Source organism: Microplitis demolitor, chromosome 2, assembly GCF_026212275.2.
Source record: "Microplitis demolitor isolate Queensland-Clemson2020A chromosome 2, iyMicDemo2.1a, whole genome shotgun sequence".
NCBI lineage: Eukaryota > Metazoa > Arthropoda > Insecta > Hymenoptera > Braconidae > Microplitis > Microplitis demolitor.
This window is the reverse complement of record NC_068546.1, coordinates 14,608,740-14,885,042: the sequence shown is the minus strand read 5'-3', so window position 1 is coordinate 14,885,042 and position 276,303 is coordinate 14,608,740. Positions and strand designations below refer to the sequence as shown.

Below are 276,303 nucleotides of genomic sequence, written 5' to 3'. Positions count from 1 at the left end.
ATTACCACTGTCTCCAATAATTAGTAGCTTGAACAAATGATCATACTCCCGAGCCATTTTATTAAGAATCTCCTTGTTCTTTGGTCCAGCAAATCTCAGTCTCGAGTATTTAAATATATGTATATATATAACCACAATAAAAAATTTTAAAAAATAAGTTAATGATTAAAGTAACTGACAATCCATTGATAAAAAAAAAAACCAGATAATAATTTAAATAAAATTTGAAAAACTTCAATGATGGTATTTATTTCTTTGTGATTGAAATACCACAAGATTTAAAAAAAATAAGTTTCCTTTTGTTTCTCACAGCTCATAAAAACTCCTCGGAGTTTTTGACACTTGCTACTGATTAAAGTTGTTTTAAAATCACAAGATCGCCATATTTTACTGGATAAGCGATATCGCACTATTCATTTCATTATTATATTATTATCGCTATTGAGAAAATTTATTCGTTATACATAACGCCCACATCGACATACTTGTTTTACTCTTCTTCAACTTCAATCTTTACATATACGTATATATATATATATATATATATATATATATATATATACACATATATTTATATACTCTCATGTATACTCCGTCTTTTTTTGTTCACAATTTAAATCCTCGGCACTAAAACTGCACAAAAAAATTTTATTAACAAAAAAATCTACATATATATAAATACAAATACTTTATATTAATATATACTTTAAATGTGTGCAATTACTTTTTAAATACAACTGACGCGGACTTTTATTTTTTTATTATTCGTTTGAATTAACCAACTACTGGATCTTTTCACGTGTACACTTTTAATTGACAATTAAAATAATTTAAATAACTATAAACTAGATGAGAAAATATTATTTTCATTTTGTAACAGCCAAAATAGTATAGTTTAATAATTAATGCTGTTACAAAGCTCCCTTAAGTTGGCGGGGGGAATTCGATTTTTGGCAAATTTTTTTTAGCAATTCGTTTGTTCGTCGATTGTTCGTCAATGTTCGCTATAAATAATTATTTGTTCGTTCTTTATTTTTTTTTAAATAAATTTTTAAAAATTTATTTGAAGTTAGCGGTGACTATACTCATTTTCTATCTTTTTTAATTTTTTTTCCATTTATCTTGATTTGTTTGTTAATACCCCACCAAAAATAGCGTTTGTTTGTTTGTTTTTATATTTATAATTAATTATTAAAATTTTAATTATGCCCGTTGATCTAATAGTAGTTGTGCGCATGCGCAAGTGTCTGCTCTAGGTTTAAAATTTTTTATTGTTTTCATTATTATTTATGTTTTAATTAAATTAGTAATCTTATCAAGTAATTATCAAATCCTGTTGATCATCTAGCACATCGTAAGAGTATCCAGGTATTTATCGGAGAGAAATGTCAATAAGCCACAATAAAATATGAAACGAAAGAGTCCTCAAAGAATCTTAGAAAACCACTTTTAATATTATTATTATTATCTTTATTTATTTAATATTTAATACACTCGACTAATTATTTTGTTTTATCAATATTAATTATGTATTAAAAATACTGAAAACATTTTAATGTTATTTTCATTTACTCTTTTATAATTTACCGCTCTGTTTTGTAACTTACGTGGTGTGTCACCTATTATCAAGTATTTTAACTTGCCGTTCAACTAGTATTTTTGTGTTACACAGTTGGTCTCATAAATAGTTGGTAAACCAATTACTAAATTACAAGTATCATCGAAGTCAATAATAAATAAATATAATATTGGAGCAGGTTTGTAAAATTAAACTAATAATTAATTATTTATTTAATATTAGAGTAGACTTATACAATTGAAGTTATTAATTATTCATTTGCGCAATTTTTATAAATTTATATTTTGCGTCTACATTGAGACTCAAAATAACTTAGCCTAAGAAATTTGATGAAAATTTTAATTAATATTTATTATTAAACATCATTTTATAATTAAAGATGTTTTTCTAATTTTTTTTTTTTTTTTTTTTTTTTTTTTTTTCCAAATATTAAAATTTTTTTTATTTTTCAGTTTTGAAAACAATATTTTTATACCACTTATCAAAATGGAGCTCAACTCTATAATGTTTCACCAATCGGATGTGATTCTTTCATCTAATCTCCAACATTATTTGTCCTTCATTTATATGTAAGTATATTACCATTAATTATTAGTATTATTATCAATAAGTTTTTGAACTCTGAAAATTTTTTGATCAGTACCCTGATTAAGAAAAATGATTTGCTTGATGTTGAGTGTATATCTATATATTAGTCGATTCAAATTGTTTTGAATCATTCCAAATTATTTTTGTTGATCAGGGTAACAGTTATATTTTATGATTATATTATTATATCGATTATTTTTTCTATACAGAGTTGACTAGAGAGGCTATGCAAACTGGAATCCGGGATGTAGACTCACTGAGTCACTGGTGATAATTGGTACAGTAGATAATATAAGTTGATCGTTGATGATGGACCGATCGGAAAGAGTTTTTTGGCTATTGAGACTATTATTAATTAAGAGCGTTTCGATTATGCTGGTGCGGAGAAGAAAAAGTTCTGTATCTACATTGCTATCGGTCAAATGAGATCTACAGTAACTTGGATCGTGAAAATAGTGACGGCACTGCTATTAACTATTCTATCATCGTATTCGATACCGTGTCTGATGCTGCTCTTTTCTTACACTTTTTTGCCATGTGCCATGGCAGAACTTTTTTTTTGTGACAACGGCAAACATGTCTTCATTATTTATGATGATTTGTCAAAATCGGTAATTGCTTACCATTAAATACTTTTATTTTTGAGACGACCTTTAGGAAATGATGCTTAGCCTCGTCATGTATTCTATATTCATTCTCGTTTTCTTGAAAGAGCAGTAAAATCCATTAAATGTACATAAATAATTGGTGAGTGAAATGAATAATTTATTAAATGAAAAACATGAATAAAATACGTTATTAAATAATCATATGATATTAGAGTTCGGACCGTCAATAATTTCCAGATGTTTCATCAAAAAAATAATAGTTAAAAAAAAATGCCTTTAGTTTTCCAAATTTTCAGTTAAGTATTTATAATTTTTTTCATAAATAATTCGTAAAAACAGATCAAAAATCATTATATAACTGTCAGTTTTTATTACTGAGTAGTATGACATTGAAATTCATAGGCCTCGACCATTTTTGGATATTTTGGAAAATGAATTATTTAAAGAAAAAGTTGTTTTTTGGAATATCTAGATGTATACGTTTTTATTAAAAGTTTTTTATAAATTTTTTCTGAAAAAACAACAAAATTATTATGTTTATTTGTTTCTATTGCTGAGTAGTAAATACGAATCATATTTTTTGTTAATAAAAGAATTTTGTTTTAAGTTTGATTCAGAATTACAATAACCAAGTTAGTTTTTCCATCCATCATGGCAAAATACGAGGACTCGTCAAATTACTTTAATCATCCATGGGATCCAATGACTTTGAGGCATACGTAAACATAGTTGCATTTCAACAAGGTAAATTTTAAATTGTTTATGAACCTGACATTTACAATCTAATGATAATCATATTTGTTTTAGCAAGTAAATTATATCAAGAAAAAATTTATTTTTTAATTCAACTTATAAATATTCAATTTTGACATGTATCCATTTCATAAATTTTTTTCTTTATTATAATTTATTTATTCAAAAAGAAAAAAAATTGTTTATTACATGTCTATACCAGTAAGATAAAAAAAGTCTCAGATCATTGTAATTGTTGGCTGAGGCGAAGCTGAGGCTGACAAACTTGTGATCTGAGACTTTTTGTATTTTACTGGCCTAGGTATGTAATATATATATATATATATATATATATATATATATATGTGTGTGTGTGTATATATATATATATAAGTGCGCGCGCGCGTGTGTGTGTGTGCGTGTGTGTGTGTGTGAAAATTATTAGATATCGGCTATTTTCAGACACAATTTAATTAAATCATTTAAATAGTAGGCTTATGATTTATATTTTACAGGTGCAACGCTTTTACTGGGACTTCCTTGATAGTAAAAACTATTTGACTGTCTCCGAAGCCGATGAGTTACTCCAAGCGAGCAAACTTCGGATTAATATGTAGAATGATGATATCAAAGACAATAGAAATCGTTAGATTTCTATTTAAGAGTGATATGTAGATTTCTATTCATATTTGATAGTCGTCTATTAGTGTACGGTTGACTGAAGTAGTTTCTTAATAAGTTTTTAAATCTTTTAAGTATACATATTGTCATTATAACTTTAATGTCTCATTTATTCCTTTTTTTTTAACTTAATTAGTGTAACTAGAAACCATTAGATGTCTGTCACTTCTAGTTATGTCTTGAGAAAAAAAAAGTAATTATGTAAAATTATTCTAAAAATTTAGGAAAATCTAAAATAAATCTATTAAGTTTATGAAAATTTTTACTCTTAATAAATGCAATATTTCGTTAATTAATTTTATACTGAGAAAAATAGTAATTTTTTCAACAGTTAATGGAAAAAATTTTCTTAAATTTGCTTGTTTTTTAATTACTACCCAATTCATTCATTGTTATGTATCAATTAATATGACAAGAATCACAGCTTTAAATAAAACACAAAAGACACCCAATAACTGGTGCAAACTATTTGACATTTTTTGGACAAGATTAAAACTATATGTTATTGTTTTAGAGTAAATCAGTAAAAAAAATATATGTATATATTCATATAATATGGTTTCTTATAATGGTTTTTTGCAATTTATTATCGATACAAATTTATATCAATTTACATTCTATTGTTATAATAATAATATTTACTTATATTTTAGATGATGAAAATGTCCACATTTTATATTATGCGTGACGTCAAAATTAAATCTATTGGTATAAAAAATGTCATTGATGATCAAATCATATTGTGTTGGTGATAGTTATTAAATTTTAAGACTTTAGTATAATCAATTTTTATAGTTTCTTCGTCATTGATCCTCAGCTATATTACTTGATTATTATCTATTGAAAAATGATAAGCAATATAAATAGTAATTAGTATGCGGCTAACGACAATAATTGATCAAAAAAATTAAGTTTAGTTACTTAAATTCTAACTATCATTGATTATTTTTCTAATTCTCCTTTACGTTACCACCTTAGCCACATCAATTTCAACAAAATTTTATGTTTGACATCTTTTTTTTTTCGTTAAAATTTGAAATAAACAAATGTTTGTACTGATTCTATGCTTTTTTATATTGGTCTATTCACTATGAATTTAATATTTACAATGGCTTACTTTTCAAAAAGACATGATGGTTTCGAAATATCGAGGTGATTCGACTAGTTGTAATTTCTTGAATAACATAGTTTTATAGGTCTAAACATTTATTTATTTTTTTTTTTTTCAATTAAAAATATCTTTTTTACCTTTACTGCATTTATAGAAAGTGGATCAGTTCATTAAAAATGTATTTGAAGTTTTATGAAGTACAAATAACAATGAAAAAACCTAAATTATTTACAAAAGCCCACTCAAAAGACCCCCTATAATATATATTTTACATATACATAGGTGCTCTACATAGTTAAATTTCCAGGTAAGAATAACGAGCGACTCCAAAGAATTAGATTTTTAATTATTAATAAAATTAATTTATCTTTAATAATGTAAGACACTAGATAACAATGGAAACATTAAAATATCAAAGAATGCACAATTCTTTAAAAAAAAATAATTTATGTAAAAATATTTTATTCACAATAGTCTAATTAATTATCAAGTATTTCAATCTGAAATTATTTAATTTTAAATAATTAAATACGAAATCGCATTGGTTATGGTAGCCACGTGGTTTACTTAGTAATAAATGAAATATTTTTCCAATTCAAAATTTAGCTATTTATATAGATATTGTACCTATTGTTATTGAAACTTTTATAAAAAAATTATTTTAATTGAAATTTTCAAATATTGAGTCATGCACTTGTGCAATGAAAATTAATTAATACATTAAATGTTAGACAGGAGTGTAACGACGCCTATAACTTAAACAGTTTATTCATGTAAACTTTAATGCATAATTTTAAACAAGAAGTATTCAAAATTATTAAAAATCAACTTAGTATCAGAAAGGAATGTTAGTAATTAAAAACCCTGAATGAAATTCTTAGTAGTTGATTGACAGCTAGATAATAAATTAAAATATCAATGAAGGTCTTTTTTTCTAACTGACATAATTAATGCAAAAATCTTTTACTTATTATGATCAAAATGATGTGTTTTTTTTTTTTTTTTAATACAAATTATTTTTTTACTTATGATCAAATTATCCGCTGCATAGGTTATGGTTACCACGTGGTCGTTACTTTTATATGATTATTTTCCCAGATTCAAACCAGAATAAAACAGAAATGTATCAGCATAAAAAACGAATAAAAGCAAAAGCTAATACAGTTTAATGTTCTTTATTGATTAGATCGATAAGATTTATATATGCATATAATTTTAAATTAACACTTACTAACATAATTTATAGCAGGTGATATTTATCATTTGATTGTTGTATTAGCAGCTTGTGCATGATAAAATAATCGGGATATATATTTACATCTATGGTTTTTTCATAAATGTTAACACTTAACTAATGCAAGTAAACATTTTTTCAACTATTCATTTTATTGTATTTTTCTTGAGTCTAAAATTTTCATTATACTAATTAATTTTGAGATTTTAATTCTGATCCATAATCTGAATCTAAATTTACGTCAAAATCTAAAAACTCTTGAACTTTTTCCTTATATTATTCTTTGCAGTTCCAACAGTATACCAAATAACGGAGTATAAAATGAAAATATATTAGTTAATAAAAATTTGTAATATTAATTTATATTTAATAATAAATCAATTACCTTGCATAAACGTTAGAAATTAACATTGTATTTTACAGCATTTCCAAATATTATATTCATATCATCAGCTACTTAACTAACCGTAATATACTTTTTTTGTATTATAAATGTAATTTGTAATAAAGTAACATCAGTTTCATAGTTGGCTCTTGTTGTTTTTTACTAATCCGATAAAAGTACCTCATAATTGAGTCTTATCTTACTTTTGATTTCTTCTAACATTACAGAATAGTTGGCACAAATCATTCTGTAAAATATTGAATTATTTTAGTCCTAATAAAAGACAGTTTTTTCTTTCACTTCGAAGGCTCAGATAATACTATCTCCTCTGGATCGTTCTCTATACCTCTATTATCTACAAACGATGTTCGTCGTTTATGCATGACAAATTAACTGTACAACAATTATTATTTAAATTAAAAAACAATCATGATATAGATTATTTAAATAACGACAAAAACAGTAATATTTAACTTAAAAAATAATTTTGATTGTATAAAAAAAATGATTAACAAAGACCTACGGCTTCCTGTAAATATAATAATTTAACGATTTTGTTGATGTCTAAAATGAATCAAATTTATGAATAAAAAAAAAAGAGATTTAGTATTTCTATTTATTAACTGTTTAAAAAACTTACTCATTATTTAAAAAAATGAAATTATTTATTTATTTGTTTAACATTATAAAACATTTATTTTTTCTGTTTAACATATTAATCTTGTAGTATAAAACATTTTAAAATTACGTCATAATATAATAATGATAATAATAATTTTATTTATTTTATAATCGTAAAACTTAAATAGATTTTACACTTAATGACTTTTTATTACTTTTGGCAACAACCTTAACACTAAGTTTTCATAAATGTAATTGAGCAAAAATATTAATAATAATCGAAGTATAGAGATTTCCAATATCACTTGTATCCACTTATTGCATTTTTTTAAATACTTGCTAAAGCTGCAAAAAAAGAGAAAATAAAATCTTTAATAATTCAATTACATGATTGACACTTAAAGATTATGATAATTTAAGACTAATTTTTATCCTAATACTAAGAATAGTCACGTAGTTCTTGGATTAAAACGAATGTAGTAAAAAAAAGAAAAGAAGAAGAAAAAAGTAGCAACCATTAATATAAACGAGTTTAATTCGACTATATGTTTATTAATTGAAATAGAATTTTAAAAGAAAGATTTCATTTAAATGGTAGCGAACAAAGTATGAATCAAATACTTTAATTAATATAAGTTTTTTTTTGGAGTTAGCAGTTATCTAAAAATTGGTAACCTACTTTATGACAAATAAATTATAGAAAAAAAAAACATTGATTTATTTTAAAAAAGGCTTAAACTAAGATAAGAGACCTAATACTCGATCAGGGAACTAGTACCCGATCACTCATGTATTTGTATATCTATATTTAGAACAATTTAGTAAATATAGATATACAAATATATGGAGTGATCGGGTACTAGTTCCCTAATTGAGTATTAGGTCTCTTACCTTATAAACAAAAGTAAAAAATTTATTTTTTTATGGTTTATTTGTGATAAAACAAGTTTCAAAACTTAATTAACCGTATTATTTTAATACCAATATCAAATAGTTTGAACATATCGATTCCGAGGATTTTTAACTTTTGAAATTAAAAAAATGAAATGTTTGAAGCATAAATTTGTTATTAGAAAATTTATATTAGAGTGGTAATTATGATTTAAATGTGTACTATAAAAAAGAGCTGAATTTAATTTGTCGTTATGAAATATTTTTTAGTCATAGAAACTTTAAACAGAAAAAAATAAAATTTAATACACTTATTAGTTTTTATATTGTTTTCAAAATTCAATATGAGCTGACTTTGTTAATAGTTATTTATAATTTTTATTGTGAACCGAAACAAAAAATTATTTTTAGTGTTACAATAAAAATTTCTCTTATAATATAATTGATCGAACAAATAAAAGAAAATTATAGAAATTTGAAGAAATTACCTGAAATATATAAATATATTTTTCTTTTTTACAGTGAGAATAAAGTGTAAAAAATCCCATGAGGTACAATTTTCGTGCGTTCACTAATAAATTTAGACTTTTCTAGTTGGTCATTGTAGAATCGCCAATTTCCTGTCAAGTTTCTACAATATGTGATGTAGTGAAAAGAGTTATAACCAATAACCCCTGTCAAGCTATAATTAAAAAAAAAATCATATAGAAACAAATCATTTGTATTTCAGATGTAATAAAGATGTACCAACCGATAACTAAATTTTTTTGATGAATGTGTTTCATTTAAATCCAAACACTTCGGTAATTCACCAAGTTTACATGAAGTTCCATCTTTTTCATTTACCGATTTTACGTCTAATTCAATGTAAATATATCGATTAAGTGTCGTTTTACAGGTTGTTTGTTTTTTTTGGCAGCTTGTGCAAAATTTATTATAAGCTATGCTTTTAAAATGTAATGCTTCTTGCAAACATTTAAACCCTTTTTCCATGATTAAATTATAATTTGCAGTCAAAACCGGTATATTACGTTGATAATCTTGGCAGCCGAATGATGAACATGAATTATTTTCGAATGCACTTGGTTCACTTGTAAATAATTTAATCCACAAACTATTCACGTTATCTACACAATTAATACAACGATTTACGTTTTTAGTTTTACGATTGGCAATATTCATTTGATTTTGTGTGCATTCAGTGTCTTGATAGATAGGATGTAAAATAGAAAATCGTTTAACATAGATATCTTTTTTTAATCCTGTTGACATAAAATCGGTAACAAAATTAAAAGTGGAATTTGAAGAATTGCTAACAAAATTATTAAATTCTTCATTTTGTAAACATCCATAGAAAATCAACTGAACAATACTGTCGAATGGGCACGTATTGAAAGCAAACCAGGATTCATTTTGAAAAAAGACAGGTCCGCTTTTATTACCATTTTGTAATAAAAATTCTTCTTTTTTGTTTGAAGGCGCCAAATTGTTTATTAAATTGATTTCGGGAAAACTTTTGAAGTATTTACCTTCCTTTTTAATCATTCTTAAATTTTTTTCCACAGCGGCATCGAAACTGTTTTCATTCAATGGTGAATTATTATCGGAACAATAACTGTGATCAAGATTAACTAAATTATTTAAATTCGGCTGATATAAATTTTCGTTATTTTCATTTGCGCTACAATCAATATTATCTAAAACGTTATTATTATCAATTTCAGAAGAATTAAATGACTCAGTATTAAAATTGGTGGGAATATCTTCATTGAATAAATGACAATCTGAATCTAACCAATCACAGTCGTTGTGCTTCATATCATATCCTTGTCCATTCCAATTTTCATTGAGTAAATTATCGTTAGGTTCGCAATCTTCTTTGCATAATTCGTCTTCAGGATTACTATTTATTTTATCATTTTTTTGCTTATTAGCATGGTAATTCTTAACGAATTTTAACAATTCGCGTTCAAAAATTTTGACACCACCATCAATAAGTTTAAGATGAGCTTTAACTAAGTAATCAACACGTGCAGGGAGAGAAATCATTTTACCTAATAACTCTTTCAATTCTTTAAACGCTTGCTCTATGTACGCAGAAGTTGCTCGTAAACTCGTGTAATGAATACAAACTTTCGTCCATAGCGGAAACTCTCTCACTTCTTTAAGTAATGAATCTTTAAATAGAGGTACATAAAAAGTGTTTAAATTATTAATATCATTACTACCATCAGAATGAACATTCAATGAAAAAGCGACAAGATTATTTATCCAACTTGAAATAGTAGTGTCTTTTTCTAATAAATCAGTATTGGTCTCTCGGCGTAAAGTTTCATTTTTTTCTTGATCAAACTCCATAGTTTTAATTTTGTCTTCAATATTATTAATAAAGTCTTGAGATTCATTTTTGGCAATCAATTTTTCCAACTCTGACCTTGCTGCTTTTGTAGTTATCATTTCGCCATCAAAATCAACAATAGAATCATCATATTCGGTGCCACAGACAATCAAAATTAATACAAGGATTCTTTCAAAATCTTTTAAATTATTACAATCCATCAATAATGCAACACTGTATAAGTAAAATGATTTAATTCTTGGATGAATAACCGATTTCCAACATTTCCAGCCACTTATAGCATGAATAAAATGAGCCGTATCCAATCTGATAAAAGTTTTTACAGAGTCAAGTGAAGCACCGTTTTTGACATGTTGAAAACACCTATTAACGTAATCAAATAAAGAAAAATTATTGCAAGCTAAACAGGAGGCATTTAAAAGGACACGAGATCCATCACAGACTACTTCTGTCGGAGGCGAAACTTTACTAAGCCAGTTTTCTAGTCCAAATTTGATGGTCTTAGTGTCATGAATTTCCGATAAAATTTGATAAACAGATTGTGAAGTATTACTAAAATTAATTACGATTTGGTATAAAAAAATACTACTCGTAGTTTTATTTTTGCTGTCTAGAAATTTTTTTGCAAGACCTCCTGTAGCATCAATACAAACAGAAGAATAGTGTCTGTGAAGACGCCTGTATTCGTTATAACAATGGATTTGTTGCGGTGAAACATAAAATACTGAAAAAGGCGTATCAATTACAACTTTTATAAAATTTTGATGAGCAGGATTATCGTCCTCGTTGATACGATAAATAGCTTTAATCAAATCTCTCCGATCTTCTGGCTTGACATTCAACTTTTCTTCCTTAGATTCTTTCTTTACTTGATATAAAACATTAGAATTGAATAGAACAGGACATTGAGTACTACCTGGTTTTAACAGATCTTTAGCTTGCTCCAAAATAGTTCCCTTAACTCCATTTGCATCGATCATAGTTTTAAACATTTTTCTTCGCTCGGCTTGCAGTGGCCTTGTAACTTCATCATGAACTTCAAAACGAGTATCCCGGCATCGAAAATTAATAAAAACAGAACCTTTGTCCCCAGGATTGTTTTCGATGTAACCAAAAATAGGATTATTGCACACTTTACTTTTGCACTTGCCAATAAATGTCGCATAATAATTTCCATTTTCATGAATTGTGCCTTTTTTAAATACAAAGGCACACGGTAGTTCAAACTGATGCCATAATTCAAAGGCAATAGTGTCAGTCCACACTTTCGGCTGTAACCTAGGATTTTTACAACTATTGTCTTTTTTATACATACATTCCCAAACACCTCTAGCAATTTCAACATGAAAACATGGAACATCATCCCGCTCTTTAGCATATAGTTTATTAAAATAATCCTTATCGCTATTATCATCACTGTCATCATTATCATTATTATCATTGCTGTCATTGTCATCATCATCATTATTACTATAAGTGAATTTTTTCTTAATTATTTGGGAAAAATATCCACATTCTTTTCTTGCTCTAGTCAAAATCCCCCTACGATTGTCTTTTATGTTGGTCCTAACTGCTGCAGTATTCCATTTACCCACAAATTCTGGTTCCTTGGACATTTTCGACCATACCTCAGCAGAGTATGCTGGCAAGGTATCTGAACAGAAGTAGCTCATATATCTTTTTATAACAGCTATTGAGTCCTCATCTGATACAAGCAGTGGTCTCGGCATTATTGAGTTAATGATTGATAAAACCTGAAATGAAAAGAAAAAAAAAATTAATTGACGTCCATACAGCATCAATTTATTTTTTACTTAAAATAATAATTTAAGTTAATATATTTAAGCAAATAATCCGTTTACCACAATTTAAGTTAAGTGATCAACGTAGAAAATAATATTTATTTTATTATAAATAATTATTATGTAAAAATAATTGTTATAAATAATTATTATATAATAATTATTTATAAAAGAAAGGAATTAAAATGTTTTCGTCAGCCTGATTACTATGCATCTAATAAATATTTTAATAAATAAATATTTCCTTGGATTAGATTTTAGAAATAATAGGTTGTATCACCTAATTTATCGACTGATAATAACCCAAGTGTCACACTTGCCTTTGTGACATCTATAAGATATCCCTGATAGCCAGGGTGGCGACCTGCCGCCAAGTTGGCCTTTCCATAAATTGATCGCAACTTTCCAAGAGACTTGTCGACAACTTGTAGTCAATACAGTTACAAAAGCTGAAAGTTGTCGACAACTCGTCGTCAAGTTGTTCGCAACTCATTTACACCAACTTTCTCGTCAGTAACTCTGGCTATCAGGAATCAGTTTTTAGGCAATTTTGTGCTACATCGATAAGGCACCAACATGTTGACAAAACGATCAGAAATTTATGTCACCGAAAAAATATCTACTTAAAAGACTTGACACAAATGACGACAAAAAGTGAAAAATTACAAATAGTAGCTAATAAGTCATCTAAACGACTTTTTAATTGACATAAGACAGGAAAAACAACACAAATTTTCGCTCCGGGACTAACATTTGCATGTTGTATTTACACCGAAAAAGGTGACTTTGAGACAAAAGAAAATTTGCTTTATCCTTTTAAAGACATCTTAAAGTTGGGTGTATGTTACTTGGGAATTAATTATTTCTAATAGAATTTGATTTAAATATTTAATTTTACTATGTGCAAAAAAAAAAAAAAAATTATTAATGATAATTTTTTTACTGTTTGCAAAACTAGCTACTTACCAATAAACTCCAATTAATAATTTTGCTGAACTTTTCCTTGTTGTCACTGGGAAAATTCATCTTAAAAAGGTGTTCGAATAAATAAAAAAATCTGAAATTAATAACAATAAAATAATTAATCAGTTCCCACGATGCCTAAAACGGAATTAAAACGTTCCGATCATAAAATTAAAAACGATGTAATTTTAAAGAGAAATTTTTATTTATTACTTAAAATTGGGCGCTTTCCATACATAAAAATCGCAATCAAACAATACGCAAACATAAGTTTGAATATTCTTAATGCATATCTTTATATATGCAAATAAATCCTGATTTCCCTCGTTTACAGCATCGGGCGTAAACGGCTGGGCCGATTTCGCTAATTCTTTTTTTGTTGTATCTGTTATTATCAGGTCGGCTAGTAAAATTATAAATATAAATTTCAGCTTGAAATAATTAACAATTCAATAAACTGTGACTTCTATAATAACATTTGAACTACTCCAAGAATCGCCAAGATCATAAATACTTACACATTTATAATTAAAAAATAAAATGATGTAAAAATTATTAATAGCAGTACTAATAATTAATGGTAATATACTTACATATAAATGAAGGACAAATAATGTTGGAGATTAGATGAAAGAATCACATCCGATTGGTGAAACATTATAGAGTTGAGCTCCATTTTGATAAGTGGTATAAAAATATTGTTTTCAAAACTGAAAAATAAAAAAAATTTTAATATTTGGAAAAAAAAAAAAAAAAAAAAAAAAAAAAAAATTAGAAAAACATCTTTAATTATAAAATGATGTTTAATAATAAATATTAATTAAAATTTTCATCAAATTTCTTAGGCTAAGTTATTTTGAGTCTCAATGTAGACGCAAAATATAAATTTATAAAAATTGCGCAAATGAATAATTAATAACTTCAATTGTATAAGTCTACTCTAATATTAAATAAATAATTAATTATTAGTTTAATTTTACAAACCTGCTCCAATATTATATTTATTTATTATTGACTTCGATGATACTTGTAATTTAGTAATTGGTTTACCAACTATTTATGAGACCAACTGTGTAACACAAAAATACTAGTTGAACGGCAAGTTAAAATACTTGATAATAGGTGACACACCACGTAAGTTACAAAACAGAGCGGTAAATTATAAAAGAGTAAATGAAAATAACATTAAAATGTTTTCAGTATTTTTAATACATAATTAATATTGATAAAACAAAATAATTAGTCGAGTGTATTAAATATTAAATAAATAAAGATAATAATAATAATATTAAAAGTGGTTTTCTAAGATTCTTTGAGGACTCTTTCGTTTCATATTTTATTGTGGCTTATTGACATTTCTCTCCGATAAATACCTGGATACTCTTACGATGTGCTAGATGATCAACAGGATTTGATAATTACTTGATAAGATTACTAATTTAATTAAAACATAAATAATAATGAAAACAATAAAAAATTTTAAACCTAGAGCAGACACTTGCGCATGCGCACAACTACTATTAGATCAACGGGCATAATTAAAATTTTAATAATTAATTATAAATATAAAAACAAACAAACAAACGCTATTTTTGGTGGGGTATTAACAAACAAATCAAGATAAATGGAAAAAAAATTAAAAAAGATAGAAAATGAGTATAGTCACCGCTAACTTCAAATAAATTTTTAAAAATTTATTTAAAAAAAAATAAAGAACGAACAAATAATTATTTATAGCGAACATTGACGAACAATCGACGAACAAACGAATTGCTAAAAAAAATTTGCCAAAAATCGAATTCCCCCCGCCAACTTAAGGGAGCTGTTTGAGACAGATTTGTATTTAGTCAGTTGCATTTAATGTTGTTTCCTTTAAATACAGATGGCTGATAGTAGCAGTACGAGATGGTGACTTAGTAATATAGATGGATGTCAAATTATGAACAGTTGTACATCGAACTGATGTTATGTATTTGCATACAGTGATTAAGTCGGACATAAAATGTTACATGTGTATTTGTTGCTATCATGAAAAATAGTCACTAATCTATTAAAAAAAAGATAATTTAATGTATTAGTATTTTATACTTTTTTTAAAATGAGTCAAATAAATTGAGAGCAGTTTGCTTATAATGCCAGTTGAATTTTTTTCTAGCCTTATTTAAGTTTACAATAATTTCGAGTCAGCGATTGTATGTTGCCAACATACTTGGTAGCATCGAAAGTTAGCTCTTTGAACTTAGCACCTCAAAATTAATTTTTTTTTAATTTTGTTATGAACAAATCAATTGTCCGTCCAATGTCCGACATAATTTTTTATATGTCCGATAATTGTTTATTTTTAAAAAGTTAAACGAAGTTTCGTTCTTAAATTGGCACTCACTCTCGCTAATCGAATGGTTTTTTTTTAATTTGATAGATTAATTTTTTTTTATTGACGGTCCGATTGATAATATTATTTATCCAATTGTTTTTCTATTTTAAATTAATTTTTTAGTGGAATACATTTTTAATTACTAATTATCATTGTGCATGCGCAAAAGTAAAACAGCTTTGAGACAACCGCCATATTTGTTTATACCCATTAATTTAACAGTGTGATTGTACTCCAATATCGGAGTAGTTATACATAGTTAGATAAATATAAATTTGTTATTTGTTTATCAACAAGTAGAAGCAAAAAGTGAGAGTTAAATTGTATTGAATAAAAATACCTTTTTAAGTAAGGTAAAAGCCGTGAAACTACCATGTCTTTGAGACTTTGGAAGGGCTACATAATTCTCTGCAGTATTCGTCTACCTTCCAAATTCTTGGTATTTATTTTAATTTTGGTTTAATTTTTTACAATTCACAATATTGAGTTAGTGCTATAGAAAATTAATTTATTTGGTTTTTTTTCCAGGTTAATTTGGTTGGATTGACGATGATTTTGGATCCATACTCCATCGTCAAGTCTCCATTGAAAAAAAAAAAAAAAAAAAAAAAAAACGCCAGATATATTTTTATTAAATACGAAAATATTCATCGAAATTTTTGAGAAATTATTCAAGGTACCATGCCATCAAGTACGTCATTATAATGTAATTTAATATTATACATTATTGCTTTATGACTATTTTTTTTTCACGTTCAATTATTAATTGTGTACTAATATTTTGAGTGAATTTTTTTTACTTCGATAAAGTAAATGTCCCAATACCGGAACAAGACCCAATATTGGAACGATTTGATAATCATTATATTATATTTCAACTCGTACGCGATGTAACTAAATAAAACTTTCTTTATTTGAAACCTTAATGTATCAGTAAAAAAATAAAATATAAAATAGATTTTAGAAAATATTTAAAATATGAAAAAAAAAAAAAATATTAATTAGAGCAATAGTCTCGGATTCATAACTTTTTTATGTCTCTTAATGGTTTTGCTAAGAAATCAGTCAATGGTCTTAAGCTTATAGAAAATGCATGGAATTACTTTTCAATAACTTTTTTTTGTTGTATATGCATCTTGAATGAGATAAAATTCAAGAAAACATTAAAAATATGAAAAAAATAGTATTATTATATTAATTTTACTGCTCGTCTATTGGTACACAAAAATGGACCCGTGCCCAGTATCGGAACAGCCAATCATATTAATATTATTAATGTTATTGATAGACATTAACGGTGAGTTTTATTGACTGGCTAAATCAAGTACAATATTAATTATTACTGGAGCCCTAATATTTAATGCAGTATGTATGATTGTTATAAAAAATAGATTAAGTATAGATAAACTCTAATTTAAATCATAAAAAATAAATTTCTGTTTTTAGTTTTTTTTTTAATTATTTTTCTAGTATAACCTCAAATAATTTATTTTGTTTCTATTCTTTAGTTCCAAATATTCATTTTCATTGTATATTCAATCATTTTAAAATTTTAAATACATTTTAGATTATGGTTGTGATATAGCAGACATCAGACAAATTTAAAATTATTAATAAATCGAGTAAATAATTAATAATATGAAATTTAAACAAATGAAAATTCAAAAAATTTTGATATTAATAGTGCTTTTTTTGTAAATATTATTTTTTTAATTATTTATCTTATTTATTTATAATTTTAAAGCTCTCTGATGTCTGCTACATTCATACTCGTTTTACATTAATATTATTTAATAATTATTAATATTTTCACCATGAATAAATGCAAAAAATAACTTATTTTATTTACTGTTCCGGTATTAGGACAACCGAATTCCCGTATTGGGATAAGGCTATTTCAGCGTTCCGGTATTGGGTCTTTTGGGTGTCATAGAAAAAAATTTTTTTTTTATATTAAATTTAAAAAAAATGAACTAATTTGATTATTTTTGAATTGGTAAATGTCTATTCTATATGATGTAATAAATTATTTTGGTTTATAATATATTTGAATATTTTTAAAACGATAAAAATCAGTCATATACCCTTCGTCGTTCCGGTATTGGGACATTTATCTTATAAGATTCATTGGTTTCAAAATTTGTATCAATGATATACTTAAGTTTGAATGAAAAAATTTGTTGTTTTCTTAAATCTTAAAAAAGTTTTAAATATTTATTTCTTAAAAAAAACATTTGTATTCTATGTAACTTAAATATTATTAATTGACATTTTAAATTTCAATCTTTGAATTGTCATTAAAATACAACCGCAGAATATATGAAATTGAGTGATTAATAATTCAAGAGTAATAATTATTGGTGTTGATGCAGATACGAACAGCGGCTTGAAGCGTCCAACTCCAATAAAAGCGCCCAGTCCTGTAGCACTAAACGCCATCGCTGACGGGTTCTGGATCTTCTCTACCTGATCTTATGTCCAAACCTATGTTCGGTTACGGAAGGAATGATATCAGCAGCACACCAAGTTCTATGATTAAGTATAACAGGTTAGCCATTTTTTATTATTTTAAATTTATCAGTGATGATTTATATATAATTAATGCAAGTTTTTTAAGCTGCTCGAGTATACAAATAACCAGCGGTTAAATCGAATCGTAGAATGATGCTGAACGCAATTAAATATTATGATTTTTCTGGAATAGTTATTAAGAAGTTGAGAGACGTGTTCTAAAAGAAATCGGACGTTGTGAGAGAAAACATTTTTTAATACTCTTGAGAGATGCTGGGCGTCAGCTTCGCGCACTTTATTCTTTTTTGTTCTGACTAGCAAGAAGTTACTAAACTATATAGTACTGGATCTAAACAAGTTATTGATCATATGTTTGATAAATTTTCATTTTATCTATATAAGTCAACAATCCGGTTTACATTTTGAAGATGAACAGAAAAACAAGAACGTAAACAGAATAAGGACATTTAATTTATAATTTTTTGAAAATAATAATTAAGTATTGTATGAGGCTTGATGCCAATTAAATTAAAAGTGTGGATGAAATAAAAAACAAATAATTGTAATTTAAATTTAATTTAGATTTTTTCGGGATTAATAATTAATTACTGTATGAGGTATGAGGTCAATGAAATTTAAAAAATTAAAAAAAAATAATTGTAATTTAAATATAATTTAAAACTTTTCGAAAATAATAATTAATTATTGTGTGGCTTGAGACCAATTACATTTAAAGTTTGGATGGAATAAAAAAAATTGTGATTTAAATTTAATTTAGAATTTTTCGAAAATAATAATTAATTATTGTATGAGGCCTGAGAGGAAATAAATTTAAAGTGTGGAAAGAATAAAAAAAAATTAGTTGTAATTAAAATTTAATTTCAAAATTGTCGGCATTATTAATAAATTATTGTATCCATACAATAATTAATTATTATTTTCAAAAAATTCTACATTAAATTTAAATTACAATTATTTTTTTTTTAAATCCATCCACACTCTAAATTTAATTGGCCTCAAGCTTCATACAATACTTATATATTATTGTTAAAAAGTTCTAAATTAAATTTCAATTACTACTAATTTTTAGTAGATTTCATAGAAATCTATCTCTTGCATTTGTCCTCATGGTGGAATTTTCAAACAATTTTGCCATAATCTGTCATAATTCATCGAGTAGGTTCCAAAATTTCCTTTGGTTTAAAAGTTTATATATATATATATATATATATATATATATATATATATATATATATATATATATATATATATATATATATATATATATGTGTGTGTGTGTGTGTGTGTAATATAACGCGCCATGTTGCGACGATAGCGGCTACAATTTTTAACGAATCTTAATGAAACTTGGCACACTTATTCTATGAACGAGTATCACGGTTAAGTTCGAAAATGGGCAAAATCGGTCAACTCGTTTAAAAATAGTGGATATTTGAAATTTAAAAAATAATGAAAAATCCTACTTTTTCGGCTTTTTTCGTAAATAACTTTTTAACGGGTATATCTATCCTTATTATATAAAAAGAACATGATAGCCGATAAGAAAAGCTATATTTACCTTTTTTTATTTTTTGTTTTACGATAATTGTTCCACTTTTAATAAGGGTTCCAAGTCACATAATTGACTCATGTGTAATTGTGATAATGCCATTGTTTATATCTTTGAAAATTTTTGATGAATGATTATTAAATTGTATATATATAGAAATCTACTTCCATTTCGGATGCCAAATGACCTTTTTTTACTCTGTCCACACTTTAAATTTAATTGGCCTCAGGCCTTATACAATAACTAATTATTATTTACGAAAAATTCTAAATTTGTTAGATATTTAGAACAGTTTTTTGCACGACTCATGATGCGAAGCATCAGAGAGTGCTTTACGATCGAAAAATTTTTTTCGCCTCATTTTGGCAGCTATTTTATTATTATAGCCTTGTTAGTTCACGGAATCAAGATATTTTGCATACTATTGTCGAGATAATTTAATGGAGATTAATTCCATACTTTTTAAAAATTGATTTACTGCAATAGAATCGGAAAAAAACACCAAAATAGGTCAAAAAATTTTCCTGTTCGTCATGTATGAAACCCTGGAAACACTGTAACTTGTGAAAAAATCCATTATTTGAGTTAAATTTTTTTTTAAAAAATTCTAATCGACGATTGTAGGTCACTGAATGCGAATGATTAATTAATTCAGTGTCGTTTAATTACAATTAATAAAAAACAAAAACTACAAGACTGTATATCTATATATATCCATGTAAAATTAACATGGATGGTGATATACAATACTGGCTAATAATTCTTGAGGGGTAGCATAGAATCGGTAAAAAAAAAATGTCTCAAAATAAAAATGTATATGACTACTTTCATACAAATGTAAAAATATAAAAATAAAAAGTTGTAAAAAAAATTCAATAATTAAAAATATATGTATATTAATAAAATGTAAAATTATAAATATGTATTGTAAAATAAGTGAATAAAAAAAAATCCCTATAAAAAATGGCTCTATATTTGAAAATCACTAATAAAAATATTGTTATGTCCTGGGAGGTTACTAGGATCGGAGCTGACGCCACCTCCTGGACAGTGGGCAGTTCGTTGTCACGCGGGACCAAATTTTGAATTTGAAAACAGTGGATAAATTTATTGTTTACTACGATGATGATGATTATGATTGTTATTTAATGAAATAATTAAACTATGATTAAGGATAGATGTAATTGATAAAATAACATTTATCTGAAGACTGAATTTTATTATAAAGTATGGATAAAACTTGATCAGTAATAACAGTTGTATTCGTAAAGAGTTCTCGGAGAGAAGTGAAGTTACATCAGACGGCAGAGAGATCTCGGACCTTCACTCTCCAACTTCTCCCCACTACTCTCATGTTCACACTCATGCTTATATGTATATATTCTTATATATCTATGTTCTTTACTAAATATTATACTTATACATTTATACTTTCTACTAATTCAAATTTGGGATATAAGCTTACACATATACGTTCTTCACTTTATCCATTCTACAACTTCTTATTACTTATTCTATTTATATGTACTTAGATACAATCTTCCAGTTAAATATTCTAGGCTATCAGAGGTGTATTTCTCCATAATTATTCTATATTTAATTATTTAGTACGATTGACATTACTATTTATTGTGAAACATTATTATAATCAATATAATGCTATATTTCTATATTTTCTTTAATTTATTTATTATACGCGTCACTCTTTATTTAATATTAACAGTAATAGTTAAATTCTGGTGAGACATGGTTTTCATTAGTAAGTAACATTTATTAATTATATATTTTCTTTTCTTACTTGTTGATAGAATATGTATTTGTTTATAACCATATTGACGGTTAACTTTAGAACAAGGACCTATTCATGATTTTTATGCGTATGTTTTGTTTAGGTTTTAAGTATCGGATGACAGGAAACGTTCCAAGACCACTCAACCTGTATTTATATTTCTCTGAATACAAAATAAAGGTTTATCTATCTATTTATTTAAACTTTCTTATAATAAAAATATATAATTTAATGAGTATGTGCCACGACGATTTATCATTTAAATTATTGACTCAATATTGTTAAGACGCAATAAGTGTTTTAAGAAATTAATATATAATTTCAAATGGAATTCAAATGCGCGCTTCTTATATATCTCAAGTTTACTAATTAATTAACAGGTGGAGGCACCTGAGGCTGTTGAGGACATAACACCTCCCCCGTTAATGAAAATTCGACATATCGTTCGTCGAATTTTTCTCTCATATATACACATGTATATAACGATATATAATAATAGCTAAAGCTAATTCTGAATGAAATATAAATTCTGCAAGACAATTACCTATATAAATAATACCATTACTGGTTGTTAAATCGTGGTCGCACATTTACATTACAAGTTACAAAAATAATCATTTTCATGATTTAAAACTAACAGTAAATATTAACTCAGGTTACGCACAATATTTATATTACACAAGAATACATATTTTTTAAGGGTGAGCAGCACTAACCGGATGTTCGAATTTATTTTTCTAATTACGTTTGGAATAATTACGTCACTTAAATGATGAAAACCTTCAAAAAAAAAAGTTTATCTTAAACATTTTTCGGAAGCTATAAAATTTTTGTAATAAGAATTGATCAATAAATTCAAAGAAAAGTAAAATTTAAAAACTCGTTTAGTACGGCCCAGCCTTATCATTGAGGTCACGGTGTTTACATTTTAGCAAGAGTTTAATCCAGACTATGAAGTATTATACGGATCAACAAGGTAATTTAATTTTATAGAGTCTTTTGACGAATTTAAAGAAAATTTGATTAAAGTTATACTCGGAAATTCTTATCACTTATGTTATATTATTCCAGATATATTAATTTCAACTTGTTTGTATGTACGACTTGGTATGTGGTGGGGTGAATTAGGTAGCTACATTTCATTATTCCAGGTTTCAGTAATTTTATAAGGGTCTATATAGTTACGATCAAGTTCGTTGGTTTTCGCGTCATTTGCCAAAAATACCCAATTTCCTTAAGAAAACTTATTAGGGTTTACCCGACAGTCACAATATTCCTTTGATTTGAATGTAGCTCTGTCTGGATTTTCAGCGGCTTTTTAATTGTGTTACTTGACTTATAATCGGCAGACTAGAAATTACACAACAAGTAAGATTGATTTTCTGATTCTTTTTGTCAGCCATTCAGGGTTTTTAGGGTTCTTGTCAGGTTCATCGTCTGAGGAATAAACGTCATTTAATATCGGTTCAGGAAAAGTATCATTATCATTAAAAGAATTGGCAGGGAGGTTGGTTTGAACCGGATATAAGAAAACTAGATATTTATGACTACAAACATTTGTTGCTGATTCCGGAATATTTAAATATAAACTAGTTTCACTTCTTTTAGATAACTTTAATGTTAGTACTTAAGCATGCATTTCTATAATGTCTCTTTCATTTTCACACATTTCAGGCGAGGACGTCCTCTCTGGCATCTCATGCATGGGGGACTCAAACCCCCACACGACATCCGAGCTCGGTACAACAACTGCTGGGTGGTCCAACCACCCAAGGGACAGGGCTAATAAACCCCTCTGAAGAGGGCTGCCACTCATCCAACAACTCGTCTCCCTGGGAAGAGAGTACTGTCCTCGTTCGAGTCTCGCTTTCCGCCTCAACGTCAGGTCGGCGAGTCGTCGGGAAGGCATCTCTATCCTTCAGATATGTGCACAACGTGCCAAGGGTGGCCATAAACTTGCTGTTTACGCCACTATATTTGGAGGGGGTTGTCCAACAACCCCAAGGAGTCGATGCCATAATTTTTTTTTCACACTCTTTTTTTTTATCTTATTCTGTTTTTATCCATGCTAATACTCAACCTACTATTTCCTATGAGTTTATCCTCAAGAAGCGGTTTCCCAAGCTTTGTGTTCTAAATCAATAATATATTAAGTAATTTTATGTCAATGGGGTTTCGAGAGAGCGCATCAACATTAGCGTTCAATCGACCTTCCCTATAATTGACTTCATATTCATATTTCCGTACTTCAGCAACCGATGTAGGAGTTAAGATATAGGAATTTTCATTCTATGAGCTCACACCAATGATTTATGATCTGTGACTTTCAGGAGTTCAGGGGCAGAGTAGTAGGAAGGTATTTTCTAATGTCTTCTGGCTGAGAATTGCACCGAGGCATAAAAAGAAGTGTTTGTTGTCGTGACGGAAAGTTTTGAAAGTGGGGGAACTGGAGAATAAATTAATATCAACTTATAATTAATATCAGAATCTATCGTGAATTAAAATTTCTCCAAATTAAGTAGTTCATCACTATTAATAGTTATACACGGTGAGGTAATATGCTTGTTGTTGTGAGTTTTATGGAAGCGTCATTTTTGAATAAGTTTTTGTTTCATTTGGTCTTCTGTGTGGGCTGTATTGTCAGTTTGTTGGTCGTTGTATGCATTGAAATTTTGGTTTGATGTTGTGTTATTTTCTCTAACCCAAGTTAACCTATTTTTGCAGATTTGTGCGAAATGGCCAGGCTTAGAACATATTGAACAAATTACGTTCATGGAGTTATTTCCATGAATGTCCATAATGATTGTTCGCAAATTTAATATGATTTTGGGAACTACTAATGGAATATTGGCTGGAGTAAGGATTATTACTACAGTGGGAATGTATTTTAAAAAGTGAATTTCTTTGTTTCAATTCTTTTTCTAATTCTACGGCAAGATCTACTGCTCGCGACAGGGTAAGAGGTTTTTGACTAGCAGCCCACAATCCTAACTCTCCCCTAAGACCCCGTACAAAGCTATCTCGAGCTCCTTCTTGGGTACTAGCTAATAACCCGGTTCGTATTTCACCCGAATGCTTATCCATAATTACTTCTGACGTTCCTTGAACGATTTCGTTGATTCTAGTAACGTAATCTACGATGGTTTCACCATCCTTTTAATAAATATTCGAAAGTAACGACTGCCATTGAGATAGAGTTCTACTCGGCACTAAAGCTCTTTTAAGATTTCCCAAAATCCCTTCAAATGCTAATCCCGATTGATTTGAAATATATTTGCTGGCTTTACCCAATATACGAGATTTTATCAACTGAGTTAAATACAATTTACCAGATGGATGTATTAGATTTAAGGTTTGATTACAAAGTTCAATAAAATTATTAACTGGCATATTTTCTCCATTGAATACGGGTATAAGGTTTATAGCGTCTTTGATACTCAAAAATTGGGAATTACTTGTATGAACTAGATTATTGGTAGCATAATTGTGCTCATTATTTCCGTAGCCCGCGAGTACCGGTTCAATTAGTACGCGATTCGAATTATGAACTGGAGTAGCTGGAATGCTAGGGGTTATAGAAGGAGAGATGGTGGAAAAATTGTCATTATTAGTGTTCTGAATGTCAATAGAACTAATCACCACTTCAGTGTTCGCGTCCGAAATGTGTTCGTCTGTAGTCACTAAATTAGACATTTTCGCCTCAAATCATGTTAATGCTTCTATAGTCTTGATTCTATTTGATTACTATATTTAATATATTAAGGAAATACTATATCAAATTACAGTTGAACTTTTAATTATAATTATTAAGATTATGGAATTGTAAATAATACAAAATATTATAATGTGTACTTATTTCGACTGAAACTTATGTCTGATAGCAATTTAAAAGTGTTAAATATCAAATAATCGTCAAATTTCATACATGAATAGTTATAGAATTTCCTTTAAAACAAAATGCCTTTAGTTTTGATATAAAATAATACTTCATAGAATGACTTACAGGTTGCAGAATTAATACAAATAAAATACCTTAAAAAAGAAAATAATCACTTTTCACTTTTCACTCGCGAAATTGCCCTTATTAAAATCGCACTACATAATTTCACTTCACTAATATCTTCTGTCAGCATGAAGTTTCCTCCTAGATGACCCTTCGCAGTTGAATTGACCCTCTGGAATTGGAAGATCGCCGATAAACTTACTGGAACGCCGGAACAGATGCAGAATAATACACTCGATGATGCTTTTGAATTTCAAAACGCTGATGGACCAATCAGGATTTTCCAGAACGCTGTTGAATCTCCAGATTTGCGTTGAACCCAATTGGTGTGACTATCCCACCGCTGTCACCAGTTGTTATGTCCTGGGAGGTTACTAGGATCGGAGCTGACGCCACCTCCTGGACAGTGGGCAGTTCGTTGTCACGCGGGACCAAATTTTGAATTTGAAAACAGTGGATAAATTTATTGTTTACTACGATGATGATGATTATGATTGTTATTTAATGAAATAATTAAACTATGATTAAGGATAGATGTAATTGATAAAATAACATTTATCTGAAGACTGAATTTTATTATAAAGTATGGATAAAACTTGATCAGTAATAACAGTTGTATTCGTAAAGAGTTCTCGGAGAGAAGTGAAGTTACATCAGACGGCAGAGAGATCTCGGACCTTCACTCTCCAACTTCTCCCCACTACTCTCATGTTCACACTCATGCTTATATGTATATATTCTTATATATCTATGTTCTTTACTAAATATTATACTTATACATTTATACTTTCTACTAATTCAAATTTGGGATATAAGCTTACACATATACGTTCTTCACTTTATCCATTCTACAACTTCTTATTACTTATTCTATTTATATGTACTTAGATACAATCTTCCAGTTAAATATTCTAGGCTATCAGAGGTGTATTTCTCCATAATTATTCTATATTTAATTATTTAGTACGATTGACATTACTATTTATTGTGAAACATTATTATAATCAATATAATGCTATATTTCTATATTTTCTTTAATTTATTTATTATACGCGTCACTCTTTATTTAATATTAACAGTAATAGTTAAATTCTGGTGAGACATGGTTTTCATTAGTAAGTAACATTTATTAATTATATATTTTCTTTTCTTACTTGTTGATAGAATATGTATTTGTTTATAACCATATTGACGGTTAACTTTAGAACAAGGACCTATTCATGATTTTTATGCGTATGTTTTGTTTAGGTTTTAAGTATCGGATGACAGGAAACGTTCCAAGACCACTCAACCTGTATTTATATTTCTCTGAATACAAAATAAAGGTTTATCTATCTATTTATTTAAACTTTCTTATAATAAAAATATATAATTTAATGAGTATGTGCCACGACGATTTATCATTTAAATTATTGACTCAATATTGTTAAGACGCAATAAGTGTTTTAAGAAATTAATATATAATTTCAAATGGAATTCAAATGCGCGCTTCTTATATATCTCAAGTTTACTAATTAATTAACAGGTGGAGGCACCTGAGGCTGTTGAGGACATAACAATATGGTCACTATTTAAAAATTAGTAAATAATTTTAGTGTGTATATAAAAATATGAATAATTAAAAAAAACTAAATTAAAAAGTCAATAAAAAATAATTACTATGAAAAAAAATATATCTCGACATAAATTAATTTATAAAATTTAATTTCAACAAATAGAAACATAAATAATTGAAAAAAAATAAAATTAAAAAAGTATAAAATCATTTAAATCTATTTAAAATATACTCTATAATTAAATAAATGAATAAAAAACGGAAGTAATTCTAAATATCACTAAAAAAAAATAACTATATAAAAATAAAAAATCCTACAAACCAACATTTGCATAACCAAACACGTATATAAAAAAATTAGGTAAAAATAAACATCTCTAAAAATAATATGTCTATAAGTAATCGACTGTTTTTGAATATCTCTAAAAAAAATAATATCTATAATAAAATATCTGAATAAAATATAACCTACAAATTGAAGAATTTCACCATGTGCTCATAATAGTGACTAAGTTTATGTTATAAAATATAAGTATTAATAATAATGATAAAACAACAATAATAATTATAAAAATTATAGTTATTATTATGGAAAAATATTAAGGAAAACGATAAATAAATAAATACATAATTGTAAACTTGTAATACGAGACTTGGAGTAAATGTGAAAAATCAAAATCTGATCACTCCAAAGCACTGAGCTTGTAATAATTTACATAATTTTAATTAAATTAATTAATAATTTAATTAAATATTATATTAATTATATAATTATATAAAGAAGTGATTAACTTATAATTATTTAGTCATATTAATTAATTTAAGTATATAGTTGGAGTACAGAGTACTGTTTGATTTATGAAAAAAAAAAAAAAAATAAATAAATAAAACCAATCAGTAATTTCTCATTATCACACTGATGCCGATATAATAATAATAGTAAATTAAAAGTAATAATTATAAAAATTATATTCATTATTATGATGTTGAGTTGAAATAGTAAATAAATTAAAAAATGCAATTTTATAAAAGAACTTTGTTTATTTATACTATTATAGGAAGAGTTCCCATATATATTATGGGAACCATCCCTATAATAGTATGGGTACAATTCCCATACCTTTATGGGAACTATTCCCATTATGGTATGGGAACTATTCCTGTGTATTGTAGAATTTTCGACACTTCTCTTTATAGTATATTTTACACCTAGGGCAGTAAAGTAAGGAATGTCTCAGATCTCATGTAATTGTTGGCCGAGGTGAAGCTGAGGTCAACAAACATGTGATCTGAGGCTTTCTTATTTACTGCCAAAGGTGTCAATACTATTTTTCTCCTCGACAGAGGCGGAAAGTGACAACTTCGTTTCGCATAGCGGGACAAAAGTTGCCACTTTTCGCCCAGAGGGTAATTAAAGAAGTTTTTGATAGTCTGATAATAATAGTTAGACAAAAAAAACCAAAAAAAAAAATATATTTTTTTGTTTTAATATAATAATTAATTTCAATACATAAGAATTGTGTTAAATGTATTTAAGCTGCATTTATTATTATTATTAAATATTTATCCATACAACTTTCAACAATTCAATTTTATAAGTTAGATTTATTATACATTAAATCAATAGTGAGTCTCCTAATGTAATTATTGTTTTTTTTTGTAAATATAGAATACTTTATTATTATTATTTATTTTCCTTAACTGTACAACATTATGTTTTTTACAGATTATATCTTATGTATATATTATATATTTATGATATAGATTACTTTTTTAACATTAATTTTAAACATTTAAAAAAAAAATAAATAAAAACTTGAAAAATAAACAAAGTTCTTTTATAAAATTGCATTTTTTAATTTATTTACTATTTCAACTCAAGATCATAATAATGAATATAATTTTTATAATTATTACTTTTAATTTACTATTATTATTATATCGGCATCAGTGTGATAATGAGAAATTACTGATTGGTTTTATTTATTTATTTATTTTTTTTTTTTTTTCATAAATCAAACAGTACTCTGTACTCCAACTATATACTTAAATTAATTAATATGACTAAATAATTATAAGTTAAACACTTCTTTATATAATTATATAATTAATATAATATTTAATTAAATTATTAATTAATTTAATTAAAATTATGTAAATTATTACAAGCTCAGTGCTTTGGAGTGATCAGATTTTGATTTTTCACATTTACTCCAAGTCTCGTATTATAAGTTTACAATTATGTATTTATTTATTTATTGTTTTCCTTAATATTTTTCCATAATAATAACTATAATTTTTATAATTATTATTGTTGTTTTATTATTATTATTAATACTTATATTTTATAACATAAACTTAGTCACTATTATGAGCATATGGTGAAATTCTTCAATTTGTAGGTTATATTTTATTCAGATATTTTATTATAGATATTATTTTTTTTAGAGATATTCAAAAACAGTCGATTACTTATAGACATATTATTTTTAGAGATGTTTATTTTTACATAATTTTTTTATATACGTGTTTGGTTATGCAAATGTTGGTTTGTAGGATTTTTTATTTTTATATAGTTATTTTTTTTTAGTGATACTTAGAATTACTTCCGTTTTTTATTCATTTATTTAATTATAGAGTATATTTTAAATAGATTTAAATGATTTTATACTTTTTTAATTTTATTTTTTTTTAATTATTTATGTTTCTATTTGTTGAAATTAAATTTTATAAATTAATTTATGTCGAGATATATTTTTTTTCATAGTAATTATTTTTTATTGACTTTTTAATTTAGTTTTTTTTAATTATTCATATTTTCATATACACTAAAATTATTTACTAATTTTTAAATAGTGACCATATTGTTATGTCCTGGGAGGTTACTAGGATCGGAGCTGACGCTACCTCCTGGACAGTGGGCAGTTCGTTGTCACGCGGGACCAATTTTGAATTTGAAAACAGTGGATAAATTTATTGTTTACTACGATGATGATGATCATGATTGTTATTTAATGAAATAATTAAACTATGATTAAGGATAGATGTAATTGATAAAATAACTTTTATCTGAAGACTGAGTTTTATTATAAAATATGGATAAAACTTGATCAGTAATAACAGTTGTATTCGTAAAGAGTTCTCGGAGAGAAGTGAAGTTACATCAGACGGCAGAGAGATCTCGGACTTCCACTCTCCAACTTCTCCCCACTACTCTCATGCTCACACTTATGCTCATACAAAATACATAGATATATATATATATATATATATATATATATATATATATATATATATATATATATATATATATATATATATATATATATATATATATATATATGTATATTAGCTCTTTAGCTAATAGACTTATTCATTTATACTTTCTATTAATACGAATTTAAGATATAAGCTTATACATTTACGTTCTTTACTTTATCTATTCTACGTCTTCTTATTACTTATATTATTTATATTCTATTTTCCCGTACTTGGATACAATCATTCAGTTAAATATTCTAGACTATCAGAGGTGTGTTCTATAATTATTCTATATTTAGTTATTCGTTACAATTGACATTATCATTTATCGTGAAACATCATTATAATTATTCTAATGCTATATTTCAATATTTCTATTAATTCATTTCTTATACGAATCACTCTTTATTTAATATAGAAATATATATGTTAACAATAATAGTTAAGTTCCTGTGATATGGTTTTCATTTATAAATAAGATTTATTTATTATATATTTCCTTTTCTTATTTGCTTATAGAGTATATATTTGTTTATAACCATATTTACTATTAACTATAGAACAAGGGCCTATTCATGATTTTTATGCGTGTGTTTTGTTTAGGTTTTAAGTATCAGGTGACAGGAAACGTTCCAAGACCACTCAAACTGTATTTATGTTTCTCTAAATATAAAATAAAGTTTATCCATCTATTTATTTAACTTTCTTATAATAAAAATATATAATTTAATGAGTATGTGCCACGACGATTTGTAATTTAATTTATTTACTTCATATTGTTAAGACGCAATAAGTGTTGTAGGATATTAATATATTATTTCAAATGGAATTTAAATGCGCGTTTCTTATATATCTTGAGTTTACTAATTAATTAACAGGTGGAGGCACCTGAGGCTGTTGAGGACATAACAACCTTAGCTTGAAATTGATAGTAATTTGATAATTAAAATTATCGAAGTTTGCTGTCCGAATTGGCCGACAATTTAATATCAAAACTTGGAAAAAAAATTAACGGTTGATTTTTCCTTAATTTAGAGGTCACTTTTTGATTACTAGAAAAAAACACTAATAAAAGTTCCCATGAAATTTTCGTCAAATGTCTGATAACTTCGGGCTTTTCCGTTTTTGACGGTATTTTGTATACGACTTTTAAAATAAATTTGGATTCGAATTCGGATAGTAAGTTTACGTCAAATTGTTTCGCAAGTTTTATGCAAATTCTCGTCAAAAACGGAAGAGCCTGAAGTTGACGGACATTTGACGAAAATTTCGAGGAAACTTTCGCAACTTAAATTTTGCTAAGTAAACTGTACGATTAATATTATTGTACGAATAATTATTATTGTACGGCTAAGTAAGTAGAGCTCATTTTGGTACGTCCTAGCGAATATAACTGCAATATCAAGAAGTTTAAATATTTTAAATAGACACCCTAATACCACAGTTTGTTAAGCAAAATTTTCCTGGGAAATTTCATCAAATGTCCGTCAACTTCGGACAATTCTGTTTTCGAGGACAATTTATATACAACTTGCTATACAATTTGACGTAAATTTATGACCCGAACTAAAACGCAAATTCATTTCGAAAGCTTACTAGAAAAATTTTTCGTCAATTTCCAGGTAAATTTTTACTCCAATTTATTGTTAATTTCACTTGAAAAATTGTAAACTATTTTTTTATATTCGAGTTGTAGACATTTTCAAGTATAAATTTGATTACCTTCTTAAATGGTAAGAATGAACATTACCGACTTTTATGTGTAGCAAAAAGTGTTACCTCGAAATTGAGCAAAAATTAACCGTAAATTTTTCTTTTTAACTTTTGCTGTTAAATTGGCGGTAAATTCGTGCAGCAAATTTTCAGTAATTTCAATGTCAAATTACTGTCAATTTCAATCTAAAGTAGCTATTCGGAGTTCTTCAATTTAATTTCATTTAAGCTAATTGGTAAAAAATTGACATTAGTTTGATTGAAATAGTTGTCAAGTTTTTTCTTCTACTTATGACAATTCGCATGCAACTCACAACAATTTCAAGTAAAACTAAAGTAAGATGTATAGTTTTTTCTGTAGTATTTATGCAAAATCGGGGAAAATTGATTGAAATTATAATAATGAACACTGACTTCAAATAAAGAAAATTCATCTTAAATATCAAAACGGATTTATTTATGATTATGAAACGTATTTATTTATGCTCATAAAAAATTTCCGTATGAAACTATAGTAAAAAATACAGACCGAAGCACCGCTGGTGGCGCAATAATGAATCATTGCAAAAAAAAAATTTCAATGTTTTACTGCATCATGGCATTTCTTATGACTTTTTATTCTCTGGCAGTGCCCTTTTTGCATGAAAAAATTTTGAAAACGTCTAAATTGGGGGTGCTATAGTACATGCTGGCCTAATTTCAATATTTAAATTAGTTCTCATAAGTAAAATGAATAAAGTTTCATAATTTTAAGATGAACAATCAATTATCTTTCGAATATAGAAAGAATTTTTTGAAAATTTACTATTTTAAAAAAGTTTATAAAAATGAGTGCTAGAATGAGCCAAAAACCACTCTGTCTACGGTATATAGTAGTACGGTAGCTCGCGCCATGACACTTCACACATATACAACTGTTTAAACGTGTACTTGGCGCGAGACCCTACCGTGTCTCCTGATCTATATTTTTTAGATTTTAATCGTTAAATTAATGATGGGGCGTCAACGATATGTATTTGTTGAGTCTGCAATTCAAGTCTTAAAGAAACATATTAAATATTTTATCCCTGACTTACCACTATGGTCTTCGGAAATTTGGCAAATAATATCCGATGAATTAAAAAACAAATGGTCTAGTAATTGTGTTCGTGTTAATGTTCGTCAAGACAGAAAAAAGATTTCAACTATTGTCCGGCAAGAGTGTGGTTATTTTTCTCAAAATTCAAATATATCTAATATTAATGATGATAATGAATTGGATAATGACAATCTGAATTAAAGTATTGATAGCGGAAGTAGTAATGATGACGATAAAAATGACATAGATTATGTCAACGAAAATTGGTATTTTCATGATTCTAATGAAATTGAAGATTTTGGTGTGGAGATTTTTAGAGAAGTATGGAATAAAATTATAACAAAAAATATTGACAGCAATGGACATCAGTATATTAAACTATGAAAAAATGTTTGGACAGATATTATTGCATTTGCTTTTTGGGAACAGTACCGCTTGAAATGTAGCTTTATGTTCAAAAAAAGTACTATAAATGAAGATGCAGATAATTATCTTTCCTTGTATAGTTACTGTAAAAGTAAAAAAACTATCTAAGAGAACGCCCAATTTATATATTTATATAGAGCTTGATGTAAAAAAACATGGGGAAACAGAAGGTCGAATGTGTAAATTACGTGAGCTGCCAGTATACTTAAATTTAAAAGCCAATGAATGTGGAGATATTCTTCGTTATCGGTTCGTAGAATATTTTGAGCAATAAATATGTTTTGCATTAAAAGCTTTCATTTAACTTGACTTGTACGTTTGTTCTTGAATTGTGCAATCAATATTTCATTGAAGCTATCAGGCTGAAATTTGTTAGACACGTTTGATAAGAATATATTTTATAGTTAAATAAAAGCTTTTTTTAAATAATTATTTTAGTTATCAGTTTTGTTTTAACAATAATCACTTGTTAAATTTTAGATTATCCGGAGTTGCAGGGTATTCTACTTTCCACTAGATAGCCTATTGCAGAAGAGCATCTGGTTCATGGATATCGTATAATGATAATGCCAAGAAACCTGAAACGGTGGCGGATAGTTTATCAATAACACCTCATGGTGTACTTTACATAAGATCCTAAAATTGTATTATATTGTATAAAACAAAGTTGAGAATAATTTTATTTTTATTAATACCTCATTGTTTGTTAATTAACACTGTTCAAATAATGATTAAATTCTTTAATTCTTTGAATATTTAAAGCCTGTTTTGCACCCTATATCTAAATTTTTCTAATGAACGATAAAAAATCTCATTTATTATGTGCAATTTAATATTCATTTAATGAAAATGCTAATCATAGAGATCAGCCACTCTAAAATTAAATATTTAATTGTATCTGTCGTTAAAAAAAAAAAAACAAATAAAAAAAAATGAAAATTAATGAATAAAGTATTTCTTGCACATATGTTTAGTATTTCTTATTTTTAGTATTCAATAATAAGTGCTGTCAAAATCTGTAATAGACAAGAAAAACTGTTCTACATATCTAACAAATTAAGAATTTCTCGAAAATCATAATTAATTATTGTATGCAGCTTGAGGCCAATTAAATTTAGAATGTGGATGAAATGAAAGAAATATTTGTAATTTAAATTTAATTTAGAATTTTTCGGAAATAACAATTAATTATTGTATGCATACAATAATTTCTTAATAATCCCGACAATTTTGAAATTAAATTTTAATTACAACTAATTTTCTTCTATTCTTTCCACACTTTGAATTTAATTGGCCTCGGGCCTCATCCAATAATTAATTATGATTTTCGAAAAATTGTAAATTAAATTTAAATCACAATTTTTTTTATTCCACCCACTTTAAATTTAATTGGTTTCAGGCCACACACAATAATCAATTATTACTTTCGAAAAGTTTTAAATTATATTTAAATTACAATTATTTTTTTTTATTTCATCTACATTTTAAATTTAATTGGCCTCAGGCCTCATACGATAATTAATAATTATTTCCGGAAAATTCTAAGTTAAATTTAAATTGCAATTGTTTGTTTTTTATTCCGTCCACACTTCAAATTTTATTGGCTTCAGACTCCATACAATAATTAATTATTAATTCCTAAAAAATCTAAATTATATTTAAATTATAATTATTTTTTTTATTCTGTCCAAAATTTGAATTTAATTGGCCTCAAGCCTCATACAATAATTAATTATTAATTCCGGAATAATTTTAATTATATTTAAATTACAATTAATTTTTTTCTCTCTCCACACTTTAAATTTAATTCACCTCAAGCCTCATACAATAATTAATTATGATTTTCGAAAAATTGTGAATTAAATTAAAATCTCAATTTTTTTTATTCCACTCACACTTCAAATTTAATTGGCTTCAGGCCACACAATAATTAATTATTACTTTCATAAAGTATTAAATTATATTCAAATTACAATTATTTTTTTTATTCTGCCCACAATTTGAATTTAATTGGCCTCAGTCTTTATACAATAATTAAATATTACTTTCAATAAATTTAAAATTAAATTTTGATTGCTATCATTTTTTTTTATTCTGTTCCGACTTTAATTTTAATTGGCCTCAAGCCTCATTCAAGAATCAATGATTAATTCCGACCCAATCTAAATTATATTTAAATTACAATTCATTTGTTTCTATTCTTTCCCTACTTCACAATTAATTGGCCTCAGGTCCCATACAATAATTAATCATTATTTTCGAAAAATTTTAAATTTAATTTTAATTACAATTAGTTTTTTTTATTCTCTCCACATGTTAAATGTTATTTCCCTCAGAAAATTGCTAATCGTCTGCTAACTTCAGGATCATCGAATCTAATAATTCGATAAAATCGAATCATGGAAAATTTGAATTACCCGTCAATTTTTAACTTTTTGAAAGTTTTCGAATTATTTGTAACTTTTCAAACTACTCGATTCGAATCGTGAAAATTTTCATCAGCTTTCAAGTATTCAATTTTTATTTAATAGAGTTTAGTTTTCTAAAGTAACTAAAAATAATTTTGTCGTCGATTTGTGTCAGTTTACCTCTGATAAAAATTTGATGAGAAAAAATATTTTAATTTCCAGCCATTAATAATAAAATATATAAATTATTTGCAAACTTTTGAATTATTCGTAAGTTTACAAATAATTTGAATTATTCGATTCGGAGTTTAAATCAAATAGTTTGATTCGATACGAATAATTCGTAAGTTCGAACTATTTGTGTACCCCTAATTTTGATATATAAAATAATGATAAATTCACTGGCATCTAGACTTTACGAATTTAATAGGCAGTCCGAGTTCAAACAATTCTTCATCTGTTTTTGTATTTAATTCTCTGTAATAAAAATTAACAGCTTCCCAGCAGATGTCTGTGAGTTTTGGTATCCGTAACCAAGTGGAGTAAAGATTATTTACTTCACTTAGCTAAAAAAAAATACATATATATTTTTTTAATACAACTGATGATAGAATTAGAATAAATGAAGTATCAATTACTTTGTTATTTTTTTTCTTGATCCTTCCACCGACAACGTACATCTTGCCATCAAGGGAAGTGATCGCGTCATACTCGCAAATAGCTTGAGGAAGAATGGACCCAAATTTATTCAAACAAGTCCACTGCAGTGTAAATAAACTCAGTCGCCAAATGCCATCATAAATTCTCTTGTCCATCATTCCTCCAGAAATAACAATATTTGTGCCTTTACTTTCCAGATCCACGATATGAGCGATTCCGAAATTAATCCTGATATCAGGAAACGGTTTCTCATTATCAGGATCTCCGGTAGTATCCAAAATATACCAGCGATTCTGTTCAATGTCATAAGACTGTATTGTCTGTAAGAAAATTTAAATAAGCTAATAGAGGTCTTCTGTAAAATAATTTATTTCAAATTAATTAAGTGAAGATTAAATTTTGATTGATACCTTGAGCTCGCGGATTCTTTCCCCTCGTATTTTTACAAATATCACATACATTTTTTTGCCATCATAAGCCAGCTCGATGTCATCATAGTACCCAGGGAAATCATCACCATTTTCTGGAGACAACTTTTCCGATATCCCAGTCTCTGGGTCTATCCTGAAGACTCCCAACCCACGATCGTTTCCGAAGGTATAAAAATACGACCCGTGGCTTATAAAATTATGGGAGAAGAATCGCTTAGGCAGCGGACCCTTAGTGGTCATTTTCCTACCTCGGGCTCATTTTTTAAATTTTGGGTGTACAGGTAACCTTTTGACTGACACTTATACCACGAAATTACAATAAGTTTGTCCAATTTAAATGTCATGCCAAGAATTATTTCGTTGTTTCTGGGCAAAAACTGCTGCTCTATATCGATTTAAGGTGTAGTTGTATCCGCTGAATGAGTACATATATTTTTCATTGCAAAATATCGTCGGAAATGTTCTGGGTGTCAGCTTAGTTTCACTTGGATTGTCGCATTCCGTTAACACAAACGGTTTGAAGACATACATTTTACAATTTATATTTGTTATTAATATACTTATATATATATATATATATATATATATATATATATATATATATATATATATATATATATACATACATATAAATATATTTATTCTGACACTTTAATCCTGGCCCATATTGATCACAATAAATAAATGTGAGTGACCTGTGTCAGTAAGTGACGATACTACGACAGATAGACCAGAGTTTTGTCCAGAATCTAATTCTTGATCATCACTGCGATTACTAGTCGAGGGTGTGTGGATATAACAGCGATTGCCAAGCTTAGAGGTTCCTCATTTGTAAAAACGACAAGGAACTGATGAGGTTCCCTGTTCGCTGGTATTATTGTCCGAGTCATCTGCATCAGTCATTTCATCCTGCTCAGCTCCAGACTGCTGATTTGAACATCGATACCGATAGTTATCGCCCTCTCGACACAGGCCATTTTTATAATAACTAAAACATGCAGGTTTAGATTTTTTTATATTGTTATTAAATATAAATGTCATATTAATTTGAATATTTATTATGAATTTTTCTCACCGGCAAACAATGCTTCTGGTTCAGTCGTCGGCCATTTGCTGCTAAAAAGTATATAAACAGTAAAGAAGGTAAACGAATACTACAAAGAATTGTGTAGCCCTTCTGAAGGCTCAAAGGCATGGTAGTTTCACAGCTTTTACCTCACTTGAAAAAGGACTTGTGTTCAATCGAATTTTAATTTTTTAACTCTTACCTTTCACTTCTCATTGCTGATAGATAACATTATACTTATGTAAACATGTATAACTACTGTGGAGGGTAGAGGTATCTCCATAATAATTACTCCGATATTGGAGTACAACCACTGATAAGGTATAAACAAATATGGCGGCTGTGTCAAAGCTGTTTTACTTTTGCGCATGCGCATTGGTAATTACTAATTAAAAAATTAATTCGACTAAAAAATTAATTTAAAATAGAAAAACGATCGGACAAATAATATTATCAATCGGACAATCAATAAAAAAAATTAATCTATCAAATTAAAAAAAAACCATTCGATTAGAGAGAGTGAGTGCCAACTTAAGAACAAAAATTTATTTAATTTTTTAAAAATAAACAATTATCGGACAAATAAAAAATTTTACCGGACATTGACGGACATTGGACGGACAATTGATTTGTTTATAACAAAATCTAAAAAATTAATTTTGAGGTGCCAAGTTAAGGGAGCTAAGTCCCAGGACATAACACGATTGGTGCCGTTAACAATTTATAACACCAACTGTGTAACACAAAAATACCAGTAAAACGGCAAGTTAGAATACTTGATAATAGGTGACACAACACGTAAGTTACAAAACGAAGCGGTAAATTATAAAAGAGTATATGAAAATTACATTAAAATAATTTCTGTATTTACGATACCCAATAAATAATGCTAAAACAAATAATTACCCAGATAACCAGAGTTTCAGCGCAATTTTTGAGCTGAAACTTTTGCCGTCTCAGTGACGTACGGTACACATAAAGAATTTCAATGTCGACTTTTGAGCTTTCTTTGACGTCAAATTTCACATAAATTTGATGTAAGTTTAATACTGCTATTTGACGTCTGTGGGACATCAAAATTTGAGACGCAAAAACGACGTCAACAAATGACGTCAACAAGACCTCAACTAGAGAGATATTTTAAACAATTTAGGTCAATTTGACCTACTACTGCAGTCAAATTTCGCTGCTCAATTTTTGATGGCTCGAGTACGTCAAATAGCGGCTTTAATCTGACGTCAAATTTACGCGCAATTTGACTGTTGATTGAGCTCAACTGGCTATCAGGGTAGTTGAGTGTATTAATTATTAAATAAATAATAATAATAATAATAATATTAAAAGTGGTCTTCTGAGATTCTTTGAGAACTCTTTCGTTTCATATTTTATTGCGGCTTATGGACATTCCTCTCCAATAAACACCTGGATACTCTTATGATGTGCTAGATAATTGACAGGATTTTATAATTACTTTATAAGATTATTTATTTAATTAGAACATGAATAATAATGACAACAATAATAAATTTAAAACATAGAGTATGCGTTTGCGCATGCGCACAGCTAGCATGAGAACAATGGGCATAATTAACATTTTAATAATTAATTATAAATATAAAAATAGACGAACAAAAGCTATTTTAGGTAGGATATGAACAAACAAATCAAGATAAATGGAAAAAAGATTAAAAAGTATTGAAAATAAGTATAGTCATCTCTAACTTCAAATAAATTTTTAATAATATAATTTTAAACAAATAGAAAACGAACAAAAACTTGAATTCCTCCCGCCAACTTAAGGGTGCTCCGCCAGAGTTCTACTAAAGCAACGGAGCCTATATGTATCTAGGCTCCGTGACCGAAGCATATATTTTTGTATAGTCAGTGATGTAAAATACGCGTGTGATTGTTTAAAGCGCTATTTTGTCTCAGTGTTTTTAATAGTTTTATGAACATCGCGATTTACTAAATTGTTTTAGACAATTTTTAATTTATCGCTTTAAAATTTTATTATTATCTCAGTGAATAATTAATTTCATAATAAAAATAATACAATGAGGTACGATTATATATATTCAAATCGTCTTTGAGGGTTTTACATTTACTGATTCTATTGTGTGAAAATATTGGATTTTGATCTTCTATTTATTTTTTTGTCTTGTCAGAAATAAATATTTTCTGTCATTTTTACTTATTAAGGGTAATAGTTTGTGAAACACATCCTGGAATCTTCAAAGTGTTCTTTTATTCAGTTTTCATGTTACTATTATATTCAATTTCCTTTCCTGTACACTTATTAATGCCTAACTCCCTATCTGGTTTGGATTTTAGAGTTTTTAGTGTTGACAAGAAGTTCCAATTCATGAGATTTAGATGTCTCCAAAAACTATAACACAGGTGTCGTTCAATTTGTATTGTACGAATTAAAAATGTAGTACAGATTCAAAAATTAGACTTCAAAATTGCAACAGTTATAAACTAACAAAGATGCTAAATAATGGGGTATAAATAATTTGTCGATAGTTTGAAAATTCATAGATAATTCGAATAAAAAAAAAAAATCTTGATTCAAAAAATTTTGTAATTGCAGAATAATATTCTCTCCCGTAATGTGCGGAAAATATTCTTAAATAACATTGAATTCCCTGCAAAAAATTTTTAGCTTTAGGTAATGTAACTACTACTTATGGATTTTTAAAAATTTTTTTATGAATTTTTTTTTTATACCATTAATCATAATTGCGAAAATTTTAAACAATTCAGAGATATTCGATAAGCATTGGGTGGTCCTTATTTTAGACATTTTCGAATTTTTATGCTCTCATAGGCTTAGGTGGTTCGAAACCCTGATTAAACAACTTAATTCAATCGAATTCAAAATTTTAATTCTGTTATATTCTGTCGAATTCTGCAAAACAGAATTCAACTGAATTGAAAATTTGAATTTGAATTAAACAGAATAAAACCGATTTAAGAACGGTTTTCAGATAATTTTGTCCCAGCTTTTCTCTGAAAGAAAAGCTCTAAACGCAAAATAAAGACACAGACCCGATGCTTTACTCTACGAACTAGCGAAGTGCACTTGAATTTTTTGATAACTTCCATTTGTTTACGAGAAAAGCTTGGACAAAGTTCCTATTTAATGTACAAGTGCAACAGAGATAGTACCGTTTATCCAGTTGAGTGCGAATAGAGAAACAAATGAAAACGCGTCTTAAAAATTTCAAATTCGTTTTTATTCAGTTAAATTTGGATTCAGAACCAGAAATCGGAGAATTATTTTCGAACTAATCAGAATTAAATCGAATAGAATTATTTGAATTCGCTTCAATTTTGACAAATTCTGGTTTTCCTGCCGAATTAGACAGAATTCATTTTTAATTTAGGTACCGAATTAACAGAATTTATCTGAATTAAAAATTGAATTCCGTTTAATTCGATCGAATTCAGTTGTTTAATCAGGGAATAAATAAAAAAAAAATGTCCTCTAAGTTTCAGGTCCTTTTCTCAATTTAACCCGTTCTGCACAGTGATGGAAGTTTCCCGTTTCAATAATATGGAGTTTTCGTCATTCAACGATTAATTTTTTATTCCGGCTAAAGTAATTATTTAAAAAATTTGAGACTGTACACAAAAAAAATTAACTTGGTGCAAGTAAATTATTTTCTTCAAAATATTCTTGTTTCTTGTCTCTTGAAAGAAGCATTTTTTGTTTTCAAACAAGATGTATACTTATTTCTGCCAAGAATTTTTTTCTCTTGCTTTGAGGCCGATAATATTGACTCAGGATGGTACCGAGTTCGTTTGAGTACGGCGCATTTTTTTGAATCAGGATGTTATTTTACTTGATTAAAAACTATACATATATATTTTTTAACCCTTGCGGAATTGCTTGTTTTTATGCTGTATTTAAGCGTCGGTTATACTGTATTTATGCGGTTGCTACACCTCATTTACACGGTATTCAGACAATGTTCGCACCATACATGTACGGTGTTTATGCCGTATTTATACAATGATTATGCTGCATTTATATGGTGCTTATATCGTCTCTTTATTTTACAAGCTGAAAAATACTTTTCAAATCTTTCAGTTTTGTTAACAAGCAATCTTCAAATACTATAACAGGTACAATGTGTCTTACTACTACTTGCATTTTTGAATGACTTATCATTTCACTATGTTTTGCTTTCAGTTGTTCAATTAAAAAATACAGTTAGCTTTCACTTTTAGACAAAAACTTTCTTCAAAAAAATACCTCTCTTATTAGAAAATAAAAACTCTTAAAACAAGTTAAAATTTTTCAATTTCAGCATCAAATTATGTTGACTTGAGAAAAATAAGTTTGGATTCAAGATAAAAATTTTAAGATAATTATTTACTAGGTGCAAGAAAATTTTGATTTTTCGAATCGTTAAAACAAAATTTATTGAATCAAGAATTTTTTTTTTATTCGACTTAACTGTTTTTTCTATGTAGTTATAATTCGCAAAAACATCAGGTAATTTTGAAATACGTTTAGGATTAACCCTTAACGACTACATGGGGTAACTAGTCACCCCAGGCTTAAAAAAAAGTGGAATTAGAGGTCTTCTACCTTTCAAATAAATTGGTCAAAAAACTTTCAAAAAAAAAGGAGTTACCCCGTGTGGCCGTTGTGTGGCGTGAGTGAAGTGTGACCGTTAAGGGTTAATATTAATAGCTGGAATTATTTTATGATATAAAAATTATAAAACTGCTCCAATTTAAACATGTTTAAACACTGCAGTGTTCATTAAGTATGAGTATTTTGTCATAAAAGTTTTTTTTTTAGCTCATGAGGTCCTTTATTTGTACGTTATGAAAACCTATATCATATGCGTCTTATAAATTTTAGTTTCTCTATACAAAAAATACAGTTAACTTAAACCAAGATAAATATTCATGATACAGTAAATTTTCTTTTACTACTCGGAAAATCAAAATTTTCTTTCACCCAGTAAATAATTATTTAGAAATTTTTATCTTGAATCAAATTGTTTTTCCTCAAGTCAACATATTTTTATGCTGAAATCGAAAAATTTTTACGTGTTCCAAGAGTTTTTATATTTTTATATAAGAGTTAATAGCGGCTGAGGCAGTCGTTCGGTACGCGCGTGGCTCGGGCGATCACCGAAGTTAAGTAGCTACGAGCAGAATCAGTACTTGGCTGGATGACCGTTTAGTCACGCGTCGGGTTCGAACGACGGTCTCTAATCGTTAGGCGCGGGATGAAGATCCAGTGATCGGTAAAATGGGAATTTTATCGATCACTGGAGTTTCACTCAAACCGAAACTGTACTGGCTAGGTTTCCTCTGTGGCTTTCCTACGCCACTACACCTCCATTGCATAAGGGAGGTAGTAGGGCATCACCGTAATGATGCAGTACAGTATAAGCACAAGGCGGGCCACAGCCGCACAACGGAAGGCAGAGGAGGAGAAGTAAAGCAGTTTGCGATATAAAGGCAAATGTGTAAAAGGCCGTAATTGCGGCTATACACTAGAAAACAATTAAAATTATTATCTAAGAGTTATTTTCTTGAAGAAAGCCGTGTCAGGTTTTTATAGCAATATTGCTTTATTTGATTGAAGAAAATAAAATTTTTTGGAATAATTAGTATTCGTTTAATGCAAGAAGTTTCGTATGCTCCAACCAAGAAAAAAAATTGCTTAAATCAAGAGAAGAATTTTTTGGGAGAAAAGATATATTTGGGGAGGGAAGTCATTGGTGCTGTGCAGCAGCAGAGAGAATAGTTTGGAATAAGAATTGTTAAATTCTAAACTTATGACTATTCTGGCCCGGGTACTCCTCTGTTATATGACAGAGTAATATCCTGATTAGAAAATACGATTTGTGATTATTAAAATCGGTTGAAAATTTAATCGTCTTTAATAGTCGTAATCGTCATGGTTTTTAAACATTTCATGGTCTCTAATCGTCAAAAGACGATTTATTATTTTACGATTAAAAACGATTAATGACGAATAAAATTTCAAATCATCATGAATAGAGATGGGCGATAACAATAAATAAATTTCTCAATAATTTTAACAATTACTTTTTGAAAATAATTTTTAGATTAATAAATTAGTTGAATAAAAAATTTTTAAATATCTAGCCTTTTTCATTTAACGAATTTAAAAATACTAGTTCATTAGGATGTGAACCAGCTAATCTGTTTGTACGTTCCGTGTTTATAACCCCAGCTTTAGAAAATGAACGCTCCGATGAAACAAACGTTGCTATAAGGCATAATAATTTCATGATAAGCTCGAATAATTTTGGAAAATCATTTCTAACCGATTGTTCAATGAAAATAGATTACAAAAAATAAAATCGCAAGTACCTCATAACCATTAATCTTACTTTTCAGAATTATTTGCCAATAAATTTAATTTGAAAGGTTTGTAAGATTGTCATGATAAAAAGATAAATAATTTGTACATAATTCATTAATAAATTTTTTCTCATTTTCAAAATTTTTCGATTATTTTCAAAATCTACAAAGTAATCGATTCATTGAATCACAAAAAGATCAAAGAAAATAATCGATTATGGAATAAAAAACATCGATGTTCGTTTAATTGATTTTTCTTGCCCTTCTCTAGTCATGAATCGTTTTTGATCTTCATGTTCAGAAATTGCAATATTATTTTACGATTATAGACGATTTAAAATTTTTAATCGTCATGAATCGTCTTTAATCACAAAATAATATTGCAATTTCTGGTTCCGAATGAGGATTAAAAACGATCCATGACGATTTGAAATTTTCAATCGTCATGAATCGTTTTTAGTGGGAAAATAATTTATAGAAATAGAAATTTCTATAAATTATAAGTCATCAAATTTCTATGAATTCTAAGTCATCAATTGACGATTCGTGACGATTCAAAACGACTACAACATTTCTAATTATCATTAATCGTATTTTCTAATTAGGGTAAGTACCTTTTTTGTGGTAATGTAGTATATCCTACACAATTACAAAAATATTCATGATCAATGTTTTCATGAATAATTTATTTCTCAAATTCAACTTGAACTTTAAAATAATAAATATTTTAATAGAAAGTCTATAGAGTCTCTACTATCCCGAGTAAAGAAAATTACATATAATTCTATACAATCTGATTATATATAAATTATATATAGAGGTGCTGAACAAAAGTTTTACTCAAATTCATTTTTATTCATTGAACTAAATAGTTAGCTCTATGTGAGCAACGACTTTGAACTGAATTATACTGTAGGCGCCAGAAAACCTATAGTACCGAATTGAGTATAATGAGTAGCTAGAAAACTACCTGGGGTCTGATCTTAAAATCCACCAACTAGTCTTGGGCCTAATCGGTCACCACTGAGAGCACTCAATTTAGTTCATAATCCAATGGCGAACTAGTTCGTTCTTTTAGTTCATTAGTTCTTTTGTTTAAATAATTTAATAAAAACAATAAATAGAAAAAAAAATATATTTATGATTAATGCTGGTTCTGTTTATTTATGGAACATAAAATTTTTTATTTAAATAAGAATGAAAAAATAAAAGAATTTATATTAATAATTAGTCAACAGCTAGTCTCGTTTCTAGTATAATGCGTAATTATATTACAATACTTAAAAAATGCTAATTATTACAATTAAAGTTGACATTTTTTTATAGCACATCAAATCTTTTACTTAAGAAAAAATGAAAAAATTCAATAATTTATATTAATCATTAGTCAACAGCTAGTCTCGTTGAGTAATGATCTAATATATAAAAATAGTCTCTCGCAATATCAAGGCGCGCACAGAAAAAGTAAATAACTCGGTTGGTCACATAGCGCCAGTGTCTAGTAAAACCGACGCTAAAAAAAATATAAAAAGAACTAAGAGCGAGATCATCGACGAACTAGTTCGCATAGTTCACCTAAAGGAGCGCTCTTCCGACCTAGGTCGTTCGCGAACTACCCAAGACTACCACCAACTTGAATACTTAACTATATGAGTGAACTGGCCGAAGCTCCGAAGACGCCTCTCTATTTATGATTACTATACTTTGAATCTGCGCTGTTCACACGATATACAATTCAAACACTCTTGAGGCCTACTCTTAAAGAAAACCTCACTGATTTAAACTCATGGATAAAACTGTCTGAATAATACTGCCACATACCACTGAATCATTCAACTCCATGAAATGTAGTCCCACTAGATGGTGCTATTAGTAATATCATATTTTAATATATGTCAGAAAAATTCATATAACTGTACATGTATCGGTATAATTAATTCTCAATTTCTTAGAACTCTTTGAATTTTATAATATTTGACATTATTGATTTCTTTTTCTAACTATTTTTTCGACTCTCTTTTTTTGGATTTCATAATAACATAAAATATGGTACAGTCAGCTTAAAGGAATGCTGAGGTAGAAAAATTTGGAATGTTTTGAAATTTTGTAGGGTTATTTTAATTAATATTAATAATTATAAAAAATTTATCTACAGAAAACCCTGCAGGACTATTTTTTATAAACAAATAGTGGGTTTCGTAAAGGAATATACATTTTTTTTTGTAAATAATTCATTCTCACGTTCTTCGAAATTGTGCAAAATTGATTCGTTTTTTATTTACATTTGTTTATTGAACAAACAATTTGTTACAAACAAATTATTTTTTATGTAACATTTTTTTTGAAATACTAAAAAAAAGAACTGAAAACAACTATGGGTTTTTTTTTTTATGGGAAATAATTTTTTTCTATTTTTTATATAATTTATAGTGTTATCGTCGTATCTTCAATATTTAATAGGTTAAATTAATAACAATGAAGATAACCAGAACGAATAGAATAAGTTCAAGCACACAATATATTTAAAAATTATGTAAAAACCCGGGAAAAAATCATCAGACCTGATCATGTGTTAATCTCATGCATGAATATTCGCTAGCCATCAGCATGCGTGATCATACTTGGTCAGGCATGATTATAGTTTCTCATGTATGATCACGCATGCTCAAGGCTGGCGAATATATGGATATGATCATGCTTGAGCAAGCATAATCATGTTTGACCAAGTATGATCAAGCCTGCTCAAACACAATCCCTAGCATTATTTAAAAAAAAAAAATAAAAATAAAGATAATTCAACTTAAAATCAACTTATTTTGCTGGTATTGTCATATACTTAATGTTTACTGGTTGAAGAGTACTATTGAAATTTTACCCATGACGGGTCTCGAACCCACGATGTCGTGTTATGAAACACGTCCGCTGCCCACTAGGCTGACCTGTCTCATTCAGTTTACGAAGATTTTTAACACCTTTTAAAAACTCAGGGTTATAAAAAATAAAACATTATTGGAATTCAATTTAGATTTGGTCGTTAGATTTTTTTTTAATAATTCATGAAAAGAATTCTGGTTATAAATTACAAGCAAATTGAACATTTAAATTAATCCTAATCATTAATTGAAAAAAGAAAAAATGAAATTGTATTGATTACTACTATCAATTTAGCAAAAATTTATTGATTTAAGTCTTCAATTAATTTAAAAAAAAAAAAATAATTAAATGTATTTTAATTATTTTTTGGAAAAAAAAAATCGATTTTAATTATTAACTGAATCAATAACTATAAATTGTGTTTCGTTTCACAGAAATTTATTATTAAAAAAAAGGAATTCTTTTGTAATTTAGAACACCAAGTTAAAATAGATCATACAATATCTATAATTGAAAGTAAAAAATTAATTTTTTTTACTATAAATCAAGTGAAGATGATAAGTCACGTATTGCGTATAGGAAACTTTGTATGTGATAATTTGAAATTATTAAAAAATAACTTTTAGGTATTTAATAATTTATTCGTAAAGAAATTTCTTTTTTTTGTAATTAGTAAGTCAATAAATTGGAGATAATTTACGAAATAAAATGATTTTACTGTATTAATAATAAATCTAACGACGTTTTTATCATTAAACTAGCAAATCCGCCCGCTTCGCGGGCAATGAAAATGTATTACTGATATAAATTATCATATGTATTTTTCTGATAATTTTCATTAACTTGTATTCGAAATTCGCTTATATTTACTTTATACTCAATTTTTACTGATAAATTTCATGAACACGTCCTTAAAATTTATCCATACTCGATTCACTACTGACAAAATAATCCGTTCTTAATTTTACTTGACAACAATTTTACCATAAATTTTCTAGCGTCTTTAAAATTCTGATTTTTTGATTTTATAATTTAATAAAATAGCAATTGTCATTTTTTTTTTTTTAATATCAGGAGACACGGTAGTATCTCGCGCCAAGTACACGTTCAATCATATGTATATGTGTGAAGTGTCATGGCACGAGCCTACCGTGTATCTATACCGTAAACATAGTGGTTTTTAGTTCTCATTTTTAAAATCTTTTTTAAAATAATAAATTTTCAGAAAATTCCTTCTCTATTCGAAAGATAATTGATTGTTCGTCTTGAAATTATAAAACTTTATTCATTTTAGTTATGAGAACTAATTTAAATAATGAAATTAGGCCAGCATATACTATAGCACCCCCAATTTAGACACTTTTATATATTTTTTCATGCGTTAGGGGCACTGCCAGAGAATAAAAAGTTATAAGAAAAGCCACGATTGAGTAAAACATTGAAATTTTTTTATAATAATGATTCATTATTGCGCCACCAGCGGTGCTTCGGTCTATATTTTTTACTATAGTTTCATACGGAAATTTTTTATGAGCATAAATAAATACGTTTCATAATCATAAATAAACCCGTTTTGATATTTAAGATGAATTTTCTTTATTTGACGTCAGTGTTCATTATTATAATTTCAATCAATTTTCCCCGATTTTGCATAAATACTACAGAAAAAACTATACATCTTACTTTAGTTTTACTTGAAATTGTTGTGAGTTGCATGCGAATTGTCATAAGTAGAAGAAAAAACTTGACAACTATTTCAATCAAACTAATGTCAATTTTTTACCAATCAGCTTAAATGAAATTAAATTGAAGAACTCCGAATAGCTACTTTAGATTGAAATTGACCGTAATTTGACATTGAAATTACTGAAAATTTGCTGCACGAATTTACCGCCAATTTAACAGCAAAAGTTAAAAAGAAAAATTTACGGTTAATCCCTAATTGTACAGTTTACTTAGCAAAATTTAAGTTGCCAAAGTTTCCTCGATATTTTCGTCAAATGTCCGTCAATTTCGGGCTCTTCCGTTATTGACGAGAATTTGCATAAAACTTGCGATACAATTTGACGTAAACTTACTACCCGAATTCGAATCCAAATTTATTTTAAAAGTCGTATACAAAATACCGTCAAAAACGGAAAAGCCCGAAGTTATCAGACATTTGACGAAAATTTCATGGGAACTTTTATTAGTGTTTTTTTCTAGTAATCAAAAAGTGACCTCTAAATTAAGGAAAACTCAACCGCTAATTTTTTTTCCAAGTTTTGATATCAAATTGTCGGCCAATTCGGACAGCAAACTTCGATAATTTTAATTATCAAATTACTATCAATTTCAAGCGAAGGTTGCTTTTAGGGTTATTTCGTACATCTAACATTGTGGCGCTACCTGTCAATACCTTATTAGAAAAATTTAAAAATCGGGTTTTTAACGAATGGAAACATATAATTATTTTTAATCAGAAGATTTATTATCGTTATACAAAAAAAAATATTATTTTTATTGAAGACTACTAATGGCAAATCTAGTTTCTTAATTACATTTTTATTATAAATAAATTACTGTTTTTTTTGTTTTAACCGGCAATCATCGACAAACGATTTCCTAGTGATTTAAATGGAAAAATTAATAAAATATCGAAGTAGAGGGGTCAAATGGAAAAAATTAAAGGCTAATTTTTATTTACTTTTTCATAATTAAGCAATTAACTCACAAACAACTTTGATAGACCGACATTGATCGACAAACGACCAAAAAACGATTGCAATCAGAATAAATCAGATCGGTTTACATTGAGTTGGTTTATAATGAGGAGTTAAGTAAGTGCAGCTGAGATATACAACTTCAGCCATAAGCGATTTCTGATAATCAAGTTGGAAGCGAGCTAGTGGCAACCAACTGCAGCAACTTGTTATCAAGTTGGCCGCAAAGATTCTTGGCATTTCCATAAGTTGACGGCAATTAGTCGCCTATTTTCTGAGAAAATGTGTGCTAACAGCTGGCATTCCCTTAATTGACAGGGTTGACAGAAAGTTGACTTAAATTTTCTCAGAAAGTTGGTGTCAGGTTGCGGCAGTCGATTATCGTCAACATTCTAGGAATGTTGGCAACAACTTGTAATCAATAATAACGTCGAAATTTCGAATTTCGTTCTGTTGTATATAAAGTTATATCCGCTAAGCAGTACCAAAATCGGGCAACTTAGTGCTATATATATATGTATGTACAGTATAAATGTAGATCAGTTGAAGTATGTTTATGTAGTAATTGCGTCAAAAATACGTATAATTATCTCTAATTAAGTAATTATTATTGACTAACAATTAATGATGCATCAGATAATTTTAAAAATTTTCAAAATATAATCCGTGATTAACTTTCTTATGTTCTGTCTAGCTACCCGCAATGTCCTATATTTAAAAATTACCTCTCTAATAAGGGATCAACAGTGTATATATATCATTTAGTGCTATCTACAGATCAATTAAATTATCATTTTTATTTAGTAATTGCATTGAAAATATGTATAGATCTCTAATTGATACTTTATTTTTGACAAACAATGAATTATGCGTCGAATAATACTAAAAATTGAAAAATATAATAACACTACAAAAAAAAACATAAATCCTACTAAAAACAGATTCTCTGTATAAAGTCGTGCCAAGTACACGTTTAAAATTTTTTAAAAGTAAAAAAAAAATTATTTTTTACAAAAAAAAAAGTCAAATCGAAAAAATACCAAGTACCTAGTATGATGCAAAATCATAACAAACATTTTCATAAAATTAAAAAAAAAAATGGTATAACAAAATTTCAATGTACTTGGTGTGCGTTACTACATGTACTCAAGCAAAATTAATTTCTAATAAAATCAAATATGTTTTTTTTTTTTTTACTCTTTTGTAAGCACACCAAGTACATTGAAATTTTGTTATACAATTTTTTTTTGAAATTTTATGAAAATGTTTGTTATGATTTTGCATCATACTAGGTACTTGGTATTTTTTCGATTTGACTTTTTTTTTTTTGTAAAAAATAATTTTTTTTTTACTTTTAAAAAATTTTAAACGTGTATTTGGCGCGACTTTATACAGAGAATCTGTTTTTGGTAGGATTGTATTTTTCAAATTATTAAAATTCCTATAACTCGGAAACTATGGACTTTAGCGACTTGACTCTTAGGATTTTTTTTTGAAGGGAACAAAATTTCCTATAAAATTCTCATTGAAATTTTTGGTGTGCATTCATTGGTTTACGATCTGCAAGCCAATAAAGGTCAATTTGATACGAAAAATGACTTCCTTAGCGAACATCAGTGAAACAGCTGGAATTACAGCTAAGTTACTCCGGGCACTTTTGAAGAACACCAAATGCCCTACAATTTGCGACTGGAACCGCGTTGGTATCATAAAACGCAGCTGAGTATTAGAAAATTGAAAAAAAAGTAATTTAATTCACGTGTATTTTAAATGGGAAATCTCGGAAATCAAATGGAAAGTACTTAGGATTGGAATTAAGAGCTCAAACTTGGCAGGAATTTTTGTTTTACCATAAAAAGCAATATTTTGCTTGATGAACAACAAAAAAAATACTTTCGTCGGAAACGAAGCACCCTAATATATACATATATATTTTATAAAAGAGGAGGTGTTTGTGCCTATAGTACGATTTGAAGTCGAAACTAACTATCGCGAACGACGAGTGTTTGTATGTAGTAGTAGTCAAGTCTCCCATGGTGCAAGGACGTGGTTATGAGTTAATAACTATGAAGGTGTGAAAGATATGGCGGTTAAAATAAGGTTAACTTTAAAAATGTATCTATGATTGGTTGTGAATGGTCTAGATTGTTCTAGAAATTTCAAGAATAATCTAGAAATTTCGGGAATAATCTTGAAATCTCAGTTCTAACATATAAATTAATTCTCTAAATTGTTCGAAAATTAATTATAATTAATTTGGAATGCTCAAAAATGAATTTTGTTGATTTAAATTAAAGATTACTTCTAATTAATCAAGAATGTTCTAGATTGTTCTATAAATTTCGAGACACATCTAGAATGCTCCAAACTGCACTTAGTTGATTTGAATCACTCAAAATTCATTCTAAATAGTCTAGAATGTTCGAGATTGTTGCGAATATTTGGAGTATCATTCGGAAAGCTCCAAATTATATTTAGTTGATTTGAATCTCATAAAAATGATTCTAATTGGTCTAGAATATTTTGCAAGGTTCTGGAAATAACATTCTAGAAAATTCGAATATCTAGGTATGTATTTACATTAATGTAAATGCAAAAATATTAAATTAAATTACATTAAAATATATTAAATTAAATAACTTAAAAATTATTTCATTAATTTTGGATGCTTTCAATTGTTTTAAAAGTTTGGAAAATGTTATAAAAATTGAAAAATATATTTTAAAGTTGTAAATTACATGAAAATAATCGGAACAACCCGATCGAAAAATAGTTTAGAACGATCGGAATCAATTTGAACGGATGTTCGATCCTAAATATTTTAGAATGTATCAAATCATTTTCGAAATTTCAGAGCAAAAAATTTAACATATAAATAAAAATATCACCACAAAAAAACCCAGCGAAGCGGGCGTTCACAGCTAGTGTATTGTTATGCCTTGGGAGAAAGGTTCAATTTCTTTTTAAAATAACTTGCACAAATTTTAATGTCTAAATTATAGTCACTTTTAATTGTTTATTTTATAACATAAAGTTGCACTTCAACTTGAAAACTTATTAGTATCTGTTAAGTTTTAATTAAATTGATAGTAATTATTTTGGGCTTAATTTTCTAACATAATATTAAAATAAGATCTTTAATTACAATTCTATAATTAATTCTTAGAGGTTTTCTGTAACTAGAAATGCATAACACTTCGTAGTGTATTCTATAAGTTTCATTCAGTAACTGACTAAAAAGGTGTTACAGAAAGTACATTGCAATTTTAAGTATCATTACGCCACGGGAATAAACTGGTAATGTGGTGTGCTCTGCCCAGACGCTGGCGTATGAACATCACCGTCAGCAATTTTGAAAGATAACATTAAAAGAATAATTAAAAATCTACAGAGGCATAACACCCCCAGCCTAAGATTGAAAAATCTCTCTTTACAATATACAATCGGGATTTTTCTTTTGGAATAGTTGAAGTGCATTTTACAAAATTGATCTTAATGCAATAAAAAATTAAATTTAAACATAATAATGAGTGCAAATAAAGTTGAATATAATAAAAATAATAATATATGAATTATGTAGTAAGTTTGTTTAACATATGCTAACATACGATAATATAATATTTTAAGGCAAATCTTCAAATTCTGATATCTGCAATTTAGATTTATGAATTTTATTAACAACTAATTGTTTAATAGACTGTTTTGTTGAAGGATAGTTTAAATTGTCAGATATAGATTTTGAACGAGTCAGATCTCTCAAAACAATCTGATCTCCAGAATAACCGTCGTTAAAATGATGTACTTCTTCAGGCTGTGCGTTTTGATTACTATTATTTTTTGTACAAATATGTGTAATTCCAGTAATCAAACATTTGAAGACTTGATACAATTTAAATTTAATAATTACATATAATAGTACCAGGACAATAATCACATATAAAACATACAAAATCCAACTGATAGTTTGTTTGTAAATAGTTTTTGTTCTTTCATGATTTCCAATTTCAATTGCCTCTATTCTAATCTCAGTTAAACTTTTTCCGTATTTTGTCAAATTACTCAATTTTAAATCCGGTGCTTCTACAGCACGGATTTTTATTAAACTTAAATTTAAAAGTGGATCATTTAATTTCTGGAAATGCTCACTAAAATTATACGTTATTAAAGGAATAAAAGCTTTCTTTTTATTTTAAGGTTTTTTCAATATATGAATTTAAAATTACATCGTTTGTCACAGCACTACCTGGTGCAATACGCAATAATTTAGTACCATTTATTATATTATTTTCAATTGTATCTCCGCAAATAATTCTAATAGTTTCTGGAAAAGGAGCAGAGTTAACCCATTCATGTCCATTTTTCAATTGTATCCAAATTGTATGTTTTACAGTAACAATTTTTAGATCGCAATGATTCTTTTCTAATTTCAAGGGATCATTTACAATTTTACTCAGACAATCATCATGTTTTTGAATATAATATTTAGGATGAATTGTCTTACAGAAATAAACTAGTTTATGAGTTTTACAATGTTCTAAAAAATTTTCTTCACTAGGAGTATACAATAATTTTTCGTTATTAGTTATTATGTATTCGTGTGGATTTGAGATATAAACAGCTAAACTATTATTTATGATTTTTGGTACTGGAATAGCTCTATATGCTTTATAATTGCCGATTTCCAATAAAGGTATTTTAATCAGATAAATAAATCTATATCCTATTACGCTAATAGTTACATCACTTATTTCTAAATATTCAAAATAATTACCATCATGGAGAACAATTGGCATTTCATTTGACCCTCTTTCATCCCGAATTAATTTTATAAAACTCGTAAGTAATTCTGGTGTTAATAATTGGGGATTTATTTTACCCATCTTTGCAAATATTATTGATTGAGTGAACATATTTACATTCTTACCAAATTCTGTCAAAGCTAATTCAATTTCTAAACACATCTCAGTTATCAGAGAATTTCTTTGCAACGAATTTTCTTGTAAAACAATTTTTTTCATGTTATTATCGAAATTTAGAAAATTAGAATTTATTTTATAACGTTCTCCTCTATTTCACGCGTCCCACGGCGGAGTGTGGTTGGCGCTCGATAGCCGTTATGGCTCTCCGTTGGTCGAAAACTGAAAATAAAATAAACCCAGAACCAAATGTCCCACCTGGAGATATCCCGAATCTCCCTGGACTGGCTGCTCTGCTCAGGCTGGGTTAGAAAACCTAGTTGGGCGCCAGTTCGTGTGCCCCACGAACAAAATTAACTCGGAAATAACACAACGGAGAAAATGGAAATGAAAAATAAAATAAATAACAGGATAGCGATTTCAGATTTTAGGAATTAGGATAGCAAGAAAGATAGCAGTAATTAAAACAATAAAATTAAATAAATACCGGGTTGATGACCACTTGCTTTAATTATCCATTAATTAATTAAAATAATCAGTCAATGTATAGCGCATACTCACATAAATAATGTTCAAAAAAAATATTAATAACTCACTTACAAAAGAAAATAATAGAACTAGTATGCGCATATAAATTATACTTAAAATAATAATAATATTGCGGAAGCAATCAATGTGTTGAACAGAAATATATATATCTGTGAATAGTTAATAATTCACTCGCACATGAACATAAACAAAAATAATAAAATAATTATTAACGCAACTAATAAAATAATTATTTGATAACTCAACTCAAAAAAAAATAAATACCATGATGATTCAAATTAACACTAAGTAATACCTCAAATTAATAATAATTAATACGCAAGGTAACAATACTTCTTAACCAGTATTCTAATAAATATTAATTAATAATTCAAATCAAATCAATGATAATTTATAAATAATACTCAGATACTAGTAATTTATACCTCAAACTATTAATAATCGTTACGCAAATTACTAATATTTCTTAACTCAGATTAGTAATATTTTATAAATTTTATCAATAATCATTCATAAATAATAATCCAAAATACTAAAAATTTATAACTCAAAAACATTAATACTCAGCGCTGTGTAACGTATACATATATACATATATCAGACTATCGAGGCCCAGGCGCATATGATGATAATCACGTGGCATAAAATAATAATAATAATAACAAAATTATTTCTTCACAATAAATAGTCGCTATTTAAATAATAATAAATAATTGTGATTAAAAGTTTAATCATCCCCTGGACTCGATTAGTACTAATTTTATTCATATGCTTGTAATCAAAGTCTAATAATACAAACAGTAATACTTCATCAACTACGTGATATTCACACGCTTGCAAATGGCCACCAACGCGGGAATGCAAAGTTGCACGCCAATGAATTTACCAAAGGTACTTACAGTCGTCGTTGTAGTACAAACGGCAAACAGGCTCCATCGTCAGTTCTCCAATATCCAATGGGTTTCAATATTAAAATATCGCTCTTCGATATTAACGTAATTCAAACTCAATTTAATTAACAATGGTTAAATATATCAATGCAAGACCACTTAAGCAAAATTTATAACGCAGCAGCACACCTTGCTCGTACAAAAGATTATCCACGTCTGACCATGGCAGCACGTGAGTTTCATGCCGGCACCTCGGCCGGCCATATTGTATATTTGCATCTCATTTTAACCCACTGGAGAACTATCTCCGTCGCATGTTACTTCCAAATACTACCAACGACAACGTACCCGATGTCAATTGTGTAACATTGCCAATTCCCGACGTCAAATGCCCAATTACTTTGTATCTTACTAGTTGACAGTAATTTAAATTGCCAAACCAATTAATAATGTATGCAAAATAATTATAAATTTCATTTATAATAGAATAAATTTGTTGCTGACAACTGTTGCGTCGCCGCGCATGCGCCGACCAACCACAATAATTACAAGCATATAAATAAATTGAATAATTACCTCCCAGCCTCATAAATTATACTTATAAACTCAACCTAATCAGAAATTTTTGCTGATTTCAGCGCAGTTTTCACCTAAAAATTAATTAAGTACCAGCAATACAATAATAAAAATAAAATGTCAAACATAAACAAAATAATCATAAAATTAATAAGTGTAGAGACGTGTGAGCAGCGTGTGCTGCCATCTGTCGCTCACCGACCTGATGTGAGACTGCCGCGATATTTAAATATCGTGACAATTTCTATCAATTTTTTGTTATATTCTCTAAAAAGACTTTCAGTTTTATGAATAATTAATTGTAATATATATGTTTGATTTTTAAATAGTTCTCCGATTCTTTTATTGTCTTTATGGATTGCATCAATTTCAGAATTATAATAATCTGCATCGTCCTGACTCATAGTCCCGAAAAGTATTTTACTAATTTTACCAACAAAATCAAATATACCCCGTCTATTTCTAATTAACGTAGGGATCCCTATAGCAGAGAATAATTTATACTTATCTTGTCTTAGACTTTCTAATTGATTTCTTAGTCTCAGAATCAAATGTGATTCTGTACAATTATTTCGATACGATGCTTCAACTTGATTAATACTTTTTAAGATTTCTGACTCCTGGAATGTTAATTCGTCCAAATTGAAGTAGGATACAATATTGTACGTTTCATGGAAAAATCTAACGTCTCCTAAATACTCCATGTAAATATTTGGTAACGTCGAAAAATTTAATTCTTCGTTACTTTTGACCTCCATCATAACCCATTGGATTAGAATTCTGAAACAAATTCATATTAGCATATTTTAATTTATTAGCGTGCACGATTATACTTTTATTTCGTTTCTCTATTTTATAATTAACATCTGACAATTTATCTATTATTTTATATGGTCCCTCAAATGGAAAATTCAGAGCGTGTGTTTTATCATTCGCATTACTTTCTTTCTTTAACCAAACCACATCACCTACTTTGAACTCCTTTGGATTCGTCAGTCGATCATAACGTGTTTTTGTCCTTTGCTTACTTTCTGATATTATTCTTTTAGTTTCCTCGATAGTTTAATTGATTTTTGCTTGTAAATCACCTAAATATTCCATGTATGTTAGATTAGTAGTCTTCAATGATGATACATTCCTTGGATTCATTCCGAAAACTAGTTCTGAAGGAGTAAATCCTGTACTTTCATGTTTGGATGTATTGTAATATAATCCAGCTAAATGAATTTTCGTATCCCAGTCATCAGCATTTTCGTTGGAAAAGTGACGTAGATAATCTTATAACACTTGGTGACTTCTTTCCAGACTTCCATTACTTTCTGGATGAAAGCTTGTAGCTGTAATATGTTTAATACCTAACATTTTCTGAAAATTCTTCATTAATTCGCTAGTAAAATTAGTTCCTTTATCTGTCAGAAAATTACTTGGCACTCCAAAGTAACCAACGTAATATTTTAAAAATTCACGTATTACTGTGGGAGCGGTACAATCTGCGATTGGTATTCCCACAAAATATTTGGTTAAACAATCTTGTATTGTTAAAACGTACGTATTACGTCTTTCCGTTAACGGCAATGGTCCACAAATATCCATGGCGATTTTATCGTTGAAATTCCTCGGAGTATCAGTAATAATCATAGGCATTTTAGTTGGATGCCTATTGACTTTGTTTCTTTGACATATTTGACATTTCTTTACATAAGCTTCGACGTCTCTTCTTAAAGTTTTCCAGAAGTAATTCTCACTAATTCTATAATATGTTTTCTTTACTCCACCATGACCTCCAAGGAGACTATCATGATTTTCTTTCAATATTTTCTCGATATCTTCTTTCTTGGGTACTTTTCTTTCTTTATCATGTAGAAAAATTGTAGTATTTCCTCGGCAAAATACTTCTTTCCACATTTTCTCAATTTCTTTCTTGGAAAATCCTGTTAATCGAGCACACCCATTGTGGTCAATGTGAAGTTCCTTGAATTCTTCAGCAACGGCTAAGTACATCAATTCCTTAATTTTTTCTTTCAATTCATCTTTCGATGTATATGAATTCGCTTCGACGATAATATGATATTCCTCATGATCTTCTTCATGATAAACTTCTATTGTTCGTTCTCCATTATCTCGGACAAATGACACATCAACGCTGCCCTCGGGTATCGCTGAATTTGTCAGAAATAACTGTTTTCCTAATTTAATAATTTCTTGTTCTTTTTCATTTTCTTCTTTTTTTTCAACATCTTCCTAATGATGATCTTCTTGGTGATGATCTTCCTGGCGATGATCTTCTTGATGATGATCTTCCGGTTGATTATTCTGTTCACTACCTTTTCTGCATTCTGTTTCTAATGTTCTTTGTTTTTTATTTTTTTCTGAGTCAATTTCTATTGAATTCCGTTTTCGTTTACCGGCTAGGGTCACTGGTTCTTTGTTACTTGTTGTAGGGCCATCCTCTCGAGTACGTACCCTTTTTCTTGAACTTGGATCCAATATATTCTTTCTTCTTTTCTTGTTTGATGAACATTCTTCCGAGTCTTCTTCTTCTTTTGATGCTGAATCCAACAAAATATCAGCGTTCTTTTTTTGAAATACAAAAATAGGGTTTCTCGATAATGCATCAGCATTAGTATTGAGTTTACCCTTTTTGTAAGAAATTTCATAATCATATTCTTCTAAACTTATTCTCCACCTCATTAATCTTGAATGAGGATTCTTATAATTCATTAACCAGACCAAGGATCGATGGTCAAGAACAATTTCAAATTTTCTGCCATATAAATATGGGTGAAAATGTTTTACACACCAAACGATTGCTAGTAATTCTTGTTCAGTCGTTGAATAATTTTTCTCTGCTTTATTTAAAGCACGACTAGTGTATGCAACAGGCTGTTCTTGATTATTTTTAATTTCAGATAATATGCCACCAATGGCAATACCAGATGCATCTGTTGTAAGAATAAATTCCTTAGTAAAATCTGGGTATGCCAGTATTGGTTCTGAACACAATTCTTTCTTCAAAAGATTAAACGATTTTTCTTGATCTTGTCCCCAATAAAATTCTTTATCTTTCCTCAACAGATCAGTTAAGGCTTTCGCTTTCCTGCGATAATCTTTAATAAATTTTCTATAATATCCTGTCATTCCCAAAAATTGTCTTATTTGTTTAATATTTTTCGGAGTTGGAAATTCTGAAACGCTTTTACACTTTTCTGGGTTCGGTTTAACTCCATCTTCAGTAATGATGTGACCTAAATATTGCAATTCGGGTTTCAAGTATTCACACTTATCAGGCTGAAGTTTCAAATTAGTTTCTCTTAATCGCTGGAATATAATTTTTAGATTCTCGTTATGTTCAACCAATGTTCTTCCGTATACGATGATATCGTCGAGGTAAACGAAACATACTTTTCCGATGAGACCCCTCAAAGCGTTATCTATCATTCGCTGGAATGTAGCTGGCGCATTCTTCAAACTGAAAGGCATTTTCAAATATTCAAGAGACCTTGAGGTGTGTTGAATGCTGTTTTCATACGATGTTTTGGATTTACCGCAATTTGGTAAAATCCACTTGCAAGATCAAAAGCAGAAAAGTACCTGGAATTTCCCAGTTGATCGAAAATTTCTTCAATGTTGGGAATCGGGTATGCATCCTGAACTGTTTTGTCATTTAATTTTCTAAAATCCGTTACAACTCTCCATTTTATTTTATTTGATGCATCTCTTTTTTTAGGTACGATCCATAGTGGCGAGTTGTAAGGGGAATTTGAGTTTTGAATCACTCCCTTCTCTTTCATTCCTTCAACTTGCCGGGCAATTTCTTCTTGTTGATTAGGTGGAAACCTATATTGTTTAACATTGATAGGAATCTCATCCGTTGTTTTTATTGTGTGTCCCGCCAAATTTGTAGTAGGTAAAGGGGCACCTGGTAAATAAAAAATATCTTGATATGAATCAATGATTTCCCAAATTTTTTCTTTCTCTTTAACTTTAATAATGTGAGAAAGTCGAGTGTTTTCTTTCAGTACTTGACTACGCTTAGTTGAATATTCGCATCGCAATTTGAGAAGTTGTGGCTGATCCCGATTAAAAATAATTGTTCTTTTCTTCGCAAGTATTATAGCATCTTCTTTTTCTAGAAACGGTCGACCTGCTATTCCATCTTCTTCTAACGGAAAATCATTCGGAACTACTAAGAAAATATGATCTATTTTATCAAATGTAATTTTACACTCTTGATTACAAATAATTGGGATATCATTAATTCCAGTGATTTCTGCGTTAATTTTTCTTACTGGTAACCCTAGTGTACATTTTAATTTAATAATATTTACAGCTGCTCCTGTGTCTGCCAGGAATGAATGACTTCGCTGTCCGACGGTAGTGTCGACTCTGAGCATGAAGCTTGCTCCTGGATTTCTTCTGTTTTTTGACATTGAGTATACTTTATCTGATTTGGTGGAACGTTTGGCACCTGCCGTGATGGAAAATTTTGATATGATACTTGTCGCTTAAGAGGACAATCTTTTATAAAATGTTCAAAACTTCCGCAATTATGACAAGGATATTTGTTTTTCTGCGCTGGTTTCTGTGGAGTTCCTTGACCTTTTGGCTTTACATTTTTGTTTTCCTGAGATTTATTCAAAGTCTTGTAATTGTTGATAGGAGTCTTTTTGTAAATAATTTGTGAAATCAATTCTTCTTTTTCTGTTTCTAATGCTAGATTTTGGGCTTCTCGAATCGTGGTTGGTTTGCCCGATTTTACAAATAATTTAATGCTAGCGCGAAGACCCCGTACGTAGTGAGCGAGACCCTGTCTTTCTTCATTCTTTAAAGTAAACATTCGGTTTTCCGCATCAAATTCTGAATTATTATTTAGCGCACGTTTTACATTTAAATGGCAATCATTAAACTTTTTATTGTAATCGATAACACTTTGGTTATTTTGTTGACATTGACTTCGTTCTAATAAAGCGACATCATATGATTTATTTTCCCCAAAATTAATTCGTAATATTTGAATCAAATCTTCTAGTGATCGAATATCATTACCGTCAATTACTTTTCTAGCGTAACGAACTATTTTCTTTGAAATGATTAATCGAATAAATAACACTCGTGACTCTTCCAGAACTTCAATAAAAATTGATTTAATTTCGAAAATAAAGGTTTCGACTGAAATATTATTACCGTCAAATTCCGTGATTACTTCTAAATGAGATTTCAAATCTTTCATTCTTACAGAGTTTATATTGCCTGATTCACTGGGAACGTGTGTACTCTCAATCTCTGTCTTTTCGTTTTTTTCTTTTATAAAAATTTCTAACTGCAAATTTAAATTAATATTTTGCTCTCGTAATAACTGTACCATCTTTTGTAATTCTACACTTTCCTCTTTTTCTTCCTTGAGAGCTTGAGCTTCCGTATTTAATAGCTTATTTTGTTTCTGTAGTGAATCAATAATAGTTAGTAGTTCTTCTTGTGTTTTTGACATTTTGGAAGACACTTCTGACAAGTTTATCGAATTTTCACTAGACTCTTCGCTTTCGTCAGAATAAATTTTATTCTCGCGATAATTTTCGAAATTGCCGTTCTGCATATGTAAATAATTTAATTTTACTTACATTAAGATGTTTATTCTCATGTTTCCAATTGTTTCTGATGCACTGATTCAAGATATCCTTTTTAGCTGCCACCAATTTTATGTTATGCCTTGGGAGAAAGGTTCAATTTCTTTTTAAAATAACTTGCACAAATTTTAATGTCTAAATTATAGTCACTTTTAATTGTTTATTTTATAACATAAAGTTGCACTTCAACTTGAAAACTTATTAGTATCTGTTAAGTTTTAATTAAATTGATAGTAATTATTCTGGGCTTAATTTTCTAACATAATATTAAAATAAGATCTTTAATTACAATTCTATAATTAATTCTTAGAGGTTTTCTGTAACTAGAAATGCATAACACTTCGTAGTGTATTCTATAAGTTTCATTCAGTAACTGACTAAAAAGGTGTTACAGAAAGTACATTGCAATTTTAAGTATCATTACGCCACGGGAATAAACTGGTAATGTGGTGTGCTCTGCCCAGACGCTGGCGTATGAACATCACCGTCAGCAATTTTGAAAGATAACATTAAAAGAATAATTAAAAATCTACAGAGGCATAACAATATATATAAAAAAAAATTTTCATCAAAACTACTATCTGCATAACAATAAAATTTCTCAACATTAAAATTACTATCAGAGATTTAAAATAAAATTTTTGTATTTGAAAACAAAAATTTAATTTGATAATGATGATTATTATCATCAGTATTTTCAGTACTTTTTAAAATATTAAGGTAAAAGCCTCATCTATATCCGCTCACTTTTCGTTAGTGAGATTAAATCACAGTTTTCATGAGTGAGATTAAATCACTCAATATAAATTGATAAATAAAATGAAAAATCATATTGTTATTTTATAGTTATTGTTTCTAGTTTTAAGTATCAAAATAAAATTTTAGTTTGAAAAATAATGTTGATAATTAATTATTATTAATTCTTCAAATAAGGTCCTTGAATGTATTCGTAGTTGCTCACTAAAAGTTGTCATGTACCATTACTCGATCAACACATGGCTCTATACTCGCTCAAACCCTCATTAAAAATATTCCTTGAAAAGTATTGAAAAAGATAAGAATTGAATCCTTTCGAAGACTTTCTATACCCCAAGATTTTCATCTGGACATAAATTTAATACTTTTCATAATCATATTTAATCCAAAAATAATATAAGAATTTCTAAATTTCCGAGGAATTGAAAAAAATTCAAAAGAATTGATATTTTTAATCTTTCTGAATACCAAAATAGTTCCATATTTCGGGTTAAGACTTGGATTGAAAAAGATTCAAATGAATTGACAGTTTTCAATGTTTCTCAATATCAAAATAGTTCCATATTTCGAGTTGAGAGTGGGATTGAAAGATTCAAATGAATTGAAATTTTCAATCTTTCTGAATACTTTTCAATTACACAATAATTTCACATTTCGGGCCACGTGTGGGATTGAAAAAGATTCAAATGAATTGACATTTTTGAATCTTTTTTAATCCTTCTCAATACCAAAATAGTTCGATATTTCGGATCAAGTGTAGGATTGAAAAGAATCGAAATGAATTGACATTTTTGAATCTTTCTGAATCCTTCTCAATACCAAAATAATTTCATATTGGAGGGTATTGAAATAATGAAAGATTGAATTCCTTTCAATACTTTTGAATTCTATTTTAAGAATTACAAAGCATTCAAATGATCAAAATTTTAATTCCATTCAATACTTTCTAAAACCTCTGTATGGATTGAAAAGAATTGAAATAATTTTCAATCCTTTTCAATGAGTATTTTTAATCAGTGAAGTCAATATCAATTAAACTATAAGTTAATTGATTTGGAAAATGATTTATAAATTATAATACTTTATTTTTCCATAATATAAAATTTCATGAATTTTGAAAATATATATAATAAGATATAGTTATATCAATTCTTAAAAAATTTGACGAACCCTAAATTTAATCTAACGAATGAACGTTAAAGCGAAAAATGCCTGGCAGAGCGCGATTTTGAAAACAGTCACTTAATTTGAATTTATAATCTATTATAAAATAATTTGAAACATGATATTTTAACGTATTTGAATTCACAAATAATTATTCATCAATACTAATTTTTCCAGTTGAAATTTTTTTTTATAAAAATTCTAAAAAGCGCATTAAACAATTAAAGTGAGCGACTAATAGTACTAAGCGTATATAGGGACTTTTACTTTAATTAGAAAATCAAATAAAATTATTTCATGTCAAGAAGAGGACTGATTCATATATATTATGTTCTCTTATTTTATTTGAAAAAAAGAACAATCGATAATCGATAAAGTTTATTAAAACAAAATTTAGAAAAATATAGTTTTTATTATCAAAATCATAATGATATATAGTTAAAAATCTTCTTTAAAACACGCAGATTTTTGTGGTGTAAATTTTATGTCAAAATATTCAGTAGTTTCTACGTGATGCGCGTTCAAAAAAAAGACCTGTAATTTTATCGATATAGATTTATGTTGTTATTCATGCTCTTGCATGATTATAATTGTGTATGAGTATAAATCTGTAAAAATATACCCAACCATACAAACTCACAAGCACTTTTGTAAGTACATATTTATAATTGTGTTTATTAATTTTATAGAAAAGAACGGCTTATTTGCGTTTATTATAGTCTTTTTTATAGTTTTTTTTATTAATTACAAGTTTTGTAATTTAGATTGAAAAATTGTCAGGTTTAAAATTTTTCTTTTTTGAAAAGAAAATTTATCTGTAGAAAGTAAAAAAAATAAAAAATAGCTGAATAAATCTTTGAAAATTAAAAAAATAAATATAATTTGCGTTACAAAAAAAACTGCATTCATTTAGTTAATTTATTATTAATATCGTTTTAAAAAATTGAATGTTAAAAAAAATTTGTTCGACACTATTAGTTTCTTATTGTTTATAGGTTATTATTAGTTATTACGACTTCATTTCTTGAAGTAATGTTAATTGATTTTGATTCGGCTTAATTTGATGAAATAATAAATTCAAAATCGTAATTTACTTTTACTGTCTTGGATATTCCTGAAAACTATTTGAGAAAGTACTGGTTACTATCTCAGAAAGTATACAGTCTTGCCTTGCGCAGTAACCACTCTCATCTACAGATCGACACACGTGCTATCTGCAGATAGTATCTTGTAATATTTTAGAAACATGCCTATACTCTCTGGCAGAGTACTCGTTACTTTACAGATGCCACTGACGACTATCTAAGAGTGTACTATATGAGATATTGGTGGTTGCTGTCTGGGATAGTAACCAGTACTGTCCAAAGAGTAGTGGATACAGTCTAGATAGCATACAGTACTTTCTGAAATTTTTTTTTTTTACAGAAAGTACTCAGTACTATCTCAGAGTGTTGCCACTACTATTTTTATTTTCCGTGTATATTTGAAATATATAAAATATATACGAAAATCGGCTAAAAGTTAGTTATATAAAATATAAACCGTCCTGCATCAATGTCAAAAAGATGAAATAATGTTATCCAAAAAATGTTACCTTTAAAAACTCAGAAAAATGTTATCGTTTTGATAACTTTATGTTGAAGTCATTTAAAAGAAATCTGAAAGTTAGCAAAATGATAACTATTTACGGATGTCTCTAGAACATCAAAAAAATAACTTTTTTATGAGACTATTATAACCTCAACTTTCGTCAGCTAACGTCATTGTAACCTATAACTATCAATGATTATAAACATTATTTATTGATTCTGCTCTAAAGTAATTACATATAATTAGTTATTATAAATACAATAGCGAAATGTCGAAAAGAAAAAATTTGTGTAAAGGTCAAAAAAATAAACCAATACGTTGTTTTTTAAATAAATTACATAATATTTAAAATTTACCTAGTGATGAAAGTGAAACAGTAGAAATTAATTCATGATTTGTGAGTAATAATATATTTTGTGATGAATTGGATCATGTCCCTTGCGGTTTTAGCGCCATGGTGACCTCACAGTAAAAACACCGCTAAAACACCGTGGAACGACTGTAAAAATGTAGTTGTAATGCAGTGGAATCACAGTATTTTTTGTACAGTCACGCCACTGTATTCCGACCGCGTTCCCATTGCATTTAAAGAGTCTTTCTACGGTGTTTCGACCGTGAGGTAGCAGTAATCTCACGGGGGTTTTACGGTGGCTCCACAGTGGTTTTCAGCGATCTCCACGGTGAGTTTACAATGGCTTTCCTATGGCTTGACAGTGTTTTAACCGTGAATTCACCGTATTTCCACGGTGAGTTCATCGTTCCATGGTGTATCCGTAAATTTTATAGCGAGAAAAAAAAAAATTAAAGCCGACTCGGAGGATCGATCCCAGCGCCTTGGAATTTAAAGTCTCATCTGCTATCCACTGTGCCAAATCACAAACTTGAGAGTACGGATTAATTGTATTTATATAAACACAAATGAACTTTAGAAAATTGAAAATATCTAATAAATGATTGATTTTCTGATTTGTATTACATTCAATTATATAATTGTTTATAGTGTAACGAGACCAATAGCGGTATACCCACTAGTAGCGGGCAATAAATACTTTTTTTGGTAAATTATGTAAATGGGAAGTTAAAATTTTTCAAACTTAACCATACAATACTTTTAAATTTAATATCTCAGTTTTTTATATCTAAATTCATTATTGAAACACCAAAGTGTCCTTAACTATCTCACTAATGGTCTTGTTAGCTTATTTTCAAAAATTTTAAAAAAGTTTGTGTACTTTATAACATTTATGAATCCGGTAAATTGAAAAATTTCATAGACTTTATAAGATTTATGAATCATTCTAAAATCATTTTTTTCGGATAATGTTATATTATTTAGTCGTATCTAAAGTATATTACAAAATATAATGATTCACATACCTGCACAGCATATTTACTCAGAAATTACTATTAAATAGAATTTGCTAGAACTCAATTATATAAAATTTTGCATTATAGAATAAAAACAGAATTTACTTTGGGACTGGAAAAATTTTTTGATGTAAAAACATTTTGTTTTCGCCTATAAAAATTTCATCTTGAATTAAGAAAATTCTTTCTCGCCACAAGAAAATTTTTGTTTTCAATTCATTATGCAAAAATTTTTTTAGGGCAAATAAAAATTTTCTTAAGGTGAGTGCAACTTGTTGGTGCCAAGAAATTTCGTTTTTCTGTGTACTTATATTGATAACATAACTTAAAATAATAAGCTTTGCTCATTTTAATAATTTAACAATACACTTTAGAAAAGATAATTATCAAAAATACTGAGTAAATAAGAAAATATGATTGGCAGAGATTTGGAAACTATAAGAAAAAAATATATATGAATGGTGAAGAAACCATGAAATCATCGTGGAAACAACCAGGAAATACCGAACTACCACAGTGAAAACGCTGAAAAACAACGCAAAAATACTGTGAGGCCATCGTGGGCCCACCATGAGCTCACTGTGGAAATTACTGCAAACCACTGTGAAGGCACCATGAGAACACTGGAAATTCACCGTCAGAAAACTGTGAACTCTCTTTCAAAACACCCTTAAACCACTGTAAAAACATAGTGGAGACACGGTCGGAACATAGTAGTGTAACTACACAGAAACCACCGTGGTTTTACCGTAAATTCACCGTCAAATCTTCGTCGGTTCACTGTCAGAACACGGAAGGCGTGTTTTCAAGGTAAAACACCGTGATTCGACCGTGTTGTAGTATTTCAACTTATAATTATTATTACTTATACACTACAATGATAACACATTTATATTAGAAATAATAGCACCACAATTAACAGCAGTAAAAGAAAGGCAAAGAGAGATATAGTTTATTGATATACAGATGTATGCTGTTATGCTATCAATATAAGGCTGACTGACTTAATCGCGCATCTATAAAAACAAGAGAAGAAGGCATTTGTTTTCTAGCTATTTAAATATTTTAAAACATCAGTTTCACATTCGTTACAGTGTTTTCACCGTCGCGGTGAAATCGTTAGGGGTTGATAATGAAAGAAATATTAATACAGACAATAATATTGATGGCGAAAAACTTAATGAAAATGAAATAAGTAATTACAGTTCTGACAGTGAAACTAGTGGTAATTCTGACTCATGTATATTATCGATCTGTAATCAATTAAAAAGAATGCTTTAGTAGCTATCAATAAAACAAATTTTTCTTCGAAACTAGCTCAGTGGGTGACTGATTTTAATATATCACGTGGAGCAGCGAATAAACTCCTAAAAATATTAAAAACATCGAATCAAGAAGAAATCAGTAATCTACTTGTCGATTCTCGGACCTTACTTGGTACACCGGAAACAACGATAGTAACTCTTGAAGTTCCTCCTGGTCAATATTTTCATCACGGGTTAAAAAATGCCTTGACTGATCAATTGAGAATTATTGATTATTATACTCTACCGGACTTGATTGTCATTATTATTAATATAGATGGACTACCGATTGCTAAAAGTTTGACGAGTCAACTTTATCCCATTCTTGCACAAATTCATCCCAAAGTTTGTCAGCCATTTGTAATTGGGATATATCATGGATATGAAAAACCCAAAAGTGTTGACATTATCTCCGTAAACTGATTTCTTTAAGATCTCTAAAAAATGTTATATTTCTGACGTCTAACCGATGAGCTCTTAAAGATATCCTCAGATGGCGCATAAGAGGCTTTTCTGATATCTTTCTGTTATCTTCGGGATAACTATTTTGGATGTCAGATCAGAAAAATGTTATCTTTAAGAGCTCTGTATATCATCTTTCTGCCGGACGGGAAGTGTCTCCTTTAAAACAAATCCGAGGCCATTTCTGTATTTAACATAGTTTTTGAGATATTAAAAAAATAAAGTTGAAAAATTAGAAAACTAGTAAAGTTTTGAATAACTTCTACTAAAGATTTTCCTAATTTTTTTCCTTTGGCAAATCTTTGTTTTATGATAAAATATAAATTTTGACAAAATTTCGTTCAAATTGAAAGGAGTCGATTCCAACTACTAATCTATTTGACATGGAATGACTTATATATAATATAGTTTATAGAAATAAGAAATATATGTTTGTGCTATCCAATTCCTATTTCTAGGCCTGATCTGAAATAAAATAAAATAGTGAAATATTTGGGTTTATTTAATTAGTGACTTGTTTTGTTTCATCGATATTCTAAACCATTTACTTTTTTATATCTAGGAGAATATTTCACTTGAAAGAACTACAAATTCTTTCCAAGGAAGCCACTTAAAAGATGCTAACGACATAATAACACCACTAGAACATAACTTGAAACCATTGAATGATTCAGGAGTACTATAATTATTTAATATTATTAATTATATGGTCTATTTATAAAATTGTTTAATAATGACTCACTGCAGCGTAATTAGATATTGATACGATAAATTAATTTTTTATTATTATTGTTTTGTAATATTAATCAATTTATATTTGCAACAATTATAATTTAAATCGTTTATTGATATATTTAAATATCAATTGATAGAATTTGAGAAATTCATAAATCATGTTTCCAATAAAAAAATAATATTTGTGAATTATACAGATTTTTTTATGATTCATACATAAATAACACTGTTAATGGAAATTTTCAGGATGTGCCAAAAGATAATAAAATTATTGAACATAATAACGTTGACTTCCTATTGGGATTGACATTTGATATTCATGGAAATCTGATTCAAGATTTAAATATAGGACAATTTTGCTGTGAATGTTCCGACGCCTGATTTAGCAGTTACGATTGACTCCAACCAACCTACAGCTACTCTATCCTTATAACCGATCCCGGAAGCCTCTGTCCTCTCTAATCGGGAAACTCCAACCATTTCAGTTCTACCGCTGGAATCAGGACTCTTTGTGATTGAACATACTCCGAATGTTGTTTCTGAAATCATAAAAAGTAAAATACCTGTGATTAAGCAAACTATAAATGTCGTTTCACAAGCTAAAGTGATAGAAGTACCTGAACCAGAAGCTACTATTCCTGAAAAAAAAATCTAGTCATTAAACCGGAAATTCTAGAAATTGAAACTCAGCTTTGAAGTAGTTCCAGCAACTTCTGAACATTTCGACTACGAAAAAATCCTTCCACTTGAAGATATATCTAATAATTGTGACCTAGAAATAGAAAAGCTGCCTGAACCTTTTAAAAAACTTTGACATTGGTTTAGGTGTGATCTCTCAAAAAAAAAAAAAATAATAATAAATAAAAATAAAAAACATGCTAATAATCAGACGAAAATTCCATCTGTACTAACCAGTACTCAATGGCAATCGATTCAGAACGCCAAAGAGAACGGGAAGCAATCAAAGACAGAAGCAGCAATTTAAAAAAAAATTAAAATTGAAAAACAAGAGATTATGAAAGAAGAAAAAGAAAGAGAGCGTGTTCGGAAGGAAGAAGAAAAACTTAGAAAGAAGCAAATAAAGTTTGAGAAAGAGCAACAAAAAATCATTAAACAAGAACAAAAAATTAAAGAAATTGCGATTAAAAATAAAATAAAACAAGAATCATTATTAAACAAAAGGAGCAGCTGAATTGAAAAGAATAATCTTTGAACTCTAAAATAGAGAAGCAGAAATAAACAATGATATTGATTAAATCAAATATTTTTATAATAATAATAATTTTCATTGTAACGATGAAGTAGACCAAAGTTTAAACGTACTGTGCCTTATTAAAGTTACGAGTTTATTTATTATAAAAAAAAACTATTTGTTGTGTTTATTAAACGTTTGCCCTCCTAATTTATTTAATTGATTTTTGTTTCATCGGATTCTGCGGTAATTTTCACACGATAATTGTAACATCGACGGTCATTGTATTGTGGTAATTATCAGAAGTCTCTTTAAGGTCTACGGTAATAGTAGCACTTGGAATTTTTTTTTTGAAATGCTAATTATTTTATGAAATCGACATTATATCATACGCTTACATTTTTTTAAGGTTTAAGATAAGTTAATTATCCATTGAAAAAAAATTTAGTCGATATCTTAAAGTGGATCTACAAACCATGCTGTTAAAGTAGGACGTATACATCAAGCCGCAGTAATGCCCACACTTACGCTATCGAATTTATTTAAACTTTTAGTATCTTAAATAAAATAAGTTTTTTTGCTAGTTTTGGATATGTATAGTACTGAATAGCTTTAACTAAAAGAATAAATTTCTATTTCCAAATAAATGTGGTGACCGAGCGGGCTAAGACACTTGAACTGTTCTCAGAGCTTCAATCGAAGGGTCTGCAGTTCGTCCCATCATACTAGAAGTTAAATAATTTTTTTAAACAAGGAAATATACGATATTATTTTTTTATTAAATTGAATTGAAAATAATTCCAGAATTTAAATTATTTCAAGTAATTTTGAATTATTTAAGCAACCAGAAATATACGATATTATTTTCTTATTCAATGTAATTTAAATGATTCAAATCGTTTCAAATAATTATATAAATCCTTAAATAATATTTTCCTTTTTCATGATTCGATATGATTGAAAATGATTTATTTTGAAATGACGCTTCAAAGCACTATGACTTAACGATTTGGGCAGATTTGAAGTACTTAAGATTTGAATAATTTCAAATTATAATTTTATGATTCAAAATAATATAAAATTGAGAATTTTGAATTCTTTGAATACACTTAAATTCGAATTTTATTTTATTACTATTTTTAAAGAACTTTGAGGAGATTATATTCTCTTTTTCGTTAAACTAAAGACACTATTGCTTATTAATTAACTAATTATACATTGAATTTATATATTATTTTACTTGAAATTTATGTTGATAACTATTTCCCCCAAGGGAGTAAATATTATTATTTTGAATGATTTTATATTTAATATATTTGTAAAAACCAACCGCTATCGGAGAATTTAATATTTATCTGCCTGGACCTTTTCTGCTAGTTTCCTTTCATTTTCATTACACTGAGGAAAAAATTTCTTCTGACAACTAAATTTTAGTTATGACAACAAAATGATTTGATTGCACATTGCTAATCATATATTTGGTTGTTTTAACTAAATATTTTATAATCCACCAACAAAACAAATTATTAAAAACTATGAAATATTTAGTAAAGATAATTACGCTTTAAGAAGCAAGCATAAAATCAAATTGATTACCTGTAGAGCTTATAACGTAGTCATAATGAAATATATATGTGAGCCTTAGAGAATGAGTTAATAATTGAATATTATTTTAAAATAGCAGAATATTTATTTCACAATTAAATAAATGCATATTCAGAAAAATAATTTATTTCCTTGACACGTAATTTTTTTGTGCTATGATAAAAAATTCTTTAAGCTAACATTAATCTTAATTATTAATGTCATAGTATAATACAGAATACCTCTATATTACTATCAAAAAAGGGTTATCGTCACTCTGCTAATTTACAGCGGGTAACCCGTCCCATAAATGCTTCAAGTTGGGAATATAATAATTTTGAAATAAGTTTCTTACCAGGGGCACTACAAGTGGTGGGTGCGATCTAGTAGCGAGCACCAAACTACTCCCGCTACTGCTGCTTGGCACCATAACTTTTTAAATCAATAATTATTAGGTTTAAATATATATTTATTAACGCCGAACAAGTATATATATATATATATATATATATATATATATATATATATATATATATATATATATATATATGGGGCATTCCACGCCAAATCGGAAGGTTTTGAGAATTTTACTTTTTAATTTCCGTGATCTTTTGATATTTTTTATTACTCATCAAAAAACTCATCCTCCTAAATTTTGAGATTTTTTTTATCATTGGTTCAAAAGATATGAAATTTTCAAAAAAACCGCTCTTTTCATGGTTTTTCGCTTATAAATTTTTGAAAAATATTTTAAATAAAAAAACTCGAAGAATAAAAAAGTTTCATTATTCCATGTACTTTTAGAAAAAAAAAAAAAAAACAAATAATTTTTTAAAAAAATTTTTCAGCGTTATTATTGAGTTTTAAAACTTTAAACTCGTTTTCTCAAAATCATGCATATTTTGATTTTCCTAAAAATTTCTGTCAACAAATTACTATCTATTCCATAACTTTTCAGGTGGTTCCGGTCGTGGGACCTCCGCGGTTACTATTTTTTTTCGATTATTGAAAATAAAAAAAATTTTTTTTTGGCTATAAATTATTGTCCGTGCCGATTTTTGACACTGTGCACTTGTTTTTCTTACATATTAAAAATTGATTTCGATATTTGTTTATTCTTAGTAGGGATTTAAAAGCAGTAAGCAAAAGTTAATGCTATTTATGAGCAGTTATAATGAATGTTTTGATTTATTGAGTAGCAACATTTCGAAGCAAAAGGAACATTACTTTTGGTATACAATTCAGCCAAGACCATTACAGGAGCTCTAAGATATCATATAATTATTCGATAAAGCGACAGAGCTATTTTAACTAAGGAGTACACTAGTTCATAAAACAATCATTAATGTAAAATTTTTAAAAGAACACGGACATAATAAAAAACGTTTGTAATACAGTTTCGTCGCTTTTTCACATAATTATATAATATATTTGAGCTCCTGTAATGGTTTTAGCTGAATTACGTAGCAAATTTAATGTTTCTTTTGTTTCGAAATTGTTGCTTCTTAATAAATCAAAACATTTATTATAACTGCTCATAAATAGCATCAACTTTTGCTTACTGCTTTTAAATCCCTAGTAGGAATAAAAAAATATCGTAATCAATTTTTAATATGTAAGAAAAACTATTGCGCAGTGCCAAAAGTCAGCACGGAGAATAATTTATAGCAGAAAAAAATTTTTTTAACTTTTAATAATCCAAAAAAAAAATAGTAGCCGCGGAGGTCCCTCGACCAGAACCATCTGAGAAGTTGTGGAATAGATAGCAATTTGTTGACAGAAATTTTCAGGAAAATTAAAACATGCATGATTTTCAGAAAACGACTTTGAAGTTTTAAAACTAAAAAATAACGCAGAAAAATTTCTTTGAAAAATTATTTGTATTCTTTTTCTAGAAATACATGGATTAACAAAACTTTTTTATTCTTTGAATTTTTTTTATTTAAAATATTTTTTAAAAAATTATAAGCAAAAAACCATGAAAAGAGCGGTTTTTTTTTAATTTCATATCTTTTGAACCAATGATAAAAAAAATCTCAAAATTAAGGAGGATGAGTTTTTTGATGAGTACTAAAAAATATCAAAAAATAACAGAAGATAAAAATTTAAATTCTTAAAACCGTCCAATTCGGCGCGGAATGCCATATATATATATATATATATATATATATATATATATATATATATATATATATATATATATATATATATATATATATATATATATATATATTAAGGTGGTCCTTAGCAGAGATGTTTTCGAATTTCTTTGCTCCCAAGGGCTCGAATGTTTCTAAATGGATAAAAAAAAAATTCCCTCAAAATTTGAGCTCTTAATATTAACTCTAAGATAGTCCGCATTCCAACCCAAAGTTTCTTATGCAAATAACATGGGAAAAAATTCTTTCGTTCTTCAAAATTTTATAACTTGGGGAAAGCTAATTCTAAAATAATGAAACATACCTATTTTTACAGAGAATTCACCGCTCTACAAAAAAGATCTCTAATGATTTCTTGCTAAGTTTATTGGTTCAAAAGTTATTCGAGCTCAAAGTTTAATTTTTATATAATTGTCAATATTATTAAGTATTTTTATGAGATATCTACTTGTGTTATAAAATTTATGACATTTTTTTTTAAGTTATTTTATTCATGATCAATTAATGTCAATATAATTTTTAATTTCCCGTTAAGAAAATTGTGAATTTTCAAAAATTTCAAGAAGTTATTGTTTTCACTCCGATTTTCGAAAATCGAGTTTTCATCAGATGTTGACGTTTTGAGGCTCTAGGAAGCTATTCTGACTACTTTCAGAATGATGTTCGAGTATGTGTGTGTGTGTGGGTGTGTGTGCGTGTGTGCGTATAACTGTGTGTTTGTGAGTGTAAACTCTTAGTAACTTTTTAACTAATGAATCGATATGGATGGTTAAGGCGACAATCGACACATTTTCTCAAATTCTAGAGTTGATTAGACTTTGAAGTCGATCATTCAAGTCGTTTTTGAGAAATCTCTAAGAAACTAAAAAAAAACAATTGTTTTTTTTCGTAATTCGCCAATATTTTCGAGTCTACATGATCAAATGATCTGAAATTCTTAGGAAAGATGATCAACACGTTCTTTCGATTGCCGCCTCAACCATCCTCATTGATTCATTAGTTAAAAAGTTACTAAGAGTTTACAAACACAAACACACGCATACACACAAACACGCACACAAACACATACACCCACACACACTCGGGCATCGTTCTGAAAATAGTCAGAATAGCTTTCTAGGGCCTCATAATGTCAACATCTGATGAAAACACGATTTTCGAAAATCGGGGTAAAAACAATAACTTCCCGAAATTTTTGAAAGTTTAAACTTTTTTTAGCGGGAAGTTGAAACTCATATTAACATACATTAATCATAAATAAAATAACTTAAAAAAAAAGTCATAAATTTTATAGCACACGTAGATATCTCATAAAAATACTTAATAATATTGACAAATATATAAAAATTAAACTTTGAGCTCGAATAACTTTTGAACTAATAAACTTAGCGAGAAATCATTAGAGATCTTTTTTGTAGAGCGGTAAATTCTCTGTAAAACTAGATATATTTCATTATTCTAGAATTAGCTTTCCCCAAGTTATAAAATTTTGAAGGACGAAAGAATTTTTTCCCATGTTATTTGCATAAGAAACTTTGGGTTGGAATGCGGACTATCTTAGAGTTAATATTAAGAGCTCAAATTTTGAGGGAATTTTTTTTTATCCATTTAGAAGCATTCGAGCCCCTGGGAACAAAGAAATTCGAAAACATCCCTGCTAAGGACCACCCTAATATATATATATATATATATATATATATATATATATATATATATATATTAGGGTGGCGCAAAAAAACCGACTATTTTTTTTTTCGAGTCTCTTATGAAAATTTGTTGGTTAATGATGTTTTAAGAAGATACTCCAAAAATCAGCGCGATAAAAAATTTTCAACAGGTCGCGCACGAATTTTGAAAATATCAAAAATGATTGAAATTCGAATTTTTAATTTCTAAATTTTTTCTTTCTCGTGGCAGCAATAGTTTATACTTGTAAATTGATGACTATGCTATAAATTTCAGCCGAAAATTTAAATATTTAAACGGTGCTCAAGAATTTTGGATATTAACTGATAATTCGTAACTAATAGTTTGAATTAGTTGTTGTATTTTTTATGACTCAATTATTGCCATTTCAGTAAAATATAACTTTTTTATAACCAAAAATATACAGTACTGTCTTAAACAATAAGATTTGGTAAGTTTTGAATAAGCGAAAAAACCTTGATGGTGAAAAAATCAAGAAGCTTTATTATTAATATTTAAGGGTCGCTCGAAAATGTTCAAAAGACAGTACTCGGAAACATTCAAAATTCTTGAGCGAGGTTTAGAAATTTCAATTTTGGGCTTAAATTTCCAACGTAGTCATGATTCCTCAAATATAAACTATTGCTGCTATGAGAAAGAAAAAAATTTGAAATAAAAAAGTCGAATTTCGATCATTTTTGATATCTTCAAAATTTGTGAGCGAGCTTTTGAAAGTTTTTTATCGAGCTGATTTTTGGAGAATCTTCTTAAAATATCATAAACCAACAAATTCTCATAAGAGGCTCGTAAAAAAAAAAATAGTCGGTTTTTTTGCGCCACCCTAATATATATATATATATATATATATATATATATATATTCACCGTGGACCTATTGGTGGGCTAAGGTGACCCACACCTTCAAGTCACGATCACAATAGCGACTGGCAAGGATTACATGTTAGGCGCCACCAAGAGAGAGTCGACTGGTTAGGCTAGCTTATGTATATAACGAAACTGTCAGGGTCAGGTATCCACCCGTTTCCTGGTCACTAGGAATAATTAATTGAAGAATAAGAAATTTGATTATCCATACTCAGTGGTTATAATATGAACAATTGATGAACTATTAATTTTCATTTAATTCGAACGTTAAATAGAATCTATGTCACTCTATAGCATTAATATTCAATCCCGACAATATTAAACGGACTCTACTTCACTCAGTGTAACATGTGCCCAAAATGGCGTAATAAAACTTATGTCCACGTGGCTGACTCACTCTCACACATCTCACAATTATAAATTTACCCGAAAAACTAATTACAATGAAAATATTTCAATTAACGGTTTGCCTCGCGTACAATACACTGGAATAATCTTATTGCACACTTGTGATCCCAAATCTAAGGCGAGGTGTCCAGACTTCCATCCTTCCTGCTCGAACTGATCCAATCCTCCATAACGACATGACCTTCCAATGCATTTGATACAATATTTACCATAAGCTAGGTAAATAAGGGCTCTCCCGCCGACCAAGACTCGTCCACCTCAAGTATCGAAGTTGACAATGATACGGCCGATGTTTCCTTGATACTTTGTAAGTTGCACCGCAACCCAAATATGGTGTCTTCAAGTGGTGACAGAGATTGAGGCCTACCAGGCCTGATGGAATAGAAAATCCTTTCAGAATGGTGTCCGGCCAACGAAACAGAAAGAGGCCGAGTGTTCCTGATTTTTATAATCTGGTGAAACGCCCTCTATACTCGAGACTTGCGCTCTTGAAGCCTTCCTCAGGATATTGACTTAAGTCGTCGACAAGAACTGGATATGAACTTTTGTCAATTCTGAAGCCGAGTGCGCAGTCGTACTATGACTAACGAGGCAAATTTAATACTGGCAGTCATATACACAACATCATTAAGCCCTCAAATTTTTTTACAACAAAATATAGAAAATTGCAGTATAATATATTGCATAGAAAATTTCATATATTAAAAATATTGAAAATAACATAAATGAAAGCATCAATTCAGTAACTAAATCATACTGTTAAGTACGTATGTAAAATATTTACTCACCATCTGTGATAATAGTCGATTCCGTGTACGAAGCTGGTTTACATTCTTTAACATTATGATAAATATGGGGAGCATAAAACGTAGGAAACTTTTCTAAGAAGTTGTCTGCTAAGTTAGGATATAGAGAATCAAACTCCCGTTCAAACTGTAATTAAATACAATAATTAAATTTCAATTTCCAATCAGAAATAATAAAATGTAATTGTAAATTAAAATACAAAAGATCTTACCATTTTTCCGTCATAATTCAAGAGACGTGAATAATGAGCGAAAATTTCTGAAATTGTGGGACCCAATTGTTCAATCCACTGCCATCTAAAATTTCTTGTTTTTTCAAGGAGCGTGATAATTTTTCCTTTATTCTGATCGGTTGGATTACAATTGCTCATTACAGAAATCTAAAATAATATTAAAGTAAATGAAAGAATAAAAATATTTTATACATATAGTTGAATTTCTCGTAAATTATATGAATGAAATTAATTAGTTTTAATTGATTTTGATCAATTAAACTTTAATCAATAATCAACAAACATTTTGCTTTATTTCTGCTTTTGTGATTCGGAAACAAATTAAGAAGACAAGGAATGAGTTTTTTTTTGTTTTCGTTTTAAAGCTGCCTTTGAATACACTCTCTTTGATAGGCTTGAACTGCTTCGCATCGTAATCAAGCGATACTCCAAAAATCCAGTTTTTGAGTTTTTGACATAGTAATGTAAAACGATAACTTAAATATAATTCACTTTGATAGTACTTTGTTTATATAATATACGCTATTACAATGTGCTGTGTAAAGTGGTAGTGTAAATATATATATAATAAACTATAATAACAATAAGCTTCAGGGTATGCGTAAGGGTAGTACATGATGGGTCACTACGTGACGAGGGTATCGGGGGTCGCGCTGGAACTTCATCTCTCCTTGCTGTCCTCTAGTCCCACTGTTTGTAGCTGGTGAGGGTAGCCGATCTATGGGGGCGTGATTGACGTTATACTGTCGTCTAAGCCCAAGTCCCAAGTGCCCGCAACCTCGAGCAAGGGCTGTGAGGATTGTCGCTGCTTACAGTCGGCCTTCCTGACATCCGTCACGTCCTCGGGACGTCAGCATCTGGTGGAGAAGACGCGGAGGCCATGCTCCGAGTCACTCGGCGTTTCTCTATAACAGTAGGAATTATTAGTAATTTAGGCTTCTAACAATGCGCAACATGCGAATAGACAGCCGTGTGTACAGTCCAGCTGCCTTAATTTCATGCAACATGCTAAGCCGTGTGAGGCTACTCGACGTTTTCCGAGTAGTACCATGCGTCTGTCTTATTGACCGTGGCAAAGTTATCATGTTGCCAGATCAACAAAACTACAATCACCCGAGCCACCATCAACCGGTGCAGGTCACACAAGTGTGACTTTTCGCAGTTTCTCTGATAGTTCAGCCTCTAGAACCACCATTAACCGGTGTAGGTCATACTCTGTGACTTTTCGTAGTTCTAGAAGCCCCTTTCTGCCTTAATGTAGATATACCCGGCAGCGCAGGTGTTGAATTAGAGTCTGTCCTCAGTACCATACATCTTCAGCTTCTCGCCCGGAAATACCTCAGTATAGGGTTTCTGTGTCCACTCCGCTCCCTTGACGTCCTCAACGACATAACGGTCCTTATCGAGGGCCTTGGTGACCTGATATGGCCCAGTGTACTTCGGCAGTAATTTTTTACTCAGCCCGTCATTTGAGCTTACAACGCGTCTAGCCATTACTATGTCGCCACATCTGAACACTCGAGGTGAAGTTCGTTTCCGATTGTAACGAGCAGCCTGCTGTTGCTGAGTCTGCTCGATAACCCTTTGTGCCTCCTGAACGTCATTCCTACGATCATAAATATAAACACTCTCACCCAACTCATTCAACACACGTGACTCAGTTGAATGTCGTGGTTGAAACCCGAACAACAATTGCGAAGGTAGTTTCCCCGTTGCCTTATTTACGGTGTTATTTGATCCCCAGATTAGCCCGGGTAATTTACAATCCCATTGAGGTTCTTCCTCCACACTCGCAGACAGCATACTTAATATTGTTCAGTTGTACCTTTCTACCTGCCCGTTTGCCCTAGGTGTCTGTACCGCAGTTTTAACGCGTTGTATGTTTTTCTCTTTACAAAAATTTTCAAACGCCCTGCTCGTGAACGCAGTGCCACGGTCGCTAATTATGCGTCGAGGATAACCAACTCCTGTGACCGCGGTGTTGCTTAAAAATTTTATAACCGGTAAAGTCTGTGTGCTCTTCAACGCACGTGCGAATACGTATTTTATAAATAAATCTACCATTGCGAGTATTTGAGTATTTTTACAGGTACTCGGCCCGAAGGGCCCTAAATGGTCAATATGTACGGTATGCATGGCTTCGGCGACCTTTTCTATGGGATGTAAGTGACCTGGCCTTTTTCCAGCCGGTTCTTTATTCTATAAACAATCTAGGCATGAACTGATGTATTGCCTGACATAACGTTTCATTGACGGAAACCAGTAATCACTGCGCAATTTCTCTAACGTTTTGTCAAGCCCCACATGTCCAATATCATCGTGGCATAACTTAACGATCTGTCGCCTCGCCGCCTGCGGTACTACTTATCTTAACCCTTTTTGTCTACCTTCCGAAATACTCGATTGTCTTTAAGTTTAAACTCGCTGTGAACTTGCTTATCCTCGGCGTCTTTAGGTTCAGCATTTAGAACCTCCCTTACGTATTTTAACCGTCGATCCTGTATCTGTGCATACAATCAGCAGCCAATCGCTCGTTTCTATACGCAATAACCCGATATCGTCAATCCTCGCGGCATCCTGCTCCGACGTGACCGGACTCCGGCTCAGCGCGTCAACGTGAGGCATCTTTATACCTGCTCGGTAGTCGATCGCACAATCGTACTCCTGTAATTGAAGCCACCATCTCGCGACGCGAGGGAGAAGATCACGCTTAACAAACGTTGCTCTCAATGTGCTACAATCGCTAATAATTTTAAAACGTATTCCGTATCAATAGACACGATACCATTGTAGGCTATTCACTACCGCCAGTGTTTCGAGCTCGTAAGAATGATACCGCTGTTCTTCTTTTGTTGTTTGTCTTCTATAGTAAGCAACGGGTTTCAACGTTCTATCGTCCTGTTTTTGAAATAATATTCCGCCTACACCGATCTTGCTAGCATCGGTATGTAACTCGGTTTCCGCCCCATGCTTATATAATGCTAACACGGGTCTACTTATAAATTTTTCTTTTAGTGTTTCGAATGCGTCCCTCTGTTCATCGCCCCAACGCCAACTTTCACTTTTCTTTGCAAGCAGAGTTAAGAGTCTGGCAATTACAGTAAAATTCTGTATGAATTTTCTAAAGAAACTAGCTAGACCAATAAATCTTTGAACTCCATGCAAATCTTTGGGTGCTGGCATATGTGCGACCGCTTCGATTTTATGACCACCCGGCCTAATCCCTTCAGCATTTATTTCGTACCCCAGGTAGTCGACCGTTGTTTGCAAGAATGTACATTTACTTTACTTTAAAATTAGTCCAGCATGCCGTATTTGTTCTAACACGCATCTCAATGCTCCAAGACCGGTTTGTACATCTGTTGATGGTATAAAAATGTTATCCATGTATACAAGAACATGAATTTTTCCTCTAAGAGGTGATATTATTTGATTCACGAGTCTTTGAAACACTGAGGGTGCATTTGCCAGTCCAAACGTCATGCGGAGGAACTCATACTGCCCGTCTGGTGTTACGAACGCAGTTTTCTCGATCGATTCTTCTGCTACTCGTACCTGATAGTACCCCGAGAACATATCTAACTTTGTAAACCACGAGCCCCCGTGTAGTTAATTAAGTTGATCTTCTATTAGCGGTAGCGGTTGGTGATTTTTCTTTGTAATTGAATTTAACGCGCGATAATCAACACGCATACGTGCCTCGCCATTCTTTTTACGAACTAGTAGAATAGGACTTGAGAACGGTGAATTGGATTCACGAATAATGCCATTTTCCTTTAACTCATTGACCATCTCTCGTACTTATTCCCGCTCGGCATACGATAATCTATACGGCCTGTAAGTCACGACTTTATCTTCCATCAATTCTATTTTTGTTTCTGTGGCATTTGTGTGCCCTAACTTGCCTATGTTAAACGTAAAGCAATCTCTATATTCGTCTAATAATTGAAACTTTCTTGAACTGATTTCTCGAACTTTACGCTCGTCTATTGCCCCCTCTCGAGCCTGTTCAGCTCTGGCAACAATTTTCTCTTTATTTATAATGAGTGGACTATCAGAAAGATTTATGACCGGCAATATTGACGAATTTATGTTTATCATACACCTAGGAACGCAATGTTCCCGGCATTCCTGCCCACGTACACTAAGCTCTATATACAAATCACCAATATAATTGTCATCAGGAGACACGGTAGTGTCTCGCGCCAAGTACACGTTCAAATCAAACACATGTATATTTGTGAAATGTCATGGCACGAGCCTACCGTGTCTCTATACCGTAGACAGCTCCAATTTTTAAAAACTTAAAAAAAAATGTGTGTGTGTGTGCGATTCACACACGATAGAAGTGAAACTTCAGTAAATCGACAAAAGAATGAGATAAGTATATATAACAAGGGTAGGATAATTAGAAAGTTTAAAATTTGTTTTAAAATGGAAGTATTTTGATTAATTTTAATAGATATTTTATATTTTATTTAACATATGTTACATAGTTTATTGCTTAAGTTCCATATTTTCAGTTTCAACAAATAATACAAGAGGCTTATGATAACTAAAATACGATACAAATGTTATAGTTTCAATTTGGTTGATATATCTTTGGAATACTGCATCTATTACCGTTGTTGATCTCGTAGTTGATTGAGTGCAATTGTTACACATTTTTAAATTAAATGTTGTATCGAGAAACTCAATCAAAGAAAGCGCTGTATCTGATACAAAATTTATGTTAAAATTTCCACTTAAAATCATCGGAATTTTATCATAATTATTTTCGAGAATTCGGGATACCTCTGGGGGTATATTTGATCAAATTTTTATGTATAATTTCCAGTTAATTTTAATTTTTAAAATTTGTTAATTGTTTAAAAACGTGTGGTTAAATTCTTCATGAGCAAACTTATCTTGACGAAACCGTGAGTATGGAATTTCTGGCTGTACATCTACGGGAGGGTTATCTAAAAAAAAACAATTCAAAGTATGTAAAGAGTTATCGATTGTGTATTGAGAATCAATTCCTTAAGTGACAAAAATTTCTTATATTGTAAATTCAAAAAATGAATATAAAATTAATTCTAAAAACTCATTTTAAGATGATGATTATTTTCAAATATCGTTATGAAATTATATGTACAATTTAAAAACTATCCACCCTTTAGTATAAAATGAAATTACTATTTTTTTAAAATATATTTTTAATTTAAAATTTTTTTACAATTACTTTATAATTCAAAAATATTTATCCTTCTTAAAATTGTTTTTTTTTTTTCCTATAAATTTAAATGATAAATCATTTTGTTACTTTAAGAGTTATTAAATATAAGTTTAAATTAAATCAATTTTTTTTTAATATTTTAAATCATGAATTGTAAAATGAGTACATTTTTTAAAATTAAATTATCCAATTTTTAAGTTTTTCCGATTAGATTATTTGAAATTAAATTAATTATTGAGGTTACATATATAATCTATGATCAGTATAAAATAAAAATTAAATTTATTGATTGAAAAACATTGAAATATTAGTTTATACTTAAAAGAGGATTAAAAAATATTTACACTTACCATTTATTACATCAGTCACATTAACACTGATTTTTGAGCATCTATTTTGATTGTTCAATAATCGTTTTTTAAGCGCACGAAACCCGCGACTACGCTCTGTTGAATTTTTTCGGTACATTTCGGCATCTTATAAAATTTATTATTTAGCACAACAAGATATAAAAATACTCATAACACTGTTAAATAATAACACACCACATGGACTTCTTACTAAAAAGCAAGAAATCAAAAAATGTTCAACGAGTAGTCTGCCGGTAGAACTTTACATTGAAGCGAATTCTCAAGTTCAAATTTGGTGGCCTTGAAAAAGGCCGTCGGGGTCTTGAGAAAGACCGTTTGAGAGATGGACGTTGAAGCTGGAGACGACGATGTAAGTTGACTGCTGGTTCTTAGAAGAACCGTTTGGTTTGCTAGAGAAGTCTAGCTGGAGACCCTGAGGTCTAGTGAAGTTAACAAGTTCTAGTGAGACTAGCCCGGAGACGAGCTAGTCAGAACTTGACGAGAAAGTTCTAAAAAGAACTGATGGTGTCGAGATGCAGCTGGAGAAATATTCAAGCCTTGCTCACTTGAATATTTATTCTAAATCGCTGATAGCCTTGCTCGCTATCTGGAGAGTATTCTTCACAGTAGGACTGATTAGAATGGAATAGTTTGCCGCTCTCAGATCACCTTCTTTTATACCCGAGAGTCCGGCTTCTAGAATGTTCTCGACGGAGTGGGAGACATCGGTATCTGCGCTCCAATGAGATGCCTGGCTTTCAAAGAGAAGGGGAAAAGTTAAGCGCTGGCCAATAAGAAGTCTTAGCTGAGTGTGGAGGGGGTCGAGTTAACTCCTATTGGTCGTTCGCGTACTGAGAGCGAGCAGTCTCTCTCATGGTCCGTGCGAAGTTGATGAGCCATGGAATCTCTCCATGGTCCGCGTAACGTCGATGACTTAATTTCGAACATTCTCCCCCCCAATTCCGCAACCTTGTGAGGAATTAGAATCTTCTTCTTGCGAGTCGTCTTGATGAGGTGAGATTAGCAACGGAGCGAGCTTAACTATCGGCCGAGTAAGAGTCGAAGTAGCTGTTTTGACTGTTACGACTCGACACAATCCATCACTATCAGGATGAAGCTGAATGACCCGAGCGAGAGGCCACTTTGATGGTGGAAGTCGCTCATCAGTGAGAAGTACTAATGAGCCAACTTGAATGTTGTCTTGAGTCTTTTGCCATTTGGAGATTGACTGATGAGCTTGAAGGCATTCTGTTGACCACCTGTCCCAAAAAGTCTGGAACCTCTTTTGAATTCGTTAGAAATGAGAAAGTCTTGATTCTGGTACGGAGGATAATGATGGTTCGGGTATTGTAGTCAAAGCTTCTCCGCGAATGAAATGTCCTGGAGTTAATGCTGAGATGTCGTCCGGATCATCTGATAGCGCACTGAGCGGTCGGGAGTTAAGTACAGCTTCTACTTGTGCAAGAAAGGTTGAGAAGTCTTCAAAAGTGAGAAGATTGTCTGAGATGGTTCGTTGAAGATGATGTTTTACAGACTTGACTGCTGCTTCCCACTTTCCACCCATATGAGGCGCACCAGGTGGATTGAAAATCCACTTTGTACCATCGTTTGTGAGAATCCGTTGAAGCTCTTGAGATTCCTTTGTTGCTTGTCGAAATAGGTCTTTAAGCATAGCGTCAGCACCTTTAAAATTTGTACCGCAGTCGCTTCGAAGAGTTTTGCAGATTCCACGACGACTGGTGAAACGTCGAAATGCTTCGAGAAATCCTTCTGCTGAGTAGTCTGAAACCGCTTCTAAATGAATAGCTGACGTTGTGAAACACACGAAGACTGCGATCCAGCCTTTGAAGCTTTTTGCACCTCGACCTTAAAATGTTTTTAATGCGATAGGACCTGCGTAATCGACTCCAGCATGCTCAAAGACTAGAGATGGAGTTACTCGAGAGGTTGGAAGCGGCGCCATGAGTTGTTGAGCTCGAACTCCACGTATTCGAGCACACACGAGGCATCGTTGAATGAATGATTTTATGGGAGCTCGGCCACCGATGATCCAGCAAGTCTTTCTGACGTAAGATAGAGTTAACTGAGTACCACCATGAAGGGTTTTAGAGTGAGCATCTGCGATGACTAGAGCTGAGAGCTTGCTATGCCGGGGCAGTATAGCTGGGTGTTTGCTGTCCGCCGACAGTTGAGAATTCTGGAGACGACCTCCAACTCGCAATATACTAGTGCGGTCAACCATTGCCGTCAGTCGAGAGAGAGCATGATTTTTGTGAAGTCCCTTGCCAGCTTGTATAGTTTTGATGTCAGCAGAGAAGTATGCCCGTTGCGTCTCCCGTATCCAGAACAGCTTTGCAGCTTCTAAGTCAGCTGGATTAATTGGTGAGATGGCTAAACTAGCATTTGGTACCCGTTTAAATCTGGAGATGGCTCGCTGACAAATTGCCGTGATTCGAAGCAACTTGGAAAGGCCTTTATTGAAGGATTTGACTTGAGGTAAGTCAATGAGATCCCATAATACTGGATGAGACGTTACTGTAAGTGAAACGCCTGGTCTTTCTTCCAAATCATGTTCTGGAGACGGTGCAACCGCTGATGGCCAAAATTCTGGAGATTGCGAGAGCCATGGTGGCCCAGTCCACCATAACACGTGCTCAATAAGTTGGGAAGCGCTTAAGCCCCGGGAAGCACAATCTGCTGGGTTGAGTTTTCCTGATGTGAATCTCCAATGAGCATTTGAAGTAGCTTCGTGAATGGCTGATACTCGATTGCCCACAAACTCTTTCCATCTCATTGGATTGTTTTTCACCCATGCAAGGGTAACCGAGGAGTCTGTCCATAAGAATACTGGCACATCATTGAGATTGAGAGTCTTCTGAGTGTGTTTTACGAGGTTTGCAAGTAGAGCAGCCGCTGATAATTCCAGTCTTGGAATAGTGAGACGTTTAAGAGGTGCGACCTTGGTTTTTGAACAAACTAACGTGACGACTGAGGAGTAGTCTGAATCTGTCACTCTGAGGTAGACTGCTGCTGCCATTGCTAACTGAGACGCGTCTGAGAACCCATGAATTTCTATTGAATAGGCTTGAGAGTGCAAGTGTAACCACCGGGGTATCTTGATTGTCGATAGTGTCTTGAGATCGTCTCTGAATTTCTCCCATTGGTGAATTATTTCAGGCGTTAGTGTGTCGTCCCAACCAATCTTTTCCAGCCAAAGTTGTTGCATCAGAATTTTTGCTCGAATAACTACTGGAGATATAAGTCCAAGTGGATCAAAGAGTTGTGCCACCTCGGAGAGAATGGCGCGTTTGGTAATGGCTTGTTTGAATGAGATGTTCCCTTGAAACGAAAAGATGTCTTCATGAGGGTGCCATGTGATACCTAGTATCTTTGAGGTGAGATCTTCGAACGTATGAACAGCAGGAGCTGCTTGAGTTGAGGTACTTGGTGGTGAAAATTGAGGATGATTGCTTTTCCACTTGTCAAGTGGTAAGCAAGCTGAGAGGCACATGTTATTTAATTGCGTAGCAATATTCTTGAGTTGTTCAAGAGTTTCTGAGCCACCTGAGATATCATCGACGTAACTGCCTTTGAGAATTGTGTCGACTGCATGTGGGTAGTTAGGGCCTTCATCAGCTACTAATTGCTTCAGTACTCGACAAGCAAGATATGGAGCTGACCGTGTACCATACGTGACGGTAGTTAGTTGATAGGCTCGAATATTGAAGTCTTGGTCTACCCAGAGAATACGCTGAAGGTCCCAATCATCTTTCTCAACTTTAATTTGACGGAACATCTTGACTATGTCCGTAATGAAAATGTATTTGTGTTGTCTGATGTAGAGCAAGACGTCGAAAATGTCAGATTGAGTTTTGGGACCTGTATGCATAATGTCATTGAGTGAGACTTGAGATGACGTTTTGCTGGATCCATTGAAGACTACTCTGAGCTTTGTCGAGGTGCTCTGCTCACGTAATACTCCATGATGCGGAAGATAATACGTATGAGGAGGCTCTGGAGCGTTCAACGGTACAGCAACCATATGTCCGAGGTCTTCATACTCTTGAAGAAACTTGATGTATCGTTCTTTAAGAGTTGCATCTGAGGAGAGTCGTTTGAGAAGACGTTGAAGGCATCGTTGCGCAGTTAATTTGGAGTCACCCAATCGTGATACGTCTGAATTTAGAGGTAGTCGTACAACGTAGCGACCAGAATTGTCTCGATAATGCGTAGCAGTGAAGTGTTCTTCGCATTCTGACTCTGCTAGATTTAGTTGTGGCTCTGATATAGTTGGGACTTCCTCTTGTACCCAAAATTTGGTGAGTGTATCTTGTAGATCCTCGTTACTCGTCAAATGAAAAGATCGCAAAGGCTTTGTTTTAGACTCAATAGATGTTTGACCCAGAACTGCCCATCCAAAAATAGTATGCATAGCCATGGGTTCCGAGATACCTCTGATGACTAACCGAGATGATCTGAGTATGCTTCTGAGATTGTCTGCACCAATGAGGATGTCAACTGGACCTGGTGTTAGGAAGTCTGGGTCAGCTAGTTCTAATTTGTTGATGTGATACCAGTCTTGGTTAGTAACCACTACTGATGGAATGTGAGTGGTAATTCGAGGTAATATATGAGCGTTCAGTTGTATCTGAGAGTGCGAATGTGTGGACTGTAGATTGAGTATTGTTAGGCCTTGAGTTGTGCCGGGTGAGGTGCTACCAACTCCCAGTACTGAAATTGCTGCTGGCCTTCTGAGAAGTCCAAACTTATTGACTAGCGTTGAAGATACTAGTGTCAGTTCGGAGCCTGGGTGTAGGAGAACACGAGCTTGATGTTGAGTGTTGTCTGGTGATATGACAACTACTTTGCAAGTAGCTAGTAGCACTGCTGTTCGTGATTGAACTGTTGACACTGGATGAGAAGTCCTTTTTCTATTTGTTTGAGAAGTCGGTTGTTGAGTTGTCTGAGATGTCTGTTCCTGATAAATTATTTGAGAAGTCTCACAGACAGTAGATGGAAAGGTGAATTCAGTCTGAGTGGACGCGTTACACTGTCTCTTGAGAGGTCGACGAATGCTCCGAGAAGTCCTACCTAACCTTCATTGTGGTTGAGCTGAGCTGGCAGTAGCTGGAGTAGAATCTTGTGGAGATTCTGATATGACTTTCGTGGCTGGTGCGGGATTTTGATGAAGAAGCGTGTGGTGTCTCTCCTCACAAATCTTACAGCTTTTGGGGATCTCGCATTTGCGCAGATTTTGCCTGCCAAGGCAATTGTAGCACAGTCGCTCTCTGCGGACTATGTCCATCTTGTCATTGTAGCTGAGTTGGCTGAATGCTGGACAGAAGGCTATGTAGTGAGATTTAGAACAAGCACTACAATAATTGTTCAAGTTTGGCTTGAAGGTCTGAGAAGACGTGGATGAGTGAGAAGACTGTTGTGGAGCAGACTGAGCTAGATGAACGCAGGCTGGAGGAGTTCGCTGAGATGCCTGAGAGTAACTTCTTCTGGCTGGCGTTGATGAGGCGGTCTTGACGGGAGGTGTCTTCTTCGGAGATAGCTGACTCTCCATGCTTTCCAGAGCTCTGGCAGAACCAGTCAGAAAGGTTTTGAGTTGATCGTAACTTGGGGATTCAGTGCTGGAGCCCAAATGAATCTCCCAAGCCTCCCGAGTGCGGACATCAAGCAATTGTACGATGTCGTGCACGATGAGATCATCCCAGGTGCTAGTGGGGCAGCCAAGTGCTTTCAGAGCATTTAAACACTCTGAAACTGTGGTTAGGATGTGGTTCAACTCCTTGGCTGATCGCTGTTCCATTTTCTGCAGGACCCGTAATTTGTTGAGATGAGCAGTCTTGAGAAGCCTCTTATTCTCGTACCGTGCGGTGAGCGTGTCCCATGCTGATGCAAACGAGTCTGCTGAGATCTTAAGGTTGGCTATTAAACTAGCCGCGTCTCCTTCCAGACTGGCGCAGAGATAATGCATTTTCTCAACTGCAGAGATGGACAAATTCTCTCCGACAAGTGAGACGAAAAGATCTTGAAAATGCCGCCATTCAGAGAAGCTCCCAGAGAATTTTGGAATGGAGATGCCTGGTAGAGATGGTCGGTGATGAGAAACTCCTTGAATGCTTAGGTCAGCAAGAGAGTTGCCAGCTGGCGGTTCCGTTGCCTCCAATTCAGCAATGCGAGTCGAGAGAGCGGCCTCGGAGAGTACATATGCCTTCATTGCTTTCTCATACCACTTGTTCTTAAAGTAGTCATGATCTGGAGCGACGTCGGACTTTGATGAGACTAGCTTCTCATGGTCTGCTTCGAGTTTCTCCCAGTTAGCCTTGAGCATGTTGAGTTTTGCCCTGGCAGCATGAATGTTAATCGCTGAGATGACGTTGGACTCGACTTCGGTTGCTAGCTCTGTGATGTAGATGAAACGACCCTCCTGGAGCTTCAATCTACCCGATGAGTTGGCCATGATGAGATGACGATGAAGGTTTCAATCAATCTAAACCCCCCGCAGCACTCCGTGCTCCGCAATGCGTTGAGCTTAGACTGATCGATCACTTGTAGATACGTTGGCCTCTTGACGATGTAGTTGAATTCGACTTCAATACAAAGATATCCGGCTCGAAGGATCAAAAAATACTTGAATGAAATAAAATAAAATAAAATAAAATAATATTTTATTTTGTTAACGCGTAATTTCACTATCACATAATCATTGTGCATAATTAATTATTACATTAATTATTATTTACCCAAAACGCGTTTCACTTGTTCAATACACAAATTCAGTCGGAATCGAAATTGTTCTTTTGGTCGAGATAAATTGTTCAAATACCAAAACGTGGCCGTTCAGTACGGCGTCTATCCCGGATCTCTCGTTTCAATCCATGCTGTGGATCGATTGCTTGGTCTAAGTAGAAATTTTTGATTCTAGATGTCACTAGAAATTGCTCATCCGGTAATTATTGATGATTTCAAATAAATTCAAACCACGAGTCGATGTCGAATTTTTCATCATGTTACAACATACACACCGACATTTGCTCTCTCGCTCTGGCTGACTAATTACAGGCGACTATGTTTAGAAAACTGGAGTAAGGATGCTACGAAGCATGGCACAAAGAGGAAAGACCGATAATATAAAACAGTATGTATATTTCTGTCTCATTCTTTGCCGGCTTCATCCTACAAATTTTTGTATTTGTGTCTCTTACCTATCGTTTTTTCCGTTGCATACGGTTCGAAATCATAACGATTCTAAAAATTTTTACTTCAAAAAAAAAAATTTCTAAGAAAATCCCTTTTTCAGTCGAAAGATGATTGATTGTTCGTCATAAAATTATGAAACTTTACCCATTTTTGTTATGAGAACTAATTTAAATAATTAAATTAGGCCAGCATATACTATAGCACCCCCATTTTTAATAATTTTATAAATTTTTTCATGTGTAAAGAGCACTGCCAGAGAATAAAAAGTTGTAAGAAATACCATAATTCAGTAAATAATATAATTTTTCTATAGCAATGATTAATTTTTTCGCCACCAGCGGAGCTTCAGTCTGTATTTTTTACTATAGTTTCATATGAAATTTACCCTGATAGCCACCTTAACCACAAGTTAACTTGAAGCTGCGGCCGTATTCTGAAGCCAACTAAAAGGATGTTGGAGAACAAACCGTCACGGTTAAGTTAACAGTAATTTTTCTGTAACTTGAAAATTCAATTAGACGACAAGTGGCAAGTTTTTCTGTCAAATCCTATTCAGATAACGGTAGTTTACTTTTTTACTGCAGCCATTTGAACCTAATTTTTTTTAAGAATCTACAATTATAATTATTAGAAAATGCTTATAAAACGATGTTACTATGTATGAAACCCATTGAATTAAATTTTTCTAGGAACCTTTATGATCTAAAAAAATAGTTTTTATACTTGAAGTAATAAAACTAACATTAAACTATTGATATTAACGATTTTTCTAACAATACTTTTCTCTCGTTTTGACATATTTCGCATTTAATCTTTCTATTAATTTTTATCTGCATTAGAATATCGTTTATAATTGTGATTTTGAGATTCTCATACCGTTTATCAAAAATTATTACTTTATTGATAAAAATATACATTGTTTATGATAATACAATACCCATAAAAATTCAATTTAGAGGTTGCGCATCGTAAATTTCTATTTCCCATTTAAATAACATAAGAAAAATTATTTTTCAATTTCATAATTTTATATCTTAAGAACTAATAGACAAATTTCATTGACTAAAGCGAATTTTCGTAGGAAATTTAACGCTCTACAAAAAAGGTCCTTACAAAATTTTCGATAATCATACTCCTTTAAAAGTTATTCTAGGTCAAAGTTGAACTTACAAAAAAATTCAATGTTTTTTTTTCTTTTTGATGATACTATTAATCTTTTATTAATATTTTATTAGTGATAATATCTACTGATATATTTTTACTATTTAAAGATTAATTCAACATTTTTTTAGAAAACTTTCCGTAGTTAATGACTCAGCAGAACGTGGTATTGCTCTGATTGAAGATTATAACAACTGTTTAACCAAGAACAAAGAACAATCACAGTATCTATTGCAAGTCGTACAAGAACATCGTTGTAGTTTTTCAGATTGTAATAAAACAACCTTAGAATAGTGTTTATTTAAAAATATTATAAATGAGAAATCTAAATCTAAGAGTTATAACACAAAACAATAATTATATCTTGATCTAATGGGGCTTCTTAGTCATTAATTTTCCCATTGAGTCCAATATAAAGTAACCTTATAATAATGCGATGTTGAAAAATAAATATATTACCATGGAGAACTCATAACTGATACACTTAACTATTTACAAATGTAAATGTTCAGAAATCTGACCTCTTCATAACAAAATATAAGAAAAAAAAACATTGAATTTTTTTGTAAGTTCAACTTTGATTTCAAATAACTTTTAAAGGAGTATGATTATCGAAAATTTTGTAGGACCTTTTTTGTAGAGCATTAAATTTCCTACAAAATTATGTCCAGTCATTAGAATTTGTCCATCAGTTCTTAAGACATAAAATTATGAAATTGAAAACTAATTTTTCCTATGTTATTTAAATGGAAAGTAGAAATTTGCGATGCGCGACCTCTGAATATTAATATTAAGAGCTCTGATTTTTACAGGCGTTTTTTCTTGTCTGTCTGAATATATTTGACAGGGGATATCGTAAAAAAAAAAAGTCCATTTTTTTGAATCGCCTAAATTATATATTATTTTATACACAATCATACATATTCCTACATTCGGTCGAAAAGTTTTTACATAATTTTGTATAATTATATAAAATTTATATTATTGAGTTCCAAGAAATTCTATCTAACGGGAATTCCGAATGAATATTAAGCTGTGCGGGTGGAAATATAACATGTTTTGAAATAATTTAGATATGATCGAATAATGTAAGATTATTCGGAATAACTGATTTGTTGGACTTCTTATATTGTTAATAAAAACACTGCAGACTATGATAAGAATAAGTTTTATTTATAATAAAGAATAAGGTGAGAATATAATAAAAAATCTGGGCGTCGGTTGACCCTGCGGGCCAGCCCCAAAACTTCCCGCTGTTTTCGACCTCAAAGAGCTCGAAAACATTAGTGTAGATATATTTTCGAGCTCTTCGAGCTCGAAAATGCTATCACATGCAATTGTTTTTTTACGATCTTTTCAAGCTCTAACAAGTTACCTGTTTTGCTGAAGTTTGAAAATTTAAGAATCGAAAATCATCAATGAAGCGGTTTTTAAAATTTAGTTCCTGATTATGTTCAGTAAAATAAGTGTATTGTGGCAGAAATCAATGTCAGGGATCAAAATCAAGATTTAATTAAGTTTTGACTCATGTAAGAAACAATAAAATATGAAATATCCGATAAAAATATTAAAAACTTCGTTTTATCGATTTTTTTGTTGATAATATGATTTAAACTAAAAACCAAGTTCGATGACATTATATGATCAAAAGAAACCATAAAAAAGATGAGTTGGTATGATATCAGGCACATTTTAGTACGTTATATTATGATTTATCCGAAAAAAACAACATAAAATGTTATTTATTTAACTTTTCAACGCCGATATCTTTTGAACTATTCAATCGATTTTGATAGTTGACGTGGAAATCGGCGCGTTTTATTGAATTCAAGAGCTGATTAAAATTTGAAATCGATCGCGTCAGTCGTTTCGAAAATATTCAGAAAAAACCGTTTTTCACCATTTCTTTCTCCCGCGATAACTCTCGAACGAATTATCCAATTTTGATGTTTGAGGTGGCAATCGACGCGTTCTATTGAGTACTAGAGCTGATTAGATTTTGAAGTCGATCGTATAAGTCGTTTTTGAGAAATCAATAAAAAACTAAAAAAAAAATATTTTTTTTTTCGTAATTCGCAAATACTTTCGAGTCTATTCGATCAAATAATCTGAAGTTTTTAGAAAAGTTGATAGCCAACAAGCTCTTTTGATTGTGTGTGTATAATAAAGACACACACACACACACACACACACACACACACACTCGGACATCATTCTGAAAATAGTCAGAATAGCTTCCTAGGACCTCAAAACGTCGACATCTGATGAAAACTCGATTTTCGAAAATCGGGGTGAAAACAATAACTTCCCGAAATTTTTGAAAATCGTCGATTTTCTTAGCGGGAAGTTAAAAATAAATGAATAAAGAAATTATGACAGAGAGATTATTCTTGCCAAGTCTGGTCGCACCTAGTATTATAGTCGAATATTAGGGCGCCACTGGAAGATGGACTCGGCCTTCCAGAACCGGATGTTGTAGGATTTTATTTTGATTAAATTAAATTAATTGTTTACTCAGGGTCGTTTGTAATATTTTGTGAGCGAGAAGAGGAATCGTAGAGTAGGCTGAAATAATGTTAATTCAAATTTTGTTATTTTAAGCACCTTGCTTTATTTCATTAACCTTGTGACAATAATTATTTCTTATGGCAAACTAATATACTTATGACAAACTACTGTGCCCCCTGGACATTTCTTATGGCAAACTAATTTTCCTTATGACAAACTAAAATTTCCTTATGACAAACTAATATTTTCTTATGACAAACTAAATTTTATCTCGTCCCCTGGACGGTTTCTTATGACACACTAATAATTTTCTCGTCCCCTGGACGGTTTTCCACACCCACACACCCACTTAAATATACCTCGTCCCCTGGACGGTAAACCTTAATATTAATTTAAAATCATCCCCTTGATGTAAAATTATTTAAAATAAACTTAACATGTCCACCGGACCTAAATCACAGACACAGTTTTTCCTTACTCTAGTTGACTCTACTTTACTTTATTTAATTTTATACTCAATGACATCACTTTCTTTTACTCAATTATTAAACTTGATTTTTCAATATAAAAATTTTACTAATAAAAGTTCCAGTTTACAAATTTTCACAATTATTTAATTAATTTTCACTGATCTATTTCATTCATTTTATATTTATTAATTAATTAATTTTGGTGTTAATTTAATTATTATTTAATTAATTTTTTCACTGATAAATTTCCCTTAACAATTGCTTTCAAAATTTTACATACTTAATTTACTCAAAATTTTCTGACAATATTCTCACTACACATTTCAATATTCAACTCAATTTACTGACAAAATAATCCGTTCTTAAATTTCACTCGACACAATTTTACCGTAAATTTTCTACTGTCTTAAAATTCTGATTTTCGATTTTATTATTTTAATTAGAATTATTTTAACATTAATTTATAAATATTTTATGATTAATTTTGCGACTAGAATTACGTTTAAAGTTGACTAGAACATTCGGCCGGTGAATCGGCGTCGCAAGGCCTTAATTTACGATCTTACACGCGGGCAACTTTTGTCTAGAGCGGCCGACAGGCCTGAATACTTATTATGGAATAATTGACGGAAAAATTTATTTTATTCCAGCCGAGAGGCCTCGAATAGAATAAATTTTGAGTTACGACAGAACGACGAGTACACAGCAAAGATTTTACGGAAAATACGAGAAGCGTGGTTAACTAGCCGACGGGCCTTGAGATACCAATCTAATTTCACGAAACTAGCAGAAAGATGTTAAGTACTTTACTTATAATTAATTCGGCCCTCTAATAATTAAATCAGAGGCCTTAATTAATTATAAAATTTACCTTGAGAAAACTTCGACAACGTCTCTGGTGTCTCGTTCACTCCTCAATTTTCCGCCGGTATGTTTTCCTGGTACTCTCTCTCTTCCTCGTGAGGTTATTTTTATTGAAATCTGGTGATGCTTTTTTCGTCCGGTGTTCTCGCCGTCTGGACAACTCTGACACTTTTTCGTTCCGCAGTCCATTATATCGTTTCACTACTCCGGAAACCTATTCCCACTTTCTTAGACTAAGGAAATGACGAACGGACGGGCCTTAGTGATCCATGCGACACCCGTTGACTAGTCGCATCACTACTCGTAACTTACGAGGTCGTTGGCCGGTTATTGGCGGGAACGAAATTCAAATTAAAATTTATTTAATTAATTATGTTTACTAAAATTTACCCTGTCACAAAATACAGCAGTACACAGACTTTACGATTCATACGAAGCACACACCTCGACACTCTCGCTTCGAGTACCATCTTAACTATAACAATGACATATATCGGGTATAATACAAATTACTGCCACGTGGCAATATCCCTACACCCGAACACACTTCGGCTAACGTTTGGGTTGTCACGCGGACATCAAATAGTCCAAACACGTCCTCTCAAACCAAACGTTTTTTTTTTTTTTTACAATCTATGTTACGAATCAGTACTAAATCCAAAGCCTTTTAAGCATTCCTCGTGATTAACTTTTGTCAACGGTTTTGTCAGCACATCCGCGATCATTTCTTTTGATGACACATGATCCACCGTAAATTTTCCATCGCATATGCACCTACTAATGAAATGATGCATAATGTCACTATGTTTAGTGCGAGCATAAAGCACTGGATCATTAGCTAAATATTGCGCATCACGATTATCAACACATTTTAATATTAGTCCACTCATTTAATTTCAACTCACATAGCAGACCACGTAAGTAAAGGGCCTCTTTGGCAGCCTCCGCAAGACTAGTATATTCGGCCTCAGTAGAGGATAACGCTACAGTTTACTGCTTTTGCGATTTCCATGACACCGCTGCACCACTTAATATAAATACATATCCCGTATACGACCGGCGATCAACTACACAATTTCCCCAATCAGCATCTGAATACCCCAATAATGGCATATCAGTCTTCACGTATGTTAATCTTGCCTGTACCATGCCCGCAAGGTATCTCAATACTCTTTTCGCGGCTAGCCAGTGATACTTTTGCGGATTTTCAATGAACTGTCCCAATCTTGACACGGTATTCGCGATATCCGGACGCGTGGTTACCGATAAGTACATCAATGCACCGATTAATTCCCGATACGGTAATTCTTCCCTCGAGTCATTCGTATTATCACCAACACTTTCGAAATGCGTGTTTACTTCTGACGGAGTTAAAACCGAATTACAATTTTTCATATGATATCGCTTGAGTAGACATTGAACATTACCTAATTGACTAAGCTGGATTTGACTTTCACACTGATTTATTTCAAGACTGAGACAAAATTTTGCGTATCCGAGATCTTCAATTTCAAAGGCATCCATTAGCTTCCGTTTTATATCGCATACATACTCAGCATTCTGTGATGCGACCAGAAGGTCGTTGACATACACTAAATTTGAATAAAAATCAGAATAATTTTGCCAAAAATAAAAAAAAAATTTGAAAACAACAAAAGAAACAGCAGTATAGTTTCAAGACTTCATCGATGGTGTTGCTATTGTTTATACTTGACTAATATGAACATAGTAATAATAATTGAATAAGTGATATTCTCAGTTTCTTGGAATGATAAGAATATTCTTGAGACTTTTTTTTTACCAACTGGTAAAGTAGAATTAAACATTTTTATAAATATTGAGATAGGTTTTAGAAGCATGACTCAACTATCAAGACTAAATTTAATTTTTAATATGATTTAACCTAAAAAAATTATCAAATTGAAATGTACTTACAGGATGTAATACGGATGTCAGAATGAATAATATAATTATTTTTAATTCAAACAACTAACATGACTGATTAAGCTTCTTCATTATTGTATACTGTTAACTAATAATTCTTGTATACTGTTCGAAAATTGTTAATTGTCTGCTAACTTAAAGATTGTGAATGTTATTAAGTATTAAGAACAATTATACGACAATGCTATTACTTATTAACCAGAAAATTGAAACACTACCACAGAATTTCTATATTACGCTGATGAATAGTTAAAAATTTTTATTTCAAAATCTTTACAATTTCGCTTTAGTAAAAACTAGAAATATCACAATGTAATTTGTTAAAACATCTAACTAAATAGTGGATAGCGGAACCACTTAAGTAGTAAGGGAAGTTTGACTAGTGAAATTGTAAAATTCACTGAATACATAGTGCATAAAAGTTTTACTAATTTAAAGTTTGACTATTTCCTTATTTTTTTAGTGAAAATCATTAATTTACTAAAGGAAATTGAAACATCAGTATTAATAGTAGAGTTTGACTAGTGAAATTGTGAAATCCACAAATTAAGAAGTGCATAACAGGGTGTTAACCCAAAATGGGTAGCGAGACTGAAGGTACGCCACGTGAGTTGAAAGCCATAACTGGCAACAATGAATTGGCCGGTGGCGACATCTCTCAAGTAATGGAGCAGGCTATAAACGAAGAGTATGCAGGTAGCGACAATTCTAATACTAGTCAGCTAGCAGAAGAACAAAGAGCACAAATGACAACAGACAAAGAGGAAGAAGATAGTGAGAAAGCCAGCGAGATAGAGGGCAAGCACAAGAAGAAGCGCGGAAGACTGCTGGAAAGCACAAATAAAAGTAAAGGTGAAGTGACTAAAGAAGGAAAAAAAGAGGGGGAGCAGCAGATTTTAAATTTCCTCGTGAACACGGAAATAGAAAAGAAGGAAGATAGGAGTACAGTGGGGGCAGATGGAAATAGACGGATCGCAAGAAGTAACAGTGTTCCAAAATTAAATGTGACGACAAATTACAATGAAGGCAGACAAACAACAATGGAAATGAATGCTTTTTTTTTTTACAAGAAACAGAATGAGTAGGTCACCAATAAAAATTAAAATAAACACTTTCCAAGGAAATGAGAAAGATGCGGAAAAACAACTAAGAGCATAAAAAGTGACAAACGTTGCAGATGGGAAAGAGAACAGGGAGGAAAACTGAGCAGATAGATCAGAGGAAGCAGGCGTCATTCGGAGTAATGTAACAGAGAAGGGTACGCAGACACTGGGTGAGCAGCAGTTCAAGCCCAAAGACGGGTTAACAGAAAGGGAGGCCGAGAGATGTGATTGCAGGTGCTGCAACAAAAAACCAACAAAAAATGGAAAAGATGGAAAAAAGCCTCATATCCTAACTGGAGATTTTGAGGCTCGAATTAGTGAAAACAAAAGTCAAAATTGGAGTAAGTGACTCAGAAAGAAAACCAGATACCGAGAAGATTTTAAGTGATATAAGTGACAATCCGAGTCAATGGAGTGAAGCGGATGTTGAGTCACAAGAAGAGGAGGTGAGGGTAAAAGAAAAGAAAAAATGAAAAAAAAGAGAAGCAAGCAGGGAAGATTAGGTGATCAAGTGAGGTTTAGCCTGAATACGGCTTCAGAAGGAGACACGAGAGCTGAAAAAAATGCAAGTGAAAATGGACTAATAAGTAACGTGGAAAACAGGAAAGAGAAGGGGAAAGAAGTCCAGAAGAGTGGGGAACTGGCAGAACAAACAAATGACTTCACCCGTAAGGATGACAGCAAAAAGAGGGGGGAGGGGGGCATCAAGTAGTGAACGGGTTAACACAAGCTCAGATGGGTCATATAAAAACAAAGGAAGCAGGAAACAGTATGGAACACACTCGGCAAAGGAGACCATCAACAAGCCAGGCCCAATGGCAGCGGAGGAGTGATCTGAGGAATTTAAAGAGAGAAGCAGGAGGAGAAATACGATATTTATGTGGGGAGATACAGGCCTAGGAGATAAAACAAACGCAGAGCTGGAAGGAATAATTAAATTAAGACTTGGAGAGGAGGTGAAAATCAAAAGGAGTATTAAAATGGGAAAGGGGTACGTAATTCACCTGGATTCAATGAAAACAAAGTTGAGGATCATGGCAAAAAAATCCGGGTTGAGAGGAAAGGAACTTTAGGTTGACGATGACCTCACAGAGAGGCAGGCTGATGTGTTACAGTGGCTGGAAGCAGAGGTTATTGGGCTGCGGAGAAACGGACACAATGCCGGAAGGAATTATAGGAAGGTGGAGTTAAACGACGAGTAGTGAGTCTGGGATGAAAGAATGGGGGGCATGAGGAGGATTGAAAGTTATCTTATGGAATATAGCAGGAATAAAAAACGCAGAGGAAGCAAAAGTTTTTTTGGAGCAGGCGGAAGTTATAGTGCTGCAGGAGACATAGGTTGTGGAAGATAGAATAAAGGAGGAAAAAGCAAGGTTAAGCGGAGACCGCCAGTAGTACTTCAAAAGTGCCACGAAAGACAAAATGGTAAAGAAGGAAAGGGCAAGTGGCTGTCAGGCCGTAGGAATTAAAAAACGCATAGCAGGAAAATTTGCAGTTAAAGTATGGGAATTTGGTCTAAAGATAAAAGTGAAGGATAAAATCATTAAATGCACAATCATCACAGTTTATAACAATGTTAGAATCAAATGTATGGAAAAGAGCCTGACAAGAATATTTAAAGAATGCCTATAGAAAGAAAGAAACATATTTATAATTGGAGACTTGAACGCAAGGATGGAATCTGAGTCTGGCAGCAGGGAAAATGATGAGGATAGTGAGATAAAGAAAAGAGAGTCTCAGGATATGGTTATAAATAGTGAAGGCAGAAGACTACTGAAGATATATGAGGAATTTGGCATTGACATTCTAAATGGTAGGGTGAATGGAAACAAAACCGGGGCAATAACGTTCATAGGTGGTGGAGAAGAGGATAGCAGCACGATCTTAGATATAATAATAAGAACTGAAGAAACGGCAGGAGTGGAAGTAAGGGAATTGGAGGTGATATCGAGGACAGAGTCGGACCAGCTACGCAGACAACGTAGCATTGATAGGTGAGAATGAGGAAAGCATAAAGAAAATATTGAAGATCTTAAAGATGTATGCAGATAAAAACGGGCTGAAAGTAAACACTAAAAAGACCAAGGTACTAAAAATTGGCAGACGAGGGAAGTAAGGTACCAGCAGCAAGTGGATGTATGGTGAAGAAGAAATTGAAAAAGTTAAAGAATATAAGTACCTTGGATGCTGGATGACCAGCAATAACAATTGGAAGAAGCATACAAAATATCTGGCCGGTAAAGCGCAGAAAGCACTGAAAGCAACCTGGAGGCTAATCAAGAGGACAGACAGAAGCAGATTAAGGGATAGGATGTATCTATATAACGCCTTAGTTAGGTCAGAGGCACTATACGGAGTGGAAGTTTGGGGCTAGGAAGGAAGCAGAGACATTGAAGCAGCGTACAGCAGGTATTGTAAGGCAGCAATAGGGCTGGCGATAAATATCCCATCGTTCATATGGAGGAATGAGGCAGGAGTAGAGAATATAAAGCTGATTATAAGGAGAAGAGCTTGTAGATACATCAAAGATGTACTACCTAGCGGTGCTGAAGAATGCAGGTGAACAAACATATGTCTCAGAGAAGAATGCAGGAACATCTTGAACAAGAGCCTGTCCAGATAGGGAAAAAGTTTTGAGGAAGCTTTGAAGGAAATAAAGGTTGAATACGGCATCAGAAGACTATGGAGAAATCCCACTTTTTTCTCACTACTCTATTTTGGTCGCTCCTACACAATAAATGAAAATTTTGTCCACGTTATCAAGTTAAGCAGCTGGAAATTAAAAAAAAAATAATTATTATTATTATTATTTCATAAATACTATCATGATTCTTGTGAAGTTTAGCAAATATTTGGACACATATGCATTTTATATATTATAAATTTAGCTATTTTAAAAATATCCGAGTGGAATTTAATCTGTTTTCTTCTTATTTAATTAATTTAATAAAAGTTTAAAACAGTGACATTTTTCAAGATTATGAAAAAAAATTGAACAAATTTTTTTAAAAATCTGCATTAATAGAATTTAAAATTATTACAAAAAACAAAGAGAATATCATTTTAATCGAAATAATAAATGAATGTAATTTTCTATAATTTAAAATAAAGTGTTCTTAAATTAAGAAAATTGTATGGTTTATAATTCTCATTCGATATTTTTGAATTCCATATCAAAATTAAAAAGAATTCAAATGATAAAAAATTTAACCCCATTCAATACTTTCGAATTCCACTTTGGAATCGAAGGGTATTGAAATAATGAAAGATTGAATTCTTTTCAATGCTTTTGAATTTTATATTAAGAATTGCCAATTATTCAAATGATCGAAATTTCAATTCCATTTAATATTTTTCAAAATCTCCGTATGGATTGAAAAGAATTGAAATAATTTTCAATACTTTCCAATGAGTATTTTTTATCAGAGTGACCATCATAGCACCCACGATTCTGAAGGGATTGGAATAAAACTTGACGCACCTAATTTTTGGTTCGATAGCTAAATCAAGTTCAGAAATGAGCCAAATTGATCGATCAGTCTAGAAGTTATAGAAATTTGAAATTTCCCAAGTTATCTACAAATAACTTGAAACTAAAATTTATAGTCCATTACTATCCGAGGTATTTTGAAGCTTTTATCATTAGCTTCCATTTCTGTCACTCAACTTATCATTTAGACAATTTTTTTATATATTTCGATGGCATCCAAATTAACAAAAAAAATTGTATTTTAACTAACTTTTGTCGGAAAACTTGACAGTTAATAAATAAATGATGAGAAATCTACTTCCCTTTCGGTTGCCAAATGGCATTTTTTTAATTGGTATTGTTACACAAGACAATCAAGAACCGGCATTTCAATTCGAGTTTTTTTCAATCCAGGTTTCAATTATTATTCCAAGTGTATTTAAATATTTATCCTTCGTAAGACGTAGACGCAATAATAAATGAATCCCGGTTAAAAAAATGCCAGCTTGAAAAACTGATCTTAAGTATCTGTATAATATTATAATATTTGTGTAAAGACAACTATAAAATCTTATTTTTTCTAGTGGAAAATCACAATCAGCAACAATTACCGCAAAACGTCCTTTAGTGAATTCTATTCAACATCAATGTGAGTCTTCTGCTCAACATTTTGGTCTCATTGAATATATTTATGAATGTAAGTACTGCTTAATAACACATTTATTTAAATGCATAATATTTAGAAGCTATCACTTCGTAGCATGGAGTTCAGTATCTAAAGAATTGGATATGTGTCATAATCAATCACATGGAGATACACAAAATTATCGAAATGGGGCGTCTGTAACATATTATCAAGAACGGGAGCCCAATCCTGAGCTTAAAGGTAGGAAGAATGAATTCATAAACAGAATACTTATTAATTTATCAGCTGATGTTAATTGTTATATTTTAGATTTTCAGCCGTTCAATTTGGAAGCATGGTGGGGTCAAAGAGTAGTTCAGAGTATTACCAGAAATACTAATTCTTAGTGTCAGGTTTCAAATTTCGAGTATAGCCGAATACTTATAAAAAAGTTTAACGAACAAATAAGGAAAGCATTTTTGTATTTAGTGTATTATGTATGTGAGTAACTGAATTATGTTATTGAATCAGTAATAATTTGAAGCCCTAAAGAAGTAAATTGAGTGAGAAAAAAAAGATACTCAAATATATATATGTATGCATATATATAGTAAGGTGTTTCAGAAAAAAATTTTTTTTTTATGGTCTCAAAAGTTGGTCATGCGTGTAAAAAAAAATCCTCCTATGAAGAGCTCAACGAATATTCATTTCCCACTTAAATTGCATACAATTTTTTTTTCTTTTTTATATAACAGAGTTGAAAAATTTTTTTTTCGAAAATCGAAGTACATAATCTTATAGGAAATTCAATTCTCTACAAAAAAGCTTTCGTGTGCTTTCTCCGTATAACTAACAGAAAGAAACTTATGAAGCTTTAAACTATGTTAAATAGTATTATTTCATGTTTTATTATATTAAACAGTTTTTTGATAGAAATTTAGGTTTTTTTAATTGAGCTAATGCCATCTGAATTTTCTTTTGAAAATATAAAAAAAATTTTTTTACTTTCAAAACAGAACTTTTTTTTTTTACTTTAAAAACACAGAACGGAAAAAAATTTTAATTCCTAAAAAAAATATTTTTCTTCGAAATTTATACGAGAAATAAGTTCCCTGATAGCCAGTTGAGCTCAACCAACAGTCAAATTTCGCGTAAATTTGACGTCAGATTAAAGCCGCTATTTGACGTACTCGAGACATCAAAAATTCAGCAGCAAAATTTGACTGCAGTAATAAGTCAAATTGGCCTAAATTGTTTAGATTCGATTTTACCGTTTGATACATATTGAAGAAAAGTCAGCTCGCGACATCTAGCAACTATTCAACAAAGTAAATTCATGAATCAAAAAGTAAAAAATATTTCTCTAGTTGAGATGTTGTTGACGTCATTTGTTGACGTGGTTTTTGCATCTTAAATTTTGATGTCCCACAGACGTCAAATAGCAGTTTTATGTGAAATTTGACGTCAAAGAAAGCTTAAAAGTCGACATTGAAATTTTTTATGTGTACCGTACGTCACTGAGACGGCAAAAGTTTCAGTTCAAAAATTGCGCTGAAACTCTGGTTATCCGGATAAGATCTCAGAAATTTTTTCAAAACATGAACTCATTATACATAATGTATAGATTCATCGTATAAACATATACACGCAATGAAATCTGGAAATTATCTTTAAAACGTGTACGTTAAGTTGTTCAATTAACTTTTGTTTCAAGCTTTATAACTTTTTTACGGTGAGTTTTACGAAAAAAACATTTAGGATCATTCATGTAGAAAATTTAATCTCCTACAAGTCTATGTACTTTGATTTAAAAAAAAAAAATTAACATGCAGTTAGTAGAATTGAGATTTTAAGCTGCTCTTTTGGGAAGATTTTTTTTTTACTTAAGACGAACTTTTAAGATTATAAGACTTGGAAAAAAAAAACATTTATTTTGAAACATCCTAATATATATACATATATATTATAGTGACCCCAAAAAGCCGACTATTTTTTTTTCGAGTCTCTTATGAAAATTTGTTGGCTTTCGATATTTTAGGAAGCCTCTCCAAAAATCAGCACTATAAAAATTTTTCAAGAGGTCGCTCACGAATTTTGAAAATATCAAAAATGATGGAAATCCGGAATTTTTATTTCTAACTTTTTTCTTTCTCGTGGCAGTAACAGTCTATACTTGTGAAATCATAACTATGCTAAAAATTTCAGCCCAAAATTGAAAAATTTGGAAAATCCAAAAGGGCACGACTCATAATGCTCATTTATTATGAAATAATGAAATAACAATAAAAAAATGGCAGGAAGCACGAATAAATTTAAAATATTTAAAATTTGTTGTTTTTTTTTTTTCTAATTATATCAGTAATTTTCTATAATTATAAAAGAATTTTCCCAAAATATTTCGATTACTAACAAAAAAAAAAAAAATGTGTAAAATAAAAACAAAAAAAAAAAAAAGAATTGAATTAAAAACAATTCAGGCTTACTAATTAGCAATAACACAAAAAAAAACAGCTGTACTAGGGCGGTAATGTGCAAGCGCCCCTGGTGGAATAAATGTACGTATAATGTATAGATATATCACCATCCATGTTGATTTTACAAAGATATAAATATGTATACAGCCTTTTTATTCTTTTATTAATTGCAATTGAACGACACTGAGTTACCTAGCCATTTTCAATAGGGGATCTACAAATCTTTCAAAGAATTTTTTTTTTTTAATTTATTTTAATTACTGGATTTTTTCGCAAATTATCGTGTCTACGGGTTTCATACTTCACGGACAAAAATTTTTTTAAACTATTTTGATATTTTTTTGGTTTTTATTGAACTAAATAAATTTTTGAAAAGTATGGAATTAATCTCCATTAAATTATCTTCAAAATGGTGTGTAACATATCTTAATTCCGTGAATCAACAAAGATATAATAATTGAAATAGTTGCCGAAGTAAGGCGAAAAAAATTTTTCGATCCTAGAGCACTTTCTGATGCTTCGCATCATGAGTCGTGCAATATTTGAACGGCACTCCAGAATTTTGAATATTAACTGATAATCTGCATCTAATACTTTGAATTGGTATTTGTATTTTTTCATAACTCAATTATTGTCATTTATAAAAAATCCGAATTTCGATCTTTTTTTATATTTTCAAAATTCGTAAGCGACCTTTTGAAAATTTTTTATTGAGCTGATTTTCGGAGAGGCTTCTTAAAACATCGTTAACCAAGAAATTTTCATAAGAGACTCGAAAAAAAATAGTCGGTTTTTTTGAGTCACCCTAATATATGTATATATAATGTATATATAAATATATATATTAGAGTGATTCAAAAAAACCGACTATTTTTTTCGAGTCTCTTATGTATATATAAACGTTTTTGAACACATCAATAGTAATTACTGGTTGGTAACTTTAAAAATTGTAAGATAATCTTAGCAGCCATGCTCAAAAATAATTTTTCACTGCACAATCGTTGACATTCCTCTTTAACAAATAATTTATCAACAATTAAGTTAAGCATTGTACTCAATTTTTCATTGAAATGAATTTTAACATTTGTGCATTATTCTCAAGATAGAATATTTGTAATTAAATTATATATTATTTAGTTGAGAATTTCAAGACCATTTTCACGGAGATAACAAATTTTCCGTGATCAATTATTCAAAGATAATTAGAATCGAATTTCTTCTTGTGATTACAAAAATTTAAAAACATTCTGACATTTAGTTCTATAATGATTTATTCATGAAGAGAAAAATGAATCATATTTAGCATTCGACAATTAAAGACATTCAATTATTGTTTTTCACCGTGCAATGTGTTGTTTATCGTATGTATACTAGATATCATTGTATATCAGGTATCTGTAATTTGTAGTATATATTTCTTTACGCAGTACATATTGTTGAACTTGATGTCATATCGTTTTATAAATTACTGACAATGATTCTGAATAAGGAATCTGAAGATGACGGAAATTTAAAAATGTGAAAATCCAAATCATAATTTGACAAAGTTGTTTGATTTATAGCACATTTAGTATTTGAAGAATTTTTAAATCACTAATAATAAATCAAAATTTGAATTATAAAAATACTTATAGAAAATTGAAAACTCATCTCTTTATAAAAAAAAAAAAACATAAAAATATGAAAAAGTAATTTAAACAAGTGGGTGCTTGTACACCCGGATAAAAAAGTTCTATATAATTATATATGGTTATATATAATTATATGCAATCCATATCTAATTATATATAACCCATGTATAATTAGATATAATAAAATGTAAAAATATATAATTATATATAGAATGTCCCAATGTAATTATATAATATTATGTATAAAAGTATAAAATGGTTTTTTATGTCACCATGTATGAATTATATATAATTGTCTGTAATTACATATAGTTATCTTGGTGACGTATTTAAAATTACATGCAATAGTATATGATGATGCCATTTTACAGAAACTAATTTCATCGTTATGTAATAGATCAATAAAAGTAATTTTCATTGAATAACTACTTACCTTGATGTTTTTTTATTAAAACTACCCATGCAATTGATGCATTGTTAGCTGATGTAATTATATGTTTAATTACAAGAAATGTGTTAAATTTAAAAATCTGAATTAAAAAATAAGCTATAAAATAGATTCATCCTAAAAGGCAAAAAGTCTCTAACAAATGTAATTATATGTTTACTTTGTTTACCGTACGTAATTTTATTGTTGTCTAGAAAGTTCGTTGGGTATTTTAAGTTGTCTGCAAAAAGGTCTCTGTATGTTTCAGTCTTGGTATTTTTTGGAAAACTTATATTTTGTTTACTTAGTTCACTATTATAAATTAAATCGAAATTAGTTCCATCCTCATCATTTTTCGGTTCAATTGTAAAATTTTTTCTTTCATAATTAGATTTTTTTGTTCATTTTTTATTTTTTTATTTTTATCTTCATTCTTGATCGATAATATTCTAAATTTTTCCTGTGTAAAGTACGTCCCTCCTTTCTTACGATCCCATCCTTCGCTAGCAAATATCCAGTCGTTTTCGTAATCGTCACAATTGTCTTCATTTACGTGTCTGTCTCTATTTTTTTCTTTGTTTTGTCTCTGTCGTTCAGTCTGTAATGTATGTTGTCGTTCTATCAATTTACCTTCAATCACGTCACCTAATTTCTCGATAAACCTGGTCAATAAAATATTTTTTTCTTTATCGAAAATGTTATTTTTAACATCATTGAATCAAGTTTCAGAAGTGGCATTACTGTATCTAATGAAATTTACATCTTTATGCTCTAATAAAATTAAAATTACACCTGACCAAATCGAAAAAAACGATAGTAAATGTTCTATTACATAATCAAATATAAACTTTTTCGAAAAGTGAGGGTTTTTACAGGATTTCTTCGACTCAAAATCATTTTTTTTTTTTTTCAATATAAATGTTATTGAATAAAATATAAAACGGTGATCCGTGTCGTAATTTTGTCTCCGTTGTTTTTGTCATTTCTTCTTCTGGCTTGTCTTCGAATGTGTCTTTGTCTTGTATCGTATTATCGTCTTCGTTTTCGAAAAAATCTTGGAATAAATCAGAATTACTGTTATTGTCATCTTCATGTTCAATTTTTTCATTCCGACTATACTCAGGTAGTATTTTATTTACATATGTTTCTAAGTTTTCATCAGTCCATTCATTGGCAAACACCATCCACCCATTTGTAAAAATATTTTTCGCTTCTCCAATAGATGTACAGTGCACCAGTTGTGAAATCCAATGCAAAGCAATTTTTTTTGTTGTTTTTTCCATTGTAGTGCTTTTGAGCAATCTCAACAGTACCGAGTAAATTACTTGAGCAGATGTGTAGCACTGTTAACGAAATATCAGCTTGTTCTCCTTCTGTTGTGATCTCATACGTAATATCAATATATTTTTTGAGATCGAAATGATTAAATCCCAGAACGATCACTTGCATTGTTGCTAAACTGAAATCAGTTTCAATTTTGTGCACTACTAATCTTTTTTTCGTGAAACGACGTAAAGTGTCATTAAAGCTCAATAAAAAATGGGTTAAGTGAAGAGTATCATGAACTGTAAAAATATATTCTGCGACAGGAAGTGGTCCATATTCTTTAAATTTACCTGGTAAACACAGAGCGTAGTATAAAATACGTTTATTAGTATTTTTAACGGGTGCAATAATGCTACCAGTGGCATCAATAAGTAAAAAAATAGTCCCCTTGATCGACTATAAACATTCAATTTGTTTATCTATATCTATATCTATATCTATACTAATATATAAATCTATAGGCTCTGTCTGTACATGGTGATTTTATTTCGAATTATGCGTCAAATATCATTTTTATGACCTACTCATACTGTATCTACCTTTTTTAGAATTTTCGTCTGTCTGTCTCTCTGTCGGTTTGTACCTTTATAACTAATCAACCACTTATCTGATTGAGATGAAATTTTTTATACATATACAAGATGCTGTCACTTAAAATATAAGCTACTTTTTAAATCAATTATAAATCAGAATTCGGGTATATAAATTATTTTTCTAAAAGTATAAGAAAAAAACAGTTAAATTACAGCCATCAATTGTTTTTATTCCATTAGCGTCAATTGTTTTTATATAACGCGTATCAATTGTTTTTTATATTTTTTTTTTTTAGATTAGATTTTGTTTCATTTATCAATTGTTTCTGTCAATTAAATCGTCTATCACATTTCATTAAGCAGTCAAAATAAGAGTGTCTAATCTGACTTATTTGTAACTAAGTAAGAATGTAAATCTATTTAATTTATTACTTGAATTTTTTTAATTTATTGTATGATATATAGGATTAAAAAGACAAAATTACGTATCTTACGCAATATGTAAAATAAATGAAGATCATAACCTATAAATAATCATTCATATTATTTATAAACAATTTTTGTGCATTAACTTATATAAAAAATTGGATTCAAAAGATAAAGATAAGTACTTGATTTCACTTAGTTATCTATAGTAATTTTTATTTTTGTATGCTAAGGTAACCAAGATTGACCAATTCAATATAACTTATCGTAATTAATAATTTTATATTTTAGATATGTATCGTTATTATTCGTTATATTTTCATTAAAAATGCCTAAAAAACGAAAATCAAACTTGAGTTCATCATCAGCCAAAGCAAGAAGCAACAAACTTCTTCGCCTATCTGAAACTCAATGTGAACGAGAGGAGAGACTGAAAATTCAGAAAGAAAGGAAAAGTAATTTACGAGCTAATGAAACACCAGAACAATCTGAAATTCGCCTTGCTTCTGATAGAATGCAACATGCTAATAAGAGGAAAGTCGAATCAGAGATAGCTTATGAAAGAAGATTGGCGGATGATCGTGCACGCCACCTTATTACATATCATAATGCATCTGATGAACGACGTATCCACCGATTATCACGTGATCGTCAACAGCACACTATTGCACTCAATAACGAATCAGATGAACATCGTAATCAGAGATTGACTCACGATCGTGAACACCATACTTTATCTCGCTCACAGGAATCTATATTTGATCGTGAAACTCGCCTAATGATCGACCGAGAACATCACGCTCTTCAGCGACGATCAGAATCTGCATTCAAACGCGATGAAAGTAGAGCTGCAGCTAGAAATAGATACTACAGGTTAAAGAAGAAAAAAGAAGCAAATTTAATGATGGAAAACGAAAGAATTTCGGCTCTTCGTGAATCAGAGTTTAACGACAGACGAACAGAAAGATTGTCTTTGGATCGCCAATGGCATACCGTCCATAGACAGTTAGAATCTGATTCAGAACATCAGCAACGATTAAATGCTGATAAGAATAGACAAACTCAGAGACGAAATATCCGTTGGCAATCAAAATTGAATAGCGGTTTCTCCTACGATCCGTCTATTAATTACAAACAGGAATCTGATGTTGGTCCAATGACTAAGGTTTGTAATTACTGTAATGCATTAAAGTGGGTCGGTGAATCTGTTGGATTATGCTGTTCATCAGGTAAAATTCGATTAACACCTTTACTTGAACCTCCCGAACCTTTAAAATCTCTGCTGGATGGAAAACACGTTCAATCAAAATCATTTTTGAACGCTGTAAGGTCTTACAACAATGCTTTTCAGATGACTTCATTCGGTGCAAATATTGTATCTGAGGGAAACTTTATGCCGACTTTTAAAATCCAGGGACAAGTATACCATTTAATTGGTTCATTGTTTCCTGAAAGTGATCAACCTTCAAAATTTTTACAGATATATTTTATAGCTGATTATAATGAGCAAATTAATCTTTGAATGTCCTATAATAATAATTTAAATAAAAATCTCATAACAGACCTACAAAATATGCTCCTTCAAGTAAATCCTTATGTGCATGACTTTAAATCGGCTTTAGAATCTATTCCACTCGAAAACAAAGATAATTATCAATTAGTAATCAATGCAGACCGTAAACCAATTTCCGATCATAAAGGCCGGTATAATAAGCCTTCTACAAATGAAGTAGCTGTAGTGTTAGTTGATCAAGAGTGTCAAAAGAGAGATATTGTTCTATTTTTGCGTACAGGAGATCTTCAAAGAATAAGTGAGACTCACCGGTCGTATGATGCCCTTCAATATCCACTTATATTTTGTCGTGGAGAAGACGGCTATAATTTTAATATATTTCATTCTGGACAACAAGCAGAAGACACGAATAAAAAAATTTCAGCTTTACAATTTTACTGCTACAGACTTATGATGAGATCTAATGAGTTTAATAATTTACACCGTTATCGTCAAATTTCAAATCAATTTTGGGTTGATATGTATGCGAAAATTGAAACCGAGCGATTGTCATTTATAAGAAATAGTCAAAAACAACTTAGAGCCGAAAACTATATTCACTTACAAGATGCTTTGCGCGTTGAAAGTAATATTGATCATTTAGGTCGTTTAGTTATTCTCCCATCCAGTTTTACAGGAAGCCCAAGATACATGCATGAGCGAACACAAGATGCATTTAGTTATGTAAAGAAGTATGGTCGTCCTGATCTTTTTATAACTATGACCACTAATCCTAATTGGATAGAAATAACAAGAGAGCTGTACGAAGGGCAATCTGCATCTGACCGGCACGATATTATATCTAGAGTTTTTCACTTGAAGTTGAAAAAATTAATTGATTTATTATTTAAAGGAAAAATTTTTGGATCCGTTAAATGTTATATGTATTCTGTAGAGTGGCAGAAACGAGGTCTTCCTCATGCTCATATTCTCTTATGGCTTGAAGATAAAGTAACACCTAATAGAATAGATAGTATTATAAAAGCAGAATTTCCTAATCCTCAAGAGGATTTAGATTTATATAATATTATTAAAAAACATATGATTCATGGACCATGTGGAATAATTAATTCAAAATCTCCGTGTATGAAAGACAATCGTTGTAGTAAACGATTTCCGAAAGCATTTGTAAATGAAACGATAACTGGAGAGGATGGCTATCCATCTTACCGGCGGAGATCAACGGAAGCGGGAGGATTTGTCGCTCAAGTTAAGGTAAATGGAAATAATATAGAAGTAGATAATCGTTGGATCGTCCCTTATTCACCAGTATTATCCCGAACTTTTGAAACACATTTAAATGTCGAGTATTGTAGCAGTGTGCAATCTATAAAATACATTTGTAAATATGTGAATAAAGGAAGTGATCAAGCAACGTTTGGACTTAAAAATGAAAACGATGAGATAACGAAATACCAATCTGGGAGATACATTAGTACCTCAGAAGCAACTTGGCGTATAATGTCTTTCCCAATACATGAGAGATTTCCTCCCGTGGTTCACTTGGATGTTCATTTAGAAAATGGACAGCGAGTATATTTCAACACAGAAAATGTTATTGATCAAATTACTAATCCCAAAAACACAACATTATTGGCCTATTTTCAATTATGCCGAGAAGAAATTTTCGCAAAGACACTTTTATATGACGAAGTACCTGCATATTATATATTTGATAAACAATCTAAAGTATTCAAGAGGAGGAAAAGAGGAAATCCTGTTGAAGGTTATCCTGGTATTTTTAAAGAACACGTTATTGGAAGAGTATACACAATTCATCCTGGTAATACAGAGTGTTATTTCTTACGTCTATTACTTCACACCGTTAGAGGCCCAACATCTTTTAAAGATATAAGAACAGTTAATGGTGTGGTATATCAATCATATCAAGCAGCTTGCAAAGCTCTTGATCTTATTGAAGATGACTCCCATTGGGATGAAACTTTAAAAGAAGCGTGTGTTACCGATAGTCCATTTAAACTAAGGCAACTTTTTGCAATTATTGTAGTATTTTGTCACCCTTCTGACCCTAAAGAATTATGGACAAAGTATAAAAAATATTTATATGAAGATTATGGAAGAAAATTGATAAGAAGTTTTCCTGATATTGATTTAAATTTACATAAAGAAGAGCTTGAGAATCGTTGTCTTATAGACTTAGAAAATACAATTATTTCTATCGGGGGAAAACCTTTAGATCAATATGGAATGCCGATACCGAATATTAATGATAATTTTCAGATAAACAGAGAATATCTAGCTGAAACAAGTTATGACAAATCGATACTGATGGCTTTTGTAAAAAAAAATGAATTCAAAATTAATGTAGACCAAAAAAAAATTTACGATGAAATTATGAATAGCATAGACACGTTAGAAGGGGGAATGTTTTTTATTGATGCACCTGGGGGCACAGGAAAAACGTTTTTAATAAATTTGATATTATCTAAAGTTAGAGGTAGTGGTAAAATTGCGCTTGCAGTAGCATCTTCAGGTATCTCAGCAACCCTTTTACCTGGTGGTAAAACGGCCCATTCCATGTTCAAAATACCGATAGACATTGACAGATATGAATCACCAGTTTGTAATATCTCTAGGAATAGTGATAAAGCAAAAGTGATGAGAGATGCATGCTTAATAGTCTGGGATGAATGCACGATGGCCAACAAGAAAGCAATAGAAGCTGTTGACAGAACACTACAAGACTTACGAAACAATACAAAAAGAATGGGGGGCATAACTTTTTTATTTTCCGGTGATTTTCGTCAGACTTTACCGGTAATTACTAGAGGTACAAGAGCTGATGAAGTGAATGCATCTCTTAAACGATCTTATCTATGGAATAATATTAAAAAACTATCACTAACTGTAAACATGCGAGTCCATCAAGGAGGTGATCCAATTTCTCAAAAATTTTCTAATTTATTGTTGGATGTAGGGGGTGGAAATATAAACGATGAAAATGGAGAAGTATCTCTGCCTGATGAATTATGTTCAATAGTACCATCTATAGAAGATTTGATAGAAAAAGTATATCCAGGTATAAGAGATATTAAAAATAAAGAGGACTCGTGGTTATCAGAGAGAGCTATTTTATGTCCTAAAAATGAAATGGTAGTCCGTATTAATAATACTATAATAGATAAGTTTGATGCAAATGAGATGGTTTATGCATCAATCAATACCACGATTAATCCAGATGACGCAACAAACTATACTGTTGACTTCTTAAATTCAATAAGTGTACCAGGACTTCCATCGCATACAATTAAATTAAAAATTGGCGCTCCTATAATTTTATTGAGAAATTTAAATCCACCTCAACTTTGTAATGGTACAAGATTACGAGTCACAAAATTACAAAAGAATGTTATAGAAGCTACTATATTAACTGGATCAGGAAAGGGTGAAAGTGTATTCATTCCTCGCATACCTCTTATACCTAATAATTTTCCATTCGAATTCAAACGCATTCAATTTCCTGTCAGTCTTTCTTTTACAATTGTAACGGGGTAAATTCGTACTTACCGCGTTCAAGTCAATTTAAAATAAAATCTATTATGCGCACTGTCGGTCATGTGACATTACCACTTCGGGTATTCCGGGTAGGTAGCGACTAGTCTGAATATAAGATTAAATAATTTTATCTATTAATTTTTTAATATAATCAATTAAATTTTTATCCAGGTCATTATGTGATTTGTTTTCACGCGATATTTTATGCAGGATAGTATTGCTAAAGACATAATTTCTGTTACCTGCTTCAAGACGTTCCTTCTTGGCATTTAGTAACATATTAAATTTTATTACACCTGAATTTTCTTTTTCCAGTTGAGCACTAACTTTCTTACGCTCCTCATTGCTACAGTGACGACGATGGACATCGTGAGGATCGTGTTGAATGGGTCCTTTAGTTTCAACATTGACAGTAATTTCGGTAAAAGGTGCAGCGATCGGGGTATGACTGACGAATCGAAAAGATGTACACAGGCGATTTTTGCAAACGGCTTTCACGATAAAATGTTCATTATTTTTTTTTTTTTTACATAACATTTATTTTCTTGAAAACTCAAAACACAACAATTGAGTTGATTGTGTTTTTCAAGGATTTCATTAAGAGGATTTGTCCAACCCTTTTTCAAACGTATCGTTCCACTCCAATACTTCTCCCAAAATATTGGAGGCACGAAAACTGTACATAATGTACTGGTTTTAGGATGACAATCTTCGAACTTAGGAGTATTGGCATCATCTTCATTCCTGTACTCGACATAGCTGATAATTGTCGAGCCGTGATAAATAGACAAATTACTTCTCGGATCATTTGTACATTGCAAATCATCATATCCCAGTGAACACATGACCTTGTGTTGACGTCATACATAGGTCATAGAAATGTCACGGTATCTTATGTAAATTTGATGTCAATCTGACGTTCTACATGACTTTAATATGATGTAAAAACTTGACACTATATTGGCGTAAGCATGACTCTTGTATGACGTCACAGTTATAACTTATAAATTACGTACGCTTGACATAAAATCTACATCACATTGTTACGTAGTAATAAAGTCATTATTGTATATTATGATGACGTAATTTAAAAATCATACATTTTTGACAATAGCGAAGTCACGGTTATACGTAATATGGATGTTACTCTTAAATCATATCTTTATATCAGTGACAAGTCAGTATTTTACGGAATGCTGATGTAATTTTCGAGTCACAGTTTTTTATCATCTATTTATTAAAATAAAACAATCATAGAATGAATTTTCAAAAATATGTTAATGTGTAAAAATAATAACTAAATGTCGAACATTTTTGGGGCTGAAGTAATCGATAAACTCGAAAATAAATTTCAGACGTTTTAGATTAAAACATTAGCGTGAGCATAAAAAAATTAACTTGATTGTTTTAGATGATATACCGAAAATATCATTGAGGATGATAAAGAAAATGTAACGACAGTTGAACTCTGTTGATATCAAGACTGTAAAGTGTAGCATTGCAATTTTTCAATCGATTGAATTTTATGAAATTATTTAATGCTTCACAAAATTTTATTAAAGATTTTTTAAATTTCTCAGCACAGCAGAAAATTAAAAAATTTGAAGAAACTTTATAAAATTTTATATAATTTTTTATAATTATCATCGAGGCCGACTTATTGTTTTTATAACATTTCATATAAGTTCATGGAGTTTTTTTAAATTTTGTAAAAATCCATCATGAAAACTTATGAACTCTGAATTTACCGGCATTTCACTCTAAACACATCAATTAAGCACAAGATGTGCTCCAGTGATCAACGTTCAGGACTACCCGCCAAGAGGAGCCGTGTTCGAACCCAGCAGACGCCCCGGATTTTTTCATCATTTACTGCTATCACTTCTTGTTTCTGAATTTGTAATGCGTTCGCGCGGTAATAATCAAATCAAAAATTCGGTATTTGATTTTTTTTTTTTTTTCCAAAAATATTTTTTCCGCATTAATGATTTGGACATCACCCATATGTCATACTGACGTCATAGCATGTCCCACAGACAGCACATTTACGTTATGTATACGTTAATAGTTTTACATCATAATCTTATGTAAAAAAGTGTGAAATAATGAGTCACATCTGACTCATTCATGACTTATATCTTACGTAAATGATGACATAGCGTAACGTCACTATGACGTCAAATTTACATCAATGTGTTTACTGGGATGGTACAGTATTATCAATATTCTTATCATGTATTCTCAGAAATATTTCATTAAATTTTTTATTGCACTCCTTAATATTAACTGCAGTCTTGTGATCTTTGGCATCATGATCATAATTTAATAAATAATTATTGCTACAAATAAACCCGTCATCAAATATCATGTATAACTCATCGAGATTAATTGGAATTTTAGAGATGTCTTGATCTTTGACTCTACATTGTTGTCATCATTCGTGTAAAAATCGTTATCAACTACAAATGTTGCTGACTGATTATTTGGGTTGTAACAGGGAATTTTGAATTTTCTGCGCTCAGTTGCCATGATTTTCTATCATGCACACGGTCGATATAATCTATTACTGCCCCAGGGTTATCCGGGGTAGAGTGCGACTGTCGTCCCGAGCGGAAATCGTAGGGGCCTGTCTGTCAGTCCCACTTAGTGATAAGTAGGGGTGTCGAAGTTTCCGGAAGTTGCCAAATTCGGTCGAGTGGGTGTACAATGATAAGTGAAGAGAAAACTGAGGCCGAGACAGACAACCGGACGAGACGCCCGAAGGTTAAGACGCTCAGCCAAGACAGGTAATTAATGAATTATAGACTTGGATTCTTTTGTGGAACCAAGCGATATTTCTATTAACTATTATAGATATCAGGCCATTAGCCGGTACCTTTGATAACATAGTACTAATTATTTGGAAAAGCAGGTGAAGTAGCCAGCAAAGAAATAAAGAAAAATAACAGGAGAATAAGACGAGAGACGAACGGAGGACCTGACGAGAGACGGTGGAAAAACTCAGAGGAGCCGAACCGAGAAAAGAAATCAGGTATTAATTAAATTAATTATTTTAGGCCGAAGCCAGAATATTAATTTAATTTAACAAATACTTAGTCGTTCGTCGGGGCAATCCGCGTCTAGGCCCGAAATAATTAATTAGTCATAAAATTTATTAATAAAAATTAAGCCAGACGGTTGTCTAACCGGGTCCAGGCCCAATTGCCGGGTCCAGGGCGTCGCCTTACAATTCCAGGCCATTGCCGGAATTATATACGTCGTAGAAATTTCTAGGCCGATTGTGAATGACACAAGCCAGAAATTTTCCTGCTCTAGTCCGCGTTGTGATAAATTAAATAAAAAAATTAAATAATTAAATCAACAAAATTAATAATTTATAATTAAAATTAGTTAAAAATTTCAAGAACAAAATAAAAAGATACTCAGAGAAAAATTAAAATTGTAAAATAAGAACTCGAGTGAGGCGAGTGTCGAGTAAAGAAAACGGAGATGATATTTTTCCGACCAAAACTTAAAATATTATGTCTAGTAATTTCGGATTAGTATTATATGGAAGAATTAATGTTTAGTTGTTTTAAAGGAGTTAATTTAAAATTAATCAATTAATAATAATAATTATTCTTCAAAAATTAATTAATTAATTTATTGTGCGTGGCGGGAACGGCCATTTTAATATTAGTGTGTGTGAATAAAAGTCCAGGGGACTCAAGTGCGCGTGTGCGTGTAGAAAATGATTTTAAAATTAATAGTATAATTAATAAATAATTTGGGAGGTAACCAATAATTTTAATTTGTAAGTCCAAAGATAGTTGGCAATGATTTTAATCGAGTGTGTGAGTGTGTGCGATGCCAAGGCAATGGCTAACTAGTTTTAAGTCACCAAAGGTAATTGGTAAATTTTATATGGTCAAAAGTTATAAGGTCTAAGGTTATGAGGTCAAAAGGTATATGAAGTTATAAGGTCTAATAGTTATAAGGTATAAAGTTATAAGGTATAAAGGTCAAAAGTTATAAGGTTTAAAGAAAAAATGATAAGGTTTAATTTACAAGGTTATAAATTGAATAAAAGTGAATATTGTGATAATAAATGAATCTAAGTTATTTATAAAATTATCCTTCCTCTTCCTTCTCTTACAATTAAAATTTACACCGACCCTGAGTATTAAGAACCGTTCTGGGAGACCGTTTAATCCTTCCAGTGGCGCCCTTAAAAAGGTAATTTAAGGACGACCAGAGTAACGGCATAGCCCTGTTATAGGGTCATCGTATAATTCTGGACCTAAAAAAGAAATGTCGCCCTTGTGGAAATTTTATTCTGCAGAAAGTGAAAATAATTCTTACAAATTGAAAATAAAAGTTTTGAAAATCTTATTTTCTCTTAAAAACTCTGAAAAACTCGTAGAAAGTCAAAAAAAATCATATCAAGTCTTGAAAAGTCAAATTTGGCAATTCTGTAAGAAAAATTATTAAGACTTTTTAAGACTTTTTGCAAAAAATTTTTATATCGCAATAAAAAATGTTTTTCAGAGTAATTTAGAGAAATATACTGACAAAGAATATCATTACAATAATGGGAAAAAAAATTTCTGAAAAAGTTTGGAAAAATTTAAAAACAGTAGGTAATTTATTCAAATTTTTTTATATAGCAATCAACACTAAAAAATTTACTCATTTGAATAAACTAAGAAATTGAAAGGATAGGTAGGATATTAAAGAAAAACAGTTTTAATTATCAAAATGATCAATATTTTATTTTGGTGAGCTAATGAATAATTCACACTATTTAATAATTTAAATGACAGAAAAAAATTATAACAACCCGGTAAGTATAACTGATATTATAATTATTTTTAGTTAAAATAAAAATAAAAATAAAAAAATAAAAAGTAAGTAAAACTATACAATAATAACATGAAATATTTAATAATTTATAATTATTATCAATTATGACTAAGTGAAATAATATAATAAATGAACTATAATTATTTGTTTGTTGATAAATATTTCACGTAATAAGTGTCAAAAAAATTTCACATTTATAAATGGAAATATTTATGAGGTAAAAAATTATCACAATAATTTGTTAATGTAAAATAACAGAACCTTATTATTTGCATAAACTGTATTATAAAAGAACATCAAAGTTAAAATCACTACATTATTATTTTACTACTATAATATAAATATTGTACTAACACTTTCGAAATTTATAACTGGCAAGATTTTAAATGATATGTAAGTAAAAAAGGCAAACAACTTAACAATTATCTAAATGTAAATATAATAAGATGTGAAGAAAAATGATGTTTTTCATTGTAAGAAATTTTTAACCGAGCAGTATTCATCAAAATCATTTCTTTTAATTAATTTGAAGAACAATACAATCTTTATCAATCGCCATAACTTCCGGGTGGTATGAAAATAACATAACTTTTTGTTTCAATGGAAGTCAAAATACATGGTTGTAATATCATGCTTGCTTCGCAATATTGCAATTTTTTAGTTATTAAACATTCTTCAACATTGTGAACAGTAACATTCCTGGACGAGAAAAAATATTTCTTCTGTTTCACTACCTCTTCAAAAAAGATTAAAATTTTTTTTCAGTTTTATCAGTACCAAAATACCAAATATTTTTGATTATGCCTATCTTGCCATTTTTAAATAATACTGAAGAGTCATTTATTTTTTCGCAAAAACGATAACTGTCTGATGTATATCGCTTACCGTTTGAAATAAATCTATTAAACGACTTACATTTGACGGATTTATTTAAAAGTTTTTTCTCTTCTGGATTTAGTTCATAATCTTTTCCCTTTCCAATTAATATGCAGCTGTCCACTTTTAAAGTATTCTTTAATCGCCCTGTTAAATGTTTTTCACAAAATTTCAGAAAGTCTTCGCTAACTTCAATTTTTTTTTTAAATAACGGTAATGATTTTTGAAACAAGTATCGTCTTGCGATTTGTACAGCGACATGATTTGGACTTTTTCGCATCTTCAGAACAAAGTGATTTTCATTTTCAAAAATGAACGTATTATGGAACTGCAAAGGACCCAAATTCAATACACATCTTTTCATATGTAGCAATAAATGGACATTATAAGTCATCACTTGTTTTCCGAAGTATTCTTGATATAATGCTACATATCTTACAATCAATGAACCAGCCACTTCAAGATCATCATATTCAATTATTTCTAATAATAGAATACGTACTGCCTCTACTAGCAGAGCTAAATGCTCTAAATATTTTTGAGGGAGGGTCCCTTTGAGGCATATTAAAGAATATAACAGCAGTCATGATCGCCATTCACTGGCCTTCCACATGTCTCTTTCGGTGATAGATCTCGGTGAGCGTGTTATACATGTCGGGTGCTTAAAATCTATAAGTTTAGTATTTATTACTTCGAGCTGATTAGGATTACCAATATAGTAATCTTTACCGAATGATGTCAGTAGTATCTCGGTGTGCTGCTTTATTACTCCTAATAGAATGGCGTGCATATAGTCTGGGGGCATTCCGTCTGCAATGTTGAAATATTTCAAATTCATTAATGGTGATGGCCCCCAAACACCCATCACATCTTGACGATATTCGTTTTGAGCAGCAAGTATCATGCATCTTTTTATTGGCTCATCGGTCCTATCTGGTGGAGCAACTATTGATATAGGATATTTTCGGTTGTTATCAATACGTTCTGTCGGATGTTCGCAGAATGTACATCCGTGGGTACCGTTGTATTGTTTCATGTTCAAAACTTTGCATCTCGTTACTGAGTCAACTACAGCACACAAAGGAATAAATTTACTTGCTGTTAATTGATCTCCTAATTTCCATTGTATACCTTCATCCGAAAGTTTATTAGCTTGGTCAACAAATGGTTTTAGAAAAAGAAGCATATCTGGTTCTTTTTTATGAACCCATAAACCAGTCATAATAATATGCTTAGATTGAAGTTTTGATGATAATTCATTTATTTTAATATATATTGGCCAGATAGAAAGTTTACTAGATTTCGAAGGCTGACAACCATCAGTATTAAATGTGTATGTAAAATTATATTTATCTGCTAAAAGATTATTTGTCGTATATAATTTTTTATATACTTGTCCATCACTCATATTTCGTATGCCATTGTTGTACAAATTTTGTTGAACACCTTGGAATCTTTCAATTAATACTTCTTACACTTCTGGGTTTTCTAATATTTTTTTCAGCTGTTGAGAGACATCAAAACTTAGGAAATATGAAATTCCTGGCGATTCCTCATTATTTCTACAAGTTTCACAAACTAGCTCTTTTTTATTCAACTTTTCTTGAGCACCAAAATAATAAAAACAATCTTCGCAAAATAAATGATATGACAGAATATTTTCATTTAATTCTAATAATTTAAATAATTTATGCTTTGAAGCAGAAACTACTTCATTTCTAAACAGAGTATTTATCATTGAGAGTAATAGTCTTCCAAGTAAGGGATTCCTCAGCTCCTAATAGAAGAGTCATCATCAAGGCTTCTCCCCGCGTAGTTGTTGTACAGTTGCACAGTGGTTGGTAATAATCATGATCACTATTACTTTGTGAACGTTGATGCTGTAAAATAAAAACAATGAAAAACTTATTTTTTCATTTTATAAATGTGAATAAACTAAGAAATCACAATATATAAGCTTGAACTACGAAAAATGATTATTTATCATTATGATTGTTATTAACACTATTTTTAATATAATTATAATTTTATAAGTATACTGATTACCGTATGTTTTTATAATTCAAAGTATTAAGACTTAGTTATATAAGTATGGAAATGAATAGGAGTAATCAATAAAAAATTATAAATTACTCTTCTAATGATATACATGCATATATACTAGGATGCTCCAAAAAATTTTGGTATTTTCTTTTTCTATCGGCTGTTCGGAAAAAATTTTCTATTCATTGAAATAATAATCCTGTCAAAAGGACGATTTTTTATTTTAATTTTAGGAAGCAGTGCTCACTGCTTGAATTTTCCCATGCTAATAGCATATTTCATTTTTTTTATACATAGCCATATAATTCAATTTGACATTGAAGAAAAAATTTGATTCATAAACATTTTTGTTGGAAATTTTATGCTCTGTAAGATTGTTTAGAAGCAAAAATTACAGCGATTTAAAGTTGATAACTTCTTAAAAATCAACATTCAAGCTGTTTTTACACTAAAACTGCAACTCTCACGAAAAATATCAAATAAAGGGTTTTGTAACAAATTTTATTTATTACAAAAAGGTAATCCTTACTTTATGCATAACCATGGTTAATCAATATGTTTAATGAATACTTTTCTATAGAAATTATTTTTTGCTTGTATTAAATTTACAATAATTATTTCTACTAAATTAACTTATAATAAAACTCAGTCCAGATCTAAATTATTATTTTAACAAATTTATTATACTCTTAAAATATTTTTCACTCATTTTCACATCGATTCAAGTAAAAATTATGTTAAAAAATGATCTCAGTCGTACAATTGATTTTTATGAAGAATTTTTTTTTGGTATAATTAACTTATTAAAATAATAGTTTTGATCATACCTGAGTTTTATTCTAAGTAAATATAGTAAAATAATTATTGCGAATGTTAGACAAGTAGAAAATAATAATTTCCATGAAAACGTATTTATTAATCATATTGATTGATCACAAAGTAAGAAATTAATATTCATATTTTTGAAATCTTTTTGTAATAAATGAAATTTGTTTCAAAACCCTTTATTTGATACTTTTCATGAGGGTCGGTTTGGGTGTAAAAATCGTTTGAACGTTGATTTTTAAAAAGTTATCAATTTTAAATCTCTGTAACCTTTGAACCGTACATTTCATAGCTTTTGTTCTTCCAAACAATTTTTCAGAGCATAAAAATTCGAACAAAAATTTTCATATACCTAAATTTTTCTTCAACGTCAAATTGAGTTTTAGGATATTTATAAAAAAAATAAGAAAAATTAAATATGCTACTAGCATGGGAAAATTCAAACAGCGAGCGTTACCTATCAAAATTAAAAAAAAAAAAAAGAAATCGTCCTTTTCACGGGATTTTTTTTTATATGTATAAACTTTTTTACAGCAGCCGAGTTTTACATCAGTCGATTTTTTTGACACACCCAAATATATATATATATATAATTTACTTTGGAATGATGAATGAACATTGCAATTCTCAAGCTACAAAAATTGATTTGATTTATCATGGGATATAGTGCATACTTGATTAATCTCTTCATCGGTATGTCTATCGAAATCTCCCATCTGCGGTGAATCTTCGGCCTACAAACAAAAACTTTTTCTAAAATATATAAAATTAACCTTTTTTTTTTACGTGCTTGGAATTTAAGAATTTTTGAAATGTGTCTTTCACATGGACGTTACTGAAGAATTTATGGGATATCAAAAAATTTATGGTTTTTATTTCATTTTATCCAGTTAATTTTAATTATACTTACATCAAACCAACTTTCTCGATCCCGAGTTTGTTCATCATATTCCTCACGAAGCCATGAACTTTGTTCAATATTCACTATAGGTACAAATCCCTGATCATTAAAAAAAATGACGTCTTCATCAGCTGTTTCATTAATTGACAAATTGCTATCATTCACATTTTCCACATAATGTAACGGATAATTTTATAACAGGGCTATGCTGCTACTCTGGTCGTCCTTAATTTCCTTTTTAAGGGCGCCACTGGAAGGATTAAACGGTCTTCCAGAACCGGTTCTTAATGCTCAGGGTCGATGTAAAATTTAATTGTAAGAGAAAGAAGAGGAAGGATAATTTTATAAATAACTTAGATTTAATTATTACAATAATATTCACTTTTATTTAATTCACAACCTTTCAATTAAAACCTTATAATTTTATAACTTTTGACCTTATACCTTTTAGACCTTATAACTATTAACCTTTTGACCTTATAACTTCTGCCAATTACTTTACTTAACTACATAGCCACTACCTTGGCATCACACACACTCTCACACTCAGTTAAAAAATTGCCAACTACCCTTGGACTTATGATTAAAATCGGTTACCTCCCGAATTATTTATTAACTATTTTACACAATTTAAAATTTATTTCCTACACTCATACTGCACTCGAGTCCCCTGGACTTTTCTTCACGCACACTGAGTTTAAAATGGCTCTTCCCGCCACGCACTTAATAAATTAATTAATTTATGAGAATAATTATGATTATTAATTAATTAATTTCAATTAATTCCTTTCCAATAACTAACATTATTTCTTCAATATAATACTGATTCAATTTCACGAGAATTAACATTTTAAGTTATAGTTAGTAAAGTCTCATTTCTAATCCTGACTCAACACTCAACTTTCCCGACTTTACTTATAGATTTTTCTTTATGCCGAGTATATTTTTTAATAATTTTATTAACTAATTTTATTTATTATTAATTTACTTTAATTATTAATTTGGTCCGAGTAATTATTTTAATTAACATTTTATTTGGTTAATTTGATTATTTTAATTAATAATTTACTTTGTAACAACGCGGACTAAACTATGGAAAAAATTCTGGCTCATCGGCCTAGAATTTTCTACGACGCATATAACCCCGGCGACGGTCTGGAATTTTAAGACAACGCCCTGGACCCGGCAATTGGGCCTGGACCCGGTTAGACAACCGTCTGGCTTGATTTTATTACTAAATTAATTTTACGACTAATTAATTAAATATGGGCCTAGACGCGGATACCTCGACGAACGACTAAGTATTTGTAAATTAAATTAATATTCTGGCTTCGGCCTAAAATAATTAATTTAATTAATACCTGATTATTTTCTGATGCGGTTCTCTTTGTTTCGCCGTCTCTCGTCAGATCCTTTTCCGTCTCGTTCGTCGCGTTCTCCTGCTTTGTCTCGCGTCTTTCCTCCTGTTGTCTCTCGTCTTTCTTTTTATTTGGTGTTTGCTCCTTCACCTGCTTTTCCAAATAATTAATACAGTGATATCAAAGGTACCGGCTAACGGCCTGGTATCAATAATAGTTAATACAATTATCGCTTGGTTCCACAAAAGAATCCAAGTCTAAAATTAATTAATTACCTGACTAATGAAGAGCGTCTTGGTTGTTCGGCGTCTTCCCCGGTTGTGTGTCTCGGCCTGGGTTTTCTCTTCACTTATCATTGTACACCCACTCGACCGAATTCGGCAACTTCCGGAAAATTATCTACCCCTACTTATCACTAAGTGGGACTGACAGACAAGCCCCTACGATTTCCACGCGGGACGACAGTCGCACTCTACCCCGGATAACCCTGGGGCAGTAATAGATTATATCGACCGCGCACATGATAGAAAATCATGGTACTTGAGCGCGGAAAATTCAAAGTTCCCTGTTACAATTTACATTTGAATTTTCATCATCATTTGGATTTGGAACTTGATTAGCTTCGTTTATAATCTATATCTCACACATAAAACAATAAGAGGTGTTAACTCAAAATAAAACATTTAAAAGAGTTAATCACTACCGCAAATGCACGCAGTATAGAGTAGAACTACCATTCGTGGCCACTACACAATTTTTAGACCCTTAATACTTTATGTTACCTGACCTACTATTCTTTTTAAAAACTATCATTTTAATAGTCTAATCAAAAAATCTTTCAATACATTCGAAAAATTAATTATATCATTGCGTATTTTACAAATTTTTTTATTTTAACTTTCCAAGTATCCAAATCTTACCCTCCAATGACCACAAAGGTACCTATACCATGCACATAAAATATTTTTTTATGAAAATTCATATTAATAATTTTATTTCTTAGTAAGATCATAATTAATTGAAAATGATAAAATAATCGTTTACAGTATACAGTAAATTGGAATTATCTTACGGTCTAATGTATATATATATATATATATATATATATATATATATATATATATATATATTAGGATGCTTCAAAAAAAAATTTTTTATTTTTTTTTTATGCGCTTACCCCTTGAAACTTTAGTGATAAGGTTGCTATTTTAATATTAGTTTCTCGTTTGATTAACGTGTAAAAATTTATTTTTTCATTAAAAGTTTAATTACTCGAAAGCCACTGAATGTTATTCAAATTTATGCATAGATCTTTAATGCTGATTCCTCAAGGTTTTCAAAGCTTATGATAAGTCACATTTATCATAATTAAAACGCCAATTGAAGCTATCTGAAAAGTATCGATTTTGTATTTCAAAATGAAATTGACTTCAATCAGCGATAATATTATTTCACCATACGGTTTCGGAAAGCTTAGGGAATCAGCTTTAAAGATTCATGCATCAATTTTAGAAATTTTAAGTAGTATTCGGGTATTTAAACTTTTAATGAGAAACTAAATTTTTACATGTTAATCAGATGGGAAGTCAAAATTAAAATAGCGACCTCTTAGAGTTGAGGTAGAGAGCCCATCTCTTGGGAGGATTTTTTTTTGGGCAACCACTCTAACGTTTTTTTGTGGTAAGAGTAAAAAAAAATTAAAATTTTTTTTGAAGCACCATAATATGTGTGTTTGTGTGTGTGTGTGTGTGTGTGTGTGTGTGTGTGTGTGTGTGTGTGTGTGTGTGTGTGTGTGTGTGTGTGTGTGTGTGTGTGTGTGTGTGTGTGTGTGTGTGTGTGTGTGTGTGTGTGTGTGTGTGTGTGTGTGTGTGTGTGTGTTTCCATATTAAATATTTTAAATAGATTCATACTTACAGCATTATTTTTCCTTAATTTTCGATAAAATGTTGAGTCAGGCATCACACCGTCACCTTCACGATCTAAATATAATTTGTATGGACCTCGCTTCATATTTACATTTAATTGAAATTAAAGTTGAAGTTACTGAACGCAACACGTGTATACGAAAGTAACTGACAAACAACTGCAGACTACTGAAGTCACTAAGAACGTTCCCTTTAGTTACCTCAAGCTTACACACAGTGCCCTTCACCCCTCCATTAAAACTATAACTATATACATTAGCCCTGAACGAAACTGTATCGGTATGGCTTATTCCCATACGCTAGTAAATAAATATCATTTAACTACATTTTAAGTTATTATTACACTATAAACTACCAAATGATATATATATATATATATATATATATATATATATATATATATATATATATATATATATATATATATATATATGCATATTCTTTACAATATACGCGATTTTTTAGATTTTTTTGGAAGAAAAAAAAAATGTGTCATACATTTCAAACATTGCACTTTTATTTTTAAAAATAAAAAAAAAATGGAAACAAAAAATTTATATCATTCGAATTACATTGAAATTACGCGGGATAAAAATATGATCGCATTTATTTTCTATGAATAAATTAATATTTTAATTATTCTGTCACTGAATACGATTGAATATATATATATATATATACATATAATAAAAAGAAAATAAGCCAAAATTTAGTCTATTCTATGTCTTTTATGATAATAAAAAATAAAAAGATTTAATTTGAAATTAGTGAAAAAAAATGTATGAGACGATTAAAAATAAAAAAATTTGACCGTGTGTAGATTTTTTTTCAAGAATTCTATCATAAAGTTAATGATGAAATTCATCTCATTGAATTTCAATGATAATAGAAACAACCAAAAGATTCCAGAGTTAATTTTAGACTAGAGATGTTAATAAACAGTTAAATTCAAATTTTATTTAATAAATTTGGTAGCAATACTCGGACCGTAACGGAGTGACTGTAAGTTGTCCGTTTATAATAAAGTGGGAAGTTATGAAAAAGAGAATTTTAGTCGCCGGAGACAAAGAAACAAACGATAAAGATCATAATCTTCGAAACTTTTTTCCCCTGTTTGTTTACTCTGTCCGTAGAGAGACGGGTAGGCGTACTTATTTTAAAAAATGATACCACGTCTTAGGCCCACTTTCTTTTTCTTACGATATTCGAAGGCCCGCAATTATTTCTAACTTCCGCAACAAGAAATTTTTTCAAGTCCTCAAACTGAAAATTTATAGCGGAAAAATTTCAAGAAATTGTAAAAATTCGTATATACCATTCGATTCAGAATTTTGTGAAATAAATTTCTGTCGTATCCAAAAAAAATATATATACATATTTTTTTCATTGTTTACAACTTTTAAAAATTTAAAAAACGCCCTTTTTTATGAAAAAAAAAAATTTTTTTTAATTGTCATTACCCGTAATTTTTTGGGTAAATGTTCAAATAAAATAATCGATACGGTCGTTTTATTTATTTTTTATTTAACTAAAATTAATTTTTAATTTTTTTCATATTTAAAATTCGGAAAAATTTTTTTGGTAATTACCAATTTTTTTCTGGTGGGTATATGATTTACTTACAAAATTAAAAAAAAATCACAAAAATATCGATTTGCTGCCAAGTTACAGTCTTTTGTTCATCCGCGCGTAAAACTATTCGTCGTAGAGACATCGGTCAAAGTTCTTTTTGTTTGATTTAAATCCCAAACACAATTATACTAATTTGTCTCGATAACTTTTTAATAGTTTCCAAAATATTTAATGTTACTCTTAATTTTTATATAAAAAGAAAATTTAAGTCCACCGACGTTAGGTAAACTTTTTGTTTTAAATTTTTTCGAGCATTTTAAAAAATTGTTTTTGCACGACTCATGATACGAAGCATCAGAGTGTGCTTTACGATCAAAAAATTTTTTTCAAAATCGATTCATACCAACGCAAATTATGCTCTTGCACTGCTTTTTGGGCATTTCGACTGAACTACTAATCCAGTCGGCTAGAAAAAAAATCCGCGGTTTGGTTATAACTTCCTCCTTGAAACAGATCGATTTTCAAATTCTTTTTTTTTAACTTCCTGCCAAGAAAATCGACGATTTTCAAAAATTTCTGGAAGTTATTGTTTTCACCCCGATTTTCGAAAATCGAGTTTTCATCAGATGTCGACGTTTTGAGGTCCTAGGAAGCTATTCTGACAATTTTCAGAATGATGTCCGTGTGTGTGTGTGTGTGTGTGTGTGTGTGTGTGTGTGTGTGTATGTATGTGAACTCTTTGTAACTTTTGAACTAATGAATCGATTTGGATGGTTGAGGTGGCAATCGAAAGAGCTTGTTGGCCATCAACTTTCCTGAAAATTTCAGATTATTTGATCGAATAGACTCGAAATATTTGCGAATTACGAAAAAAAAAAAAAATTTTTTTTTTAGTTTTTTATTGATTTCTCAAAAACGACTTATACGATCGACTTCAAAATCTAATCAGCTCTAGAATTCAATAAAACGCGCCAATTGCCACGTCAACTATCAAAATCGATTGATTAGTTCAAAAGATATCGGCGTTGAAAAGTTAAAGAAATAACATTTTATGTTATTTTTTCCGGATAAATCATAATATAACGTACTAAAATGTGCCTGATATCATACCAACTCATCTTTTTTATGGTTTCTTTTGATCATATAATGTCATCGAACTTGGTTTTTAGTTTAAATCATATTATCAACAAAAAAATCGATAAAACGAAGTTTTTAATATTTTTATCGGATATTTCATATTTTATTGTTTCTTACATGAGTCAAAACTTAATTAAATCTTGATTTTGATCCCTGACATTGATTTCTGCCACAATACACTTATTTTACTGAACATAATCAGGAACTAAATTTTAAAAACCGCTTCATTGATGATTTTCGATTCTTAAATTTTCAAACTTCAGCAAAACAGGTAACTTGTTAGAGCTTGAAAAGATCGTAAAAAAACAATTGCATGTGATAGCATTTTCGAGCTCGAAGAGCTCGAAAATATATCTACACTAATGTTTTCGAGCTCTTTGAGGTCGAAAATAGCGGGAAGTTTTGGGGCTGGCCCCGTAGGGTCAACCGACGCCCAGATTTTTTTTTAATACCCGGAAAAATATATACCCCCTTATATTATCATTATTACTTCATTATTTTCCCTCATTTTTCTGCTATGCTCAGTAACGAAGAAGAATAAAAAAATTTTTTCGAATTGATAATTTAATAAAAGTAAAAATCACTTTTTGTTAAATAAAAAATAGGAAAAATGAATAATAAATAAAATGATCTAATACATAATTTTGTTAGAACAATTTCCCAAACAATTACGGGATATGACATTAAGAAAAAATTTTTTTTTAATAAGAAAATGTGTTCCGAAAATTTTTGCAATTTACCAACAATTAAAAAAAAAAATCTGGGCGTCGGTTGACCCTACGGGGCCAGCCCCAAAATTTCCCGCTGTTTTTGACCTCAAAGAGCTCGAAAACATTAGTGTAGATATATTTTCGAGCTCTTCGAGCTCGCAAATGCTATCACATGCAATTGTTTTTTTACGATCTTTTCAAGCTCTAACAAGTTACCTGTTATGCTGAAGTTTGAAAATTTAAGAATCGAAAATCATCAATGAAGCGGTTTTTCAAATTTAGTTCCTAATTATGTTAAGTAAAATAAGTGTTTTGAGGCAGACATCAATTTCAGGGATCAAAATCAAGATTTTAATAAGTTTTGACTCATGTAAGAAACAATAAAATATGAAATATCCGATAAAAATATTAAAAACTACGTTTTATCGATTTTTTTGTTGATAATATGATTTAAACTAAAAACCAAGTTCGATGACATTACATGATCAAAAGAAACCATAAAAAAGATGAGTTGGTATGATGTCAGGCACATTTTAGTACGTTATATTATGATTTATCCGGAAAAAATAACATAAAATGTTATTTTTTTAACATTTCAACGCCGATATCTTTTGAACTAATCAATCGATTTTGATAGTTGACGTGGCAATCGGCGCGTTTTATTGAATTCTAAAGCTGACTAAAATTTGAAATCGATCGCGTCAGTCGTTTCGAAAATATTTAGAAAAAACCGTTTTTCACCATTTCTTTCTCCCGCGATAACTCTCGAACAAATTATCTGATTTTGATGTTTAGGGTGGCAATCGACGCGTTTTATTGAATACTAGAGTTGATCAGATTTTGAAGTCGATCGTATAAGTCGTTTTTGAGAAATCAATAAAAAACTAAAAAAAATTTTTTTTTTTTTGTCGTAATTCGCAAATATTTTCGAGTCTATTCGATCAAATAATCTGAAATTTTTAGGAAAGTTGATGGCCAACAAGTTCTTTCGATTGCCACCTCAACCGTCCAAATCGATTCATTAATTCAAAAGTTACAAAGAGTTTACATACATACATACACACATACACACACACACACACACACACACACACACACACACACACACACACACACACACACACACACACATACATACACACACTCGGACATCATTCTGAAAATAGTCAGAATAGCTTCCTAGGACCTCAAAACGTCGACATCTGATGAAAACTCGATTTTCGAAAATCGGGGTGAAAACAATAACTTCCCGAAATTTTTGAAAATCGTCGATTTTCTTAGCGGGAAGTTAAAAATTTTTTTTTGATACGACAGAAATTCTGAATCGAATAGTATATACGATTTTGGTTGATTTTTTGAAACTTTTCCTTTATAATTTTCAGTATGAGGTCTAGGAAAAATTTCTTATTGCGTGGCTTAGAACAAATTGGACTTCGGATATCTTCAGGAATTACTAGAAAGAGAAAGTCGGCACAAGACGCAGTGTCTTTCTCTAAAGGATGACGTCTGTGCGTATCTCCACAGACAGATTGTGATTTTTTTTTTCCGTATCAAACGACTGAAATTCTCTTTTTCCTTGATTCTCATTTCTCATTTAGAGTTATAAATAATATCATCAAAACTTTAAAAAAATCGACCCTGCAATATAGGTATCAAAATATTGCAAATTTTCTAAATCGGAAAAATAACTTATCGTGTAAAGGGCTTTTTTTAAAAAAATTTACGTCTTCGTTCAAAAAAAATTTTTGAACAATTGATCGAAAAAATAGTTCTCACGATATAACTAACAACTACAAACTTTATCTATGAATAAGTAACTTATTGTTAAGGAAACATCCTCCAAACAATTTTTTCTTTGTTTATAAAACATTACTGACCAAATGTTTCAATATTATTTTTACGCAATATATATAAATTAAGTCGTTGTGATGCTTAAGATTTGAAGCAACATGTAATTGTAAGAACTTTTTTTTTTTATTAACTTTATATCAACAAATACTCGAAAAAAAATCTTGTGATTAAATTTTTATAAATAATGACATTTTTATAAAAAAAAAGTCAGATTCGGAAAATTTGCAATCTTTTAATATCTATATTGCAGGGACGATTTATTTAAAGTTGCAATGATATTATTTACAAGTAATTGAGAAATGAGAATTAATGAAAATGAGAATTTCAGTCGCTTGATACGGAAAAAAAAAATCACAATCTGTCTGTGGAGATACGCACAGACGTCATCCTTTAGAGAAAGACACTGCGTTTTGTGCCCACTTCCTCTCTCTAGTAATCCCTGAAGATATCCGAAGCCCAATTTGTTCTAAGTCCCGCACCAAGAAATTTTAAATTTGAAAACATTTTTTCGGAAGTTACCAATTTTTTTTATGGATGATATATGATTTAGTAAGAGAATAAAAAAAAAATATTCGTAAAAATATTGATTTTCTGTCAAGTTACAGCCTTTTGTTTATACGCGCGCAGATAAAATGACGCGCTTTTTTGTTTTTCGCGCTTCAATAATTTTTATCTAAGCAACTATTCGTCGTAGAGACTTCGGTCAATATTTATTTTGTCCTTATCGACCATTGTCTATCTTACGCACACGAAGTAAAACGTAATTTTTTTTACTTAATTCTTTAAGTGAAAAAAATTTATTTTTCACTCCCATCGTTAATAATATTGTTAAGAACGGTTTTCAGATAATTTTGTCCCAGCTTTTCTCTGAAATAAAAGCTCTAAACGCAAAATAAAGACACAGACCCGATGCTTTACTCTACGAACTAGCGAAGTGCACTTGAATTTTTTGATAACTTCCATTTGTTTACGAGAAAAGCTTGGACAAAGTTCCTATTTAATGTACAAGTGCAACAGAGATAGTACCGTTTATCCAGTTGAGTGCGAATAGAGAAACAAATGAAAACGCGTCTTAAGAACCAAAATCTTTTAATTGAATTATCTTTTTCAATTCTCACTATTTTTATAATAAAACGATTTTCTTATTTCTTGCGATAACAATACTGAAAAATTTCTTTTTTAGTTTAGATGAAACTTTCTCGTATAATACAAGGTAAAAACCAATTAAAACAAAAAAAAAATTGATTTATTTTTTCCGACTCATGGCTATTTGCTTATGCGATCTCACGCTCTAGTCATAAATTTTAAATAATAATATACTCTCTCGGTAACTATTCATCGTAGATTAATTGATAAGGGCACATTTTATTCATTATTCTTTTCTCTCAAATTTGTTTGCGACATGTTTCGACTCATTCTTATAATAAATTTCGAGATATTTTGATTCCCAGCTCATCGCAAAAAAAAATCATTTTTAAGCCATTGAATTTCTTGACTCAATCATTTTTTTAAAATGTTAAATATATTTTCCCGAGTATTTAAAAAAAAATTTTTGAAAATCGGACCATCTAAAGTGAATGTCGTGAACAAGCCGCTTTTTTTCCAAGGTGACTGGACTAGTTGTTCATGACGAGGTCTGATATGTTCTTGATCGCCTTACGCACTTGCATAGTTTAGTAAACATTTGGAGAAACCTATGTGAGTAAACATTGAAACGAGGAAAGAACAGATGCTCTTTTAATATATTTTAAACATAATTACAAATATATAAAAATATATTTTTTTTTTTTTGTAACAAGCGTTTTTTTTTGTATATTTAATCTTTTTGGGAAACTATTACAATAAAATATTATTTTTGGTCAGATAAAAATTAATTTGTAAATAATAATAATAATAAATAACTTCATAATAATTTACACTGCAAAATTCTATAGAAAAAAAAAATTATCATAATTTCTAAATATTATGATAACCATTACCATAATATTATGGTAACCATTCCCATAATATTATGGTAACCATTTCCATAATATCATGGTAACCATTCCCATAGTATTATGGTAACCATTTCCATAATATTATGGTAACCATTCCCATAATATTATGGTAACGATTACCATAATATTATAGTAACCATTACCATAGGTAAATAGTACCGATTACCATAATTCCATAGGAACTATTCCGATACCGTATGGGAATTATATCCATAATTATAGGAATGGTTACCATAATATATATGGATGCCGTTCCTATAATCAACATTTCAAAAAAACCAGTTACCATGCAGTTAACCATTCCCATAATATATTGTAACTGTTACTATAATTTTCTCTCCGTGTATATGTACAATAAAATTGAATGTACAGGTTTTCACTGAAACATTTGTCATTGAAATATTAAAAAAATTTTTCAATAAATAAAATACAATATAAACTCGAAGTATATAATCAATCAAAAGTTGGTTAGCAGACTTGACATTGAATCCACAAATTGTGTGAGAATGAGTGAAGATTTCAAAATACAAGTGAGCAAGATCATGTCCAATGGACCCCCCATTTTCCACTTGATCATAAAAATTAAGTCTATGTATTTTTTTTTTGAGTAGTCAAAAAGAAAAATGAATCCCCTAAACGATATTTCATAATTTTCATTTTAAAAATGATTTTTTTTACAATGAAAATTTTGAGTACTTTTAATTTAAAATATTGATTTTAAAACGACTGCTGAAGATAAATTCATGAAATTTTCAGGATTTATTGTCAAATATCTATATTTCACAAAAATATTAATAGCTTAAAATTATTTATTTATTATCCTATTAGAAATTAACTTTTAAGTAAACAAATTAAAATTTCATTGACTTCTTGGTAACAAAAATGAAGTTCTGTTTCATCGGTTGCATGCGTTATTTATTAAAGTTTAAGATCCCTAAAGAAAATTCCACTGCTCGCGATTAGTTTAAACAATACACGGAGAAAACGAGTCCCGAAAATATAGTAATAATTACAATATTTTAGTAAAATTTACTAACAGAAATGAATTAATACATTTCATTTTGTAATTATTCCAAAACGTTTAGTAAAATTTACAGTTCAGTAATTATTACAATATGCAGATTTTAAAAATTCCTATACGTAATAGATTTTTTACTATCATGATTGAATTTTTTTTAAACAGAGTTGTAAATTTTATTACATTCATTTTTAATAAATACAATACAACGGAAAGTATATTTTACAAAGCAATATAGTAAATATTACATTGCTGAGATTTGATAAATTATTGAACGGAACATAAATTTTACTATTCATGAAATAAAATTTACTACGTATATTATGAATTTTATTATGCGCATAAGAAATACTACTAGATAGTATACAAAAATTACTAAACGTTTAGTAATTTTGTACTATGTTGAAACCATATCGTTGTAACCCGGCGTGCGCTCCACTCAGTTCTGCCCAAACGGCTTTGGAATAGTGTGTACTGTTAACCTGTCTTCAGGGAGCATAACCTATAAAATTGTATAGTGATTATTTGAGTGAAGGTGAAATATATATGCATGTGCTTGTGATTAAGAAAAGTGAAAATGGAACTGCCGGTTATAGACACTCCTTTGGAATCTAACAGCATGTTGAAATGTAAGTATTGGATTTAATGATTATAAAAAAATTGTCACGATATATTGTCAGGTTTTTTTTTCCTACCTTAGCTTGATTTTTATTTAGATATGTTTTGCTCTTTTTTTTTTTTTAATGATACAAAAGTTAGCCTACATCTAATATTTTTTTAACTTTTTTTTAAATAATAAATCATTAAAGAAAAATTATTTCTAAAAATTATACATGAAGAAAATAAAAAAACTCAACATGCAATTTTTTGAAAAAAATGACCGTTTACCTTGTATGATTTATTTTGACACACAAGTGATTATTTTTTCTTTATTCAGAAAATAATTATAGAAAAAAAGAAATAAGGATGAACTTACCAGTCAGCAAATTTTAAAAATTTTCTGGCTAATTCCAATTTCACTGTACACAAAAACTATCAAATTGTGTAAACAAGTTTTAAAAAATTTTCTAATTAAATTTTTTTTATTGCTTTCTTTTATGATAACGAATTGGTTGAGTTCTTAAAAAAATTAATGCATGTCTGTTAGGATCATCCTCATGCGACAAAATTTTTTTTATTAAACAATTGTTGGATATTATTGTTTTATATTACACGCTACACTACTGTTTCTATTTTATTTAAAAATGTAGCGTATGGAGGTGCATCTTATGACCTATTAACAAACAATTTTGCTGTAACCAATTCATCTTCGTCGTGTGATTTTAATGATCATGAGGTATATTTTCAACCTTTTATTAAAAATATTTTTCATCCGGTCATTATTCGTTCTTAAATGACAAATTTGCAAATAATTAAAGCATTAATTAATTAACAACTATTTTCTTTATTTTACAAATTGATTTTTTTGGTAACTCGAAACTAAGTCAAAGTCAGTGGTGCCTTAAGAATCCTGAGAATCCTGGTCCAAAGTCATAGCAATTGTAAAAAAATTGTCATATTCATATAATCATCACTTTTTAGCATATGAAGTAAAAGGATACTTTGTAAATTATGAGAAACTACCATGGTCGATTCTAAAAAACGGGTTTATATCATTCAAAACGCGGTTAGAAGATGGCAAAATGTATATTTCTAAGAGATGGTCCTAATTATTATGTTATTATTATTTACTTTTTAATATTTATTATATCATTATATATAATCATAATTAATGTCTTTTCCTACAAATACACAACATATTGTACTATGACAATAACTTTTTAAATTAAATGTTTTGTTATAACAATAATAGCAAATTGAATCATTTATTTATCCTTTATAGACTCACTGAATTTTTTATGATGAATAATTTTTAAATTAGATAAATAGTTATAAATCTAGTTAACACTAAATTGTCAACTAGTGTACAGTCAACTATGCTCGAATCAATGATTTCAAATTAATTAATTATACCTTAAAAATGTAATTGTTTATAAATCTTTATAATAGTCACATATATATATATATATATTTGTTTATAAGTATGAAAAGATTCATGTATTAAGATAAAAAAATCCATTATGCATTTATTAATAATTCGTATAAATATATTATTTTTTACAATCAGTTAATTTTAATTCTTACTTTTCAAATTACGGAAGCTTATTGTAATTATTAATTGCAATTATTCCTAAGCAGGTTTTGTACTATTCCATATTTGCGATGTATATTTTACTAAAGAGTATAGTAAATATTCCAATATTCGTACTTTAAAAATTACTAAACGATTTACAATTATTCCTATGCAGGTTTTGTACTATTCCATATTTGGGATGTATATTTTACTAAACAGTATAGTAAATATTCCGATATTCGTACTTTCAAAATAACTAAACGACTTACAATTATTACTAATGAGGTTTTATACTATTTCATATTTGAGATGTATATTTTACTAAGCAGTATAGTAAATATTCCTTTATCCGTATTGTAAAAATTACTAACCACGATAAGTAAAATATACTAATGTGATTAATAATATTTCCTATATTTTCAATAGCGGTTCAACATTACAATCTAAATATAGTAATTTTTACCCATATTTTTTAGTAAAAATTACTATATTTTTTTCTCCGTGTATGCATTTATTTATCACCCCGCACTGGGTGCCGGGCGCTCTCGACACAGTAGTACGCGGCCGAGCGTCTCAGGCTATATTGCAGCTTTAGTCAGTCATAATTAAAATAACAATTAAAAATATTGTTATTAAACAAATTTATTTTTTTAAACAATGTCATGGATAATATGATAAAATAATTTTCTATTATTAAACTAAAACAGATAAAACTAACTAATAATTATTAAAGAAATTATTTATTCATCATGAAAACCTATTTTACCGTATTATTCATGAAATTGTTAAAAAAAAAAAAATTTATTTCATAATAATATTTTTTGGTTTTTTATATTTTCAAGTTTAATTAGTAGTTAATTTTCCCTATTTCAGTTTAATAATAAAAAATTATTTTATCGTATTATCCATGACATTGTTTAAAAAAAAAAAAATAGCTTAAAAACAATATTTTCAATTATATGACTGACTGAAGCTGCAATATAGCTTGAGAAGCTCGGCCGCTCACTGTCTTGAGAGTGCCCGGCACCCAGCGCGCGGTGATAAATAAATTCATATTATTTAAACTAATCATGAGGAGTGAAATTTTCTTTAGGGATTTTAAACTTTAATAAATAAAGCATGCAACTGATGAAAAAGAACTTCATTTTTGTTACCGAGAAGTTAATGAAATTTTAATTTGTTCAGTTAAAAATTAATTTACAATAGGATAATAAATAAATAATTTTAAGCTATTAATATTTTAATGAAATATAGATATTTGACAATAAATCCTGAAAATTTCATGAATTTATCTTCAGCAGTCGTTTTGAAATCAATATTTAATTAAAAGTACTCAAAATTATCATTATAAAAAAAATTATTGTTCAAATGAAAATTTTGAAATATCGTTTGGGGGATTCATATTTCTTGACTACTTAAGAAAAAAATACATAAACTTAACTTTTATGATCAATTGGAAAATGGGGGGTCCACTTGACGTGATCTTATTCAAGTGTAATATTATTAACAGCTTCATTATACCCGCTATTTGCTGGAGTTCTTTCAAAAACCCAATGTGGTTCCACACATACATGCATATACTAGGAATTGATGACAGTATAGTATTTCAACGGCAACTAAGTTAGAATTGGAAGACTATACAGTGCGCGCACACATACACTCTTCTATAGTAATATATGCGTATAGTTGAAGGCGCTACCCCTTGTCATATAGATGGAATAGTGAAACGCGTCACGGGCCACGCGTGTCTTGTGTTTTTTCATTATTACCCGGGTGACACTCACGGTGAGCGGTTCGAGTCAAGCTAGTATACGAACAGTTGAGTTTTTAAATAAAAATGAAAATGGAATATGCACTCGTTGAAATACCAGAAGAATCAAATCGAAGGGAAATTATTAAAATTATTCAGATCTATGATTTTGAAAAATTTAATTCACTAAATAGAAATCAAGTTTATCGTTTTAAGAAAGGCGATAAAAAAATTAAATGTATGATATTACAAGTCGCTGGTTAGTAATTTCGAGAAATTTTTAATTTTTTTTTTTTTTATTAATTTGTTTTTCTATTTAAATATTGTAATTTATAATCATCAGTCAGTTCTTATGTGTTTATTAACAAACAAAATACTACTATTACATACAAAAAATCAAGTATATGCAAATATACAAATAATTTAAATGGTTTTATATACAGGTTTAGAATAACTTTTTGATCACTATCGATTCTTTTTATAAACAATATTAAAAATGTCAGTTACTTGTAATTTTCAATACTATTTATAATTGTTTCATATTTCACGCTTTTTAATGAAACTTTTTTTTTTCCTTAATGGCCATCGTCCCAATTGGGCCACGTGCCAGTTTAATAAAACTTATAAATCATAATAAATTTGTTATTAACAATTTTGGTCTGATAAAGATGACAATTAATAAGCAACTATTTTAATAAATAGTTTTTAAAATTGGCAGCAAACGTACTAATTTTATGAGATACTTGTGAATAGTTAATAGTCGTATATTACACTCTTGTTGATAAACCCATTCTCAGAATCATAGTAAGAATTACATGAAAAAAAAAAAAAAGTTTTTCTTGTGCTTATTAAAAGTAAATAAAGGACTTTACATAATTTTAACGCAAGATTAAAATTTGCTGATGATTTTACTTCTTGTTCATTTATTTTTTTAAACTTAGTTATCAAATGAGTCTCTCAACTCAACATTATAATAAACCCTCTATTCTAATACATTTTGACATCAATTTTACAAACTTTATCCAAACTTTAGGAACTAAGGAAGCATTGGAACATTATAAAGGCCGTATTAGTCGTCCTAAAATTAAGAATCCTTCATCTTTTGAATCTTCTGAAAATGAAGAAGCATCGGTAGCCTCGAAGGCTAAAACTTCTAGAAAAGTAAGCAACATTATTTAAAACATAAACTAAATTTTTCAACAACGAATTGCTAATAGATGCAATTTTTTATTGCATATCTTTTTTTTAGAAAAGGAAATTAAACGAAACTTTAATAAACAGACAACGAACTGAAGAAATAATTAAGGCGTATCAAATGACTCAAGGAACTACTGAAGATGTGGTAAATATTCAAACATAAAAAATAGCAGTAAAATTTCAACAAATTAATTTTTTGTCCATTGCTTATAATTAAATATTTTACTTCATAAAAATTGCAAAAAAATCTGGTGGTGTTAATATTCATTCAAAAGAAAAAAGACAAGAAATTGATGATGTTTCTGTGAGTGATGGTGATAACATAGGAGGAGAGAATTCAAGATCTGAAGTTGAAGATTCAGGTGCTGAGGATGAAAGAGATGAAAATATTCATGAGACCTATGACAGTGAATTTGAGCGACGATCTACTATTATTGATGACTCAGAAAACGATGGAGAAACAGAAGAACAATTAGATGTTCAAGACCCTGTTAACTTGAGACCTTATAATAACCAGGTACAAATTTTAAAAATATATTCCGAAAATGTTTTTTTGTTACGGATTTTCTTATCTTAACTTCAGTACGTCAATATTTGTCTCCAAAGGAGGAGGTTTTCTCACTTTTTATAATAATTTATAAATTAGTGTGCCAGTGAGTTTAGGATAACATAAGATTTACGATATTTTATTTGAAATTTTATAAAATTAAAAAATTGGTATGTGTACCAATCCAAGTTTTTCGGATACGTTGGGAAATTTTTCAAATTATTATTTTTAGATACTTAGACGAGTTATAGAGTTTTGTTTTCTTTTACTACTATAGATGTAATTCACAATTATTATAGAAAAAAATAATGAAATTAATTTATTTAACCACAAGTAATTCAATACTAATCTTTTAAGCTATTGACGTCAATAAGTCAGTCTGATGCATTATAATTTTTTGAAGGCCTGATTAAAAGTTTTTATATTTAGTTTGTGAATCTAAATTTATTGTTTTATAATAGGACACGAGTTTGTAGACTTATGACGTATAAGAGTGTGACTTCTACATGAAAATGTAATAAATAAAATATTTTAATTTCCAAAGCAAAAAAAAAACTAATCTCACATTCAATAAGAAAATCAATTTTTTATCGAAGCATGTAACACTTGCGAAAAGACATTTGAAAAATTGTAAATCGATTTTGAAGTTCACACTGTAAACTAATAAAATTTAAAAGCATTTTAGTATATAGATTTTTTAAAAGTGAAGCAAGAATGTCTATTTTTTAAAAAACTTTTTTATACTAAGAGTACAAAAAAATATGATGATAAAAATTGGAGAAAAATACACATATGTCAGTTGAGTTCTTGCTAACTTATTGCTGTTATCCATCATAATAATTTCAATTTTTTAAACAGCCTGATAAGGAAATTAGGAAAAGAGCTATTTTTATATTATCTACAGACTATTCAAAAATTTCAAAATTCTTGTGAAAAAAGTATATTTAAAAATCTTATGAAATTTCATAAAATTTTATCGGCAGTAATTATTAATAAAATAAAAAAAAAAAAAAAAAAACAAAAAAGAAACTAAAAAATTGTCACGATATTTTTATATCGCGGCAGTCTCGCATAAGGTCGGTGAGCAACAGAGGGCAGCACACGCTGCTCATACATCTCATCCGACATTGTATTATAATTATTGTGTGTTTACATGTAAGATTTTATTTAATTATTGTGTTAATAATACGTTATTGATTTCTTAGGTATAAATTGTATTGGAAGTAGGAGATTTCAATTATAAATTTGTCGCCATTTGGTATTTTGTGTAGATAATATAAACCCATTGGCATTAGTTTAGCATTTTGATAAATCACATAAAGGAAAATACATTTACCGTATTAGCGTGCAACCAAGGGAGTTGAATAATACGTAAACTGTAAGTACTTTTTGGCTAATACATTGGCGTGTAATTTTGGTTCCCGAGTTGGTGATCATTTGTATATAGCCTAAGCGTAAGAGAGATAGTAAATTCTGAGTATTAGTAACTGGTCATAAACATATGATGGAATGCGTGAATGTTATACTCAGTAAATACGAGTACAGTCAGTGAAATTATTCAGTATTATTTTACCAAATGTTGTGTGGTAAATGTCTGGTTATTTTTCATTATGATTTATTAATAATTTGAGTTATAAATTATTATTTATTTGAGTATTATTTATGAATTATTATTGATTTGATTTATGAATTATTATTAAGCTGAGTCATGAACTATTATTTACTTGAATATTGATTATGAATTATTATTAATTTGCGTATTAATATTAATAATTTGAGTTATTACTTATTGTTTAACTGGATAGTGAGTGTAAATTATTATTAATTTGCGTATTGAGTATTATTACTTTGAGTTATTAATTATTGTTACTTTTTATTATTATTATATTAAATTTGAGTTGATTCCTCAAATTATTATTTAATTATCACGTGAGAGTGATCAGGGTATAAAAACCCTTCATAATTATATTAGTCAAGAGGTGATATTTATTTTATTATTTGCGTCCAAAACCAATATTATTTTGAAATACCGTAAATTCACCAGTGGAATTTACGGGGAATTTGTACTGGAGAATAATTTATCTATTTCTTTTGTTTATTTTCATGTGCGAGTGAAATATTAAGTATTACCAGAAATTTTATTATACAATACATTTATTGTTTATGTATTATTATTATTATTTGAATTATAATTATATATGCGCATACTATTAGTATTATTTTCTTTTGTAAGTAATGTACTATTATTTTTGAACATTATTTATGTGAGTATGCGTTATATATTGAACTGATTATTTAGTAATTAATGGATAATTAAAACAAATGGTCATCAACCCGGTATTTATTTAATTTTATTATTTTAATTACTGCTATCTTTCTTGCTATCCTTATTCCTAAATCTGAAATCGCTATCCTGTTATTTATTTTATTTTCATTTTCATTTTTCTCCGTTGTGTTATTTTTGAGTTAATTTTGTTCGTGGGGCACACGAACTGGCGCCCAACTAGGTTTTCTAACCCAGCCTGAGCAGAGCAGCCAGTCCAGGGAGATTCAGGATATCTCCAGGTGGGACATTTGTTTTCTGGGTTTATTTTATTTTTCAGTTTTCGACCAACGGAGAGCCATAACGGCTATTGAGCGCCAACCACACTCCGCCGTGGGACGCGTGAAATAGTAGAGAACGTTATAAAATACAATCAAATTCTACTTTTGATGTAATGATCCATTAAAGAAGTTTGGGAATCTTACTTTTGGGCGGACGAAACAATTATTTCTTTTAGTAGATTTTTTATAGAAATTTGGCTATTGCATTTGTCTTTATGTTGAACTTTCTGAAGAATTTTGCCACAATGTATCATAATTCGTCGCGTAGGTTCCAAAAATACCATTAGTTCAAAAAGTTATGCATGTGTTGGGCTGATTAATAAAAAATTAAAAAATTTTTTTTTCCTCCCTTACCCCTTGAAACGCTAGTGATTGCCGACTAAAAAATTTTTCCAAAAGATGGGTTGTCTATAGGTCAATTCTGAGCAGTCGCTATTTTAATTTTATTTTCTCATCTAATTAACATTAAAAAACTTTTTTTTTTTTTTTCATGAAAAGGTTTTTAATTATTCGTAAGCTACTGAATATTTCAAAAATTTTACATAGCTCTTTAAAGCTGATTTCTCAAGCGTTCCAAAACTATATGATGATTCAGTATTATAAAAAAAAACGCCAATAAAAGCTCTGAAAAGTTCATTTCAAAAAGACATTTTCAATATTTTTTTTTTTTCATCTTAATTAAATTAATTGCATGCAATACTTATTGACACGCATTCGGAAGCATGTAAATTGATGTAACTAAGTTGCAAGAACAAAATTTTATTAACAATGTCTTTTTTAAATAAAAAAATATTTACTTTTCAAAGATATTCAATTGGCGTTTTTTAAAATAATTATTATGACTTATCATAGGGCTTTGGAAAACTTTAGGAATCAGCTTTAAAAACCTATGTAAAATTTTAAAAATATTCAGTAGATTACGAGTAATTAAATTTTTAATGAAAATTAAAATTCTTTAACGTCCATTTGACGAGAAATAAAAATGTAAATCGTGACCCCTCAAAGTTGAGCTAGAGAATTAATTTTTATTGGGACGATTTTTTTTTCGGCAACCACTAATGGTTCAGGGAATAAGAGCAAAAAAAATTAAATTTGAATTTGTTTCGAATCACTCTAATACCCCGTATAAAAAAAAATATTTGAAATAAGGTTGAAAGAGTGTTGACTATTTAAAACTCCAAATTGTGACACAATGACAAATTTTTTCAAACGATTTTTAAACTTCTAAAAATAGAAAAAAAAAATTGACTTAATATTAGAAATAAATATTTTCGACTCATATTTAAGAACTTTTTTGACGCTCCATTAAAATTGTTAGGTTTCACAATCTTTTTCAGTGCGCAATACGTTTAGAAAAAACTGATTTTGAACTATTTCTATTTATTGATTTATCTCTTGAATGTTCGAAAGTTTAATAAACGTTCAAAAAAAGTCAAACATAGTGTTGTGTTTTAAAGTTTAGAATATTTACCACTTTTCAGCCTTTTTTAAGAATTTTTTTTAAACGGGATGTATGAAAATATATTGGATTTCACAACGCGATAATATGGACATAATAGTGTTTACAACCTTAAACGTTAATAAATAAATTTCAACATGTTTTTTTTTGTGTAAAAATCTAAGTCAAGTTCGAAGACAAGCCAAATCAGTCTATTTGTTTAAAAGTTGAGGGTTTTTAATGTCTTTTGGATTAAAATAAAAATCATTTTATGTCAATTTCTTTCTATGTAACTTTTGAATAAAAAACGATAGCTTATTTCTGTTGAATTTATTTGCAAGCTCGTGCAATTAGCTTTAATTTTTGTTATTTAATTTGCCATTTTGACTACTTTTTCACATAAATTAATAGCTGAAAATTTTCGGAAGCATTGAAAAATTTTTTTTTACAGCTTTAGTTCTCAAAATATCTTTTGATGCGTTACTGATAAATTTCGTTCGTTGCATCTTGAAGCTAATGTAATGAGCTTTTAATTACACTGCTATGACTTTATCTAAAACTATATCGTTTATTCATGGTGACATTCATCAGCACCAATATGACTAATTACAAATATTGAGTCTTGTGGTCTAGACAAAGTCAAAAATTCTAATCAAATCTGAATGAAACTTGGCACCAATTTTTTTCTGGTTCATTCGTTTGACGAAATTAAAAAATGAGCTTAATCGGTAGATTAGCTTGAAAGTATTAGGAATTTTTAATTATCTAGATTTGAGAATAAAAATAATTTTTTATTGATTTATCTGTGAATTACACGAGCAGAAAATAATAGTTCTGATTTATATGCTACAATGGTGACCATTACTATATTACATAGTAACAATGATTTTTGAGAAAATCCTGAGTGAATTTGCTGGGAAAACTCTTAGAATTGTGGCAAAAATATGAGTGATAGGGCATTCGACGCAGAATTAAATTTTGAGCAAGATGCATTTTTTTATAATTCATCAAAATTTAAATTTTTTATTAACGAAAGACACAAACAAAATACAAAATCTCAGCTTTTCGTCAATAACTCAATAACTATGAGCGATATCGAAAATTTAAAAAAAGATTCTTAAAGAGGAGGATATTTCTGAAAAGAAGTATCGACTCCCGGAATTCTAGCTCCATAAATAATAATTTTTATTCAATGTTGAAAATGGGATTCCGCGTGACTGCTGTCACATAACACGTCGAAGTAAGAGTAAGACACCAGCCTGAGATTTTTCCCAGCAAATTCACTCAGGATATTCATATAAATCTTCATTATTATATAACATTGTAATGATTACGATTCTAGCATTTGGAATCAGAACTATTGTTTTCTCTTCGTGTACTTTAGAGTAAAAATTTATAGAGAAATATCATTAAAGGTATTTTGAAGCTCATCTAATTAGCTTCAACTTTTTTTCCTTCACTTGCCGTTCTTAAAACTTCTTTACACCGATTTCTGACCTTGAAGTTCATAAAAAATATCGACAAATTTTTTTTACGAATTTTTAGTTGAAAGTTTGAAACTAAATCAGTAAATAATAAGAAATTTACTGATTTCATTTTGGATGCCAAAAAGCCTTTCTATTCATTAATAAAAAATCCTGACGAGCGCTGAGCTTATGAACTTGGATCCATCTTTTAAATTCTTGCTGCCCTCCAATGCACTTACATACGTGATTGTAAAAGAATGGAGAGTATATTTATCAAGATGTTAAAGAATAATTGACAAATAAATTGAAAACCTGTGATCTCACAGTAGATTTTATCATTTTTATTGTTGCTCGAAAAGCTAGAAAATATATTGACACCAATGTTTTCGAGCTTAAGTAGCTCGAAAACAGCGAGAATTTTTGGGGCTGGCCGGCAAGGCTAACCGATAGACAGATTCTTTTTTCACCAATTTCGTGGTATTTTATGAGGCTTTTTTGGTAGCTCATAGTAAGTTCAATGATTTATGGCCTGTGTGCAAAATTTGAATGCAGTAAAATATTATAATATCTATCTAAAGCCTGATAAAATATATAATCCAATGAAATAAGTATTTCTCAAAATTTTATAAAGTTGTATTAAATCATATAAATTTTGTAGTAATGCAGAAAATTCGAATGCCGTAAAAAAAATAATAAATTAAAAAAATTGTAATATATTGTGAAACCCTTAAATACCGTACACTGAGAGAACAATTTATTTGAGCCAAATAAATAGATCTATTTGACTGAACAAATCATTTATTTCATTCAAATATATATTTGTTTGTAGCCAACAAATGGTGTTCCAGTGTTACCATTCAACTACAAATTTATCAACTATAAACAAATCATTATTTCATTCAAATAAACCATATCTTTATCTCAAATAAGTATTGATTGAGTCCATTTAAATATGGGTTTTATTTGCCTGGAATATATCTTATTTGGCTCAAATAAATTGTTCTCTCAGTGTATAAAAATATAAATTTTGAAAAATTTTTGAGGGATTTCATGAAATACTGTAAAGTCGTTATTATTTTTCATACTGCATTTTAGTTTTATAAATTTTTGTAAACTTCTATTGATGTATAAATTTATGAAATTTCATGTGTAACAGGGAACTTTGAATTTTCCGCGCTCCATTGCCGTGATTTTCTATCATGTGCGCGGTCGATATAATCTATTATTACCCCAGGGTTATCCGGGGTAGAGTGTGACTGTCGTCCCGCGCGGAAATCGTAGGGGCTTGTCTGTCAGTCCCACTTAGTGATAAGTAGGGGTAGATAATTTTCCGGAAGTTGCCGAATTCGGTCGAGTGGGTGTACTATGATAAGTGAAGAGAAAACCCAGGCCGAGACACACAACCGGGGAAGACGCCGAACAACCAAGACGCTCTTCATCAGTCATTTAATTAATCAATTTTAGACTTGGATTCTTTTGTGGAACCAAGCGATAATTGTATTAACTATTAGTGATATCAGGCCGTTAGCCGGTACCCTTGATAACAAAATATTAATTATTTGGAAAAGCAGGTGAAGGAGCCAACACCAAATAGAAAGAAAGACGAGAAACAATAGAAGGAAAGACGCGAGACAAAGCAGGAGAACGCGACGAACGAGACGGAAAAGGATCTGACGAGAGACGGTGAAATAAAGAGAACCGCATCAGAAAGTAATCAGGTATTAATTAAATTAATTATTTTAGGCCGAAGCCAGAATATTAATTTAATTTACAAATACTTAGTCGTTCGTCGAGGTATCCGCGTTTAGGCCCATAGTCAATAATTAATTAGTTATAAAAGTAATTTATTAATAAAAATTAAGCCAGACGGTTGTCTAACCGGGTCCAGGCCTATTGCCGGGTCCAGGGCGTTGTCTTAAAATTCCAAGCCATCGCCGGAATTATATGCGTCGTAGAAAATTCTAGGCCGATCGTAAACGAGCCAGAATTTTCCATCATTTAGTCTGCGTTGTTACAATTTAAATATTAATTAAATTAATTAAAATAACCAAATTAAATAGTAATTAAATTAGTTAAATGGACCAAATTAATAATTAAAGTAAATTAATAATGAATGAAATTAGTTAATAAAATTATTATAACCAATACTCGATACAAAGGAAAATCTATAAAGCAAAAAGTCGAGAGAAGTCGAGCGTTGAGTAAAAGAAACTGAGTTGAGATTTTCTAACTAAAAAGACAATATTAATTCTCGTAAAATTTGGATCAGTATTATATTGAAGAAATAATGTTAGTTATTGGAAAGGAGTTAAATTAAAATTAATTAATTAATAATAATTCTTCTTCTAAATTAATTAATTAATTTACTAAGTGCTTGGCGGGAATAACCATTTTTAATTCAGTGTGTGAGTAAGTCCAGAGGACATGAGTGCAGTGTGTATAGGAAATGAATTTTAAAATGTATAGAATAGTAATAATTAATTCGGGAAGTAACCGATTTTAATTATAAGTCCAAAGGTAGTTGGCAATGTTCTAATCGAGTGTGAGAGTGTGTGTGATGCCAAGGTAGTGGCTAATTAGTCTTAAGTCGCCAAAGGTAATTAGTAGGATTTTATTTGGTCAAAGGTATAAGGTCAAAGGTATAAGGTCAATTGGTTAATAGTTCTAAGGTCTAAGGTTATAAGGTATTAGGTCTAATAGTTATAAGGTATAAGGTTTAAGGTCAAAAGTTATAAATTTATAAGGTTTTAATTGAAAGGTTGGTAATTAATAAAGTGAATATTATTGTAATAATTAAATCTAAGTTATTTATAAAATTACCCTTCCTCTTCCTTCTCTTACAATTAAATTTTACACCGACCCTGAGCATTAAGAACCGGTTCTGGAAGACCGTTTAATCCTTCCAGTGGCGCCCTTAAAAAGGAAATTAAGGACGACCAGAGTAACAGCACAGCCCTGTTATACATGACATTTTGTTTTTACGAGTTTCGTAAAGAGCATGAAAGATACTCATTCTGACAGTTGAATTTAGTTATTTCGACAAAGGTATTTAAATAAAAAGAGTTGAATTTGTCAAACTCAATATGCGATTGCTAAGTAGTTGTGTACAAATTAAAGCTGTTCTTATTTTAAAGTGATAAAAAAAATCTACTTTTGCAGGCTGAGCCATCTACGTCCGGTAGAAATTTAATGCCGCAGAAAACTCCATCAGTACCAAATAACGTAGTAAGCTTCATATGAATTTTCTTATTATTCGAAACTTATTATACTATCAACCTTACTAAAACACATTGCTTAAACTTTAAATTAACTTTACTTTTCAGGATTTTATTTTAAACCAAGAAGACCGATTGATATCAGAACTCCGGGAACAATGTCGGCAGCAGGAACTAGAAGCAAAAAAGTGGAAACAGCAGGCTTTATTGGCGCGGACCTCCCTTGAAAAGCATCAACAAATACTAAAACAACCCCCATAACAACAGCCGCAAGAACCCCCACAACAACCCCTACGACAACCTCTACAACGACAGCCGCAAGAACCCCCACGACAACCCCTACAACAACAGCCACGACGACAATGTCAACTTCAGCAACCACCGTTAGGTCAACAACTGCCACAAGAAAATGATTTTCATGATCCGAATAATAATATAGATTTTTACCGAAATTATCAATTTCATATCGGCGACAATTTATATATCTCCAACGCCGCATACCGCGAAACCGATGATGCTGATACACCATCAAAATTTATTACCATCATGGCACATGCAATATGGGGTACGCGAACGTTATCTACGCGAGTGGTTCGTGTTCAGTCCAACACCGGTCAGAGAAATTATTTATCACCACGGAAAAAAGAATTATTGTCATACCACTTTGAAAAATTCTTAAACAACAGAAATTATAGTAATGAGAGAATTAGGGCAGAGAGGAAAAATTTAAATACATATCTGGGAAGAGCGATTACATCTGCTAAAAATAAAGAGTAGATAGGCAAGGGGGTTTCTGTTCCAATTAGCATCAAAATGGGTACGATCTGTTGTATCGACTGAGGGTAAGTTAACGATTGATGATAATGTGTCGGCTGTTGGTGTGCTTATTTGGGGCCTTTTTGACATCATTTTAATGATAATTGGCGTTATTTGGCAGTGTTTTTACCGTCTGAGCTCATTGTGAGCTTATCTAGGACCCTTTTGAGCTCGTGTCCGCCATTTTAAGCTTGTATCAGCCATTTGGAGCTCGTCTTATTATAGATGGCGCCTTGTGGGTATATTTTGAGTGGGAAACTTTGAAAACAAAATGACACCATAATGGCGCTCAAGGCTGATACTTTCTCAGTCTATCAGCCTTGAGCGTCATCACGGGGCCAATTTACTTTCTGACCAATGTTTGATACATTCAAACTCGGTGTAGTACGAGCACTTGCGAGAAGCCATGCCATCTAGTGGTTTAGTTTCTTTTCCCTCTTTTTTGGCTACTGCGTAGTAGATGACGTCATCCAACAAGTCTGAACTGGTTTTTTCCTTTGTTCTATTTCAAACTGCTAGATGATGACGTCATCCGACAAGTCTGAACTTGTTTTCGGCCTAGAGTGGGGATACTGAGCTGAGCGTTGAGCTCACGAGCTCGCAGCAGTCAGTCTATATCGAGGAACGTTCTAGTTAACAGCTTGTGCTAATGGATAAAAAATTCAGTGAAAGTGAAAGAATTTTTCTCTTACATAACCGGCCATACACCGATAACCTCGACGACATTATTGAATCGTTATTTGGTGACGTGCCTCCTGAGGATATTGGAAAATTTATCAATGATGTAATTGGGTTTGCAAAAAATCTTGAAATTATTGAAAGTGCGCGAGAAGTATCGTGTCCAGGCTGTGCTGAAAAAAGAAATTTAGCACAGAATCTATTTGAAATTAGTAAAAAACGGAAAAACTACAATTACGTATACTTAGAAAATCATAAAAATGGGTCCTCAAGGTATTAACTTTTATAGACTTCATGTATGCATTGATGAGTGTAACCACGATGCTCAAATCGAATTCGAGGATATAAGCAGCGAAAGTGATATTTTCGACGACGACGCTTGTATCCCTGATTCCTATTATTTTAGGAAAACGAATGAAGAAAGAAACAAAGAATTAGCAATTCGAACGAAAGAAATCGAATTACAATTGTCTCATTGGAAAGAAATATTATTAAACTTCAAAGATCGCAAAGATTATGAACAAACCTGTCATGAAATCACATTTATATTAACTAAGTTATTGTTTAAAGCTAACAAACCGCAATAATAATGGACTTGATAATTGATTTTGTGGGTTTCGAGATGCCTGATGGCAGATTTGTGATAAAAGAACTTTGTGCTACTGATATTTATGATAAAGTGGGTACATATGGTCTTGCACGATGTGAACATTGGTTGTTTGAACCACATTTGGATCAAGTTGATGTTGCTGTAATGCAGAAAAGTGTTGATCATCATAAGCTTCACCATTCAATATCATGGATAGCCGGATTGCTACCATATGAATTATTGAGAGACATTCTTGAAATTATGGTCAAACATACACGATACTTTTACGTACAAGGTGAACAGAAGAAGAAATGGTTTGAAGATCTCATTGACCCGGCTGTACCAATTATCGATTTAGAAAAACTGAAATTTTTCTCACTCTATCAAAAGAATGATTTCTTGAAATATCAATGTCCATACTATGCATATTACTTGAAGAAATTGGATACTTCATGTGCATTTCAAAATGTCCAAGAGTTCAAGAGATGGTTCTGGCATTTTTATGGAATTCAACCAACATACGAAAAGTCAGTTCAGATCTTCAATCCGTTGGGGAATCTATTTTGTATGGATGATCGAGACATCGTATGCTTTCATGATACATTTATCCTTGAAAATGCAGCCCAGCAAATTGATTTCGTTTGGCACAAACTAACAGAAGAATTAAAAAATAATGAAAAATTGATTGGCTATCAAAGGTGTCGGGATCATTATATATTCCATGATGATATTCCTGATAGCTTTGCATATCCATTCAAAAAAGATCGCTCTAACTGTATATTTTTAGGTTAAGAGAAAAAAAACTATATTTTATGTAAGACTAAATGTATATTTTGATGTTAAGAAAAAAGACTATATTTCATGTAAGACTAAATGTATATTTTGAGGTTATGTAAAACTAAAATGTACATTTTAAGTTAAGAAAAAAATATCTATAGTTTATTATGTATTTGAGGTTATGTGAAATGAAAAAAATATTTCAGGTTATATAAGACTTAAATGTATATTTTAGGTTATAAATAATAAAAAACAATGTATATCAATATAAAATAAGTTTATTCATTTATAAATGTAAGTTTTTTAATTAATACAGGTTCAATAATTATATTTAATTTATTAATTCTTTGTTTAAATCGTTCTCGATCTCTTGCTGCTTGTTCCCATTCGCCTCTTCTTGCTTGCTCGTGTGCAAATCTCCATACATACATGTAATGTATGGTGGGCGTTGGATTAAATTTAACAGTCTTCATATTAGTTTCCGTACGATGCTGCTTATAGGATTATACTCGACTATGCGATCATGTATAATGAGGCAATAAGCTGATCTCTGCGCAGGAAATTGATTTGTAGATTCAAATTCCAGACGAACGTCCACTGGTCCAGATTTTATCGATTCGTTTTGTTTCGAGCAATCGATAACATACAGTGGTGCTTGTTCCAAAAATTTCTTCTTCGTCAACAGTGGCTCAGGTTCTTTGTTGTAGTATGAAATTTGGAAATTTATATATATATCATACAACAGAGCATATTGATTGTTTGCAATGTTGAGGTTTAAATTCCCATAAGGATAACTCTGAGAGTTTAAAAATAATTTTATATCTCTGATGTTGCAGTGATCAAATACGCTGGCGTTTTTTGTTGCATCATTTTTTCTTGCTGTTTGAAATCCAAGTATCACGAAACGTGGTTTCTCGAGCTGCGTAGAAGTTTTGACAGCCCAAATGTGCTTCGAAGTATTAGGTAATAGTGGATACTCGTACAGCTCCCAAGCTCGGAAACTGATTGAGATAGCTGGGTCACTTGTAATATAATTCAAAGCTTCAATTTTTTGTTTATCAGCCATAGTCACATATGGTACAATCCACTCGATTTTTTGCAGCATAATTTTAACAGCTTCAGCATGAGCTCCAGCAGCAGGTGTAGCCACGTAGGCATTTAAATCAGCATTTGATCTTATTAAAATCAATTCATGCTTTGCATTTATGACAACTTTATGGTAATCTTCAGCAAATCCTAGCAAAACACTCAGTGGTATAGATACATTAAAGTAGCTATTGTCATTGTGTAATTTGTTAACAGCTTCATCCATAATCCAGCCTGAGTTCTCGAGTGTATTTTGTTGAGCTGGACTCAGTGACGTGTATCCTTTCATGAGACTTGTGATGCCAACATTTTTGTTACGATCAATCTCAACACCATTGAGCTCGTAGCGTATTTCTTCAAACATATGACATACTGTCATATTTACCATGTGAGTCGTTGCACTTACAGCTGTACCATCAGACTTTGTGAATTTTCCGTACACATGCAGTGTACTTTTACTTGGAAGTAGACATAAATCTTGATGTTGAACAGCAATTCTTATTTCATCGCTGTTGTTGAATGTTGATGAAGCATACGGGAGATGAGCATGTGCTTCATAGTGTGCAATCGACTCATCAAAAATGATTTGTCGTTGAATATTTAAGATTTCTGCCGCCATGGTCGTATACACGTCAAACAACAAAAATAAATTTTTATTTTCTTAATTTTCCACGTAATTTTAGTCCTAGGCTCTGAAGAAACTGAGCGTTCTGATGTGTTAACACCTTGTGAGGTACTCGGTGAATGTTGCTCGACCATGTTGCTGTCGTTTTATACCCAGCACCACTTTTTGTCTCATACACGATACCCATTATTTTATAGACTTTATATGCAGTCTTATGGTTATCGTCTCACCTCTAAAATTAGCCAGTTTTCCGTCTTGATCAACAATTCTCAGTCTGAGATTTTGTATTGCTTGTACGGTGATCGGCAGATAAATGACGTGAGATGGCAATTCAACAATCTTATACCCTGGTGGTACACTTGGAAAAAATTCATGAATAGTGTGAACTTTGTGCTCATTTATATAAGCGCCTGATGTGATGTTGCACTCAACCCTCAGAGCATTGAGTTTTAATATCTTCACTGGTAAATCTGATGAGTGAGTTTTATGTGGTGCTAGCTTTCGATTTGCAAATCCCAGTAGTCCACCAATAGAATCTTGAGGTGTAAAATTCACAAATTGATCACACTTAACTTCACTTCGCAATTCATTATTATTGGCTCTGATGCTGATGCTGAGTCTTTGTAATTTCTTTTGAATGTATTTTTCAATGTCGGTGATTTCGTAACTTCCTGTTGGTATTGTCAATACTCTCTCTTCAACAGTTTCATATTTTCCAGCTTCTGTATTTTCACTCATTGTATTATCTTCAGTTACTGAGACATTGTTATCAAACTTTGTAATTATTGCTACATTTCTTTTAGCTCTTTTTTTCTTGACTATTTTTTTCTCATCAACATTATTTTTATTATTTGTATCAATTTTTTCGATATCAATATTATCCATAGGATAAGAGACATAGAATTTATTAGCACCATTATCAATATTAGGTATTGAATTAAATGTTAATAACTCTACAAGTCCCAGGACATAATTTTTATTTGGTGATAATTCAATTGGTGGGAAGTAGTTGGCCTCCAACACGGATGTAGATCTCGTTAACGTTAATGTGACTCGGCCATGACTGATGTGTTGTACACAGAGTCACATCAATTTATAGTTGTCCAATGAGAAATTTGAGACACAAATGTCCACATATAATTATATCAAAATCCTGATATCTTTTGTGATTATATTTTACGCTACCAACATCGAGATATTCCATAAGATCTTGCGGTGGTTGTTAATTACCAAAACTGTCAAAGTAAACAACTTTATCATTGTTTTTCTTGTAAGCAACCCAATGAGTACCAGGTCCAAGTTTATCATCAAGATTAATAATAGCTGATTCATTTTTTTTTGGTCCAGCTTCAGGTAAATCATTTCTCATAAAAACACCACGAAAGTTTGGAATTTTTAGAGCTTTAGCGTATTTCAGTAAATCGATGTTTGTGAGTGCTCGATGTGGTAGCTCTACTTGTTTTTTGACTTGCATCCTCTGCCTGCTGGATATGGTCTCAAGTATAAGCCCATACCACGTCTGTAAGGTCTCAAGTATAAACCTTTACCCATGGATATTTGTTCCATTTTTAAATTATGTCGTTTGCTCTCCTCCAATCGATTTTTAGCAGCACTTGCATCATTTACAGCTTTCGCTATACCAGCTGCACCTCCAGCCAAAGCTCCTGTTGCACTCAGGCCGGCAAAAAGTGGTATTAAAAATGGTAGTACACCACCAACTTTCGATGGAACTGGTAAAATTCGTGGCAGCCTGATATTTTTCTTCCCACCAGATTTTTCAACGGCCTGACTAGCACCCTTCAACGCTGTTTTAATTGGATCACCTCCAGGAGTCATAGAATTTTTGGCAGCTGTGACAACTTGTCTTAGTGCTACTTGTTTCTTTACACTAGTCTTTCTCTTGCTAGTCTTTCTCTTGCCAGTCTTTCTTTTGCTAGGCTTTCTCTTACCAGCTGCTCTCTTCATCAACCCCATACCGAATCTTTTTTTCATCTTCATGATTTTATTTACACTCCACGCAGCAGCTTTTTCACCAATACCAGCGTCTTTTGCTCGATAACGTTGCCACGCCTTCTCAGCAAGTATTTGATCAGCCTCGTGACGTGCCACCAAATTTTCACGATTATATGACTATGCGATATCGTGTTCTTTACACGCAGCATCCAGAGGATTAATTCCAGGATCTCCACGAGCTAATCTCTTGGCTAGTTTTGTACCTGGTCCACAGTACTGATATCCAGGTATATGTAGTTCAAATGGTAGCTCATTGATTATACTGTTTACGAAACCTCTACCACTGGTCTCTACACGTCTGCTCTCCATAGTAGCAGCATCATGACTAACTTAAAATTATATAAAACCTGGTACTTATAGCTCGCTGAGTGAGTTGTTGTTGTGATCGCAAACTATCAACATGGAGTTTAAAAGTCAACAGGCCAAGTTGCCAGTAATAAATTTTGATCAAATTGTTCAAGGTACAGGAGTGAAAAAAGTCAAGAGACACGGTGCTTTATTGCCAAACAGTGTACGTGCTATATTTTATGGCCCATCAAATTGTGGAAAAACAAATGCTCTGCTCTCACTCATCATACACCCCAACGGCTTGAGATTTGATAATATCTATCTCTACTCAAAATCTCTGAACCAGCCGAAATATAAATTTTTAGAATCACTACTTAAACCAATATGAGATATTGAATTTTTTACATTCAATGAGCATGAAGAAGTACTGAAACCGGAAGATGCAAAACCAAACTCATTGATGATATTCGATGATGTTGCTTGTAAAAAACAAGATCATATCAGAGCATACTTTTGTATGGGTCGACATAAAGATGTTGACAGTTTTTATCTCTGTCAGACTTATACACGTATCCCTAAACATTTGATACGCGACAATGCGAATTTTATAGTTCTCTTTCGTCAAGATGAGATGAACTTAAAACATGTGTATGATGATCATGTAAATACTGACATGTCATACAATTTATTCAAAGACTTGTGTTTAGCATGTTGGAATGGTAAATATGGTTTCGTAGTGATTGACAAAGACAGTGAGCTAAATAGTGGAAGATATAGAAAAGGATTCGACTGCTTTATTAGTATAAATTAACTTGTACTTGAAAAATAGTCATCAAAGATTAAGTGAACTTTAACCCATCAACATGAAGACCGAGGAGCTTTCAAAGCAGAGAGATGTCTTACATCAGATATCCCAGGCTAGTGATGCTATCCGACGAAAGCACAGAATGCTTAAGTTGGGTAAAGACACAGCTGAGAAGGCAATGGGTGAAATGTTCAAGCCTATTGTTACACCTCTGCAGAGTCTAGTCGAGTCGTCTAAGCATAAAATTAAACAAGAAATCAAGCAAGAAATCAAAGAAGAATTTAAAGATGATAATTCAACGGTGAATAATGATACAGAATTTGATGATGCCAGTAATTATGATAGTATTATCTCTGAAGATAGAAGTGGGACTCTGGAAGAAACACAAGTATTTCCTGCTGCATCGAGTACCCCCGCTAAGCCAGTGAGTGGTGAAATAAAATCATATTTAGCTAAAGTGTACAGAAGAAGTAAAGATATTGATATGAGATATGGTATTCGTCGACGTTTTAATGATTTTTATATTGGTGATTCTGAAATAACTTTTGACGATAATGAGATTAGAATAAAAAATAAAAATTACTCTGTTACTCCTGGTTTATTGGAATTATTATTTAAAAAATCGCCGGATGATTCAAAAGTCACGCAGAATGATAAAAATAAATATCTCGAAATTATTAAAATGACAAATACTCATAGAAAAAATTATAAACCAGATGGTAGTTTTTATGAAGACTCGACAATCAAGTATAATAATTATATTGCCGATTTTCTCGATAAAAATGCAAACTTATCAAGAGGTAAAGGATTACCGAATTTTATGATTGCGAAAAAGAAAAAATCACGGATGGATTATGTCTACTGGGATGATCCAAATGAGCTAGTTGACCGTCTGCGTTTACTCATGGCATCTCAAGCAGCTGGAAATCCAAGTCACACCAATGAAATCATATCAATTATCGAAGAGCTACGAGAAGCGGGGATTATTTATTAGCTTCTGCTGTGTCAAATTTATGTCATTTACTCGCGGACTGTTGAAGTGAAAAGAGCAAAAATGAGTATCGATATATTTGGACGTTCATTTCCAACTGGTACTGTAATCAGTGGATCGCCAGGACCACCTGGACGAGGATTTCAAGTAACTGTTGACGGACAGTATGATGTTGAGCGCAAGAGACTGTGTCATGTTGGCAAACCTGCTGAAGATAGCGATGCAGCAACTGTTAAATTTACACGTGATCTTGTATATCTCGAGCTATCTTTAATGTATGATAGTATAAGGAATGATCAGTCTGAGATCATTTCACATTTACACTCTCAAGTGGTAACACTCGACTCTGCTGTAAAGCTATTAAAAAAAGAAAATCAAGAATTAAAAGTTGAAATAAAACGTATAAAGTTACAAAAAGACTTAATCAGTAGAAATACACAGCGAATAAAAGAATTGGAAGCTAAAATTTTTGTTAACAATGGAGGACAAGAAATCAGTAATAGCGTATGAGTTGCACAGACCAGCACGCAGAAATTATCAACGTCGTCATGTTGACATACGAGCACTTGATGAAACTTGGCAAGCTGACTTAGTTGAAATGATTCCTTATGCAACAGTAAACAAAGGAAACAAATATCTGCTAACTGTTATAGATATTTTTTAAAGTATGCTTGGGCTGTACCGATTAAGAGTAAAAGTGGCAGTGATGTCACAAGTGCAATGAAATCTATATTTCAACTAGGTCGTGTTCCAAAAAATCTGCACGTTGACCAAGGCAAAGAATTTTATAATAAAGAATTTCAAGAACTCATGCAACGTAAAAACATCAACATGTACTCGACATTCAGCAACTTGAAGGCGTCCATATGTAAACGATTTAACAGGGCACTTAAAAATAAAATGTGGCGTGAATTCTCTGCACGTGGTGCTTATAAATGGATTGATATACTACAAGACTTATTGGATACTTACAATAATACCAAACATCGGACAATGAAAATGAAACCTGCTGATGTAACTGCTGCTAATGAAAAAGAACTGTTGGAAAGAATCTATAAACCTCTTCAAGCTCAGCAACAAGCACGAAAAAATAAATTCAAAGTCGGAGACAAAGTTCGAATCAGCAAGTACAAACATATGTTTGAGAAAGGTTACACACCCAACTGGACGACGGAAATTTTTACAATTAAGACAGTGCAGAAAACAAATCCAACAACGTATAAGCTCGTAGACTATCAGGATAAGCCAATTAAAGGTGGATTTTATGCAGAAAAACTCAGCAAAGTCAAATATCCAGATGTATATCTAGTGTAGAAAATTATAAAAAAACGCGGAAATAAATTGTACGTAAAGTGGCTCGGCTTCGATAGCTCCCACAACAGCTGGATTAAAAAAATCTGATATGTAAAACTTATATTCTAATAAATAAAAACAAAATTTTTAATTGTATATACATTTTTTTTATTTTCAAACCTTAAAACTAATTTTACAAAAAAAAAAAAAAAAAAAAACTTAACAATAATATTGACATTTTTTATTTAAATAAGTTCTCTTTTATTTTTATACCTTAAAACTAATTTACATAAGTTTTCTTTTTTTAATTATTATCTCATCGTCATCATCATCATCTACAATTATTTTCTTATTTTTATAGCCCCATGGTAGGGTATCGTGGCTGTCATTAATGAGCTGGCGCTTATCATCAGCCCAGCTCAATGCAATTTTATTTTGCGCAATTGTTTTAACATTATGTTTGTTCGATTTTATTAAATATTGCTTTTTAGTTAAAGTCAGATGATTATTTAAACATTGCATGAAATCATCAAACGTGATGGTTCTCAAAGTAGGACCCATGACTCCCTTTGCACGTTTTTTAGCTTTTTTGTTTTTATATGTTTTAAATGCATATAATTTCGCCCTGAGTCCAGTGAATTCAGTCATGATTTCACCATTGTTTTCATCCTTCATTAGACCCAGGACTTTTTTATTAGCTAATGGCATATTATATACATTATCTTTTGGGTACCCGATGAAAAAAGTTTTTGTCTAATCATATATAATTATGCATAATTATCTATATATGATTGGATCCAAAAATTGGCCAGGTCTAATTATATATAATCAGATCTATTTATACATGATCATGCATGAATGAATATAGTCATTTTTAAAATCTCATTTAGAATACCTTTAAATTATTAATTAAGTACCCTGTTTAGAAAATCTCATAGAATCCAATAAATTCTCATCCATTCCTATAGAGATTTTATAAGAATTAATGAGTTCTATGAGAAATACTATAGTTAAGTATAGGGTCTTATACATACAGCTATAAGAATCTATGGGATTTTTTAAGCAGGGTAATTTAATTAGGATTTATTGTTTTCACCAATATAAATATCGATTAAATTTAATTAAAAAAAAAAAAATACTATTCGTTGACCACCACTTTACTACGAAGACACCCATCCAATCAATGACCTACGCCGATGCTGCTTAACCTTAGTGATCGCTGGATTGTACTCTGATCCTCTAGTCTGTTATGAACTTACAATATAGGAAAGTTTATAGCATTACTTAACTCAAATAAACAAGTCGATACATCATACGTTAATAATGCACCTAATAATGAATTTGATTTTGTACATAAATTACAATAGAATTCATTAGATACATATAATCAAATCTATTTATCTATTAACTTATAAATATTCATATATAAATCGATATCGATTAATACTTTTAAATTTCTGCCGAAACCTTTGAACATTTTTTAAGTATTGGGGATTTAAGTTTATTTGATAGTTGACAAAATAAAAATTTAATAACATTTATATTAAAAAATTGTCATATTATGTAATATATATATATATATATATATATATATATATATATATATATATATATAACTACATATAACTTTATATCAGTCATGTCTAATCAGATCCGATCATATATAAACTTATGCACGACCATACATGAATTTATATTAGCCATGTCTGATCAGATCTAATTATATATGGATTTGTATCAGTCATGTCTAATCAGATCTAATTATATATAGACTCATATATAATCAGATCTGATCAGATCTAATCATATATATACTTATATATGGGCTAATAACAGCCAGGTATGATCAGATCTAGATATGTATGGGGTCACATATAATTATATTTGACCCCATATATAATCATGCATGATTATATATAACTTCATATATGATTATATATAATCATATATAATTAGACAAAAACTTTTTTCATCGGGTAGTCAGAGGTGTCGAACTTTGAGATATCACGTTTGATGATTTTATAGACATCTGGTACAGTAAAATGATAGATGAGACTGTCTGTGTCTGTGTACATTAATTTAGACTCATTATTTTTAAAGTTCTTTTTTACATAATTATAATGAAAATCATAAATGAATGTTTTAGATAAATCTAAAATACAAAAGCCGACATAAATAGGTTTATTGAAACAGACTTTTACTTTCTTCATCTCAATAATTACCATATCTTTATCAAACATGGTAAGACTATGGAAATTTGGCTTACATATCAATTCTTTGACGCCAAATCTACCATCCCATTCAGTTTTTAATTGTACATCTTTGTGCTTTCTAACATTTTCCATAGTCATACCAAATACAGCGTTGTTCATGAGTTTATAAAAATTTTTTTCAAACTCATTTTTTGCTAATTTTCTACAGTCAGTGTTTTTATCAATATAACTTTTGAGCCAAGGTGATTGTTTAAACTGTAGTACTCTGTGTATTTTTGTTAATTTTAATCCTAACTCTAGACATTGTTTTAAATTTTTGTAATGTGTCACGATTGGAGATCGTGATGGGCGTAGGTACGATATTCGTATAAAGTATAGTGAATAAAAAGGTACTTACATTGATCAAGGACCGATCCTATGACCTGGGCTCACGTGACCAAATGCTCAGTTTATTCTATTTTATATTTAATTCGCGCCCACACAATATTGTTGAAGACAATATTGATAAAACCCAAAACGATTTCCAATTTATTATGTGACTGATCTAATTTCACAATCAAACGTCGAGCGGTAAACGTAAGATTGTGTACCCCCTACTGGGAACTATCGGTCTGAGCGGCTAGACAGGAAGTAAAATAAGGGATAAAGGAAGGTGGGTTGCCGAAAAGCCTCGTGAAGCTAGTATCTCATTGTTAAAGTAAAATTGTCTGTTAAATAATGTTTTCAAATGTTTTATGTTAACGAGTATTTATTTATTAAATAACTCAATATTCTCAAAATACAAAAGGGTTACAAATGGCAATATTTAGAATAGTAAATATAAAAGCAAATGTTTCATGCATATGGGTTACAATTATTTCAGAGTATATAAAAATAAAAATACCAAACAATGGTTACAATATTTAAAAACTTACCCTAAACAGGTTTTGGTGAGGTGTCAAGACTTTCAGCAGTTACACAGGACACTTATTCGCGACGCGTTCTCGCGGTCAATTAATGTGATTTTAATTTATCGAATTATTTATTTATTTAGTCTACCTGGTTGTATAAGCTTCAATGTTTATGCGTTTTAAATCTCTGTAGGTTAAATTAAAATGAAGGTCTTCGCGCTTTTCGCGGTAAAATAATTTCAATGTATTCAAAGTCTTCGCGTCTTCGCGGTAATATAAAATATAAATGTATAAAATCTTCGCGTATTTTCGCGGTGAAAATATTTCTAAATATTATTCAAATTCTTCGCCTTTTCGCGGCAAAATATTATTCAAAATCTTCGCATTTATCGCGGTAAAATATTCTTTGATTCTTCACGTTTCTCGTGGTATATTTCAATATAAAAATAATAAAATGAATGAAATTAAATGGATTATAATAAGATGAAGATAATCAATGCTGTACCGGTGCTAAACGGTTGATATTAGTTCACGACTTACAACGATCAAGGACCAATCGTACGATCTGGGCTCACGTGATCGGATGCTATACGCTAATATCGCGTTGATTATGCTTCTGAAGCTAGTAGAAAATAATATACCGATTATACGAGTGCTTACGACGATCAAGGACCGATCCAATGATCTGGGCTCACGTGACCGAATGCTCAATCGGGATATCAATCCTCTAGCCACGAACACCGTCAAGTGTCCGGAGTTCGGTAAGGTTCAGAGTTTGATTCCCAAAAGAACTGATGAGCTAAAGTCCATGGTCTTTTTATATGATCCTCGCATATGAAAAGTGGTGGTAACCAGTTTCCCATACGAGAGGACTCGGACTCGCCCGAAAGTTCTAGGCCCATGCACACGTGTGATCCCTGGGAAACAGATTTTGACTATTAAAGTAGGCTGATGACCTGGCGCCACTCTGTCGCTGAGCATGCTCGTGTAGGAAACCATAAATTTGGAGGTTTCCATTAGCTTTCTCTAATTTCCAAGAATCACATGCAGGTGCGCATGAGTTGGGTGGTCTATAGATTTAAGATGAAAAATCAAAGAAGACTACCGCTTCTATGCTTAGATTAGTTAAATGGGAACGGATACATAAATTTTAAAAGTACGTTAAATAAAAATGATGAAATTTCCAGAAAGACAAATATATAATACGCGTGGTCCATTAGTACAATACGACTTAATTGTAAAGCGTTGACAACGCTCAGGTAGGTATATTTGTCCGGTACGACTTCTGGCTTCAGTAAGTTAGTGTTATACACAAAAAGCTTTACGTACAGGAGGTTTTAGTGTGTACTTATTTTGGAAGAGAGAAAAAAAAATCAAAAATTTTTGAATGTAGCAGCCGTGACAAATGTATTATATAATTTTTTTTATCGTATAGAGTAGTTGATAATTTCGAGTGTTTGGATCCTGGCGGTACAAAGTGTTCTGGACACAGCGGTAAATCTTTATGGAGTTCATGTAACTGCTCAGGATACTCTAAGTCTACTATTAATTTATATCCTACACTGTCATTATCATTAAAAAATTTATTTACATCATCATCAACATTTTCCACCCACTCAAATGAACCCGTCAGCGATGACATACTCATTGCTGCACCATACAAGTTTTTTACATCATAGTACATTAAATATGATTCAGCTTTGCTTGGATCAAAGTCTTCACCCATGTACCGATTGTTTGCAGCAGCATATCGGTTTGTACACTGAGATACCCCACCTCTGATACTTTTCTCGATAAAAAGTACCATTTCAGTATCAGTAAGAAGCTGAAGTTCCACACCAGTGTATTTTGACATTGCATCATTAGACAGACCGGGAGCAGTATAGTAGTGTAATGGATCAAGATTATAAGTTTCAAAGCAGCTACGTCTAAAATTTTCAAAGACATCTGCAAGAAGAAGTACATCAGTTTTAAGATATAAATCTGAGTACTCTCCCAGTGTTTTGATGTTAAATTTATTCCAGACTAGCTGAGCAAAAAAATAATCCTCATCAGAGACACTTTCATTTGTTAGCTTTGAGAAGAATGACACTTGATCAGGCAATTGTTTGTCATTAAGTTTGTCAATACTTGAAATATATTCATATGGAAATATGCCTTTGCGCGTAACTAGTTTAAATTGATCGAGATCAGGATAATGAAGTTTCGTTATAAGCTTTTCATCATCACCAAGATATGAAGCTAATTTTTCAAGGCTTGATGCCATAAATCTGAATGAGTCTATGAAGCGTAATGACACTGAAGTATTTTCTATTGATTTCGTGAAAGATATATATTTTTCTTTATTAATTGGTAGTAAAGTAACATCACCTTTAATTAATGTAGCTAGACTTTTAATTAAAATTTGTGAATCATAACCGGATAAATTGTGAAATACTATGGGAATAACATGTGACTTGGGATAATTGACATTACAAGATATATGTGCTGGGCCGCGATAATTACGAGTGAAGTGACAGTGATCATAACACTTATCTGTATTTGTTGTAATTATTTTTTCGCAAATATGACAAACAGTTGCTTGATCATGTGTCTCTTGCTGCTGTTTAGTAAGCGGCTTCATTGGTATGGGATTTTTTAAATATCCTTCATACTCGATAGCTAATTTTTCTAACTTTAAAATAAACCAATCAATACAAAATTTTGAACGATTTAATTCAAATTTAGATAATTTATTGTCATAACTGCAATGTTCATAGAATGCTACACTGTGTGGAACATGCTTCTGAGTTTCATCATCTCCTTGGGTTTTTTCTAGTGTACATTCCAAGTCCGCATACACAACAAAAGGTACAGTGTCTTTGTATCGGTAGCTTTTGAATTTTTAAATTTGATCTTTTTCCTTTGGAAATGTCATATGGACTTTATTCATTTTAAAACAATCAGCTTTGTGATTTTCATATGAATAATCATATTTGAAATGATTCAAACATCGATCACAAAAAAATAATTTGCATTTTGACATTGTAATTTGGGTTTTAACTAATCGTGAAAGATCTTTGATCAAAGCAAAGTGAAATTTCGGTTGAAAATTTTTAATATCAAAATCAGATATATTTTATTTAATATTTTGCTGTACCATTAAGAGATGAATAACTTTTTTATCAGACTTTATGAGTTTACTTAGATACAAAGGAATTATTGTACTTTTATCGGATTTTTTATTACAAAATTCTGACTCGATACCATAGACATTAATTGGTAAATTATTTAATTTTTCAAATTTGGGGATATCATTTAAAGTGATTGGAAATTTTATACCTTCATACTTTAATATAGAGCTGAAGTGAGGATATGATATTTTTCTCTCAGGATGTCCTTCAGTAGCAGGATGTAATGCTGCTACAACGCTCCATAGAAAACAGTGTTCATCAAAATTTTCAATGTTTAAAACTGCTTTTTTTGCTTGAATGTCCTTGGGTAGTTTCACGAACGTTGAATCTCCAGCTTGAAGAGGTGCATATCTCGACATTGTAATTATCTAACTGTGGATTTCAGTTAAACTCCACCCAGAGTCTTTTTAATTGAATTCCTCGACTTTCTTCAATAATTAATCATTGATGTGATCTTTATACCAAGTAGCAAGAGATGTTGCGGGTAAAATGTCTCGGCTCTTTGTGTTGAACGACTTTGTTTCTTTAATCACATTTTCAGCTTTTACATTTCGAAATTTGCAAATCAATTCAACATTTACTTTAAGCCCAGCAACATCTCTGAGCATATTCTCAACTTTTCCAGTTATAAGATCTTGAGCATCATCAAGAAAAGCATGAAGATCAGTATGAGCTTGATTCACCACGCATCCTGATCTAATATTATTAGAAAATGCGTTTTCAAGATCTTGCCACTTGATGAGACGTCGGTTTGCACGCAAGTCACCACCAGTTACATCTCCACTTAATTGTGCAAATTGATCTGCATACCAGTACAAAAGTACAATATTTGCTCGTACACTTCTTCTGACTTGAACATTTATTTGCGGATCTAGCAAGATCTCATTGAAGTAATCAATTGTATCAGCGCAGACTTGATAACACTTTTGAGAATGTTCTTCAGCTAATGGCTGATCATGTAAATCATTAAATGATTTAATTATTGAATCTACTGGACGCTGAAGCGCCGCAATAAAATCGTTTTGTGCCATTTTTTAAAAGTTCATCTCTAAAGTCACTGTTTATATTTACACTTGAAATTGTCTGTCACTAGTATTGTTTATTAAGTAGTTTTTATGTATAAATTAACAAGTTTAGTAAAAAATAAATTTGAAAAAAATCGCTAAGATTTCTCATTTAAAAATTTATCACTAAAACTATTTATATATTGTTCAAATCACTACTTAGAAATTGTTTCTCACTACACTAGGATTATATATAAATTAATAAATTTTTAAAACATCACTACGATTGTTCATTTAAAAATTTGTCACTAAAATTATTTATATATTGTTTAAATAATGATTGAAAAATTGTTTATATATTGTTTAAATATTCACTTAAAAAATTGTTTATTAAAAATTTTTTTTGTTACAAAAAAATTTTTAGAAAAAAAATTTTAAAACGCACACACAAAGAACTTCAAATCGTTGGAGATATTTTGAGCAGAGATTTGTACTTCATTAATTGAACTCGTACTTCTTTTTGTGAAGTATGCTCTCGCGCGGTACTTTTATAGGTAGGGATGACTCATCAATTGCGCAGTAGAAAGTTTCTAGTTCTCAAAAGTACCAACCTTATAAAATGAAATCACCAGAAACTTGAAAAAATTCCCTAGAAAATGACAATAATTCCCTAGAAAAGAATAAAAATTCCCTAGATTGCATCAAAATAACCTAAGATCTAGATGGCGCGACGGAAAGTTTGACGTCATCTATTACGCAGTTAAAAATTTAACTGGATGAGTCATGATCTAAAAATAGAATCGATTGAGTCATCATCTAAATATAAATATTCTACTGCGCAATTAAAATAATAATGGAAAGTTTTTTTCTCGGAACTAGATGAGTCATCATCTAAAAATAAATATTCTAGAACATTCTAACTGCGCAGTTAAAAAATAGAACAAAGGAAAGTTTTTTTCTCGGAACTGGGTGAGTCACCATCTAAAAATAAATATTCTAGAACATTCTAACTACGCAGTTAAAAAATAGAACAAAGGAATTTTTTAAGCCAATCAAATTAATTAAAAAATAGAGTGGTGGGGAAATAATAAAAAAATAGTTGAGCTGAATTTTTAAATACTTCAGTTGTTTGTTGACAGTCATTGTGATACAAGCTATAAAAATGGAAATGATACAATTACAATTCAACATGTAATTGATGATGTTGAAGAGTTATCATGTACATTATTCAAGCCACCTTATCACTGGAAATCATTATCACATCAATATCAACGTCTAAATACTTGGGTAACACATTATTATCATGGAATTAACTGGAATGCTGGAAATTCATCATATTATAATCTGAATGAAGAAATTAATTATGTAACACGTTATTATAAATATATTTACGTGAAGGGTTATGAAAAAAAGTTATGGATAAAAGATTTAATTGAACACGAGAAAATTGTAATTGATTTAGATGATTTTAAATGTCCCGTACTAAAAAATTTAAAATTATTGAACAATGATTTTTGTAAATATCATTGCCAATTTAATAGCAATAATAATAATTATTCATGTGCACTTGAAAATGTAAAAATGTTAAAAAATTGGTTTATAAACACCTAATAAAAACTCTAATTTGATTTAATAATACTTGAATCTTTTATTTTTTAACCTTTAATAAAATTAATAGATTAAGTTAATTATAATTTATAAAAAAATGTGATAAATAAAAAATAATTAGTTTCATTTTCAATATATTTTGCCAGGTATGTATAATTTTTTAATTTAAAATTTTTACCGTCAAGAGTAACAATATTTTTTAAATATGATGCTTAATTTTTAATACATTCTAAATTTTTAAACAAATTGCTTAATTGACTTGAAGAAAAAATATTGGTCTGGTATGTATAATTATTAAATTTAAAATTTTTATTCTCATAAGTTTACTCAAAGTTACTCATACTTTATTTAAATTTTTACCACCAAGAGTATAATTCTTTATTAATATTTTTTAAATATGATGCTTAATTTTCAATATATTTTTAAGTTTAAAAACAAATTGTTTAATTGACTTGAATAAAAAAATATTTGTCAGGTATGTATAATTATTAGATTTGCAATTTTTACTATTATAAGTTTAATTTATTCAAATTTAAAAATTTGACTGCCATTATCACAATCAATTTTCATTCGATATATATGATTAATTGATTCTTAAAAATAATGCTCAATATCGCAACAGGATATGTATTCGATTGTATGTTTGATATAAAGTTCATCAAAAAATATTTACTAACTTTTTTTACTAACGTTATAACTTGCTGGTAACAACAACAACTACGTCATAGTGGAATAGGCCAATCAGATTTTGAATTTTCAGTCATATATACTGTTATTGGCTGCTTAGTTCTAGAAAAAAAATGTTTACTTATGACAATGAGATCTCTTAACTTAAATCCAAAAGCGTCTAAGCTCGTTCAGTGCTGGTCGCTGATTTTCTACATTTTGTAAGTATCATTGTAATTAATTAGACTTTGATTCATTATTAATTAATTAGACTTTATTCATTATTAATTAATTAGACTTTGATTTATTATTAATTGATTAGACTTTGATTTATTATTAATCGACTTAAAAATCTATCAATGCATAATCGAATGTAAAAGTTAATAATCAAATTGTTTAGCAAAGTAATATAAAAACATATTAAGGTGGAACATGACATCAGTTGAGTGTATATTGTGTTACTAGTTAGATGATGTTTTTTATATTTCATCGGATAGTCATAATTATCATAGAAAGTTTTTTAGAATATATATTTATATATAAATATATATGTATATAATTTTGAATTATAGATAAAGTACATCAACATCAACAAATGGGTAATACATTGGGATATGAAATCATCATTCCTAATCAATGGGTGAATGAAGATTTCCATTCATTACTAAGATTAATAACCAACCAGTTGGGATTGGTAGTACGTGGTGGGGAATCTTTTCATGAGTCATTAATTTCAATAAATAACATAACCACAGTACTTACAATTGTGCAGAATAATTTTTCTTGGTGGTTTAAGATCCCAGGAGATCAAATTCCTTCACCTGCACATTATCGATTCTCAGGAAATCTCCTTGTCACCATGTACCCAGAACTTTATGATTCATACCATCAAAATTTAATACAAGCTGGACTGGCAATGCCTGGTAATATTTTATTTGTTAATAAATTTTACTTTTTGATATAGTGTTGAATTTATATATTTAATTATAAAAATCTTTATTTTAGTTTATCCATCCATGGGATCTATTCTTCGGTATGGGGCAATTGTACCAAAACCATGGCTGATGAACCGTTCAATATCAAATCTGACGAGATTAATAACCGCTCAATTGCAACCACTATTAGCTCAAGATGTAGATTTCGAAAATGCTGTGGTAGTGGTGGATGGTATAATCACAAGATTATGGATATCAAACCAATGTTTGATATGAACATTTTTAAAATTGACTGATGATTCACCAAATCCTGTGACTTACCAAATTGTTGATAATTGGAATGCTGGTTTATTTAGAAACATTGTGCATTATCATCAACAACGAGCAAATGATCTTGATGTAATTGCGGATGCTTAAACTTCAGATCTTATTGATGAAGGGTTCAATGAAATCTTTGATGATTAAAAAAGCTTGATTAAAAATTAGTAATTGAATACAACTATAATGAAAGTGATATTTAAGAATCAAAAATATTTAGTTTTTCATTATTGTTTTTAAGAAAGTGATATTTAAGTTTAAAAAATATTTCTCAGTGGTTAAAGTCTATTATTTAAAAATTGTTTTAATCGTTGATTTCAATAAGCTGACTGCTTAAATGAATGCAAATACTTATTTATTAAGTTTTTGATGTAAATAATTACACATCACCATTATTATATCAATTCGGAAAAAATATTTCCTAATAATTAAAATTTTATTTAAAAACGATTTTTGATCGTTAATTTAAATAGTCTGACTGCTTCATTGAATACACTTAAGATATAATAAGTTTCTAACTGGAATAATCAGACATTATAATATTGAACTAATGCTAAGTTTTAAGAAAAATACAAATATTTTTTATAAATTAAGCTACTTTTATTTTATTTTCTTTTTTATTGTAAAAGCTTATATTTATTCAAACTAAGAAAAAAGTATAAATAAATTGAAATATGATTATATTGATTTATGAAACTAATATTTATGTTTAAAAATATAAAAATTTATTCAAATAAAATATGTATTAAGTATATTTGATTAGTTTTTTCAATTTGTACCTGTTTATGCCATTTTAATAGTAGAAATATGCAACTTAAAAATTTTTTGTTGATTTTAGTCTCTTGACAGTTAACAATTTTTTTTATTAAGCACAAAAACTTTATCTTAGCATACATTGATATTTTTATTATTATTAATTCAACACATAGTAATGAAGTTTTATACACAAACTTACACATATACATAAAATGTCTAGGTTCATAAAGAAGAAATGGAAAGAAAATGGAGTTATATATTTTTTTTATTAAAAAATGAGTATTCTGAAAAAAAGTTCATTTATAATTATCGCGTGACAAATTCAAATCTATTGTATTTAGATCCATGAAATAAAAGATCAAGATTTTCTTGAGACACCATGTCGATAAGAGTTTTTAATTTATCTTCATTAACTATCAATTCGTTGTTTGTTCTTGCAGGAAAGTAAATTGTGAATTCATCATCCAGGTTGGCAATTACTTTAGGTCCATATTGCGTTAATATTTTTTTGACTTCAGTTATTTTATATGTCTCGTCGGCTTCCAGTTCCTGAAGTTTTTTAACAGGCAAGATGTATGCCAAGGTGTTGATTTCATTCAGTTTTGATAGATCCATCTTGAAAACTAGTAATTCAATTAATTAATTTTTCAGTCAATAACACATAATTTGAATGTTATTATAATTTAATACTTACTTGGTATTAAAACACACAATAAACAATAATTAAGAAATAAATCGAATGATCACTGTAATGAAATAATTCAGTAATAAATCACAAGCTATTTATTTTTTTTACAAACTTAACTAGAAACTTTCTCGATGTAGACTGACTGCTGCGAGCTCGTGAGCTCAACGCTCGGCTCAGTATCCCCACACTAGGCCGAAAACAAGTTCAGACTTGTCGGATGACGTCATCATCTACGCAGTTTGAAATAGAACAAAGGAAAAAAACCAGTTCAGACTTGTTGGATGACGTCATCTACTACGCAGTAGCCAAAAAAGAGGGAAAAGAAACTAAACCACTAGATGGCATGGCTTCTCGCAAGTGCTCGTACTACACCGAGTTTGAATATATCAAACATTGGTCAGAAAGTAAATTGGCCCCGTGATGACACTCAAGGCTGATAGACTGAGAAAGTATCAGCCTTGAGCGCCATCACGGGGCCAATTTGTTTTCAAATTTTCCTACTCAAAATATACACACAAGGCGCCATCTATAATAAGACGAGCTCAAAATGGCTGATACGAGCTCAAAATGGCGGACACGAGCTCAAAATGGCGGACACGAGCTCAAAAGGGTCCTAGATAAGCTCACAATGAGCTCAGACGGTAAAAACACTGCCAAATAACGCCAATTATCATCAAAATGATGTCAAAAAGGCCCCAAATAACGTCAATTAGCATCAAAAAGGCCCCAAATAAGCTCAAAATGATGTCAAAAAGGCCCCAGATAAGCATACCAACAGCCGACACATTATCATCAATCGTTAACTTACCCTCAGTCGATACAACAGATTGTACCCATTTTTAAGCTAATTGGGACAGAAACCCCCTTGCCTATCTACTATAAAGAAAAAAAAATTAGTGGGCCAAAAAAATAATAGTTGCTGGGGTAATTTGTTTTTTATGAAATGAGAGAAAAATTTGGAAAGCTATCAAATTCATATGCATCATGTATATATATTATATCATATACATATTAAAGTGTTCGTTATAAATTATCTCAGACGCCCCATAAAAAGCTTCTTTTTATTTAAAAAAATGCGTAGGGAATTTGGTTTTTTCATTTTAAGTAAAAAGAACCTGTCTCAGGACATCAAATTTCATTTTTCAATACAATCGTGGTTTTTTTAAAAATATCATGAAATATGCAGATTAAAAGAAAAAACCATGAGATCAAATTTGTAGGAAATTAAAATTTTGACAAAAAAGGTCATAAGCGTTTTAAAAATGACGAATGTTGAAAGAAACTTTTACCTAAATATTTAGAAACTATAACAAGCTTTAATGTTATGTTACGAGTTACAAAGTTGTCTCTATTTAAAAAAAACGTTATTTTTAACATTCGTAATTCTTAAAAAGCTCAATTCATCAGATCTAAAAAAGTTTTTTTTAGAATATCTTCTTAAATACACATTTTATAGAAAAAATGAATATGGCATTTTTTGTCAAAAATTTAATTTCCCATAAAATTGTTCTCATGGTTTCTTTCTTTTATCTGAATATTTCATGAGATATTTGAAAAAAACCGTGATTGTCTCAAAAAATCAAGTTTGATCGTCCTAAGGCATATGTTCTTTTTATTTATAATGAAATAAACCAAATTTCCCTCGTATTTTTTCACTAAAAAATAGCTTTTTATAGGATGCCAGAGAAAATTCAAATTTTAACAACCACCCTCAACTATATATATTTATATATATATAGATGAATTTTTTAATTAGAGTAAAATATTCCAACTTAATTGACTACAAATAAAGAAAATGATTAAATACTTAGAATTATTCATTAGCAATAAAATATTTACCATTTTGATAATTAAAACAGTTTTTCATTAATACCCTACCTATCCTTTCAATTTCTTGATTGATTCAAATGAGTAAATTATTTAGTGTTAATTGCAAAATAAAAAATTTTGCATAAATTATCTACTATTTTCTAATGTTTCTGAATTATTTGAGTAATTTTTAACTTTCCGCTAAAAAAATTGATGGTTTTCAAAAATTTTGGGAAGTTATTGTTTTCACCCCGATTTGTGAAAATCGAAATTGCAACGGATGTCGACGTTTTGAGGTCCTAGGAAGCTATCCTGGCTCAATTCACGATGATGTCCGAGTGTCCGAGGAACCGATTTCGATCGTCGAGGTGTTATTCGGCGCGGCTTCTTATTTACTATAAGCACTGAAAATTTGAGCTTAATCGGTCGAGTACGTTGAGAGATATTTTAGAAATAAAATTTTTCTAAAATGTTTTTTTTGGAATAACTTTCAATTCGCTCGATGGATTGATTCCAAGCTCTAATCAGTTCTAAAACTTTGTAAGTCGAATGCCACCTCAACCATCAGAATCGCTCCATTCGTTCACTAGAAACCGTTAACGAAAGAATTAAAAAAAAAAAAATTTTAGTTTTTTTTTTTTTTTAATTTCTCAAAAACGTCTTGATAAATCAAGTTTTAAATTCGATTAACTTTAGAACTCAATAAAACGCGTCGATTGCCACCTTAACCTCCTCAATCGGTGAATTCGTTCGAGAGATATCGTTGTAGAAAAAATGGTAAAAAATGTTATATTTCGAAAACTAAGGTATACAAAAGTATTTTCGAGCTCGAAGAGCTCGAAAATGTATTCTCAACAATGATTTCGAGCTCAAGGAGCTGAAAAGCAGCGGCAAGTTTTGGGGCCGGTCAATTGACAGACAGATTTTTTTTCAAATTATTGTAATGATATTCTTTATGTCAGTATATTTCTCTAAATTACTCTGAAAAATATTTTTTATTGCCATATAAATATTTTTTGCTAAAAGTTTTAAAAAGTCTTAATAATTCTTCTTACAGAATTGCCAAATTTGACTGGAAATTTGACTTTTCAAGACTTGATATGATTTTTTTTGACTTTCTACGAGTTTCTCAGAGTTTTCAAGAGAAAATAAGATTTTCAAAACTTTTATTTTCAATTTGTAAGAATTATTTTCACTTATTGCAGAGAAAAATTTCCACAAGGGTGGCACTGTCCGTATTCTTTTCTGTAACTTCTTCGTGAAGTTCTGCAAAAAATTTTTTTAAATTACTTAATGATAAGATATAATTATTAGACTGGGCTAAAAAAATTGACTATTTTTTTTTTTCTTAGCTATATCGAAAATATTTTTCAGAATGACAAAAAAAAAATTTCATGAAAGTTTGAGCCCTTAATTTCAATTTTAAGAGGTCTATCATCGCTATTTTCCATTTTAATTCATAATTTGATGTTTTACGTCAGAACTGCTAAAACAGGGGTGTCAAAAAAATAAATTTCCACTTATTTTTATGTAAAATTGAATTCCCTACAAAAAAGGTCTGATTGAAAATTCTCGTCAGACAAGCCGTTTCCGATTAATTAAGCTTAATAACTTGCTAAATTTTTTCGATTTAACATTTTTACTTATGAATTTTGTAACTGACGAATCAATGAATATCTAAAGAAGACTATGGCTAATTTTTAAAGAAAATTCGATACTCTACAAAAAAAGTCTCTTAACATTTTTTGCTGAATTCACTCTTTCAAAAGTTATTAAAGGTTTAAGTTGAGTGAAAACGATTTCAATACCCTGAATAACTTTTGAAAGAGTGAATTTAGCAAAAATGTTAAGAGACCTTTTTTGTAGAGCATCCAATTTCCTTTAAAAACCTGTCATGGTCTTCTTTAAATATTCATTGATTCGTCAGTTACAAAATTCATAAGTAAAAATATTAAATCGAAAAAATTTAGCAATTTATTAAGCTTAAATAATAAGAAACGGCTTGTCTGACGAAAATTTTCAATCAGACCTTTTTTGTAGGGAATTCAATTTTACATAAAAATAAGTGGAAATTTATTTTTTTTACACCCCTGTTTTAGCAGTTCTGACGTAAAACATCAAATTATGAATTAAAATGGAAAATAGCGATGATAGACCTCTTAAAATTAAAATTAAGGGCTCAAACTTTCATGAAATTTTTTTTTTTGTTATTCTGAAAAATATTTTCGATATAGCTAAGAAAAAAAAGTAGTCAATTTTTTTGACCCACTCTAATAACTATTGTATTGGCTGGTGTAAATAAAATAGGTTTAAAATATTTTTGTAAAAATTTGTAAGAAAGTTTTATTTATTAATTTAAAAATGTATTATAACTAGACACACTGTGAAAAATTGGTCTTTTAATTTAAATCAAGTTCCTTTAAATGATTAAAAAATTAAAATCAGTCTAAAATATAAATATCAGTATAAATTAACTTATTTTTATATTATTTCAAACTTCCAAGTTATAAATATTTTAAAAATAAAAATCACAATCTATTTTATTTTATTTTATTTCAATTGTTGCTTTATATTATCCGAAAGTCAGTTAATTTTAAACAAACAACGTGTAGTCACTACGTGACTCCTCGAGTATTACTAAAATCTATAATCTAAAATTAACTCTAGAATCTTTTTTTTATTTTTATTATAATTGAAATTTAATGAGACAAATCGCATCATTAACTCACACACATTGATTTTGATTATTGTATGATCATGGGATTTTTGAAATAAAATCCACACATGGTCAAATTTTTTTTTAATAGTCATCTATTAGGTGTACAAAAAAGTTCTACCCGTTTTTCAAAGATGGAGTTATCTAACAGCTATTTATAGGTTAGCTATGAATACGTATATGTACATGCACAGCTGTTTGTACTCTTTAAATTCATCAAACTTTTAATATATTAATGTTCGATATATATATTTTTTTATTAAGTTAAAAATGGAAGTAAGTAATGAGCATATCCGCCATTGTCTTTTATATGAATTTCATCAAGGAAAAAGTGCTGCTGAAGCTCAAAGAATAATCTGTGCAACTTATGGTGACAGTGTTATTGATGACAGTACTTGTCGAAGATGGTTTCGGAAATTCACAAACGGAGATTTTAATTTAAATGATAAACCACGCTCTGGAAGACCTTCAACAATCAGTGACGAGAAATTGGAAGAATTACTGAATCAAGATTCTGCACAAACACAACAAGAACTTGCGAAAAAGTTAAACGTTACTCAACAAGCTATTTCTGAAAGATTACATGCCTTAGGTAAGATTCAAAAAGAAGGAAAATGGGTACCTCATGAATTAACTCCAGAACAACGAGAGAGACGAGTTGACACCTGCCTGTCGTTGCTTTCACGACATAAAAAAAAAAAGTTTTTTGTGGAAACTTGTAACAGGGGACGAAAAGTGGGTTTACTATGAGAATCCTAAACGTCGAAAACATTGGGTAGACCCAGGACAACCAACGACATCAACACCAAAACGTAATGTTTTTGGGAAAAAAATATTGCTTTGTATTTGGTGGGATGAGTGGGGCGTGCTATATTATGAGTTACTCAAACCAGGAGAAACCGTTACTGGAGAACGCTACAGTTGTCAATTAAAAAAATTAGCAGATGAAATCAACAATAAAAGACGATTTGCGGGACAAAAACCTCGACCAGTGATACTGCAGCATGATAACGCCAGGCCTCATAGAAGTTCAATCGTCCACCACACTATAAATGATTTACAGTGGGAAGTTTTACCGCACCCGGCGTATTCACCAGACCTTGCACCGTGTGATTTTCACCTATTCCGTTCATTGCAAAATTACTTGGCTGACAAACACTTACAAAATGAAAACGAAATGCAAAAAACAATAGATGATTTCATTTCGACAAAAGATCAAGCTTTTTATCGCCGTGGGATCCATCAGTTGCCTGAGCGTTGGCAAAGGGTAGTAGATGCTGATGGTGGTTATTTTGATTAAAATTTGTATTTTATTTAAAATTTTTAAATATATTTTTTTTTGACAAAAAACAGGTAGAACTTTTTTGTACACCTAATAATATATATTTTTTCACTGATGTCAAATTGATTCTGTTAAATTTTTACTATCATAGAAAAGATGGTATAGACTAAATTCGGGTTGCGACGGAGGGAAGAGGGCAAAACAGCGGAAAAAATAACTCTTGAGTAAAAATAAAAGAAATACGTTTCCATTAAAAAATTCTACGGTTCGTACAAAAGAAGGAGGCAAACTAGTCAGCCCGGGAAGTGTAAAACCACAAATTTTAAATTTTCAAAAAGAAACCTGTATCTCATCTAACCCCTTGTCTAATTTTGTCTTATCTTCTTTAACTTAACTACGAGTTATGCAAGTAAAGAAAAAGAAAAAAAAATTGTTATTTTCTTTCAAAACTTTCTTAGAAAATTGTAAGTTTTAATGAAAAATTGTGGAAAAATTATTTTTTGTCGTAAAAAAAATTATATTATAAAACAGAAATAGTTAAATTTTAAATTCGAACTTTATTTATCACCAGCCATTTCTGTATAATTTGAAAAAACTAAATAATCAAAGTTAATTAGACAATACTTACTTTCTTGGAAATTTCTGTTCAATCCATTATTTTTTTTTTTTATTTAACTTTGTAAAGTTGTTAAAAATTTTTTGAATGTCACATTTGACATCTTCTTTTTTTGATAACCGGTATAACTAAGACGTATATTTAGTTATAGTTGTTTTACCTGGACAACTATTGTCTTTTGATAAAATTATTATTACCACTTTTTTCAAAATACATCCTTTTTTTTTTATGACAATGCGTGTTGAGAATTAATGAAATTTTCCCATGTTAATTTCTTATCTAAATTACGGTATATTGCGTCTGCAATAAATCGTGATTAGAGAAATTCATTTTGAAGGAAAAAAAATTAATTTGAAAAAAAAAATATGACGTTTTAATATTAAATAAAACATATCTATGCACGATAAAAAAATGACGACTTCCAGAAACAAAATCGATAAATGACAAGAGATCGTCTTTTTTTAGAGAAAGATCGAAAAAAAAAAGAATGACGCTGATGAAGCTTTTATTACAAATTTTTTTTTCTTTTGTTTACTTAATAAATTTGATAAAAACATAATTAAAAATATATTTACGAGAAGCAGAAAAAAAATTAGATTAGTGTTACATTCTGGCTTATATATTTATCAGACAAAATATTTTTTAATTGACCAGGTTGACGTCATTAGGGTGTCGATAGACCCCAGGTGCGTCAGCTGTCGACCTTCCTTTATTTTATGCAAAAAGTTTAGTCACTTACCATGGTGACGATTGTGGGCCCCATAAGTCGGACCAAATAATCTCTTTCTTGCGTAACTTCTTCGCCTCTGCTGGTGCGTACTCGTCTCGGCCGGCTTGGAATAGGCCTCAGAATAATACCCGTAACGAGGGTCGTGAAAAGGGATGCTCCCACTAAGCGGGTGGACGTATGGAACGTCCACTGGAATCAGCTGCCAACCCTCACTGATACCAGTCCAGAAGACTGTGTTCTCCCTTGATGCTTCCTCTGGACAAGACGAGCCTGGAAGGCCCGGTTCCTTCTTAAGGGTGAGTGACTCCAGCTGTTGGATAATACCACCAGAGCCCGATGGGTCACGAACTTCACTCGACGCGATACTAGAACTTGGTAACTCGTTAACCGGTTTTGGAACGACCAACGTCACCGGATCGAGGAGGACTTCCTCGGCAACGAGGCGAGCATTTCCTCTAGGCGGGGACGTTGATGAACTGAACGACCGAGATCCTCGTGGATCGTTCGAATGATCCGGCGGAACTGGGCCCTTTTGCCTGATTTTCGACTTTTCGGCATGAATTTTTGGATGCGGAAAGGAAGTGCTTAGGCTGCCAGTATCAGCGCCCAAAACAGGTGACAATATTAGGCTGCCGGTAACAGTGCCCAAAGTTTAGAATAAGGAGTGCGTATTTGATAAAGTACGGATATATATTTTTGCCTCAAAGTCCGAGTGACAGGATCAAGCCAGCAGGTTTGTGTAGAGTTCTTAGCTCTACTAGATCTTGTGATCGACTGACTTGATTCTGTCACTCCTTGGTGTTATACATTATCAAAAGTGTTAACGTTGCATCTCAGGTTTTCTATGAGAGAATCGTCGTGGCCCGGGTCTCATGCGTCGTCATCTGTTTAGACTATCCGCGAGCCACGGTGATTCTCTTATCGCAAGAGATTTCCGTTGCATTGTTGGCGATAGATAAAATAATATCGCTAGCAAAATAACGATTTATCAATTTATTATTTATTTACGATTCTTAGAAATGTGGAACCGTTCGTTCGCCCACCGTGGCGAATAAATAATTTGAGACTTCAAAAAAAAGAATTTCCTACAATTTTAAATTAAATTTAATTAGAGCCAGAACGTAACATTAGTAATTAAAAAATTAAATTTTAATTCAGAATACTTAAAAAAAATTTTTTCAATTTTTTATGCCAGATATTTGAATCAGAAATTAAATTGATGTAAATGATAAATCATCAAAAATTAAAATTTTATATTTTTATTCTAACTATCAGGATTGAAAATTAAAAATAAAATTTTATATAGTACTTTGAAATTTAAAATTTAAAATAAATTTTTTATTTCAAGCAATCAGAACAATTTTGAAATTAAGTATACACCCTGATTAAGAAAAATGATTTGCTCCATGTTAAGTGTATACCAATATATTAGTTGATTCAAATTGTTTTAAATCATTTCAAATTGTTTTGAATTATTTCAAATCATTTTTTTTTTCATCAGGAAAAGCTCATCATAAATACACTTAGAATTTAAACGAAACCTAATTGCACACCTTATATGCAAAGTATTTAAGAGCGCTTTACTTTCACATAATACTCCGTTTCCCAAAATACTCACACAAAATAATTTTCAATAATTTAAATGATGTATTGTTAATTACTTATTAGGGGATTTACGAAACTTGAAAGTCCGCGATTTAAGCCATCACAAACGAATTATCAGCCTAATACTTGATATCGAAGTTGTCATTCATCGCGAGGACAAACTTTATTGATTATCAACAAACAACTCTGTTTCATTCAGAAAATATCAGTAAAAAGCAATAGATATCCTGAGATTTTTTTTCATTCATCGGGCATAAGGGTTTTCTTTCTTTTTTTTTTTTTGTTTTATGTGTACGTTTGTATACATCCGCCCCTATTAAGTATTTGCAAAAAAAAGATATAAGATGCCTGTTAAAATTAGAATCCTTAATGTTAGTATATTTACATGGCTTATCACAATTTTCTATTTCCTATTTAACCTCGGCAATGGCTCATTGTGCAGATAAGCTCAGGATATTATTTTGTAATGAATAAAACGTTCTTCTAAAAAATCCTCTAGTCATATTTTGATAAATTCATCTGTTCAAAAGTTATTGCAGCTTGAAGTCAAATTTCGACATCTTTTTACTTTTCCGGCGAAACTATAAGACATATCGCTAAACATTATGAGATCTTTTTTCTAGACAATTTTATTCTTCATAAATGATATCAGATAAAGCTATTCAAAATTTCACATTGTTATCTAGTTATTTTCATTTTAATGACTAGACTCTTTAAATCAATTGGAACACAATTTTTTTAAAGAGTTAGACATTGAAATGAAATTCAGTAGATAACAATGTGGAATTTTGAATAACTCCGTTCAAGATAATTTGTAAGCATTTAAATTGACGTCCATGGTATATGTAATAAATATCAATATTAACAGAAAATTGGACAAATTGATGAATTTGTCTATTATGATTTGTTGTATTATTATGTTTATATTTATGTATGCTATAGACGCTTGAAGAAAGCCAAACAAAATGGCTGAAACGTTGCAGAAGCAGTAATCTGCGTTTCATCAATTTTCCAATTTCCTGTTAATATTGATATTTATAATTTGTAAGGAATAAAATTTTCTACAAAAAAGATCATATGACTTTTTGTGATGAGTCCAATAGTTTCGCCGAAAAAGTAAAAAGATCTCGAAATTGACTTCAAGCTCCAATAACTTTTGAACAGATGTATTTATCAAAAATGACAAGAGGAATTTTTAGTAAAGCGTTTAATAATCACTCATAAACAAAAGTAATGAGCGCCTGAAAATGACTGAAATTGCTTAGGTAAGTACTGGTAGGTCTACCGGTGACCGTGATAAACCTACTCATACTCATGAAGAATGTATCTTTATTCGTCTCGTTAATCCAAACCTAAGAAATATCGTATTTATTAATCATATTTTATATATAGTTATAACAACAGAATATTGTGCTGCAAGTGCTATGGGGGTGTTCTAACGATTTTTTTTTTTTGCAAAACAATGGATTTTTTATCGAAAAGTATAAAAATACAAATATACACTTGACCTTGACATGTTGAGAGTATAGCTGAACCTCTCCACTTTACGTTCAATGTGTACGAAATATTTTTTCTAAATTAATTTTGTAAACAACCCATTTTACCCAAGTCGTTCAATATTATTACAAAATGCGTATTAATCACTTAGTCAATAGAAATCTCCTTGAAGGATGTTTCTCGGTTTTTATCAAATTTTCAAGATGGGCCGGAGATGTACCAAATACCTAATATGGATTTGAGGGTTGAAAAATAATGTTGAACTTATAAATATAACCCTTTTGAAATTTTTAATTTTTACAGCGGTTGCAAAAAGTATAAAAAATTCGATAGCTTGTTCCAATATCCAAAACAACCCCTAATGTGCTCTTTATACCACTGTTACGACCAGTGTAGAGAACACAAAAATTAAAAGAAAAAAATATATATGTTAAAATCCTATCGTACCCTGGTAAGACAAAAATCTCTAAACATAAGAAGAGGTATTCTCGCTATAGAAGCTCTTCTCCAAGTCGGAGCGGAGAATACGAGTGGTAGTGGGAACTAGAGTGGTGAGCACTGTGTGTGTCCTCTCGTAACCGAGTTAAAATTTTATTATTAAAGTAACATAGCGATTTTATTATTACCAGGGTAATAACACATTCAAACACATCCTCACGGTTATCTGAATTAGGAGAACATAGAAACAGAAAACATAGCTGACGTAGCCTGCATGTGTACAGAGTAATAATTTATATTACTCAATACACATACTAAGTACCCTCACTCTCGAATTCAGTGTGCCTCTTTTTAATGCTGAGAAGGGAAAAGCAAGAGAGGACCCCTAATTTCACGAGTAAAACTAAGACACACTCACGTTATTTCTCTGATCCCTCTATTTCTACTCAAGACTGCAGTCGCGTGATTTATTAGACATAAGACCTCGGCCCTGACATCATGCTTGTCAACCGACGATTCTAGCTGCCCCCCCCCCAGAGCTCTCATTTTTATTCCCCAGTAACCGGAGACACCCAGTAGCCGCTCTGGTGTTGGCCGATACCTCTTAGATGGCACCCCTCCATTCGTTAATTTGGAGGCCAAGCCGGGATGACGCGTGCCACCAAGAACAAGTCCATGTTTACGCTTCTAGAATCTTCTTAAACTAAACATGCATTAATTCTCACTCTTTTAAGGAGACGTTGAACTTTTTTTGGATAACCAGCATCCGAATTGAAAATTTATTTAAAAGGAAACCCTCAATTCAAATATCGAATAATTAAAGAAATGATTTAATTATTTTTCTTCTCTCTTAACTTGACTTTGGGTACCGCACGTGCAGAATAAACCCCGGGAGGAGAAGCACATAAAAATAGACGCTAGTACAGCAAGCATCTCCTGTTCTGGTGTACAAGATCAAGGGTCACGGCTCGGTTCCCCTCGATTTCGGACTATATAAACCCGCAGTTTTTCGGTCTAATTGTCCAGTCTTCGAATCTCAGTTAAGCTAAAACTCCGTCGTAATATTCGTTGTACCGCGCATCAAAGAAATTATTCCGCACGAATCTCAACCCTCAGCATAATATCAAATCACATCCACCCAGGGGTATTGACTGAGCGAACGTTGAATACAGGGTCCTAGCCAGTAAATTATACAATTTACAAAAAAATTAACGATCTTCCAACCAACAGCAACCATCATTTATATAACGAAAGCTGAATGAATTTTATAATTGACAATTGTAAGTTATCCAGTCGTTTTTACTATTATTTCTCTAGAATAATTCTCCATATTGATCTTATTCCTCATACTCATTACCGTAACGACGAGATCTCCGTCGCCCGAGTAAAGGACTTGAGTGTCTTGACTCGAAATAAGAGACTGTACATGATATTTGTTATTATTGCATGTTAGACGTAACACCACCATCAGATGAAAAATATATGGCCAATGAAAAAAAAACGTTACGTGTACTTATGTCTGACAAACATGGCATTTTCTACTTCAGCTGATGATCAAATCAGCCGGCTGCAAGCTTCAGTTACATAATAAATTGATCAGTATGACAAATCAAAATTTTCGGTTTACAAAACGAAATATAAATTGCCGGTTTCGCCCGGACTCAATATACGCTAAATTGCTCACAAAATACTCGTACTTGATCTAAATCACGAAGTCAGTTCATTCTCAAATAAAAGTCGGTTGACAAAATACAATAAACTTTTATTTTATTTTTCAGACGCTCACATACAACTTACGTCTTAACGGAATACTTGATGAACGATGTCAGAGTATTTTACATGACAAAAATCAACTGCTGAAACAAATGAGGAACATATGCTTTGTAGTTCTCAGAAAATTCCGAATAAAATAAAATATAATGTAATATTTTATCTCGGCTACGGTTAAATTGCACTAATATACAATTATTACACGTAATCAATTAATTAATTCGATATAACAAAATAACGCACATCAACGCACTTAACTCGTTCATTAAAAAGAAATCCGTGAAAAATGAATCATATATGGCCATGCATGGACGCCTATGATTCATATGTGAAGCATATATGGCCATCTATGGAGCATCTATAGCCATATATGGGCATACAAACTTTTAAATATCGTCATGGATGGTCATATATGAATCATACAAGGCCATACATGCTTGTATATGACTATATATGCCCATAATTGAACATACATGGTCATGTATGTCTGTATATGGTTGATATATGGAGCATATATGGCCATACATGGGCATAAAAACTTTTTATTATAGACATGAAGAGCCATATATGAATCATTGAAGACCATGTACGGCCATACATGGTTGTGTATGACTATATATGCTAATGTATGCTCATGATTAATTAAACATATACACTTATTCAAAAAATTAAAGAAATAAAAAAATTTTATAAAATTTTTAGCGATATTTGGAAATCTCTATTTTCGTAAAAAATGATCGTATCGAAAAAATAAAAAAAAGCAAATTGAAGCTTGAAATCTCTAGTTTGAAGATCTTTCAGCCAAATAATTTTCTGAGCCTCGGTTTTTGCGAAATCATAAGAAATAAGCCGAGACAAAATTTTTCTAAATTTTCTGGTTTTGTTTTTTAGGTCTACGGGGCCGGGAAAATTTTTTCTGAAAAAACTAATTTATTACTCATTCAGGAAATTTATTTAGCTACAATTTGCTTTTTTTGTCAACTTATCGCTACTTTATAAATATCAATAAAAAAAATAATTTTGCCAGGTGATTTTACAGTTTAATGTACCCCCAAAACCTCTGGAAATTTTCAGATTGATCCATTGAACCGTTTGTCCGGGCCGATTGCTCAAAGTTTTATAAAACAATTAAAGAAACAAGTTTTGTTCCTTAATTTGAGTAATTATTACCAAAATGAAAAAATTAATTTTTTTCGGATTTTCTTCCATTTTTACGTTAGTTATGCGCTAAATGTAAGGTAAAGAAAAAAAAATTTTTTTTCCGAAAAACCAGATAAAAAAAGAATTTTTTACTTTTTTCTTTTTACGTTTTATCCTCGTTTTTTTTTTCTTTACCTTACATTTACCGAATGACTAACGTAAAAGTGGAAGAAAATCCGAAAAAAATTAATTTTTCCATTTTGGTAATGATTACACAAATTAAGGTACAAAACTTGTTCCTTTATTTGTTTTTAAACGGTTCAACGGATTAATCTGAAAATTTTCAGGGTTTTTGGGGGTACATTAAGCTGTAAAATCACCTGGCAAAATTATTTTTTTTATCGATATTTATAAAGTAGCGATAAGTTGACTAAATAACGAAAAAATGGCAATTTTTGTGGGTTTTTTTAAGTGATATTAAGGATGAAACAAAATTTATTTTCAAAAAAATCGATAATAGAGCTCGTAGGATATTTATTCAAGTTTTTTAAACTGGCCTTTAAATTACTGTGCGATCATTAGTTGCTGAGATATCGATAATTAAAGACGAAAGAATCCTTTTTCATTTGAAGGCTGATATCTCAGCAGCATATTGTCGTACAGCGAAACAAAAAAAAGCAAATTGTAGCTAAATAAATTTTCTAAACGAGTCATGAATTGGTTTTTCCGAAAAAAATTTTCCTGGCCCCGTAGACCTAAAAAACAAAACCAAAAAATTTTGAAAAATTTTGTCTCGGCCTATTTCTTATGATTCCGCAAAAACCGTGACTCAAAAAATTATTTGGCTGAAAGATCTTTAAACTCGATATTACAAGCTTCAATTTATTTTTTTTTATTTTTTTGATAGATCATTTGTAACGAAAATACGGCCTTTCAAAAATCACAAAAAAAATTTTTAAATTTGTTTGTTCCCTCAATTTTTTGGATAAGTGTATGTCTGTGTATGGTCTATGTATGAGCATACATGATCACACATAGTCATGTATGGGCATATATAGCCATACAAGGCTATGTATGACAATGCATGACCATGCATCTCCGTAATTTATTAAACATATATTGGGGATTTGGGACCTAATAAAAATCCTCCTAAATAATCAGCTTGATATCTCACAAATTAAGATGGCGGTTTATAAGTTCATTTTCCCAATTAAAACACATGTAAAAAATTTTTTTATTTTTTCTAGGAAAAATCAAAGAAAATATTTTTTTTTCGGACAGCAGTAGATACAGTCTAGATTGCATACAGTTGTGTCTGAAATTTTTCTCTTCCTGGAAAGCTCATCACTATACCAGATTTGCCAATACTATATTGTTTTTTTCCGTGTATGATATACATTTCTTAAAATAGAAATTTGTTAAACTATATTGAATATAATTCCAATCATATATTTAACTTTGAAAATAAAACATAAAAGTTAAGAGTCGACCAGCAGCTAGTATCTTTTGCCAAGATTATTTTAATGGGATCTACCCAGCTTTTGCTTAATTGCTCCGATTTTGTAACGTTATAGCTACTTAATACCAATCAAACTTTAAAAATTGCTGTTTTTAAATATTTAGAAGTTTTTTTTTTCTAACTTCGATTTGTTTCAAACTTTCAGAATAGTTGCTTTACTCTGTCCCCAAGAAACCCTGAAAATTTAAACTAGGGAATCGAGCTTGTATTGGAGGTATAAATTTTTTAATATTGCCAAAATTGCATTGAACCCGATAAGTAATTCTTTAATAATCACTAATTTAGCATATAAAATAATGATTATTGAATTAATTAGAAATAATTTCAGGTACATATTCAGTATTTATTGAAATTTTATGTTCTAATGTTACGTAAAAGTACAAAAAAATATAAAGGAAATAACTATTGTAAAAAATTTGAAAAATTTATGACTATGTTATGTCCGACTATTATTTATTAAATTATTTTGGTTGCGTGGATTAGGCGTTTGGACTAACCAATGCAATTTTCGGCTCAAATGTTTAGTTCAAGCCTTAATTTGTTTATTTTGGGATACGTTTCGATGTGGACTTTCTTTCATTTCTATTTCGGTAAAAACAGAGTTATCTTTATAGGTATATGAACATGAAAAATGCGCTGATCAATATATACGATTTTTAACTTAATAGCTTCCTTATTTCCTCTTAAACTTTTGAGGCTGATTAGAAAAGTTATTAAGAATTGAAAAAAAAGAAGTCAATTATAGTTGCCTGACCTTTTGTGCTGAAATATATGTTTATATTTTTTTTTTCCTTGAGATTATTCCCGCATTGTCAACCCTTGAATTGGCGACTCGGTCTCGATGCAAGCAATCTCCTGATGAGGGTGGGGTGAAGACTTATTGCTTAACTTATTTTATGAATAATACACAAAATTTATTGTCACTTATGTTTTTTTGTTTTTTATTTCAAACTCCAATTTTAATTTGGCAATAAAAACTCCTTTAATTTTCTTTGAAGAAAATAGAGCTAATACTCTTTAAAGGGATATCTTTATTACCTTGGTCATTAAATAATTACACTCAAAATGTTGGATTTGAATTTTTGGATATAATAATTTTCACAAATTTGAATTAACACTTATCACTCACAACCAATAACACTTTTATTATTATTTATTACTTTTTTTTTATATTTACCTCTTTCGATACAGAAATTTTTATTTTATATTGAACTTAAAAATTCCTTTATTTTCCTTCGCAGGAAATAGAAACAGTACTCTTTAAAGGAATTGGTTTTTAACTTTGAACATTTATTTAATATTTATTTCTGTTATACTTGTTTCCGCTATGCGTGATTTTATATATATATATATATATATATATATATATATATATATATATATATATATATATATATTTATATATTTATATATATATATGGCTGTATAAATGTATACCTTGATATATTTTCACTGTTATGATTTTTTCGCGATGCGATTTTAATGATTTATTTTATGGATTTAATTGTATTATGAAAGCGACGTGATCGGTTTTATTTCTTTTTTTTTTTTTTTTATATGAGAGATTTGAGGATACCGCTGTACCTAGTAGTTGACTCTTTACTGAGGGGTAATTCAGCTACAAACCGCAATGCAAACCAGTGCTCGGTAGAGTGATTTTGTGTTTCAAAATTTTCTTGAACGCCGCAACCATGGGGGTCCGAGTTTAAGGGAAAGGGAAATTTTTAGGTGAGTTGCATCTTGTGAGATGCCCCGTTGACGGAACTTAATTTAAGTCAATGCTAATTGTGCGCATTAGAGCGATCTTAGCTGACAATAAGTGGGGAACGAAGAATAAGAGAATGAAAGACAGAAAGAAAGAAATCTGGTAGAATAGGTTTTGTCACACTCTATTGAACCCATCCTTGTTTCTCTCAAGAGAAAATAGAATTTTTATTCCTATGGAGTGTTCAACATGGGTGACTGTAGGAGAAGTTTGTGAAGTCGGACATACCAACTATGAGTTGTGACTTTATTCATGTATTAGGTATACAGAGTAAAATCATAACTCATTGTCATGGATAATCTGAATAATTATATATATATTCAGAGCAATATAGGTATCTGACGTTGATATTCGAAAACAAAATAAAATTGAATACATGATTTGAATCTGTGGAAACCATCAAGGTATAACCAGTGTAGCCTGGTGGCTGGCTAGCTCTTGTCCAGGCCTCGGTTACTTAATATTAATTTAATTAATTTACTCTTATGAGCTGGGGGGTTCGCCTCGGTCTCTGAAATTTGCGCTTATTAATTATTAAGGGAAAAGGAATGCCTGGTGATTTATTTAGTGAAAGATTTGGTTTTGTATTATGAAAGAGAAAATATTATATTTATTTAACCAAATATCAATTTACAATATGAAAATTTCCCCAATAGAATTTATTAGAATAAAATTTAGTATATAAGTTTTGATATTTTAATTTACGCGGGAGAAGACCAAGTATAATTTTAATTTGGGGAAGACAAATTCCCACTTACGCTGTACCTTACTGCATGATCAATTCCTTAGTTGTAGATGACCCTCAATAAGCGTAGGCAGCAAACGCGGCAGCAGCGTTGTAGGCCCAAATCTTCGGTGATAGGAAATCGCAGGAAATGAACAGCAATGGTGTGGTAACACTCACAAATTTTATCGGCACAATTTCAATTTGACTTTAACTTTACTAAATGGCCGCGTAAGAAATTTGACTCGAAATGTGGTCAATTGAAACGTTATTCAAATAAATGATTTATGAATAATTTCGGCGGCTATTAATAACGGACAAACAACTCAAAGATATAAAATAAATTAAATAATATTATCACTGGACTAAATGACTAGATGTGACGAGACTTATCGTTAGGCCGGCTCAAGTAAATTGTATTGAGCTCTGGGTGTAGAGTAGGAACCTCGCTAAGCGTCATCAGTCCACTACCCTACTGGTCCACTCTGGGTGATAGCCAGGGCCTAAGTCTTTGAGCAACTACTTGCTAGCCCTTTTAAAGGAAAATTCTGAGGGTGAGAAACTACCCCACTATTGTCTCAACAGAATGCGACCTAGGGGGCCTCTGACATGGCCCCGGGTAACTGATGAGTGTAAATTAAGGTGTAATTATCACAATAGATGGCCGTAGGTCAACTAGACTTTGGCGCTCGATTTTCAAGTCGAAACGCACTGTTACAAAGGACACCCGAATTAACTATTCTTTCATACTTGTCATTTGCAATTCTCGAGAAGTAAGAGTGACTTCTTTTGAAAAAGATTGTAAAGTAGTTAATCTAAATTTATAAATGAAAATTTTTAAAATTTTCTACAATAGTTATTTCTTTTATATTTTTTTGTACTGTTACGTAATATTAGAACATAAAATTTCAATAACCATTGAATATGTACCTAAAATTATTTCTATTTAATTCAATAATCATTATTTTATATTCTAAAATGGTGGCTATTCAGGACTTCCTTATCAGGTTTAATGCAATTTTGACAATATTAAAAAATTTACACCTTAAATACAAGCTCGATTCCCTAGTTAAAATTTTCAGGGTTTGTTGGGTATAGAATAAAGCAACTTTCCTAAAAGTTTCAAACAAATCGAAGTTTGGAGAAAAAAGTCCTAAATATTTAAAAACAGCGATTTTCTAAAGTTTGATTGGTTTTAAATAGGTGTAACTTTATAAAATCGGAGCAATTAAGCGAAAGCTGGGTAGATTCCATCAAAATATACCTCGACATCCCGAGTGGAACTATTGCCGCCATTTTTATGACTTAAAACACGAATGGCGTCCCCAAAAAGCTCGGAGATAAGTGAACACTATGTGACACTGATGGCGAATGTATATATTGGCTTGTCTTAAATCCTTAGTAACTATAAAGGGAGGTAACCCGTATGGGTTGGGAAGAACTTGCGTCCCACCACTTATCTTACGCAAGCAGTTGACCAGAGCTGAAGTCTGGTACCATGGGGGACCCATTCCAAGCCCCACTTCGACCAGAGTCTCTTTATTTCCTGAGATAGGAGGAGTGTTTGGGTCCATGTGAGGTCGGACTCGTGGTGGCTGTGCGTGAGGCACCCACATGCACTGCATGCCTAATGGGCAAGCTAATGTGAGCATATGCTCATATTTCGCTTTTATAATACATGGTGGTATCATAATATACAAATAGGGTTACGCAGCGCGAATATGTTCAAAAAGGCGAGGTATCGGCCTCCCGTCAAACGGAGGTGGACCTAACGGTCTCGTTACATTAATTAATTAATTAATATAACTCGACAAAAGATAATAGCTGCTGGTGAACTCTCAACTTCACATACGGTACATACAATAGTGTTTTATAAATAGGTACAATTTAAGCAAAACAATTGTTTAGTTGGAAGCATTTAGCTGAGCCCGATATAAGTTTAAAACTAATATCTATTTTTTTAATAAAAGTAGAAGACTTACTTAGAAGAATGCCGCTGGGCAGAAGTCTAAGTCATATCCAAGCAGAGACACAAATATTTGGAAATTAGTGAAAAATCGACTTTTCTTAAAAATTCCAAAACTTCTCCAGTGGCCGGATTTGCACATTTCGGGCTCAAAGTTTTAGGAATGTCTACTCTTTAGGTGTACTTCGAGGAAAAAATCATCATTAACATCGCCGACCCTAGTGCGCACACTTTCGTCGAGAATTAATGGATCTGGCCATATGAATTCAACTACCAAAAGTTCGATTATCTGCGAGAAAAATTGACTTTCGAGTGAAGAAGCGACATCTACACTACTGGAAAAAATTAAAAGATAAAAAAAAATTCCAATTTTTGGGCGATTTTGAACAGGCCGTAACTTTGAGAGAAATAGTGGTACAAGAAATTTAAAAAAAGGAAATTGTAGCTCTCAGTGTCTACTGTTTGGATTTCTACTATAAAATTTTGTAGCGTCAGCAATTTTTGAAGAATCATAGTTATACCAGCGACATGAAAATTTTTAAATTAAAATAATTTTTTTTTGGTGTACCGGCGGGGAAAAATTTTTCTGGCTTAACCACTATGAGGATCGGATACCTTCATTATGCAGTTTTAATTTCGTTTTTTATGGACCTCGATACGGGCTTCTCGATAGCACAGGAAAGTACTAATATTGGACTTACTCACAACTAGAATAATTGATTACTAATTGGTCATATTTGGTCAGTAACTTTTGTAATTTGATCAAGGTTTTGGATCGCGGTATTTTAAGTTAAAAATTCCGCGGCAATATAAAAAATTTTGGCACGGTAAATTCAACATTCAGCGTCCAAAAACATACTGTTCGAATGGAAATCGAGTGATACTAAATAGTCAATGTGATTCATAATTTGGTCAGCAGTCTGTGCGCAAGAAAAAGCGATTTTCAGTAGTTGGGCTTGAAAAAAAAATGCATAGCACCCTCAACTCGTTGGAAATCATCGTTTGGCCGTTATTTTGATGGTACCGAAAGAGAGAAAAAATGGTCAAATATTATCATTAATTAGTCAGGAACAGAAAATTAAAAAAAAAAAAAAAGTTTAAAACTCCAAGATCACCTGAAATATATTGGCACCCCAAAATGAATGTACAGACTCACTTCACCGCTCAACTCAATCAGAATCAAAAGTATATAAATGGTCACGATGAATTTTAATTCGGTCATTGCTTCACATAGCGCCATTCATTTTTTTGGTCTTAAGTAAATGAACCCCTCCACGTTCATCAAGTTTCTAACAAACAGTCAAATATTAGTACATTAAGCAATAGATTTATTTTCCTATGTTTGTGACATCGTAATTAAACATGTTATACGCTGAAAATCAGGGATTTTTGGAATAAATAAAAAAAAAATCGACAGGCAACAAGCAATTGAGTAAAAAAAAAGTTCGAGACCATCTATGTTGAATGCCAAACATACCAGAGAATACTAAACAGAAAAATTTAGTCGATGCTGCATAATTTTGCGTATGAAGTAATTAGAAGCATAGTTACCATTCACATATTGAAAACGTTATTTCAGATAACTAAAACGGACAGCGTGGGAATAGGTTTGAGCACGAACGACTATATTGCCATAGTGGAATACTTACGGCCTGTAAATATTTCGTATTAATATGTGAAATGGAATTTAAGATAATATTGTATGCTGATGTTCCTGACGCTATGCTACTGGTTATTGGTAAATGACATCTGAGAAATAGTCACCAATCAAACAAATGTAATTCTATCTTAAAGGGCATGTTAATTGAAAATACTGCGTTATTTCATTGAAGATCTATTTTAAGTCCTAGTCATTGGGTTGATCAACTCAAATAATGATACAGATAATCGATCAGTACAGTGTAGTCATTGGTCACTCCTCCAATGACTCTAGACACAGTGAAGTAGGTTGGGGCTGAAAATATTGCGTTATTTCGTTTAAAATGTATTTAAAGTCCCAGATACTAGGTTGATCACCGCAATCGATGCTACTAGTAATTAGTCAGTAGAGTATAGTAATTGGTCACTTCTCTAACAACTCTATAAACACAGCGAAGTAGGTTGGGGCTAAAAATACTGCGTTATTTTGTTTGGAATGTATTAAAAAGCCTAGCCACTAGATTGATCTACGCAAACGATCCTACTGATAATTAGTCAGTGCAGTATAGTAATTGGTTATCCCTTTAACGACTCTATAAACACAGTGAAGTAGGTTACGGCTGAAAATACTGAGTTGTTTCGCATAACATGTATTTTTATTTACAGTGACTAGAATGTTCTACGAAAATCATAATACTGATAATTCGTCAGTCCACTGTAGTTATTGGTCACCCCTTGGACGATTTTGTTACCACGGTGAAGTAGGTTAGGGCTGAAAATACTACGTTATTTCTTATAAAACGTATTCAAAGGACCAGCTATTAGATTAATCAACTCAAATGATGCTGCAGATAATTGGTTAGTACAGTGCAGTAATTTGTCACTATTTTAACGACTCCATAAACACAGCGAAGTAGAGTGGGGCTCAAAATATTGCGTTATTTTGTTTAATATTTATTTTCAGACCCAGCTACTTGATTGATCTACGCAAATGATGCTACTGATAATTGGTCAGTCCAGTATAGTTATTGGTCACCCCATCAACGACTCCAGAAACTCAGTGAAGTAGGTTTAAGCTGAAAATACTGCAGTATTTCGTTTAAAAAGTATTTGCACGCCCATATACTTGATCGATCTACGATAATGATGCTACAGATAAATGCAACTGAAAATTGGGGTAATAATTCTCAGTGAACACACCAACGTTATGTGATATAACGTCCAGAGAATATGTAACGTAACAAATTTAACGTAAGTTTATAACGTATATTTATCCTGTAAATCCGCGACGGAGACGCGGAACAGCTCAATATATCGTATGAGGTCGCCCACGCGTAATAAATAAATAATAATATTAAATAATAAAGAAAATAAATGAGTTTAAATATTTCCCTCAGATTAAAATAAATAATAAATTTTAAACAATAATAAAACTATGAATAATATTTAAATGTCGTGCCTGGACCAGCTCCTCAGGCTGGGTTAGTGCACGCAGGCGCCAGACCGTTTATCCTAAAACGGACAAAATTTAATTCAGGGGTAAATATACGAGGGAAAATCCGAGCAAGTGATTTGCGACAAAGTGGACAAACAATCGAGAAAATTAAAATAAATAATAAGAAAAAGAAAAATAGTAAATATATATTACAAATGATTATATCCAAATAATAAATAAGATCAGAAAAATGAAATTTAGTCGTAGGAAAAGATCCAGGGAAATATTAAATTTTACCCGATAGCTGTTGGTTTCCGAGTTCCATTTTATATAAACAATATAAAATTATAATGTTACACAATATTCAATTTCTGGTAAATTTGGAACAATAATAACACTCGGTGCTTATCAACAAAAAAAAAATATAATTACATAAATTCAGTAACCCAGATAAATAATATTTAAATATAATTTAAATTAATTAATAATATTAATTTTAATACCAAATAAAAGAAATAATTATTTCACTCAGTTTCATTCAATATAATAAATAATAATAATTCTCTTATTTCATTTTACTCTCTCAGCACGGGTGAGAGGGAGAAAGACACGGAATTTATTCTCACTCTCACTCAAAAATAATAAATTCCTTAGTATAAATTTAATTTATAAATTTTTAAATAAAACTATCAATAATAATTTTCAGACCGTTGGGGTAAACAGATAATCAAAAATAAAAGAAAATAATGTCACGCAATTATTTTAAATAATAACAAACATAAATAATAATTAATAATATCGTACAGATATTTTAAATAATACAAAGAATAATAATTATAAAGCCTCTGGAATTCTCATCCAAGTGGTGATGTCAGTACTTGAGGAATTTTTCTCAAGTACTGTATGCGCTCTATAGCTATATATACTATAGTTGTAGATATAGGTATACCGGCAACGCTTCACCGCGCTGCACTCAACTCAAATATACCTATATATATGCGCAACAATACAACCACCAATGATAACTGACAATAATTAACTACAATTATAAACAATAGGAATCATGTATCATCCAGTATCAATTTATTTAATAATTAATTTTCACCACCGCGGCGACCAACAACTACCGGGGGAGGTTATCACGTGAAAAATATTATCCAGCGAACAGAAATACAGAGTACTTACTCAAATCAGCAAAAACCAGCAAAAATAATAAATTACGAAAAACGATCACTATATCTCTCTCTTCAAAATTATCTTTTTATTTTCAGTAACCGAACAACAATGTCGAGCAAATTACGTCCGTGCACACGGCTATCCCGTATCTTTCTCAATTCATTATCTCAACCTCCACCTGTTGGTCGTCGCACATGTGGCACCACCGTCGCCCTTAATTTTTATTATAATTACTTTTGTCAGCCCTGGGCCTTACTTAAATTAAAAATATAAATTATAAAAACAATTCCTGGACATCTGAATGATACATACTTAATTAATTAAATATATGACCTATTTATTTACAACTTATTAGTATTTTTATTTTACCCGGTACTGAAATAATAATTATTCAAAATTATTAAATTGACGTCGGGATTATAGCTGAGGTATCGATTTAACGTTACCCGGCGGTCAATTTTCAATGATATGATAACCATTGTTGGGGCATAATGTTGCGCCAAATTGCGCATCCCAGCTATGACAAAATTATAAATAATTAATTAAAATTTACAAACATCAACCGTTTGTATTTTTAAATTATAAAAATAAATAAATCCACACACGTGCTCTCTCATACTCTATGCGCATGCGCTAGCACTGTGCACGGACTGCTGTCTCCATCGGCGAAATGGCGGAATGCCCGCGTAACGACTCAAATTTAAATATAAAATTAACATTTTTAACTTAGAACTAACTAAAATTAAATAATTTGAATCGGTACGTGACAAGTTTTAAATTCTAATGATGTAATGAAACTGTAATGTATATGATACGTCAAATTTGTAATGTAAATAAGACATTAAGATTACATACAGGTTACTTACCGAGTAATATTACATAGGTGATCTACATGTGAGGTTATATTTACATCACATAGTAGCGTTAGCTTTGCATTCTAGATATTGCCTCAAAAATACGTAACAAAATCGACTCACAAGTGACATAATCTTGATGATTCTTTTTTATCGTCACACTTACATTACAATGTAATGTTCCGGCTATGTTACTACTGTTACTGTAGTCTTAAATAAAAAATACTTATATTTATTTTGCATCGAAACTTTTCATCGCATCTATGTTAGAAATTTTACTTTAAAATTGTGTACGTAGTTCGACGAAATCGTGATAGAAAGATTTATACATGAAATTATGTATTTGTTTCCATTAATATTTTCACATTTAAATTATATGTGAAAAATAACATTTGACATCTATATAAACGCGATGAGGTTTATGTCAAATCGATAGAATAAAGTTTTTTTTTCATATTCATACGAATTTACATATTTATTTTCAATTGCTTGTAAATAGTTGAAATAATTATTTTTATTGTTATTCATGTTCTATTACATGAACTTTCCGCTAAGAGAATCGATGATTTTCTAAAATTCCAAGAAGTTATTGTTTTCACCCTGATTTTCGATAATCGAGTTTTCATCAGATGCCGATGTTTTGAAGTCCTAGGAAGCTATTCTGACTATTTTCAGAATGATGTTCGAGTGTCTATATGTGTGTATGTATATGTGTGTGTGTGTGTGTGTGTGTGTGTGTGTTACCGGTCTATAACTTTTAAACTAACAAACCGATTTGAATGGTTCTTGCGGAAATCGAGATACCTTGTTGTCCATAATTTTTCCTGAAAATGTTGGATCATTTGATCAAGTAGACTCGAAAATATTTGCGAATTACGAAAAAAAAAAAATTTTGTTTTTTTAGTTTTTTATTGATTTCTCAGAAACGAATCGAACGATTGATTCTAAAATCTAATCAGCTCTAGAACCTAATAAAACGCGTCGATTGCCACCTTAGCTATCTCAATCGGTGAATTTGTTCGAGGGATATCGTGGGAGAACAGAATGCTAAAAACGGTTTTTATCGAAAACAATGGCAAACACAAGTATTTTCGAGCTCGAAGAACTTCGAGTTTTTATCATATGTCGACGTTTGAGGGCGCTAGAATGCAATTTTGATATTTTCAGAGCGATGAGTGTGTGTTTGTGCACGCGCGCGCGCGTGTGTGTGTGTATGAGTGGATGGGTATCTTTTATATCTTTTAATGTATGAACCGATTTAGATAGTTCTTGCAGCATTCAAAAGATTCCTTCTGAACTTAGATTTCCAGAAAATTTTAGATCATTTAGTCAAATAGTCTCTGAGATGTTTAGAAAATCTTAAATATCGCTACCTTAACGGTCTAAATTGGATAATCCATTCGAGAGATGTCATCGACAAAAGAATAGAAAAAAAATCTTTGTTTTTTCGTTTTTTGTGAAAATTTCGAAAATTATCACATCGGTCAATTCGAAAAACTAATCAGCTCTAAAACTCGATATAAGCATTTGATTGCCACCAAGAACGTCTCAATCGGTAATCCAGTCGAGAGATATATTCGGCGAATGCCTGAAAAAATTGGTTTTTTGATTATTTTCCGTGATTATTTTGGAAACTATGAAATCAATCAATTCCAAAATCTAATCAGTGGTTCAAAACTCGTTAAAAGCATTCGATTGCTGCCAAGAACGTCCCAGTCAGATAATTCGTTCGAGGCATATTATTGTCGGAATAATAAATGTAAATTCTATGTCTGCTTCTTTTATTGAATAACATTTAATTATTGAACAACTTCACTTAAAACTAATATGTTCTTCTTTCTGTAGGTCTTATTTCTACATACACGATAGAGATGCAACGTATCACGTAAATATTTATTTTTGAGCCAATTACTGAACATAATTTTGAATAGATATATAAAAAAATGCTCATTTCAAGTACATTTTAAACGAAATAATGCAGTATTTTCTGACCCAACATACTTCACTGTGACTATAGACTAATTAAAGGGTTGACTCATTACAATACTGTACTGATCAATAATCAGTAGCATCATTCTTGTAGATCGATCTAGTCACCTTAACTAAAAATTGATTTCAATCGAATTAACGCCATATTTTCAGCACCAACCTACTTCACTGAGTCTCTAGAGTCGTTGGAAGAGTGACCAATTACTACACTGTACTGAAAAATTATCAGTAGCATCATTTGCGTGGATCAATCCAGTAGCTAGGCCTTTAACTACATTCCAAACAAAGTAACGCAGTACATTTAGCCCCAACCTACTTTACTGCGTCTATCAAGTCAGTGAAGGGGTGACCAATTACTATACTGTACTGCCTAATTATTAGTAGCGTCATTGGCATAGATGAATCCAGTGGCTGGATTTTAAACAAAAAAAAGGCCATGCGGCATCTGAAATGGAAGTAGATTTCTTTATATATACGATTCAATAATCAACCATCGGAAATTTTCAGAGATATAAATAATGGTATTATCACCATAACCACATGAGTCAATTATGTGACTTTGAACACTTATTAAAAGTGGAACAATTATCGTAAAATGAAAAATAAAAAAAGGAAAATATAGCTTTTTTTATCGGCTATCAAGTTCTTTATACATAATAAGGATAAATATACCCGTTAGAGTTATTTACGAACAAAGCCGATAAATTAGGATGTTTTGTTATTTTTGGAATTTCAAATATCCACCATTTCTAAACGAGTTGACCGATTTTGCTGATCTTCGAACTTAACCGTAATAATCGTTCACAGAATAACTAGGCCAAGTTTCATTAAGATCCGTTCAAAATTGTGGTCGCTATCGTTGAAAAATGGAGCGTTATATTACATATATGGGTCATTCCACCAAATAAAGTTATTTTAACGGGGTGACGATCATTGATTTGATTAAAATTTTGTGGAGTCTTTCCATCTATTGAAAAAAAAATTCTCTGAAAATTTGAGCCTTTAATATGCAGCAGTTTCAAATTTATGATTTTTTGAATTTTTTAAAAATTTTTGTTTTCAACTTTTTCATTACTTTTTTTGACGGAAACATTTTTAAAAAAAAAAGTGAGCACATAATGGTTATTTGTAGGAAAAATTCCCAGCTTTCCAACGAAAATATCCATTTTTCATTTTAAGTTACAGAAGACCCTTTAAAACTCATTTAAAATAGGTAAAACGATTTTTATGACTGTGCGGCGCTTGATACATCTAATTTGATATTTCTTTCTGAAAGCTGAGACCTTTTTCCACGAAATATGTAATTTTTACGATGTGCATATTTTTTGTTTGAACAAAATCAATAATTATTTAAATACAATTTGTTGATTTTATAGTTTTATCAAACTGAAATGGTTCATTGTGTGGCAAGAGATGAAACAAAACGATATCAGAAGAGAGAGAAGTAGACTGCCCAAGCCGTAGGCAAAAGCTGACAATAACTGCAATCTGAAGTCGTGTTTCATCTCGTGTTACACACTATTTTTTTCATGATTACCTGCATTGAAAATTAGTTTCAGTGGCAGCAGCCAATTAAAATTAAGTTAATTAAAGATCAATAGTGTGATCAACCATAAGTGTACGCGTACCTTTTGATTTGCAATTTATAATTAAACAGAAACCATAAATACTATTTATTATTTAGACAAATTTTTATAGAATGATGACAAAGTTAGAACTGTCATTAAGGCAGGTAACATCAATGGCCTGAAATCATTTTTGAATAAAACGCAAGAATCAAAGTTCAAATTACTAATTCCAAAACTTGAAGCTTTAATGCTGGTATCATGAAAAATAGTTTTATAATTTTTGTTGTTAGAGCTTTACTGCAGACACATATCAGAAAACATATCCTCACACCGCAAGATTTATGCATCCAGGCTATTCAAAATTTTACCGGCGTTGTTTTCACTTTTATAACCAACTCTTATTAAAAGAAACGATTGAAAACGATTTGAAAAAAAATTTTTAATACTTTTTAATGCTTTTAAATACTTTGAATACTTTTTAATCACCCTTTTTATGGGCATTTAACATTACAAATCGTTTCGAATCGATTCTTTTAATCAAGGAATAATAATAACTTTTTATAGAAAATAAATGTTTTAGACGTACGATATTTAGAGTCAAATACGGTGAAAGAAACACAAGCAGTACGTGTTTTCTCACCTATTGTTGATAGACTAGGATATATTTGGGTTAAAAATGTATCAAGATCCTCAAAAAAGTTAAGAATTAAAGTTTTTTAATCATAGAGACTTTATATTCCATTTAATTTTGTTCAAACAAAAAATATGCACATCGTGAAAATTACATATTTTGTGGGAAAAGGTCTCAGCTTTCAGAAAAAAATATCAAATTAGATATATCAAGCGCCACACAGTCATAAAAATCGTTTTACCTATTTTAAACGAATTTTAAAGGGTCTTCTGTAACTTAAAATGAAAAATGGATATTTTCGTTGGAAAGCTGAGAATTTTTCCTACGAAAAACTATTATGTGCTCATTATTTTTTTAAAAAATGTTTCCATAAAAAAAAGTAATGAAAAAGTTAAAAACGAAAATTTTTAAAAAATTCAAAAAATCATAAATTTGAAACTGCTGCATATTAAAGGCTCAGATTTTCAGAGAATTTTTTTTTCAATAGATGGAAAAACTCCACAAAATTTTAATCAAATCGATGAGCGTCACCCCGTAAAAATAACTTTATTTGGTGGAATGACCCATATATATACACTACTGGAAAAAATTGAAGGATCAAAAAAAAATTCCAAATTTTTGGGTGATTTTCAACAAGCCGTAACTTCAAAAGAAATGGTCGTACAAGGAAGAAAAAAAAGGAAATTGTAGCTCCAAGTGTCTACTTTTTAGATTAGAACTTCAAAAATTTTTAGCGTCAGCAGTTTTTGAGTAATCTTAGAAAATCCAGCGACAAAAACATTTTCAAATTTTTTCTACTTTTTTTTTCTTGGTCTACGGGCGTGGGAAATTTTGTCTTTGCTTAACCACTATAAGGATCGGATACCTTCATTATTCAGCTTTAATTTCATTTTTTAGAGACCTTGATACATCCACTTGTCGCCGAGATATCGGTCTTCAAATGGAAAAGGACCCTTTTATCTTTGGTTATCAATATCTCAGCAACCAATGATCGCACAGAAAGTGAATGATGGGTTTCAAAAACTTAAATAAATTACTTTGAATGATTAGCCATTGTTTTTTCGAAAAAAAAATTTTTTCCTTTCGTCACACAAATTTAAAGATGCAACAAAAAAAGGGCTTTTAGTGGTTTTTTTGGAAAATCAAGCGCTGGATCGACAATATTGTGGAAATCAATAATTTTGAGTGTGCATTTTACAGTTGAATATGCCCACAAAAATCCTGCGTAGAGCCAGATTAATTCAACAAGCCGTTTTTTGGTTTCACTCGATCGAATTTTCGAAAAAATTAAAGGATTATGTTTATTGCTCTAAAAAGCTCGTAATCTTTAACAAAATGAAAAAAAAAAAAAAAAAAATTTCCGAGCTTCGTCCACATTTTCATTCTAAACAGTGCTCAAATTTTCAAAAAATAACGAAATTTCAGAAAAAAAAAAAATTAAAAAAATAAATAAAATTGTTTTGAAAATTTTTTTTTTTAAACAACTTTAAGAAATTTAAGAGACCACGGAATGCAGCGAAGGAAACGTGTAAGAAATGGTTAGACGTTGGTCTCTTAAATTTCTTAAAGTTGGAGCACTGTTTAGAATGAAAATGTGGACGAAGCTCGGAAAATTTTTTTTTTTTTCATTTTGTTAAAGATTATGAGCTTTTTAGAGCAATAAACGTGATCTTTTAATTTTTTCGAAAATTCGATCGAGTGAAACAAAAAAAACGGCTTGTTGGATTAATCTGGTTCTATGTAGGATTTTTGTGGGCATATTGAACTGTAAAATACACACTTAAAATTATTGATTTCCACAATATTGTCGATCCAGCGCTTGATTTTCCAAAAAAACCACTAAAGGCCCTTTTTTTGTTGCATCTTTAAATTTGTGTGACTAAAGGAAAAATTTTTTTTTTCGAAAAAACAATGGCTAATCATTCAAAGTAATTTATTTAAGTTTTTGAAACCCATCATTCACTTTCTGTGCGATCATTGGTTGCTGAGATATTGATAACCAAAGATAAAAGGGTCCTTTTCCATTTGAAGACCGATATCTCGGCGACAAGTGGATGTATCAAGGTCTCTAAAAAATGAAATTAAAGCTGAATAATGAAGGTATCCGATCCTTATAGTGGTTAAGCAAAAACAAATTTTCCCACGCCCGTAAACCAAAAAAAAAAAAGTAGAAAAAATTTGAAAATGTTTTTGTCGCTGGATTTTCTAAGATTACTCAAAAACTGCTGACGCTAAAAATTTTTGAAGTTCTAATGTAAAAAGTAGACACTTGGAGCTACAATTTCCTTTTTTTTCTTCCTTGTACAACCATTTCTTTCGAAGTTACGGCTTGTTGAAAATCACCCAAAAATTTGGAATTTTTTTTTGATCCTTCAATTTTTTCCGGTAGTGTATATATTAGGATATTTCAGAAAAAATATTTTTTTTCTTATGGTCTCGAAAGATAGTGTTAGGTATAGAAAAAAATCCTCCCAAGAGAGCAGCTAGAAAAGTAATTGAATAAGAGGGTTTCGAAACCAAGAATCGAAACAGCAACCTACCTTACTGACCTCAGATAAGCGACGATCGTTGGTAATGTAGATTTGATTTTATCGATATTTTGTGCTGTTGTAGGTAATGTAGATCTATTTTATCGATATTTGAGACCTTTTTTCATATATGTGGTAATGTAGATTTGTTCTTATCGATATTTGGGGCTGTTGTAGGTAATGTAGATTTATTTCATCGATATTTTGGACCTTTTTTTTCATTGATGATAACGTAGATTTGTTGAGACTTGCCAATGATAATGCAGGCTTGGTTGAAGCCTGATCATGGTAACGCAGATTTAATCGGAACCTGATAATGGTAATGAAGATTTCGTTGGGCCCTGTTTCCGCCGATCGATAAAAGCAGATTTTTGGTACTTAGTGGATATTCAAGAAATTTTCAGTACATATATATATATATATATATATATATATTTTTTTTTTTTTTTTTTTTGAATTTTTTACTGTTTTACGTAGGATTGGAGGGGATCGAACATTCGAGAATTATCTCGAATTTTCTAGGCATAAATTGGTGGGGATATATTTCTTTCATTCTGGATCGTTCCAGGCTTTTTAAGAGCTGTAAGGGGTGGGGGGTTTATGGCCAAAAATCCGAAAGTTTTTCTGAGAATATTTTTTATTTTATTAGAAGTAGAGGGTTTAACGATTGATTTAACCGGTTTTGAACCAATCATTGTTACTTTTGTACCCTCAAATTATTTTTTTCTGTAGAAATCCCCATAAAGAGCATTTTTAAGTGGGGATCATCAATATAAAAACTCGAGTTGTTTATTATAATCCTAACAGTTATTCAGAAAATTTCGTTCTGTGAGTAGTGCACTATAAATTCGTGTTCAACAGGTAAGATTTTTTTCAAATTGACAAAACTATTAAATATATATTCAAAATTTGGTAACTTAAAATTAATATTTGAAATATTTGCTTAGCGAATAATGGACCTTTCGAAAGTTAATGAAGCCATCAAATTACCTGTATTTTTACCAACCAGAAAGCTGAATGAATTGGAAAGAGATGGAGGTTATCAAATAACAGCTTTCAAAAATGTGACGACAAAATTCGGATTAAGAGTAGTTGCAACCATCAATGATGAATTCAATATATTTCTGCCAAAAAGAACATCCGCATTGATAACGAAAAATCCTAATTATTTCGGAGAATTGCTGAACCCTGTACCATTTCATAAGCTTTACCTTACTTACTTTGGTGGTAAATATAATGAACTTGAAATGGCTTATCGCGATTGATATATTAGCAGCATTGTCATTATTTATAAATTCTGCACAAATTAGATAGCTAGTAGTTATTTCTATAAATGATCTAAACTATTAAAACTCATAGCAATGTTGCAATTATATATGTATTTTTTATTATTAAAAAAATCTTAATGCGCTTTACAAAAAAAAAATGTATGCATAAATTATAAAATGAAAAGAATATTTACTGAAGTGGTTTATAAATAACGTTTTGAATTTTTATTAATTTAGTAACAGTCGAAAAGAGTTATTTTTTTATCAAACCGTACAAAGCGAATATTCAATAATTTCCTAAAAATCAAGAATAAAAATTTAAAATTATTCGCTACTCAGAAATTGTTCTGCATAAAAAATACTAGTGGAAAAAAATAATATTCGATAATAATAATTATAAAGAAATTCAGGAAATGGTTGATGAGGAATGCTCTTAGTCCTATAAGAAAATCACTTACTATAATTACAATGTTACAATCATATTTTTTTATTAAATCAAAAAAAAAAAAATCTTACTATACTTTACAGAAATGTATGTGTCAATTAAGAATAAAAACTTGAAATTATCAATTATTTCGAAATCGTTCTATTAAAAAGAGAAAATGAAAAAATGAAAGATATTATTACACAATAATAATAATTATAATAATTGCAAGAATTACTTGATTATAAATGTACTTATTTCTATAACAAAATAACTTGCAATTATAATAATAATAATAATCATAATAATAATAATAATAATAATAATAATAATTTAAAAAAAAATGAGTGTCCATCCTCTCATCACTATACATTGTTTTGGATGAAATTTGGATGGTTATAATAATAATAGTAACTCTCATTACCATTATCTTATTGTTGTTGTTGTTGTTGTTGTTGTTGTTGTTGTTGTTGTTGTTGTTGTTGTTGTTGTTGTTGTTGTTGTTGTTGTTGTTGTTGTTGTTGTTGTTGTTGTTGTTGTTGTTGTTGTTGTTGTTGTTGTTGTTGTTGTTGTTGTTGTTGTTGTTGTTGTTGTTGTTGTTGTTGTTGTTGTTGTTGTTGTTGTTGTTGTTGTTGTTGTTGTTGTTGTTGTTGTTGTTGTTGTTGTTGTTGTTGTTGTTGTTGTTGTTGTTGTTGTTGTTGTTGTTGTTGTTGTTGTTGTTGTTGTTGTTGTTGTTGTTGTTGTTGTTGTTGTTGTTGTTGTTGTTGTTGTTGTTGTTGTTGTTGTTGTTGTTGTTGTTGTTGTTGTTGTTGTTGTTGTTGTTGTTGTTGTTGTTGTTGTTGTTGTTGTTGTTGTTGTTGTTGTTGTTGTTGTTGTTGTTGTTGTTGTTGTTGTTGTTGTTGTTGTTGTTGTTGTTGTTGTTGTTGTTGTTGTTGTTGTTGTTGTTGTTGTTGTTGTTGTTGTTGTTGTTGTTGTTGTTGTTGTTGTTGTTGTTGTTGTTGTTGTTGTTGTTGTTGTTGTTGTTGTTGTTGTTGTTGTTGTTGTTGTTGTTGTTGTTGTTGTTGTTGTTGTTGTTGTTGTTGTTGTTGTTGTTGTTGTTGTTGTTGTTGTTGTTGTTGTTGTTGTTGTTGTTGTTGTTGTTGTTGTTGTTGTTGTTGTTGTTGTTGTTGTTGTTGTTGTTGTTGTTGTTGTTGTTGTTGTTGTTGTTGTTGTTGTTGTTGTTGTTGTTGTTGTTGTTGTTGTTGTTGTTGTTGTTGTTGTTGTTGTTGTTGTTGTTGTTGTTGTTGTTGTTGTTGTTGTTGTTGTTGTTGTTGTTGTTGTTGTTGTTGTTGTTGTTGTTGTTGTTGTTGTTGTTGTTGTTGTTGTTGTTGTTGTTGTTGTTGTTGTTGTTGTTGTTGTTGTTGTTGTTGTTGTTGTTGTTGTTGTTGTTGTTGTTGTTGTTGTTGTTGTTGTTGTTGTTGTTGTTGTTGTTGTTGTTGTTGTTGTTGTTGTTGTTGTTGTTGTTGTTGTTGTTGTTGTTGTTGTTGTTGTTGTTGTTGTTGTTGTTGTTGTTGTTGTTGTTGTTGTTGTTGTTGTTGTTGTTGTTGTTGTTGTTGTTGTTGTTGTTGTTGTTGTTGTTGTTGTTGTTGTTGTTGTTGTTGTTGTTGTTGTTGTTGTTGTTGTTGTTGTTGTTGTTGTTGTTGTTGTTGTTGTTGTTGTTGTTGTTGTTGTTGTTGTTGTTGTTGTTGTTGTTGTTGTTGTTGTTGTTGTTGTTGTTGTTGTTGTTGTTGTTGTTGTTGTTGTTGTTGTTGTTGTTGTTGTTGTTGTTGTTGTTGTTGTTGTTGTTGTTGTTGTTGTTGTTGTTGTTGTTGTTGTTGTTGTTGTTGTTGTTGTTGTTGTTGTTGTTGTTGTTGTTGTTGTTGTTGTTGTTGTTGTTGTTGTTGTTGTTGTTGTTGTTGTTGTTGTTGTTGTTGTTGTTGTTGTTGTTGTTGTTGTTGTTGTTGTTGTTGTTGTTGTTGTTGTTGTTGTTGTTGTTGTTGTTGTTGTTGTTGTTGTTGTTGTTGTTGTTGTTGTTGTTGTTGTTGTTGTTGTTGTTGTTGTTGTTGTTGTTGTTGTTGTTGTTGTTGTTGTTGTTGTTGTTGTTGTTGTTGTTGTTGTTGTTGTTGTTGTTGTTGTTGTTGTTGTTGTTGTTGTTGTTGTTGTTGTTGTTGTTGTTGTTGTTGTTGTTGTTGTTGTTGTTGTTGTTGTTGTTGTTGTTGTTGTTGTTGTTGTTGTTGTTGTTGTTGTTGTTGTTGTTGTTGTTGTTGTTGTTGTTGTTGTTGTTGTTGTTGTTGTTGTTGTTGTTGTTGTTGTTGTTGTTGTTGTTGTTGTTGTTGTTGTTGTTGTTGTTGTTGTTGTTGTTGTTGTTGTTGTTGTTGTTGTTGTTGTTGTTGTTGTTGTTGTTGTTGTTGTTGTTGTTGTTGTTGTTGTTGTTGTTGTTGTTGTTGTTGTTGTTGTTGTTGTTGTTGTTGTTGTTGTTGTTGTTGTTGTTGTTGTTGTTGTTGTTGTTGTTGTTGTTGTTGTTGTTGTTGTTGTTGTTGTTGTTGTTGTTGTTGTTGTTGTTGTTGTTGTTGTTGTTGTTGTTGTTGTTGTTGTTGTTGTTGTTGTTGTTGTTGTTGTTGTTGTTGTTGTTGTTGTTGTTGTTGTTGTTGTTGTTGTTGTTGTTGTTGTTGTTGTTGTTGTTGTTGTTGTTGTTGTTGTTGTTGTTGTTGTTGTTGTTGTTGTTGTTGTTGTTGTTGTTGTTGTTGTTGTTGTTGTTGTTGTTGTTGTTGTTGTTGTTGTTGTTGTTGTTGTTGTTGTTGTTGTTGTTGTTGTTGTTGTTGTTGTTGTTGTTGTTGTTGTTGTTGTTGTTGTTGTTGTTGTTGTTGTTGTTGTTGTTGTTGTTGTTGTTGTTGTTGTTGTTGTTGTTGTTGTTGTTGTTGTTGTTGTTGTTGTTGTTGTTGTTGTTGTTGTTGTTGTTGTTGTTGTTGTTGTTGTTGTTGTTGTTGTTGTTGTTGTTGTTGTTGTTGTTGTTGTATACACAACACAATACACATCTGGCGTATAAAAGCTTTCCATAATATGGCAAGTCCATATTTTTCCACCCATTTAAGAGGAAAATAACAACCCTCTTCCATAATCTGAAAACAAAAAAATTTTAAATAGATAAAATAAAATTATTGATAAAATAAATTAAAACAATAAAATAAACTGAACAATAAAATATAGTTAGCTTTTAAAGAAAGATATTTTTCTTGGAAAAGAAAATTTTTTTCACTCGACGTTCAAAATATATTATTGAAAAATTTTTAAAATTTACTTACTTTATTAATAAAATCCATCATTCTCCGAGCTTGTTGTAGTGATATATATATATATATATATATATATATATATATATATATATATATATATATATATATTAATAATAGTGTTAAACGTGTTCACGAAACACACAATGTCAAAAACAAAAAATGAAATGAACAAGTACTAAGCTTTGCAGTATTTGCAGCCGATATTTATATGGTCAGTGGTAAGTAACAAAATTTTAACCAACCCACCTCATTAGGACAGTAACCTATCACTAGAATGGCCATAGAACGGGTGGAGCAACAGATTTCTTATCCATTTTCTAAGTAGGGCCCCTAATCCACCCTCGCTACATATTAGTATATTGGAAATCTCTAAGAAGGTAGCAAAATTTTGACCATCCCATCTCATTAGGGCAATACCCTATTGCTTAAATTTTGACCATGAAAACGGGTGGAGCAACAGTTTTCTTGTCAATAGCTAAGTAGAGTTCCAGCCCACGCTATACACTTTTACATTACATACCTATAAGAAGGTTTGTCTTATAAATTTTTAAGCCACGTCTTGTCAACCCCTACCATGTACTCATAAGTACTATTCCTAGGAGGTATGCCTCATGCTTTTCGAAGAATATTTTTTTACCCCTACTACACACACATAAAAATTCAAAAAATGTCTATAGCTATTTTAATATAAGTAAATCTTTAATAAATAAAAATTATTTTTCATACATGTAAAATCAAAATCATTAACTTTGCATTCGTTTATCCGTTAATAGATTCTTTCAGCTGCTCAAGAGTTTCAAAATATTTTATAAAAATTATTTAATCTCGCAGTAGTAAAAAAAAAAAAAAACATTTATTTACAAATGTTTTAATCTCACAGATTTACTCTTTTCAACATCCTTTTGAAAACTTATATTTGCTCAAAACTTTATATTGGAAAAATTTTTATATATTTTATGCTAACTTTGTATGTCGAAACCTTTAAAGAATTAAGATATTTTTGAAAACTTCTGCAGCTTGTTTATGCAATCTGTAAAATACATTATGCACTAGCAGACCTTTATGTATTTATTATTTTAAAGAATCTTAGATAAATTTTTGAAAAAATATACGTATTTACTCAAGACTTTATCTTGGAAAATTTTATATATTTATTCTAATTTTGTTTATTACCACGGAAAAAGGATTGAGATACTTTTGAAAACCACAGCTATCGAGTTATGCAATCTGTAAAATACATTATGCAATAATAAACCTAAATATATATATTTGTTATTTTTTAAAAGTTTTTACATTTCTTATATTTACTCAGCTGAAAAAGAACTAAAATTATTTTAAAATTTTTATATTTTAATTAGCATAATTTTCACGTTCACACAGGCTTAGTGAAATTTTTTTCTCAGGAAAAATGATTGTAAATCTTGAAAATTTAAGGAAAAATTTTTATCTTTTCAAAGTCGGTTTTTCTTTGATGTATTTTATATAAAAAGAGGTGTTTTTGGAGATGATGCGTTAGTTCATTTCTGCTCGTCATAAACGAATTTGGTATAATTCTGTGTTTTACGGAAAAAAAAAATTCTTCAACTATGGCGATACAATTATATTCCAACGTAGTAAATACAATTGCTCAAACATATGAAGATCTTTTAAGACACAACCCTATAAGTAAAGATATGAGTATTAGAGCTTGTAATGTTTGTAGTAATACTATCAAATCATTTAATAGTATCCTATTAAATCCACGAGTAAGTGTTCAAGATAGGCGGTGTAAACAGGCAAATATTACACTATTACATTCTTATTATGAGAAGTTTCTACGATTAAGTGGGCAAGTGGTTGGTGGAGATCTGAATTCGGGAAATTTAATTCAGTGGCGTGATATGGAAAACGCGTTCCAGAATCGTATAACAACTGGTTGCATTGTAAATATTGGACATATTGATTTAAGAACATTTCTGAATGATGCAAAAAGTTTAACAATTAATAAAATTCAAGAAAATATGCAGAGGATTGGAAATCTTAAAGTCAGCACAACTTTAATGTGCAAATTTGAAAATGTTAAAAGTGAATTAACCATTGAGGAAACAAAAACATTTCAAACTCAAAGTAATGAGATATTAATAACAACAGATTTCGACAACTGGTTCGCTAGTAGTGTGTATGATGTCTTATTGAAAAAAGTTGAAGAGTTTGATCTAAAAGATTCAGGGTGGAGTTTAGTGGAAGTGATAAACTTAACTATTAACATCGCTAGATATGCCCCATTGAGAGCTGGCTTATCAACGTTTGTGTCCTTGCCTAAAGATATACAATATAAAAGAGCTGTCATCAACATCAAAAATAATGATGAATTTTGTTTCCTTTGGTGCGTAACTGCTGCTGTATATGGTGCTGAAACTATTCATCCAGAAAGGACATCATCATATCCACATTTTAACACACTTTTTAATTATAAGAATATTCACTTCCCTATAACTCTCAAAGACATTCCAAAATTTGAAAAGTTGAACAACTTGAAGATAAATGTTTACGGACTTGAACCCCAGTTTACTAAGAATGAAGAAGAAGATGGAGCATCTAGTGTAATAGCACCATTATACTTAAGTACTAATTATCAATGTAAGAAACCTACAATTTATTTATTAATGATTGAAGCTAATAATAATAATAATAATAATAATAATATTAATAATAATAATAATAACAATAATAATAATAATAATAATAATAATAATAATAATAATAATAATAATAATCTTGACAATGATAATCTTAAGAACTACAGACCAATGTTCCATTTCACTTTAATAAAAAATTTATCACGTCTAGTCAAAAGTCAAATATCAAAAAGTATAAATAAATTATGGTTTTGCGAAAGATGCCTGTGTCATTTTAGATTTGAAAATTCTCTAGAAAAACATAAATTAGACTGTATTAAATATAATGAGATTAGAATGAGCTTGCCTGACAAGTATAATCGAGTAGTATAAAACACCACTACTGCAACCTTTAAATTGTGTTTGATTCGATTGGGAAGATACACGTCCAAATATATCGATACCCATTTTGATGACCCTTTCCTCTCGAATATTATGTCATAAATGATGAATTATTGTCAATGTCTTTCTTAATAAATAATTTCAGCTTCACGCAGCTCTTTAATAATTGAAATTATCTCATTCGAATGGCTAGAGTTGCCAGCTGTTTGAGATGCCATCAATAGACGAAGGCGATCTATGAGTTCATTAGGATCATCCCAATAAATATAATCCACATATTTTCGCTTCTTTGAAACAGTCATTAAGTCTGGTAGTCCTTTACCCTTTTTTATTGGTGACTGAACATAGTCAGCAATATATTTAATATATTTAGAACTCCTTTCAACATAAAGACTTCTTTCGGATTCATAATTTTTCCTGTGTGTGTTTGTGAAAATGATCAGTTTATGGTATACATCTAAATCATATTTTGTAATAGATTTTTCATGTGGATCACTTTTAAATAATAATTCTATAAGTCCCGGTGATAAGACATAACTTTGATGATTCACTGAAATTGTATTATCACGAAATTGGACAGGTGAATTTTCAAAAAATAATTGATTATTTTTTTTACGAATCCCAAATCTTGTATCTAAGCCTTTAGGATTTGTTTTATTTAACATTTCAATATATTTGGAGATGGAGCTATGATATCTCAGCGGTGTACTTGCAGAGATTGGGGGATCTGATATAATGGTTTCGTCCAAGTTGGTGGTACTAGCACCACAGCCATTTAAGTCATCGAAAGTATTTTGACCATCATATATTTCACTGTCATTAGTATAAACAGTTTGATAGTTACTCGGATAGTCACTATGTTCGCGTTTCTTCAACGGAAAGTTTTCCACAGCTTCTTCTTTAATTTCATGTTTGAAAACTTTAGAATTCTCAACTAATGTCATTAACGGCGTCACTATAGGTTTAAACATTTCATTTGCAGCTTGTTCAGAAGTATCTTTATCAACTTTTAATATTTTATGCTTCTGTCTTATTGCATCACTAACTTTAGATATCTGAAGCAGCATATCTTTCTGCTGAGAAATATTTCTACACGCCATGTTTGCACACTTGAATGTTATTTATGACTGGACCAATTTGTATAGGGTATGATTAATTTATACTTATAAAACAATCAAAACCTTTTCTATAACGTCCATTATTTAATTCACTATCCTTATCAATAACAACAAATTCGTGTTTATTATCACTTTCCTTATCATTCCAGCATGCTGAACATAAATTTTTGAATTCACTGTGAGGATATCTGTATTCACATGATCATCATATATGTGCTTCAAATTCATTTCATCTTGACGAAAAGTACAAGAAAATTGGCATTGTCACGTATCAGATGTTTTGGTATACGTGTATAGGTTTGACAGAGATAAAAGCTATCAACATTTTTGTGCCGCCCCATACAAAAATATGCTCTGACATGATCTTGCTTCTCACAAGCTACGTCATCGAATATCATAAGCGAATTCGGTTGTGCATCATCTGGATTAACAACTGATTCATGATCATTAAATGGGAAGTATCCAACTCCTTCTATAGGCTGTAGTGCTGACTCTAAGAATTTATATTTAGGCTGATTCAATGATTTAGAGTATACATAAATGTTCTCAAATCTCAAACCATTAGGATGAGTAATTAGTGCAAGGAGTGCATTCGTTTTCCCACAGTTCGATGGCCCACAAAGGACTGCTCGAACAGTATTTGGTAGTAGTGAACCAAGACGTTTTTGAATGTTTTTCTCATCACCTTGAATTATTTGATCAAAATTGATCACAGGTAATTTTGCTGTCTGTTTTTCAAACTTCATTTTCGAATTATTTTAGATGACACTAAATACTATGTTAATCTGCTGATGACTTGATTCTGACTCAACAATACGCTTATAAGTACCAAGTATTTATACAATTGAGATTAGTCATTGATCTGCAATGGTTAAGAGCAGACGTATTAGTAAAGTTGAAACTAAGCGTGGCAAAGGTTTTATCAACAGTGTTATAAATAAACTACCTATAGAATTACATGTGCCGGGATATCAGTATTGTGGACCTGGTACAAAATTAACGAAAAGATTAGCTCGAGGTGATCCAGGTATAAATCCTCTGGACAGAGCATGTAAAGCTCATGACATTGCTTACTTTAAGAATCGTGCTGACAATATGGCAACATGTCATGAGGCTGATAAAGCGCTTGCTGAAAAAGCTCTACAACGTCTTCATGCAAAAGATGCTAGCCTTGGTGAAAAAGTTGTGGCTTGGGGAGTCAATAAAACCATGAGAGTGAAGAAAAGTTTGGGTATGGGCATGAAAAAGATGGCTACAGTTAAAAAGAAGTTGAAAATAAAGAGGGAGGAGTCTAAGAGAAATAGTAAAAAGACGAAAAAGACAGTAAAGAAAAAAAAACGACTTGTCCCCATCCGACGAATTATAAAATCAGCTTAAAAAACGATGAACGACGGTGTACTCATTTCACCATTCAAGTCTGCATTACGGGGCGCTCGTGAAGCTGTAAAAATGGTTGGTGGGAAAAAAAATATACGATCATCGCGTGTATTACCCATACCACCACTAAAAGTAGGTGGATTGCTACCATTTTTAATACCAATTCTTGCTGGTTTAAGTGCTACTGGTGCATTAGCTGGGGGCGCTGCTGGTATCGCTAGAGCTGTGAATGCTGCCAAGACTGCTAAACGTGAATTGGAGGAGACTAAACGGCATAATTCAACAATGGAAGCTATAGCCTTGGGAAAAGGGTTATACTTGTCACCATACAAGTCTGGAATGGGATTATATTTAAGTCCTCCTTCAAAAAACATGTAACGCTACCTCATCGAGCTCTGACCAATTTTGATTTAATCAAATATGCAAAGGATTTAAAAATTCCATATTTCCGAGGTGTTTTCATGAGTAATAATTTACCAAAATCTAGTCCATCGAAAAAGGAATCAGCAATCATAAATCTAGATGATAAAAATGGTGTTGGAACTCATTGGGTTGCATACAAGAAGAATGGTGATGACGTCATTTATTTTGACAGTTTTGGCAACCTTCAACCACCAAATGAACTCATGAAATATCTCGATGTTGGTAGCGTGAAATATAATCATCAGAAATATCAAGATTATGATACCGTCATATGTGGACACTTGTGTCTCAGATTTCTAAATAATCAATTATAAATATTAGGTGTACAAAAAAGTTCTACCCGTTTTTTGTCAAAAAAAAATATATTTAAAAATTTTAAATAAAATACAAATTTTAATCAAAATAACCACCATCAGCATCTACTACCCTTTGCCAACGCTCAGGCAACTGATGGATCCCACGGCGATAAAAGGCTTGATCTTTTGTCGAAATGAAATCATCTATTGTTTTTTGCATTTCGTTTTCATTTTGTAAGTGTTTGTCAGCCAAGTAATTTTGCAATGAACGGAATAGGTGAAAATCACACGGTGCAAGGTCTGGTGAATACGCCGGGTGCGGTAAAACTTCCCACTGTAAATCATTTATAGTGTGGTGGACGATTGAACTTCTATGAGGCCTGGCGTTATCATGCTGCAGTATCACTGGTCGAGGTTTTTGTCCCGCAAATCGTCTTTTACTGTTGATTTCATCTGCTAATTTTTTTAATTGACAACTGTAGCGTTCTCCAGTAACGGTTTCTCCTGGTTTGAGTAACTCATAACATAGCACGCCCCACTCATCCCACCAAATACAAAGCAATATTTTTTTCCCAAAAACATTACGTTTTGGTGTTGATGTCGTTGGTTGTCCTGGGTCTACCCAATGTTTTCGACGTTTAGGATTCTCATAGTAAACCCACTTTTCGTCCCCTGTTACAAGTTTCCACAAAAAACTTTTTTTTTTTTATGTCATGAAAGCAACGACAGGCAGGTGCCAACTCGTCTCTCTCGTTGTTCTGGAGTTAATTCATGAGGTACCCATTTTCCTTCTTTTTGAATCTTACCTAAAGCATGTAATCTTTCAGAAATAGCTTGTTGAGTAACGTTTAACTTTTTCGCAAGTTCTTGTTGTGTTTGTGCAGAATCTTGATTTAGTAATTCTTCCAATTTCTCGTCACTGATTGTTGAAGGTCTTCCAGAGCGTGGTTTATCATTTAAATTAAAATCTCCGCTTGTGAATTTCCGAAACCATCTTCGACAAGTACTGTCATCAATAACACTGTCACCATAAGTTGCACAGATTATTCTTTGAGCTTCAGCAGCACTTTTTCCTTGATGAAATTCATATAAAAGACAATGGCGGATATGCTCATTACTTACTTCCATTTTTAACTTAATAAAAAAATATATATATCGAAGATTAATATATTAAAAGTTTAATGAATTTAAAGAGTACAAACAGCTGTGCATGTACATATACGTATTCATAGCTAACCTATAAATAGCTGTTAGATAACTCCATCTTTGAAAAACGGGTAGAACTTTTTTGTACACCTAATATATGAGACGAGTATAAAATGTGTTTATTCATGGCTGATTCGTTGACGTTAACACTATCTGGAGCGACCTCCACATTGGAAGCTCAATATTTTCCACCCATTGAATTATTGCCTGGGAAAAGTTATGTCTTGGGGCTTGTAGAGTTGTTAACATTCAATTCTATACCTAATATCGATGAAGGTTGTAATAAGTTGTATTTATCCAGCATAAATGGAAAGGAAGCAGATAAAATTATAACAATACCAACCGGATGTTATGAACTACGTGACATTGAAAAGTATTGAATAAAGGAATTACCTGAGGGAGTAGAATTAAGTATCAGAGCAAATAACAATGAATTACATAGTGAAATTAAATGTAATCAAATTGTAAATTTTGAGCCGAATGATTCTATCGCATCATTATTGGGATTTGGAAATCGTCGACTTGCGCCATACCTTCTACACAAATCCGATTTACCAATAAAAATCCTTAAAATCAATGCACTGCGAGTTGAGTGCAATATTACTACTGGTGCATATATGAATAACCGTAAAGTTCACACAGTTCATGAGTTTTTCCCAAGTATTGCACCAGGATATAAGATCATCGAAGTACCATCCCCCATCATTTACTTACCAGTCGCAGTACAGTCAATACACAATCTTCAGCTGCGAATTGTCGATCAAGATGGGAATTCGGTGAATTTTCGTGGTGAAACAATTACAATAAGATTGTATATAAAATCAGTGAAATAATGGGGATTGTATTTGATAAAAAAATTGGAGGTAGTTATAAAAGTCAAGCATCATGCCTAAAGCCCATCAGTCGTCGTGTCCCCGTCAGGGTGCTAACATCTCAGAACGCCCAATTTCTCAAAAGTCTGGGATTAAAATTACGTGGAAGATTGGTAAAATAAGAAAAATCAATTTGTGCTGCATTATACTACCATGGCGGAAATCTTAAACATCCAAAAACCAATAATCTTCGACGAATCGATTTCTCACTATGAGGTTCATTCACATCAACCTTATGCTTCAACAACATTTAATAACAGTGATGAAATAAGAATCAGTATTCAACATCAAGATTTATGCATACTACCGAGTAAGAGTGCTTTACATATTTGTGGGAGATTTACGAAAGAAGATGGCACTGTAGTTAGTGAAACTATGGAGTTGGTTAACATGGCCGTTTGTCACATGTTTGAAGAAATACGCTACGAACTGAATGCTATCGAAATTGATAGATGCAAGAATGTTGGAATTACAAGTCTTATGAAGAATTATATATCTTTAACTCCCGGACAGGCTAATTTAATGGAAAACGCCGGGTGGTTACAAACTGATGATAAATTGAGTAATGGTGACGGATATTTTGATATTTTTATACTGCTGAGTTTATTACTTGGATTCGCTGAAGATCATAATCGAATTGTTATGAATGCTAAGCATGAATTAATTCTCATAAGATCAAACACTGATATTAACTCATATCTACATACACCTGCTGCTCGAGAGGCTGCTGAAAAAGTTAAAATAGTTCTTAATAAAGTGGAATGGAATGTACCATACATTACAATGTCGGATAAACAGAAGATTCAAGCACTCAGTTTTATCGCAAATGATCCAGCTATTCCATTAAGCTACCGTACATGGCAATTATATGAATATCCACTACTTCCGAAAACAACGAAACATGTTTGGCCTATCAAAACTTCGACGCAATTGGAGAAACCACGATATTTGGTTCTAGGATTTCAAACTGCAAGAAAAAATATTGTGACGAAAAATTCCAGTCACTTTGATCATTGTAATATCCGAGATGTAAAAGTTTTCCTCAATTCTCAAAGTTATCCATATGGAAATTTGAATCTAAACATTAATCGCAATCAGTATGCTTTATTGTATGATATGTATACTAATTTTCAAACGTCATACTATAATAAAGAGCAGTAACCATTGTTAACTAAAGCAGGATTTTTGGAAGAAGCATCACTCTACATTATTAATTGTTCAAAACAAAATGAATCAATCAAATCTGGACCAGTTGACATTCGTGTTGAATTTGAATCAAATGATCAAATGAATTTGAATCAGTTTTCCGATCAGACGTCAGCATACTGCTAAATTCTGCATGATCGTATTATTGAATATAATCCATTACGTAGTACTGTAAGAAAATTAACTTAATAATTATTGTATTAGATAACAAGGTTAAAAGAAATAAATAAATTTTTCACAAATAAAAATATGTTTTAATAAATTTTATTTTTGCTTATACCCAATTCACATAATCAATTAATACAGCATGAAAAGTACATATAATTATATAAGTTTGAAATAAATGTTAAGTATGCATTTATAATTATTTTAATGCATCTTTTAGTTTTTTACACTTAGTACAATCTTTTTTGTAAGGATAAAGATGAATTCCTGGGACATCATAATCAGGACTTGTAATTGAATTATGTTCAATGCAAAACTTATAGTCTATAATTTTAAAGTTTTGTTTTAAATTAATTGGTAGTTTATCCCAGACAAATCATATTTGAGATCGAGCGAATTGGAGAATGAACACATCATCAAGACAAGCGATGTCAGCTGCATCCATTTTTCTCAAATCTGATAGTTGATAGAATAACTGTACTGATTTCTTATATGATGGATTACAGCCCCAATATTTCAAAAACCATTGTTTTAGCTGCTGAACAGTTTCATATGAACAAGCATGTCCAAGTTTGGTGTGGTCGAATCTGAATTCACATCGAGGTCTGTTCATATTTTCGAGATTATCAATCGAAAAAAATCTCATTTGTTCTAAATCAATAACTGGGACTGCATAATCAATCATTTCTTCGAGTCGTTTTTGCATTGTTGGCCCTTGTACATAAAAATATCGTGCATTCTGAACTAGTTGTTTTACCATAGGTTGCAATGATTCATAAGGATGATCACCAGTATCCCAGTGAATACCATGACGATTCCCATCTTGCTCTTCACTTTGTTGCACAATCACAGTGTTAGTGTACTGGATAGGTGGTTTGAATACACAAATTTTACACTGATAAACACCATTTGCATTGTTTAGGTTATAAATATCAACTACACATAGTTCCTTGACAATAAATTTTCCATTGGAAACTATATAACCAACGAAATCCACTATATACTCCATTGTTATATATTTATTTATCAACTATGCGACTCTCTAATTTTTCAAGATATTAAATGATTTTATATAAATTCTTTATCGAATCTTTCAGAGCAATGCAACTTGGGCACGATGAATCTCGTTTGCTTCTGATTATATCTAAATTTTTGTAATAAGAAAATAGATCACTTAGAAAAGAACCAATAAACTCTGGACATATGTCACCAAAATAATTTTCAACTATTTCATCAGTGTCTATCATACCCGGATGACTAATACGTAAAAAATGTTTTTCACTATCACTTAGTTCCTCCATTTAGCACAGCTACAACTAGGAGGACTTAAGAAAAAAGCATGAGTTTTATAATGGTGACCCCCTCTAGAAAATATTCTTTGTGGGAGCACAGAGTAAAAATGATTGGTTCAAAACCGGTTAAATCAACCGTTAAACCCCCTACTTCTAATAAAATAAAAAATATTCTCAGAAAAACTTTCGGAATTTGGCCATAAACCCCCCCCCCCTTACAGCTCTTAAAAGGCCTAGAACGATCCAGAATGAAAGAAATATATCCCCACCAATTTATGCGTAGAAAATTCGAGATGATTCTCAAACGTTCGATCCCCTCCAATCCTACGTAAAACAGTAAAAAATTCAAATATATATATATATATATATATATATATATATATATATATATATATATATATATATATACTAAAAATTTCTTGAATATCCACTAAGTACCAAAAATCTGCTTTTATCGATCGGCGGAAACAGGGCCCAACGAAATCTTCATTACCATTATCAGGTTCCGATTAAATCTGCGTTACCATGATCAACCATGCTTCAACCAAGCCTGCATTATCATGGGCAAGTCTCAACAAATCTACGTCATCATCAATGAAAAAAAAGGTCCAAAATATCGATGAAATAAATCTACATTACCCACAACAGCCCCAAATATCGATAAGAACAAATCTACATTACCACATATATGAAAAAAGGTCTCAAATATCGATAAAATAAATCTACATTACCGATAACAGCTTCAAATATCGATAAGAACAAATCTACATTACCATATAAATTAAAAAAGGCCCCCAAATATCGATAAAATAGATCTACATTACCTACAACAGCACAAAATATCGGTAAAATCAAATCTACATTACCAACGATCGTCGCTTATCTGAGGTCAGTAAGGTAGGTTGCTGTTTTGATTCTTGGTTTCGAAACCCTCTCATTCAACTACTTAGAAATTTCAATTCTACTAAGAGCTCAATGAAAATTTATTTTCTCATTCATATTGCATTTAACAAAATTTTTTTTTTAAAATCAAAGTACATAGTCTTAAACGAAATCAAATTCTCTACAAAAAAGCTCCTGTTATCTCAGGAGAACTAACAGCAAAAAAGTTATGAATCCTTAAACTATATTAAATAGTATAACTCCATGTTTTCTTTATATTAACTAGTTTTTTAATAGAAGTTTAGGTTTTTCCATCTGAGCTAATGTCATCTGTCAATTGTTTTTTCGAACACATGGGAAAAATTATTCTTACTTTTAAAATAGAACTATCTTTTTAATTTACAAATACAAAAAGAAAAAAAATTTTAATTTTTAAAAAAATACTTTTCTTTCGAAATTTACACGGAAAATAAGTTAGATCTTAGTAATCTTTTTAAAACATCTTACTGATTATACATAGTATATAGATTCACCATATAAACATGTACACATAATGAAATCCGGAAATTATCATTACGGTAAGTTTTTCAATTCGCTATCGCTTCAAGCTTCAAAATTTTTTTTCTGTTAGTTGTACGAAGAAAACACTTAGGGCTTTTTTGTAGAGAATTTCATTTACTACAAGACCACGGACTTTAATACCCGATAAAAAGATTTTAGATACTTTTATATATAAAAAACAAAAAAAAAAATTTTTTTCATGTAGTTCAAATGAGAAAATTAATATTGGTTGAACTCTTAGCAGGATTAAGCTTTTCAGCTACCCTTTCTGGAAGATTTATCTATTACCTAAGGATAATTTTAAAAAACCATAAGGCTCTAAAAACAAAAAGAAATGCTTATTTTGAAACACCCTAACATATACATATATATTAGGGTGTTTCAAAATAAACATTTCTTTTTTTTTTAAAGTCTTATGGTCTTGAAAGTTGGTCTTAGGTATTAGAAAAATCCTCCCAAAAGAGTAGCTTGAAAGCTCAATCCTGCTAAGAGCTCAATCAATATTAATTTTCTCATTTGAATTACGTGTAAAAAATTTTTTTTTTGTTTTTTATATATAAAAGTATTTAAAAAAAATTTTTTTTAAAATCAAAGTACGTGATCTTGTAGCAAATTAAATTTTCTACAAAAAAACCTGTAAGTGTTTTCTTCGTACAACTAACAGAAAAAAAGCTATGAAGCTTGAAACAACAGTGAATTGAAAAACTTAACGTAAAGATAATTTCCGGATTTTATTACGTGTACAAGTTTATATAGTGAATCTATATGCTATGTATAATCAGTAAGGTGTTTTAAAAAGATTTCTGAAATCTTACTTATTTTGCGTAATAATTTCGAAAGAAAAATATTTTTTTTAAGAAATAAAAATTTTTTTCTTTCTGCATTTTCAGTTAAAAAAAAAAGTTCTGTTGCGAAAGTAAGGAAAATTTTTCCCATGTGTTAAAAAAAAAATTGACAAATAACATTAGTGCATATGAAAAAACCTAAATTTCTATTTAAAAAACTGTTTAATATAATCGAAACATAAAGTTATACTATTTAATATAGTTTAAAGTTTCATAACTTTTTTTTCTGTTAGTTCTCCGGAGAAAACCATCAGAAGCTTTTTTCTAGAGAATTTAATTTCCTACAGAACTGTGTGCTTCAATTTTCAGAAAAAAAATTTTTTAATACTTTTATTTTTAAGAAACAAGAAAAAATTATTTTACATGCAATTTGAATGGGAAAATAAGGATTCGTTGAACTCTTAGTAGAATTGAGATTTCGAGCTGCTTTCTTGGGAGAATTTTTTTTATACCTAAGACTAACTTTTGAGACCATAAGAAAAAAAAATTTTTTTTCTGAAACACCCTAATATATATATATATATATTTATATATATATATATATGTTCGGGTGGGTCAATAAAATCAACAATTTTTTTTTACAAATGCGATCGAAAAACGGGTTGCTAGACACCTTAAAAAAATTCTCACCAAATATGAGCTTTTAATTTTCATAGGAAGATCCTCCGCATCGCAGTTTTCTATTTTTTTTTCTCAGTCCAATAGAAAAAAATTCATACCTCATCATTATTTGATTGTACAAAAAAATATTCGGAAAGAATTTTGTAGGAAATTGAATACTCTACAAAAGAGGTATCTTATATTTTTTTCGTAAACCTCACCATTTCAATGATATTGACGATTAAAGTTTAATCATTTTAAGACAAATTTCATTAATGTTTATGAATTTTATAACTCGACAATAACTGACTATTATAAAATGCCCAATACAAATTTCTGTAGGAAATTAACTGCTCTATAAAAGTGGTGTCTTATATTTTGACGATTAAATTAAGCCTTCAAAAGATATTCATCATCAAACTTTAATGTGTACTGATTTTAAGGCTTTTTGATAAGATATTTAAAAAAAATTTCTATGTAATTTATGTTTTGATAAAATTTATACGAATTTTAGTTTTTATCAGCTGAGAAACTTCAAAATATTTATCAAGTTTTCTTTTATGTGTAAGTATCTTAGTTCACATTTAAAACAATAAATTGTGCATTATTGATCGCTTAGTTAAGTATTTGTTGATAAAAAAAGCAAAGTTTTCATTATAAATATATTATGATATATTTCAGTTTTGGAGAAAAAAAATGTCCAATTAATTATAAAAAAGTTTTTTATTTCAATTTTGCACTGAGTTATTAATTTTCATCAATTTTTTATTATGAGTAGGGTAACTTTTTCGTTGCTCTTTAACAACTTGCAATAAGTTATGAAATACAAAACAAAAATTCTCTATAAAAGAAATTTTTTCTAGGACAATATCTAGCTATAGTGGAAAAATTTTTTAAAGCGTTTTTGAAGACAATATCGAAAAAAAACGACATAATCGTGATTTCTAATGATTAAAAATAAAATATGTAGAATTATTGAAAACAAATTTTCAAAAGTTTTGAAAATAAAAGTTAAATAATGCTTATATTAATGACAAAAAATGAAATTTGTATGAAATTCATGAATTGAATTGAAATTTTCCTGTATCTCATCAAAAACTCTTAAAATCAGTACACATTAAAGTTTGATGATAAATATCTTTTGAAGACTTAATTTAATCATAAAAACATAAGACACCATCTTTATAGAGCAGTTAATTTCCTACAGAAATTTGTATTGGGCATTTTATAATAGTCAGTTATTGTCGAGTTATAAAATTCATAAACATTAATGAAATTTGTCTTAAAATGATTAAACTTTAATCGTCAATATCATTGGAATGGTGAGGTTTACAAAAAAAATATAAGATACCTCTTTTGTAGAATATTCAATTTCCTACAAAATTCTTTCTGAATATTTTTTTGTACAATCAATTAATGATGAGGTATGAATTTTTTCTATTGGACTAAGAAAAAAATAGAAAACTGCGATGCGGAGAATCTTCCTATGAAAATTAAGAGCTCATATTTGGTGAGATTTTTTTTAAGGTGTCTAGCAATCCATTTTTCGATCGCATTTGTAAAAAAAAAATTGTTGATTTTTTTGACCCATCCTCAGATATATATATATATATATATATATATATATATATATATGTATAGATATATATATAGATATATACATATATACATAATATATATATACACTTATCCAAAAATTTAAAGAAACAAAAAAATTTTATAAATTATTTAATGATTTTGAAAGGCTGTATTGTCATAAAAAATGATTGTATCGAAAAAAAAAAAAGCAAATTGAAGCTTATAATCTCTTGTTTGAAGATCTTTTAGCCAAATATTTTTCTGAGCCACGGTTTTAGCGGAATCATAAGAAATAGGCCGAGACAAAATTTTTCTAAATTTTTTAGTTTAGTTTTTTAGGTCTACGGGGCCGGGAAAATTTTTTTCGAAAAAATCAATTCTTGCCTCGCTTAGGAAATTCATTTAGCTACAATCTGCTTTTTTTTCTTTTTCTGTGCGACAATTTGCTGCTGACATATCAGACTTTAAATAAAAAAGGATCCTTTTGTTTTCGATTATTGATATCTCAGCAACTAATGGACGCACATTAATTTAAAGGGCAGTTTGAGGAACTTAAATAAAACCCCTACAAACTTTTTTTTCGATTTTTAGAAGAAAAAAATTTTTTTCATCCTTAATATCAATTTGAAAAACCCACAAAAAATGGCCATTTTCTGGTTTTTTACTCAACTCATCGCTACTTTGCAAATATCGATGGAAAAGTTAATGTTGCCAAATGATTTCACAGTTTAATGTACCCCTAAAATCCCTGGAAATTTTCAGATTGATCCATTGAACCGTTTGTCCGGACCGATTGCTCAAAGTTTTACAAAACAATTAAAGCAACAAGTTTTGTTCCTTAATTTGTATAATGATTACCAAAGTGGAAAAATTAATTTTTTTTTATTTTCTTTCATTTTTGCGTTAGTTATTCAGTAAATATGAAGTAGAATAAAAAAAAAAAAAAAACCCCCGAGTAAAACAAAAAATAGCAAAAAAATTCTTGTTTAATCTCGTTTTTTGGAAAATAATTTTTTTTTCTCTTTACTTCTTATTTACTAAATAACTAACGCAAAAATGAAAGAAAATAAAAAAAAATTAATTCTCTCATTCTGGTGATGATTACACAAATTAAGGTACAAAACTTGTTCCTTTATTTGTTTTGTAAAACTTTGAGCATTCAGTCCGGACGAACGGTTCAATGGATTAATCTAAATATTCCCAGGAATTTTAGGAGTATATTAAGCTGCAAAATCACCTGGCAACATTGAACTTTCCATCAATATTTGCAAAGTAGCGATGAGTTGACTAAAAAACGAAAAAATGGCAATTTTTGTGGGTTTTTTAAAGTGATATAAAGGATGAAACAAATTTTTTTCTTCTAAAAATCGAAAATGAAGTTTGTAGGGAATTTATTCAAGTTTCTCAAACTGCACTTTAAACTATTGTGCGATCATTAGTTGCTGAGATTTCGATAATCAGAGACAAAAGAATCCTTTTTCATTTGAAGGTTGATATCTCAGCAGCATATTGTCGTACAGCGAAACAAAAAAAAATTGTAGCTGAATAAATTTCCTAAACGAGTCATGAATTGGTATTGTCGAAAAAAATATTCCCGGCCCCGTAGACCTAAAAAACAAAACCAAAAAATTTAGAAAAATTTTGCCTCGGCCTATTTCTTATGATTCCGCGAAAACCGTGGCTCAAAAAATTATTTGGTTGAAAGATCTTTAAATTAGATATTACAAGCTTCAATTTGCTTTTTTTATTTTTTTTGATAGATCATTTTTAATGAAAATACAGCCTTTCAAATATCACTAAAAAATTTGTAAAATTTTTTTGTTCCTTCAATTTTTTGGATAAGTGTATGTATATATTAGGGTGGCGCAAAATAACCGACTATATTTTTATTTCTAGTCTCTTATGAAAATTTGTTGGTTTACGATGTTTTAAGAAGCCTCTCTAAAAATCAGCTCGATAACAAATTTTTAAGAGGTCACTCACGAATTTTGAAAATATCAAAAATGATCGAAATTTTAATTTTTTGTTTCAAAAATTTTTCTTTCTCGTGACAGCAATACTTTATATTTGTGAAATCATGACTACGCTGAAAATTTAAGCACAAAATATAAATATTGAAATCTCGCTCAAGAATTTTGAACGTTTCCGAGTACTGCCTTTTGGACGTTTTCGAGCGACCCTTGAATATTAATAATAAAGCTACTTGATTTTTTGACCATCAATTGGCATCACAGTGAACGAGAATATAACCCGAGGAATAGAAATAATAAATTATTAACATACTTTTTTATTTTTTAATTCAATTTTTAGGTTTTTTGGCTTATTCAAAACTTACCAAATTTTATCGTTCAAGACTGTCCTGTATATTTTTGGTTATGAAAATGTTATATTTTAATGGAATGACAATAATTGAGTTATAAAAAAATACAAAAACCAATTCAAAGTATTAGTTACATATTATCAGTTAATATTCAAAATTCTTGAGCGCCGTTTAAATATTTGAATTTTGAGCTCAACTTTTCAGCATAGCCATGATTTTACAAATTTGAACTATTGCTGCCACGAGGAAGAAAAAATTTTGAAATTAAAAATTCAAATTTCGATCATTTTTAATATTTTCAAAATTCGTGAGCGACCTCTTAAAAATTTTTTATCGAACTGATTTTTGGAGAGGCTTCTTGAAACATCGTAAACCAACAAATTTTCATAAGAGACTCGAAAAAAAAATAGTCTGTTTCTTTGCGCCACCCTAGTATATATATATATTTAGTGGTTAAGGGTAAAATTTAATTATATTAATATGAATTATTTTTTTTAAACCAACTAATAATGATAAATAAATGTTTTATTTATCCAACGTAATTAACACAGTAAAAGAAAAGTATACAAAAATGAAAAGGCTTGAATGCGTGTTTACAGCTCAGCGGTGTATCTTGTAATATGTAATGTCTTTACGAATGAGGTAGAGGCGGAATATGGAAAAATCGATCTTCGGGGTATATTGCGGAAATTGATCGATCGTAATTAGTGAAGTAACGCTATATATATATATATATATATATATATATATATATATATATATATATATATATATATATTATAACGACAAAAATTAAATTATTAATTCCGCGCTACAAACTTCGTTCTCTATCCTTAGCCTCCAGTCTCAATACTATCAGGGCGCCAGGTAATTTTTATCACTGGAATCACCAAACCAGTAAATCTTAAGAATTAGATAAAATTTTTGATCTGTGGAACTATCTCAAAACCACGCATAAATAAAAACCGGATAATTTTTGATCTGTGGAATTATCACCAAAACCACGCAACTAAATAAAAACTAAAGCTTAACAAAATGCTCAGAACTTATAAGCAAAACAAAAACAGAGACTGGAAAACTAAAAACAGAGTTACGGTATGCCATGGTGTCGCTCAGTGTGTAGGTTTATGGAGAGAGGGAGTGGTCCGGGTTACATCATTCCAAATTCATGTAGATTATCAGTGAATTTGCAATTTTCTTATTAAACAACAAATAATCTAAAACCTCCATTTAACAATTAACAAAATACTGTAGCTTCGTACAAACAATTCTTCTTTATAACAAAATACTGAATCTAATAATAATGAAATTAATCTTAACAAAAAGGTCAATCGACATCTAAATAAATTAATTAATTACTAAAGCTAATTAACAATCAACTAGTATTCAGTAACCTGGAACAATAACTTATAAAACCGATATTCTAGAACATTCGCTTTTAACAAAACTCATAAAACTAACGTACATGGGTCTAATATTGACGACATGGGTCAATTAGACGACAATTGCTTTAATAATTAAACATATTTCTTATAATTATTTGTAAAATAATAGTAACAATAAATCGTGAACATGACTCTAAACTGTACCAATATTCTCATAATTCTCTCAGTTCTTAAATATTTTCTTTAATTAAAACAGTAGCATCATATCTCAAGACTCTGACTCGAACTCAATTAATTATTGATAATTATAATAATTATTTCATACCTGATTACGGATGAATGAAATATCGAGTAACGTCTTACACCGTTTAAAATAATACTTCTGTAACAATACTCTTAATCTGTAGCTTTCCGCAATGCCATGAACTGTAACGCCATTTCTGGTCACGTCTGCTCGCTTCGAGCGACCAGAGCTGAATGCTCACGTCCGTACTCTTCGAAGGTCTCCCTTCGACTCTCTTTTTCTCAATCATCAAAATCCAAAACCAAATCTTATCATTATCTATAACTGACCTCTATATCCTAAATCCATAAACCAATTCCCAAACTCTACCATATCGATAACTGGAGGCTTATACCTCACCAAACGTACTCACTAAACCTAACTTTGAGTATGGATATCCTTGGTAGTTGCTCTCCTGGAACAGACTTCAGCTGGGATCGTAAACTTAAAACTAAGTGACCTATGACTTCCTCAGCGGTACAAGTGGTCATGACTTGTCCTCTGAGGCCTGTCAGACAAAAGCAATTAAAAATGACCAAACGGCTTCCACAACAGCAACGGTCACAATATTACTGTTGAGGCCTGCCAAACCAAAACTCAAAACTGATCCCAATCTGCATTCATCAGATTCCTTTTATACTGGAGCGCTAGCATTTCAGCTAGACCTCTGCAATCTACCAAGAAGTCTCATAGGGATAGAACTAGGTTCTATCATCAGATGATACCGGGTGACTAATTCAAGTCCCGCTCCACGGTAACACTGACTTCTCCACATACTTAAAATTCCAAAACTGTAAACTAAAACTCAAACTTTATCATTATCTCAAACTTTAAATCTCAAACAATATTCCATACTAAATTCCCATCATTCTGATTCTAAGTCTTTGCTATAATTTTTCTTAACAAAACCCATAACTGTAGCTAAACGTTACTCCATATTTAATTCTTAAACTATAACTTAAATCAAAAATCTGTATCAAAATCGTTAATACCTGTACGCTAAATTCTAAGTCTTGAGTTACCATGCTCGTAAATACAGTAAAAATCAGTTGGTGTTTGTGACGTTCACTTTGATTTGACCCCCATACGAAAAATAACGTCACAATATATATATATATATATATATATATATATATATATATATATATATATATATAACGTGCCTTATCACCGCGATAACACCTACGATTCTCATCGGATCTCCATGAAATTTTTCGTAATTATTCCATTAGCGATTATGTTGATCAAGCTCGAAGATAGGCTTAATCGGTCGATTAGTTTTGAAGTTATGGCTGTTTAAAATTCCCACGACTTTTCAAAAAAATGAGTTTTCTACTGTTAAAGTTCATATAACTTTTTAACCCAAAGTCATAGACAATTCCTGTACAAAATATCTTAAAGCTTGTTTAATGAGCTTCAATTTTCTGACCTTTAACTTTATGTTTCGAATATTTTTTCCAATTATTTGATAGTCTCGAATGCTTGGATAGAATAAAAAAATTTGAAAAAAATAGTATTTATTCCGAATAACTTACGTATTTTACATTATAATCTAATTCCGTCAGTTATATTTCGTTGTGAAAGATATAATCTGTGAACCTTACAAATATTTTATATTTTCAAAGTCTATATATATATATATATATATATATATATATATATATATATATATATATATATATATATATATATATATATATATATATATATTGGTGTCATATACCTCTTCAACCTCTTTCGTATTCAAACTTATTAATGAGAAATAAATATCAATTATGACGTATTTGCCTATTTGGTTATTGATCTATTATGAATAGGATCACCAATTCCTTGAAAAATCTTTGAGCTTGATATGTAAATTTTCATTTCTAAATATCTAAATATTGGTGATGTCGTTCTTGATAATTTTAAGGAACTTATAATTCTTACATTGTTGTTAAATTATATAAGTTTTAATCACATATTTCGTGACATATGTATATTTTCGTTTCTAACCTTGTTTACTTGAAACTAGTTTGTCAATCCGAGATTTCAGTAAAGCGCGATGAAATTAGTATTGCTCGTACATTTATATATACTGTGACGTTGCATTGCCAAAAAGATGGAGTTAGAGGTGGAGTAAGTGGGAGTCTGTGTGATAGATAGAGATGGAGTCAATATGTGTGTCGAGTTGAGTGTAAGAGATAGTGAGTAGAGATTATGGGGTATGTGTGCGGTGAAGTCAGTGTGTTGAGAGTACGAGTACGGATACGGTATGTTGTCTGTGTTGGAGTGTCTGTGTGGTTGAGCGTGGATTCAACGAGGAAGGTCTCGCAGTGTCGCGGGTAGTGGCCAAGATAGCGTGCCTCCCGACCAGTAATGACGATTAGGCCTAGGTCTAGCTCTCGGGGTTGACGTGATAATCGCGGAGGAGTGACTGAGATGTCACCGCCCCTGCGAGTTGGTACCCGGAGTTAGCTGGGGTACGTATACGTTTATTTGCGGATGGCAAGACTCGTTTGCGATGCTCGAGGAAGCCAAAGATTCGTTAACTTCGGATATCACGGGGAGTGACCCCGCGGGAAGACCCGCGAGTCGATAATGCTCTACGGAGCAGAAATCTGGTGTGAGTCACTCAAAGTAGAAAGTTATCGTCTACGACTGGCATCCGTGCAACGAAGAGGCGCGCTGAGGGTTGCTTGCGCTTACCGTACGGTTTCGAAAGCAGCCGTTATGGTCATCGCGGGTGTGATTCCAATCGACCTTTTGGGTTTCGAGAGGAAGCGCATCGGGGATGCCCGTAGGGCTGGGGAAGAACCGATGGAGAGTGTAAAGGCTCGAGAACGCGAGGAGACCCTGAAACTCTGGCAAGAGCGATGGGAATCTGCGGAAACGGGACGTTGGTCATTCAGGCTCATTAAACGAGTCCGTGATTGGATAACAAGAAAAGGGGGGGAGGTAGATTACTATCTCACCCAGTTTCTGTCCGGTCATGGACAGTTTAATGAGTACTTGTATCGCATGGGGATCCGAACCGATCCTTATTGCCAATACTGTCCGAACGTTGTCGATTCTGCCGAGCACACTTTCTTTTTCTGTCAGCGTTGGTCTGAAATACGGCTACGTTTTCAGAACGAGAAAGAAGTGCCAAATGTCGCTGACCTGGTGATACCTTGGATGTTGGCGACGGCAGACAATTACAGAACAATGACAGTGTTTGTAAAAGAGGTCCTGAAGGAGAAAAAGAGGGAAGAAGAAACGGAGGGGTAGCTGCGAAATCAGCGGGGGCGCCTAGTACTGTGAAGTGATGCTCACGCGGTCCCGCAGTACTAGGTAGGGGAGAGACAGAGAGTGAGGTTTTTAGCCGGTAGGGACCCCAAAGATATAGTCATTGCTTACTGTCATGGTAAGTAATACATCTTTGGGGGAGGAGTCCGGCACACGGAGGACAGTACCCATACAGAGGGCAGTTTATGCTTTCTGTATGGGTAATGTCTTCTATGGTGTGTAACAGCATTTTTTCCTCACTGTTATTTCTAGAAAAAAAAAAAAAAAAAAAAAACTACTACTACTACTAATACTATTTTTATTATTATTATTGAACTCGGTGTGATACCGACATGGTCTGGGTTCGATTCCTAGTAAAAATTTAAAAAAAGCCTTTACGAGACCCTCTCAACATCTTTTGAAGAAAAAAATTTATTTCAATTTTTAACAATCATTAAAAGGAAGTACAAAAAAATGACTTTTTTTGTTTTTTTTTCAGTAAATTACTTGCTACTCTGTGAATATCGATGAAACGACTAATTTTGCCAGGGACCTTATTAGTTTCATTTACCCCTAGTAACCTTGTAAGTTTTCAAAGTGATCTATCGAACCGTTTTTTGAGGATGATCAATCAAAGTTCTAGTCAACAATTAAAGGAACAAGTCTTGTTCCTTTACTTGCGTTATGATCATCAAATTAAAAAAATAAAAAATTTTTTTGACTTTTCTTACGTTTTAGCGTTGGTAAATGAAAGGAAAAGAGAAAAAAAAACATTTCTTAAAGTTGTCAGAATAAGTTAAAGAAAACAAAAAAATTAAAACATGCTTTCTATGGTCGAAAATTTTTTTTTGACATTTTTTGGAGATTTTTTTTGTTTTGTATTTTTTTTGCATTTGCTAGGTAACCAACCCGAAAAAGTAAAAAAAAGTCGGAAAAAAAATTATTTTTTCATTTAGATGATCATTACGCAATTAAAGAAACAAAACTTGTTCCTTTAATTGTTTACTAAAACTTCGATCACCCCCAAAAAACGGTTCAATAGATCAATTTGAAAATTTGCAGGGTTATTGAGGATGCATTAAGTTAAAAAATCTGAAAACCGCCTGACCCTGCAGGCCAGCTCCAAAACTTTTGCTGTTTCCAAGCTCAAGGAGCTCGGAACCATTATAACTTATGATTTTCTGAGCTCTTCGAGCTCAAAAATTTGTTAGGCCGGTAAAACATGCCTTCACTGAAAAATTATAACTTATATCCGACGATATCTTCTGAACGAACGAACTGATTTGAACGTTCTGAGTAGCAATCGAAAGGGCTTAACAAGACTTTAAACTGATCACATTTTTCAGCGAATCGAATAACTGGTTTCAAAGTAATACGCAAAAAACCAAAAAAAAAAATTTTATTTTATTCTTCATATTACTCGTAAATTATATGACCGATCTACCTGAAAATCGGATCAATTCTAAGTTTTGGTGAGCCTTTTCGATTGCCTCCCTGTACGTTCAAATCAATTGATTCGTTCCAAAGATATCGTCTGATAAAAAAAGTTTACGCACACACACACACACACTCACACATACACACGGACGTCCACGCGAGATTAGTCAAAATAGCTTTCTAGCGCCTCAAAACGTCGACATCTGATGAAAACTCGATTTTCGAAAATCGGACCAAAACCAATGACTTCCCTTTTTTTGAAAATTTGCAATTTTCGTAGCGGGATGATGAAAAGTCGCTGGCAACATTAGTCTTTTCATCGGTATCTATAATAGCGATTGATTTACTGAAAAATCAAAAAAAGTCTTTTTGTACTTACTTCTAGAGGATGTTAAAAATAATAAAATTTTTATTTTCAAAAAATGTTGAGAGGGTCTCGTGAGGACTTTATTCAAATTTTTATGGCAGCCCTCAAAGTTAGTGTGCGATCAGTGGTATCTGAAATATCGATGATCATAACCAAAAAGATCATTTTTCGTTTGAAGCCTGATATCTCTGCGAAAAATTGTCCTACGAGGTTCAACGAAAGGCAATTTGAAAATGAATAAATTTGCTATACGACCTATGCATTGGTTTAGTCGAAAAAGATTTTTCTACGGTCCGTGGGTTCTTCAGAAAAAAGAGTGCGTGTATCAGTGTGTACACGCGAAAGAAGTGAAATTTCTTTGGCTCATATTTAGTAAATACTATAATAAAAGTAGATAGATAAGTGGGTTTCTGATTATACGAGCTCCAAGCTGGACATTATCTGTTTTACCTGCGGGCGGCAATATACCGACTGTGATTTTTTTCTGTATTACTGACTGGGAATAACTTACTGGCTAGTTATAACATATCGTCTGTTAATGGGCTTCTATAAGGCCCTTTTGACATCATTTCGAAGCTAATTGAGGTCATTTTGCGGTTATGTAGGACCCTTTTGACATCATTTGGATGCTAATTGGCTTCTGTTACGGAGTATTTGCTATCTTTTTACTCTCAGAGCTCATTTTTGAGCTCATCTAGGACCCTTTTGATGGTATTTTTAGCTCCTGACCACTATTTCGAGTTCTTATCTTCCATTTTGAGCTCTTATTCACCATTTCGAGTTCTTATCCACCGTTTTAAGCTTGTGTGATGATAGATGGCGCCTCATGTATATTTTGAGCGGAAAAAATCTCAATATTAAGTAAGTATTAATTTATCTTGTTTGAGTAAATTGTGATTCATTAATAATTTTCTAATTTAATTACTAATTTTCAAGATGGATCTTTTCAAAAACAATGACATCGACACCTTGGCATACATCTCGCCTATCAAAAAACTGTAGGAATTAGAAGTTGACAAGACCTACAAAATTACAGAAACTAAAAAAATTTCAACACAATATGGGCCTAAAGTAGTTGCTAACCTGAATTATAAATTTACGATCTACTTTCCTACAAGAATAAATGATAAATTGTTATCTAATGAAGATAAATTAAAAACTCTCATCGACATGGTTTTGCAAGAGAATCTTCGTCTTCTTTTTTTATGGAATAAAATAAAGTAAATTTGAATTTGTAACTCAATGATTATAAATATACTGTTTGTATCATTAAAATTTTTAATAAAATCCGAAAATTTCTATTTTAAATAATTACTTATTATTCATGGACCTGATCATGTTAATTTTATTCATTTAATTCTATAATACAAATATAATTAATCAATTTGAAGAAAACTCGTTTGTGCAGTCGCAGTAAAACATGAAGCCACCCAATGATTTTTGGAATAGCTAGTGTAGCGGTGAGATTTATTAGAGTTAGTACAAATAATAATGATGAATCAAAACTAATATAACAATAATAATAATAATAATAATAATAATAATAATAATAATAATAATAATAATAATAATAATAATAATAATAATAATAATAATAATAATAATAATAATAATAATAATAATAATAATAATAATAATAATAATAATAATAATAATAATAATAATAATAATTGTTGATATATTCGAATTACGCGCGGGAAAAGTGTTCGCATTCATTGAGGCGACTTCTGTTGAGATAAACTAATATAACTCATCAATATTTGTCATCTATAATGGTGGTAAAATTTTGAAATTTAAATAAATTAAACCTATGATAGTAAAAATTTTAAATTCAAAAATTATACATACCTCACAAAAAATTTTTTTTTTTTTTTCAAATCGATTAAGCACTTTGTTTTCAAACTTGAAAATATATATTAAAAAATTTATCAACGTATTCAAAGAAATTATTACTTATGGTGGTAAAAATGTTAAATTTAAAAATTATACATATCTGACAAATATTTTTTTCTTTGAAACTTAAGGTTACATCAAAAATTTAAATTAATTATTTTTTGTTTATCACTTATTTCTATAAATTATGATTAACTGAATCTACTCATTTTATTAAAGGTTAAAAAATAAAAAAATTCAAATATTATTATTTCAAATCAAAGTTTTTATTGAGTGGTTATAAACCAATCTTTTAACATTTTTACATTTTCAAGTCCGCATGAATAATAATAATAATAATTATTATTATTATTATTATTATTTAATTGGCAATGATATTTACAAAAATCATTGTTAAAAAGTTTTAAATTTTTTAGTGTGGGGCATTTAAAATCATCTAAATTAATTACAATTATACCATCCCTGACGGTTTTAAATCAGCCTGGAAACACCCTGGGAGTGGAAACACGGTGGAATCACGGTGGATCCAGGGTGGTTACAGGGTGGATTTGTGCCATTTTATCACCGTGTATACACGGTGGTTACATGGTGTTTCCACGATGGTAACACGGTGTACCCACCCTGATACCACGGTGTATTCACCGAGATTCCACAGTGTATCGACGGTGATTACGCGGTGTACATGGAATCACGGTGAATACACCGTGTAATCACCGTGGAATCACGGTGATAAAATGACAAAAAACCCACCGTGTAACCGCCGTGGATCTACCGTGATTCCATCGTGTTTCCGGGGTGTTTCCAGTGAGAATCAAAACCGCGAGGGATGTTTAATTAAATCTCTTATCCATAACTTTTTTTCATAACCCTTCACGTAAATATATATATAATAACGTGTTACATAATTAATTACTTAATTAATGCATTGATATTGATGTGATAATGATTTCCAGTGATAAGGTGGCTTCCCTGTGGAAAAATCCTGATAGATCCAAATAAAATACGATGTTTGATTGGAAGTTATGATAAAGTATTGTGTTTTTGAAACAGCATTTCCGGAATCTTACAGATGAACGAAAAAAATCATAGACTTATTGGATTTAATCTGGTACAGGAACGACGAATTGGAGTGTATCAGTACTTCCAATAACAATGATCCAAAATTGTGATACTAAAGTTTACCGATTGAGTTAATGAGGTTGTATCAGTAAATTACACATATTTGTTGTATCTTTTTCTATGGGATTTTGATGAGAAAAATGGATAGAAAAGCAAAATAAAGTATTGAGAGTTTCGACTTATTATTTTGATTGGGAGATTACTGATAAGTTCATAAGGTTTTTTATGAGAATTTATGAAAAATATTCACTATGTACTCTTCAGTATTTTTCCATTCTGACAGTATATCAAACTCTATCGGATAATCCGAATCAGAAGACGATCAAATTGTATGAGGTCGATCGAAATACAGATTGTTCATTCGCGTGCTGTTTAAAAACAGATATTGCAGATAAAGTTAATCGTTTTTTAATATATATATATATATATATATATATATATATATATATATATATATATACATATTTTATTAAATAAAAAATAACGCAGCTTATAAGAATCTATGCGAACGTATTAGCAATATCAGGTTAGTCCTTTAATGTACTATTTTATTTTAATATTACATTAGAGGTTTTTAGGCATTGATAGCAGAAAACGATCAGATTGAAAGAGCTTTATCCAAATACAATATTTATATTTACCTACTGTTTATAAACAGTAATTACGGATTATATTGATCTTTTTTTAATGTTTAGTTATATGTATTTTCCTAAACCAAAAATTATAAAGCTTATAAAAATCTATGAGAAAATATCAGCAATATCTGTATAGCATTTTAATGCATCATTCCATTTCTGTATTACAGTAAAGTTTATCAGGTAATCCAAATAAGAGAACGATCAAATCATATGCGGTTAATCCTAATACATTTTCTTCAGCAACATACTGTGTGAAAACAGTATTTGCGACTATATTTTATCTTTTGTATAGTTATTTAATGTAATTCACGAAAGAAAACATTAATATGTGATAAGAATCTATAAGCATATATTATGAATGTTATAAAAGTCTTTAAATGTACTATTTCATCTTGACGTTGCAACAAAATTTACCAGATATTCCAAATTAGAAAATGATTAGATGATATGATGTTGATCACAATACATCTTCATTCACGTACTATTCGGAAACAATAATTGAGAATAAATTAGATTTTTCTTTAACAATTAATCATATGTATCATACCAAATTAAAAAAACTAAAACTTTAAAGTCTATAGTAATTTATTTTCGATAATATTTTCAGTTAACAGTTATCAACATCATTAGCATTATAATTCATTAGCAATAATTGTATTCTGTAATATTACTTAACTATATTTATTATTTAAAAAATTAAGAATAGATAAAAAAAAGTCTAGTTATTGCCGTGTTTATCGCTATTAGTTTCACTTTCAGAATTCGTACTTTCTTCACCAGAGCTGCTACTGGCACTGCTACTGTTACCGGAGCTAGAAACTTCTATCAGTTTCGTGCCTTTTTCTTTTTTTATTGATTCATTAGCCTCTTTCACTATTTTATCAAGCTTTTCCTCAGTTTCTGTAACATACGAATATTGATGTACTGAAAATTAACTTTGAAGCAAGAAAATGTTTAAATGTAATTTTCATCTAGAAAACTAGTTTTAAATCATTTATATGAATTTTCATTTAATTGTCGATTCTTCTGATTAAGAAAAATTATTTGAAATGATTCAAACAAATTTGAAATGATTTAAAACAATTCGAGTCGACTAATTTATAGATATGCATTTAGCATGGATTAAATCATTTTTCTTAATCATGGAGAATATCAATATACGAATAACATAAATAAATTTGAATAATTCTCACTTTTGATTAGTATTTTGTTCGGTCGTTCTAAATCTGAAATTTTTCCCCGAATATATTCTACATAATCGTTAATCTTCGCATTGATTTGTTTTTTTCGACAATTGCCTATGCCCTTTCAGATAATGTCTATAAATATCTGTAAAAACATTTGATTAGCTAGCGGAACATTTACTTCTTAATTGAAAATACAATTTACTTACCTCTTACGGCAAGCATTTTAACCGGATCAAGTTTTGGCTTTACAGGGCCTTTGGTTCTATTGCTGCTTTTACTTGTTATACTACTGTTCTTTAACACGTCTCGAGTGAATATATCTACTGCTATATTTTTTACAAAGATTGCATAAGTCCCTGCTGCGGCTTTTGCATTGTTATAATCTTGAACAGTAATCCAGACATTTTGACCACAATGAATCTACAAATATTGAGATTAGAAAACATTATCATTTCTAAAAACTGTATAAACTGGAAGTAATCAAGCAGTATAAGAAGTTATAAATATTTTGACAATTTTATAAGGCTAAATTTAGTAAATGAACGATTAAATGATAGTAAATTTTATAGCATATAATAAAAATATAAAAGACGATCGGTTTATTGCAAGCTGCGCTCTAGCGGTCACAGCTCTTTTCTGTAATCTATTGTTAAATCAGATGTTTGATAGAGTGTTTATCTGTCATGAATAAATTGTTCCTTTTCAAGCATTTTTTTTATGTTAGAATATATTTCCAAACATCGAGTTATTAAAAAATAATGGATAGAGGTAAATAGATTCTCCAAGTTTAGAACTTAAAAAATTTTTATAGAATGTTTAATCACTGCTCATAAATCAAATTATATGAAACTTTTAATGTTTGACGAGTAAACTTAAGATTGCTTTTCACATAATCAACTAATATTCTTAGTAAGAAGAAAATAAAAAATAAACAAAAATAGACTTTAAACGACTGATTGATGCAAACAAGTTTTTTAAACTCATCATGAAATTGTCAATTTTTATGATTTTTCACTAATTATTCCATTAAAACAATTTCTTCTAAGTTATTTAAGACTGAATGTATAAAACAATCAATTATTATTATTATCAAATATTTGTCATAGGCAACGATTAAACTTTCTCAACAGCAACTTAAAAATGATTGTTTCTTAAATTTTTGACCGACAATATATTGACAATTGGATTTGAACTTCTTAATTTAAATAAACATTTACCATTCCGGTGTCTGACCATATAAAACCAACTGGTGGTGATACTTGTATATTTTCGAAATCTATTGCTTGGACTCCTGTCAGTATTGTTGCTCGTATACCTGTACATAATCGTAGATACGAATAAATCCATATTCATTAATATAGTTTAGTTCAAGCAATTACTTGTCGAGTTGTAAATGAAATATACATTAATATCGATCTCTAAATATAAGTTGATTCAAGTTATATAAAATATTACTTTTTCTTTTTAAATCGTATAAACTACATTAGTTAACAAGCGATATTTATGAATTAAATGTAATGATAGTATCAAGATGTATTATTGACAGAAATTACATAAGCTAGCAATATATGTATGCGCAAAATAGTAACATATAAATTAAAGAAAGTACTGCTAATATTATTATAATTAATTTAAATTGAAATGATATATAATATGACATTACTGTGAATCTGCTGCCAATTTGACAAAATTTGCTGCAAAGCTGCTGTGACTACTTGCTGAAAAGCTTCTTGACCTTTTTTCATGTCGTTGAATTGCTGACTTATCTCTTTCAAGACATCATTTTCAGGTTCATCTTTTCGAGTTTTTTTTTGTCTTTTGTAAAACAGTAAAGTATATTATATTAAAGAGTAATTTTAGAAAACGTTCTTAAAATATATTAATTTTATTTCGATTTTTATGGAAAAACATTATATTTTCATTTATTATTATTTGAAGAACATATTAACTTGATTTGATTAATATAATTACGCACCTTTAAATCTTTGCCATGTTTGTGCTTTTTCTTTGAAAGCTTACTTTTTTTTTTTTTTCAAAGACTCATTCACACCTTGACTGAAAGAACAAGAAAATTGACTGGGTAATAATCAGTGTTATAAAATAATATTATAGTTAAAAACTATAAATTTATTTATATTATAGTTATAACTATAAATATTATTTATAGTTATCTATTTATTATTAGTTAACTTTAAAATTAAATTTAATCTATCTGCAAGCAAAATTGAAAATATAAAATTCATAAAGAAAAGCAATTATTTTTTCATAAATAAAATGATAAAATATCTATATTTGTTTTGTTACATTTCATCAATCTTTGAATGATGGATAACAATCGATAATATTTTACACGTTATTTAGTTAAGTTGAGTAGTAAAATTTAAATTTCTTGTGCTAGTATATTATTACAGTATGATTTATGTTAGTGGTTAGAGAACTTCCATTTTTTGTAAGTAAAACCGTTCAGAACAGGAAAATTGAACAATTGATAATGCAATTTTTTAATTAGCAACTCGATTAGTTATATTATGTTCTCAAATACCACGAATATGACTGAAAAGCCTACGATAATTCTTACCAATTTTTTTTTTAATGGCTATTAAGACGGTAAAACTTCAAGTTTCTGTTCAAGTATAAGAAATTTATATATTCTATTAAAGTTCGGTTCATCATTTTCACATTTTCAAGCGTGTAAAAAATGATGAATTCTCCAAAATAATTAAAAATTTTTTTTAATATTCGATAGTTGTTATTATCATGTACAAAATTCACTAATTTTTTTAGGATAATATCTAAAGCTTAACATATTCTCTACACATGGGTAATATAAATATTTATTCAAATTGACTATGTTATTATCATATGATTGTTTTCATAAATTGTTCATTATTATACATACGATATCTTGCTGAACGCTTCTTTTTTCCGCGTTAATTTAAGTTGATTTACTTTCCAGATATTGATCAATGCCACTCAGTATACTTGTATCCGGATCCTCTGGCAGGCTTATTTGCTCAACAAACTTTGAAGTTCCAGCAATCCCTGATAGCGTTTGATCAACTTCATCAGGCCGACTTATTTCCATCTAAAAATATATAAAGTTGCAGTTCAAATGTTGCAAAAATCTACAATATAAGTGATCCTATGAAGTATTTTCAAGACTTCTCTTTTTTTTCAATTTTGTAAGCCCAGAAATGTCATTTTTTTATTCATTTCCTAATCTTTGTCAACTTCAAGACGTTTTTGAAATCAAAAATTAATTTAATGAGAGTCAAATATATTAATTAAAAAAAAAAAAAAGAGCTTTTCCATAGCTGAAATGGAAGTATATTTCAGAGTACTACTGAAAACTAGTAAAGTTACAAAAACGAAGGCAATAGCTAAATCTAATTAAATAGAAAGCTTTATAAAGAATTTTCGGTAAAAATTGCGAAGTAAATCTTCGATACATTTTCGAAACTGCCTTATGTCAACTGTTTGCAATTATACTTACATTTTGCACCTGTTCACTGTCACTGTCATGACTTGAATAGCTTATTGTTTTTGATTTTTTTAAAAAAAAAAAAAAAAAATTATATGATTTGGATACAAACATTTATTTACTTACATGCAGAGTATTTTAGTATATCAATTTCTAATAATTATATTTTATAAAATATGGAAAAAGTACAAAAAATTATGTATCCGCCATCGGTTATAGTTACACTATTTTAGTCATTATATGTATCCTTTTCGACAGTAATATTTTTATCGTTATTATTTGAATGTTATATAACAGGGCTAGGCTGTTACTCTGGTCGTCCTTAAATTACCTTTTTAAGGGCGCCACTGGAAGGATTAAACGGTCTTCCAGAACCGGTTCTTAATGCTCAGGGTCGGTGTAAAAGTTAATTGTAAGAGTAGGAAAAGGAAGGATAATTTTATAAATAACTTAGATTTAATTATTACAATAGTATTTCCTTTTATTTAATTCACAACCTTTCAATTAAAACCTCATAAATTTATAACTTATGACCTTATAACTTTAGACCTTATAATTTATACCTTATAACTTAAACCTTATAGCTATTAAACCTTTAGACCTTATAACTTTTAGACCTTATAACCTTTGACCATTTACCTTATAACTATTAACCTTTTGACCTTATAACTTCTGCCAATTACCTTTGGACTTTCTTTACTTAACTACGTAGCCACTACCTTGGCATCACATACACACTCACACTCAGTTAAAATCATTGCCAACTACCTTTGGACTTCCAATTAAAATCGGTTACCTCCCGAATTATTTATCTCCTATTTACACGTTAAAATTTATTTCCCACACATACTGCACTCAAGTCCCCTGGACTTTTATCACACACACTGACTTTAAAATGGCTTTTCCCGCCACACAATTATAAATTAATTAATTAATTTGGAAGGAAGATTATTATTATTAATTAATTAATTTTAACTTAACTCCTTTACAACAACTACTATTAGTCTCTCATCTAATACTGAATTAATTTCACGATAATTAACAATTCAAGTTAGTAACGAAGTCTCATTTCTAATTCTGGCTCAACTTTCCCGACTTTTGTTTTCAGATTTCCTTATGCCGAGAATATTTCATAATAATTTTATTAACTAATTTTATTTATCTTTAATTTACTTAATCGTTAATTCAGTCTGATTAATTATTTTAATTAATATTTTAATTGATTAAATTAATTATTTTAATTGGTAAATTAATTACTACGACGCAGTAACTCTGGAAAATTCTGGCTCATCGGCCTAGAAATTTCTACGACGCAATAACTCCGGCGACGGCCTGGAATTTTAAGACAACGCCCTGGACCCGGCAATTGGGCCTGGACCCGGTTAGACAACCGTCTGGCTTAATTTTATTAATAAATTAACTTTACGACTAATTAATTAAATACAGGCCTAGACGCGGATACCTCGACGAACGACTAAGTATTTTTTTAAATTAAATTAATATTTCGGCTTTGGCCTAAAATAATTAATTTAATTAATACCTGATTATTTCGATGCGTTTCTCTTTGTTCCGTCTCTCTTTAGATCCTTTTCCTTCTCGTTCGTCGCGTTCTCCTGCTTGTCTCTCGTGTCTTTTCTCCAGTTAATTCTCGCCTCACTTTTAATTTAGTTGGTGTTGGCTCCTTCACCTGCTTTTCCAGATAATTAATACAGTGATATAAAAGGTACCGGCTAACGGCCTGGTATCAATAATATTTAATGTAATTATCGCTTGGTTCCACTAAAGAATCCAAGTTTAGAATTAATTAATTACCTGTGTGATGGAAGCGTCTTGATGGTTCGGCGTCTTGTCCGGTTGTCTCTCAGTTTGCGTTGTCTCTTCACTTATCACTGTACACCCACTCGACCGAATTCGGCTACTTCCGGAAAATTAGCTACCCCTACTTATCGCTAAGTGGGACTGACAGACAAGCCCCTACGATTTCCGCTCGGGACGACAGTCGCACTCTACCCCGGATAACCCTGGGGCAGTAATAGACTATATCGACCGCGTACATGATAGAAAATCACGGTAATTAAGCGCGGGAAATTCAAAGTTCCCTGTTATAGTTAAACATTTATGGTTTTTAGGTTGAAAACTCATTTACAATTTTCTAAATTAGTGGGAATATTCTTCGACCTGAACTTAAAAATTATATATTGATGCCTTCGAAAATATTCGTTTTAAACTTCATTATTATTTTTAATGGCATTCAATTGATGTAGTAAAAAGTAAATAATATTATAATTTATTATTACATATAGAATTATTACCTTTATCTCTTCAGATTTTTTGTCCTTACGGTTCTTACGAAATTTTTTCGTCGACTTACTTTCCATCAATAATTTAGAATCACCTTTTCTTTTCTGTAAAATAGTATGAATTATTGCCTACTGTTTGAGCCGATTTTAGTTTTTATAAATAAACTATCTAACATATTAGAAAATAATATTATGATTTAAAAGTATTCGGTACTCATTTCAATAATTTTAGCTCAAGTATGATGTGTAAATGTTTAGATGGATACAAAAAAAAAAAATTCATAGATGTAGAACGCAATATCTGTCAGACAAATGTTATGACTAAGAATATTGGAAATTTTGACTCATAATAAATTACAAGGCTAAATTTTTTATTTATTCATATAAACTGAACAATTTTTAGTAAAATGAATGTTTTTCGGAGAAGTAATCTCTTCCTTCGAAAAATTTTCATGGTCTTGGCTTTTTTGATTTAACATGGATTTTAAATTTTCTTTATCATTGTTGCCATGAATTTCCGACTCTTGATTAATAGCCTGTTGTAAGTGTTAAAATATTTAAATTTTCTTTATTTCATTAATAAAATTCATTGAAACGATTTTTACTAAGCTATAATTTTGATATTCATAAGATTATGATGTAATATACACAATTGAATATACATCACACCTTTATATACGGGTCATTCCACAAAATAAAGTTATTTTTACAGGGCGACCCTGATCTAATTTAATATTTTTTTCTGAAAGTTGAGACTTTTTCCTACCAGATATGTAATTTTCACAATGTGTATATTTTTTGTTTGAACAAAATCAATAATTATTTTAATACAAGTCATGGATTTCATAGTTTTATCGAACTGAAATAGTACATTGTATAGCAAGAGATGAAACAAAAGAGTATCAGACGAGACTGAAGTAGCTACCTTCTAGGCTGCCCGAGCCTTCAGCAAAAGCTGCAGTTTGAAGTCATGTTTCATCCCGTGTTACAAAATATTTTTTTCATGACTATCTGCATTGAAAATTAGTTTCAGTGTCAGCAGCCAGTTAGAAAATGACAGAGAGATTATTCTTGCCAAGTCTGGTCACACCTAATATTATAGTCGAATAATAGGGCGCCACTGGAAGATGGACTCGGCCTTCCAGAACCGGATGTTGGAGGATTTTATTTTAATTAAATTAGATTAATTATTTACTCAGGGTCGTTTGTAATATTTTGTGAGTGAGAAGAGGAATCGTAGAGTAGGCTGAAATAATGTTAATCCAAATTTTATTATTTTAAGCACCTTGCTTTATTTCATTAACCTGTGACAATAATTATTTCTTATGGCAAACTAATATACTTATGACAAACTACTGTGTCCCCTGGACATTACTTATGACAAACTAATTTTCCTTATGACAAACTAAAATTTCCTTATGACAAACTAATGATTATCTCGTCCCCTGGACGGTTTCTTATGACAAACTCATAATTTTCTCGTCCCCTGGACGGTTTCCACACCCACACACCCACTTAAATTATCTCGTCCCCTGGACGGTAAACCTTAATATTGTCCCCTGGACATTGGCCTTAACCTAATAGCTCGTCCCCTGGACGGTAAACCTTAATATTAATTTAAAAACCATCCTCTGGATGTATAATTATTCAAAATAACTTAACATCTCCACCGGATCTAAATCACAGACACAGTTTTCCTTTACTTAAAATTACTGACTCTATTTTACTTTATTTATTTCATGACATCATTTTCTTTTACTCAATTATTAAACTTGATTTTTCAATACAAAAATTTCACTAATAAAATCTCCAGCATACAAATTTTCACAATTATTTAATTAATTTTCACTGATTTATTTAACTCATTTTATATTTATTAATTAATTAATTTTGGTGTTAATTTAATTATTAATTAATTAATTTTTCACTGATAATTTTCCTATTAACATTTGCTTCCAAAATCTATATATTTAATTTACTCAAAATTTTCTGACAATATTCTCACTACGCATTTCAATGTTCAACTCAATTTACTGACAAAATAATCCGTTCTTAAATTTCACTCGACACAATTTCACCGTAAATTTTCTAGCGTCTTAAAATTCTGATTTTCGATTTTATTATTTTAATTAGAATTATTTTAACATTAATTTAAAATATATTTTATGATTAATTTTGCGGCTAGAATTACGTTTAAAATTGACTAGAACATTCGGCCGGTGAATTGGCGTCGCAAGGCCTTAATTTACGATCTTACACGTGGGAAAACTTTTGTCTCGAGCGGCCGACAGGCCTGAATACTTTTGTTAATTTATTGAATTTAATTGAATTTATTTATGGAATAATTTACGCGGAAAAATTTATTTTATTCCAGCCGAGAGGCCTCGAATAGAATAAATTTTGAGTCACGACAGAACGACGAGTACACGGCAAAGATTTTACGGAAAATACGAGAAGCGTGGTTAAACTAGCCGACGGGCCTTGAGATACCAATCTAATTTCACGAAACTAGCAGAAAGATGTTAAGTACTTTATTTATAATTAATTCGGCCCTCTAATAATTAAATCAGAGGCCTTAATTCATCATAAATTTACCTCGAGAAAATTCCAATGATTTACGATGAGGAACATTGGAATCCGGTCGTCTACTTCTCTAGCCTTTTTCTCACTGCTTAAAATCCCCCCGTACTCTCTTGTCTCTCAGCTCGGAATTGTAATCTGTCAATAATCAATACGCATTAGTATTTTATTGAATTATTGATTATTATAATTATCGGCCTAAAGGCCTAATAATCAGTTAACCAGTTAAATATTAATTAATAAATCGCCTCGTTCCACATGAAGCGTGAACGGACGTTTATAATTAACTGGTGATGTTTTCCGTCCGGTGTTCTCGCCGTCTGGACAACTCTTACTATTTTTCGTTCCGCAGTCCATTATATCGTTTCACTCCCGTTCACTTCTCCGGGAACGTATTCCCACTTTCTTAGACTAAGGAAATGATGAACGGACGGGCGTTAGTGATCCATGCGACACCCGGTGACTAGTCGCATCACTACTCGTAACTTACGAGGTCGTTGGCCGGTTATTGGCGGGAACGAAATTCAAATTCAACTTAATTTAATTATTCATGTTTATTAAAATTTACCCTGTTACAAGAATCAAGTTAATTTAAGACTAATGGTGAGATCAAAAAATAGTATACGCATAACTTATGATTTGTAATTAATAATTAAACAGAAACCATAAATACTATTTGAATTGAATTGTTTAGTTTAATGTTAATCTACAAGAATGACTTATAATTGTATGACAGACAATTAATACATAACTGTATATTAACGAGACACAATTAATAATTTATTTATGTTCCTAATTTTTTAGGGAAGAAGCAAATATAATCATTTACTCCATTTAAAAAGAAAATTACTTTCTTTTGTATATTTTGAATACCGTCAATAAAAATTTCTTCTTCTATGCTTGTTACTTGTAACATATGAAGTAATTGAACGTTTAATTGGAAAGTTGCTTGAACAGTTAATATTTGATTGCCATAAAGATAACATGTATTATTTAAAGAAAAAAAACCACGAATACGTATGAATTTTTTCGTATCTAGCTGAACTACTGTGTCGTTCGTTTTTTGAGGACGAGTATAAGCTGTGCTACGGAGCACCATTTTAATATGAATACATCTATCAAAAACTTTGATTGAATGAATATTGTCAAAATATTGATGTATCAATTGAATCAATTGATCGTCTGGTGGTTTTTCAGTGCCAATTAGTAGGGCATGATTATCACTTCGTGTACACTTCTTCAGTTGTTGTGGCTTAAACAGGTCCTTACAATAATTACGGCATTTCACAGATTCAGCAATATAATCTATGTCGCATCGAATATTTTTCTCTTTTAATATAGAGTTAATTATTTGATTTGATACACCACTGATTCCCGTAACATATCGTTTAATAAAGAAAATCATGCTTTCAAAAGGAAACGCGGAGCTTGACCACAAGGGTCCACTTTGCCTAACTGATTCTACCACATGCAACAAAGAGTGTAAGTTAAACGTCTTTGAGTTAATACCGTAAAGTATTTGACAATCACGCACAAATTCAAGTATATTCATTTCACTTATTAAAAGATCTTTTTCACTTATATGATCTATTATCAACGTATATATGCTTGAAACTAACAGAAGATACGACTGAAAACATTTTTCATCGAGAATACCCTGTAGACACGGTACACTATCTAATAATAGCCACGACTCCCATTCCGAAGCTTTCCATTTTGCTGTATGATCTACTGTTCTTACAAGTCTATGAATTTCTTGAGGTCTTTCAAAATTTAATTGACGAGCCGCAATTTTCTTTCGTTGTTGAGGATTTAAATAATATTCAGTTCCGGGTTTATTCGACAATATCCATAGATGTCGTGATACACCTAATAGAATGCCGTGCATGTAATCTAAAGGAAAACTCCACACGCAATCGAAATGTTTCAATTTTAGCATTTTACAAGTGCCTTTAACCCCGTTAATTGACTTTCCCAATTTTTCAACTTGTTCCACATCTTTAATATGACTTTGTTTAGTTCTCAATAGTGGAGCTTGTTGAGTGATTGGATATCTAACAGCATAACGATCGTATACTCCAGTCGCACTGTGGTATGTCGACCAATACATCAAATTGGTACTATGGGGGGCCTATTTCAAGCCCTACTTCGACCAAGTGTCTTTCTATTTCCTGAGACAAAAGGTGTGCTTGGGCCCATTTGCGGTCGGACTCGTAGTGGCTGTTGGTTCGGCACCCACATGCAAAGGATCTCTGATCCTAAGGGTTATAACATCCGCCAATATTGAGCTTGCTCAATGTTTCGCTTTTATAATATTATGGTGGAAAATAGGGGATTTGCGCAGCGCGAGTGTGCCCAAAAGGGTGAGGTATCGGCCTCCCGTCAAACGGAGGTGGACCTAACGGTCCCGTTACATTAATTAATTATCTTCGAATAATAATTTCAATTGATATTTCAAATCAATAATGATAAATTGATTTTACTCGTCCGTGAAAGTTCATATTCCACTTGACAGTGGGTGCATGGAACTTTTATTTTTTTTTTCTTATCCGATAATTTCCTTGTGTGTAAAATACGGTGATATTTTTCTGATTTGCAATAATAATTGGATTGAATTTTATTCCTCGGAGGATTATATGCCTTTAACCGAGAATAATGAGAAGCATTCCAAGATTCGAAAGCTGGACTAGCTAAAACTTTTATTAAATTTATTAAATCATCTTGGTCGTTTCTCGTTAAGTGTTTAGATACTGAAAATGCGGTAACCATTAGTAATGCATCTGAAACAGTAGTATTTGACTGTAGAAACATGATGGTATTACCAATCATTTTATCACAATCAAAGCGAAATAAATCATTACTGGTCGATAAATTATCTGAATCCGAGTCAGTAGTCTGGCCATATTCTGAATCTTGTTCTACATTTAACTCACTGTCACTATCAGAATACAGTTCATGATCTGAAATATTGTCGCTATCAGAACTTAGTTCATCATCTGAAGCACTACCGTTTTTAAAATATCCTGATGATGTTTCACATAGATTGTTTATAGATCGTTGTAGATTAGAATCCGAACAATTTATCAGATTTTCTTCAGAAACACAATGCGGGTCAGCTGAACTAGTATTGAAATCTATGGTACAATTTTTTCAACAGGATGTTCGTTCAGTTCTAATGAAATAGAAGTAGCATCAACGGATGACTTAGGGAATTCTGACTTATTTGGGACTAATGATTCAGTTAGTAGAGAATCTGTGTTAGCCTCAAAGATATTCTGAGGATTGTTTACTGTAAATAAAAGAAAACTTGGGTTCTTCGATTTTGAGAAATCAATGAATATAAAGTTTTATTTCCTCCACAAAATATATGTATACGTTACCTCTTGTATATAAATTTTTATCGTGAAGCTCTCTTATTTTGTTTTTATGGTGGGATCGAGTTGTCCTACTAACTCGATAAGGATTATAATCTTTAAATAAATATTGTTTATTTATCCTTCGGCTATTTTGCTGTTTCATCTCTGTCGATAGGAAAGAATCGAACTGCATTTATAAAAATTGAATAAATGTAAAATCTTGAATAATTACATTTAAAAAAATAGAGATAATGAGAAAACGGTAATGTCTTAAAGAAGTCAAACTGTCAGTGAAATAATTCAGAAAATCGAAAAATTATTTTTTTAATTTTATTGACTTAAACGATACTATAGCAAAACATTGAATTGTAACCGTATAGTTTCAAACATCCAATTCTTAGTATGATACAAACAAAATAATCTATATTATTAAGAGAATAAGGAAAATTTTGTTCCTGGCATATGATAGAATTTGATAATGGTATTGAATGTAGTATCGTTAGAAGGTCTTGACTTGAATTTGTGACTTTTCATAGTTTAAATTCTTTTCTATGGCCAAGTATTGAGATAAATAGATTTAGCTGTATCATTCGAATTACATTTAAATTACGCGGGAAAAATGACGATCGTATTTATTTTCTTTAAACAAATTGATATTTGAATTATTCTGTCTCTAAATTGAATTGAATGTCATAGAATCTATAGCTGTATTGGGGGAAGGGGAGAAAAGGGGGTAGGGTAGACAAAACGGGGTACCCTCAAAATTTTATTTTAAAAAAATGTATATTTTTAATGGTTTTTAAACATTTTAAAATCACTTTCGTAAACATATTTGAGCATTGTTTTGAATTCGTTTTGTTAATCTTTTGCAAAAATCAATTGTAAATTGAAAAATATTTATGACTTTTCTTTTTTGATAAAAACTATTAAAAATTTATTTTTCTTCGTTTGTATCCAATAATGATGCAAAATATAATTATTCTTCATGTAAATTACTTGCAAAAAAGTTTAACTTAATCAAATGAATTTAATATCCAGAAATTTTGTTTTTTATCTTTTTTAAAAAGTAGCCCATTTTGTCCAGAAACATGAAAAAATTTTTTTTTAACGGTTAAAAAAAAAAAATTAATTATATTATTTACGAAATTGAATCTTTATTCATCATAGAAAGTCATCGACTAAACGCCAAATGCATTTAAAGCCTTAAATTCTATAATAAACACCATGGAAGATTGCCAAATCCTAACCAGGCAGACAATTTCCCATATAGGTGAACCCTTTAACTCCTCCGTCCATCTTACGGTTCTAAATAAATTAATTATATTATTGACGAAATTGAACCTTTATTCATCATAGAAAGTCATCGACTAAACGCCAAATGCATGAAAGAAATTTTTTCTATATACTTTGAATATCATTTAAAAAAATGATTTAGTGTACTTGAATTTTCGAAAACTTAGTATTTCCTTAAGTACTCCGTTTTGCCCCTCCCTCTCCTATTTATATCGCGTTACTAATTTCACGATGATATATTTTTATACGCTCTTTTGGTTTTAGGAAGCTTCTCAAAGCCAAAAGAGCTGACACAGAAAAAAAGGATTCATTGACGCAAAAAACCGTTACTTGCCTAAAGATAAATTTTTACTTACTCCAATAAATTTTTTGCATTGCGAATTTTAAATACAAATTTATTTAAAACTAGAAAAAATACCGGCGCAAAAAATTATTTCTTGCCTAAAAAATATTTTTTCACCCCAAGAAGATTTTTTCATTCAATTCATAATGCTTAAAATTTATTGGTGCAAATAAAAATTTTTGCGGCAAAATATCCTTTTTAACTTCCCGCTATGAAAATTGCAAATTTTTAAAAATTCGGGAAGTTATTGATTTCAGTCTGATTTTCGAAAATCGAATTTCTGAGAGATCTTGACGTTTTGAGGTTCCAGGAAGCTATCCTGACTAATTTCACGATGATGTCCGAGTGTATGTATGTATATATGTACGTACGTACGTACGTATCTAAATATCTATAACTTTTGAATGGAAGAACCGAGTTTGATCATCAAGATATCATTCGACGCGGCTTGTCAATATCTTGAAGCTGAAAAAAAATTGAGCTTGATCAGTAGGGCTCGTTCAGAGATATTCCCCAAATAAACTTTTTCTACAAATGTTTTTTTTGGATAACTTGTAAAGTGCATGATGGATTGATTCCAAAATCAACTGAGCTCTGAAGCTTCATAAGCCGCGTCGAATGCCACCTCAAACATCAAAATCGGTTAATTCTTTCAAGAGAAACCGTTGTCGAAAGAATTGAAAAAAAATTTTTTTTAGTATTTTCGAAATTTGTCAATAACGACTCGATAAATCAATTTCAAAATCTGATCAGTTATAGAATTCAATAAAACTTGTCGATTGCCACCTTAAATGTCTTAATCGGTTTATTCGTTCGAGAAATATTGGTAAAAAACGTTTTTTTTTTATGAAAACAAAGGCACACAAAAGTATTTTCGAGCATGAAGAGCTCAAAAATGTATCCACAACAATTTTTCGAGCTCAACGACCACATACACATATTATGTGTATTTCATAAATTTAATCGTGATACTTGGCCAGTCACGTAGTGACTGCAGGTTGCTCGTAATATATTATTTATTTAAATCTCAATAGTCTAGAGGTCATTATAACCAATGATAAAACATACACAATACACGGAAAAAAGTATGAAAAAATATACCCATTTACTAACCTCTTTCTATAAATTTATTTTAAAATGAATCAAAATTGAAAAGACATGTAAGACGAGCAAAAATGAATAAAAAAATTAGAGAAAAAAAAAAAGGTTTAAGTCTCAAGTTTTTAACTATAAAAATTAGTATTGTCATATGTAGCGTAGAAAATTTTTGATAAGCTTAAAATATTATATTTCTCCATACAAAATGCTCTAATTCGTAAAATATTTTCGAATACTTTATATTTAATTCCAAAATTACGTAAAAGTTTCAGTGCTAGCTGAGAAGATCAATATCATTTAATGCTCCAAAAAACAAAGAAAATTTCAGTTGAAAGATAAATTAAAGTCCATAATAAGTGTCAAGTTATTTAGTATCGAAAATATCGGAAAGTGACCACTGATTCCTTATTGGTTGGGATTAAAGCGCGTGTGTGTAGCGTGCAATTCAAATTTACAATTCTAATTCTAATTATGGTTTTTTTAATGGTAGACAATTCTAATTGCTTGGTATATGTAATTATTTTCATGATATTTTTATAAAAGTCTTGATATTAATTTAAAATAATAATACCTTTAAAAACTTACCACCAACTTAGCCCGTAACTATTCTAACTGTTGGTTGAAAACTGGATTTATGTCTAAATTTGAGGTCATTTTTTTTTCGCACTACTTTCATGAGTATCACTCAATTCAGAGGCTGTTTCTTGATTTCGAGGGGCAGGAACACTGAGCCTTCTGATTGTAATTTATTCTTCGAGTGCATCAATAGTATCTGAAAAATCATAAGCAATATGAGAACATCCATCAGTTAACCTGATAATAGATATATTAAATTTTGCAATATTTTAAAGACGAAAACGGTCATAAAAAGCGAATGATTGAATTTATTAAATTTTTTGAGTCGATAATAACCTAAAGTACTGTTATGAATTCTTATAGAGAATTAACTTATTTTGCAAGAGAAAGCTCTAAAACTTTATATATTTATCACTGTTTGATACTGCAAAATAGTACTTGATTACATGGAATATGTGCCAACAACATTGAATTCATTTGATTTAATTCATATCATACTAATGAAAAATTTTGTTTTCAATTTTAAAGTTCACGTTTGTTATGTCCAAGTAATTTTTTTTTTTTATTCTAATAATTATTTAAAATAATTATTACAGAGCTCTTCTTTTCAAAAGCGCGCGAAAACGCAGCGTCAGCTTTGTCCACCTTTTTATGCGGCAAAGAATAGTGGGAGGATAACTGCAATAAGTTTAACGAATAATTAATAAACTGTCGTCACCTTCCACCAATGACAATAATTAAAAATTCCCCATCAATCACCAAATCAAAGCTTATAAAAAGCCTGAGCACCCATAGCTCTACGCTAGTCGGTTCTTCTAACTTACGGTCCGCGAATATTCGAACGTCGAACTTTCGTGCACTCTTATTGCAGGATTCCGCCCCAGACGTTGAAAAGTCAATAAGAGGATCTTTAATATTTTTCTATTTAAACCTTATTGCAGGAATCCGCTTCGGCGTTGAATAATCAATAAGGCATTCTAAAACTGACATCTTTTTGCAGTCAATTATTGCAGGATTCCGCTTAGGCGTTGAAAAAGCAATAATCGACTTCTTATCTATTAAAAATCCTCACAGATTAATAGAAACTTCCGGTCCGATTGAAATAGTGACGCAAATCACGTGTATTTGCGATTCCATCTCGGTCTGAGTTATTTTGCGCATAAAATCACCTCTCGGGTGTGTATAAAGGACGCATTAAAAATAAAATAAAAATCCTATAAAATTTCCGTGAATAATCAATAATCTTAAAAATATCAATTGTTAAAAATTAGTGTAAAGGATTCAGTGTACAAGTGTATTGTAACTAAATCAGAAATAAAAGCAGAAAAACCAAGAAGTTCAGCCTTCCGAGTTTCATTCGAAAGTAGCACATAAGTTTACATCCTACAACCCCAGCCGCGCCCATCCAACCAAATCCTACAGGAGGAAGCTGAGTGAGCTGCAACGTTCTGGAGGGATCTAACCTGCCGTGACTAGAAAGAAAAAAACATCGAAAGGTAGGTGAAAGATTTAAATTCTATTCTTTCATAAGATAACTGGTTCAACACAACATCACCGGTCTCTTCGGAGACGTTTGGGTTCTTACTTCGAAGTAAAAGATCCACCATAAATAATAAATTATAGGAAGATAACTCTTCCTCGTATTCTTTAATGTTGTCCGCAAGCTCCAAATCGCTCGTCTAAATTTTTCTATCGCTACCAAAGGGAGAAATCCCAGGTAATAAATTTAAATTTAAGCGGCGGACATGACATAAAGAACACTGGTGGCAGCGGTGGGATTTTCTTAGTAAAAATCCTTCTTGTTGAGCCACAGTTATAATTCTTCTACCATTTTTGAGAAAAGATAGATTTTTGTGGTTATTTTTCTCTTCTCGAAATTTTCACATCTTAAAATTTTGAGTTTCGTGGCATTTTCTTGAGAGTGCCACACCCTGCTTTTGTGGACTTGCCACACCCTAACAGGTAGCAATTCCACGTATTGTAAACTCAGCAATTTTCGCCCCTCAATTCGAGTTGCGAAACGCCTGAGTTCACCGTCCGCAACTTCGCGACCAAATCACAATGTCAGCAATAAGTCGCACATCTACCTTACTGTACAGCTTTGAGCTGTTGAAAAAAAAAAATTTTTTTTTTAATTCTTTCTTTCTTGCTCAGAGTTCAGAGACGTTTAACATCCTTGTCTTACGCTTTACCTTAGTGTGTGGTCACCACCATTTCTCGTACCAGCAAAAACAGGAGGCGAAGAAATTTGACGCCTCCTCCAGTCGGTGGTCTAAGAGGCGAAATGGTCAATAATGAGGAAAGACCCGTTATCTGGCTAGATGCCACTTTGCACGATGCAAACACTCTACCCTCTCAGTATGACATGGCCAAGGAGCTCTATCGAGAGCTCCCTAAATTTAACGGGGAGGGTCCAAATTGCGAACAAGATTTCAAGGAATTTGACGCAATCGTACGGAGTTGGTTACCTTGCATCATCCCGGAACATCAGGACATGTTCGTGGCAAAAATCGTAAAAAGAATTTCTGGTCGTGCTAGAGATCAAATCGAATACACTCCGATTCATAGCGTCGTAGAACTTCTCGAGATACTGGGAGAAAGGTATCGAGACGGCGATCCAGCTCTTGTTTGGCACAAACGTCTAGCTTCAGCTAGCCCGAGGGAAGGTGAAACCATCGAAGATTTCTTTTTCAGGTTGCGCGAAATGATCAGAGGCCTGGAAGCCGCGTTACCAGAGGAAAGTCGGGAAGCCATTATGTCGCAACAAGAAAAGGTTACATTCAATACTCTCTATTCCGCTTTGCCTGACCTCCCAAAATGTCTTGCGAGTTTAAAAGATCCAAAAACGCTCGAGGATCTTTATAAAGCGGTAAAAGAGGAAAGAACTCGCGAATGCATACGACCAAGGCGTAAACGCGAATCTAACGACTATCAACGTCAGTTTCAGAGAGACAGAGGCTACGACCGAGACTATAACAGACGTTACTCGAAAAATGACTATCAGAGACCTCGCAAGGATTACGACGACTACGACGACCGTAGAGAAACCAGAGGACGAACGTTCTCTTACTCTCAAAAGCATTACAGACCGAGTAAATACGCTACAGACAGTGAAGACAGTGGGGACTCTGACGATAGCTCAGCGTCAGCTGATTACCGAACGTACACTTACACCTCGAGTAAAGGGGGACGTGGACGGACCTACGATGACGACTCGACGTCACGAACGTTAAAGAAAAGTTCATCACGTTCGCGAACGGAAGAACCCTCTTCAACGAAGAAAAAGGTTGTGACTTTCGACTCTGCAGACATTGACACAGAAAAACTCGAACATCTGGAACTAGAGGCTCCTTGCTGTAATTGTCCTTTCTGTCCTCATCGCGAGGCAAGTAAATCTGCCTCCTCAAAACACAACGATGAACATTTAAACTCAACGGGCGCTTGACAGACCGAGGCGACTGCGAGTATGCCCCGAGAGCCTCGCCGACCTACGAACCCTCATCAGAAAACTCAGACGGTGAAGGAGTTCAGAATTTTTCAACGTTCGAAACCATTACACTAGTCATCGGCAAGGGTCCACGAGTCTGGATCAGCAGAAATCGAAATTGAACCTCAAGTGCTTGAAGAATTTGAATTTGATCATCCTGATCCATCTGACAAATTTTCCGACATAGCGGAAATTCCATCTGGAACACACTCACTTTCTAAGCAAGATCGTATCCAAGCAATCTTTGATAAGATTCCTACCAATCATCTCAGTCGCACGGAAAGGAAGCAAATTTTCCGACTTAATCAGAAAAATCATGACATATTTCACCTCCCTGGTGATCGCCTGGGACGTTCCAAAAAGTTCACCTACAAAATCGAAACCACGAGTGACAAACCGGTCCGAATCAAGCAATATCGGTTTCCTCAAGAACACCGCGACGAAATTAAGAAACAAGTGGATAATCTACTTAAACGAGGAATTATTCGAAAATCAAAATCTCCGTAGGATTCTCCTTTATGGATTGTCCCTAAGAAATCTGATGCACAAGGTAATAAAAAGTGGAGAATGGTTATCGATTTTCGAAATCTGAATAAGATAACCATTGGGGATGCTTACCCCCTCCCACTTATAATCGATATTTTAAACAACGGCGGGGCCAAGTACTTCAGTGTATTTGACCTTGCCAGTGAATTTCACCAAGTACCAATGGACCCCAAAGACGCTGAAAAAACGGCGTTTTCCACCTCTGACGGTCATTGGGAATATTGCTGTGTGCCTTTTGGGCTTGAGTGTGCTCCAGCAATTTTTCAACGTATGATGGACTCCACATTGAGTGGTTTAAAAGGTACTGAACTATTCATCTATCTCGATGACTTCGTAAGTTATGCATCTTCTTTTGAAGAACATGAGGTAATAGTCCAAAGACCTTTCAACCGCCTTCGAGAGGATGGGCTAACTCTTCAGCCCGAGAAATGCAAATTTCTCTGCCCCGAGGTGGAATATTTAGGTCACATTAACACTAAAGTTGGTGTGAAACCTGACCCAAAGAAAATTTCATCCCTTAAAAACGCTTCACACCCCCCTAATCATACAGAAGCGCGAAAATTCATGGGATTAGCAAATTACTACCGACGATTCATCAAAAACTTCGCTAGTAGATAGACAGGGGGAGTTCTGGATCAGTTGGGGCAAGATGGACATGATCTGTTGTACCGACGGATGGTAAGTTATCGATTTATGATAATGGACCGACTGAGGGTAACTTATTGACTATTGATAAGATGTCGGCTGGTGGTGTGTTTATCTAGGGCCTTTTGACATCATTTTGACGATAATTGTACTTATTTGGGATCTTTTTGACGCTAATTGTCATTATTTCGAGGCTAAGTGACATTATTTTAACGCTAATTGACATCATTTTGTGTTTATCTGGGGCCATTTTACCGTCTGAGCTCATTTTTGAGCTCTTATCCACCATTTTGAGCTCATGTTATTATAGGTGGCGCCTCATATATATTTTGAGCGGGAATTTTCGAAAAAATGAATAATCAGTCCGTCATTTTGACATCTTCTTGACGTTAATTGATGCCATTCAAAGTTTTTATTCGCCATTTTGAGCTCTGATTCGCTATTTTCAATTAAATATTATGACCATGTCCGTCATTTTGAATTCTTATCCGCCATTTTGAGGTCATGTTATTATAGGTGGCGTTTCGTATATATTTTGAGCGGGGATTTTCGAAAAAATCAATGCTTGCGTTGGCCTTACAGTTGGTAGTTTTGAGCTCAGTCTGCCATTTGCCTTCTTGACCGCCATTTTATGTCTACTTCCGCCATTTTGAATGAAATATTATGCTTGTGTCCACCATTGTGAATTAAATATTATACCTATGTCAGCCATTTTGGATCAAATATTATACCTATGTCAGCCATTTTGAATCTAATATTATGCCCATGTCCGCCATTTTGGATCAAATATTATACCTATGTCCGCTATTTTGGATCAAATATTATGCCTATTCCTGCCATTGCGAATCTAATATTATACTCATTTCAGCCATTTTGAATCTAATATTATACCCATGTCCGCTATTTTGAATCAAATATTATGTCTATTTCAGTCATTTTGAATTAATTTTAAAACTTTCGAGCTTGTGTTTTCCTGAAGTTACTGAATGAATATGTGGCACATTCTCAAAAAATTATCATGCATTACTTAGAAATTGCAAGATTTTACAACATTATTGTTTAGCAACAACGAATATTCTTTATTAGCTATGGCTTAATTGATTCTATTTGTAGATGATGTCATCGAGTTTAATTTTAACTGCGTAGTAGATTGTTTATTTTTAGATGATGACTCACACGATTCTATTTTTAGATCATGACTCATACAGTTAAATTTTTAACTGCGTAATAGATGACATCAAACTCATCTCCACGCCATCTAGATCTTAGGTTATGTTGATACAATCTAGGAATTTTTTTGTCGAGATTCTAGGGAACTTTGTTATGTAAGGTTGGTACTTTGTTAATTTCTAGGGAATTTTTGCAAGTATCTAGGGAGTTTTTATTTCATAAGGTTGGTACTCATGAGTGCTAGAACTTTCTACTGCGCAGTTGATGAGTCACCCCCCCCCCCCCCCCCCCCACCTATAAAAGCACCGCACGAGAGCATACTTCACAAAAAAGAAGTACGAGTTCACTCAATGAAGTACGAATCTCTAACGATTTAAAAAAGTTTTTTGTGAGCGCATTTCAAAATATTTTTTAATAAACAATTTTTTAAGTGATTATTTGAACAATACATAACTAATTTAAGTGATTATTTGAACAATACATAAACAATTTAAGTGGTTATTTGAACAATATATAAATAATTAAAGTGTTTTAGTGATAAATTTTTAAATGAACAATCGTAGTGATTTTTTAAAAATTTATTTTTTACTAAACTAATTAATTTATATAAAAACTACTTAATAAACATTACTAGTGACAGACAATTTCAAGTGTAAATATAAACAGTGACTTTAGAGATGAACTTTTAAAAAATGGCACAAAACGATTTTATTGCGGCGCTTCAGCGTCCAGTAGATACAATAATTAAATCATTTAATGATTTACATGATCAGCCATTAGCTGAAGAACATTGTCAAAAGTGTTATCAAGTCTGCGCTGATACAATTGATTACTTCAATGAGATCTTGCTAGATCCGCAAATAAATGTTCAAGTCAGAAGAAGTGTACGAGCAAATATTGTACTTTTGCACTGGTATGCAGATCAATTTGCGCAATTGAGTGGAGAAGTAACTGGTGGTGACTTGCGTGCAAACCGACGTCTCATCAAGTGGCAAGATCTTGAAAACGCATTTTCTAATAACATTAAATCTGGATGTGTGGTGAATCAAGCTCACACAGATCTTCGTACTTTTCTTGATGATGCTGAAGACGTTATCATTGAAAAAGTTGAGAATATGCTCAGAGATGTTGCTGGGCTTAAAGTAAATGTTGAATTAATTTGTAAATTCAGAAATGTAAAAGCTGAAAATGTCATCGAAGAAACAAAGTCATTCAACACCAAGAGCCGAGAAATTTTACCCGCAACATCTCTTGCTACTTGGTATCAGGATCATGTCAACGATAAATTATTAAAGAAAGTCGAGGAATTCAATCAAAAGGATTCTGGGTGGAGTTTAACAAAAATCCACAGTTTAATCATTACAATGTCAAGATATGCGCCTCTTCAAGCTGGAGATTCAACATTTGTGGAACTACCCAAGGACATCCAGGCAAAAAAAGCAGTATTAAATATTCAAAATTTTGATGAACATTGTTTTCTCTGGAACATTGTAGCAGCATAACATCCAGCTAATATTAATCCTGCGAGAAAAATATCATATCCTCACTTCAGCTCTATATTAAAATATGAAGGTATAAAATTTCCAATCACTTTAAATGATATCCCGAAATTTGAAAAATTAAATAATTTATCAATTAATGTCTACGGTATCGAGTCAGAATTTTGCAATAAAAAATCCAATAAAAATACAATAATTCCTTTATATCGAAGTAAACTCATAAAGTCTGATAAAAAAGTTATTCATCTCTTAATGGTACAGCAGAATATTAAATTAAATATATCAGATTTTGATATTAAAAATTTTCAACCGAAATTTCACTTTGCTTTGATCAAAGATCTTTCACGGCTAGTTAAGTCTCAAATTTCCAAGGCAAACAGCAAATTATTTTTTTGTGATAGATGCTTGAATCATTTCAAATATGATTATTCGTATGAAAATCACAAAGCTGATTGTTTTAAAATGAATAAAGTCCATATGATATTTCCAAAGGGAAAAGATCAAATTTTAAAATTCAAAAACTACCGATATAAAGACACGGTACCGTTTGTTGTATATGCGGACTTGGAATGTACACTAGAAACGACTCAAGGAGATGATGAAACTCAAAAGCATATTCCACACAGTGTAGCATTCTATCAACACTGCAGTTATGATAAGAAATTATCTAAATTCGAATTAAATCGTTCAAAATTTTGTATTGATTGGTTTATTTTAAAGTTAGAAAAATTAGCTATCGAGTATGAAGGATATTTAAAAAATCCTATACCAATGAAACCACTCACCAAACAGCAGCAAGAGACACATGATCAGGCCACTGTTTGTCATATTTGTGAAAAAATAATTACTACAAATACAGATAAGTGTTATGATCACTGTCATTTCACTGGTAATTATCGCGGTCCAGCTCATATGTCTTGTAATGTTAATTATCCAAAGTCACATGTTATCCCCATAGTTTTTCACAATTTATCCGGTTATGATTCACACTTTTTAATTAAAAGTTTAGCTACATTAATTAAAGGTGATGTAACTTTACTACCAATAAATAAAGAAAAATATATATCATTCACAAAATCGATTGAAAATACTTCAGTGACATTACGATTTATAGACTCATTCAGATTTATGGCATCCAGCCTTGAAAAATTAGCTTCATATCTTGGTGATGATGAAAAGCTTATAACGAAACTTCATTATCCTGATCCTAATCAATTTAAATTAGTTACGCGCAAAGGCATATTTCCATATGAATATATTTCAAGTATTGACAAACTTGATGACAAACAATTGCCTGATCAAGTATCATTCTTCTCAAAGCTAACAAATGAAAGTGTCTCTGATGAGGATTATTTTTTTGCTCAGCTAGTCTGGAATAAATTTAACATCAAAACACTGGGAGAGTACTCAGATTTATATCTTAAAACTGATGTACTTCTTCTTGCAGATGTCTTTGAAAATTTTAGACGTAGCTGCTTTGAAACTTATAATCTTGATCCATTACACTACTATACTGCTCCCGGTCTGTCTAATGATGCAATGTTAAAATACACTGGTGTGGAAATTCAGCTTCTTACTGATCCTGAAATGGTACTTTTTATCGAGAAAGGTATCAGAGGTGGGGTATCTCAGTGTACAAACCGATATGCTGCTGCAAATAATCGGTACATGGGTGAAGACTTTGATCCAAGCAAAGCTGAATCATATTTAATGTACTATGATGTAAATAACTTGTATGGTGCAGCAATGAGTATGTCACTGCCGACGGGTTCATTTGAATGGGTTGAAAATGTTGATGATGATGTAAATAAATTTTTAAATGATAAGGATAGTGTAGGATATATATTAGAAGTAGACTTAGAGTATCCTGAGGAGTTACATGAACTCCATAAAGATTTACCGCTGTTTCCAGAACACTTTGTACCACCAGGATCCAAACACTCGAAATTATCAACAACTTTGTATGATAAAAAAAATTATATAATACATTATAAAAATTTAAAACAATGTCTTGAATTAGGATTAAAATTAACAAAAATCCACAGAGTACTACAGTTCAAACAATCACCTTGGCTCAAAAGTTATATTGATAAAAACACTGACTGTAGAAAATTAGCAAAAAATGAGTTTAAAAAAAATTTTTATAAGCTAATGGACAACGCTGTATTTGGTAAGACTATGGAAAATGTAAGAAAGCACAAAGATGTGCAATTAAAAACCGAATAGGGGGGGGGGGGTAGATATGGTGTCAAAGAATTGATATGTAAGCCAAATTTCCATAGTCTTACCATGTTTGATAAAGATATGGTAATTATTGAGATGAGAAAAGTTAAAGTCTGTTTCAATAAACCTATTTATGTCGGCTTTTGTATTTTAGATTTATCTAAAACATTTATTTACGATTTTCATTATAATTATGTAAAAAAAGAACTTTAAAAATGATGAGTCCAAATTAATGTATACTGACACAGACAGTCTCATCTATCATTTCACTGTACCAGATATCTATAAAATTATCAAACGTGATATCTCAAAGTTTGACACCTCTGACTACCCCGCTGATAATGTATATAATATGCCATTAGCTAATAAAAAAATCCTGGGTCTAATGAAGGATGAAAATAATGGTGAAATCATGACTGAATTCACTGGACTCAGGGCTAAATTATATGCATTCAAGACTTATAAGATTGAAAAATCTAAAAAACGAGCAAAGGGAGTCAAGGGTCCTACTTTGAGGACAATCACGTTTGATGATTTCAAGCAATGTTTAGATAATCATGTTACGTTTTCTAAAAAACAATATTTAATTAAATCAAACGAGCATAATGTGAGGACAATTGCGCAAAATAAAATTGCATTAAGCTGGGCTGATGATAAGCGCCAGCTCATTGACGACAATCATGACACCCTACCATGGGGCTATAAAAATAAGAAAATTATTGTAGATGATGATGATGAGATAATAATTAAAAAAAGAAAACTTATGTAAATAGTTGTAAATAAATATATGATTGTAAAATTAGTTTTAAGGTAGGGAAAAAAAAGTTATGAGTGAAAGATTTAGATGACTTTCTGTAAATATCATGAACAATCAAACAATAATAATAATTATTCATGTGCACTTAATAATGTAAAAAATGTTGAAAGATTGGTTATAAACATTCAATAAAAAAATTTTTTAATTTACAATTATAATTTTTTATTTTAAACCTATGATAGATTAAGTTATCCATAAAAAATAATTAATTTAATTATTAATATATCTTTAAGTTTGAAAGAAAATCGATTGATTTGAAGAGAAACAATATATATATATATATATATATATATATATATATATATATATATATATATATCAGGTAATTGTAATATTTTGAATTTAAAATTTCTACCGCCAAAAGTAATAATATTTTTTAATATATTCTAAGTTTAAAACGAATTGCTTAATTGATTTGAAGACAAAAATATTTGTTAGGTATGTATAATTATTAAGTTTAAAATTTTTTCGTTCATAAGTTTAATTTATTCAAATTTAAAAATTTTACCGCCATTATCGATCACTAGTATCGATGCGTGATATTAGTCTATCCCAGTAGAGGTCACCTCGATAGATATAACCTATCCCGCGCGTAAATAACAATCAATTTTTATTCTATATATGATTGATTGATTCTTAAAAATAATGATCAATATCGCATCAGAATATGTATTCAATTGTATTTATTTTGAATTTTTTACCACCATAAGTATAATTGTTTATTAATTTTTTTTAATATGTAATTTGATTTTTAATATATTCTGAAGTTTAAAAACAAATTGTTCAATTGATTTGAAGAAAAAAATATTTGTGAGGTATATAAAATTATTGAATTTAAAAGTTTTACTATCATTAATTTATTCAAATTTAAAAATTTTACCGCCATTATTGATCACTAGTATCGATGTGTTATATTAGTCTATCTCGGGAGAGGTCGCCTCAGTAGATATAACCCTTTCCCGCACATAACTTACAATTCATTTTTATTATATATATGATTGATTGATTCTTAAAAATAATGTTCAATATCGCATCAGAATATGTATTCAATTGTATTTATTTTGAATTTTTCACCACCATAAGTATAATTGTTTATTAACTTTTTTTTTTTTTTTTTTTAATATATTATAAGTTTAAAACGAATTGCTTGATTGATTTGAAGAAAAATTTATTTGTTAGGTATGTATAATTATTAAGTTTAAAATTTTTTCGTTCATGAGTTTAATTTATTCAAATTTAAAAATTTTACCGCCATTATCGATCACTAGTATCGATATGTTATATTAGTCTATCTCAGTAGAGGTCGCCTCGGTAGATATAACCTTTCCCGCGCGTAAATAACAATCAATTTTTATTCTATATATGATTGATTGATTCTTAAAAATAATGCTCAATATCGCATCAGGATATGTATTTGATTGTATTTTTGATACAAAGTGTATCAAAAAATATTTACTGTCATTTTTACGTTATAACTTGCCGGTAACAATACAACTACGTCATGGTGTAAATGGACGAATCAGGACTCAAGTTTTAGGCTTTATGCATTCTCATTGGTTGTCCAAATTAGACACAGACAATTATTTATTTAAGGAGATAAAAATCTCTCAACTTAAATCTCAAAAAAGTCATTTTACTCATGTTATTAAATGAAAAACTATTTATTATTATTTAACTTATGTCATTAATTGAAAAATATGTACTTTGTTTTTAACTTAAAATAAATATTATGTTACTCATCTCATTCATATATTATAAAATTAATATTCTTTAAATTATACTATGTGTTTATGTTATAAAATCATCCACATCCTCAGCTCACTCTCTCTTAGTATACAAAAAAAAGCTTGTATACTTTACAAGCTTTACTTGTTTTCAATTGAATCTATTGAAAATTAATTTTTCACTTATACTCTGAACGTATAGATCTTATCACGGAAGTCTAATAAATTAATATAATGTTATTAATTAAAAAATTCATATATTATATAACTTAATTTTATACCGTTTGTTATAAGTTTTTAAATAATACATTTTATCATAATCATTTTATCATCAGATTTTTCAACATCATCAAGCAATTCTGGAAATGCATCTTGTAATATTGTTCCAGTAAAAAATAATTAATTACATTTGGTTCATTATCATCAATGAGTTTAAACCACCAACAAAATTTTTCATTAATTATATGCAATGATGTAGTAATTCCAGCAATGGTTATCATTGCATGGTGAATATCATCGTTCATTTCGTAATATGGAGCTACTTTTGAGGATACTTGAGTAATAATATCATTCATATTTAGAACTTGTAGCCAAGATTTTGGTATTATTGCTTCATAACGAAGAAACTGACCAGTTGTTTCTAAATATTCAAAACTTAAATCATTGACATATCCCTCATCATCATGATCATCATCTACAATAACTTGGTTATTATAATTTTCTAAAATTTTTTGAATTTTTCTGCGTGTTTCATTAATTATATATTCAGCTTCAAACTCTGGAAACATTTCAATCAGCAGGTTTCCAGAGAAAAAATAATTTTTCCCATTCAAGTGTTCATCTGCTGGTCTTGAAAACCACCAGCACAATTCTTCGCTACGTATTTTCAAAATGGTTGTTTTCCCACCAATTGTGATTGCTGATCCAGAAATAGATTTATGTTCTTTATGTAATTTTTTAATATGTTGTTTCACTTCATCAAGTATTTGGTTGCATAAAAAATTCAAGTACCACTCTTCGGGGATTATAATTTCATGAGTTAGACAGTTCCCCATATTCAAAAATGATTAATTTACTGTAACAAAAATACACACATATAGAAGCAAATATTAATAAATAATTTTTTTTTTTTTTTTTTTTTTACCTGAAAAAAAAAAATGGACTCTTTGAGCTATTTTGATGATGAATGGATATAGCGGTGTTATTTAGGAGACCTGTGAAAAAAATTAATGTACATTTGTTTTTTAATTAAAAGGAATGAAAATTTCTACTCACACTGATTTTGACATTACAAAAGTTTCTTATTGCTTATGAGATGTGTGTAAGTAAAACTGATTTATTTTTTACAGAATGAATTTTATAAAATAACAACAACCAATTTATCTCAACAACAATAAGAAACTTTTGTAATGTCAAAATCAGTTTTACTTACACACATCTCATAAGCAATATATAAATATTTTTAATAATCGTAAATAAGATCAAAATTTCTTTGTAACGTATCTCTTAAAAAGTTGGTTTTTCCGATTAATATTATAAATTATTCAATAAAATATAAGAAACTAACTAGTCTAAAACACACACATATATATATGTATATATATATATATATATATATATACTCGCACGGTAGACTGGCGTCACGTCACACCTTAAGATTTTTATATGAAATAAATAATTTAATCAATAGCTTTTTTTTATTTACTTATATATATACATATTATTCAATAGATAAATAATAAGATAGTTAATAATTGAAGTATAGTTAATTAATAAAAACCGATACTTACAACATATGTAAAAATCCGTGGTTGGCATCAGAAGTGTCTAGACTTTTTTGAGATTTAAGTTGAGAGATTTTTATCTCCTTAAATAAATAATTGTCTGTGTCTAATTTGGACAACCAATGAGAATGCATAAAGCCTAAAACTTGAGTCCTGATTCGTCCATTTACACCATGACGTAGTTGTATTGCTACCGGCAAGTTATAACGTAAAAATGACAGTAAATATTTTTTGATACACTTTGTATCAAAAATACAATCAAATACATATCCTGATGCGATATTGAACATTATTTTTAAGAATCAATCAATCATATATAGAATAAAAATTGATTGTTATTTACGCGCGGGAAAGGTTATATCTACCGAGGCGACCTCTACTGAGATAGACTAATATAACATATCGATACTAGTGATCGATAATGGCGGTAAAATTTTTAAATTTGAATAAATTAAACTTATGAACGAAAAAATTTTAAACTTAATAATTATACATACCTAACAAATAAATTTTTCTTCAAATCAATCAAGCAATTCGTTTTAAACTTATAATATATTAAAAAAAAAAAAAAAAAAAGTTAATAAACAATTATACTTATGGTGGTGAAAAATTCAAAATAAATACAATTGAATACATATTCTGATGCGATATTGATCATTATTTTTAAGAATCAATCAATCATATATAGAATAAAAATTGATTGTTATTTACGCGCGGGATAGGTTATATCTATCGAGGTGACCTCTACTGGGATAGACTAATATCACGCATCGATACTAGTGATCGATAATGGCGGTAAAATTTTTAAATTTGAATAAATTAAACTTATGAACGAAAAAATTTTAAACTTAATAATTATACATACCTAACAAATATTTTTGTCTTCAAATCAATTAAGCAATTCGTTTTAAACTTAGAATATATTAAAAAATATTATTACTTTTGGCGGTAGAAATTTTCAATTCAAAATATTACAATTACCTGATATATATATATATATATATATATATATATATATATATTGTTTCTCTTCAAATCAATCGATTTTCTTTCAAACTTAAAGATATATTAATAATTAAATTAATTATTTTTTATGGATAACTTAATCTATCATAGGTTTAAAATAAAAAATTATAATTGTAAATTAAAAAATTTTTTTATTGAATGTTTATAACCAATCTTTCAACATTTTTTACATTATTAAGTGCACATGAATAATTATTATTATTGTTTGATTGTTCATGATATTTACAGAAAGTCATCTAAATCTTTCACTCATAACTTTTTTTTCCCTACCTTAAAACTAATTTTACAATCATATATTTATTTACAACTATTTACATAAGTTTTCTTTTTTTAATTATTATCTCATCATCATCATCTACAATAATTTTCTTATTTTTATAGCCCCATGGTAGGGTGTCATGATTGTCGTCAATGAGCTGGCGCTTATCATCAGCCCAGCTTAATGCAATTTTATTTTGCGCAATTGTCCTCACATTATGCTCGTTTGATTTAATTAAATATTGTTTTTTAGAAAACGTAACATGATTATCTAAACATTGCTTGAAATCATCAAACGTGATTGTCCTCAAAGTAGGACCCTTGACTCCCTTTGCTCGTTTTTTAGATTTTTCAATCTTATAAGTCTTGAATGCATATAATTTAGCCCTGAGTCCAGTGAATTCAGTCATGATTTCACCATTATTTTCATCCTTCATTAGACCCAGGATTTTTTTATTAGCTAATGGCATATTATATACATTATCAGCGGGGTAGTCAGAGGTGTCAAACTTTGAGATATCACGTTTGATAATTTTATAGATATCTGGTACAGTGAAATGATAGATGAGACTGTCTGTGTCAGTATACATTAATTTGGACTCATCATTTTTAAAGTTCTTTTTTTACATAATTATAATGAAAATCGTAAATAAATGTTTTAGATAAATCTAAAATACAAAAGCCGACATAAATAGGTTTATTGAAACAGACTTTAACTTTTCTCATCTCAATAATTACCATATCTTTATCAAACATGGTAAGACTATGGAAATTTGGCTTACATATCAATTCTTTGACACCATATCTACCCCCCCCCCCCTATTCGGTTTTTAATTGCACATCTTTGTGCTTTCTTACATTTTCCATAGTCTTACCAAATACAGCGTTGTCCATTAGCTTATAAAAATTTTTTTTAAACTCATTTTTTGCTAATTTTCTACAGTCAGTGTTTTTATCAATATAACTTTTGAGCCAAGGTGATTGTTTGAACTGTAGTACTCTGTGGATTTTTGTTAATTTTAATCCTAATTCAAGACATTGTTTTAAATTTTTATAATGTATTATATAATTTTTTTTATCATACAAAGTTGTTGATAATTTCGAGTGTTTGGATCCTGGTGGTACAAAGTGTTCTGGAAACAGCGGTAAATCTTTATGGAGTTCATGTAACTCCTCAGGATACTCTAAGTCTACTTCTAATATATATCCTACACTATCCTTATCATTTAAAAATTTATTTACATCATCATCAACATTTTCAACCCATTCAAATGAACCCGTCGGCAGTGACATACTCATTGCTGCACCATACAAGTTATTTACATCATAGTACATTAAATATGATTCAGCTTTGCTTGGATCAAAGTCTTCACCCATGTACCGATTATTTGCAGCAGCATATCGGTTTGTACACTGAGATACCCCACCTCTGATACCTTTCTCGATAAAAAGTACCATTTCAGGATCAGTAAGAAGCTGAATTTCCACACCAGTGTATTTTAACATTGCATCATTAGACAGACCGGGAGCAGTATAGTAGTGTAATGGATCAAGATTATAAGTTTCAAAGCAGCTACGTCTAAAATTTTCAAAGACATCTGCAAGAAGAAGTACATCAGTTTTAAGATATAAATCTGAGTACTCTCCCAGTGTTTTGATGTTAAATTTATTCCAGACTAGCTGAGCAAAAAAATAATCCTCATCAGAGACACTTTCATTTGTTAGCTTTGAGAAGAATGATACTTGATCAGGCAATTGTTTGTCATCAAGTTTGTCAATACTTGAAATATATTCATATGGAAATATGCCTTTGCGCGTAACTAATTTAAATTGATTAGGATCAGGATAATGAAGTTTCGTTATAAGCTTTTCATCATCACCAAGATATGAAGCTAATTTTTCAAGGCTGGATGCCATAAATCTGAATGAGTCTATAAATCGTAATGTCACTGAAGTATTTTCAATCGATTTTGTGAATGATATATATTTTTCTTTATTTATTGGTAGTAAAGTTACATCACCTTTAATTAATGTAGCTAAACTTTTAATTAAAAAGTGTGAATCATAACCGGATAAATTGTGAAAAACTATGGGGATAACGTTTCTAGTGTACATTCCAAGTCCGCATATACAACAAACGGTACCGTGTCTTTATATCGGTAGTTTTTGAATTTTAAAATTTGATCTTTTCCCTTTGGAAATATCATATGGACTTTATTCATTTTAAAACAATCAGCTTTGTGATTTTCATACGAATAATCATATTTGAAATGATTCAAGCATCTATCACAAAAAAATAATTTGCTGTTTGCCTTGGAAATTTGAGACTTAACTAGCCGTGAAAGATCTTTGATCAAAGCAAAGTGAAATTTCGGTTGAAAATTTTTAATATCAAAATCTGATATATTTAATTTAATATTCTGCTGTACCATTAAGAGATGAATAACTTTTTTATCAGACTTTATGAGTTTACTTCGATATAAAGGAATTATTGTATTTTTATTGGATTTTTTATTGCAAAATTCTGACTCGATACCGTAGACATTAATTGATAAATTATTTAATTTTTCAAATTTCGGGATATCATTTAAAGTGATTGGAAATTTTATACCTTCATATTTTAATATAGAGCTGAAGTGAGGATATGATATTTTTCTCGCAGGATTAATATTAGCTGGATGTTATGCTGCTACAATGTTCCAGAGAAAACAATGTTCATCAAAATTTTGAATATTTAATACTGCTTTTTTTGCCTGGATGTCCTTGGGTAGTTCCACAAATGTTGAATCTCCAGCTTGAAGAGGCGCATATCTTGACATTGTAATGATTAAACTGTGGATTTTTGTTAAACTCCACCCAGAATCCTTTTGATTGAATTCCTCGACTTTCTTTAATAATTTATCGTTGACATGATCCTGATACCAAGTAGCAAGAGATGTTGCGGGTAAAATTTCTCGGCTCTTGGTGTTGAATGACTTTGTTTCTTCGATGACATTTTCAGCTTTTACATTTCTGAATTTACAAATTAATTCAACATTTACTTTAAGCCCAGCAACATCTCTGAGCATATTCTCAACTTTTTCAATGATAACGTCTTCAGCATCATCAAGAAAAGTACGAAGATCTGTGTGAGCTTGATTCACCACACATCCAGATTTAATGTTATTAGAAAATGCGTTTTCAAGATCTTGCCACTTGATGAGACGTCGGTTTGCACGCAAGTCACCACCAGTTACTTCTCCACTCAATTGCGCAAATTGATCTGCATACCAGTGCAAAAGTACAATATTTGCTCGTACACTTCTTCTGACTTGAACATTTATTTGCGGATCTAGCAAGATCTCATTGAAGTAATCAATTGTATCAGCGCAGACTTGATAACACTTTTGACAATGTTCTTCAGCTAATGGCTGATCATGTAAATCATTAAATGATTTAATTATTGTATCTACTGGACGCTGAAGCGCCGCAATAAAATCGTTTTGTGCCATTTTTTAAAAGTTCATCTCTAAAGTCACTGTTTATATTTACACTTGAAATTGTCTGTCACTAGTAATGTTTATTAAGTAGTTTTTATATAAATTAATTAGTTTAGTAAAAAATAAATTTTTAAAAAATCACTACGATTGTTCATTTAAAAATTTATCACTAAAACACTTTAATTATTTATATATTGTTCAAATAACCACTTAAATTGTTTATGTATTGTTCAAATAATCACTTAAATTAGTTATGTATTGTTCAAATAATCACTTAAAAAATTGTTTATTAAAAAATATTTTGAAATGCGCTCACAAAAAACTTTTTTAAATCGTTAGAGATTCGTACTTCATTGAGTGAACTCGTACTTCTTTTTTGTGAAGTATGCTCTCGTGCGGTGCTTTTATAGGTGGGGGGGGGGGGGGGGGGTGACTCATCAACTGCGCAGTAGAAAGTTCTAGCACTCATGAGTACCAACCTTATGAAATAAAAACTCCCTAGATACTTGCAAAAATTCCCTAGAAATTAACAAAGTACCAACCTTACATAACAAAGTTCCCTAGAATCTCGACAAAAAAATTCCTAGATTGTATCAACATAACCTAAGATCTAGATGGCGTGGAGATGAGTTTGATGTCATCTATTACGCAGTTAAAAATTTAACTGTATGAGTCATGATCTAAAAATAGAATCGTGTGAGTCATCATCTAAAAATAAACAATCTACTACGCAGTTAAAATTAAACTCGATGACATCATCTACAAATAGAATCAATTAAGCCATAGCTAATAAAGAATATTCGTTGTTGCTAAACAATAATGTTGTAAAATCTTGCAATTTCTAAGTAATGCATGATAATTTTTTGAGAATGTGCCACATATTCATTCAGTAACTTCAGGAAAACACAAGCTCGAAAGTTTTAAAATTAATTCAAAATGACTGAAATAGACATAATATTTGATTCAAAATAGCGGACATGGGTATAATATTAGATTCAAAATGGCTGAAATGAGTATAATATTAGATTCGCAATGGCAGGAATAGGCATAATATTTGATCCAAAATAGCGGACATAGGTATAATATTTGATCCAAAATGGCGGACATGGGCATAATATTAGATTCAAAATGGCTGACATAGGTATAATATTTGATCCAAAATGGCTGACATAGGTATAATATTTAATTCACAATGGTGGACACAAGCATAATATTTCATTCAAAATGGCGGAAGTAGACATAAAATGGCGGTCAAGAAGGCAAATGGCAGACTGAGCTCAAAACTACCAACTGTAAGGCCAACGCAAGCATTGATTTTTTCGAAAATCCCCGCTCAAAATATATACGAAACGCCACCTATAATAACATGACCTCAAAATGGCGGATAAGAATTCAAAATGACGGACATGGTCATAATATTTAATTCAAAATAGCGAATCAGAGCTCAAAATGGCGAATAAAAACTTTAAATGGCATCAATTAACGTCAAGAAGATGTCAAAATGACGGACTGATTATTCATTTTTTCGAAAATTCCCGCTCAAAATATATATGAGGCGCCACCTATAATAACATGAGCTCAAAATGGTGGATAAGAGCTCAAAAATGAGCTCAGACGGTAAAATGGCCCCAGATAAACACAAAATGATGTCAATTAGCGTTAAAATAATGTCACTTAGCCTCGAAATAATGACAATTAGCGTCAAAAAGATCCCAAATAAGTACAATTATCGTCAAAATGATGTCAAAAGGCCCTAGATAAACACACCAACAGCCGACATCTTATCAATAGTCAATAAGTTACCCTCAGTCGATCCATTATCATAAATCGATAACTTACCATCCGTCGGTACAACAGATCATGTCCATCCTGCCCTAACTGATCCAGAACTCCCCCTGTCTATCTACTTTCGCTGAAAGAGCCAAACCGATCACTGAGCTTACCAGGAAAACTAAACCGTTCGTCTGGTCGGTTGATTCGCAAAGGGCTTTCGATGATATTAAAAACGCATTGTGCGAAAATTCATTCCTTGCCTATCCGAACTTCAACCGACCTTTTATATTGGCAACTAGCTCTTCTGATGTCGGTATTTCAGGCATCTTGAGCCAGGAACTGGAGAACAAAGATCGTACGCCTGGAAACTTCGACGAAAATATTGAGAAAATTGTCTCCTGTACGTCCCGAGTCTTGCAAGAGACCGAGACAAGATACACACACAATGAAAAAGAGTGTTTGGCGGTCTTGTACGCGGTGCAACAATTTCGGCCTTACCTTTATGGTAAGCCTTTCACCTTGTATACAAGCAGCCCTTGTATGTCTTGGTTGAAAGACAGCCAAACTGTCACCGAACGACAAATTAAATGGAGATCCAAACTAAGTGAATATAAATTTCCGGTTATAGTTCGACATAAAATCTCAGAACAATATGCCGAAGGGTTGTCCTACAATCCTGAAGGTAGATCTCCAGAGGAAATGGCTTCAACCCAAAATTCTGTCGAGGAAGCAGTGATGCTACCACTCAGGAAAATTTCTTGCCCTGACGAAGAAGCCATAGCAGCGGTAAAACGAGAAAGAAAACCTGGAAGTAAAAACAAACCTCGGGTTAACAGCGCTCCACAACCTCGTGATACAATTGCATCCCGATTACGAATGAGACGGGCTACAGAACTGTCGCAAAACCGGAAAAATGTAAACTATTGTGAAATAAGTACGACCGAACCTGACGTCTCAGAGAGTATCGAAGATGACGTTTTCGAGATAAACCAACCAGGACAATCCTCAGTATCTCAGGCTCCAGTCAACCTGGAAATGGAGATTGGGCCAGAGACCGGGCTAGAACTGGAAGAAACAGATGAGGAAGAAGAAGAAGCAGTCCGACTCATGAATGAAGAATATCTGCTCAACGAATTAGAGAAGAGTTCCAGTGATCAGGGAGATGAAAACACTCCTGAAGCGATAAATCGACAGCAAATGCGCGAAGATTTGAGAAAATCATTCGAACGCTTCAATAAGGCCCTTAAAAAACGAGGAATTAACGTTTCAGATGAAGAAGCGGATCGTACTATTCGTCCAGAGGATTATTACAATCCACTGCCTGTAGTCAGCCCTGAAGTAGCCAAGGAAGTTAGGAAATATCTTGAGCAGGGCTACTCATCAGACGAACACGGCGAATCTGAAGACTCGAACGAGTCTGACGAAGAAGGAGAAGAGGATGTTACGTCCAGCTCAGATGCTGAACTTTTT

General features: G+C 30.6%; 6 protein-coding genes and 3 long non-coding RNA genes across 14 annotated transcripts; 5 read left to right on the top strand and 4 right to left on the bottom strand.

Moving 5' to 3' along the window:
• The first annotated feature begins 1,563 nt into the window (after positions 1–1,563).
• LOC128668971 (uncharacterized) lies at positions 1,564–4,485 on the top strand. Of its 2 annotated transcripts, XR_008404518.1 has the most exons (6): positions 1,564–1,757; positions 2,032–2,148; positions 2,377–2,914; positions 2,988–3,070; positions 3,383–3,519; positions 4,023–4,485. It is a non-coding gene; the product is annotated as an uncharacterized LOC128668971 (long non-coding RNA). The 2 variants fall into 2 exon arrangements; XR_008404519.1 differs by lacking the exon at positions 2,988–3,070 and having other exon boundaries at positions 1,569–1,757.
• A 10,942-nt stretch (positions 4,486–15,427) lies between these two features.
• On the top strand, positions 15,428–23,561 carry LOC103578901 (uncharacterized). Of its 2 annotated transcripts, none has more exons than XR_008404546.1 (4): positions 15,428–16,367; positions 16,457–16,619; positions 18,301–22,774; positions 22,870–22,956. It is a non-coding gene; the product is annotated as an uncharacterized LOC103578901 (long non-coding RNA). The 2 variants fall into 2 exon arrangements; XR_008404545.1 differs by adding an exon at positions 23,473–23,561 and having other exon boundaries at positions 15,430–16,367; positions 18,301–22,926.
• Positions 23,562–34,813: 11,252 nt separating this feature from the next.
• On the bottom strand, positions 34,814–38,765 carry LOC128668982 (kelch domain-containing protein 10 homolog). 3 transcript variants are annotated; one of them, XM_053742843.1, is made up of 5 exons: positions 38,602–38,765; positions 38,409–38,449; positions 37,313–38,321; positions 36,881–37,222; positions 34,814–36,808 (listed from the first exon to the last, which is right to left on the bottom strand). In XM_053742843.1, exons 3-5 carry the CDS (start codon positions 37,571–37,573, stop codon positions 36,641–36,643), a joined length of 771 nt encoding a protein of 256 aa, XP_053598818.1. In that variant the 5' UTR covers positions 37,574–38,321; positions 38,409–38,449; positions 38,602–38,765; the 3' UTR covers positions 34,814–36,640. The 3 variants fall into 3 exon arrangements, with proteins under 3 accessions (XP_053598818.1, XP_053598819.1, XP_053598817.1); XM_053742844.1 differs by having other exon boundaries at positions 38,409–38,446; XM_053742842.1 differs by having other exon boundaries at positions 38,409–38,765.
• Positions 38,766–40,252: 1,487 nt separating this feature from the next.
• On the top strand, positions 40,253–108,623 carry LOC103575581 (MAPK regulated corepressor interacting protein 2). Its single transcript, XM_053736979.1, has 4 exons — positions 40,253–40,458; positions 104,099–104,211; positions 104,275–104,400; positions 104,470–108,623. The coding sequence occupies exons 1-4, from the start codon at positions 40,454–40,456 to the stop codon at positions 104,544–104,546; spliced, it is 321 nt and encodes a 106-aa protein (XP_053592954.1). The 5' UTR covers positions 40,253–40,453; the 3' UTR covers positions 104,547–108,623.
• LOC103575582 (uncharacterized) lies at positions 70,513–197,637 on the bottom strand. 2 transcript variants are annotated; one of them, XM_053736977.1, is made up of 5 exons: positions 197,517–197,637; positions 79,198–79,365; positions 78,968–79,112; positions 70,884–70,904; positions 70,513–70,805 (listed from the first exon to the last, which is right to left on the bottom strand). In XM_053736977.1, the coding sequence occupies exons 2-5, from the start codon at positions 79,354–79,356 to the stop codon at positions 70,606–70,608; spliced, it is 525 nt and encodes a 174-aa protein (XP_053592952.1). In that variant the 5' UTR covers positions 79,357–79,365; positions 197,517–197,637; the 3' UTR covers positions 70,513–70,605. The 2 variants fall into 2 exon arrangements, with proteins under 2 accessions (XP_053592952.1, XP_053592953.1); XM_053736978.1 differs by lacking the exon at positions 70,884–70,904.
• LOC103575583 (uncharacterized) lies at positions 111,048–116,207 on the top strand. Its single transcript, XM_053737020.1, has 6 exons — positions 111,048–111,164; positions 111,248–112,410; positions 112,519–113,094; positions 113,404–114,777; positions 114,961–115,751; positions 116,196–116,207. The coding sequence occupies exons 2-6, from the start codon at positions 111,285–111,287 to the stop codon at positions 116,205–116,207; spliced, it is 3,879 nt and encodes a 1,292-aa protein (XP_053592995.1). The 5' UTR covers positions 111,048–111,164; positions 111,248–111,284.
• LOC128667353 (uncharacterized) lies at positions 154,799–156,034 on the bottom strand. The gene has a single exon (XM_053737019.1). It carries the CDS (start codon positions 156,032–156,034, stop codon positions 154,799–154,801), a length of 1,236 nt encoding a protein of 411 aa, XP_053592994.1.
• A 20,887-nt stretch (positions 197,638–218,524) lies between the features above and the next one.
• On the top strand, positions 218,525–219,532 carry LOC128667352 (uncharacterized). The gene has a single exon (XM_053737018.1). It carries the CDS (start codon positions 218,525–218,527, stop codon positions 219,530–219,532), a length of 1,008 nt encoding a protein of 335 aa, XP_053592993.1.
• Positions 219,533–239,001: 19,469 nt separating this feature from the next.
• LOC103571887 (uncharacterized) lies at positions 239,002–240,769 on the bottom strand. Its single transcript, XR_008404591.1, has 4 exons — positions 240,593–240,769; positions 239,582–239,795; positions 239,382–239,517; positions 239,002–239,088 (listed from the first exon to the last, which is right to left on the bottom strand). It is a non-coding gene; the product is annotated as an uncharacterized LOC103571887 (long non-coding RNA).
• Between the last annotated feature and the right edge of the window lie 35,534 nt (positions 240,770–276,303).

Bases quoted from the DNA above. Each gene is read 5' to 3' on its own strand.
- LOC128668982 (XM_053742842.1), bottom strand. From the start codon at position 37,573: ATGACCACTAAGGGTCCGCTGCCTAAGCGATTCTTCTCCCATAATTTT. The intron at 37,223-37,312 runs GTATCAATCAAA...ATTTTCTTACAG, and splicing joins AAAGAATCCGCGAGCTCAAG to ACAATACAGTCTTATGACAT. The intron at 36,809-36,880 runs GTAATTGATACT...ATTTTTTTTTAG, and splicing joins TCAAGAAAAAAAATAACAAA to CTAAGTGAAGTAAATAATCT.
- LOC103575581 (XM_053736979.1), top strand. The intron at 104,212-104,274 runs GTAAGTACTGCT...ATCACTTCGTAG, and splicing joins CATTGAATATATTTATGAAT to CATGGAGTTCAGTATCTAAA. The intron at 104,401-104,469 runs GTAGGAAGAATG...GTTATATTTTAG, and splicing joins GCCCAATCCTGAGCTTAAAG to ATTTTCAGCCGTTCAATTTG.
- LOC103575582 (XM_053736977.1), bottom strand. From the start codon at position 79,356: ATGAGCAATTGTAATCCAACCGATCAGAATAAAGGAAAAATTATCACG. The intron at 70,905-78,967 runs GTGAGTAAATAT...TTTTTTTTTCAG, and splicing joins ATCGACTATTATCACAGATG to GAATAGTAGCTTCTGGTTCA. The intron at 70,806-70,883 runs GTACTTCTATCA...TTATGATTTCAG, and splicing joins AATAGTAGCTTCTGGTTCAG to AAACAACATTCGGAGTATGT.
- LOC103575583 (XM_053737020.1), top strand. From the start codon at position 111,285: ATGCCTAAAAAACGAAAATCAAACTTGAGTTCATCATCAGCCAAAGCA. The intron at 113,095-113,403 runs GTAATATTGATC...TGTATTCTGTAG, and splicing joins AGATGCTTTGCGCGTTGAAA to AGTGGCAGAAACGAGGTCTT. The intron at 114,778-114,960 runs GTTATGACAAAT...TATTATCTAAAG, and splicing joins AGAATATCTAGCTGAAACAA to TTAGAGGTAGTGGTAAAATT.
- LOC128667353 (XM_053737019.1), bottom strand. From the start codon at position 156,034: ATGGCGGCAGAAATCTTAAATATTCAACGACAAATCATTTTTGATGAG.
- LOC128667352 (XM_053737018.1), top strand. From the start codon at position 218,525: ATGGCGGAAATCTTAAACATCCAAAAACCAATAATCTTCGACGAATCG.